Source organism: Pempheris klunzingeri, chromosome 19 (genome assembly GCF_042242105.1).
Source record: "Pempheris klunzingeri isolate RE-2024b chromosome 19, fPemKlu1.hap1, whole genome shotgun sequence".
Taxonomy (NCBI): Eukaryota; Metazoa; Chordata; class Actinopteri; order Acropomatiformes; family Pempheridae; genus Pempheris; species Pempheris klunzingeri.
The window spans coordinates 17510739-17799096 of record NC_092030.1 but is presented as its reverse complement, the minus strand read 5'-3'; the positions used below and the strand labels follow the sequence as shown (position 1 = coordinate 17799096).

The following is a 288358-nucleotide window of genomic DNA, read 5'->3' as shown; positions in this document are numbered from 1 at the left end:
ACTACACCAATCAGCTAATGTGCATGAAGTAGACTCTTCATTGTAAAGCACCAAATTAATGCCAGTTTTTAAAATCCTTTATTCATTTCTTGTCATCAGTGCTGTGAATGCACCACATTTGCATTTTGTCTCTGGTCAATGAAACACATTCTTTCAAACGTTATTTGCTTATCTTATCGGTATAATGTCATCAGCACTGTTGGCTTTTCTCTTGATAAAGGCACTAATGAGCAAACTGCAGACATTGCTGTCTGACTGCCAGATATGAGACTATTCAGAGGCTGAACTGAAGAGAGAGTAAACACTTCTGAAAGCAATGCATCAAATGGGGGGGTCTTTGAACCCACAGTTATATTCAGAAACTAAACACATTAAAGATATGTACATAAACAACAGAATACTATACTATAGGACCATAAATAAGATAGTTTTCTTAGTCAGTTTTGTCATCTGCTCTCATTTTCATCATTAACAGACAATGTGTGTGTGCGTGTACTTTCTGGAAACACACAGTGTGTATTCTCCTTCCTTCTGCCTTGCACAGTAGTGGGAACTTACACCAAGGCCAACTCTCACACTTGAAAAAGATGCAACTTCACTGGAAAAAATAAAACGGGATCTGACACCTCTACTGTTAGCTGTGACTGGTAGAGGTGTGTAAAATGTGAGTTTCACCCTGAGCTGTGAAAATATGTGTCTATAGATGGATGAGTCACTGCGAAGGAGACAGACGGAGAAGAAAAGAAAAAGAGCAAATAGAGGGTAAGAGATTTTGTGTGTTTGTCTTGAAGTGAGCCGGATTAACTGCTGAACCGACTCCACTGGGGCTTTGACTCTGCCATTTTTGTAATACATGGTACACACTCAGGTCGTGAAATGAGGATGTGATAACAACAAACGCTTTAAAAGGAGCCTCAGCCTCAAGTCGTCACTGAAGCTTTGTGATCATCTTTCATTCTTTACACAATCATTTTTGACTAGCTCTGCCATTTTGTTGGATGCCCTCCATAACCTCATTACCAGGGGTGTGTATCTCTTCATCTCGGATTATTCCAGATCCTTCTAGATACCAGGGATAGGTAGCGATGGGTTACAAGAGACTTACAGGAGTAAAAAAAAAAAAGTTTTTTTGAAATATATGAATACTTCTAATATTTCTTTTTCAAAACTGCACTTCCACTCTTTACTAGAATATTTTTGGGCCAGTAATCTACTTTATACTTCACTACATGCATTATTTATTCCTTCTTTACAACTAGTGTGCTTTAAAAGTGGGGAATCCATTCTGCTGCACCTCAATTCAGCTACAATTAGCCTTTGATATCTTTAAATAGTGTGACTGAAACAAATAATATTAAATTATTTCCACAATTTTTATTTCAAAAGACCAAAGAAGTACCCCAGAAAATTATGTCACACTAACCAGAGTAAACATGAGCAGTGATCCACTGGACCCAGTGGATTTAATTGGAGTAAGTCTGCTGTCAGGTAATGGTGTACATGGTGGTACTGGTAAGTTACTTTCAGTGTAAGAATGTTGTTGGTGGTTTGAAACCAGTATGTGATCAGGAAACGTGACATGCCATCAGGAGAAGGATAGTGAGAGAGTTATAGTTTTATCACTTTGGATTATTAGTATTAGTAGATGAGTGAAGACTGAGTTTAGTGGTTAGGGGTCCTGGTTTTCACCCAGGCAGCCTGGGCTTGACTCCCAGTGTGAGAACTACTGGTTTAGAGTGGCAGTAGCTCAGTCTGTGGGGACAGAATGTGGTCCAGTAGCCAAGGAGCCTATGAGCAAGGCACTGAACCCCTAGAGCTCAGGACACTCTGACCTCTCCCCTGAACTATTAATGCATGATTACAGATCCTGTGGGTTTGCAATTCATTTTAATATCCAGGTACTGTCTCAAGTTCTAAGTGCTGGTCACTTAAAGAACACTGTGCTCCAGGATTTAAATAATTAGGGTTATTTGTTCTCAGGGTGTCGGTAGATCCTATGTGTATATTTCATGTTTAATATTCTGGTGTTGTCTCATGTTCTTAGTGGTGGTCCATTAAACAACATAGTACCAGCACAATGAAACAATTAAGGTTATTTGCTCTCAAGGTTATGTATGTGTTGTGGAAGATGTCACCGCTGAGCTAATAATTTATGCCACTGAATAAAAACGGGGACTATAGGGAGCACAGGCGATTCATCTTGAATGGATGGAATTCTGCTCTTTATGACAGCAGGACCTGCAGAGTAATGTGAAAGCAATCCCACAACACAGAGCTTCATGTAATTGGAAATCACACCAGCAGTCCAGCATGCATCAATTCAAGTAACAGGGGAGAAGAAAGACAAATACCATCTATGTTTCAGCACCTTAGATGGCAAATATTTGTCTCTTTTGGTGCTTTTTGCCCCTACAAATTGAATGCTGTGATTGTGTCTGAGATTCTGTCTCTCTGTGGGTGGAAATCAATGACACATCTCAGTTGGCGAGAGGGAGAGAGCAGCAATTAGACATGTGTCTAAAATCTTAGCAAAATCTTTCAAGAAGCTGCAATAGGGAATTATTAAAATCAGATTTGTGTTGCAGGGCATGCATTCGCCCCTCTTTTCACATTTAATCACGCAACCTTTTACATAATTCATGTTTAATTTGTGATTGATTAAGTTCTGTCAAATCATCTGCTACTGTAATAAACATGTTACAGCAATTATAATGTTGATTTATGCACATAATAGAATGTGCTATGTAAACATGTTTATTTTTCTGTAATTAAATAGACTAATTAAAATATCTCTCATGGTGCACGGAGAATAACATTTCTCTTATTCTTATGGCCTACTGAACTTCCTGCTAAACAGCAAGGTTGTGGTTTTGAATTGCAACAGCTGGTCAAAATTATTTTAATCTTAAATCAACCATCTCCTGATAATTACATTTATGTACACAACAGTAACTAACAGCAAATACACATTAAAAGAAAAAGAAAAAATAATGCAACTTTAATTACATTTTCCATCTAAGCGATTACTGATGTATTTCATTTGTCTTCCCAACAACATTCAATCTTGCATTCCAATAACATTTTAATTATGTTTAGGCACTAGGTTAAAGTATAATCAATATTTTTATAATAAAAAATGTATTGAATGGCAATGGGAAAACAATGTAACAATCTGAAATATTTAGCTCTCTCACCTTTACAGCCAATTTTAACTCATTGTTTAGCCCAAACCTTATTGAGCTGGTTCACTCTCACGGCATTATGTTCGACTCAGCAGGCAAAGTTTTCAATGAAAAGGTTCTAAAAACCACCAAACAGCAGACAGATACAAGTAGCCGGTGAACACATCTGCTACTGTTTGCTTACATTTATTAGCTGAAGAGCCAGATATTCTCCACAAGAGTCAGTAGAGACCAAAACAGAGCTAAAAGAGAGTTAGCATTGGACTTCCATTCACCAGATGTTGGATGTGTAAATGAGCATCAACAAGTTCGCTATGTCAACTTGACACATGATGATATGTCAAGTGTTGTGTTCACAACCTGTTTCCACTGCCCCTACTTGGCCAGAAAAATCAGCTATTGGTGGTTTAAGGTTGGGGAAGATCATCATCTCAGTCAAATTAGTGAAGCTGCTGATGGAAGTTACCGTCCCACATCGCCCTACCCAATTCACATTGTTCAATCACAATGGACACAGTTGTCTCCATTTTGACAGATTTGTGTCGATATAATCAAATATTATTTTACTATCTATACCATCTATCCGTAACCCTTTATAGGGCACTCATTGAAATACTTAGAAATTCAAAATTTCAACTCTAGACCATTACTGGTGGTCATTACAAGACGTTTTTACTTTTGTGAGTTTTTCAAAATAAATTTTAATGTTATGGTGAAAATCAAGGTCAGTGAAGTTATCAAATATGGTTTCTTGCCGGTCTGTCATGTAGCCTGATTGTTGCTGATTGGCTTGGAGAAATCTCGTAGTTCTACTGCCTCATGGTGAGACAAGGGGCAGCATTTTGAACTCCCACTTAAGTTACCAAATATGGTCCCTTGCCCGATAAAGGGTTAAGGGTCCTGTGGCTATATGTCTTTGGACTCTGGGAGGAAGCTGGAAACCGGATTACCCAGACAGAACCCACACAAGTACGAGGGGAGCATACAAACTCCATATAAAATGGCTTCAAACTTCTTAAATATCAAACAAAAAGAAATTGAGAGACAATAAAACTCAATGAAGCAAAAACATGTAATCCCAAAAAGTAAAACTTTATCTTACAACCCTGTGATCTTATCAAAGAAGTAGTAAAAGACTAGTAGTTCACATGATTACACTAATTATTTGTTTGCAGGTTATACAGTATGTTATGACTTTTTATTTTGCCTCAGTGAGTGTCATTGTGTCTCTAATTCTTCTTATGAAGTTTTATTTTGTTCTCACTGACACATGCTAATATGGCCTGTTGTACCTTCTGTTCCTCACCTGTCCACCAGTCATCCTGTGTGTTCCCCTGGCCTGTACACCTGCTGCTCATCACCTCATCAGCCCCTCTGACCTGCCTGCTGCAACACCAGTTGTGCCTCATTATGTCATTATCAGCCAGTGCATTTAAACCATTTAAACTCTGCCCGCTCGCATTAGTGCTGCAGGATTGTTAGGCCGTGTGCTCTGCCTCTGAGCGGCATCTATTCTTCCTGCCAGCGTCCCTTGAGAAACTTGATGTTTTGTCACCTTTAGCTCAGTGTTGTTCAGGAAAGTTTGACACCTTGATCTTCTTTAGTCTGGTGTTTGTGTTTGGGTTCTGCCCTCACCCCCATCACTGATAGAACAGTTTCAAGCTACCTTCTTTGATTTTTATGTTTTTATTTCATTTTTTTGCTTCCATTCGATCCCTCACAGTTGTCATGGCAGAGCAGCCTGATGAGTCACTTGAGGGCAGAGCAACAAGAAAGAAGGACAAAACACACACACACATGCACAAACACACGCATATAAAAAGGTTCAGCTGATGTGTTCATCAGCTTTTTCCACAGCAGACTGCTTTTAAATGACGTAAAAAATGAACCACCCGTGTAATGGCTAACTTTATTCAATTCAGTGAATGTTTACAAGTTCCAGGATCCTGGTATTCTATCAGCTTTCTTCCTGGTATGGCTTTATTAAGACACTGCAGTGTGCCTTCCCTGCTATGGCCAATCATGTCTAGTGTGAGACAGCTCTGGTGTTTATCTATTATATTGCTTCAGTGTAAAAAATAAAGAGAAAATAAGACATTTTATTTAGCCTATAGACTGGCATTTTACAAGGAAGTGTATTACTATAAAGAAACCAGCGTAGTATTATTCCCCACACAAACCATATCTTTGAAATAGGGTTACAATGATGAATGCTTGATATGAATTCTGAATTTTATGACACTTTGACTCGTAACATTACCTATGAGGTCTGGAAGTGCCATGAGGACGTGACATTTGTGTCACTCTGATTAAAGGCCTCATGAAAATGAGAAAGCAAAAGGGATGCTGAATTTCACCACATAGTCTGGGATCAACCGCACGTCAACACCTGGGTTATAATGTGCGTGATTAAACCTAAAGGCTATAGACCTTATGGGTAAACACTTGAGATGAAGACAGCTGAGGTGTTTAAATATTTAATTCTCCAGTCCTTTTAATAGCTTTTTAGGTTTAAGTGTGTTAAATAAATAAATACTGGAGTTCCAAAATTGGAGTTGGAGCAGCCAAATGAGTAACTTGGGTTATAAGGCCATCAATATGATGGAGTGAGACAGCTCCCCTACGGATGAGCTTACGTGTGAGCAGTGACGAGATTTAATTATCAGCATCCAAACTTTCTTAACAGCCAGTAAACAAAGACTAAGCAAGCCAGGCTTCACAGCATTGACACATAGTCAAAAGGTTGCGACTTGACAATATTTTCCCCATCGGTCTGGGACTCAACCTCCTGACCTGACCATTAATATTCATCACCCTCTCTGCAGCTTAGCTACAAACACCAGCTCAGTCAAATAAACAAATCTACCCTGATAAGCCTTTTCGTACATCAAAGCCGGTGTTGCCTGAGCCATTTTAAGTTATCGTCCTGGCCTACAGTAAGAAGTGATTGGTACAGTTTTTATTTTCCAGTTATATATTTATTTACTCTATCTGTCGTGCTCTTTAGTCAGAACTTATGAAAAATTCATCCTGCGTGGCCGGCGCTGGAGGGAGGAATAAAGTAGTATAGTTGACGTCAGAAACATCATTTTTACTTGTGCTTGCGTGCAAGTTGTAGCCACAATCTTTCATATTTCATTACCCTTTGCAAAAGTTTTATTTAAGCAAAAAGAAAAAAAAGATTAAAATATACTCCTGTCTCATAACTTTTATCTACTGGTGCATCATTGCATTTTAAGCAGGATGTAAGTGAGTAATGTGTTACTTTCTTCATGTATATAACTTGTACATCATCTAGCAAATAATGAATTGTGTTTTAGTGGTTGTCATGATTTCCATAATAGCATTATACATTATATGACACCAACCCAATAATAACCTTCATTTCCTTGATGGAGACCTTATATTTTTTGTTCAATATTGTCATGTCAAAACATTTTTATATAACAAGACCATCCCAGCACCTTTCCCAGTGTCAACAATGACCCTTTAAAATCAAATGTTTTATTTCAGTCTATGCTACACTTTTTTTTGCCAAATTGTCCTGATGATCATCTTCTTAGGATAATTGTTTGCAATTTGTTTTACATAAAAACAGCTAAATGATTATTTTCACCCAAAACTGCAGAAGCCTTGTGGGACTTTTTTAGCCCTGACTAGTGAGTGCAGTCTTCCTCGCAAGCTTCATGCGCCCTCAACAGCCTCCACCAGGAAGTAGAGCAGCTTGAATGTTGCCTTTTTTAAAAGCAAAATTCAGCAGCAAGGGGAAAAAAATGCTAAAAAAATGCTAATCACTTGCTGCTATAAAACTTAAATGCTGTGAGCGCACGGTAATAACTGGGGGTGACTCAGATGAGCATTTTAACATTTTGATCAACTCAGAGTTTTCCTGTCTGGATTTTGGCGACTCAACAGTAAGAGGACGCTTTTTATTGGTCTTTTAGTGAATGAGTCAAACCGAGACTATAAATGGAAGGGGGGGGTGGAAATAAATGAATAAATCAGTCAAATATAGAGACAGAATACAAGAAATGGTTAAAACTCAACTCAATATGAGATGTTATTTCATCGCCAATCACCTGAGCCTTCTCAAAAGGAAGCAAGTTTGATCAAGAGCTCTTGTTAGCTACAGAAACAATAATGCTAAAACAGATGTTCTTGGTTCAAATCTTGTCCTCTTGCTTTTTACTTTTTTCTCCCCACTGCTCCAGTTCCTACATACTTCGCTGCTTTCCATGATATGCACAGCTATGACAGGTATCAAAGCAGAGTACCTTGTCTGAACATGACTATATATGAAATGTGTCTGATTCAAGTCAGTAAGTGGGTCTGGGATTCGCTGATGTGTCACTCTTCTGTGGATCCACAACATGTCTGCCTTTGTGTCTTCTCCTGCCACAGTGCGTCTGTAACTCACGAAAGGAAGTGACAGACACAAAATTTTTTTGCAAGACAAGAAGATAAAAGCCAGGCTAACATGCATCCAGCACAGTATGAATAAACAAAAGCACAGTACTTCAACTTTGAGGCCAAACAGAGGTCATAAGAATGGATACGCATTTTACAAGCACTGCATTCTGGTTAATTTGGGAGTTTGACATTTCTTTCTTACACCTACAATGATAGATTTCTTTTTTTCCTTTGGCAGTAGCAGCAGTAAATTGTGAAAACATGGATATATCATCACCTCTTTAAGTTGGTATGGTGAACTAGTAAGCAAATGGGAATGTGTTTCACTGTATTCTAGCCCTTTTTTTGGCCTCTACCAACTCCTAATAAGATTTGTCTCAGTCTCATTTTGTTTTGTTGTTTTTTTTGCTGAAAATAGTGGCCTGCTACATCATGAGCATAGTAAGAGTGAGGCAAAATGGTAAAACGGCAGGCCTTACCAGACTAACCAGACTCCATTGACAAAAATAGTAATTTTACGTGGGAGTTGCTAGTCTGCTGCTGTCTTGATCCATTTGCTCATTTGTTTTATTGTGTGGCATTGGTGTTTTAAAGGGTTAGTTTGGATCCAACACTATCTGTGTAACACACAATAAGATAAACAAATCGGGGCAGCCGTACACTAGCCACTCCTGTGCTCTTCAAGGTAAAATGTTTTTGTTGTTTTTGTTTTGATGTTTTTGTTGATGGAGTCTGGTGGGTTTGAATAGTGCAATGCAACAGGATCTTACAGGTCTATCTCTGTAGGGACACTACAACCCCACTAGCCAGGTATTCTCAGCTGCTGACTGAACTGATCTACTGGACCAGTTCCAAAAGTTTTAGTCATTTTGAACTTAAACATAAAAATAGGGCCCAGCTTTAAAAGTAAAAGTTCCGCACCACTCTTGTAGAACCGTGTCTGCTTTTCACCAGATGAAGAAGAGTTGCGTACCATTTTGTCACATCTGAGTGTCATATCTTTTTACTGTGTATATCTGACTTGCTTTAATGCACTTCACTGTAAAGATCTGAATGATGGATGTGCTGCAGAGATGGCTGTCTTTTTTTGCAGATTCCCCCACCTCTGCAGAGCAACTGCAACAGGGAGAATTTCTGTTTGACTAATAATTGGGTTTTTGAGTTCTCACTTCCCAGACTAAAGCCTTTCTTGTTGTGAATTTGGCCAGATGGCCGTCTGTGCTATGTGACAAGAAATATTACAGTATATCAAAATAATCTTGGAGTTCAGGAGAGACTTCTACAGGTGCATGCCTTTGGTTTTGGCCTCAAATTCAGTATGAGCAGTGGGAGCTATTATGATAGCTATGCACCTTTCTAAATGATGATGATTTAGTTTTGCTAGGCCCATCAAGGGATGATAAGCATTTTTAAGGTCATGGTACTATGCTGGAAAACAGAAGTGTACCTCCTCTGTGTTGACATCTTCCCATGTGCAGGAATTCAAGTATGGAGTAGCTTGTCCTGCAAGTCCAGAATGTACCAGAATTTCATTGTGAAAATAAAAAATTCTCTGTGCATTGATCTATGGGATGGCTCTAGGGAAACTACATGACATCCGTTTTCAAAAATGTTGCTCATATTTTCAAATACGCATTCAATAATCTTTGAAGTGTGTTCTGAATGACACCCCATGATATATGAGGGAGAGAGTGAGAGACAAAGCCGGTGTCTGAGTGTGGAGGGAAAGCCTCCAAGGCAGCACTGCTTGCCGTTTCTTGGACTTCAAACACTCCTGGTTTATCTTTGATGCCTGTTTTCAGGTCATTTCCGTGCAGGGAGAGGAATCCCTTTGTATAACGTTAAGGCACAAGGGCCGCTGTTGCTCAGCAGAGGACAGCAAACTTGTCTTTGCATGTCAGTTGTGTCACAAAACATTGTGACACAACAAGCACTATTAAGCTCCATAATCAAGTAGCATCACCATGCCAAACATCAGTTTAGCCTACAAAAAAACGTGTTGCTATTGCTATGTGGTTCTGGATTTTCTTTTCTGCAGAATGAGCTACAACCATCAAAGAGTGTGTTGTTGCACTCACCTATCCAAAAAGTATCCAGTTAGTCTTTTGCACCACAGAACCCTCCACAGTTTCCCCTAGATTCAACTTTTTGGTCTGCGTGTTCTGGTTGTATAAGAAGACTGCCAGTCCACTCAACCTCTCCGGTCCCACTGCTCTCCTCCTAGTCTGTTTCAATAATTTTGAGCTGAATGAGCGCTGCGCCGTAACAACTGTGACAGAGATTGTCAGAGAACACAGCAGAGAGGAAGTGCACGCCTCACTGAAGGCAGAAGCTCTTATGTGAACATAGAAGTCAGTGATGTACCTGTTGGGTGCACAACACTGTGTTTGATTTGGGTTACTTTGAATGCTTGCCACATACTGCATGCGGTTCATTAAATAAGATAGATACATCCTTTTTTACCTGACTGTGTTATAATAACGCTAACATTAACCATAATCCACGATGACGTCATACTTTGTTTTTGTTTTCAGCTCATTGTTACTATGTAAATAAGGGTTGCTTTTAGGTTTCAGCAGGGAAATTGTGTTAATCACCTAATTTTTGTGCCATTCAGTGCAGAAATGTCCATCCTCTCTTAATTGTGTTAAGTGACCAATGTAATGTGCTTTTCGTTTAGCTAGATGATATTTTGAATGCAGATGCTTCTCTGCTTCTCAGAGATATTAAACATATGTACGATTTCCCACTGCCAGCTGGGAAAGGCTCCACCTCACCATGACCCTGCAAAGGACAAGCAGATGCAGATAATGGATGGATAGTTGGGCGATAATATAGAGTTACCTCATATGCTGGATGCCTTCATGTTTCCTCGGTTTTGATGTCTCATGTCTCATGTCTCATGTTGTCTGCAAATGTGATTTTATGTGTGAACTAAAATCAGCTTTCACACCAATGTATTCAGTATCTTGTCCAATTAAATAAAAAATGCAGCCCATGAGGTCATGGTAAACACATAACCCACCCGCCATCCTTTCTTCACAAATGGAAGCCACTGCTGGTCTATTCCATGAGGAGTTCAGTCTGTAATCTACACAAGAAAGAGATGTGTGATCAAAGGGGAGGCAGAGAACAAATAACTCAAATAACCCTGGGTTTTCTCACTTGTTTTCTATCTGAAAAGGCACTACCAGGCAGTGAAAAGGTTGCTTTTTTTGGATGAGGTGGCATGTCTGAGGAGAGCATCACACCTTTAAGGTGAGCCTATCAGCTCCCTGGAACAGCCTCCCTAACAGACTGGCTCCCCTGGGGGCTCATGCTCCACAGTCTCAGGGTTGGGAGTGTGAGTCATACTCTTCCTGAGATATCACTAGTGCAGCACCCACAAGACTCCTGCTCTGTCAGAATGGGACCAGATACATATTTAGAAAAAGGAACAAAGCCAACTCAAACATAAATGGAAGAGGTGCCAGAAAGAGGAAATTTAAAATGGGGTCTTGACTGAACAGATATAGAATTGTGGCAGCAGAGATGAATAACAGGCACTTTTTCCACTGATGTTACAGTTGTATGAGGATTTGCAGGTTAACCAATGATATTATGTGTGTCACAACAACTAATACCATTTTTCACTCTTCTGGACAACATCTGGACTGAGTTTTTATAGATAAAAGTACTACAATAAGTGTATAGTTATGTATCTACAGCACTGTATGCAGGTCTGGGTGATGATCTTGAGGATATGGATAAGGACATCCATTGCTCCGTCGTTCTCAACCCTAATCCCTTTCTGTCCTACATTGCACTGTAATTTCAAGGAAAAGTTAACAAAACAGGAGAAACCAGTGCATTTCAGAGACTATTTAAAGATATGGATTATTACATATTCGTTGCTGTAATATTCTATACCACTATACCATACTTTAATAATATTGTTTTGTAGTGATATAATCATATTATTGTACTAACATTAGCGACTGAAATAGTTTTTTTCTTTTCTGATCTATGTATCTGTCTTCCAAGAGAAAATTCCATATTTCCTGTTGGAACATCACCACTGTAGTGGAAATGGCTTAAAACTATACAGCTCTGGGGAGTTACTCCTCTGGGATGCTGTTCGTTGAAGTGTAGATAGTGTTCATGTTGGGTTACTACAGTTCATGTAAAATGCTGAGGCCTACTGCAGTGGGGCAGCGCTATGGTCCAATCGAGGAAAAGGCGATTCAACGAACAGCGCCTGGCACAAAGGCAGTGGGACAGATGGCCGTGAGGGTCCATATGGGGTGGAGAGTGTGTCCAAGCATTTTATTGGCAGTGTACCTACATGAACGCGTGTGTGTGTGTGTTGCCTGTGTGTGCATGTGTCAATCTATGTGATTTAGTGTGCCATATGTGCACCTATGGATTGTGTAATTGCGCAGTTGAACACAAGTGCATACAGATAAATCTGTCATTTTGTGTGTTCAAATGTGATGGGAATAAGCTACTTTTTGTATTCACTGGCCTTAACATTACCACCACCACGGGTCAAACTGACCCTCAGCATGAATGGCTCGTCTGCAGGAGAAGAGCCAAGAACAGAGCATTACTAACGTCAGTTGGTCGGCAGCAGTACGCCACCACACATGGCCCACCAACATGGCACAGCAGCATACACAATTGCATAAGCACGAATGCGAGCAGCAGATACAGCGTGACCCAGAAGGACCAGTGTAGGCTGCTGCTGAAGGGATAGTTGGGATTATTTGAAGCGGGGTTTGTTCATTACCTATTGTAGATTGTGGTCAGCATGCCCTCAGTTTGGAGGAACATGCAGGGGCCCCAGCACAGCCGCTGAGCAATGTACTGCTGTTGATGGGGTCAGAAGAAAAATGCAGCCTATTTTAGCCGTCTGGGGAAAAAAATGACGGAATCAATATCAGATTAAGTAAGAACTATATTTAGAATATTTTCATCACTTTACGTTGCTGTCAGACAACCCTTTTGATGGAATTGAGGCCACCAGACTCCATCGATAAAAACAGTAGTTTTATCTTGCAGAAAACACGAGTTGCTTGTGTTATTCTATGATTTTGGTGTTTTTAAATGGTTAGCTCAGAATGAAACTAATGTGTTAGTTCATTGATTGAGGCAGCAGTAGCACAACAAACTCCCAGGTGCTGGGAGTATACTGAACTAAACTGATTTCATTATTATTATTTTATGTCTATATACGTAGGTGGACTATTTTTAGGGGGCTGAAATACAGTTTTCTTCTCCCCCTGTACTTCATACACCGCAATTCAAAAAATCCAAACTATCCCCTTAAAATCAATATGTAAACGGAACTAAGGACCAAAAGCAAAACAATACTGGATTTTCAGTGATAGCTCTACCTAACAGGCTGCCATAGAGAAATGACAAGACAAATACAAGTACAGGACAGAGTATCTGACAAATATATGAAACAATTTCACCTTGATGCTTTTAAAAAAACATGAAAACTGTCTATTTCAGGTATGGGCATCAATTTGACAAGCACTCACCATAATATAATTTATGTCAGCATGTCTTTGGTGTGTGCTTCTACATATTTTCTCTGTCTACTTGCTGTATCTAATCCGAGGATCAGCACCGGGTTGCGGTTTCAGAGAGAGGAATGTGGACTTGATGGGAATTAGGTCTGGTACATGACAAACGAGCATGGACAGTCGGGGCTCCCAGACGCTCATGATCATGTCTGATGCAGTCATTTAGGATAAACAGAAGCTCAGGGACAAATGAGCTTAGTCCCTTTCCTGAAAGGAGCTTTGAAATGAGTGCATAATGAAATGTATAATTTATTTATTCCGAGATGCTGGAGGGCCCTATGAAATAAACATGAGAGAGAGAGAGAGAGAGAGAAAGTGAGAGACAGAACGAGAGTGAGACAGATAGCGATGGAGAGAGAAGGGAGGGGAATGTGCGATATTGTAGGAGAGAAAGTGTAAGCAAATGAAAAAGGAAAAGAACAAAAGAGAGAACAGAAAATACTCCCTCAGTGTATGCCAACAAACACATGTAGGATGTAATGTGATTTGTGCTTCAGTATTGTCAAAATGATTTGTGTGCAAATGCTTGTGTATGTGACCCTTGTGTGCACAGTTGGGTATACTAAGCAATGATTGAGGGATAATTTGAGGTACAGGAATTATATGACAATCGGCTTGCAAAATTCAAAAGGAAACCCCCAGTGTATCCATAAACCATGTTTGAATTTTAATCTCCATTCTTGTTATATTGATATTGAAAAAAAGAGTGTGTGACCCATATTTATCAATAAAGCATGGTTCTTCCAACATGCATATGTTTATCCAAGTCGCTTCGTTTTGCCAGATTGACAGTGTCCATTTTTCAGTGCAGAGGCAGATGTGCACCACAGTAGCATGCTTTTAATAGTCAGCAGAGGCTCCTGGCCACAGCTCCTGCTATCACCTGGAGCTCCTGATTTATCTGTACTGACTGGCACACACACTATACTTTCCCGTTGTGTCCTGTGAGGTTGTTCTGCACTGCACAACATGTCACTCACGGTATCGCACATCAGATTTGGGATGACTGCAAGCAGCCCACTTATTCTCTCAGCGCCAGCCATGCAGTTGGACGAGTGCTGGTCAACTTTTTGACAGTAGATCTCTGACACGTATGGGTGATATAGCAGGCTAAACCACTGTATTTGAAAGGAACCGAGTTCTGCTTAAAAACTGTGATTCAACTTTTTAGATGTACTGTATATGATGTCAGTATGCGGCAAGAAATACAGACACTGTGCAGACATTCAAAAACTAATCTACCTGTTTGCCACAGTAAACAGATTAAGAATTGATTTAATTATTTAACACACACACACACAAACATATGATATTGTTTGTCGAGGCAGGCATCGGTTGCCTTGAGGTGAGAGTATGTAGGATGGGGAAAACACATATCTGTAACATAACAATGAGATACAAACAGGAAGAGCAAAACAAAGAAAAGGAAAAGCCACTTTGTTAGTAGCAGTGCATTCCAATTAATATTTAATGACTGATAATAATAATGATAACTCGTGAATAGCCAGGATAACAAACTGACAAAATAAACCCATGCTTGGTGATTGCTTGTCTTATCTATAGGTAGCAGATACACCACACACACTAACTAGAGTTGCTTCGATCGGGAAACCATGGAATCCCTTTTTGTATGTTCTGAGCACCTAAATACATGTTGTCATGTATGACACACGTATTTTGAACCCTCTAAAAGTTTGCAGGAAAAGTTTGCTGTAACGAGGGGTAAAAGGTTTTAAGTGAAGGTAGTACAGCTGCAACAGCTGTTACGGCTGTGTGCCTTCATTAAATACAGGAACACGTAACTCATGTGGCCAATGCGAAGGTGAGTGGGTTCAGCTGTTTTTCAGCAGTCTTATGTGTGAATATTATTTCTTCCACAGCTGCTGTGCTTAGCTTTGAACATAAGGTGTACATACTGCAGCTGCTATGGTCTGGCATTAATGCAAATCAGTGGTGCTTTTTCGAATTTTGATTTTGCTAAGATAATGGCAGATACTATGTGTACGGATCAGGGGATTTATTGATAACATGAAGAACCCAAGTGTTATTATCTTGATTCCACTGGCATAAGTTTAAAAAAAATGACTGAATCATATGTAGATACACAGTCCACGACCCAACGTGATAATCTGCAATTCAAAGCCAGTTCAATTTAGATTTTTTTTTTTTTTTTTTTTTTTTTTTTTACAGTAAAGCTGTGACTAAAATACATCAGTTATCATTTTTATCTATGAAATTCTGAATCAGAAGTGGGAAAAAAAGCAAAAAAGATTTTAGGTAGTGATGCATTGGATGACTTTTTGGCAGGGCTTTAGGGAGAACAGACTTTTGACTAACTGCTGGCTGCGTATTGTTTACCTCAGTTCCTGGTTGAGTATCATCCTTCTGAATTTGGTATTTTCAGTGACGCTGTGCGGGCGAATGTCCTTGATAACAAAACTGCACAAGGCTTCAGTAATCAGGAGGAGTTTGGAGCCAGCTGGGAGATCTCAGGCAGTGTTGTAGACATTTCTTTCAGTGTGGAAATGTAGCAGGTACTGTATGTGATTGGAGGACGTGGCAAGTTAGCAGAGGAGCCACAGGAGTACAGAGGGAGAGTTGGAAGGATGCTTTTTTTGACAGCCACATCAATTTTAGGTACAATGGTTGTATAATGTAGCCGAATCTCTGACTCTTGCATTGGTTTACAGATGCACTTTACACCCCTTACACTCCTATCTGAGCTACTGCTAGTCAGGGATTTTGGTTTACATGGAAACCATGGTTATCTGTAAGCCGTGCACAGTCACAGTAACTCAACTGCCAGTATGGTCTCCTAGCCTGTCCTCCTTGTTACCCACAGCTTGGGTGGACACCCTCCTTGCCTACGGTCCAGCCCCCTCACTCAAAGGTCCTTATGATCAGGTGACACCGTCGTCTTTGCTCATGGTGTGAACCGCCTGTGGCCTTCTCTCCGGGCTACATGTTCGCACACTAGTTCTCTGCCGACTCTGCTTCAAGATCAGCACTCATTAACAAAAATGCAAGAGGAAAAGCAAACATGGTGTTTAAAGTAAGTGAGAATTAAGCTGATAGCTGCGCACGTTTACAAAATGTATGATTTCAACCTCAAACTTTTCCACCCTGACTAAAATTGCATCTTCTCAGCTTATTATTCAGTGTGCTGTCTACATAGCTTATGTGCAATGGGGTAAACAAATATTACAACCATTTCTTCAATAGAAGGAGGAGAGAAGGAAAATCTCCGCTTACATCACTACTGTTTCAGCCATCTCTCTCTCTCCTTTTTCTGCTCAGAGTAGATTATTTTTGTGTCCTGCTTTTTTTCCCAGGCCATCATAGTCAATAGGAATGTATTTTCCGAAGGTTTGTGTTGTTGATAGAACAACACGATGGGGGTATAGAGTGGTTCTGTGCCAGCTGAACACAACACCCCACATAGCAGTGCCTTAAGGTAATGCATTTCCTATGTTCCTTTGCAATGCAGAATTCTGGGAGGTGGTATTTTCAGATCTGCTCTGAATTGCCCTAAGAGATGTTCTCAGCTCTCAAAATATTCTCTTAGTGGGGCCGCTTTAAAATCACTGCACTGCATCTCTTTATAGCCATATGATTTATGACTGAACCTCAGAGAAAACAAAGCTGCGGGTAAATACATCACACCAAACACAAATTTCATAGTTGTATCCGCTTTGCTAGTTAAAGGAATGTTGTCTATGTTTTTACGTTTGGCTCATTGCCACTATCAGCTTTTCCCAGCATCAAACGCACAAACTCTCCAAAAGAATATAAAAGCCATACATTACTTTACAGTTCTGCTTTAGTGCCAGCACACAGCTGCTCAGGGCAGTGAATTCTCAATGCGAGGACAAAAGTGGTTCAAGCATAAAAATGAGAGCAATTTGAGATTTTCTTTATGGAACTTTTGTATGAAAGGTTTATAAAAACACTTGTTGCAATAGAAGCAATTTAATTCATGCACATTGGCACCTGTGTTTTGAACAATAAGCACGTAGCTACAGTTAAGCCTAAATTATGCATGGGATCCCTTTGGTCTGGTAGGTCAGTTATGAAGTGCATGTCTTTATGAAAGATGCAGGATTCATTTCTGTTACAGCTCATCTTAACTAAATATTGCTCAATTTGAAGTTAGCTAGGATCAAAGGAATGGGGATTTGTAAAAACCCTTTCATTTTATTTTCCACTGACTGATGTGGCTGCTGCACATAAATCTGATGTGTGCTCACACTGGCTCCTGTGATAGTGCCTGAGTATGTAAAGTCATAAAAATGGAAGCTGCTTGGCGTTGTGTGAGCAAAAGAATAGAGCAGGCGAAACGATTGAGGGAGGGAGACAGCGAGAGGAGAGATCACACAACCCTTTTTCCAAAAATGGCACCAGAGTGCATTGCCAGTTTTGCTCTTCTGAAAGCATTTATAAAAAATACTGAGAGCTTGCTTCCAGCCCTCTGAAAGAACCCTCCTCTCTCTCCATGCTCTTTCTCATTTACCCCAGAAGCATAAAGTGGCTTCCAACCTTGGAGTGTTAAGGATTCTCAAGGGATCAGGAGGTCTTCTGTATTTAAGGAATAAGTGAATCTGCGCAATTTTAATATTAGTATTTCATCAATTTCTGTTTGCAAGCTCTAAAATTTGGAATGATACTCTGAATAGTAATTTGCTATATTCTACTCTTAAGGCATAGGTGGAGCTAGGGTGGGGCTAGACTAGATCCCACCAGGATTGAAAATAACCCCATCGTAGCCCAAACAAGAAACCACTTATTTGACACATAAACTCCTGTGTGATCTTTATTATTTAGCTGATGTTTCTCCCATTCTGTGGTTAATGCTGTTCAATATCACACATCACACGAGATGTGTTTTCTTAAGTTTACTTGACCAAACAACCTCGTTACCAAGGAACTAGTGAAAATGAGAACATGGAGACAGGTTTCAAAGGAGAGTGGGAAGAGGGACATCCCACACTTGGTGCTCCTCACCCTTAGCGGTGTTGTTAGCTGGTCAGCTGTAGGAAGAATGCTCCAGCAAAACATCCACAACCAGCAAAGGGGGTTCACTGGGAGCAGTATAAGCAGGACTCCTGGCTGGAATATTCCCTGTCAAAGTGTAACTTCCTGCAGGCATTTTCTAATGGTGCATGGCTGTGTTGGCTCTTGTTCAAACAGTTTTCTGTTCTCCAAAGCTGCCTGGACTGTCCAGGTCCCATACCACTCCTATCAGAATGCCGAATATGATCATATTTCAGATTTAAACTGTGGTTGTTATTGTTAATGTGTTGTGCTGCTTTATAGCAGGAATATGATACGTGAAATTAACTTTTAAATGCCACACATCAACATCTAGCCACATTAACTTCAAATTTTATAGCCCCACCAATAAATAATTAAGCCCCCACCTACGCTGTGCAAGTAGAATTATGTGGAGCTGGTGATGTCTCAAGAATAAGAAGCCAAAAACACTGTAATGTAAAACGTCAGGGCAAATAGGCATGTGCCAAAAACAGACTGAACATTTACAAGGACAGTTTTGTAGAGTTTGGCCTCAGGTCATGTCAATACATAATTTTAGGTGAAAAATTTGGAAAAACTCAGATTACTAAAGGCACAGAGATGGTGGATGAACCCGGGGAATGGTTCTTCAGGAAAAAAAAAAGACAGTACAAGATTATAGTCCTGTGATGGACGTGACCAAAAACGGGCATCTGCTGTAACACCATCAAGACAAACTGATCAAACCTGCTTTCATCAAAAAGACAGAAATGGTGTGGACCACAGGTGGCTGGCAGATTGAAAACTAATCATCAACATAATGAAGGCAAAGCCAACAAATGACGGGGAATGTTTACAATACTTTTTCTATTCAGTTGGATGAAACCACTGCTGCTGCAGAGGAGACTGGAAAGTCATTGTATATATCCAGCAAGCTGAGGAAACCAATTTGAAAGAAGCCATTATTATGCAAATCTGCAAACCTCATACAGCCACACCAAGATATGTTCTGTACAGCTGGTACATACTCACAAGCACAACCTCCCCTATGATAAGTTAGTTGCATTCTACAGTAGTTGATGAAAGGAGAAGGCTCCCCCTTCCTGGTGTTCCACTGCATGGTTTGTAGATAACTCCTGGTGAGCAAACACTTCTCCGAGTAGCTGAATGACAAATCAAAATCAGACAGTCGTTTCTGATCAGAAACTGTTGGAAGGAAAGACAGATGAGTGTCTAATTTAGACATCCATCATACCTGCCAGATATTCAGCCTGCACGGCACAAGGAGATCACATATGCCTGTGTCAGTAGATGTAGGTGTACTATACCTAAAAGTTAGTGCCAAAAAAAAATGAAGCAGAACTATACTATTTTCTTTTACAAATAAAAGTATAGGATGAAGAGGAAATCATAGTTTTCAGATGTTCCTAAATGTGTCATGAATGAGACATGGGTGAGGGAACATTTTTGTCACAAAAGTTGAAGATGGTTACAAAAGGTTTTGGCTAATACAAGATCCAGGCCTAATTCACACAATAACCGTATTTATCTTGTTGTTGGCCACATTATACCTGCCAGAGATTGCTTTCAGCACTGTGGTCACTAAGAAAACAAAAGGCCATCACTGGCACAAGAAATACAAGCCCAAAACTCCCATTACACATGCTGCTAGTTTTAAATCATGAGGTACTGAGTCATTCAATACGGGCGTCAAACCAAAGGATACTGGGCTGGAAAATACATAGAAAATTATGAGACTAATTCCTCTCTGGTGCATTGCAATATTTACAGAAAATCATCAGTGTGTGGAGCTTTGTATAAACATTTTGCAAGCGAGCAGACACATTCATTAAAAAACTCTTCTCGCTGTGTTGATTAACAAAAGCTTAATTGAAGGTGGAACACATGCTTGCTGTTGCAAATTAGTAGTATATGAATGTAATTTTGATCTCATTTTGATCCAACCTGACCATCTCCCTGTGGCTTGTTTGCAGTGTAAGGATGGCACATTTCCTGGGTAAAAACATTGCCAGTAAACGTAATCAGGCGGCAATTAAAGTTCCTCTAAAGTGAATTTGCCAAGCAAATTGGCAAAGCAAATCAGTGGTATATGAACACGTTTTGCAGGAGACATGGCTGAGACAACATATTTTTGTTAATAGGGCTTACACTCCCAATATATCTGTTCATTCTGCTGTATTTTTCTGTTACACAAAATGCCATATTGAGAGTAAAAAGTAAAATACCAATACAGAAGAGTTTTATTTTTCCCTCACTGTGTGTGAGTTGTAAAATAAGGCCCCTCTTTGCTTCCATGTCTTTCCCCCAGTGTCCCATCTCTACCTGTCATTAACCACCATTCCTCCTGCCTCCCTTCATCCTGCCATCCTCCTGTCCCCTACAAATATACTAATTAGGAATATACCTTAAGCATTAACAAATGTCACTCCAGATCACTGACACGCCTACCTTCTCTCCCTCTCTAATTACCTCTGTAAATTCCTCCATCTTTACGTCTCTTTCTCACTTCCGACTGCCATTTGCTTTTATCTGCTGATGGAGAGTGAAGTGCTATCTCCTGCAGAGAGCTGCAGCTCTTTTGAGAGAACAATGGGAATTGGAATCATTTCAGCAGTGTATAATATATCATTCCCTGGCTCATTCTCTTTTAAGATACCACCCTTCTGGTTTTTCTGCTTCAGTGTTTAATTTCAAAGCATCTTTCCTCTTTGTCTCCGCATATATTTGTATGTTTTCGCAGTCGTGTGTGCATTTTATTGATGCCCTTGCAGATAAGTGAATGGAAAAATCCACTCAGTAACGTATGAAACAGTCCTAAGCAAACACACTCGTTCTTTATGTGTTTTGTGTTGTGCATCTGTTCTGTGTGGCTCTTATGTCGGCGCGTGAAGAGAGACGAAGGGTAGAGACCGAGAAGGCAAACTGGAGACGGCGTGTGTAGTGAGGAGATGTGAGAAATGTTGCAGGAATCCATTCTTAGAGTCTCCTGCATTAAATATTCCATCAGAAGCTGCTCTAGTTGCCATACTGCTGGGAACAGCCAGACTAACACTTCATCTGTAACACAGTGTAAGGTTTACAGCCCCACTGTGGACAGCTCCGAGGAGATACAAAGAGCCATATGTTGAACTAAGATTATAATCATGACGCATTATCAAGGTGTATGTTGCTTTGCTTGGTAGAAGAAATAGCTTGTGGTATTGACAAAAAATGGAGGTGCGCTGTATGTGGCATTCTGTTTGTTTTTCTGTTTTTTTTAATGCTTTTTCTCTCTCGTCTTTTCTCATCCCAAACATATCTGATGTTTCTTTTGCTCTTTCTCTGTATTTTTTTTCCTTTGGTGGTAAAAAGCTGTTGAAGAAGGGCAGTTACAACTGCTCTAACTTTCTTTCCTCTTTTTTTTTTTTTTCGCAGTGCTACTAAAGTGACTTGGGATTTAGCTGCTTGAGGATGACAGCAGGATGTTTTGTAAGAACATCTTGGTGCGTGAGATAAGTGGCATCTCAACAACTTCCTTCTCCACTTCAGCTATCCCTGCTCCACACTAAGTTTATCTCTCCTCAGCAACCCAGCCGGCCTTCTTAATTTATCCCAGCCCTTCGTTGTTGCATCAACCATATCTGTGTCTTCTTCTCTGGACCGAAACCAACACTCAACACTGCCCTCCTCCCTGTTATCGTCATTACTGTTTCTCTGCTTGCTGAGCTTAATCCTCACCACTTCCAGGGAAAACAATATTAATCTAATCCAGTTTGCAGTGATGCCACTTTCTTAAACGGCTTATGTAACTGTGATGCTTTTGTTCAAGCTGAGAAAATGTGTGAGAAGATAGATGTCGGTGCATATTTAAGAAGGAGAAATGTTTTGTATACCCAGCGCACCTGCAGCTCCAAATGTGAGCCTTGTCTTTAAACAATGTGTAACTGAATCTGGGTCAGGATTGGCCTCTGTGGTGCTATGCCTTTCCAGGAGAAATTTCACAAACCTCTTCTCTGCTGCTGGAGGAATGAAAATGGGGACAACTCCGAGGAGATAATGAGCGTCACTGTGTGTTTGTGTGTGTGTGTGTGTGTGTGTGCATCACTGGCATTTTTTGTGAAAATAAGCTGTACTTCTAATGACCCAACACTGAAGACAGAAATTCATCATGAACTTATTTCACTGATTCATTATTCAAAGCAGGGCTACAAGACACATGCACTGTTCATTCAAATTCAAACATCACTGTCGAAATTAATGCAACAACAGTTGCTGTTGCAACAGAAATGACATTCATTAAAAATGTCATAGCTATCAGCCATATCATCATCTTTGTAACTTATTTGTACCAGTTCCAGCCTTGGATGGTGTGTGCTCCCTGAGTGCAGAAAATCAAGTTAGCATTTGGGAGCATGTGCCCCTCTCATTTGGATTCTGTCAGACTATTACCGAGCTATATGGAGAGGCTCTGTTCCATTAGAGCTACACAGCCAAGAGCTGGTGACTATAATTACACTCTAATTTAGCCTCCCATCCAGAATGGAGAAAGCAGAGGGATGAGCGAAGTGAAACAAAGAGAGAATAAGGGGATTATAAAGAGTCATGGACAAGGGAGAAGGAACACAGGGAGATTTTTGGTAAACAATGAGAGGAAGAGGATGAGAGGTGACGAATTAGAGCCCCCAACATCAGAGAAAGAGATTTACAGAAAGCTCATTAAAGGAATTGTTTGACACTTTGAGATTTATGCATGTCCCCTCCTTGCTTGAATGTCTGAGGAGAAAATTGATACCACTCTTGTCGTGCACCTTTATCGCTGTTGGACAGAGCCAGACGAGTATTTATGCTAAGCTACGCTGATTAACTGTTGTCTGAGGCTTCATACTCACCATGCAGACATGAGTGGTGCTGATTTTTTTTTTTATCTAACTCTCAAGTTCTAATTCTTAATATTTTCATGATATCAAACCGCAATAATCAATGTATTTACATTTATTTCTCTATGTAACAGTTCTTAATGTTAGTGGCGGAGTCCGCCATTCCCGTGATGGATGTGCAATAGTACTTGGTATTCACAGGAAAACAGTGCATGTAAATAATCCATCACCGCTAGATCAAATTGATAACATCCTTACCATTTACTGGTCACACTCTTCACACTGCATTAGAACTGTATTAAGTTAGAGTTAATGTAGAGAACGTCTCACTGCCACTGCTTGCAAAACACAGGAAATGCAATGTGTTTCTCAGCACGGTTAGGGCTAAGAGCGAACAATTATCGGAAAAGTGTGAGCAAAAAAAGAAAAATGTTTTGTCAGCAAATCAGTTTTAATCTTTGCAGGATGTAATGGAAGAGAAAGGAGCAGCCACAGAGAGCTGTTGGAGGAAGAATTATTGGCTGCACGCCTCCAACTCCTCAGCAAAGTAACCAACTTTACTGCATCCTGCTGCTTTTGTGGAAATTTACTGAAATCAGTTTGCAGTTGCAATTGTTTTCAACTTCTCTATAAAACAATGTGAGTTTGTTTGGTGAAATTATAGATGGACACGCTAGTCATTGTCCTGTTGTATTTCTGACAAAGTAGCTGCTCAAAGAGTGTTTGCTGTATTAATAAGACACAAATATCTCATAATTAACCATGACTCAAAACTTTAGTATTAGATTTTACGTTTTCTCCTATTATGAGGTCCGTAGACATGTACAGAAAACTGTGTTGTAAACATTTGAAAGACAGAAAATTACATCACATAATTATTCATTTGACGCAACCTTCAGTCTTGGTTTCATCTAATGATATTTTCACAGTCAAAGTGACAGCTGAGCTTTGAGGTATCCAATATCTTGGCACTATCACAGAAGCTTAATAGAGATGAGACCTTCAGGTTTTATCCATGCGTGGAGGTTCTCATGAAAAATGGATGTATGATTAGGCAATGAGACAGGCTGGGACTCGTGGGCAAAGTCGTCTCCCATGAGTCAAAAAGTTATGTATGGAAAGGCTGATCAGCGAGCAGTAAGGGCCCTTCACAGCTGGGGGGTCAGACAGCCAGGAGGTGTCAGGGCGATACTCTGTACAGCAGCAGCACCGTGGCTATCTTGACCAAAGTGGCCTCTCTGACAGGAGGTCTCTGTTAAGGTTAACTAGATTCAGATCTGCCTGCTTCAGGCCCCGTCACTGCTCGATACACTCAACCTGAGACAGTTAGGAGGGAACTTGAAACATTTTCTTCTGTCTGCTCCATTCTCTATTCCCGACATGCTGCACTGGTGTTTTCGTCATTCCATTGTTGCAAAACCCATCAACATTTTCTCTCTCTGTCTCTCTCTCTCTCTCTGTGTTTATCAAAACTGCGGTCCCCCTCTAAATTTAGGTTTTTGTTCAAAGTAGTCGTGCTTCAGGGGAGCGTGTTCTTTTAGTTGTGTACACAGCCTTTCATTCCTCGCTGCATCTCTGCACTGAATGAAATTTCTACACTCTCTTCCATTTCTGTCTTTCTCTGTAGCTCAGGCAGTGGATGGACTCTTTGGACACTGCTGTTTATTATTTTCAGGCTCCAAATGGCCCACCGTGGATTGGAAAGTGCTTATTAAAAACTAATTGGCTTCTGTGATATCCAGAGGCATTATTGCATGAGGTCTGAGGAGAGCAATGTGCACATAAAGTAATGCTAAGCCATGTCATCTGTTTTATTGTTCTTTTTTTTTTTTTTTTTTAATACTGTAATTTGTCTGCTTAAAGTATAATAGTTGTTATTTTTGAGTCAAAGTCTATTTTACTATTAGTTCAGGGCATCTCCATGTAGCATGTAGGTGGTGTCATGACACAGAGCTGGACTTCAACTCTGAATGATTTGTGTATGAAAAGCCCTGCGGTCACTTCAAGTAAATTACCACCTTTTCTCTGTAGCACCTCCCACACGTTCACTGAGACTTTTTTATGTAGTTACTAAATGTTCTTTAACTGTGAGCAAGTCTCATAACCAAACTGGGAATGCTACTCTCCAACAGGTTATTGGTCTGATGGTATACTGCCAGATATTATTCTTCTACATGCAGCTTACTGATGATATTCACATTCTGTAAGACGTGCATGGTATGCTGATTTTAAGCTATGCTACCAGTATAGCCCCAGGGACGGCACGGTTAGTCGATCTACAGCTTTAATCCAGGCTGGAATATCTAAAAAGCTACTGGATGCATTGCAATGACATTTCGTACAGACAGTCATTGTTCCCAGTGGATGAATCCTAAAGACTTTGGTCATCCTCTGATTTTTCATTTACCACCACCAGCAGGTCAAGGTATTCATTTATCCTGTGAAATATCTCAACATGGATTGGCACAGAATATAGTACAGATATTCATGTTTCCCAGAGGATAAATTCTAATGACTTTTATGGTATTCAAGACAGCTCATATAGATGTCTCACACCATCCAAGGCTAGGGATGTATCATGTCCCCCTCGAGATAAAATGCAATGGAGCTTAGCGTACATTTAACCAGGACGTCTGTGTGGTCGTATCAGTCATGTTCACTCTCTTCTTGCTTCTACTCGCCAGCTGTCGTGTTTTCTCTCTTTAACTTAACCAATCAAATGCTCGCTCTCACCCTCATGAGCTAGTCACTTCGTAGCTGTCAGCTGTTATTTCAGGCGAATCAATGTGACCATTGATTGTCAACCCCATGCACCTACTGTTACCTCCACATCTTACAATCAACTCCTCATTCAGCGGCCACACTTCCACCCTTTTTCATCCATCCATCCATCACAGGATTAATCATTTCAGTCATCTTTACCCTATCCATCCATTATTTGTCTATACCACTTATCCTTAAGGAACCAATCCCAGCTGACACTGGGTGAGAGGCGGGGTACACCCTGGACTGGTTGGCTGTCAATCACAGGGCCAACACATAGTGAGTGCAGCCAGCAGATTTGAACCTGGAGCCTTCTTGCTGTGAAACAGTGCTAACCACCGCACCACCATGTTGCCCATCTTTACTCCATATATTTATGTTTTTACATATGTATTGTAATGGATCTTTTATGTATCTGTCATTGTCATGGGGTCTAATCACCAAAGACTATGTATCCTTCTTGCATTGTTAATAAATCTTCTTGATCACTCTTCAGCCTCAAGTGAAATAAGTCTCTCCCGGTCTAAATAGTTTTGTTAATTCCCTGATTTTCCATCTTAATTTTTTTGGTTTATAACCAATTACCTGCAAAACTTTGTCATTTCCTCAGATGAAATAGCTGTAGCTGTAGAGCAATGGGTGGAACCAAACTGACATACCATCCTTTTAGCTAGCACTTTTTCCATCTGGAACTCAGAGATCTGCCATTACTAATTCATGGCATCCAAGAGAAGCATTCCTAAACTGGAAGGACAAAGTGTGAGTGGAAATAGCCACGCGTTGCCTTGAAAAGGGATAAAAGGAGACAATCATCAATACCCAGACCCATGTTGTGAGGCATCTACCCACAGTAATACACCTTCAACATTCAACACACTTGTAGTCAAATTGTTTGCTTTAAAGTCATCATATTAAGAAAATGTGTGCTTAGTCAAGATATGATACATGAGAAGTCACAATTGTTGTGCTCATCACATTAAAAATGTAGGAACTATGTGCCTCCCTTCCATTTGTGCATCACTGCCATGAAACTGATGCAGGATTTAGAGCCAAAATAACATCCAAAGAAAGTAGATGGACTCATAACCAACCCTAGATGTTCCATGCATTGCATATATTTTACTGCTAAATTATCTAAGGAACTTGAAAGAAAGGGGTGAAATCCTTACTTAGACTTCACAGCGGGGTGTGTGTGTGTGTGTATGTGTGTGTGTGTGTGTGTATATGGTTGCAAATCACTGCCATAATAATTGAAAATATATCTGTACCTGAATACCCAATTTTGATATTTAATCACTACTTGATACTCGTTGAAATTCAAATACCCCAGAATTTATTGACCTGAATCTTATCAGTCCACTTTCTGTCTGCCCCTTTAGCCTCTGTTGTCTCTTTTTACCGGGGGGGATGTGCACACACATATATGCACACATTACCACCTCTTGTTGGTTTTGTGTTATACCTCTACGCTTAGTAGCATGCTGCCTCCACCAGACCATAAATAAAATCTAAGTATCTGCATAGAAATGCAGAATCTGTAACAGTTTGAAAGGACTTTGGTATTGGAAGCTCTCTGGTTTCTAGTTTGTAATCCAAGTTGTATTGACCAATCACATTTGAGAAACATTCCAGCTGGAGAGCAAAAGAGGCGGAACCCATCGGCCAAAATGCAATCACAGAACCCATCAGCTATTCTCTGACAACCATTTAGCTTTTTATTAGCCTTTTCCAAATGTTTCTGCATTTATTTGCAGATATCTGTTTCAAGAGATCAGCCGAAATGTCATCCGGTCATTTAGCCCGGATATCCATTATTCGGATATTCACTGGCAAGACAAAAGCCAATGGGTTCTGATGCTGATATAAACACAGAGAAGTACGAGTTTTAACTTGTATCTATTGATGACATTTTTTGGGGGCATCAAATTTCCCTCCTTTATACATTGAAGGGACTTGTCCCCCAGTCCCCAGTGGCATGCTTGAGACCATGTGCAATCTTACCAAGACATTCTGTGAATTTGTATTAGTCCACAAACACGGGCTGCAGGAAACGCATCAAAAAACATGAAGTATTGTTTTCATTTCTCCTGCCGACAGCCTTATAAATCAACTGGCTTGTATGGTTATAACATAAGCCACCCTGGTGACAGCTTCAAATGTTTTCCTCTATTTTCCTCTCTCAAGTAGTATATGCATGTAGAAAAAGGTCAAACTCCTTAAAATTGAGGGGGACAGCCATGGTGTAGTGTGTTGTCTGTGTTTGCTGACACTCTGCTCTCCTCCTGACCTACATAGAGAACACATCCTCTTCTGCATGGATATTCAGCAGCTCACTCAGCACCATGAGCATGATTGCTATGTTCACCTTCATGTTAAACACATAATCTTTTAAATATCTCATTCTTGTTTAGTTTTCATTACTTGTTTTGATAACACCGCTTTTCTCACGATAATGACAGCCTTGTTGCATAAAGAATGCCTGCTAAAATAGCTTTCATTGACATTGGAATGAGGCAGCTAATACAGATGCAGAGTAGATGCAAGATAAATGCAGTATTGGACCACCAGGTTACCGACGTATTCGGGGTTTCATACAATGGCAGCATCAGTTTTGCTAAAAAAAAGCCAATCTTATTACACTTTTTATAATAGTTTGGACAGGAAAATCCAATTCATGAGATCAATATTCCACAACTTCACACACTGTGCCAAGACAATCATAGCCAGGAGTTTTAATAACACAGCCTGACAGTATATTTTGTATTCTTTTAGCTTCAATGCTTTTATATTGTCCAGAACAATTCAGTCCAAATTTGCAATTATCTTTTGGGCAGCAGATGTGGCTTATTAGAGGTGTTTAGTGCAGATTACACATCTGTCTCCAGTTATCTATCTAATTCCCCAACTCCACAGCAATTCTTTATTTATTTCCTAATTCAATCATATATCAGAGCAGTCTGTTTTCTTATTGCAGTGCTATCAGAAATGTTAAGTCACTTATGTCATATCAAATTAGATTTCCTCCGCATCTCTCTGCGGTTGTGTCACCTTGCCAAAAATCAGGATCACCTGTCCCATTCAATCATTATCTCAGTTTCTTTTCCTTACCACCTAACTTGTGCTTGATGGGCAATAGCCGAGGCCATTAAACATGCCTTTTACTGTTGACTTTCACAAATTACTTGATGCATTTTTGCAGTGTATTTTCCAAGCAGTGTATGTATTATTCATATTCTGTTTTCTGGACTAGAAGACTCAACACCAACAGACAAAAAAACATTCCTACAAGAACATGAAACATTAGACGTGTCATTTACCTCCCATTCCTCCAGGGGCAACATCACCAGTTTAAACAGGTTTCCTCTTGTAGAAATAAACAGTTAAGATAAGATTATAAAGCAATTGTGGGTGTTTTTGTGTGGGGAAGTACATTTCAAAAAGTGTTTTTACTGCTCTCTTTAGTCATTACCCCGATTACAAGAGAAGCATTACCATCGAACACCACGCAAGTCCATTACAGCTTATTGGGTCACTTTAAAATCCCTTCCAGTGAATGAGAAATGGATTAGATAGGCCCATTGGATTGTTACTGTTGTTATTGTTACAAAAAAAAACTCAAAATGGTAGTCATTAGCCACTCAGCGCCATTCAGATTCAGATTTGTTAAAGGGGAAATCCACCTATTTTACATACAAGAGTCTGTTTATTAGTCATGGTGAGCACTACTCAGGCCTCCTGTCGCTCTGCGGGAGTTTGGTTAAGCCTGAGAAAATCTCAAATGAACCCAGATAATGTCATCAGAGGTATTTCCACTTGCTTCTATAGACTACTAATTTTCCTGATAAAGCCTGTGTTACCAACTGAGTTTAAAAGACATGGTGTTTAAAATAGTTTTCAAAAAAAGGTACCTCTGGTTGCAAGAGAGATCTTCAATGTTGTCCTTACAATATCTTCCCCCGAATCAGAAACTTGTAGGAGATATATAGAGAATTATAAATTCAGATTTAATCAACAGAATGGACATTTCGCCAGCTCAAAATACCGGATCATTTTCATATTGTTCAGATATTTGTGGAATACTGCATGTGATGGCCCAGACTGGCCTGACTCAGCTGGGAGGCGAGGGACTGATGGTGACTTATGTTTGGTAGGCAAGTGCAAACGCTCTTCAAAATCAGTTCAACATCAGGGCAACAATCAGCCTTTGCATTGTGCAGCGTGTTTCCAGCGTCAGTAGCAAATGCCTCACTTACGAGTATTTGTGTGTAGAGAGGAATACACAGGATATGAACCATGGTTTAGATAAAGGATCGGGGTTGGCTGGAGGTCACGAGGCAAGGGGGAGCTAAGAAGGAGGATTACAGGCTTCATCAGAAACAAGAGAGAAAATGGAGAGCTTGAACTAAAAGGGGATCATTCCACTGGTTTACAGAGGCTAAAAGAGTTTGGGACTGTTCCAGATCAATCAATATAGTACTGAAATCAGATGAGCGGAGTTTAAGAGATTTGTATGTGATGCACGACTGAAAGTAAAACTTCCACCCCACGGTTTTATGTCTACACCAACCAGTGAAGTGGCAGTTCACATTCATGTCTGTCCAGACCCCAGATTAGTGTCATCAATTCAGAATCCATCCAAATGTGAAACATGGTCACTATCTCCCCTTCTGTCCCTGAGTTATGGCATTGAATAACATGAATGCAGAACATTAAGATGTCACTGTGAGGTTGACCTTTGACCTTAAGAATATAAAAAGTCTTCATGTCGTTATTTTATCTTATTAGACATTGTGTGAAATGTTGTTACAATCCGCAAATTAATTCTTGAGTAATGGCCAAAAACATGTTTTGTGAGGCTACAGTGACCTTTGACCACAGAAATCTAATCAGGTCTTCCTTCAGGGCGAAAATACATTTCTGATCTGCAGCTTTGCTATGAACCATCCATCTCTCAGATCTCTTAGATCATCTGGGACATATCCGCTCTCTGTCCCCAGTCAAAACTAAACATGCAGAGGCAGCGTTCACTTTTTATGCGCTAAATATCTGGAACAAACTCCCAGAAAACTGCAGGTCGCCTGCAAATCAAAGCTGTTTTACATCAAGGCTGTTGCCTTTCATTAAATCAAATACTTAATCCATCTTTTGCACTGCACTGTAACTTTTATTCTTGTAATTTTATACCTGTCTTATTCTATTTTAGCTTATTTTTTATTGTGTCTGCTATTTCATTGTATTCAAATGTCCTCTTATGATGTACTTCTTCTGCACTTTATCACAACCCTTTTAATGTTTTATGTAAAGCCCTTTGATTTGCCTTGCTCTTGAAATGTGTTATGCAAATATACTTGCGTTTCCTTGAGTCCAAGGGTCAGGTGTAATGAAAGTCCCTTCAGGCGTTCCTGAGATATTGCTTTCACAAGAAAATAGGGCAGATGTGAGGTCAGTGACCTTTGACCACCAAGACCTAACTGTTCATCCTTGAGTCCAAGTGGAGGTTTGTGCCACATTGGGAAGAAAAAAAAAAACCTTCACATGTTCCTGAGATATTTTGTGTTCATGAGAATGGGACGAATGGAACAGACATAAAATGTCATCACTTCATCATTTTGTCCAATTACAAATTTGTGTGAGATTTTTTTTTCATAATAAGTATATGGATTCTTGAGCCAGAAATGTGGTTTGTGAGGCCACAGTGACCTTGACCTTTGGCCACCGTCATCTAATCAGTTCATGAATGAGTCCAAGTGGACGTTTATACCAAGTTTAAAGAAAATTCTTCAAGCCGTTCCTGAGAATGGGGTGTACATATGGACATTCAGACATATGGACGTACCGACGTGTGAATGTATGGAAAGACTCACAGACAGACAGGCAAACGGATTGACAACCCTATAACATAACGCCTACGGCCATAGCTGTAGTCAGCACACAGGCATATAAAAGACTGACCACCATGGTATGGTACAGGATACAGTAAACAATCTATGTGCATAAAATGTGCAGCATGTTTGTCCTGTTTGCATCTTGACATCAACATCCTTCATTCTTCTCCTGAGTGTCATGGAAGTAATTCTCTCTGTCACTCTCCTCACGTGTTGTTTACAATGTTTCCTGCAGAAATGTGGCCTGACAGCTGTAATGATCCACCTGAAGGAGCAGGAGCGTCCTTGGATTACGCCAGCGGGGAATTCTAATAAGCTGAAAAATGCCAAAAGTGCAAGGACTTTCAGACAGGCTGCAAGGGAAACATGCAAAAATAAAAAGCCAACAATTTACCCACAGCATAAATTACCAGATATTGTAAGTATGAGCTGTCTTTGTGTACACAGAGAGGGCTGCATACAGGGGACAGAATAGATCATTCTTTTCCTTATTACAACCTTTATTCTTAATCTATTTGTGAACTAATGTTTTGACCACTTTTCCAAAAAGCTTTTCCCCAATTCTGCTAAAATATGTATTTGCCATCAATGAAAAACAGAGGTGTTTTGTAGTGAAGATGTAATTATCTGTGTGAATGAACAGGCCAAAGTCCTCAATAGTATCCGAGACAAGATGCCTGTGGCGAGATGAAAGCAGTAAATAGACCCAGACAATGAACATCTCTAACACAGTGACCTACTGATACTCTAGCACACATCCTGGGTCTCACACTTGTGCGTGCACACAGCCATGCAACAGCGGTCACCCCCAGATAAATGGGCAGAGAGATGTGGTGTGACAGGCCATTGAGCCCTCCACAGCTTTAATGAGGCCTGCAGCCAGTGGGGACTGACTGCAGTAGCTACACCAGTGTGTTCCCATTACTACTGTACAACAGCCGAAGCTGGGTGTACTATAGAAATGACAGGACACATGTGGGCCAATCTGAACCCACAAGAGAGGAAACACTTAGCCCTGGGGTTTTGAAACCATACAAAGCTGCGGAGATGAGATGTTGTTATCAGCTTCCTTCTTCTAGATTCCAGCAATCAGGGAAAAGACACATAATACTTCTCAAGAAAACAAAATGAGAAGCTGCATTAGAACTACATTTAACTGGTAAAAGTCATTCTATTCTCCCAGAGGTGAAGAGAAAGGAATGTGAGAAGATTTTGAAATTTGCAATGCTGATTATTTTTTTAATGCTCTGTAATCTCTCTACAATGTGTCACACTGTGCCGGTTTGCAGCCTAGCAATGGCAATGTTATGCAGGTAGATTTACTTGCAAGCTCCTAAAGTTGCAGCAACTGCTTTCACATTCGAGATTCCAAACGATGTTAATCGATGACGCGGAAATAAAGCATTACTCTATCTAAGAGAAAAACATGTATTTTGAGGAAAACACCACATTTTTGCTGTGTTTAACCTCGAGTGGCACATGCAGAACAAATGTCTATTAAGTCATGTTTTATTCTCAAAAGTCATGTTTTATTCTTTGTCTTTATCATCATTATTATTACTATTATTTAGTTCCTTTTTGATTCATTTTGTTAACTTATTATCTCAAGTATTCTCTATGTGAATTTTTTAAATAAATGAATGCATCAGTATTAAACTGTAGACAAAGACAGCAATACAAAGGCTTACCTGAGATCTTTGTGCTGGGGTTATTTGTGTAACCACCACCACTAACAACAACAACCACATCGTCCATAGCGACAACCACGATAATGACAATGACAACCGCGACCACAACCATAACAACAGGGAAAGCACAATGACACGTTCGACATATTTTATGCGTGGGGATGAAAATGTGACTGGACTCCGTGTTTTGGTTTGAATAATTATGAATTTTCATTATCAACATCATAATTGAACCTGAGCATTCATTGTATTCAACGCACGTCCAGTCCAATCTGTTCTCTCACACTGCTCTGTGCACAAATGAACTGACTGTGGGTTAGAACTGTAAAAATCCACTCAGGCAGTTTCCACTCCATTCCCACCCTCCACTACAGATTTGGACATCACAATCAGGCCGCGGGGCATAACCCGTCCAGTGTCATAATTATTTTAACCCCCAGAAGACGGAACCCTCTTTTTTCTTTTTCCAGGCCTGAGCTGAGTCGATCTGCAGAACCCAAGGGCCTCCAGAACGGAGGAACCCAAGGGAAAGATATGAGCAGAACAAAAAAAGAAGAGAAATGACAGAACAAAACAGAGGGATGGATAGGGAGCGCAGCAGAACATGTGGGTGGACTGACACCAGATGTGAGGTGGATTTGAATGGTTGAGATAGACTGTGAAAATTAGGGGTGGCACAATTGGTGGAAAATGATTAGAGCCAGGCCCCAATCTTAGCTTTGGCACCACTGTTGATGATAATTACTTTGCTGAACAATGAGCAAAGAAACTGCAAATATTTCAGAATCTGACAGTGAAATAATTTATAGTGTTGTTAAATACTAGGGAATACAGGATAATCCCATACACGTGCTTCAGTCAGATCTTCAATCTTGTGTATCAATCTGTGTATTATTTGTATGTTGGAGTGCTGTCACAACTTGTGCTATTCTTAGCTCGCGCTGTTTGTCTCATTCTATATCGTATTCACAGTTGCTGCAATGACCCAGTTTCCATACAGAGATCATTAAAGTTTCATATGAATTCAGTGTACCGGGAATAAAAACATAAGATTTAAGATTTTAACAGCGCATCAGTGGAACCAGAATAAAACATCACAAGATGAATTTTATACAACAAAGAGAATAAACAGAAAAAAAACCCAAGTGAATCACAGAGGCTAGCATTTGTATTAGCTTGTCTGTGTTGTTTATGTGGTGTACGTGCAAATATAGTAAGTATGAAACTTGGATGAAAGTGGTTATAATGTAAGACAAAATGCTTAAAGGCAGGCAGTATTCTATATTTTCGCTATCGTCGACAAATTCAGTGAAAAGACAAATTCAACAGTGTGTTAGTCTGTCTGTAAATACTTTCCGGTCTAACCCTCTCTAATCTGTCTTGGGCTCTCAGCCCATATTGAAGATATACATCTTTAAAAACCGCTCGCAAATGTGTAGTTAAATCATTTCCTTAAACAACTGGGCACTGTAGTTTTTAGCAAATGTTACTTCCACAGCAGTGAATCAGGTATTTGCGAGTGACTATTTTCAGATGCGGATCAATACACACTTGGTGCTCTATAGTGTGTTTACAGCAGCAGGGCGGAGTACGTGTGGTTGACTCAAAATAAACTGCAGTGCACTTGTCCATGGTTATAAAGGAACATGTCACCCAGTGCAACAGCATGAGTGACTGATCTATTTTTAATACTTTTTGGACAATGAAGGATCTCTGTGCCACAGTGGAATAAGCTACGTCGGGCTCCGGCCACACAGACAACATGCTACTTCTTAGTAGGAACAATTCATAGCTGGTTGTGGTCTGTTCATCAAATTTGTGTTCACTACGAGAAATATAGAGTAACACCAGACTCAACCTTTAAGTCGATGTTTTCATTTGCAGTGTGTGTAAACTCCAGCTATCTCAGTTTTAATGTTGTTTGTTGTTTAATGATGTTATTAATCTACATCATTACCGTAGTTTGGCATTGTATTTATTCCAGCTGGTGAAATACAAATACAAATCCTCAAGACAATTTAGAGTCATCTCCATTGCTTACTAGTTCAGGGTTCTGGGTTCACTTGGCTAATGTCTAGTTTCAGTAGTCTTTCATTTATTGTTCTCCCTTTCAGCTCAGTGGCTGCTGGTGATATTGGTGACTAAAGTGTTGTGCTTTAACAAGTGGTAATGTTCAATTTGGCTATCAGAAATAATTAATAATTATCAAAGATAATTAATAATTATTAAAATAAATGAACTTTGATTAAAGTCCACCTCGATTGGGGCACCACCTCGAAAAACGAGGAAAAGACAGCCGTTTTAATTGATTTAGTCTCATAAAAATACTAAACTATCAATTTGGAATTATGTTTTATAATTAATTTAATAATTACTACCAAAATTACCACATTGATAGCTAGCTGAAGGATTTTGGAGTTCTTGACAGTGTAGAGGTTGGCAGTGTCCACAATTGTACAACATTAACGGAGACAGCAAGTATTAAAACATTTATTAAAACAGAGCAAAATTCAGGGACATCATTTGTTATGCATTAAGGACTTGTACTTCGGTTGTAAGTACGGCTGAAGCAGAGTAGGTGTTAAAGACATCTGCTGTTGCAGAAACAAAATCAATCAAACAATCTAACTAAATCTCTATGACTAAACTAAAATAATATGAGTGTAAGAGTGTGTGTGTGTGTGTGTGTGTGTGTGTGTGATAAGGCTGAGGAATGTGAGATGGGTCCCACAAAGGTGGGGGAGAGAGACCAAATGGTGATGGCCAGACCCCCTGGGGTGTGGGTCAGAGGCAGACAAAGGAAAGCTAAGTGCTGTTAGCTTAGCTTTGTCCCTCAGTGGCCTGTTGCCAGACTGTGTGTGTGAGAGAGATGAAGGTGCAGGTTAAGACAGGATGGTTAGTTTGTAGGCTAACATCAACTAAACTTAATGGATGCACAGTAATCTGCAACACATCACAATAATCAAACTCAATGAACATTAAAGCAAGTCAATACATTAACAAGGGTAAACCATGTATGCAGTAATGCTATGCTAATTATGCCCAGTTAGAGTTTGTTACCAGTCCTTAAAGGGAGAAGAAGTGTCCTTGAGGGTGCTGCTTTCTCAGCTTGTTGCTGGAGGAAAGGTGTGGTTCGTGTCCGTGCTGTGTGGTTGCAGGCTGGAGGAATCCGGTCGCTCCTTTGTTCCTGTTAGTTAGCAGCTCTGTGCTAACTTGCTGGTGTGCTCCTGTTGTCGGTTATCAGCTGGCAGACTCTGGGTCGTGCCTGCTGGCGCTGATCTGCTTACTTCAGGCAGGACCTTGTGTCGCTACCATGAAGGAGGTGGCTGCTCTGGACAGGCCACACTGAGGCAGAGCTTAGCTGAGTTGAGCTGGTCTCTCCTCTGCCGGAGGAGAGGGAGCAGGAAAGACCTGGTCTCTCCACTTCAGGAGAGACGATGAGAAAGAGCTGGTCTCTCCACTTCAGGAGAGACGATGAGAAAGAGAGAGTTCAGTGGGGGTGAACTGGTTTTGTGGGCCTGCGGTCGTAAAATCATGTGTCCCCTCCGGCCAATGGTGACAGTGGAGCTGGGCGCGGGGGTGATTTCACACCTATCTGTGAAACTGGGGGGCATTGGGGAAAGGAGCCCAATAGTTTTACAGACAAAGAAACATGCGGTTTCACTATGTGTCATTCACTGTATAGTGAAGCCCAACATCCCCCCTGCCATCAGGATGTCACCTGATGTGGGATGCTGATGGGATAATTGTGCATGTTTCGGCCATTGTTCATTTTTGTCAGTCCAGGTGAAACAAGTTGGTAACTACTGGGCAGTTTGTTATCCAACTGGGCATATGCTGAATCTATCTTGGCTAAGCTAGAACAGACATACATCACAAAACAGTTCTTCATACACAACAATGACATACTGCATCCTAATAACCTGTGTTTCTCAGTTGTTAGTGAGGGTTAGTGGGAACAGGAAATGTCAGTGTGTTATGTAGCAGAGATAGAGGCACCTAAAATGACAAAGTCATAACAGTGTGTCCTACGTGTGTTTTGTATGATTTTACTGACAAAATATGAAGTTGGTCCAAGTGTACTTGGAAGTTGAGCAGTGGTGTTGAATCCAATCAGAATTTAGGCTTTCAGTAATGTTTGTTTATTACGGAGTGCTCAAATGAGTTTGTTGCTGTTGCTAACAAATTCAAATTTGCCTAAATAACTGTAGTGAAGGTGGGGTAGATTGGGTGTCTGTCATCTGGTCAGTGCTGCCATGACCAAAAAGAGTGCGCTCTAGAGCTCTTATTCTTTCTTGGCCCAGGGCTGTAACGCTCCTGGTAGCCAGAGGGAGAGAGACATTCAGAGTCACTGTCAGTGTCTGGAAGATTATTACCATGTTCTGAGCTGCAGTCAGAGATGCTGTAGTCATCATCTGACCCGTACGCTACCTGGTCACTGTTCCTTGCCTGGATTTCTGCGTATGGCAGTCTCCTGCTCCTATGCTGGGAGTGTCTATCCCTGGGCAGTGGATGGACCTGGCGGTTACGCTCAGTGTCCCTATGTGGTCTTTTGTCACCCCCCTTTCGTCTGTTGTGAGGGTGAACTTTTGGGGCAGCTGACCTGTGTGACACCTTGGTGTGTGAGCTGGGTGGCTCACTTGTCCCCCCCCTTGCTTTGGAAGAGACAATAGTTTCCCAGACTACCTGTGTCATCTTCCGTATCTCCTGCAATGAGGGGTCACCTTCCTGTGTCCTGAGTACAACGTGAGTACGCACACATGGGTGGAGGTTCCTCAAGAATAAGGCCTTGAAGGTGGAGCTTTCCTCTAAGCCTGGTGCATTCTTTCCCTGGAAATATGCGTGTCTCAAACGTTGGTAGTACTCTTTCGGATGCTCACGACGGGCATGCTTAATTTGTAGGGCTGCAACTATTGCTGTGGTGTCGTCAGTGGCACAGGAAAATTCTTCTGTCAGTGCTTGACGTAGCAATTTATACTCATTTCTGACACTGGGAGGTCGTGACTGTATAAACTTGTGGACCGCTTTAGAGCTGGTTTTCCACACAAGTCTAACTTTCTCCCTTTCAGTTGCATGGGGTAAGTCAATTAAGTTGTAGTCTAGCTCCCTGAAATAGTCCTCAACTTGGTGATCACAGTTGTCTGGATCAAACCTGTCAATGCTTCTAGCTAGAAGCTCAAGCTCTTCAAGGCGGGGACTCTGTGAAGGCGAGACTAAGCTAGTGTCATTGATATGTAAATCATGCCCTACACTTCTCTGTGGTGGAAGAACAGGGGCTGAACAGCGGCCACTCTGACGGTGATGCAGAGAGGAGGCTGAGCAGTCCTGGACTGTTCTAGTCCCATCTTTGGAGGGACAAGCATGGAGAAATGTGTCGTGCAATGATGTGAATGAGGGACTTGGGACGGAATATCTTCTAGAAGATATGCTAGACAACTCCTCTATGTCTGTTTCAGAGGAATGGGAAGTCAGGTGGCTTTGAGCTCGGTCTCTCAGCGGAGGCTGAGGAGCTGACTTCATTCCCAAGAACTTGTGTTCAGGTGGGAATAGCTCATGTCCTCTGTTTGGGGAAAAACTGAACCTGTCACTGGTAGAAGAGTGTGAATCGGAGTAACCGGAATCACACTGGCTGATCGACTCTGGTCGGGCCAAATGTTCTGACTTAAGTCTATACATTTCTTCTTTCTGTGAACAGAGATCTAACTCTGCTGTGTGCAGGTCTTCTAAGTAGCGCAGGGCTTTCTTATTAGCCGTCTGAACCTCATGGAAGAGGCTAGCATTTTGCGCTCTCAGGATTTCTACCTCCTTCTCTACGGCTGCTCTGCTCTGAAGGGCGAGGCTGGTTTGCCTGTGAAAAGTCAAAAGCAAGCATTTTAACAAGGAGCCCTTGGACGCAGTCTGTGCATCACACCTGTCGTTGAGTAGGGAGTCTATCTCTTCTGTACACTCACTGAAATTCAATTTGTTGATGAATTCGGGGTAGCCAGGCTTTAGGCTCTGTGCTAAGGAAGAAATAAACTGCTCTACACAGGGGTTCTCCATTGTTGCCTAAAAAGGGGTGAGGTAAAACAAGTTAAAATGCGATGAAGCAAAGTGGTTGGCTGTGGTGTTGCGGTGGCAGACACCTTGAAGTGTAGCTTGGGGAATACTACTAGCCTAACACTGTGGTGGCCTACACTAGAAGGTAGCTATACACTATCTAGTGGAACTGGTGGGAATAGCAAACTACGGCCAATTAAGGTAAATGTAGATTTACACAAAAAAAGTTTACTCACCAAAATTTTGACTCTCTAGCTGAAATGCACGGCAGTAACAGTCAGGAATGTCTCTTTAAGTTACTCAAGCTGGAACACGTGGCAGTTGCAGCTAGGTATTAACTTCACAGGGCTGATAGCACACTGTGGCTCTCTCTCAGGCTCTATTTCTTATTCAGGCTGAAATGCACGGCAGTAACAGCCAGGTTCAAGCTCTAAGTTCACAGGGCCGGTGGCACGCTGTGTCTTAACAAACAGGAAGCACTTTAGTTAACAGCGAATGGACAGATTGCATTGAATGTGTGACATTCAAATGCCGAACCAAATTCTTCCTACAGGGTAGGTTTACCTGAAAGGTTAGCAGCAGTAGCAAGCTCTAAATGTAACACTATGGGGCTTTCAATGTTTGCTTTCAAACATAGGCACCAGTATTAGCATTAGCTTTAGCCTTAATTCACAGTACACTACACTAACTCTTCAAATTGCTTTTAGCTTAATTTAGTTAGATTGATTTTCACCACAATGCACTTGAAAGTACAGCTGGAAGTACTTCTGTGACTGACTAGTGGTTAAAAATGATAATTTTGCTCGTTTTAAAGTTCTTTCAAAAATTTTGGTTTTGACCAAAATTCTGCTGAAAATTAATATTGTACAAATATGAACAATTGCCAACAGTACTCTGCCTCACACGGGGCACCATTTGTTGTGCTTTAACAAGTGGTAATGTTCAATTTGGCTATCAGAAATAATTAATAATTATCAAAGATAATTAATAATTATTAAAATAAATGAACTTTGATTAAAGTCCACCTCGATTGGGGCACCACCTCGAAAAACGAGGAAAAGACAGCCGTTTTAATTGATTTAGTCTCATAAAAATACTAAACTATCAATTTGGAATTATGTTTTATAATTAATTTAATAATTACTACCAAAATTACCACATTGATAGCTAGCTGAAGGATTTTGGAGTTCTTGACAGTGTAGAGGTTGGCAGTGTCCACAATTGTACAACATTAACGGAGACAGCAAGTATTAAAACATTTATTAAAACAGAGCAAAATTCAGGGACATCATTTGTTATGCATTAAGGACTTGTACTTCGGTTGTAAGTACGGCTGAAGCAGAGTAGGTGTTAAAGACATCTGCTGTTGCAGAAACAAAATCAATCAAACAATCTAACTAAATCTCTATGACTAAACTAAAATAATATGAGTGTAAGAGTGTGTGTGTGTGTGTGTGTGTGTGTGTGTGATAAGGCTGAGGAATGTGAGATGGGTCCCACAAAGGTGGGGGAGAGAGACCAAATGGTGATGGCCAGACCCCCTGGGGTGTGGGTCAGAGGCAGACAAAGGAAAGCTAAGTGCTGTTAGCTTAGCTTTGTCCCTCAGTGGCCTGTTGCCAGACTGTGTGTGTGAGAGAGATGAAGGTGCAGGTTAAGACAGGATGGTTAGTTTGTAGGCTAACATCAACTAAACTTAATGGATGCACAGTAATCTGCAACACATCACAATAATCAAACTCAATGAACATTAAAGCAAGTCAATACATTAACAAGGGTAAACCATGTATGCAGTAATGCTATGCTAATTATGCCCAGTTAGAGTTTGTTACCAGTCCTTAAAGGGAGAAGAAGTGTCCTTGAGGGTGCTGCTTTCTCAGCTTGTTGCTGGAGGAAAGGTGTGGTTCGTGTCCGTGCTGTGTGGTTGCAGGCTGGAGGAATCCGGTCGCTCCTTTGTTCCTGTTAGTTAGCAGCTCTGTGCTAACTTGCTGGTGTGCTCCTGTTGTCGGTTATCAGCTGGCAGACTCTGGGTCGTGCCTGCTGGCGCTGATCTGCTTACTTCAGGCAGGACCTTGTGTCGCTACCATGAAGGAGGTGGCTGCTCTGGACAGGCCACACTGAGGCAGAGCTTAGCTGAGTTGAGCTGGTCTCTCCTCTGCCGGAGGAGAGGGAGCAGGAAAGACCTGGTCTCTCCACTTCAGGAGAGACGATGAGAAAGAGCTGGTCTCTCCACTTCAGGAGAGACGATGAGAAAGAGAGAGTTCAGTGGGGGTGAACTGGTTTTGTGGGCCTGCGGTCGTAAAATCATGTGTCCCCTCCGGCCAATGGTGACAGTGGAGCTGGGCGCGGGGGTGATTTCACACCTATCTGTGAAACTGGGGGGCATTGGGGAAAGGAGCCCAATAGTTTTACAGACAAAGAAACATGCGGTTTCACTATGTGTCATTCACTGTATAGTGAAGCCCAACAAAAGTTATAATAAAAGCTCAGAGCTGTAGTCTTTGGACCTCAATATCTTTGTCAAAATGCAGAGTGACATTCCAGTTGAACATCCTCTGAGTGGTGTATAAGCAGCAGGGCATTGTGCTGTAAAATGGTTTCTCACCCTTATTTTCCACTCGCCTGCTGTGCATTGAGTGGTCTGACACAACCATGACAGATGCAGCCTGGGAAAGTGTTTCCGTGTTTGACAGCATGGCCTCCCCCTGACCACGTTCATTAGAAAACCAGCATCAGACTGCGCAGACACCGTATCCCCAGTACACCCAGCTGCAAGAGTGGCAACATACAGTGATTACATACGCACGAGGTCAAGCAATTCATTAACTACAAGGACTAGCTATGAAGCGTGTGTGTTAAATACATCAGAAGTGACATACATATGATATGATCACAGCAAGGCGTGCAGTATATCTAAGCTTACAAATGTACATTAATAATTCAGCTGCAGTTTTGTTCAGTTGTGCGCTGCACAGTGCAACTGCCTGCTGCCAACGGACTGATGTCTCGTCTTCTACCCACAACCGTCTACTGAAAAATTTATCTTCAATGAAAGACCTAACCCATAAGGATCTTTGTCACTTAAACGGTTACATCAGAAAAATGCAGCAGGAAATCACCCCTAATGGTCGACGCACAGTTGTATTTCACCTTTTTATGTTCCTTAGATAAATGAATAATGTATACAAAATGTTGTTCAGTTCTTAATTATAGACAATCCCATGTACACAAAATTCTTCCTGATACCATTTTAAACACCTGAGGTTATTCTGCAGGTGCAATAAATACTTTTTCAGTAGCTGTCATTTGTCTGTAAAAACTCAACAATTGTAACTAAATTAATTGGCAGAACCTAAATGAAAGAAGACCAATGTAACAGTGTAAGCAGCTTGTGACACATGCTGTTCTCAGATTCCATCCAAATGTAGCACAAACCAATCAGCAAAAGAATCTGAGAAGCTGAATTTACAGGTGTGTCCTTACACTTCTGTTTTGTGAGCATTAGTAGTTGATCGTATTGACATAAACACTAGTTCGGGTGCCATCAAACCATTGCAGAAGAAGAGGACAAAACAGGATGAGGCAATTAGAGCGCCAGTCAAACAGCTATGTGGAATTTAGTACTTATGTTTGTTTCATGCATCAGAGGAATGTTACAGTCTTGTCATCACTCCACCATTTTACATTCGTCAGCAGACCACACGTTTGAGTGGCGAATGTGACACAGTGACACATGCTTCATATAGGTCATGACTTATTCGCTGTTTAATTTGTATCGATAAACCAGCTTGTTCAGATCAGCCAGGCATTAAAACCTTTTGTGTAACTTTTTTTTAATCTGGTATTTTTAGAAAACAATTATTCAGTTTGTGCAATGATTTTTTTTTGCAAAAACTTAAAAAACACTTTCTCTCCTGCAGGTCATTTATGACAGATAAAACTACCATTTCTCTGCTGATATAAACATGCTTATCACAAAAACACATGAAAACTATGATCTGTGATACTTGAAATGCACAGAATGATGCTGTCTTGATTCTATCTGACTGATAAATTTTCAATTATGCCGCTTGAATTGGCAAAAATCTTTTGGGAGAGATTTCTTATTAAAAATCCTGATACCTGTCGCCTGTTGCAGTTTACCTGCGCTCCTTTTTATTCAGAATGCACACTTCCATTACACTTTTTTTCAACTGCTGAGTTTCCCCCCGGAGAGTCAGACCACTGCTAAACAAATTGCTCTTCTTCAACAAATAAGTTTTCGGCCCACCGAGGATTAAGCTATGGTTCCTGGAAGTGTGGCTGCAGACGACCACACAAAACCTCAGCATATGGCGACAGTCCAGAGTCACTAGCATGCTGTCAACAAAAATGAATGGGCCATTAGCTCAGTGCAACTTCTTCACCTCCCATACGCTGCCACTACAGCAAAGTCTCTTGCAACAAATCCCAAATCACCTCAGGTACATGGGCCTCCAGGCATGCCAAGAAACTCTAAGCCTTTTTCAACTGAAGGTAGTGCTCTGCTTCTAGTCCCCAAAGATGAAGATCACATCAGAGGGAGCACAGTGGGTTGCACAACTGAGAGAAAAAATACCCTGCACTCCCAGATAATACAGAAGAAATACTAATAAGAAAGATTTTTTCGTATTCTTCTCCATTTATCGACCATTACATCACAAATTGGGTGAAATCGACCTGTCAGTTATTCTTTCCAAAATCCATTCCACTAAGTCTCATTTCATTTTAATCAGATTACAGTTCCAGTTCAAATATTGGGAGATATAAACAATGAATAATGCTTCAAAAAATATGATGTCATTAGCAGTCTACTCCTTTCCCCACTAATAACACATTCAAGACAGACACTAAACCTTGGAATAAAAAAGGATACACAAATAACTCAAATCCTAACAGACAGGGCTATCATTTTGAACCATGCAAATCTGTTGGTTTATGGGTATGTTTGATGTATTTGTCTTGTATTGAAATTAGTTTTGTTTAAGGTGGAGGCAGCACTGGCTGTGGTGTTGTGTGGAACTGAGCTTGTATAGCAACTTCTCTTTTTGCATATCTATCAGTGTTCTATTTCAGACTGCCTTGATATCACCTCCCAAAAGTTACTCACACATTCAATTGGGTGTCCAATTGATTGTGTGTGTGAGTGTAAGTGTAGGTATTTCTACCTTCTGTCAGACACAAGGTCAATATCTGCTCACTTCATAGTTTTGGTTTGGTCCACCACCTCCTGAGAAAAAAAACACAAGAGGTTTGCTGGCTTGGTAGATGTTCAGCTGTCTTCACCAACCACTTGTTTACTTGAGTTTTCCATCATTTCACACTGGGCAGGTAGTGTACAGTCCAATTGTGTGCGCTTTTAAGCTGGAGGTGGCTGCATGGTTGTAAAAAGGACAGGGGTGGGAGGTCTGTGAAAAAAAAAATTGTAAGACTTCAAACAACAATCCAAAACAATGAGCTGAAAGTGGCCCAAGGCTGCAGTAGGTGTTGATTCTCAGTAGGATCGGCATTATAAACAAACCTCACTGTTGAGGGAGGTGTTGATGTAATGATATGGCCTGCTTGGTCACCATGATCCAGATCAGAGCATATCTTGACAGCATAAATCTGGCAAAGATCCTTTCCCATACTTATGTAAAAACCAAAGGAATATATTTATACTTGTCCTTAAAAATGCTCCCCTGATATCTATTCCTTAAAGCTGCCTATTGGAACTTATTGTATGTTTAAGTGCAACAATGACTGACAGCTTTGCAAACAACTTGATATGTATCTGTTATGTTTGAGTCATGTTTTGACTGTTGCCCTCTGTGCCGTCCTCATTGTTTATTGACTCAGTTGCAGTACCTACTGAATGCAATGCTGCTCACTGAGTAAAACATGTAAATGTATGCCATTGTGCTAGTATGCTACGCAAGAGTTCACATACAGTCAGACCGCTGTGATCAATCAGTGTGTATCCTGAGGTCACTTCCAGTTCACCTGAGGACACAAATATTCTAGTTCACTTGAAGACACAGAGAATTCCTGGAAGGTTACCTAAGGACATCCACAGTCTTTTTGCCATATTATTGTATTGTATGAGGAATGATAGGATGATCGTACATTTTCCTACTATAAATTCTCTATATATGAAATATATATAATATATCCTGCCAACAGTGGAAGGGGTTGTGAACCAAATAAGAAAAATTACAAATAACTTGGCTGGACATTGTTTTTTCCGTTTTATTTGAAATGTCCAGGAAATGACCAATATAATTTTTAGAACAATTCTAATGGTAAAAATAGTTAAAAATCAGGCCTCGTACATGTTTCATCTAGAGACAGCCCAGGCAGAAGACATAATCCAAAGAAGATACTAATGAGTATACAACTACTTTATGCAATTTGCAATAAAAATAACTCAAACCAACTAAATGAAAGAAAGCAAACCAACTTCACTAAACGTGCAGGCAGTGATGGAAGACTCCCTTCCCCAGTAGCAGTCACCAGGTTGTGCAGTGTTGGGCTGTGGCTGTCCCAGATATTTCCTAAGCGCATCTAAAATATTATGTAATAGATGGAAGTTTGCCAAAATATGCATAAATGCATGCATTTATTCTAGACTTACATAAAAACCCAATCTGCATTTAATTCAATCACTGGCCTGAGTCAATTGCACAAACACTCTTGTCCCTCAGTTCCAAATAGACACTCCAGCACCTCGCTAGGCACCAGAGCAAAACACATTTATATATCTTATCATATATAAAAATCTAAAACTGTAACCCTGCTTTATACTAGTCAGGCAATTATTCTATGTTTATTGCCATTTGGAATTTATCAAGTCAGAGAGAGAGAAACAGACAACATGCTAGCTTATGGATTAACCCCTTCACAGCCAGGCCACTGTATAAAGTTAGGTTCAGAGGCAGTGGGCAAACAAGGTCACTGCCAACCGCAACAGCAAATGGTGTGGAGGATAAATACGACGGAATAAAGTGATCCGACCGGCATAAAAACAAATATAAGTGCATAAAAATACAACTCACCATTACGCTGAAATAGTGGGAGCCCTGAGCTTGTTTCCCCGCAACGAACCGGTCCCACCTGGGGGTGATGGGAGACAGTGACACCCGAAGTGCTCCTTATGTCGTCATGTCCAGTCTGTTCCGGAACTTTGTTCTGGTCGCCGTCACTGCAGAAAAGCCCGCTTCACAGAGACAGGATGTTGGAAAGGGACGCAGGGTTTTCAGTGCTTTTGTGATGATCTCAGGATATTCTGCCTTCATTCTGATTTCTGATCTTGATTTTTAGCGGGAGAATCACCTGTGGCGATAAATCCGTATTTTAAGTGGGCCTCCTGATATTGTCTTTTAAATCAGCTTTCTTCTTCTTCTTCTTCTTCTTCTTCTGTCTCCTCATTGGGCCTTTTGAGGGCTTGAGGGCTTACCTGGGGTAACATATCACGTGACCGAGAAGAGCGTCTTGACCTGTCTTCACCTGTGTCAAGAGGCACAGACGCACAGACGGATGTAATTGGGAGAGCATCCGGTCATTTTTCAAAATAAAGCATCTTTCAGACTCTAATCATCAATAAAATTTTTATTTTTATTTTTATTTTCATGTGTGGCCCAGTAGTAGAATTGTTCTAAAAATTATATAGGTCATTTCCTGGACATTTCAAATAAAACGAAAAAAACTACGTCCAGCCAAGTTATTTGTAATTTTTCTTATTTGGTTCAGAAACTGACACCCCTTCCACTGTTGGCAGGATATCAGGATATATATATTTCATATATAGAGAATTTATAGTAGAGAAATGTACGATCATCCTATCATTCCTCATACAATACAATAATATGGTAAAAAGACTGTGGATGTCCTTAGGTAACCTTTCAGGAATTCTCTGTGTCTTCAAGTGAACTAGAATATTTGTGTCCTCAGGTGAACTGGAAGTGACCTCAGGATACGGAAGCTAAGCTAGCTGCTACAGGCTGACTAAACAATGTCATTTTAATCCATTACAATGTCACAGATCGGTAAACAAAAGCAATCAACACAAGTTCAAAACATTAAAATAAGCATTCTTGGTATTACTAAGACAGAGGTTATGAGTATAAATAACCGAACAATGATTTTCTGTCTTCTGCCTGACAAGTTGAGCTCAACAGCAAGCAAAAGTTTTTGATTTGTATGAATACATTTTTAATCACAAATTTGTTATACTTGCAAAAACAAAAAAAAACATTTTTGATTGCGGGGTCGATAGATTTGTTCTTTAAGCTGTTTTTCAACTGTAGTGTGAAAAGTTGCACTCTCAAACCTTTTCAGTTTAATTGCATATTAAAGTAACTCAATAGTGTTTGAGAAAGTTATTTTTCAGACAAAATGACAGCCGGCAGCCAAACTAAAGAACAGATCCCAAAAAGGTTTTCCAAGCTTTTCTCATTCTGAGGTCATCACACCCTCAGCGTCTGTGATACAGGCTCACGAGTCGCCCCTCTGCAGCAATATTAGACGCTCAGAGCAACTGCTCTGTCCATCCATCACTCCAAACAGTGCTCATTCCCACGTCATCAAACACTGACCCCTGACCCTGCCATAGATGTACTGGACTTGTTGTCCTGGTAAAAATAATAAACACATGCTCAACGTTCTGGAACTGCTGCCATTTCATTAGATTTACACATCAAAGCTACAAGTTTACGTTTAGGCACAAAAACTACTATGTTAGGTTTAGGGGAAAAAATATGGTTTGGGTTAAAATAAGTACATTGGTTATGTAAGTTGAGTTTGACTTTTGGTTTCACACAGGACCTGAACCAGTGTCCTCTGGGTGAAAGTCTTGTGTCTGACCCATCCAACACCTCCACACTATTCTGACTTTGCTGTGTTTGTTGGTATCAAATGCCAAAGGGGATGACAAAGCGCTCTGGGAATGAGAACAGTTTGTATGAGAACATTTTTAGAGGTGAATGGCAGTATGGCGTTTTTTTTTTCCTCTTATGGGGACGCCAGTTCTCAGAGTGACACTATAAAAAATGAACCAGCCAGGATAAATTCAACCTATAGTGCCACTTAGGAGTGCTGACGTCTGATGGATGCAAACATAAGGGATCAATCGGGGGTGCTGAACTTAAACGATGATGGATGTCTTAAAGGACAAGGCTGGGCACGGTTTGGCATAAGCCTGATGTAGCTAATACCTCTAGACCTCCATGTAGTCCAAAAAGTAATGGGACCCTTTTTATAACCAAAGATACAGCTTGATAACTGTGTCTCCTACCTTTACTATGTGAATATAGCCCATGGTAACCAGTTCTGACCCTGCGCTGTGCTTAGTGTGAGTACACTGTGTTCCTCTCTGTCCAGTTTATCAGAGAGTCTCAGAGGCTGACATGAGACCATAATGCCGGCTCACTCTGTGTCCTCCTTCCAGGCAGTTTACAGAGTTTGTCATTTTACAGAGCCGATATTAAATTGTATTTGTGGTGGCTCACACTGCACTTTTCTTCCAGGCATCTTTTAGTTTCCAAGGCTGGATAACCACAGGAAAGAAGATACAATGGGCAACAACAGCATGGCAATGCTTGTGATTTATGTGTTGTGGGGGAAAAATACATATAAATAATGTTTTCTCAAGGTACATTAAACGAGTCTCTTTACAGTGCAGCCATGATTGCTGGCAATAACGACTCTGAAGTCTAAGGATGTTTAATAGCAGTAGCTTCATGTTTCATATAAACCTCAGAGCAGCATTATCAGAGACTGAGCGTTATTTCAATCATTTAGACAGAAGCTGCAGTCTGCAATCTCAGTTCAAGTCAATTTCATTCCAATTAAATACTCTCATTTACAAATGATGGGGTAGAACCCAATAACAGAAAAAGAAAAAATCATTGTGTGGATAGCTTACAAGTGAGATCTATGGATCAGATCAAAGACTTTATCTCTCCAATACAAAATCAAGAGAATCTCCTGTTTCTGTCCCTCATTTTTCAAGAAATCATAACCAAAGGACATGTTCTCATGAATCACATCACGGTTTTGCGCACTGTTTTGCAATGTAAAAAAGAAAATGTTGGTGGTGGATGAACAATCTTAATATTTCAGAGTTCTTTGAACCAACAGCAGCCTATATTTTGCGCATATTATTTTTGGTGGAGTGGGGATTTCATCAGCACAAAAAAAAAGGCCTCTTGGGAAATTTCCCTTTCGTCCAAATTGGTGTTTGGAATGGGTCTTTTCCAATAGGCTGCCTGGTGTGCTTCCACTCTCCTGTTGTGGGAATGTAGTTTGAGTGGATAGACAGAAAACTGAAACATAATGAGGAGCAAAGGCAAGAGGAAGAAGAACAATGAAGTTGCCAATGAATGAGCGTCAATGTGATATAGACCTTTACTGCCCCCAACTGGTGGAGACATACAAGTTATTTACAATCAAACACTGACAGAAAGAGAAGATAAACTTGCAGGCCTTTTTAATCCCTGGATATGATGAAGCAGTTTAAGTAATCATGTCATCCTCTAGTGTAATTTGTAATCTATGGCTCCTTCATATCACAGAAAGTTGCTGTTCCTGTAACTCATCACTCCTTTAGTTGAACAACATCTTTGCCACATGCTTCAGTAACCTGCGATGATCATTTTCTTATATTGGCATATTGGCCTTTGACTAACGCATCAAAATTTCCCCCCCGCCTTTGCGCACATGCTTCTCACACTTTAGCTGAAAAAGTAGGGCTGTGGAACATTACACTATCTCTGAAAACCTTTAGGCACTACAGTGTTGTCTCCTAGCAACCGACAAAAAGGGCTGGCAGTGCAGCGAGAGGTGACATTATCCCAAACCATCATCCAGTGATTCCATCTGTATAGCGGAGGACTTGCATGTCCATGTTTTATTGAAAGGAATATGTGGCTGAGGGCAGCAGGGGAGCCGTTTTTCTGTTTTTGGTCTGCTTAGATTGGCGTTAACTGCCACAGCATCAGCTCTGTAACACAAAGGAAATGGTTCAATAATGGAACATCTTACCAAGCTGCTGCTGGGCTTTTAAAAGAATGATAAATAACTAGATCAAATGTTGATTTCACCTGAACCCAACCGTGCATTACAGCTCATGTAATGAGCTGTTGTCCCCACGAAGATAACGATTATAAATGGATTGTCTCCTTTCAGTGTTGTTGTTGTTCCTCTTTGAGTACACAGAATCCACAAAAGTAGATAAACTCGTGAAAGCTTTTACCCCGGGGCCTCACCAGATATATACGTGGCCTGGATTAAATGCAGGTTGAAACACTCAGAGCAAATATTTTACCAGCTACAGCAGCTAAATGTATATTTCATACCAGATGCACTTCTGTAGAACTACAGGGAATCTTTTCAGTGGAGATTTTGTATCTTCACTGGACTGGCAAGAATTGTACAGTGCCCTTACATTTCCTTTTCTTCCTTGGGTTGAGTTGGCTTGATGCTGTTATGCAGTAGGATAAATGTGGAAACAATGATGAGTGGTGTAACCCAGTTGAAGACTACGTCCACCAGGTGCCTCTCATCCTGGAACTCCAGTAAAGGAGAGTCCGGCCTTATCTGAGAGTTTGCTTCCAGTGCACAAGAGTTTGCTTCCAATCACTCAGCATCCCGCTGTAACTCTGAGAGGATAATATATGTCCCATCAGTCTGTTTTAATCCTGGGATCAATCCGCCAAGTCCTGCACCTTCTTCTTCTTCTCCAGCACACTGGACTACCTCCTGAGGATCTGGAGCTCAGGTGGAAGAAGCCCCATGTTGTTTTAATGTGCTGAGCCTGATGTGTTCACCTACATACAGACTGTAGGTGTGTAGATGCCAAGGGCACCCTCATCCCTGACCAGTTCACCTTCAGACACCCTTCCACAAGCTGTTGCCCTTGACAACACCAGCTTTTCACAGGGGCAAGCAGAGCCCTTGATTATATTATAGCGATTAACAAAAGTGTGATGCTCATTATCTGCCAATATCAAAATGCAACAGCAAAGTCCGTATGACATTAAAGCTGGATTTCATTTAAAATTTGATTGATAAAATGACCAGAAAGCCGGTAGTCACCAATGCATGTTCACTCTTGCTTCTCTCCAAAACCTTATTTTGCAGCCATAGGAAGCAGCTAGTTTCAGCAAAAATGCTCTGATAAACCCATTGTACACTACCTGTTGCCAACAATCAATCAATCAATCAATCAATCATAAGGGTGGAAATTACATAAATAATTGTATGTTCCCCTCATATAAACTGGAACAGCTTGTTCCACTGCCCCCATGTGGCCAAAAAATCTGCTAAAACTACTTTAAATATCAACACAAATTCATAATCACAATTCAAGAATATAATAGAAAGTCATATCATTTAAAAGCAAAATGGAGGAACTAGGACCTAATTCTCAATAATGTCTGCCCGCCTCTGTCTTCTTTATAAATTATGACAGAGGTGTGTCCTTGAGGATTGAGAAGAATATTCACCGTGAAATGGATTTCACATTTCTATTCTAATATTGGCAGAGAATGTGTTTTTGAACATGGAGGTGCAAGGTGGACTGCTACGTCATATTTTTTGTGCACAATATGCTATTGTGGATTTGCATTTTCATTTGAGTTATGGTTGTATTATAATTCCACACAGTCAGAGCATAAATCTACTAGCAGAATGTAAATGTACTTTAAACTACACCTCCACACCTTTCCGGGCTCCCAGTCCCTCAGCATCCCACCCATCACACAGACACGCACAAGTTTAAAAAAACACACACACACTCACACTTACTCCACCACTAGCCCCTAGTGTGACATGCATATTTTATAGACAACCTTTCACTCCAATCCCAGACCTGAACCCGAGGGGGCATTCTGGTTAAAAGTCACATCGACTCAACAAACATTTTCTTCACGGCTGCCAAGAACTCCACTTCCATCCATGTTGATCTCGCTGTTTTATTCAATCATACAGGATCTCTGGAAGTGTTTTATGCAGTATAACTAAAGACAGTATTGATATTTTTCATATTAGATATCTAATTTTGACAATCAAAAAATAGTGGCCACTGATTTAGATTAGAATCTGCTGAGTTATTTGTTTGACTGTGTATTTAGTGATATTTGATGGACTTCCACAAATTCTTTCATTTATTTCATTTGGTGATATGACAGCTCAACTTTCCTTGCCCGCTCTGTTTTACACAATGAATTCTTTCCATGAAAGCAGATGTGCACACATGTACAAATGTGTATAGGTCGGCCCATAGGACCAACTCTCCTGTGTTTATCAGTGATCTTAGCAACGCAGTGCCACAGCGGGCCATCAGGGGGAAAAAGGACTGCACATGATGTCATCTTCACTTATAATGAGGTTGGATGTGGCTGTAAAGGTCCCAGAGGAGGGGTTACTGCGGAAAAATAGAGGACGCATGGGGACGACATCCCCTTAGGACACATATGGTTATACTTTGAAATTCGCAAACACTCCCAAAGGCACTAGGTGTCAACTGCTGAAAGCTCAGAAAATGTAAAACACAATTTTCACTTCAGGAACAAAAAGGCAGTTAATGTTTTCTCCTGCCTTGTATTAAAAGAGGGGGTAACGCCTGCACACTTGTTCCATGACACAAAAGTTTATTATTGACAACATTTCGATCCCACTTGGATCATCTGCCTCCTCTAACACAGTTACATGATGCAAAATTAATGCCCCTTGCTGCTGGAACAAAAACAAGCCCATAAGTCCTCATAATGCGCAACTTGGAAGACATTTGTTGCAAACTAGACAAATTCCACACTTTGGCAGAGGTGTTGGATCCCAGAATGGTTTGCACAGAAAGGCATCTTTTTTAATCTATAAAATTAAAGTAGATCACTGATTTGGCATTACACCTCTATAACAATGTCAGATGCACAATGCTTGATAACAGTTTTAAAAGAGTAGAAAAAAAGATTTTTATACCACGCATTCTCCTTCCTGTGAAAACCTGGTGCCTGCATTACCCACAATGACACTTGGCTATCAACAGTAGTATCAAAGGACATTAGATAATAGATAAGTTTGCAAAGATGGCACAAAATATTCAAACTAATCTGAAGAGATTATGATGAAGTAGAAATAATAACATCAAGACTGGATTTGATCACACCAGACTAAACAGGACACTATTCAAACTGAGTAAACAGAAAAAAGGCAGATGTGACAGCTTTGGGAAGAAGAAACAATAGATTATGTTATGCTTCGATGACAGAAAGAAGGCATCTGATTTAAGCCTAAGAAAGATATGAATATACTTTGATCTAATCAGTTAGCTCTGTAAGAAGGTGATGTCACCACAGTGTTGGAACGTTTATTTTCTCCAGTCCTCTACTTTAGTACAATTTTTAGCCACTATACCCATTTATAGTTACTCGCTGATGTTCCAGATTTTACATAAAAATGTAAAAGCATATGATAAACTCATACATTAAAATCCACTGTAAAAGATTAAACTGGTGGCTCCCAACCTATTTGGCTTAACTTAAGATTTCAAAGATATTACTCTGTCTAAGAGAGAAAAGAGGAGAGGAATATCACAATTGTTTGTACGTGTCCCTAAAGCCAAGTTTTGTTGAGCTTTTGAAATAATTTCCATTGTGCAGAGGAGAAAACACTTCTCTGTGATGGGCAGCAATGCAGATGATCTACTATAATCATATTCAAATGGCAGCATGAATGAGCGGTGGAAAAACTCCCTAGTGCATTAGTGCCATGTGACTTTTATGACAGGAACTCATCAAATCAGCGTTCCCCATGGAGTGGAGGTGTTGAAGGCACACATCTATTCACTCTCTCTCTCTCTTTCTTCCTCTCTCTCTCTCTCTCTGGAATTTTCCATTAAGCGGAGAAAAAGGGGGTCTGAAGGACAGCTGGGCACGGCCAACATGCTGAGAGAGAAATTAAATGTACTTTCTTTACCAATCAATACCCCACTGTGCGGAGATGAGAGGGTTGTTGGGGTTAGAAATAGAGTGTTTATCTGACATGACATTGTCCTGAGAGCTCTGAGGGTCAGCACACTCCACAGAATCTCTCTCAAGAATGAGACCCCGTGTCTCAGTGAGATTGCCTGTCTGAATAAAGGTCAAATAAGCATAAGAATAAAATCTGCAAACTGCGGCTAAAAGCATATCTGCCTGCTAAATAGGACTGAATGGATGGAATTAATTTCAATATTGAAATGATAATGAAAGAAAAGTTGCTCAGATACATCCTTTGCTGTCCTCCCCCGTCATTTCTCTCTTCATGCTACTCTTTTTCATCCGTATGTATTTGAAATGTCAGGTTATTCTGGATCACTTATTTGCCTCCACAATGGAAATACTATGGTAAACAGAAACAGCAGTCATCTCCTCCCACACATATCCAACCATGGTACATCTGACCATCGCATTCCCACACTTCACATGCTATCAGGTGATTATACTGTAGGCAGCCTCAAATACACAAAACTGATCCAAAACCAGACGATGTAAAAATGTACATCTATGCTTGGTGAAAGTGACAAAAGATCTACAATAAATGTATAAAATAAAAAAACTCAACACTTTTGTGATATAAAGGTTGTGTCTGAGGTCGAGAAACATAGTTATGCAACATGGCCTCTGTGTGACACTGCAGAGCATCACAATGCCTCCACTGTAAAAGGAAAAAAAGCAAGGACATAAACTTGTAATAACAAATAAGCATACAATAAAAGCCTGGTAACACTGCAATAGAGAGAGAGCCAAATGCAATAGGACAACTGCTCATGCTCACTTGTTGGTCAATAGCAAACATGCTGACAAACACTGCTTCCCCCGAGTGGGACACAAGAACAAATTAAACATGGCACAAACTTAAAGCTGAATTAAGCAGATTTCTCTGCCTGATTATGTTGGAGTTTTGACAAATGCCTTTGCAGCTGCTGTGGAGATGTCCCCGAAATCCTGACTGTAAATGGAAAAGAGCGTTTAATTTCACGAGGTGACAGTTTGCCTTTTCATCCCAAAGATGACGCCACGGTTCTGCCATCACGCTTTTCTCATGCTGTGCATGTTTGGAAGCGTTCACACAAAAATAACGTCAGAGATCGGTGAATACATGTCATGGCAAATGCATTGTTTTCTTTCTGAGAGGCTGATATTTGCTCTGAGAAACTCTGGGTAAACTCAGGTGAAAATAAGCAGCTAGGATGTGAATCAATCAAAAAGCTCCTGCATAAACTCTATATTCTGTTATATTCTGATATTTTGTATGGTGGCTAATTTTGGACTTAATGCAAAATTGTTCTTCTCTTTGATTTTGAGTTTGATGTTTCTGCCGTTTATACACTGTCAACATACTGTGGGAATTATTACTGAGATATCTGGTTGGATATGCTTCTATGTCTTTTAACACAAATCAGCACTGGCCCGCTGTGTTTGTGTGTGGGCGGACCTGCATATGTGCATACATGTGTGCTGAGTGGGAGCAGGGGCACAGCTGGGGTCTTGGCTTTCTCTCTGAACACCATCCTCAAGCCTTTTTTACATCAAATTGTGAAACCTCCGCTCTACAGTATCTCTGTGTCTGGCTCAAGCAAACCTACTCCTCAGCGATCAGTTCCTCTTACTATTGCTTACTGTATGCTGTTCACCTCATATGTACTGTATCTCTCTCTATGATTATTGCCTGTGCTATTGGCTCATGTGAACCCCAGAAAGGACACAGGAGAAACTGACAGGGCTATTAACAAGTACTAGCGGACCCCCGCAACCTCATTTGTGCAGTTAACCTGGACTAAAAAAAGAGCTTGTCTGCCTGCATTTCAATTTGTAGCATCTTCCTTGCCCACCGGCTCTGAACGCATACACATGCCAGCAAGACGTGTGCACTTTTGGTATTTGACAAGCGCATTAAGAAAAATAATAGCCCTGCCAGTTGGCATTTCGAGCTCTGGATCATTTTAATTTTGGTTAATAAATATCAGCCATCATATCAGCTTGTCAGGGTCCTCTAAGGAGATGATGCAGAATAAGAATAGACAAATTAAGACTGAACTTTGTGTTGTAATTAAGGCTGTTATCACACTACCTTTCTTTCATTTCACTACTAGAAATACCGCAAAGGAAAAAAAAAAGGAGCTCCACAGTGGGTCTCTGCTGCCCCCTGTAGCTGCAACGCTACATGAATTATGACTGCTGTAATACTAAATGTCTCCTTTGAGGAATATAACTTCATATTGGAGGTTTTACAACAAAAAAATCTAAACTGAATATGTAAATATTAAAAGTTATTAATGACTGCAGATAGTTGATGCAGGAGGAGGAGGATAGGCCTACTGTTTTTTTTAGAATGCAGTTCAGGGCACCATGTGTTTTTATGCTCTTGGATCTCACATACTGTGTACAACATATTCTGTTATAGATATTAGATAATAGAAAAGAGTCAGTCTTTTGTGGCTCAACCCAGAGTGTTCTGGTTGGCTTATGCCTGGTTGAAAATGAAACAAGCAAAATCCTTCTACTGAATGACAAATGTTTTATCCCTGTTCATTTTCATCAACTTCAATGTATCCATCCTCAACTAAAACTGTGTTTATCTTCTATGGCTGTTAGTAGAAACAAATATTAAGATAAATAGAGGAAGTGCCTGTTTTTACACAGGTCTACACTGTCATCTAGTGGTACATTGCATAAAAACCTACTGAAGTTGCATTAGGTATGGATGGACATGAACTTGAATTGCTTTCATTGTGTGAAATATTGTAATTGGCAGCCTTTCTGAATTTGAAAATGACATTAAGTGTCATTAATAATTTTGATTTACCCCAATACTGCTACATTGTTCACATGCCTCAGGTAAAGGCATGTGATTCTGTTGGCTCTCATTGGGCAGGCTCAAATTTAACAGGGCCACAGGTCATAGGTTAAGCTGCATGTAAACCACTCTTCAACTCTTGCTCAAACTGTATTTTAACTATTGCTTTTCGACTGGCACTAATGTTATTAACCAGCTGGTTTTTACTCCTCCAGTTCCACCACATTATGGACTTCATGTGATCCACTCCAGCTGTTATGGCTCGCTCATAATTGAGCACACAGGGAGGTGGTAGAAATGTAACTTTTGCAGACTCTCACTTACGAACTACCTCATCCTGATACAATGTCAGACAGCCGCTTAATTAACTCTAACAGTGGTATTAATTAAAAGCCTGTCCAGGAAACTGGTTCTAGATTTTTTTTTTTTTTTAAGCTCAAGGAACCATCACAGCTTGCCTCCTTGACATCAAATAGCGTTAACACAGACAGATAATGCAGTTAAAAGATTGTCAGCACTTCAGTGGATGACTTGCTGTTCTTTTATAGGACACATCCAGAATCAGTTAAGGCAGTAGCAGCCTTTAGGTACAGAAATTTTGCATGCCTGCTCAGTCTGTTCATCTGTTGTGGCTCATCCTTTGTTCTCTGACAAAAAAGCATCTCTCTGCATTGAAAAAGCCTAAATATCAAGATCCAGATGTAGAAATCCACGTCAGCACACACTGTCAGTGAGTGCAACTTCTGGAAAAAAACATTTTTTGATCACCTTCCTCCAACACCTGCCTTTCAAATACCTTGATAATCTAGCCTCATTTATGTACTAGTGTCTATGTTTTGCTGATTGCCAAAACCGGCGCCACAGTGCCTGTATAGCTTGTAGAGCAAAATAGGGAAACATTAAAAGTATCCTGTGGAACTTTTCACTGCTGGTGGTGCTTAAGAGCAGGGATGCACATGCACATCATGGGAGGCAAAGTGGAATGATGCACATTTTTATCCAATATGATCTCTAATGCTCTGCAGTTCATTGATAAAGGGGGAGAGCAGGCTGCGTGCCACTGTAAGGGAAATAAGTAAGGCTTTACAAAAGTTTAATGAGGCACAGAAGATGTATTCAACATGCTTGTGCATTGGAAGTAAAAGTTGAATGTAACTACTTGTGTTATCTTGAACACTCCCTTTCTCTTCCCCTCTGAGGCTGGAGCGAGCATGGTTGCTGTCCATGGTGCTGAACCTCCTTTTCCCACTTTGGTAACTTTTCTGCCTGCGTCGCTGAACTTCCGGTGCAAACAGCAGTTTTCGGGAACAGGAGGGACACAGAGGGAATGTGACAGAGAAAGACAAAGAGACTGCTTTGTATTTCCATCGTGCCTTTTGTTTTATCATCAAATGAACGATGCAGGTCTGAACTTGTCCCATAGTCCTCTGGCGTCTATTATCGGAGCGTTGTCAGACTCACTTATTAACAAGTAACGAGAACCACTCCTTCATTTGCATGCAAATGAAAACACCAAATGAACAAAGTGCATTTCAATGTCAGGAATGTTCTAGTATGTCGTTGTGTGGCTCTTGCCAGCCTTTGTGCCTTTATGAAACAGAGCCAATTGACTCAGTCACCTAAACGTTGGTGTGACACAAATCACTTCATTTTATGCAGTGAATATCGGTGCAAAAACAACTGCATCTCTGATGTGGACAGGAGGATTCCATTTTTTTCCTCTCAGAATAGATTCCAAACAGTATCTATTCAGAATAGTGTAGTTGCAGTATATGGTATCAGTGTGCTCTAATACTTTCTCATGGTTCCACAAAAGTATCTGAGGAGACAGACTTTGCCTGTCTATTCAAAACACAGAATCTAGCAGAATATTAACAATATTGCTTTCAGCGTACTTTTTATGGACTACAGGGAAGTTAATTCAGATTACGTTGCTTATTGAAACCTGACTAAATTAATCAAATGCATCCATTCATATGAGAAATTGCTAAAATGCAAGACAAGGACCATAAACCCCCAATTTCACCTTTCATGGGCCTTTACTGTCATTCGTGCTTCATCAGGCTGATTGTGAGGGAAGTTAAAAATTTGGCCTGTCAAAAACTAAAAACAAAAATAAACCCCAACTGTTACCTACTTCCATGTCTTGCCTATATGTCTGTAGTCTACAGACATATCTACCGTGTCTACAGTTTTGGGAATGTTATCTGAAATTCAGTAGTCCTTTGAGTGACTTTATATGTCTGAGTAGTACCGTAAGTTGAGTATCATTACTCGGTTATCAGCCAGGACTCCATCCATCATTTCCACTCAGTGCAAATACAAAGCTGCTTGACTCAATACCAGAACTAAGCGACACGAACGCATCACCTCTGTGCCCTTGCTTCAAAATATTTGTGTGAGCTACACAGCAGATATGTGCCCTCTAGTTCACTGAGATCAGCAGATGAAGCCCTGCTAGTTATTGCAAGGTCACATCTGGTGACAAAGGGGATCAGGCTTTTGCTATTGGAGCACCCAAACTTTTAAATCTTACCTTAAAAAGTTCAGTAACCTCTGCTGTGTGTCATTTATACTGTTCCTACTTATTTTACTTTTATTGTTTTTACTTCCTATGTGTTAATGTCCTATTATTCTCACTTGAACCATCTTCTGTGGTTTTATTTTGGTGTTAAGAAAAGTGCTATATACATAAAGTTTATTATTATTATATAAAGTCTATATAAAGTGTGATCAAAATGAACGTAAAAAAATGAACATAGCATAGCCCACATCTGTTTAGCCCCTATGGAAATCATAAGGACTGTTTATACAGGCAATGCAATGTGACACGTTTACAAAACTATGACATTTCTGTGCTCACTGCAACACAGTATAAGACAGCTAACTTGTAAATTAGTTGTCTTACAATCATAACATACACATATCTGCCTAATCACATGTATTTAATTATTGACCTACCAGTGTTTTTATTGTTTATGTTGATTAATACATGTGCATTTATGCCAACTTCAAATGTAACCAAGACTATCTCATGTTGAACAACCTATCTTTCAATGATCTATGTATTTGCTAAAGACATACTGTATATTGCATTATTGCAAGAGTGAGTGACAGAGAAAAAAAAAAAAGTATAGCGAAGTCTCAGAGGCAAGAGTCTGCTTTCTCATTGTGTGGATCATTGCACAGCCTGACAGTGTGAGTGAGTCACTCTGTTATTTTACTAGCTTCCTTTTACTAGCTTACTCACGCTGACCCAATCTACTGTTTCTCTAACAAGCACACTCCTCAGCAGTACATTAACCACAGACTTCAAAAGGTAATTGTGGGACCTTGCAGCCTTACAAAAGGTCCATCTGCAATTACTGGTGTTTACCAAAGATGTGATAAAATTGTATGAAATGTACGGTAACAGTGCTAGATAAAATATTTTATCACAAGATGTAGTGAGCCACCAATGATTGCATGAACTGAGCTGCATGAGCGAGCCATCAGCTGCCAGCACTGCACCATATATTAGATACAGGGGAGGCAAAGCTGACAAGAGATTAAAAATGATTTTTACATTGTTGTTAAATTAAAAAAATGTACACGTTTGCTCGGCAAGTACATCAAGTAAAGATTTACTCAGGATATAAAGAGGCCGCGACTTGTAATGTTTCATAAAGACAGATGAAAGAAACCCCTTAGAGCTGAATAGTTGATTCATCTTTAGCTGTTTCAGTCATCAGTGAGTAATTTCAGTCATTTTTCAAGCAAAAAAAATAAAAAATTGCCAAACCTTCTCTAGTTGCAGCCTCTCAAATGAGAGGTTTTGCTGCATTTCACTGACATAATTCACCGTAATTTAGATTATGGCCTTTTGTTTTGACACAATAGGACATTTGAAGGTGTCACCTTGTGCTCAGGGAAGTTGTGAGGCAATTTTCTTTTACAACTTTTCATAGACCATACAATTATTCAGAGAAATTGTTCACAAATTATTTGATGATGAAAATAATTATTAGGTGCAGCCCTAAAATGCTCAATACAAAATAACAAGTAGTCATAAATACACAAGTAATAAGGGAAACACTAGTATAAACTGGTGCCCTAATTGAAAATGTTTAAAATATTAACTCCACTCCACTAACTAACCCCCAGCAAACTGGAGGTCAAACAGAAGACGATGCTTACTTACAGAAGGCAAACAGCCACACACTCTGATGGATTAGCTGCCTCCTGAGAAGCAGTGTTGCTTTTGGGGATCAGAAGAGCAACTCTGGCATTTCCTGTAAGGCATTTCCTGTATGCACTGTGAACTTTGTGGGCTCATTCCACAATCTGTCCAAACAGGTATGGCGCCGGTAATAGTGCAACACTGTGACAGCAATGGTGGGTCACAAATACATCTTAATAGTATAAAGTGAAGTACATCAGAGCTGTACTGGTAAATCCATTTTCTTTGGATCTGCTGTTATTTTTGTGTTGAAGCCGGCAGGGTCTCCAATACATCACCATTTAGTATTTTTACCCCCTGTGTTGATAATTCTAACAGTGCACAATCTACCAAATGCACCTCTAAAGTGCCTAACACCCATAGTCTTATGTAGATGATGAGTTGTACTGTATGTAAATCCCTTCATGTGACCCTCGTGCATCCTTATCATAGACCTCTCTTGAACATTAATATCTTATTAAGTCAAAGTTATGAATCTCCTGACCAGTAGACAACAAATACAGTATGTGTCTTCAATATTCTCCAAGTTGACACCCACATTAAATCTGCTTTTGTATACCCTGAGTAACAAGTTCCATTTAGATATTTGTTAAGTTAAGTTACTGAGGGTGAACTAACTGAAAATATGGACTATATGAAAATATAATATATTTTCCTTGAGCCTGAAAGGTGTCTTAATGTCTGCATTGCTGGAATTAGATTAAAAACACACTAGAAAACTAAAAACTCTCTATAAAGGTGATAATCAGTTGTTAGGCAGAAGCCCACTGGCACATCTGACATGTTATAGAAGTCTAGTGCTGATGTTACAGAAAAAGTCCAAATTCAAAGCAGATATGGGATATAACCTTGGTTAAATACTATCACTAATAATTGTATGGTAACACAATAATGTGTAGGATATTTTTCCACTGTTGACATCAGTGTAAGCATACTTAATAAAACTACTCTTCCATGTGGGAGATAAAACTTTGTAATAAGAAGGCTTTCATACACTGTCGCTAAGACCTCTGGGATATTATAAAAAATACGTATTTGTTTCCGGAAAAGCTGTTTTTTCATGTATAAATGCAGCACGAACTCATCTAAATTAGACATAACAATGTGTTTCGGAATGCAATAGTGTGAAATACAGTCATTTAAGATGTAAGCAGACTTGTTTTCCGGGAAAAATGCCGATGCCATATATGAAAGGGTCCATGCTTGGCTGGACTCGGGGTTTAAGGAAGCTTGTCCGCCCGGCAGTCGGAGCGGAGGGGGACTCGACGGCGAGAGCTTCAGGCTGTGAGCGAGCTGCTGACGGACACGCAAAATATCTCCACGACGGCTCTTCTTGTATCTAAATTCAACGCAGCAATGAGCACACTCTTGCTGTAGCGGTCTTTCTGTGTCATGTCCAGGTGAGTTAAACTTGCGCGGTGTGTCTTGTGGCGGTAGCTGTGTGAAAATAGCCGAGGCTAGGAGTGAACGCTGTGGCTCAATACAAAGGCTTTCTTTGCCGGAGAAAATGCCGGGGCTGCAGCAGCCGGGAGGCCCGCCTGTGTCTTTTAAGTCGCCGACCAGCTTCGGTTATCCCTCCAATGTTTTACACCATTCCAGCCAAAAAAAACCACCATACTGTTTTATATAGACGCGTAAACGGACATTACTTACGTTTCTCGGTGCTAACGACCGAATAGCGTGGGTTTTGACAACCGTGGCCGGTACCAAGAAACATGGTTGCTCTGCGGAGTCTCCTAACGCTGCACGCCGGGCATCAGCACAGTCCGTGCCGCTAGAGGGTTACGGGGACAGCCGGGGTTGCTCTGTTGCGACCAGGAAAGCGTCCGGGTGGGAAAATACGCGCTAAAACATGTTTGGTTATGTAACACAGAAAATACAATCCATTAATGTTGGCACGTCTGGCGAAACTTTCTTTGTACACATCATATGTCAAACAAAGTTGGCACACGACTACGTTGTGCTTCGTTTTTAGCTCGGATTGTGAGCTTCTCTGCGTTTTTCAGCGAGGCGTCTGTGGTGACCCACCCTGGCTTCCTGTAGTTTATTCGCACTTTTCTATCGCGTTCAGCAGGTTTTAGTCATGGAGGAGGCTGATCAAGAGTTGTGCATATTGCCTCTTGGTGTCAGGCTGTAGTCGGGTAGCCCATTCCCCCTGCAGGCTGCAGCTGAAAGGGTGAATTTACATTTGAGGTGGGGAGGCTAGCAGAGGCTCCTGCACAGCGACTCCTCAGCTGGGTTCATCTCAGGAAGCATGACTGTTCGTGGACACGCAATCATGGCTGTTGCAGGGTTCAGCTCTGAGCATTAGGCTGCTCACAGGACAGTCTCACAGAGTACAGGATTCAGGTGCCACATTGCCGTCCAATGCATGGAGCCTGGCAGGTACCAGGAGTAGCATTTTAGATGTGTGTGTGTGTGTGTGTGTGTGTGTGATATCCTCGTGTTTGCAACATGTAACAGAACACAAGCCTTGTAACATTATGTTTAACTGATATGAAAACCAGCACAACTTTGTGTTTAACATATGTGGACTCCTCAGTCTGCAAGCAGGAGGTGAAATGTAACAAATTGCACTTAGTCAAGTATCATAGAGTACAGTCTCCTTGCAGTTATGTGCACTGTTAATATTTTTATAACTTTATATAACTACAGATTCAGCAAATTAACATCTAAAAGGCCAGGATCGTATCAAATATGGTGCATTGTTTATAGCTCTACCCTCACCAGCTAGAACATGATAATTTGGTTTACACATTGAGGCATCAGAAATAATTATCCAGTAATATTCTATATAATGATGTGACAGACAGTTGCCATTCTCCCTCCATAAGAAGTACCTTGACTACTGATCATTTAAGTACATTTTACTGATAATTATGTAATTTTCTAAAGGCAACCAAATTTTGTCTTTGCCACTGTACTTGTATAAAAGTTCTGAATACCCGTGACTGAACTCCAGCAGTCCACTCTGCTCATGTCTTGAGTAGCACAATAGTAAGTATTTATTCTGTGTTGCATTACACAGTTGGATGTGTGCACCATCGAAGGTGTCCATCAAGGACAGCTTAAACACCACCCAGTGTAGTATTAAAAAGGAACAAGCGAGACAGTGTTGAGGGGACAAGGACCAATTGAAAAAACATGATATCTTAACAACATTAATTCGAGGTAATTGATGCAGTAATTAGAGGGTACATTCGTGTGAAAGCACAACTGACAGCCTGTCCCTGACACCCCCTTAATAGATAGATGAACCAGCCACAACAACCTGCAGCTTCAGATCCCACTCCTAACAGTAATAATTTGGAGGACTAAATTACTCAATTGTGCACGTCCGTTATCCATAATGCTTCCCTTGATGCCTGCCTACTTTTGATTTGAAGGCTTTACCTTTGAAGACGCTGCAGGCATCTGGCATGTTGTCCAGGCAGTCACCTCAAGTCTCCCAGAAATTCCTCAAACAGCCCACAAATAAACACCAACTCCTGCACCCCCGGCATGCAAAGGAAATCACCTAGAATCATTTAGGACCATTTAATTTTACATGACAACATACAGCCTGCACTGAATACTACAGAGTGGTCAAATTCCTCCACAGGATGGTAGCAGAGCACTGACAATGCATATTGTGCTGCATAATCAGGATGTGCAGCTGTTGACAGGGATATATATTCTGACTAGGAGGCTCTATCAGAGTTGACCATTGTTTTTTACTGAAAGAAATAACAAATGAAGACTAGTTCTAATCGGAGATAATAGTAATGTATTGCAACATCAGAATAATTTGACAGATGAGTCGTGGTCTGATTTGACATCAAAGTTTCTGTGTCTGTTTTCTTCTCAGATCGAACAATGTGATTGTGATCGGAGGCAGCTGCACTCCAATGGTCGAGGACCACACCTCACTTCACTAGAATGTACTTGATGAATGTACCTCCTGTTGCAGCGAGGCAAACGGAATGGAGAACATGTGGCCCACCTGGAGGCTATAGCCTTCCAGTCTGCTTCAATGACTCTGACACTGAGTTGTCCACCAGAGGCACACCTATCTCAGATAAGGTCCAGATGATCATAGAGAGTCTTAGGAGCACCCAGTCCTCACTCGAGATGGGCGACGAGATCGAGGGAAATGTGCTATCAGGACAGGAAGGTCATCCCCAAGTCTGCAAGGTTGCAGTTGGTTCTTATGTGGGAGCCAAGTCCAAAACTAAAAGATCCACTGAAAGCCAACAGGCAGATGTTTCCTCCCCAGTCAACAATGAGAGCAGCGACTCTGACAGCGATGATTCTGTGGACAGGGGAATTGAGGAGGCAATACTGGAATACCTAAAGGAGAAGGATGATCACAAACGCAAGGCGGAACCATGCTTCACCTTTCTCCAATCATCCAAAATTCCCAAGAAAACCCCACCTAGTCCTGAAGTTTCCAAACAGAACTCTGACAGCAATACATGTTTGACTGCCAGCAATCAGTGTCCAAAAAGTGTCAAAGCTGAGACTCCCACAGCACCAGCTGTCACACCTATAAAAAAGTATATCAAAAACAAGACCTCCCCAAATGACAATGCAGTTAAGAAATTTGACTCAAGTACAACAATCAAAACTTTAGTCTCGCCCAAAGAGCAGACAAAGAGCCCCTCTAAAACAATCGGCCTCCTCGACAAAGTAAAGCGCCCAGACACAGTAAAATTGGAGGAAGACTCCAATGATTCCAGTAGTGATGACGGCATCGAGGAGGCTATTCAGAGATACCAGTTAGAGAAAAAGGAGCAGCAGAACAAAAGGGAAGCTTTCAATCCGCTTGCATTCAAAGAGGAGTCTGACTCTACCAGTGATGATGGGATTGAAGAAGCTATTCGCTGCTACCAGCAAGAGCAACTCAAAGAGAAGAGTATCCTGAAACCATTGTTGCACAAGGAAAAACCCTTTATTAATCCATTAATGCACACTGCTGAAGGTACAAGCACAGATAACATGAAGAAACACAAGCTAAAAAAGAAAAAGACCCGAACAGAGAAATCTGTTCAACCTCCTCCTTCATCTGGTTTTGAACCCACCTCGAAAGGGAAAGGAAATGGATTGCTTCTGTTTAAAGTAGAGGGTTTCAAAGAGCAACCTTCCCCTGCCCCCTCCCCTCCAAAAGTTAATACAACTGCAGAGCTCATGTGTGCTGAGGCAATACTGGACTTTTCCAAAACTGTCATGCCTGGGGCCTTCCATCATAGCGTCGGTCTGAGCGGTTGTACCCCCACCGATTCTTCCTTGCAATCTTCACCTCCTGAGAACTGCCCGGCCGAAGAAAGTGATGGTTCCGTTGATAGTGAAGATGGGATAGAGCAAGAAATAAGGAAATTTCTTGAACAGAAGGCCCAAATGCACAAACACACGCCCAGCTCAGCTGTGACTCCAGAGCCTCATAGCATAGACGAACCAGAGAGGGTGAAGGAAAAACAGGTTGCAACCCAAAAGAAACCTCCAAGATTGTCATTGACACAGAGAAGAAAACACCGAGAGGAAAACTGTAGCATTTCCAACATCCCAAGGATAGATAACAGCAGTGGTAAAGAAACAGCCTCTAAACCTGTACCTGAGCATAGAAAAGAATCAAGCCCACTGTCACTTTCCCAGAGAAGTCTAACACACCCAACTGCCGGATCACACAAGACAGAGCAAAGTGGAGACAAAAGCAGCTCGCTTGACAGTGATGAGGATCTAGACACCGCTATAAAAGACCTGCTCAAGACAAAGAAGAAGTCCAAGAAAAAAACGAGGGACTTAAAGCGGAAATCAAGGAAGTGCCTCAAGGATGAAGCACCTAAGACCAAAAAGTTAAAACCTGATTCTATTTCCAAGCGCTGTGTGTTGAAAAAAGTGCAAAAGAATAAGGAAGAAATGAAAGACAAGTCTGGATTGTGTAAGACAAGCATTTCACAACATAAACAAAGTGATGATGGCAAAGAGCATGATTTGGATGAGGATGGAAACGGGAAATTGAAAGCAACGGAGGGTCAAGACACGCCGTCGCTTCACAATACTCAGGCTGCTCATCAGTTAAAGGAAGACAGCAGCTCAGTAGACAGCGACGATAGCATCGAGCAAGAGATCAGAAAGTTTCTGGCTGAAAAGGCCAAAATTTCCACCATAGAGAAAAGTAAAGATGAAGATGTATCAAGGAACGGCACTGCCACAGTTTGCGCTCTGCCTCAAGATGAAGATATTAAACAGGAAAATCAGCTGGCTGAAATTCCAAGAAAAAGCATCAGGCCTCCCTCTGGACATTCTCCTCCGAGCAGTCAGCCTCTTCCAACGCCGGAGAGTTTGCCGAAGGACATCTCTGCTGTAGGTGCACAGTCGCGCCTGTCCTCAGTCCAGTCCTGCAGCCACAGTCTCTTGGAGCCAGCAGACGGGGCGGGGGCTGCTAGAACTGAGCAAAAGAGGCCTGGCCTCGGGAGAGGTGGTGCCCAGGACGTCACCCCACAAGTGCAGAGAGTTCGGCCAGTTGTGAGTACTAACACTGCTCATTCCCGCTCTGAGTCAATCAAGTGGCGCCAGAGCCTCGGACTCCCCACCACTGACACGAGGACTTTCAGTCGAACTCCATTCCACATCACTTCTTCTAAAATTAGTGAGACTGCATCAGTGACTCTGCCCTATCAAAGCGGGAGCATTAACCCCAAATCACAGACTCCAGTCTCTGTTTGGTCCTCTGCAAGAGCCAGCAGAGCTGCTTTCCCCCTCTCTACAGAGACAACTGTGAATACCACGTTCAGATCCCCTGTTTTAAACCTTTTGTCCACTGCCAGGCAACATCCAAGGATGCCCTTTACACAGAGCCTCACGCTTGGCCACAGGTCACAGTGCCCTATAGAAGGGGAGACGGAGAGTATGGTGCACATGCCGAAGGACAAGAGTGTGTTTGTCGAACTGGAATCTAATAGGACCAACCATGTCCAGGTTCGAAGCAGGGAAAGGAGTGAGGGAAAGGAGCGAGTGGACTTGCTATGTGAGAAAAAAAGAGAAGGCGAGGGCATGAAGACAGGTGATAAAGAAGTGCATCTAGAAAGAGCAGAGGAAGAATTTATAGATGAGGCAGATTGTGAGTCAGACAACAGGAGAAATCCAGAGAAGAAGCAGGGCTTTTCCACGTTGTAAGTATTTTCTTTGGTCACTTTGTCCCATAGCATCATAATCCAATTTTATATATTTCTTGATTGTGCCCTGCTAACAAATATAATCTAGGTTATGATCAAACTCCTTCATTTATAGGTTCTAAGGGAATGTTTGTTAATACAATAAAACAAAACAGGCATTTTTAAAAAAAGAAAATGTGTTTGTACATTTATACAGCCGTGTAACACAATGGCACCATGATGAAAACTTGTTTTTGTGCTCTTAGGTTAAAGCATATCATCAAACCCTTTGAAAAGCAATACAGTGACATATTGGTACAAGAGGCAGACTGCATGACTTAAACCACGATCGAAAGGCAGAGTAGTTCAAGAAAATGGCATCGTTCTAAAAAGCTTTCACAGTTTATGTAAATGTGACCAAGAATAATTACCGATCACTCTGACAAAATAAAGATTTATGGTTAAGTTCAGGTGCTTAGAATTTGGGGACAACACAAATGAACAATTTTAATCAGAAAAATACATGATCTCAAATAATCATTCAGAATTCACCTGTGACACTGAACTAGAAATGGTTTACTTCAAGAAGAACTCCAAGACCTTTTATGTGCAAATGTTAAAGAGTTACTTTTGTTGACGTTCTTGTAACATGTCTCCATCACTGCCTTTCATCAGGGATCTCTCAATAAAAATCCGAAGACAAAACATATAAGATTACTGTAGATCCATTCACATTCTGGTGAACAGTAAGTCAAATTTTACACAGCTTGGTACCATTACTGGAGAGGTCGGGAGGGAAACAGAAAAGAGACTTGTGCATACAAAACAGCAACTGTGAGGATTTATTTTTCCTTTTCTTTTATAATGGTGAATCTCTTTGGGTTTTGTACTGTTGGTCCAACAAAACAAGACATCTGAGGACGTCCCTGTGGTATCTGAGAAGTTCTGATGGGCATTTTCGACTCTGTATTACTTCTCACTGACTAAAAGACAAGTTAGTTTATCAATGAAATTGCCTAATGGGTCCAGTGTGAACATGAGCGTTGGTAGCAGCCCTATATGCTATTTTTGGGGAAATGTCATGCTCAGCAAGGCGCTATGGCTAAAATATTGTATCAGAATTTTCTATAACATGCGATTAGCTTACTTTATTAAAATCTCTGCTTATTCTGCAAAGTGCTTATTTTCTAGACAGTCAGATGCAAGGTTATAAAAACTTAAATTAGTACTGTGAATCCAAAGAATATAAAAACAATTTTATAGAGAAACACAAAGTCTTATATTGCCCACCACTAATAACCCATGGATATTTTAGAATTTGAAGTCTTCCACTGATTACTGAAACACTGTCAGGGTTCCTGAAGTACTCTTTGACCCCAACAACTAATCTAGTGTTATACAGTTGACCATGACCTCACCTGGCTGGATTCTACCACTTTTTTGTTTTCATTATTTCGCTGTGGCTGCTTCGGTCGACACACCACTCTCGACTCTCCTGCCCGTGCACTACCTTATCATTCGAGTCCAGCGCTTACCTCACGCTCTTGTAGATCTGTGATTATGATTCCATAAAATTGCCTTTTCACCTCACCCACAGACTGAGCACAGCCTTTCTAACCTTTGCACATGAAGAGAAAAGGCTAGGGTACTCACTCAAAACATATTATATCCTTGACCCATCTTTGAAAAGCAATTTTAGGATACCAGTGGGCACTGGAACAGTCTTATATCCTTTCTTGGTGACCATGGAGATATTCTACTAGCCAACAACATTTGTTTTTCAGTGCCATTATTTCATTATATGGTTTTAAAAAACTTAGATGGGAATTTAAAGCTCAGTTGTTGAGCCACTACAACAGTCTTGGACTTATTACCTCTATGACTCCAGTGTTGTTCTAGATTCCACAGAAGCCACATAGTTACTCCTCTGTCTCCCTAAACTTGATATCTATTGTGTTCATTACCTTATCATGTTAAAGTTTTCTTGAATTTAATATGTGATGAAAAAAAAGGCTATTTATTTTTGTTTATCAAAAAAAAGTTACTGAACATGCTGTGCATTGACAGGTTTTTGTAAATATTTTGTAAGAATTGTTTCATTTTTCTTTTACTCTTTCAGACAAAAAAAACTTTTTGCTGTGTCTTTTAAGTGCATCTGTGTAATAAAGAGTGGAATCAGAGAAACAACGGGTCTTCCTCATTAGTAATGTATAATAATTTGCACCGTGGTTGATGGAACACCCATCATCTTAATTTACAGCCTATGTTCACGGGCTTGAAGATGGATTTGGATGAACCATTAGAGCATTGATTACTAAGAATTGGTCTGATGTGTGTCCTGCTCTGCCTTGTCCCAGGTCTTTGTCCAGTGCCATTGACCCTGGCATCACCTTCATACCTTGTATAGCTCTTACCACAGAGGAGAGAAGCAGCATGTTCAACAGGAGGTACCTGGCTAAAAAATGCAACAAGGTACAATTATGTAGGAACATGGCAGTTATAAGTGCAGTTACTCATGCTTAAGTATTTCCCTTTTCAATGAAACCAGGTATTCAGTAACATAATAAGCTACATTCACTTCACTACATTCACTACATTCAATGGCAAGGAAAACAGGATTTTCTTTTTTTTACTGTGGTTGTTTGTGAAAAGTTGTTCAGGTCCAGAGAGTGTGAAATATTTTCTGTATATACGATACTTGCAGGGGGGACCTTCTCTCAGTGGTGTTCCTGTGCAGAACAAGACTTTGCAGCGTGTCAAAAGAAAGCTCCAGTTCATTCCAGTCAGCAGGTATGTGATTGGACCCAAATGGTTTTGTCTCCGTGAGTGATGGCAATCCAATAAAAACTGTCGGTGAGCCATTGTTCTTAGGCGATTTTCATCTTTTTCAGGAGAAATGAAGTGCCCAGCCACCACAGCATAGCAGAGTAAAACATCACCGTGCATTTGAAACATGCACGTAGATGGTGTTTGATGTCAGTATTGGTTGTTAAATGATTATTTTGCACTTTATCAAGTGTTTATCTAAGGTTTGGTTTTGATATTGGAGGCCAGTGGCAATTTTTTTTTTTATGTTGGCCCTCTTTTTTAGATTTGGAGTTGGATTTACATAAAATGCCCTTTTTTGCAATGTGGTACGTTATATACTAAGTAGACTCTCCAAAATATATAACAGTAGGCCTACGTGAAATAAAGTTCACTTGTTTATGTATCCAGTTAGGGCTTCTTCTTTTTTTTTTTTTTTTTTTTTTTTTTACAGTCTTGGACTAAAAAGAGATTTTTCATGTTGTTACAGAATAATTAATTTTTTACTGATGTCAGGTTTTAAGTTACTTGATATTCTTTAATGCTCATATCTGGTCGCCTTGGACCTGATACCTGGCATGAATTTATCATTAAAGTTGATGTTTTTGTAAGAATTTCAGTTTTAGGAAGAAAAAAAACTGATCCAACATTTGCAATATATTAGGAGTTGTTTGTTATCAATAGCGTTGGTTTATGTTCTTTTATGCCGTATGTAATAGCTAAAGAAGGAGGGCAGACATTTTTGTTTGTTTGTCAATAAAGTTGTGATGTTTAAAAAGAATTGCATCATGGGTGTTTAGTCTTTAAAACGAAGCGAGTCACGACAGAACTTTACGGCAGTCCTGAACTACAAGCACGCAGCCGCAGTAGGCTGACCTTCCGTAGCACTGAAGCAAGCATGGCAGCCCGGGCACTGACAAAAGGTACCAGTACACAAGTCTTTGTTATTCTCCAGTTGAGACAACGACTTTTCAGATCACTTCTTGCATTCTTCAATGTTATGTTTGTGGTTCTAAACGACAAATTAGCGACCTAGCTTACAGCTAACGTCTGTAGCTAGCTAGCTAGCTGGGTAGCTAGCAGAACTCGCTTGTTACGACTAAATGTCCGACGTTTTCACCGACAGTTGTATCTTTTATTTAGGCATCTGTGGGCTACGACAGTCACGGGCTGTTAGTATGGGATACTTCTGTGGTGGATTTCACTACGGCACTGCAGCGTCCATCAAATCACCTCAACCACAAGCTGACGATTCGGGTGAGCTAAGCTTTCGAGTGTGTGTGAGACAACCTTAGTCGCTGCTGTTGTTTCTGACTTAAAGTAATTTCACTTCTTCTACGCACAGAAAAGATATTAAACCAGCCACTGGAGAAGCCGGACTTTTTCCGACTGTCAGAGCTCTTCTCGGTGAAAGACCTGTTCAACGCCAGAGTGCATCTTGGCCACAAAAAAGGATGCAGACACAGGTTAGTAGGAGTTCCCACAGCTGATCTGTTGTTGGTGTTACAACAGACTGTAGGAGACTAAAACAGTTGGACTGCCAAACATAAACTTGGAGTTATCATGTTCAGTTTTTGATTGCTGTGCATAATTGTTTGAAATCTTAACTGTTTTTACTAAGTTTGTCTGCTTTATTCGCTCTTTGAATTTTGAAATGTGTAACGTCACCTGTGCCTTAATAAATGGCCACCACTCCTTTACATGAAGGCACATGCAGGAAATGTTGATGATGTCAGTACTAGCTTTTTGCATTCACACTATCCACAGCACAGAAAATGCTATGAGCTGCTGTTTGAGTAATGGTGAGTGCTGATGAATGAACAAGACAATATTATCCACATGGGATTGCTGTAGCCCTGAAAGTTGAAGCACAGCAGGTTGCTGTGAGTGATTATACTGAGAATAATAGAAACATCTCATTCATGACTGTGTACTTCGTGGTTAAAGGCATCAATGTCCTGTTTTAATGTGATTTTTTTGAAATCTCTAATTCTTTTGTTCTTAGGCAAATGGAGCCTTACCTCTACGGCTGCCGTTTGGACCAAGATATAATTGATCTCGACCAGACTGTGGAGCTCCTTCAGCAAGCCCTCAACTTCACCGCCCATGTAGCATATCGCGGTGGCATCATACTGTTTGTCAGCCGCCGGCGTCAGTTTGGCCACCTGGTGGAGACCACCGCCAAGGATTGTGGGGAGTACGCCCATACACGGTACTGGCAGGGCGGCCTCCTCACCAACGCCCCGGTCCAGTACGGTCCAGGAGTCCGCTTGCCGGACCTCATCATCTTCCTGTCCACTCTCAACAACGTGTTTCAGCAGCACGTGGGAATTAGAGACGCAGCAAAGATGAACATCCCCACCGTGGGCGTGGTGGACTCAAACTGCAACCCCAGCCTGGTGGTGTACCCTGTGCCTGGGAACGATGACACTCCAGTTGCCATGGAGCTGTACTGTCGCTTATTCAAGATGACCATCAACCGTGCCAAAGAGAAAAGGAGACAGATGGAGCTACTGCAGGGCATGTTTCCAGTCTCCACAGAGAACTCGTGACATAATGTATTCTTAAATTAAAGACATTTGAAAGATTAACTTTAAAAAGCCAAGACCATCTGCTGCACTCCTCCATCATGCATCTGCATTTAGACCAGATCTGATGCTAGCGATGAGATGAATGTGTTGAGCCTAAAGTTGTTTGTGTATATTCCTCATTACTGACTCTTGTTTCTGTGACACATGGTCCTCTTATTCAAATGTTCATGTTTCTTACAGTAGATGCGCAAACATTTATCATTTTGCATTTGGACAAACTCAGTCTGCAACAGTGACTTGCGTTTACATGTACTGTCGTGATCTTAACTGCTAACATTCTGAATCAGACAGCACTCTGTTATTGTTACGTTCACAGGTCGAAGAAACGTATTCTGAATAATAACCAACACTCTTCAAGTCACACCAGTGTCGGAGTTTCCTTCTAATCCAGACCCAACTTTTCTGTTGTGCTGCCACTATCGTGCACCCTTGTACAAATTTTGCAACAATGCAACTTAAACTCCGTTAACTGACAGCAGTACATGTGAGTACATTCAAATGGTCATTTTTAAGCAGCCTGATTACATGATTGCGTCATTCTTTCCAGTGATGTGACAAAATAATCAAGAAAGGACAGCAGGATCATCATGTTGGAGAGGATGGAACCAGAGAATTTTAAGCTTTTTTGCTTGAAAAATGATCGAAACAATGTTTGTTTTTTTTTGAGGTCATAACAGTCACTGAATTACAAAAGCAAGCACACTGGTAGTAAACTCGCTAGAAAAAGCTCATTGCTCCTCTATGGGCTCAGTGTATCAGGTTTGGCCCCGCCGAGTTTCCGTAGATGTACAGCATATTTTTCCTGTACTGACCAGCAGGGAACCCGCTGCGAGGACAAAATGGTGAGTGGGAATAAAGCCTATAGACGATATATGAGTTCAAAACCCTTATATTTTGCTATTAAATGACACATTTTACCGACAAAACACCAGTTTCAAAATATAAAGGTTAACTTATGAAGTCTCAATTTTCCGCCTATCTCTGTAAATGTCACGTTAATGTCAACAATATTTCAGCTATGTTTACCAGAGTCGTGGTTTAATCTCAGATTAATAATTCTAGTTTTGTTTTTCGTGTTTGCTAAATAATTTCCTGCGTCAGGGCAACGTGCCTCCTACGCAGTAAGCAACAGGCTATTTCAGGGTGTAAGCTAATGCCACCCCATGTTCAAGCTGGCATTACAGAAAGTCACTGTTTCTCCGTGTCCTTCTCAGGTCCTCTTACAGCTGACTCCCACACAAACCGGCCCGTTTTAGCAGACGGAGGCTCGGCGAGCATGTGAACGCCTGACAGTCCAGCCCAAACTGTAAAATGGATTAATGTGAGTGTAAATGTTTGTGAACAAGCGCCACTCTTTTTTTTTTTCTCTCCCAGTGGCAGTAACAGTGAGGAAGTAGCTTTAATACGTCCGCAGGTATAGTACACATTCCTGAAACCAACTTTAGCTGCAGGAGAATCTTTCCAGAAATGTTAAAATCATAGGAAAATAAAAAACTGAGCTTCGTGCTGGCGCCCCCTGGTGACAGACGCCAGTAACGGTCATTTGCATTGAAGGGACTGTTAACCTAAATGAGAAATGGGCTACAGTTAATGATTGTGCACATCTAGTGATGATTTTCTTCACTAGAAAAATAATTATTGGTCTATTCATGCCCATCATAAGTTCCCAGTGGCCATCGTGATGAACGTTTCTCCCACCAGCAGAAAATATTCATATTGGTAAATGGTCTGTATTTTGTAATGCACCTTTCTAGTTATTTCAGCTACTCAAAGCGCTTTACATGACATCCTCATTCACCCATCAGTCATATAGGAGGGATCTAATTTTCATACTCATTCACACACTGAAGCCATGGACACTTTGACATGTTGACCCATAGGAGCTGGGGATCGAACCCCCGACCTTCTGATTGAGGGACGACCCACTCTACCACTGAGTCACAGCCGCCCGCTTTTTTAGTATTAACTACTAATCTTTCATTTCATATCATCACTAACTAAAACTAACTGAATGATTATCAGAATCAATGTGGATTATTTTCTGTCAATGACAAACTGTTGTAAGTCGCTATAAAATGTTGCAGAGCTGTGCTCGTGCTCTACATGCTTCCATGCTGCCCTCAATTTAACATGTAAAACCATGAGTGATCAATGAAATAATTGATAGAGAGTTGATGTGGTGGTCACCTTCATCGCCACAGTGTCGCATTAAGTTATTAATTACTATTATTGTTTTTATTATTTCACAGTTGTTAGACGTTGGTGTCGTATTTTACTTCAGCACTGGGCCGATCAGATTGCATCTCTCGGACAGCCAGATGTGACAGCGATGCTCCGTGCTAGGCTCCTGCTTTAGAATGACATGGCTAAAATGATTTCTCCTTTCTAGATGTGGCCTTCAGCTCCGCCTCAGGAATACCAAATGTTAATGAACCAATGGACAGGGATCCTCGGTATGTGTTAAAAAGGAGTACAACAGTCTCCTCTGTCCTCTGGTGCGTTGCTCGTGTTCATGCAGGTTTGTGCACAGCAAGAACACTTTACCTCACACTGCAGATTTGCACATGCACAGATATCTGAGCTAACTTCAGTTGCTTGTTCCTATTATGTTAATAGACGTGTACTTTTTATTTTATTTTATACTGCTCTTTTTCTGTCAGTACTTCTATTTAATATAGTACCTCTATTTTTTATATTTTATTCTATATATTTATCGTGGCTTAAACCGGGACCTGAGAGCATAACTCCGTACCACCCCATGTGTAAATGTGTGTTGGTATGACAAATAAAGTTCCTTGAATCCTTGAAGCGACAGCGTGGCTTTGCCCTCGTGCTGATCTGGGATACTGAGATGACTGCATGTCAGAGCACGGTAACTGTTCTAGTTCAACATAAACTCTGTAACTGGACACATCAGGGTTAATTTTGCCCCTTGAGATGCAACTCTGGCTGCCGTGTCTCTGTTGTGCACTAAGTGGGCAAACAGCAAGTGAGTGGCTCACGATAGCTCAATTTCCACTGTGTAGTGGGCTTTGAGTATGGAACCGGGCCAGATACTTAGATTACCTCCAGGTCGATGTATTTCTATGAACTGTCATATGAATGTCAGTCAGTAATTCATATTGTTAATTTGTAGCACAAACATCAAATCCTTTTAGTGGCAGAAGAACGTGAAGCCTTGATTCCTGCCTACTGTTGAAGATCTTCGTCGCAGAGGCCCAGGGTTAATCCCCGATGGACCTGATAAACCTGTGAAGCAGCGACAAAGTTGTCAGAGAAGGTGAGAATTCATTCTGCTCGTGCATCTCCTTTGTTCTCATCCAGGGTGTAAAAGGCCTGCGTTTTATCATCTCCATCCAAAACCTGCAGCAGTGGGGATCAGGAGCGATGTAGTTTGCCAACAGATCGCTTTATTGAAAGCTGGTGAAAGATTAAATGATTGTTGAGTTGTTTTTTTTTTTTTATTCCAAATGTCTAATTCTGACTTGTCTTCACAGTGAAGTACCCCGCTGTCAGAGCAAGACATTCGAGGCCAGCTGCAGATGTGGTTGAAGACATGGCTGAAAGTGAGCAGGCCGCAGAAACCTTTGTGATATTTTGTCGACCAAAGTATCCAATAAAAGATCAAATGTAATTGAGTGTATTTTATTTAACTACATGAATTATTAGTAATCAGCTGTATTGATCTGACCGGGGTCTTTGCTTGTATTCCCAAGGCTGCTCATTTTAATCGTTATAAGATAAATGAAACACTGTTACATGCTCCTTTCCTTCCCTTAGTTTTCCTGTTCAATTATTTGGCCGCTTAACTGGCCGCAAAGACACACTTCATACATTTTGACACATTCAGAGCAATTTCTTGTGTTTGAGACGTTCCACTGCTCTCCTGTCCACCTTATTCCATTAGTTTTCAGCCCCGCTCGCCACCAGATCCAATGGCCAATGGTTACTCCCCAGTACATCTAGCTGACTGCTCGTTCTCTGGGTTCGCTTTCCATCTGGAGACCAGCAAACACGCAACATCATTTTTGATTTAAAATTGGATTCAGCAGCAACAGATATATCTTAGCTGTGAAGCCTTCTACTGTTTTTAGAAAATAGAAATAAAGCAGTGATTTAACCCAAACCACAGATGGTCATGGTTATTATTATTATTATAAATAAAATGAATAGATCTATTACCCAAGGCTTGGCTTACATCTATTTTAATATGGGTGTCAGGGTGCCCCATGTTTCACCCCCCACCCCACCCCAACAGGAAGGGGACAGGAAGCACAGAGACATTTATGTCGGCGGTGCAAAACCAGCTCACAGCTGAGCTCCTTCCCTTTAAAGATGAGTCTGTGGGAAGCAGAGGCTGTGCGCTCATCGGGAGATCTGCTGCCTGTTTCTGTGCCACATCTTTTTTTGTCTGGTTTCGTGTTGATGATGAGATGAGGAAGATGCTCCCTTTCTATTGATCGCATTTGCTGGGGATGGAGGTTTTTAATTTCGGGGGCTGTAGCTGAGATTTTTTTTTTTTTTGGCCCGTATGGAGCTGAAATCTGAAATCGCTCAATTTCAAGGACGCGCTCTTGATCATCTTGTCTAAGGCGAATGATTTGTGTTGGACCATTGGATTACGAGAGACCTGGTGTTGTGTCGGTCCCCGTTTGCTGCGAAAGACGCTGGAGGAAAAAAATCATGGCATATTCTTGCGCGTAATCGCCAGACGCGGGTGTCGGTTATTCGCGGCGCGTGGCGTAGCTTCGCTGTGAGAATGTGATCGCGCAGGAATCCCTGGTTTTCTCGCTCCGCTGCCGCCAAACAGAGTCGCTCATGATGCCCAGGGCTTTGCGGAGACTTGTGCATCTGGTGCTGTTCTGCCCTCTGTCCAAAGGGCTGCAGGTGTGTACGCACGGCAAGGCACGGCACGGCTTGGCTTCTGTCCTCACAGCAGCGTCCACAGATGCGACCTGCTTGCACGTCAAACCATCAGATCAAACCATCTGATCAGTATCTGCGTGCAGGTCATCCGAGTCCAGTCCACATGCATCACAAAATGTCTAGTTAGACCAACATGTCAGCTGCTGTGGTTTTATGTTGAGGCCAAGTACCAGCTGATCACTCCCTCACTGTTGTGCAGGCCTCAGTGGTGGAAAGGCTCTCAGTAGAGCAACCCAGGTACTCTGCTGAAGTACAATTCTCAGGTAGTTTATTTGAGAATTTTCATTTTCCCATCACATTTCTTCCTCATATTCAAGCTCCACTAACTTCTCATTGGAGTCTGATTGTATAAAAATCAGTTAAATGATAGCTACAGTATGATCCTGCATACAGTGATGCATCAGTGTGAACAGTCTGATAATGATAGAGATAACCATGTGTCATATATATGGGGGCATTTTTTATGCTTTTAAATGCATTTGCTGGCAATACTTGTGCACTTAAAGGCTTTGGATGTGAATACTTTCACCACCTCATATCAGCTGTGACCAGCTGTCAATCATCCTGGGTTGGGTCTATTTTTATGATCAGTTTTCATATCTTCTTAGCTCACTGTGTGTTTTTTTTTTTTAATGATTCCCCCTCTGCCTCTGATCCACCCCCCCTCCTCTCCCACCCTGCCAAAGAGTCGTCTCCCAGCCATTAAGGTGAAGTACCTCCTCCTGGCATGGCTGGGCATCCTCATCGCCAGCTGGGTCATCTACATGCAGTATGCCTCGTACTCTGAGCTCTGCCGCGGGCATGTCTGCCATATGGTCATCGTAAGTATAGTCTCTTATTAATATGGCAGCTAGTTTTGTAACTCCATCAGTTTGATGGTGATGAGGAAAGTTGTGGCCAGTGGTCACACTTCCTCATTGATTCAATATTATGTTGCTGAGTTAAATGGTTCATTTGTGGTTATTATGGCCATATTTCTGCTTAAGTGGGACCTCTAACTCTGGTGTGATCAAATACGAGACCCATATAACAAGTGCTTTCCATGCCAGTATAGGCACAGGTTGCTTTTGCAACATGAGTTGAGGGACGAGGAGCTTTAAGAGTTCACATGCAAATCAATGCATAATGGATTTGTTTGGAACCAAGACAGAGAAGATGCAGTGCTTTTCTGTTTCACTGGACGTAAAATAAACTGTCGCCATTGTAGAATGTTTTTGACTATGTTTGCCGGCTTGTTCCTGTGACTCTAGCCGTCCTACAGAGCTGCAGGCAGAAACAGAAGACGCTGGGCACAAATACAGCCCATAGCTCAACCTCTCTCCTGCTGTGCCCAGCTGTTTCCAGAGCTTTCAGCTGTCAGGAACAGAGCAGGCACCGACATTTACTGTAATAAGACACTGAGGAATACGATGGCTATTAAGGGGACAACCACTCAGAGTAATTCATGCAAAATGAAAGATCGATGATGTAAACTCATTATCAGAAATAATCAGATCCACACAGCGGGGTGTGCCTGTATACACACTGATGTACAGTTTGGGAAGTGTTTTAAACAACGTAATAAACAAAAGCCTTATGATTACGGAGGAAATGTTTCATGCTACTAGAATTAGTGCTGATGAGATGGCTGCATTAAAAGGTTTATGGTGTGCCTGTTGCAGCTTGTTTTTTAGTGATTTGTCAGGAAGATGGTCCTGAACTGGGAGGACAGGCAGGGCCTGTGTGTGTGTGTCTGTGTGTGTGTGTGTGTGTGTCAAGTGCTGTTTTGTGGTGACGCATTATTAGAATCTGTGCCTGCTTGGAGGCAAACAGTGTGCAGAACAAGACAGTCACGTTTTGTGCTGTTTGTCTGATTTAATTTGGCAAAGAGGCCCTCACATTGGATATCAGTCAGAATGGCTACTCCCATACTGTTTCAAGGTTTATTTGGTGCAGACCACAATAAATGATCTACATTAGTGAGATCAGCGGTGTCGTGGGAATGCTCTGAAGTTGCTCACACACCCATAAAAGATCGGAAAGGAATAGTTAGACATTTTTGGAGACATTTTCATTGCCCTCTTGCTGGGGCTTAAATGAGGAGGTCATTACCACTCTGAGGCCTGTATGATGAATATGAAGCCGCTGCCAGCAGCACGTTAGCATAGATTAGCTGCGATTCTGGAGTCTCCTGGCAATCCCACAGTGGTGACAAGACTCCCAGGAGGGCCCTGCACCCAGCAGAGAAACTGTCCCGAAACCAATGATTGTTTTTACATTGTTTATTTGGATCCCCATTAGTTGTTATCAATGCTACAGCAGCTGCTCCTCCTGGAGTCCATATTTAGAACATAAGTGTATGCACATGGACACAGAAGCAAAGTTACACCGGTAACGCATTGGGCAATTTTGAAAAATAAATGTTGCCGAGAATTCATAATACTCTCACATGTCTCTGTTTAAAGACATCAAGGGACAGGACAGGCCACTCCTCTGAAAACCATGAGATCATACCGTCACCGTCCAAAAAGTCTCAAAAAACACATCAGGTGTATCCTAATAAACTGCACTGAGAATAAAAGGAGTTCCAGCAGTTCACACAGCAGTCAAGCTGTAGATGGACCAATTTAGAATTTATGTTGTGACTAAGGAAAGAGTTCGTGTGCCTACATTTGTGCTTTTGAATGGGTCTTTTTATTTTGCACAAAATGTGATAGCAGCATCTAGTGGACACACCTGGAATGAGAAATCAGAAATGCAGAAGGGTGGAGAGGATGTTTATGGGCGTTGGAGGGAACAAACAAAAATATATTGATGTTGAAATAATGAATTCAGCTTTGCAAGTGGACACTTGGAGGATCATCTGAACTGTTTCCTGCGGTTGATGCGACGCATTTCCTGTCTCCTTTTTCAGTGCGATCACTACAGAAGGGGCATAATATCAGGCTCGTCCTGCAAAGCACTGTGCGATCAGAGAACTTTGGTCCTTCAGCGCTGCATGTCCACCTCCTCCACTCATCAGGTGAAATAAACACACACACACACACACACACACACACAAACCTTTGGCCGATGACAACACTTCCAAACCAGCCACAAGCAAGGCCTTTGAGTATTGAATGGGGCGTCGTCTCCACTGATACAAGCTTCTCATTAAATCGACGTGTTTTTACACAAACAACCCAACCCCTAGCCTTCATTCTATCACACACACACACGAGAGCACAGGCATTTCACTCATCTCTTGATTTCCCCACATTTGTACACTTGCAGGTGTACACTGGACTGTGGAAGGAGAGGCCTGTTGTGATCAAGTGTGGTATTGAGGATCCAGTGAAGACCGATGGGGCTCCAGACTCTGTACTGCGACAGGAAATGAGCCTTTTTGACAAACCCACCCGTGGGACCTCTATGGATGAGTTCAAAGAGATGTTGCTCAGTTTTCTCAAGGTACTTTTTCTTAGAAATGACTCCGTTTAAGATATATAGAGCAACTGCCCTATTGCCTTTCATGACAGGCATACAGACAAGATTTTTATGATATATCACTGTTATTTTATTTTATGTCACATTTACCACATAACAACCAAAGTGTGTTGACCTCCTTCTTGTAGGCAAATCTTGGTGAGCAGCCATCTTTGACCACCTTGGTGGACAGGGTCATCGCCCTGGCTGATGTCAACCAGGACGGCAAAGTGTCTCTGGCAGAGGCCAAGTCCATCTGGGCTCTTCTCCAGATCAATGAGTTCCTCCTGATGGTGGCGCTGCAGGAGAAGGAGCACACCCCCAAGCTGCTAGGCTTCTGTGGGGACTTATATGTGACAGAACGTGTGGGCCACAGCTCCCTCTACAGGCTAGAGGTTCCTCATTACCTGCAGGCTCTGGTCCCAGAGGCCCTGAGCTCCAGCCTCAACCACTGGCTCGCACCAGCCTGGCCCCGCAGGGCTCGCATCACCATCGGCCTGCTGGAATTTGTGGAGGAGGTCTTCCACGGGTCCTATGGGAGTTTCCTAATATGTGATGCCAGCCCTCGCCATGTGGGCTACAATGCAAAGTATGACTGCAAGATGGCCAACCTGCGCAGTGTGGCATCTGAGGCAGTTGTGCGGGGATTTTTGAGGGGTCGGCGATGTGAGACTAACGCAGACTGTACGTACGGCCGCGATTGCACGGCCACCTGTGATCGACTAGTGAAGCAGTGTAATACTGAGGTTGTACAGCCCAATCTTGCAAAGGTGTGTGTGCTGTTGCAGGATTACTTGCTTTTTGGGGCACCTTCAGACCTCCGCGGGGATCTGGAAAAGCAGCTTCGCACCTGTGTGACACTCAGTGGTCTGGCAAGCCAGATGGAGGTGCATCACTCACTAGTCCTTAACAACCTGAAGACATTACTGTGGAAGAAAATTTCAAACACTCAGTACTCCTGAAAACAGGCTGAGGTTATCCAGCCTGTACCTCTACATGATGAGTGAATTATCACATAAACGCAAATAGTTTTTGCCTATGAAGCCTTACCACTTGCTTTAGAGGGTGATGGTTATTCATATAGTTTCACTCTGCTATGAGTAACTGGAAACTGTGAAATAATGACTATATAACATGAAACTGCAGATGAGTCTTTTAAAACAAACCCCATCATGCTTTTGTTTTCCAGTGCATTCTTTTGAGAAGCTCATTTACCTGCTTAGACATAATATTCTCAGGGCACTGCCTTTGACTTTATTTTGCAAATAGTCTGTGTGTAAATAGTTTTTAAAGTAGTTTCGTAGAATACTTTTTTGTCTTTCCCTAGTAGAGACAAAATCTAATTGTGAAAGGGTGTGAGTTTTTGTATAACTGTAAATATTAGTGGGGTATTGTTGTTTTCTGTGTATGAATAAGTCTATCTGAAGCAGAGATAAGGTACAAATAATGGATGGAATAATATACACAGTAGCACTGAAATGTACTTCCTGGTATTGATCTGATGTTGATGATGTATTCGAACGGACATGAACAGACTGGAGTTGTAAAGGACAATCGGACATGATTAAACTTGAATGAGCATCCATGATCTACAATGGGTAGCTGGTGTCACGGCAAAGGAAGTCAAAAGTCAAACAGGATTATACTGTGTATAACTGTGTATGTGACAAATAAAGGTCTGATCAGTTTTGCTGAACAACAAAGTATTTTATGACAGAATGTGAAAACTGCTGTACCTGTCAGTCTACACTTCTGTCAGTACTTCTCCACCGACCAGTACAGGAAAACTACACCAAGGAGTTCACCAAACCCAAAGTATTTAAGGTATTTAAGGTACTTTTTAAGGTAATTTTAGTACAGTAACACTCCCCATGGATAGACAAAGGAAATGGAGGATGTCACAGATCAGTCGACTGACTGAAAAATAAAAAAAACAACATTCTCTTTATTGTCAATTTTACTAGGATTTAATACTGTTGTACGCTGTTCGGGACGCCTGATTGGTGAGTGACGTTTTACTTTTTGCCTGCTTCAGCAAACTTTATGCTATGTTTATTATTTAGCATTAAAATAAGATCCATCACAGTCCTAGATGTTTTATTTCAACTCTAAGGGTGTTTATTCCATTTATTTTGGATGTAAAAGTGGGGAAAAACTTAAATCTGAGGTGACTGCAGTGTAAAAAGGAAGGAAACACTGCCTCCTTAAAATCACTTCCACTTGACAGTTCTACAAAATGTTGTAAACATTTTATAATGACAGTGTTTTTTCTAAAACAAAGAATATTTAAGTGGTAATAATTGGCTGGAATAAACACATTTAAAAGTACAACAATTTATTAGAGAGCAAAGTGTAACCCACTGTCACCTATTTAATACATCTGTGGTTTAATTGAGTAAAATCACACTTTTGCATAGCCATTCTGTGTGAAGGCAACAAGAAATATCCCCTCAGAAGTGCAACTGTTGAAAGTATTCATCAATCTATGTGACAAATGAATAAATATAGTCTTGTAATTGCTGGTATGATTAAAAGAAAACACGACTGTTGACGCTCAAGTATGTTTTATAATAATGTTGGAGCGAATCTGCAGGAAGAATGAAATCTAACAACTGTATCATTCACGTGAAGTGTTTTATTAATGTAAAATGCCAGTCGATTTAATATAGGGAAGTCACGTCAGTGAGGTTGAAGTTTACTGCACTGTACGTGCATACGCCTGTATCGAACAACATGGACAGAATGTGCTACACAAGGACAAGTGCGTGGAAAGGACTCAAGAGACACTTGTGACAGATCCGTGCTGTTTGTGGTCTCTGACACAGCGCAGGCGATGCCACACCTGCCGTAGAGCAAGGTGCCTTCTACAACGGCTGTCTTGTTTGTCGCGGGGCCTGCCCTGGTTCTCCTTGGCACTAGTTCTGGATCTACAATAGGTCCTCCCTTTGGTCTGTATGGAACCTGTATCTCAAAAGTTCCAGGGCTCGCCAGTGGCTTTTGTCTCCCTGGATGACTTCTTACTGTGGGCCCTGCACTGGCTCTGGCTGGCCCCGACTCCCTACCAAGTGCAGACCTTTCTTCGCGCTTGCTATGATAAGGGCAATCAATCAGACGGCAGGTATATACACCACTGACATGCCCCTTGGTTGATTTTTTTCCCTGCACCTGTTTAGCACCTTTCTGTGGAATAGGTGGAAGTAGTGGCCATGAGGATGGTAGAGATGGTTTGGTTTCATTTCGACAGGGAATAATGAGTGATGGAATCCGACGTGCCTTAGCTCTCTTCCCATGTGGTGATGGTGGTACTGATCTTGGTTTACTAGAGGGAGATATCTCTTTAGCAGCTTGACCCACTCTCTCCTGTCGACTAGGAATCTTGTTCGAAGACACTGTCCGTGTCCCGTGTCTCACCTCATGGGGAGGTGATGCCCTGAAGGACAAAGAGGGCGAACTGGAGACGCTGCATGCCGGTGAAGGAGATTTCTCTTGGGCTGTTTTGAGGGCCTCTTTCTTTTTGCTCTGCTTTTGCAAGACATCATTCTCTGTGGAAGTCAACAAAGATCAACTCAAAGCATTAAAAAAAAAACTGCGGATATAAATTCAACACATTATTATCCCATCACGACACCTCTCTGCCAAGACAACCTCAAAGATAAACACGTTCATTCACGATCATATCGGATGATAAATAACTTGAGACTGCTTAACGCTACTTCTTTTAAATAAAGGAGATAAAAAGAATAAGAAATGAATCAGGCTTCATATGTTCATATAGATCGACTAGCTTCAAATAGAACTATGACTGTCTGACCACTTTAGTATAGGTGGAGGTCTGTGATGTAGAAGGCACTCTGATGGTGAATATTAAAGATCCTTCATTATTTCATGGATTCATTATTTCAAGGAATCAAGATATATAGTATCAGGATATACCCTCTTCTTTGACCAGTGTTCTAGTCTTGGACTTCCACCTATACCAAGCTGGACAGTCGTGACTTTTTGCCAGTGCAGCACTCCTACTTTAAGCAACACGATTCAATCATCAGAATTGGTATTTAGAGTACAGTACAAACACAACACTGTGCGAAGGCAGTTGACTTCCAGTCATGTAGACATCCCAGTCTTGATAAACACACACACCAGTACCTCCTCATGCTTGTTGTGTTGACAAATTTGACCAAGTTGATTAAAAAGATGAAGACTAAAACTAAAGACGTTTCCTGTACATTTTTACTTTAGTTTGTTCACAAAATCGTTTTGGTTTGTTTTAGTTTCTTTCCCACTTTTTATTTTTATTTGAATTTTTAAAAATGTTTTTCACACCTTGTTTTTATTTGATTATAAGCTATAATGACCTGCTGTGGACACACGTTTAAAACTTTTACATATTAATGAAAAATACCACTCTGTCTTACCCCACTGCTCTTGATACTGAAAGACGACTTCCTTGATATCCCCTGATTCTTCTTCTCTGAAGTGTGTCATTTGGTCCACATGTGTGGACAGAAACTCTGGGATGTCATCTGGCTGTGCTAGGAGTGTTGCTCTGGACAAACACTCCAGCAAGCTTTTCACTCCATATGGTATGGAGTTACCGGCACTCATCTTTGATAATAGTAACCATTCTTTCCTGAAGACACCTGATGGAAATGTGACCAGGAAGTGTGTGCAGAATGTGCAGGAGCACAGTTCCTCTCCGGTGTCATATGGAGAAGATTCTGTTCTGTTCAGTTGATCCAACAATCCACTCTTACCTCTTACCCTAATTTAAACCACAACAAAATGCCTTAATGCATAATAATGGCAGCATACACCATTAATCTGCAACATGGTGGCAAGAATTGCACTAAACCTGCATAATTATGTGAAATCACCTTATTATTGTCCTCAGCAGCATAGATGAAGGTGTTCAATTTTCACAATTTAGGTCTCCATAAAAATGTTAGTCATGAGTTACCTCTTGGGAGAGGCTGATCTGGATTATGTGAATGCAATTCCTGACCTGCCTTTATATCTGGCCTAGAATAATACTTGCCCCTTTAAAAAAAAAAAAGCACTTGTTTCTAGCTGTTCTGCAGGCACATGAATTTTTGTTGAACATTTACGGGAATTGAATTATAATTCAGAAAGACATTAAGCATTGGCTACTATAAATGACTTTTTTCACCACTAAAAGCAGGTCCTAATAAGGAATATAATGACATTTAGTGGAATCCTTCTTTGCTGCAGGTATACAGGGGGACACAGCCTCTAAAACATGGCATCCCCTTATTGCCTTCAAGTGCTGTCGGAAATAAACAGCGACTCTAAACACACCAATTGAAAAGGTAAATTGTAGGAGTCCACAACATTTCGGCACTAAGAAACCACATCAGAATGATTAGATAAACACTTACACATTACTGGAGTTACCTTTTTCGTGGTATTGGTGCGCTTATTTCATATTGTGACGTGCGTGCTGTGGTTTTTGTTTTGTGCATTGAAAGAAAGCACACTGGAGTGCGAAAACCACACACTGATTTACATTTACATCCGATAACAACCAGCGTAGCCCCGTTTTTAATCACAGTTGGTGGGTGATAAGTCATAGAGCCATTATGTCTTTGGGGAAGTCGGAGGTTACGAGGAGCTCAGAAGGCAGCATCAGCTGGATTCAAACCAGATGGAGGCTGGGCAACGGGCGGCACTGCCTTCTGCTGCTGAGCTACAGCTGCTCAACAACACAGAGACGATAACGGGGAGAGAGGGAGGGTGGCTAGAGGACAGTGGACACCGCCACTACGCTGCCCACTGTTACAAAAGCACATAAGAGTGCCCGGAAGGTAAAGTCTGTCATGAGTTCAACGGTAGTTTCGCCGTATGTTAGCTAAATGAAGTTTGACAGGCGGGCTAACGTCAGGTTTAGCTATCCTCAAGTGGCTAGCTCCAGTGTTGGCTACAAGTGCTGCCACTAGCAGCTAGGTTAAGTCAGAGCCGCTAGCCTCTTGAAGTTGCTCGTTGAATTACTCTGGGCAGCTGGTAAACGACGTTAGCTAGCGGTACTTCTTTAGCCTGAGCTGTCAACCGGTGCTTAACGCTAGCTAGATAGCGTTAGATAGGCTGTGAGCATGTCTCCACGATCACTCACTCTGTTAGAAGAAATAACCGGACACAAGCAAATGGCTTTTACTGTTTAATTAGCCATTTGAGCTAGCAATGCGTACTATATTATCTCACAGTTACGTTAGCGTCGGATTATTGCACTCTGTGGTACAACTGTGCCCTGCCCAGCAGCGCCACTCATAGCAGTCCGCATAATGAGTGATCATTATGTAAAAGTCAAGGTTCAACTCGAGCAAATGAAATCATGCAACGAGGATGCAGAGAAGAAGGCTGTGGACACAAAGGAGCAGCTTCCAGTGCCTTCTCCTCTTGCCTCTGTCTCACCAGACCCTTCCAGTATCACCACAACTGGCAGAGATGCATCCAACACCTCCATCACCTGTAAACATAGGGGTAAAAGTCGTAGTAAGCTGGGAAAAGACGATAAGAACTCCTGTGGCAAACACATCTCAGACCTGCCATCACATGGGTCTGTAGTTTCTGCTCATGCTGGGAGAAACTTGAATAGGCTAGAGCACGAGGGGACACTTCGCGTCAAAGGAACTGGGAAGATCCTGCAGGGCAAGTCGGAGACTAATGGGAACTACGTGAGCATCCATCCATCCAAAAACATCCAAGAAGCACGTCGTGAGGATGGAATGAAACTTACAAGAAAGAGAAGACCGGTGACAGTGGATACAGCGAAAGCCAAAACCTCGTTGGAGGCACTGAAGTTAAGCATCAAGCAGCTGAAGTGGAAAGAGGTGCGCTACATAAGAATTTGTTTGTTGTGTTTATCCTGTAGAAATGTTCTTCACCCACATGCTGTGTAGGTTTTGTTCCTATGGAACACTGGAGTGCTGGTTTAATAAAGCAGTGGTGCAAAGCTTGATCCAGAGAGCATCCCTGACATCAGCTGCTCAGTGTTTCATTCGGATGACAACCAGCTTAGGTGTCTGTAACGTATGTGCATGGATGAAAACCTCTGCGTTATTGTTCTCCAGCTTTGTGCCACCAAGAATCATGTTTTTGCAGTTTTTCTTTGAGCTAAACAAACAGTCAGCCCCCTCAGGGATGTGGTTTGTGCTCTTTGGTTTAAGGTGTTTTTAAGTGGTGCGTTCAGTCATTGAGGTTTCAAATTAAAATGAAAACCTGCATATACATGGCTCTCAGTGGCACAATCTTCTGTTTTAGTGCCTGCTGAGACGGAGAGGTGTCTAACAATTATAATAAATCGTCACACGTGACATGACCATAAGCTACTCATATGTAAGCAGTAGGCCTCTGTAGATTGCTTAAACTCAAGGCGATTATTGCCCTTCAGGTGTTGTTTTTTATGGCTTTCTCTTAACATATATCTTCTTGATGTTGAGAGTGAAGTGTGACAGATTTAGGTTGATGAGGTCACACACAAGTAAAGGCTGCATGGAGCGTCTCTGTGCTTAGACTGGAAGAAAATGCCAACAAGGTTTTCAAGTATATCAATCTGCACAGCACCACTATAACTGGAGATAACTCTCACAGTCAGTAAAAGACAATGCAATCTTAACTGCTGCATCCCGTCAACATTACTGTAATGGACAATTAAAACAGGGTTCAAATCAATCTAGTAATAATCACATTAGCCAGCCTCCCCCTGGAAAACCTGTTCTATCTGAATGGTTTGTTTGTAGCTTTGTATCTCTGTGTGTTTGTTCATAATCCAGAACCTGCAGGAGTTAGACCTGAAAATTCAGTCTGTGTATGAGTGTTATGTGGTTTGACGAAGATTTTACACATAATTTCTGCACAATTTGCAAAGTTGAAGACATTGCATGTAATGTTTTAATTCATCTAATTTCTGGAAAGAAGTTGGCCTATAAATAAAACAAAAGGCTTTTATATTTAAAGCTGCGGCACCTCGTGCACAGCTCTCCAGCAAATTCCTTTTAACTTTGGCAGTCTTGTCAGGTCCGCCTGTTTCTATCTGAGTATTACTTTCTAATTTCTGTGAGGGCCCTGGGACAAGGGAAGTTTGTTTTTGGCCTATCCTTTGTCAAGCTAAAAGTCAAACTAATCACAAGCTCACTGAGGCTTCAACTCTTCATGTTAATATAGACATAATGTGCATAATATGTGCAAAGCATGCAAACATTTGTATTACTTTTTAAGAATTTATAGAATTATATAACAAGTTGCATGGAGTCAGTAAATCTTCCCACCACAAATATTGCCTTTAATGTTTTCCATGCCTACATTTTCACAGTAGATCTGCAGTGACTAGTTAATCGATCACTGGAGATATAATTAATTGGCAACTATTTTGATAATTTCTTGATCGTCAGTCATTTTGATTTGAACATTTGATGGTTCCAGCTTCTCATAGAGGAGAATTGGCTGCTATTCCTGGGTCTGCATTATAAAATGATGAAATATTTTGGGGATTTGAACTGTTGCTAGGACAAAACCAAACAAACAACTTGAGCTCTAGAAAGATCCCTGCTATTATTCATAGTCTTCAAATGTTTTCAAATGACTAATTGATTAATTGAGAAAATAATCTGGAATCATTGAAAATGATCTCCTGTCTGATTATTTCAGTGTTCTTATTAAAGTTCATTGAAAACTTGGCACATTATTAATTAGATGACAAGAGAACCTTAAACCCAGCCACAAGCTGACGGTGTCCTCAAATGTATAAAATTACAGAGGATGGATGTTGATGAAAGTTGTTCTAAATGAAAAGTAACCGCTATTAAAACATTTACGAGAGGGCTAATTGATCCAGTTCTTCTTACTCCGAGCTACAAACACCATCTGGTCAGTTTAAATTCGATGCAATTAATACCTGCGATCAGCCATCATTAGCATAGTCTTCATAATGCATGAGCAGTAAAGAAGGGCATTTAAAGACTCTGCTCTGCTATCAGCAGAGACCACGCAGTGACACTCATACCCTTCCAGGTCTGGTATTGGAAATGGTAGACATGAGGCCTATACATTACCACCTTTGTCTTCATGGCCCACCCCCAACAAAGTCAAGGGCCCTATAGATAGAGTGCCATTTTGAAAGAACCTGTCAACATCTTTGAAGGGGTTGAAACTCCAGTAGCCTTTGCTGTGTCGATTAGAGCTGATAGGTGAAAATCCCTTTATCTAGTTGTGACACACGTAGTGGATAAGTAGGTTCACAACACAGGATACTGGGTACAATTTTGGAAAGTTTGAGGACTTGGTAGTGACTGATGTGTTGATTTACATCCAAATTACTGTGTCTCTACATCTGCAGTATTTTCTGGTGTGAGAGGCAGCTGCCAACTGATTTTCAGCATATGGCATTCTCTTAAACAGTGGGAAATGATTAGCCTTAAGCTCCCCTAATCCAATAGACTTTTAGTCCTCTTTGAGGCACATAGAGAATGGCAGGCCTGAAGGACTGAGTGACAACCTCAAAAAATTAGACTAATAAGCATGCATTTAATCATGAGCTTGGTATTTTGATGAGGATCCTACAGACTAAGCTGACACTTTGAATTAAAGCGCTTTAATTTTAAAAAGCCTGCCACCTACAGGCAAACCCGTAGCATGGTTAGAAAATCATAACGTGTGTAACTGAAATTATAAATACTGTTTAATGGAGGCAAATATTCTGTATGAAATATCCTACATAACAGCTAAAATAGAATACATTGTCCTTTAGCTGGGTCCAAGTGACTTGGAAAACAAGCTTGGCCCACACAACTATCTACATAAATATCTGTATCTACATAAATAAGTATGGTGGCTCTCCTTAATCCCTAGAAACTATAGAGATTATTTGCCGTCCTTAACTCCCAATGCGATTAGACAATTATACGCCAACATGCCTGTAGCAGTATTTATAGCAGGTCTTTGCTGTCGAGCACAGTTTTCCTGTTTCACACGCTTGCATGCTAATGAGGTGCCATGTCAGAGCTCTATCCAGTAGTTGGGCGGTGTCGTATGAGAGTAGGATTTAGGAGTGGTGACGATATGTTGCTGACCTCTCAAAACAGCTTGATATGGAGTCCTGATGTAACAAAGTTAAAGATGGACCCCATGACAAAGTTCCTCCCAGCTCAATGTTAATGTTTTGAAACGCATGTGAGTTGTATGAAGTTGTAATATATTTACCATATTATAACAAGGTGGAAATCAGGGAGTGCAGCTTTAAAATGAATTATTCAGATCTGTTTCAGAAGGTTATTAGGATGAAAAGTGCCCCCTCAGACTATAAAAAAACAATACGGGAAGATGGTAAAAAGCAACTATTGAGTAGTAAGTTGTTATCCTATGTTACTGTCCTGTTTGGAAATCTGCTCTTTTACAGCTTACAGAGCAGAGAGTCTGTCTGCTTTGATGTGAGATAGAAAAGTCAGCTGATTTTGCACTTAGGCCTAATCCTTTCACGGTGTCTGGAGATCACACTATGATTGTAATATAGTTGATTGTAATGGTACATGTGGTACATAATAACATTTGGTTCGGAGTGTGTGAGTGTGGGCAGGAGTAGAGGTGTAGAAAACAAAAGCTGCGCCTTGTGCCAGGAGGATTTCCTCGCTCTCTAAATCCTTTTATAGTATCACTTCCTCTCCTGTTTTCCAGCTCATCACAACAGAACGCCCACTACCTACCATCTTTAGGCAAGATTATCCATGCACTCTGGGATCACCAGAAGGACATACACGTTACCCTGAGTCATACAAACAGATTAAGCCCTCTTTCCCATTTACAGATGCTATAAAACTATGCTTTGTTTTTTATTAATAATTAGAGTTCTTTGTGTTCTCTTTGTTCCCACATTCACTGTTCCCTTCCTTTCTTCAGTTCCCCCTGGGAAGACGAGCAGCCTGTGATATCTACTGGCATGGCGTTTCCTTCCATGACAATGAAAACATCGTCTCAGGGCAGGTGAACAAGTTCCCAGGTATTTCACCTCTTCTGCCTCCCTCCTCTCCTATGACGCTCTGTTAATGTAAAGCACGCTACACTAATGCTCTAAGTGGAGAGATGGCTTTATGTCAGCTTGCTATACTTCATGTGTACTTAGTATTCTGTAATCACAACAGGAGGGATTTAGTTAAAGCCTTACTGATCCTCACTGGTCCATTGCTAACCTTTTCATGCCATGACGATAATCATTACTTTAAAGACTCTACAGATTATTATATTAGTATCATACTGACTTATATCTCCTTACAGAGTCATGCGTTTGCCTTTTTAACATGTAAAGCCATTTTTGATGACTGGGAAGTCCCTCTGTAGATTGTATTTGTTTTCTCAGAGCAATATAATTTCCATTTTTTAAAAAAATTGATTTTTATTGCATGGCAGTGTCTTGCATTTTCTGTCCGAGTCTGAAACGCTGCTGTGTGCATTGCAGGAATGATTGAAATGCTGAGGAAGATCAACCTGAGTCGGGCAATGCGGACTATGCAGGAGTTGTTCCCAGAAGAGTACGACTTCTATCCCCGTTCCTGGATCCTACCTGAGGAGTACCAGCAGTTTGCCACACAGGTACAGTTGCATAAATATGTAACAAAAGCGTTATTATACTAGGCGTGATGCGTTGAGATTTTCTTTACATTAACTGAAATAAACCGTACTCCTGTATCTCTGCACAGCGAGCACAGATAGATATTAAATTCCTTGATTTGAATGGACATTTTTCACAGCGGTGCAGCAGCATAAGCACAGATGTTGCTAATAACATTAACGATGGCTCCATCCCATATTAGTTCCCCAGTAGGCCATGCCAGCAAGTCAACATGCATAACATGTTAACACCACCTGAGTGGAATGCATCAGTTGTTAATGAGATTATTTACACCTGTGCTTTCTCAGCTATCATAAAAACGGGTCTTTTTCCTTTTGCAGACCATTTGTAAGGCCTTCTTTCCCACCCCTCCTTTCATTTTTTGGAACAGACAGCAGATTAAGTCTTGTGAATGAGATCATGATTGCAAGATGAATTCCCAGAATGGCTTTATAAAAAAACATTTACCAGTGACTCTTTCAGTTTATGGACAGAGATGGCCAGACAGCGCTGGAAAGTACGGTTTCTTTTTCTTTCATATTTTAGCAGTAACAACATTAAAAAACTAGTATGTGAAGTCTAACTTGACACTACTAGTGCTCTTTTCTCACTGCCCACTGTTATAATTGCTCACCATAATACATTGCAACAGTAGTGTTAATGATATGACCTGTTTTAATTCTTTTGTGATGCACTCACGTCATGAAAGCATTTAACTCGATTGTTACATTCATCCGTTTAGTTAGAAAGTTGATGAGACAAGAAAAGAACTGTTTGAAATGATGTGTTTTGTTGTTGCACATTTCTTTCCTACATGCTATTTTGGCAGATACATAGACTTGTCAGTGGTATTCATTCATGTACTTACTTGCAACATTCAGATTTGTAATCATGTATAATTACAGGAATTCAGTGAGCTTTAATTTAGAAAAATGCGACAATACGATTTTCCCCACTACAGCGAACAGTTTAACTGATTTCAGGAAGTGCCAGTTTAATTTCAGTTTGTGTTATCGGAGCTAATATCAGTGATGGGGTTTTCACTTTTATCTTAATTGGTGATATGATGGAATGAGTGAATGGTCAATAGTACTGATTTAAGGAAATCATGAATAGCAGTATAATTAATATCCAGCAGGGGGCACCAGAGTATCACTATTTTTTCCAATTTAGTTTACAACGGACAAAACCTCCCACTAGAAAGAGTTTTAAAGAAATCCAAAGGTTTTATTCAAAATGTTCTGAATGTCAAAGAGTCAGTGAAGCAGCATTAGATAATACAGGCATAGCTTTGACTTGGTATGTATGATATGATGTTGGTTTGTTCATTGGAAGCCACAATTTCTTCGGTTAATTATGGGTTCAGAACGTTGTGTCATGTTTGTTCTTTTCTCCCACCAATCTGTGTCTACTCTAAACTATTACAAAAAGAGAGCAACTCTACAAAAAAACAACATAATGATTATAAATCTATCCAAAATGAAATAGACCTTGCGCATCATCTCAGTTAGGACAATTGGAGTTCAATTGTAGCTGTGCAGCTAGCTTTATTAACTGTTTAATTTGCAAGTTCAGAAGAGTAATAATGACTCTATTTGAATGGTTTGAAAGTTTGCCAGTCTATGAAACCTGTATGACTCATAACGATCTTTGACCTGTACTGTAGATTCGCATGGTGAAGGAGAACGATGCCACAGTGAATCCCACCTTCATTGTCAAGCCAGATGGGGGCTCTCAGGGGGACGGCATCTACCTCATCCGTGACCCCAGTGACCTAAAGCTCATGGTGGGTTCACAGGCCAAACAGGCTGTAGTCCAGGAGTACATCCACAAGCCGTTACTCATTGACAAGCTCAAGTTTGATATCCGCCTGTATGTGCTGATAAAGTCTATGGAGCCATTGGAGATCTACATTGCCAAGGAAGGCCTGACACGATTTTGCACCGAGCCCTACCAGGTAGCCATGACGGTGGTGATGATGCCGGCACGTTTGCTTTGAAGCTTTTATTAGCATACATGCAATTGACGTCACTTTTGTCCTGATTGTGTAGGAACCAAGCCAGAAGAATCTGAGCCATGTCTTCATGCACCTGACAAACTACTCCCTCAATGTCCACAGTGGCAACTTTGTCCACTCAGACAGCCAGAGCACAGGCAGCAAGCGCACTCTGTCCAGCGTGCTGTACAGGCTGGCAGCTAAAGGCGTAGACATCAAGAAGGTGTGGTCGGACATCATCGCTCTTGTCATCAAGACTGTCATCGCCGTGGTGCCTGAACTTAAAGTCTACTATCAGGCGGATATACCGCCTGGCAAACCGGGACCCACGTGCTTCCAGGTGGGTAGTGAGTAACAATTGGTGCCTTCAAATGTTGTATTTACAGTATTCCCGCTTGTGGGATTCACAACATAACCACTTGAACACGACTTTTCATGTGGTAACCACAAGCTTTCAAGTTCAATTTGAAGGCAACAATAATGAATAAGAATGCATTATTTGGATATGCATGATTAATACTCTCTGAAGAGATACCAGTAATATTCGTCCTCTCACTCCCTCCCTTTCCCCTTCACCTGTCACCTGGCTGACACGAAAACATCACTCCACTTCTTCCCAGAATCATACATCAGTTAAATCTAAGTGCATAGATCTCATACTGCTACAACAACTTTATTTTTATTTGGACTTTCTCACATTATAGACACAACCTTCACTTTTCAAAGAAAGTAATAAGGGCAATAGGAACGTGTAATAGGGCTGAGTGCATCTCTGACTTGTATTTTCCACTAACTTCTTGTTCTATTTTCACTATAGATTTCCACCTTGATCCTTAACAGTAACAGTTTCTAACAACTTCTGGTGTGAGCCATGACCATTTCCGGTATAAATCCCATACAAATACAGATACTAATGCATAATTATTTGAGGGATACATGTAGTAGCTTTTTGTTACACCCCTAGTATGCATCCATTATTCCTACCACTTATACTTAGAGGGTCGCGGGGGGGCTGGAGCCAATCCCAGCTAACACTGGGCAAGGGGCAGAGAACCTAGAACACTGTATTTATATTTTAGAATAAATTAAACTAAGTATGTAATTAAGGCTGTGTTTGTGTCTCAGATATTAGGTTTTGACATCCTGCTGATGAAGAACCTGAAGCCTGTTTTACTAGAGGTCAACTCCAACCCCAGTATGAGAATAGAGCATGAACAGGAGGTCAGAGTGAATGTCAGCATCAGTATTATCATAGTATTATTATCATTATTATTGACATGGCTGTAAGGAATCTTTGTTTCCTTCAGGTGGCACCAGGTGTTTTTGAATATGTCCCTAGTCCAGTTGATGAACAGGTCAAAGTGGGTGTGATCAGGGACACTCTGCGCCTTATGGACCCTGGCCACAAGAAACCTTCAATGTAAGTACACACACTTGCGCACACAAACACACAATTTGAGGGAGGAGTTGTTACATCTTTCTTTGTCTGCTGGCCTTAAAACGTGGCTTTTAAGGACATGATATCTTACTCTCCCCATCCCTCCTTAGAGCCTGACTCTGCACCACTCAGCAGCTCTCCATAAGCCTGTTAAATGGAAAAATTAAATTCAGCTGAGCTGTGGTGGAAATTCACACATTACAGTACAAGTCTGACGGCTCAGTCTCTCTGTCTAACTGGCCCTGTGTGGTGCCTGGCAGTAAATCTCCTCTACTATTAGGGTTGGTGTTTTTTTTTCCTCCCATTTTGTTTTTCTTCTATGACAAGAAGATTTAGTGTTACTATTCTACCACCATCTTCATTTCTATTGCACCATCTCCATTGCCTCTCCCTTAGTCCTCTTTCCCTCACTTCTTTCTTGCCAAGATTATCTTCTGTATTAGATGTGTGATCTGCTTCTGCAAGTGAGAGGGATATCTTCTTGATAATACCCACTTAACTATTATATTCATGACCAGTAATGTATTGACATAAAGCACCTATAATATATTTAATCCTCGTTCCTCCTGCATTGCAACATTTTCATCCAGCTGGAATTAGCAGAACCAAATCTTGTACTTGTCAGTGGATGAATTGCGCTACAATATAATGTTGTATACACATTTACAATTCTGTTCCTTTTATTTAATGCCTATCTACATACTTTAAGAGACCTCTAATCCTTTAATCGAATGTCCGTGATACTTCTTATCTTGAGTTATCTCTATCTTTACATTACCCAGTTTTTGAGCTTTAACCTTGACACTGAGCTGCAACTATTTTTGTTTATAATCAGTTAACCATTTAAGTAATTTTCTATGCATAAATGTTGATGTTCCCCAATGAGAATTTGCTGTTCTTCCGCTGTCATGACACATTCATTATCTTATCCTAGATAAAATAAGCAACTTTCAAGATGTCACCCTGTACTTTTGGATTTTTGTGATGTACTTTTTTCACGATTTTCTGTCATTTAATATTTAACAGACAAAACAGTTGATTAATCAAGAAAATAATGGGCAGATAATGAAAAGTTGGCTGCAGATACAGTATCAATGTATGTTGATAGTAAGTAACAAAAAAATACAATTTTCCTCAATAGAAACATAAATGATGCGTAAGTGAATGAAGGTAAGAATTGAAGGTAAGAATTGGCCACAAAAGTTGGCCACAAATCAGTTGAGCTACGATGAAAACTACTGTTAGCTGCAGCTCGACACAGTTCACATTTTTTACGAATGACCCTTTTCATGTGATTCTTGAGCAGTATACTGATTTTAAGGAAGTAATATTTGTTGTGTTGTCAAAATGTAACTTTAAGTTAGATTTCACATACAACAATCGTTACTATGATTTACAACATGACAACTGATTGTGTTCCAAGTCATCTTGCTCCATTTATTTCACTGTTCTATAGACACGCAGAGACACGTGATCTCCACAGTTTAAGTCTCCTAAAGCCAATTAAGAAGGGGATCTTTATAAGATATCTCGGTGTGAGAGAGTATTTACAGTCTGCATTCATCTGGTGAAAAGAGGCTTAAGTCCAGATTGGAACAAGGCGCATAATGATTGAAACAAGTTAAGCGATCTTGAATATGATTGGTTAATGTGTCTATGAAAGTGTAGCACTGCTTATAGTATGCTGTGGATGAAACAGTGACAACAACAGGGACGGGGCTTATTGCAGTAATGGTATACATGCACATCTTGCAGGAATATACCATGATAATAAACGGGGTGGACATGTTTGGAAATAAGTTCTTTATGGACAGGGAAAAAATGTAAATGTCCATAGCAGATATATTTTTAGAGAGCAGCAATAACAACAAGTACTTCTACATGACAATGATGACATAAAATAGCAAGTAACAGTAGTCTATCAGGTAATTGGGTGCAGGTGTTTGGGGCATGTGATTAGAGAGCTGGGATGCTGATGATTACACAGTAACTACTCAGCTATTAAGTAATATAATTCATTGATTAGCAGTAACAAGAAAGTTAGTGCCAGAAATTGGACCAGAATAAGGGTGAAACTTAATCAGAGGCTGTCAGATGAACCTCCTAGAGCACATATATTATTACAAATTAGGTATTAGTATTGAAAGACATCTCTATACATAATCTGTATACATGATAAAATGAAGCTGCAGTACTGATTTTGCTGTGGTTTAGCACAGTGTGGAAATGTGACACAAAGATTTAGTATTCATGTCAGCTTGTGATCACAAGGAAGTGTGCTGTCAGCTTTGCAGATAGTGACTGAGTTTTGTGGTTTAGGGGAAAGATATGCTAATTACGCCCCAACTAGCAAGTGCTAATATTTATTAAATTAGCCATTAGATTGGATATGCTCCGAAAATGTAATCATCACCGCAGCCAACAACGCGGATGCGAAATAGGAACTCATTAATCATTCAATTCCACAGTGTGTTGTTGGTGTGTTTACATGGGCACAGACAGATGCATCATACATAGAACACATCACACATTTTTGCCATATTTATTGCTACTTTGAATTTTAAATCAAATCATATGTGTGTAAAGATGTGGCACAAGCCAGCAAATGAAGAAGTGCTCATTTAGTAGAAAATTGATCTGATTTATTCTTATCTATGACATTATTAGATTGTTAATAATAATGCATCAGCATGAAGGAAGTATTCCTGGAACTAGTTTGAGCTATCCGAATAATGTAGTTAGATATATAAATGCATATATAAAATAATTTTGGTAGTTTAGTCCAGTGGTTCAAAATGTAGGGGTCAAGAGTCACAAAATGAATCTGAAGGGGCATGAGATGATTAATTAGGTAGGAAAGAAATTTTGTGAAATACATTTTTAGAAGTGATAAAATCTGAGAAGCCATCTGAGAGGTTTAGAGGGGAAATTTGTATTTGCTTTGAACTGATAAAAAAAATCATATAAATCTGAGATGTGACAAAAGCCCCAACAATTGATGGACAACAAATCAAAAAGATTGGAACCACTGGTTTAATCTTTAACAATCACATTGCACTTCATAAGCTTATCATATGGGTGTGATCCTCAGTTGTATTTTGTAGTTGCATTAACAAGCAGTCTTTTGCAGTACAAACAAAATATCCCCAAAATCGTACAGGAGGTTAAGTTATTTGTTTACTGCGCAGATGGTCCAGCAGCAAGTAAATATACTTGTGTTGTGGTTACTGGCTGCTCAACAGTGGGATGTAAAGTATTCAGACATTCAAAGTGTGGAATTAAGACTGAAATCCCCCAAGATGAAGTGAAAGAGAGGGGAGGACCGACCAGGAGTGCAATACAAAGGTACAGCTGGGTAAAAAAAAATTGAGTTCCTTTTGAAAGGAGACAGATTGAGAGCTTATATAAGAGAGATAAGTAAATACACAATGGCATACAAAAAGGGGAGGGAAGAGGTAAAGGGGGAATTATGAGAAGGAGGGTGTGATCGTATCGGTGACTATCAGACATGTACTTCACGCGCCCAGCTCATTAATTCATAGTATAATGTCTCTGAGGTTGAGTTATGAGCCTTTGGTGAAGGTGTGTGGGTGATAACAAAAAGCTAAAAGTACAAGTTCAGACCTTTACTCGTTGTGTTATCGAGCATAAAATAAAATGCTTATAACGCCTATTTTAAACCAAATTTTTTTTTTTTTGCCTACTTGGGCAGCAAGTTGAAATAGTCCTAAACACCTATCAAACAGTTACTTTTATTATTTTTTCTTTACATTTAGCAGTCATGAAGCGACGCCCTAATTCCTTTTTAGGTTGCGTTTCTGGCCACCTGATGAATAAACACTTCTCTTTTGGTTGTGTGGATAGAAACAAGTAAGAAAAGGGGGGTTTAAAATCATTTACTCAGACAAAAGGTGTATTGTTAGCTGTGAGACTATTTGTTCTCTGTGTGATTTGGTATGACTCAGACTCTGAGAAAAGCTCAGGCAATAAATTCAGATTTCTGAAATGGAGGTAGGTGTGTGGACACTTTCGATTTCTCTTCACTGACACATTTGGCATCTTGAAGACTTTTCACACTGACCAACAGCTTTGAAGATTTATTCACCAGGAGGCCAGAAATGGCATTTATGCCAGGTAATGACAGCTGAATTAGGCCTAGTCCTCCTCACGTACTCTCTACTAACATTTGGCACCTGGCCTCTGTATGTCTTTTTAATAACCTGCCATTCTTCACCTTTTGCCCTCTAACGTCGCCTTCTTCATTTTTTTCCCCTCCATCTGCTGGGAACATTTGGAAACATCCCCTCCACTGTCCGTCTGGCTGTCAGCTTCTGTTGAAGATGTGTCCGTTTTTAGCCGAGCCTGTCCTGCCTAAATAGATGTGGGTGGTGTCCCTCTGGCGGCTGAGGGATGATTGATTCTATTAAACATTCAGCAGTGCTCTCGTCAGTGCCATTCACACTGCTTACTAATTCATGGAGAAAGAAACTGCCTCATAAAAGTCAGCAGTACTGTATCCCCTTGACATGAAAGTACCTTGGTATGTTTCCCTTTGTTTCCTGCATGAGCAGTTGTGTTGACTGTAAGAGCTGTCCTGAAAGGCCAAGCACACCCACACAGGTGTTTTCAATTATTGTGGTTGATGAGCCCTGTGCTCAGGTTGCTATGATGGGAAATGTTTGAGGTCACTGCACACCATGAGCTAATAAGAATGATAAAGGTGTGATTGGCTCTGCCGTACAGTAACAGGTGCAGCATAGCTAATAGGAGAGGAAGGTAGAATCAATCAATACAGTATTCACACGTCCACAAATTCATAAAGGTAAAACGTACATTGGCTTAATTTTCTATGACAAGTGGCATATCCATATGGAGAAGCACAATGGAATACGTGACAGCAAGAGACTGGCAGGTAGTAAACTGCATTTGGATTGACCATTAGATTCTTTGGATTTTCCTCTTTCAAACTTACTAAAGGTTGACAACCCCTTTGCATTAGTTTCAGCTTTCTCACCAAAAATCACTTTGTGTAGCCTACCAAGCATGTTGAACGCATTTCCTCAATCTCAAAACATTTGCACAGATTTTCTCTTTATATTTTACTTTATTGTACTTCCTTATTTGCATAGAACTCAATCTCTTTGTACCATGTGAGGGTAATAGGATGAATCTATGGTCAATGGGCCTCTGTTGGCCAGTAAATGACCAACAGTAAGTGCTTTTGTTTGTCTGCCTCATCAGCATTCAGAGCATCAAATGTACCATTGATAATTGACCTCTTAAAGTCCACCATCAGTTGTTGCATTTGACTTGGCAATGTGGCACTTTGTACAAGTCCAGGATTTCACTGAATGTCCAACACAGAATACAACAACTGCAGGGATCCAGGTTTTCAAGACGCACCACCTGGGTTTATGGTATTTTACGAGTCACATTGCTGCTCCCATCAAACCCGCCTTTGTTACTGTACTTTGTTTTACTTAATTAAGTATCCAAACTTGGTGAGTGGTATGAACTTTCTCTAAGTAGGAATTCATAATTGATGTCCTAAGTCCTAATGTAAAAGCTTCTGCATTTAGATGGGTCATGCTGCTTATGCAGTTCACTGTTGTTGATGTAAGCACAAACTGTAAAAAGGCTGTACAGAAGCTTTGAGTTAAGTCATTTATCCTTGATAAAACATTACTGTTCCTGTTTCCCCTGCCAAGCCAGACTGTAAGTGCAAACTCAAGTGAAAAGCTTGGTGCGTTTATCTACCTCAGGTGACTGGCTATCTGTAACTCAGCTCTCTGGGTTGGCCTTATGGCCCTGTGCTTCAGTTATGCAGCGCTTGATGTCCATTACTTAGCTGCTCGACAGCACAAAAAACAGTATGTTATTGTGGTCTTTAAATCTTCAAAGTTGCTGGTTAAATGCTCAGTCAACTTTCTAATAGACTTTTTTTAAAAGCCTATTATTTATATAAAATGTGGTAGCTATAAAATGTGAGATAATGTGTTTTTTCTTTCTGTCCTATCATTTCATAGCCAAAGTTCTCAGCAGAGGGCTGGTGGATTTGAACACGGGGAGGAAATTCCCATGGAGGCAGAGACACAAGAGAGGACCGCAGATGAAGGAGCTCTGCCCTCGCTGTGTCTGAAACAGGTCTACCCCAAATACACCAAACAATTCAACTACCTGCGCCTGGTGGAGCGAATCGCTGCTCTCTTCATACGCTTTCTTGGTGTCAAGGGCAACATGCGTCTGGGACCCACTGCCTTCCGAACCTTCATCAGGTACAACTTTTATCGTATGGGATCCCCACTAGCTTCTGCCATAGCAGTTGCTAATCTTCCTGGGGTCTGCATGTCAAAATGTCCAAATAAAACATACTGTGAAAGCAAGGTCTAAAAGAAATAAAAGATAAAAACGGATGAATTAAAGCAGCTGATCTCAACACAACACAAACAAATCAATAACATCACAAAACAATCATCTCAAACAATCAGATGCCAATAAATTGTTCATAATTCCACACATGAAATAAACAAAATAAAGGCACAGACTGTACTGCATGCACACACAAATGACAGCTAATAAGTACAACAATACATCTACATTTAAGCTCACAACTAGTCAAAATGAACAAAAATTTGAAATTTGTAGATTCAGTACATCTGCATTTTCTTCTTAACATTTTAAGTACTTTGTTTAGATGCTGATGTGGGTCTTACTCTTAAATACCACTAACAGCATGCTGTTTGCCCGTGACATTTAGGCTACAGCGCAAGTTTATTTAGGTTGTCTAACGTTTTCCTGCCGGGACTCTCAAACACCAACGCACTACTGAGACGAAAAGAAGCTTTTCTGATATTTCCCTAAAGAGCTTTTCCTTCCTTTTGAGTAACACAAAACAATTAACAATACACGTAAAAACCCACTGACTTAAATATTTGATTTTTGATTTTGATTTCCTCATTGTTTTCAGGACCTGCAAACTGAGCAACAGTAATTTCACCATGGCTTCAGTGGACATCCTCTACATAGACATCACACGTCGTTGGTCAGGAGTGATGCATGATTCTAAAGAAGCAGGTAACACACACAAGTGAACACAGCATGTGAAAAACAAAACCCCAACGAGGAAACAACATGTAGAGGACAGAGAGCCGGGTGTCCATGAGACTCGAAGCAAATGGTGTGCTTGGAGATAATTGCATGTCATTCTTTGTCAGATTCCCTCTGACACTTTGCTGCCGTAATTGAAATGAGCTGAGATCACAATGTGACAGAGGAGAGACTATCTGATATGAATTATTCAGACTTTGCACCTTGCAAGGCATGTTTGCGAGGCGAAGCTGATGGATGGAGATCACATGGACCAGGATAGAAGGGCCTGTACAGAGGAGATTGTGTGCTGAATTTAGAATGAGCTCAAATGTATTCAGGGAGACTGAAGTCATAGTCTGTTATTTCTGTGTGTGTCCATTGGAGGATTTGTGGGGAACCAAGAGGCACACAACTTGTATTTACAAATTATGACACTTTTTTTTTTGTTTTGTTTGGGAATTGCGGCAAGGGAGATATTTCTGTGAAGTGCTGTCTTGCAGCAGAGGCTTCTTGTCATCTGTAACAGTTTTAATAATTCCATAGCAAATGGCTTTCACTATGTAAGTCTGGTGTGAATTGGCATCTCACACATTTTTTTTCACACCACGGATTCCTTAGGTGTTCTGCGCATTCGTCTTCCTCTTCGAGGTCGAGAATAACAGGCCGCAAAAGGAAATATTAGGGAGGCCATTGGGTCTAAATTAAGCTCAGGCTTGTGTTTTCTGAACAGGTTTTTTTTTTCTTATTTATTTATTCTTTGATCTTCAGTTGTTCTGACTTTAAAGATTTTAAATCTGCTAAAAGTCAGCTGTTCATATAGATCATTCACTGTAGTATAAGATCCCTGTGCCTCTAAATATTTATGTATGTAATTAAAGTAGTGATGTATGTAAAATTACCCCCTTTTTACCTTTAGTTGTGCTGGTAGGTGGGTTTTGTAACCGCTGGACAAAACCAGACAAAGGCTAGTTGTTTTCCCATTTCTTCATGCTAAGCTAAGCTAGGGGATTCAGGAAGCGAGTAGTGGTGTCACTGACTGTAATACACGTTTCGGAGAGATCACACATTGTTTTATCCCTATTTTTATCAAGCATAATCTCTTCATTTGAAATAGCATTTTATTTTTATTTTCACATTCCCTCCTGTGTTTTTCTTGGACCTCACCTCAATCACACTTTCTGTTTTTCAGGTATGGGACTACAAGCATTTGTGGAAGCCTTTTTCTACCTGGCAGGTCGCAGGTTCAAATCCCTGGCGCTGAAGGAGCAGGTAGTTTCACTGCTGGAGCTGTGTGAGGTTCAGCTCGAGTCCCAGTCGGGCGTCGAAGACAGGCGCTCTGTCAGCTGCAGCAGGGCCCACCCACGGGCCATCAAGACTCAGACGCTGGGCCTTTCCAACCCTCAGCTCACCTCTCCGGCTCCCCTGCGAAGGGCGGCCAGCCAGGACTACAGGCTGCATCAAAGACTCAAGCCTCGCGCACTCAGGGCCAACGTGGAGAACTGACGAGAGAGGGCTTCAGCTAGTCATCAGCGCCCAAACACTGCCTTTAGCCCTCACCGCGGGAGCAGGGAAATAAGGTATCCATCTCTCCTGCAGCTTCCTCAAGGGGGGTGTTGGGAGCTGAGAGAAGGACCAGCTTGACCCCTGCTGGCTGACTGGCAGGAGGACTGTTCTCAGGCTGATTGCTTTTTTTTTTTTTTTTCCAGAGGAGGAAGATGTACGCAGGGGGGGTTGGAGTTTAAATGAATGAAGGATGTAAGGAGTTTGGTACATTTCTTCCCTCTCCTCCTGGTGTGATCATATATGAACAGTGTGGTCCAATCAGGAGGAGGATAAGGCTGCTTTTATTATACTTACTGATTCTACAGGGCAGCTATTGGCTTCCCTTCAACTGTGTGTGGCTTTGTGCACACCGAAACAAACGCTCTTTTCAGGGATAACATTAGATGCTCCAGCTTCACATTCAATGCATTCACGCACATCACACATACATTAATGTGTGTATGCGAGTGTCCTTAGTATGTGTATTCTTGAATTTGCACAGCAATTCTTTGAACTATTACATTTGCACAGAATGTGAGGGTGACTGAGCATTTGTGTGGGCATGTTGTGAATGTGTGAGTGTGCGCGTATGTACTGTACCGTATTTATTTGTGTTTAGCTGAATGGTGAAAACCTATTTACAGCCAGTGGCTCAGCTGTGCGTCCCAGCTCCGTGAGCCCATTAGTGATGAGTTAAGTGAATAAGTATTCAAAGGGAAAAAGGCCACGCCGCCACTTATCCTCTCTCAGTTCAGCAGCTATTCTAGTCAGGCAGCCTCAGACCTCCAGCACACATGTTTTTAGGATGATTACTTTGTGGCCACAGAACTGCCATTGGGAATTAATTATTTCAGAGGCAATTGCATGGCACAAAATTCTCCAATTTAGAATGTGATTGAGATGGCTTTTGTAACAAAGCCTTATACTGTGTGTGTGTGATGTGGCTGTCAGTTACACGCAAAATGACACCGGTGGATGCCAGCCAGAGAGGTCATAGATGGTTGCTGTCAGTGGTTGCTTCAAATTATTTACACTACACTTACTGAACGTTAATGTTTGAATTGTATGGTTTTTTCCTTTTACACTGAGATTATTAAATTAAGAGTTAAGTGTGATGTGTTATACAAAAAGACACTCAAACTTAAACACCTGCAATGTGGGCAGCTGTTTAACTCAATACAGGAGGACTAATGTGTTTACTGAAGTATGTATCTGATAACATTGAGTAGACATTTGAGATTATCATCAGTGATGGATCATATGAGCGAAATAAATGGCGAGCACTGCAAGAAATAAGTCATTTTGCTCTTTGAACTGAATGTGTATGTGTTGATGTGGCCGCTCATGCTGTGATGTTAAGTGGATATGCTTAAAAAAAACCCTAAAACTGTATTTCACTCTTTTTTTTCATTCGTATTCACCAAAATATAAAAATAGACGTGCAAATCATGCAAAGGCTGGATGCATGTTACTGTACACTATTATTGTCCTACCTCGGAGTGATTTCCCGTATGGGCTCATTAAAGGCCACCATTTGTCACATCATTAGGGGATGTTGTGTCATATAATGGCAGCACTGTTGGCAGTTTGTGCTATTTACATCTCTGTCTTGAACAAGGCTGATGGATGAGCCTGAAATATATTTTTTTACATGTTTTAAGACCTTAGATATGTTTCACAGCCCAACCATCTGCCAGTGTTTCTCAACCTTCTGTTGCAGAAGGGTTGGCAGTGTCATGTGAATGCTGTGGCTCTAGTGTCCTTCGTCTTCATGGTTTTGTGTGTATTGCTGCCCAGTGGTTCAACAGCAAGAAAGACATATTTTACCTTTTGGCTTCTATTGAAAATTTGTGCTCTCATTTGTGCTATCATTTATTCATCAAAGATTGACTCATATCCTGTAAGAGTAGCCCTACGATATGAAAAATATACTTCATTGGGAATATGAACCATATTCGCATTCCAGCGTAATATTACTGATTGGTTCTGGTCTCGGCACATAATGAAGGAGTGGGGGGGTTCCAACAAGAAAGCTTTGCCCCATACTGTTATTGTTAATGTATTCTAAATTTAACTACATGCTACGTTTTATGAGATGATCACATGCTTTGTCTGTAAATCTAAATCTGCAAAGTAACTTGTACGTTTCTATACTGTAAGATAAATGTAGCGGAGCAAGAAGTAATAATAATAATAATAGCCTGGATTTATATAGCGCCTTTCAAGAGACCTAAGGGTGCTTTACAGCGTTGAATGCATGCTAGATAAACAAGCAGTCAAAATGTAGCAGATGTGTCAGCCGAGGGATCGGAGTCAATAGAGGTTGTAGGCTGTGGTGAACAGGTGATGTTTGAGGAGTCTTTTAAACATGTCCACATATGAGGCTTTGCAGATGTCAGCAGGGAGAGCCTTCCAGAGGGTCGGGGCTGCGACACCGAAAGCTCTGTCCCTGAAGGCACGCAGACGGGTGTGAGGAATGGAGAGCAGGCCTTTGTCTGAGGACCGGAGGTTCCGGGACCTGCTGTGTGACTAAAGGAGGTCGGAAAGGCACTGAGGAGCATGGAGGCGTTCGTAGGTGAGTAGAAAGATTTTGTAATTGTAAGTATAATCTTTGCCATAAAGGGGCATCAAATACCAGTAATGTAATCCTTAGTAATGTACCACAAAATTGTTCTTAAGTACAGTACTTCAGTTTTTAGTCTCTATTTTAGAACGTAGTTACAGTCCAACACTGTTACATTAAACGTAATGAGTTTAGCTTGTGCTTACCAGTTGTCCTCGAACATGAATGCATCTCACTTTTTCATCTTTTACACAATTCCCTTCCATTTATTTTCACCTCATAGACTCACAGACTGTATAAAATAGATATCCAAAGCACACACCGTGTATCTTCTTGGCAGGACATCTCGCCATCAACAAGTGGCTTAATATGTGGCTATATTTTCTACTCTTTGATGCTTTTGAGTCATGGATGGGAGCGTTGCAGAGTGGTAAGACTTGTAGCTTGTTTGATTAGTCTGATGGCCTAAATGCGGTGCCTTTTGCCTTAGGGAGCCTGTTCTACTTGGCCAAAGGAATAAGTGTGCCTCACAGGGAGCAATTAACAACACAAGAGCTTTCCTTTAAAATGCATAATGAGGATTGGCTTTTAATGAGGTCCACTCTCCCCATTCGATCACACGCTTGGCAGTAATAATAATAATAATAATGTTTAAGACTTTCACACTGCATTTCTCCTGCTTTCCAGCTATACTTGTAAACAAATTGAGGCATTATATATATATATATATATATATATATATAATCTGCTCATTTTACAGCTACTGCTTTTTGAGAGGAATATTTTGCTGCAAAATCCCCTCCATTTCTGTTGTTAAGGCCATTTCAGGCTTTCTCCTACCCACTGTGGGGAATAACAATCAGGCAGTATGTAGGTCAGGCTTGTTGAGGAGTAGGCAGTGCTCAAACCAGTCTGTCACATCCCTCCATCATACCCTCCGCTCTGCCTTTGGACCTCGAGTCTGAGCATATGTTCTCTCTAGCTGCTTGTCATCTATCTAGGCCTGCTTGAGTATTTAATGAACATGTGATTCATCTCGCATGCACTCCAAATTAAGCTTCATTTACATTTCATAATAACAAAGCGCCACAGAGAACAACGCATGCAAGGCTATGAGAGACAGACACAAGAGGATGAGATTTTAAAATAGCTAAATAAAACTTTAATAGGTCTAGTTGCAAATGTACATAAATTGCACAGCCACATTTTGTCAACACAAATTCCTCTGTACATTATTGTTTTATCACTGTCGTCAAAGGAAGCAGAATCCAGCAAATACTTTATACTTTCAACATACTTACAAAAGTATTTTCTACAAGATAATAGAAAACATACACCATCTTTTACTTTATTTATAGTTTTATATGTTTGATCTTTTGTCCGACCGTCTGAGCTGTTTGAAGAGTAAAATTAGAACTGAGGTGGGAACATGGATGGGAGAAATGAAATGATAGCTGAGAAGTCAAATTAGAAACCAAACATTAGTGTGTCGTCTCCTTTACTTTGTTTTAGATGTACTTGCATGGCAGCTTTATACCAGATAACTTATTATTGTACACTACAGTTTAAAGTGAGACTATGTAACTTCTGATGCCACTCCTACTAAATGTTAAGCTACTCATTTACCGAATTACAGCAAAATGCTAAACCATAGCTCACAATTTAGGAAGTCATAAAGTCGGTGAACTGAAACAACAAGCCTTACAGCAAAATGTATCTAAAGTTGCTAGCATTAGCCACCACAAGCAACTCGTTATAACAGACCTTAGTGTCTTAGTTTCCAACTTTTCAGCCAGTGTAAATGTTAAACAGTAGTTTACCATTTAGCGAAACAGTGATTACATTTAGCTAAAATGATAAGCTATTGCAACAATGGCACAAGTGGAGAAGAGTCATAGAATCAGCAAACTGTGTGCCTTTTCACACACATTAGCCACCCCAATCTATTTGTTACAACAGACCAAGTATGGCTGTAATGTTAGCATCAAATTTACAACCTCTTAGCCAGTGTAAATGCTAAGATATTGTAACAATAGGATAGGTAAAGAAGAGTTAAAGTTTGCTTAAAACTTGCTAACTTTATATACCAAAAGCTAATTGAGCAATAGGGAGTTTCATTGCTTATGAATTTAACTATTCAATCAGTAAGAAGATGGATTATTTTTTTCTGGTAAAAGTGACGTAGTCTCGTTTTAATCTCTGTAGTTGTACAACATTGTTTAAGGACTGAATGCCTGATAAGATATGATGAGGAGGAGAGTCCTGTGTCTCAGAGGTTTCTTCAGTCTTAGGCTATTGCTTTCTACTCAAATGGGGAGTAAAAACCAAATAGCTGTTTAGCTGACCTTATGTTTTGTGGGTTTGTGAATTAGCTATACCAAAAATCCCTTTCTCCAGTATTGAACTTTGCCACATTTTTAAACACCTGAAACAGGCGCTGTGCTTAAAAAAAGAAAAAGAAATAAAGAAAAAAAGCTAATTATACACACCAACCACTGAACGCAAAAGTGCATAGAGCTAGACTGATGAGAAATACAGGATTGTGCTTGTGAATCTCATCGAGACTGGACTCGAAACCAACGCGGCATCCTCCACGACTTCCCAAGAGTCGAACTCCTACTTAAAGTTTTTTGGTGAGTGACATTACACTCAAAACAAAAAACAACAAAAACAATAGCTTTAACAGGGAGAACACTGACAGGTTAATTTAATTGTATAGTTCTACCCGATGAGGACAGATGACTGACTGAGCTAGTTTGTATTTACAATATCCATAATGATACAGCAGAGTTTGAGCACGAGATACATTTACAAAAAGCTCTGTTAACATTAGGTAAAAATAGTGTGAGCATTTTATTTACACTTTCCCAGGCTGTCCAGCCTCCTGATACACTCACTTATGTCTGCAGCAAGCCATTCATCGTCATCGTCATCACCTTCCAACTGGCAACAGAAGAAAACAAAATGGTGGTACTGGTGCTACCATTGGCTCTAGAGCAAGGATGAAGCATGCAGAGCCTCATACTTGATGTATACAGTCTGTTACAGGTAAGAAAAAAATGAATACAAAAATATACAAAATACAGATGCCATGGATGGTATGAAGCCATGAGAGCAATGCCAGGAGAGATTAGAAGGACCAAACCCCATGTTAAGACCAACTGTGAATTACCATCTTCACATTCAGAAGAACAAGGGATGAAGGAGGGTGGAGGGGAGTAAGAAAAATAGACAAAGAGAAGGAAACAGGACAGACATGATGCCACTAGGATTAATAGTCACAGTTTGGATGCAGCATACTTCATTACCACTGACAAACAAAGCAGTTAGAGAGAAAATGTTGTTACTAAGGAGGCCATTATTACAATGGCTCACAGTCCAGTGTATAGTATGAGTGAGTGTGTCTAAACACGTCTCTCAATAGCTCTTGCGCTACTAGAGTGAGAAGACCACACGTGCGACGAGATCGAACCAAAATTGAAACTTGGGTTTAGCAGATCTGCGTCTGTAAGAGCAATGATAAGCACCGCAAGAGGAACCGGTCACTTAACTTGCGCAAGTTGTGCAAACTACCATAAGCTGAACTACTGTCAGAACTAATGTACAGACATGTCTCCCATATGCGGTGCATACTGTATGTAAAGGGTTAAGCGTCGTGGAGATTTGAGGGATGATTGAGGCGACAGTGCTGATCACTGCTCAGTTGTGGTCTCCTTCTCCAGGGCTCTAAAGCAAGCTACACACTACAGTCTTTCATCGTAAGAGAAGAAAAATAAAACTAGATCTCACTCCTAAATAAAGGGCTGCTTTTATATTTGAGATTATCAAATATAGATATAGATATGTGTGTATACTCTATATAAGAAAGAAAATGCATACATCTATATTAAATTTCATTAATATAGTATCACATAGAATTTATTTACTTTAGTGTTCATAATACATTTAAGTGTGTAGAATTTATTTTTGTATCCTTTACAAATCCACAGTATAAGTTGTGCCTTTTTTTTTTTTGCAGAAATAGGGGAGCTGTGGGAAGTCGAGGTGTGTTCCTTACTTAAGGCGTTTCATGTACCAATAGCTTTTCACAAAGTGCACTACATAAGGATGGAGGGGGGGGAGGCGGGGTCCGCGGGACGCTCAGGAACACACCCAGGGAGTGAAAAGGGACATAAAGAAGATTGTTTTAGACTAAAAATATCATTTCTTTTTAGCTCCTATTTGGTTCTTCAGAAACAATGACTTTAAAATAAAGCACTAGAAAGTAATCCTCTCAAGACAACTAAAGTGATAATCCTCAATGCATGTTATTGTTTTTAAGTGGGACCACTCGGTCGTCAAGAGGGAGAAGGATAAAAGAGAGAGAGGAGGAGAGGAGGGTTGCTAGGGGTGACCGTGTCTGGTGGCAGTCACTGTGTGTGGTTATATAGTGGTTCGTCCCAGGCTTAGGCAGGGTGTTGAGTTGTCCCAGCGACCGCATGACTCCACTGGCAAAGTGTTTGACTGACGGACAGTTTCATATGTACAAGCTCTGCCCCGCCTCCTCTGGCCGTCACCCTCGCAATGAAGGCCGTCTGGTGATCTTGTTCTCTTGGTGATTCGTCCGTCATGTTGAAGTCCCGCCTCTTCTGGCTGGCGCTCCAGAGTGACGTTCTCACTCCTACACTGGTGTCCAAATGTGGAGATGTCTTCCAAAAGTACTGTGTCTGCTTTTAAAAAAACACACACACACACACACCTTTGCAGTCTTTCAAACAGGCATGCATCCATGCATGCACGTAAACGTCCTCTCATTGAATAACTGTACACACACACATACACACAGGCACTCAATGCTCACTCTGTGCAGATGCCAGTCTGTCTAGCAATTGCTGCTGTTCCTGAACTCTCCGTTTTCAGTGATCTGCAGTTTGGTGGGGTTGGTGGGGGAGATGCCGTTGCGGGTCTGCATGCTGTAGCGCTCCTTCAGCTGGGTCAGAGCGCTCATCAGACGGGCGTTGGCTGCATCCAGCGATGCTATGCGCTTCTCCTGTACACACACATGCATACAGTTAGATACATCTACTGTAGGTCTATATTTACAGACAAGCTCCTCAATTGGGGGTCGTCTGACAGCCTCATGCAAGAATATTTTCATATTCTTACCCTAAACCTTTTTACTAAGAGGCTTGCTTGTAATAAACCCCCTAAACTGCACAAAGATCTTTTAAATTGCTTATTTCAATCTGAACTCATCTGTTCGTGAGGAGGTGTGCACATGTCAAACATAAAAATTAGCATTCGCAATGTGCCCGGACTGCCATATAAGGCTGCCTGTTCTGCTCCATTGGTGGGCAAGTTTCATTCACAAAAATGTTAGTAAAAAGAACTTCACACCACTGAGCTTCAAATCCTGCTGTCAGAAATCAGCAGACCGAAACAAAACAAATTTAGCAGTGTTGGTTTCTAATTAGGGGACCCTAATTATGAGAAAATATTGCGGAGCAAAGTGTCATACCAGTGCCAGGACAGAAATAAAGAGAGGATGATTTGATGTGGAGTTAGATGCCAAAAAACACCCTGCAAGAGCGAAACCGCCTGTGACTTCGATGGGAGGTGGTCAAAGGGACGTAACAGTCACAGACATGGATGAGAGGATATTAACAGTAGGTGATGTTACAGACTCGGGTCTGTAACATCACCAAATATTGACAACAAAAGAGTCTCTCAGTAAACCTGCAAGCCACGACACATTATAATTCAAGGGGTATAATTAAAAACAGGTGTTTTACAGGACTTATTGACAGGTCTTGGCTACTGACACATTTTTGTTTGTAACCAAGAAAATTCTGAAAATTGGTGAATGCGACAAATTATGTGCTGCCTCCAAATCTCTTTGTACGAATGCTTCTTGTACGAGGCTCGCTGTGCTAATTGTGTAATGTGGGCTGAGCCACAGAAACAAGCTTCCCTCCCTGTCTTTATAATGAGCTTTTTATTTTCATTCTCTCTGCCTGTTTACTGAGGGAGACAACTTATTGCCTTACTTTGGTGTGTCTGTTTGCAGATGCAAAGTCTCATTACTTTAGGCGTGAAGGAGATTAATCACTTATGCATGCATGTATGTGTTTGTCTAAATGTCACGTTGCAGCATAGTTGTTTTTACCCTCATTGTGTTGTAAAGGCAGTTTGCCATGCAAGGATAACGGCTGTTTTTTGAAACCTGGGCCCTACTTTTTTTTTTTGTAACAGATTTTGAGTTTGAAATGACTGGTAGGTTCAACAAGTTTTGGAATTGGTCTAGCAGACTGCTGCAATTTAATACTTTGGGGCAATCTTGCCTGTCAAAGTATGTCCACTAAAAGAGCTTGTTTTTGCCTCTGACAGGCTCAGATTGTTATTCTAAGTGTCAGACAACATTACAGAAAAAATTCCTACAAAGGTAGAACTGGAAGATCCTGTTCGTTGAACGGCTGTAACAGCCACCAGACTCCACTGACAAAAACAGTAATTTATTTAGCTAGTTAAACTCCTGTGACTTTGGTGTTTTAACTCCTTAGTTCAGTTCAGCAAATCCAAAACTTTATGTACCTACCAGTCATTTCGAACCCACAATATGTAAATATAAGACTCTAGGTTTAAAATGATTGGAACAATCCTTTAATCTTTATCGCATTTTGGTGCTTATTTGTACGTGTCTGTGTGTCATATATATAATGAATTCTACCAAGTCTATACACAGATGATTGTAAGAAACACTCCAGCAGCGGTTAATCCGAAATAAACGACAGTTATGCCCACACAATCATTCTCCGCTTAATTTACAATTAGATCACAGTAATCAACATTCTTTGCAGCCGAGCGCTGTAAAGAAACGCTTTTTTGTTTTCCAAGAAGGATTTTAAACACAGTTTTATATGAATAAGACCCACATGGATTACAGAAGAGCTACATGTTGACAGAAAACGACATAAGACATTTGTAAATTTATGTTTTATAAGAGAGAGTGGGAGGGAGCTGAGAAATTCTGCTCAGCCATTCAAGCTTGTCAATGCCAGAGCTGAGACAGCTATGAATTAAACATCTCTTTGTATTTCAGTGACCCTTTGTTTCTTCAAGCAGAGGACAAGAGTGGCAGCACATACAAATTTGAAACGCACAGAAAGAAATTATCTACAAACCCATAAGCAACATAGACACTGGGTGCTGTAGGTCGATGTGTTGTAAAAGAGCAAACTGACCTGTGCATCTATGATCTTCTGTTTAGAGTCTACCACCGCCTGCATGTCTGAGTGATCCTTCTTTAGCTCTTCCTCCACAGACATTAACCTGGAAAAGGACAAATTTGAACACAAGCTTAAGAGGAGAGCAGATGCAAAAAGCTTCATTCCAGCTCAAAAGCTTCTTCTCCTTCCCACCTGCTGATGATGCCCTTCATCTGGAGGTCCTTGTCGTCCTGCTGCCTGCGCAGCCGCTCCTCCGACTCCTCCAGCCTGGCCTGGTACTCCATCAGCACCTTCTGGGCTTGTTCGTCCTGACCCTTCAGACGGGCCTCGTACTCCTCCAGCTTCTGCACCGACGCCCTCAGCTTCTCCTGCAGCACCGCGATCTCCTGCTGGTACTGAACAAAGGCGCACAGAGGTGAGGAGATTCTCATCATCGCGGTTGTCATTATCATCATCGGCCCTATCAGCAGGGTCCCCTTCTTCATTACCATAGCTGACAAGAACAAAGACGAAATCTCTCAATCAGGCCTGCGATTATGTCCCATTGTTCCTGAGACTGAGTATAATTTCTGATAAGGGAGTCGTCCTCTCCCTCTCTGGGAATACACAGATAATTTACGAGCCATTTTCATTATTGCACTTTCATATTAGAGCTGTACAGCTGCCCTCCAAAACTTTCCTCAAAAATCTTTTTGCTTTTTAATCAAATTACCAGTTTTCTTTCCAATCAAACACTCCTGCAAACACGGAGAGGCTTTCATCAATACTAGCAGAGCTTTCAGTGCAACACAAAAAGAGTGTCAAATTCATCTGCAGTCAGACTTCTGGTTTGGCTCTGAGACCAATGACCTGCTGAGAGGTTATACTGGCAGAAAACAGAGGGAAAAGAAAAAGAAAAGGAAAGGACCTTTAGGATGAATAAAGAGAGAGATGGTGAAAAGGGAAGGATGCAACCAGTGAAGTAGGAGTCAAGTCTGTGAAATAAGCCTTGAAAATCTCTCCCTGACTTCTCGCTGGACCCCTTAGAGAGGCTTTTGAAAGAGTTTTCTCCAGGCGAGGGGGAGGAATCAAATCTCTTCTGGATTTAAAAAAAAGCCATATTTTTTATAACAGTGAGGGATAGTGTGGTCAGTCAGCGTGTCACCGAAAGACCAGAGAGAGAGAAACTATGGACTTGGAAACAAGACTAAGAGTCTGCAGCCATGCTAGCAGCGTTGTGTGGCTGTACTTGTACCTGTGTAGCGGTGCTAGGAGTGAAATTCTAACATGAGCATACAAACGATATTAATTTAACTAATTTGTAGCAGGTAGGATGTCGACCATATTCGCTGTTTAGTTAGGAGTGTTAACATTAGCTACTTAGCACATAATACTAAGTGCAGCTGAGGCTGATGGGTATGTCGTCAGTTTTGCGTATGTTTGGTCATATATTGGACAGACTGAATTTTCTGACCTGATGATGGGATTGGACGAAAAGTTTAAAGATTACCATTCATTCTCATGACGTTCATCATCATCATCATCATACTTTGGTGTAATCACTTTGCTTTACTTGTTTAAATCCATGTCTTTTTAGTTCGCCTTGTAACGCTTCATCCTGGCTGATGCATCCTGGTCTTTCTGGCAGACTGTATCAATCAAACCCTGTCAAAAGTCTCCTATGTTATAGCCAACAGAAAAACACTCCCTAAGAGACATCAAAGTATCAATCTTTCAATAGTATTCATATAACAGTTACACTAAAACTAAACAATATGAGCAGTTTATCTGTAAATTATATCTGAACATGATCTGGCTCATTATTCAGCAATAACTACTGGAGAACAGCTGAAAGACAGACAAACTATCAGAGCACCTGAATGATCAGATTCACTATCACACAGTGAGAATGCTGCAGGGATCATTTATCTTTCCTTGTCACCTTCTACTTATTTTTTCATGTCACTCTCCTGGCCACCTCTGGGACATTTTTTCCCATCACCACCCTCTTCCCAAGAGGAACAGTGACCTCCAATAGATTTATCTATCAGCTCCTCTACCCTTTTTCCACTCCTCTCTGTCTTTAATACCCACCTGCTCCTGTCACCACATCCCCTTGAGAGAGTGTATCTTTAACTGCCTTTGTCCTGCCCCTCAGTCGCAAAGTACATCTACTCTGTACTCCCCATGTTTTCCACCACACCAGCAGGAGGCAAATAGCGGCCTGTGGGCTGAATCTGGCCGTCCAACAGAGATATTTGGCCTCTTGACAAAGGTTTTCTCTTTTATAGCTTACATTAAAACTTTTACACAATTTTTAAATAGAATGTCAGTACAAAGCTAATTTAAAACCACATTGAATATGGCCTCATAAGATGTATAGAATGTATTTAAGAAAAGCTCCCCGAAGGTGAAGCCAAAACATCTGGATCGCCCTCTAGTGGCTGGCTGCAGTATAGGTCATAAAGCCAGCCCCCTCCATGTTAGCGGATGGGACAAGTGAGGAAGTGGAGATGTGTTGACAGTCTTTATATACAGTCTGTGATAAATAAACTCCAATACTGCGCCAGTGCAAGCTGCTGAAATGAAAAATACAGACCTGTAAAAAACACCTAACAGGTTTAACCTAACTGCTGACCCCTGCCGTACGATGTCTTCTCTCACCTGCATCCTGTCTCATCACTGTAAATCATAGGATGTCACCTTAAAGCAAATCAAACTACCATAGAAGCTATCAAACCTTTTATCTTCTCCCTCTTCATTTAACTGCAGCATTGAAACCTGAGAACAATCTAAGCCTAACATTATTTAGTGTAATGCAAGCTTTGCTGAAATAGAATCCTGTGCCTTTGCATCATTGGCCTTTGACAAATAACTGTCTGTAACAACTGTCCTATTGACTGTATACATAGGATACAGTGTAGCACCTCTGTGTTTGATGTGTGCATTTGAAATTCAGGTAATTTAACACATCTGAATATTAATATAACACAGAACAGGACAAAGGAGGGTTTGAACAGATGCATCTGCTCTGCACCTGCTACCTCTGATCATGTTCAAGGTAAACTAATTTCACAACCAACATGGAACTTGGTTCTGTCACAGGACACAATTAAGTCAAAATTAAACTCCTTTTGAAATTTGAAAACTCATCTGTAAAACAACGCCAAATACTGGAGTGAAATTCCATGGTTATTATATACAACATTGTTTATCATCACAAATATAATAAGTTCTTTGTCTGCGTAATAATAAAAGCAGAACGGAATTGCATAGTTAGTAATATAATCTTAAAAATACTTCCATAAAACAAGCAGTTCAACTAAAATTTATTACTTTTGGCAGTAAAGTTATGAGCTGAAGAATGAAAAATCAAGAATATTAGAGATGGTGGAGTAAATAGTTTGAAGGTCCACACTTAAATATTAAAGAGGGGCATGTGTTTTTCAACTTGGGTATGACATAATATGATGATTGCATGGATATGACATCTATATATATATATATGTATATATATATATATATATATGACAGCTTTCTGTATGGTTGTATTTATTTTATATTTAGTTATTCTTTATGCATTATCTTGCAATAAAGTATGAAAACAAAACTTGTATCTTTCCTAATAACAGTAACATTCTTCCTCTACTTCATGCAAAATTACACGTCAAGATGGAAAATACATGGCACAACTTTCCTGTATCACATATTCTGTGTAATCAAAAACACTTGCTTTTTATTTTTTTTATTTTCAGTGGACTTTGACTGGAAAATTAAATCTTCTTTTAAAGAATTAAAAAAAGGCTCGCACTGTTATTATTGCATTATTTCATCTAAATCAGCAGAGGATACGATTTATTCGAATTTCTATTTTAAGTCCCGATGTCTACTCCTAACGAGACAAACGCGCGCCCTAATTTGTTACAGATCACTGAATATATACAGTGTATGTAAATGGAGGTGGAAGCTTAAAGTAGGGCCTGCATTGTTAAGACTGTACGGCCCATTAGCTGCAGCCTGTGTCTAAGCTGCTGTGGAAGATGCACTGTTTCCCAATTCTCCTCTTGTTGCTGCTCTGCTATTTTAAGGTGGCTGCTGCCTCTTTGTTAAGACTGAAGTTATTGCCTTCTTTGGTTGCTCTCCTTGACTGCTGGCTTCCATAAAGTGTGAGCTATGTTAGGATGACAGGTTTGTATTCATTATGGATGGGGAAAAAAAAAAGAGGGGGGAAAAAAGTGGCAGCCAATCAAAGCATAGAAGCGAAACTGAGGGTGAATGGTTGTAAAGGTTGTTGAGAAGAGAAGCAGCAACGTAGGCAGAGGAAGCAGCAAAAAAAAAAAAAAAAACTCTCTCTGTTTGTATGTCTCACATAGATGCAAGCGCACACAAGCTCCATCCACATCCACACGTCGGCTTTGGGGTATTAGGTTCATTCCAAAGATGGTAAGACAGAGCAGGGAAAGTTGTGGAGTTTTTCGAGGTCATTTTTTAAATGAAGAAACTTAAAATAGAGTAAGAAAAACTTAAACTTAACTACATCAAGATTACAATATCAAACATGGCTAAAGTCCAAGTCTCCCCGCACAGTAACTTTCTAGAGGTTATTCTTCATTTCTATGCAGCGCTTTTTGACTTGTTTTACATCAGCTTCTGAAGCTTCACTCATCGTGCAATGAAGAAAGTGTGTCTTGAGGCAGGAAGCGGATTGTTAGCCAAGTCATCCAAATATAAAAAGTATTTTAGTTTTAGTCATTTTTCAGGACAGAGCGGCAAACAGTTTGATGCTTTTCATAACATATAGGACACTAAACTGAATCTCTTTGGTGTTTGGGCCGTTGATGGAGTAAAGTAAGACATCTGAATACAGGTTTGGCTGTAGGGAAGTATTTTTCACTATTTTCTGCAGATTAATTGAAAACACAAAAAAAATCCATGTCCTGATATTCACATACTGGCACGTGCTGATATTCTAGCCTGCTATATTTAGCAACACGATTATTTTGACTGTAATGACTACTTTCTGTTTGTATTGCTGTTGCTATGCCTTTCCTGCAGTTGCAAGCCACAACCGAGCTCACTGCTGGCTGTGAAAATGGCAAAATCCCAAAAATACAGCCTGAACATCGCTGAAAAGCCAATTTTGGAAAAATGGGAGATTGAAATATTGTGCGGTCACATGCACAGCCAGAATGACGCACGATATACCCTATTTACCTCAAAATTATGTTAGCAATGTGCATATTATGACTTTTAAGTGGTAATTTGGGTATGTCGAAGGGACCTCAAGCTTAAAAGGAAAGTTTAGGGCAAAATGCAGCTGATAATTAAGTGTAGAAGGGGGTGTTTTAAGGAGGGAGGTGAATGTGGGAACTAATGAGAGGTAGAGAAAGGAAGGACAGTTAAGTGGGAGTATCAGGGCTGAAGGTTGAGGTGGTTTGGGAAAGGGGGGGGTTGGTAAAGATCAGAGGTTTGATGAGGAGGCAGGTTACCTTCTCCACCTGAGTCAGATCCTCTCTGTTTCTCAGTGACTCGGGCTCCATCCCCTCATGGTCTAAATACTGCACATTCATATTCAATAGCCAGGCTGCTGTGCGGTCCAGCGCACTGGGGTTCACTGGGGAGGGGGCCTAGTGAAACCAACACAACACACACACACACACACACACACATATACATACACACATGAGCTGAGTGCAAGTGACAGGGAGGGGAAGGGGGGTCAGGTTGCAATAACTGCACAGAAACAACAGAAATAAGCTTGAAATGCACCAACTCATCTGGATTGAAAGCAGCAGGTGGAATGGAAACACTCCAGTCTTCAAGCTCACGCATACGCAGGAGCACACGCTTCAAAGCCCCGATTTAAGTGTGTAAACCTACCGTGTCACATTAGCAGCAATGCAGGTAAATGTTCTAAGATTAAATGACTGAAACAGAAATCAGCCTGGAGGATACTAGCAGTTAGTGTGTGTGTGTGTGTGTGTGTGTGTGTGTGTGTGTGTGTGTGTGTGTGTGTGTGTGTTTCTATCTGCCAGTTTTTGGACGGACAGATGAGAGGGCGGCTGTGGGCTGTTAAGGTACATGAGAGGAAATGTAGGATTTTAAAGACTTTGGAAAAGGCTGAATTCGAATAAAACGACAAGAACTAAAATGCTCACTTGTTGACCCACATGTAAAAACTTATTATAACTTTACTCTTGTTGGCTCGAGGCCCCTCATTAATGACTGACGTGAATTAATTGACAACCTGATTTTAATCCAGACAGGCTGAATTAAGACATAAACCTACATTCATTCAGTCATTAGTTTTGCAGGTATTTGGCCATGGACCAAAGTGCTGGTCAAATGATGGCAACGGGATCGCCAGGGTTCATCTTGAGTGGGAAAACAAATTCAGTTTGGACCAATTTGTGGAGTGACCAACCGACATTAGCGTCCCTAGAGCCGAGCCTCTAGCATCATTTAAAAGACACTGTAATTACATTAAAAAATTACACATATTGGCTCTAAGGTCCTGGACTTAATGAAAATAAATGAGTGTGCTTAGTTCCCCTGACATATACATTTAACTAGGCTTTGGTGCCATCAGTAGGCCAATCATTCTAAAGGCAGCCATATAGATTACACCATATAGAGGAGAGCAATGCATTATGGAAAATATGCAGATGCCCCCCCCCCCCCCTTCAGCCAGTCCCCAAGGGGAAACAACTAGCTAGTATTTATATAATGCAGAAACCTCCTACTGTGACCTTGTGTTACTTGACTACAGTAAACAGTGACCTCACGTGACCACACACACACAATACATTGTTTGTGTTTGCATCCATGAGGTCTATTTTCTGTCATTCTGTGTGCACTCGTCAGCGTTTATATATCGCTGGTTAATAAGATGCTAATCGTGTCTCCACCACCCTCATTCTCAGCCCATTAAACTTGACCAGTAAAACAGTGGTGAAGTGATGAGCAGCCTGTATGCAAATGACTGTTATTACTCGCACAATGACTGTAGTTCATTAGGGCACAATGTGCAGAGTGTCTGTGTGCAGTTCACCCCCACAGCCTTCTTCAACGTAATATGAGACAAACGGGCGTTATGTAATAGGAACCTTTTCTTTGAGTGTAATTTCAGGTGTTTTAAATAATGCTCTAATGAATATCATCCTCAATTACTGTCAATTAAAGATGTGTGTGTTGCAGCCAAGGCTCCGTGCAAGTTCCGTACCTGTTTGTGCTGAGCCCTTTGCTTGGTCTCAGGGCTGTCGCCCTTGGAGGAAGAAGACTGCTGTCGCAACCGAGCGCCACTGCCGGGCCAGTCGGGTGATGATGTCATCATGTTGCCAGAGGAGGGCCGGGGGTAGGGTCCGCTGTTGAGCAGATTCGGCGGTGTGCGGCCGCGAGTAATGCTCTGGGGCGGAGGCTGGTCTATTCTGCGCTGTGGGCCGGCACTGTTCTGTCTGGGGACGGTGGGCTGGTGCTGCGTTTCTGTGAGGGACAGCTGTCGGCGGTTGAACTCCCCTGACCGCCTGGTGTACTCGTCCCCGCTGCTACCCCCTCCTCCGCCGTGGTTCAAGAAGGCGTGCTTCCCTCCTGCTGGCCCATCCTCGTTGTTGCTATGGGAACTGACAGAACTGTGGCACTCTGAGCCCGAGTCAGTCATTCCGCGAGGGGACACGGGCAGGCAGGCTGCCATCTGGTAGACTGGGTTTTGGAAGGACAGGGGGGCTAGTAGCTGGGCGGGCCGCCCTGGGGTGCTTTCTGTGCCCATGGTGGTGGGGGTCTGGCCTGGCCTCCTCAGGGTGGGACCTCCAGGGATGTTGCCCTGTGGAACTCTGGCTGACCAGCCTCCCCCAGAGGCTGGGCCTTCACCCAGGACGTCTGAGGAGCCGGGACCTGGGCCACCTTCCAGACTGCGGGGGTCCTGGAGGTCCACCATGGACAGACTCTTGCTGCCATTGGACATGCCCAGGTCAGGTTCATTGGTCTCAGAGTAGCTTGAACTGCGTGCTGGGGAGGGCTGGATCCCTGAGCTCCTTGTCACAAAGAATAGGTCCTTATTTTCTGGGGTAGGGGAGGGTAACCTGGTGAAGTCAACTAATCTGAAAGAGATAAACCAAAAACATAAAATAAATCTGGTGTGCATTTGAAAACCTCATTGAAACAAAAAATCTTTTTGAAGGATGTTCTTGCCAAAATAGGTGGCAGTAACAGTGTCACGGAATCAGAACTGAACAAAGAAATCAAATGAATAAAACAATCGAAAAGTGGAATTTCAGAGCCACTTAAAGTAAGACTGTGCCAAGTTTGATTAACAACAGGCACTGCTAATTACTAAACTACTGTTGTGCTAAACCAGCTGAAATGTTTTCGTAACAGTAACAGCCGAATCAGGCTGTAGCTGCAAAACCTCTATGTCTTATTACTTTTTCTTCAGTCAAAAGATACCTTGTCACAAAACCATGTTTACATTTGGTAATCTAAACCTGCCAAACACTGTGACACTGTAGTAAATGACTCTGATTTGGGAACGCGTGGCCTCTGCTCTCATTTGCTCTGTCCCTCGTCCCCTCACCTTCCCTTTCTTCTTTCCCTTCAGCCGGCAGATGGAGGCTTTATTGCCAGAAGACGATTACCTTGACAGACGTGATTTATCTTCCAATAATCTCTATCATTCACATCACGCTCATCTCCTCCCTCTTTCTGTGTCCTTCTCCCTCTGTTCCATTACCCTTCCCTCCTAACTCCTTTCTCCTCTTCATTCTGCTCAATTTCTTCCCTTCCTCCATCTTGGCATTGTCTCCCTTTCTTTCTCCTACTTTTCTTGTCACTTGTTGTGGGAAGAGAAGCAATTAGGTGAGAAGTGTGAGCTCATTTAAATGCTGTTTCAGGCTCGCAGCTTGCTGATGAGGATACACCACACACACATACACATGCACATCAATATATGAGCAAACAGTTATTGTGATAAATTGAAGAGGGAAGGATCTGATACCAGATCATATAGGAACTTCACTTAATTAGTTCTATTGATCCTGGGCCCTTGATTCGCATAATGATACAAGCTTGTCTGACTCTCTTCCTGTTTCTTCCTGGTCTCTCATCTTCTTCTTGTGTACCCTATGATCTCATCTGCCTGCCTGTGTTCTGGTGTTGTGTTTACTATTGTTTATGAGGCACAGTTTGTTTCACTATTAATCATGTATCTTCCCTCTCGTCAGCCCCCGTGCCTTCATGTTAATCTTTCTAAGTGCTATCCGAGTGTGCATTCAGCCACAGGCGAGTGAACAAGGCTTCATCTGGCTGATGCAAACGAGCTGGAATGAAAATCTGACTGCGTCATGTTAACAAACACCAACTTGGATGAACAACAGGTGTATCGTATCAGTGTTGGCTTTACAATTAGGTCCTGTGCCACTAAAAATGTTGAAAACTGTTTCTCACAAACCGATCTGCTCTGTAGTTACTCTCTCCTCATTCATTTCCAGACCTGTGATCAAATATGACAAGAACTGGCTGCTGGTATTGGTGGTAAAGGCAAAGGCAGGGTGCAAGAAGGCATAAGTATTAGGGCAGCAACTAACGATTGTTTTCATTATCTAGTAATATGTTGATTATTTTCTTGATGAATGGATTATTTGTTTGGTCTATAAAATGTCTTTCTTAGTTTTCCAGAGCTCAAGGTGGCTTCTCTAAATGTCTTGTTATATTCGTTGAGCGATTATCCATCAAGATATTGATTTACAATGATTAAAGACAGAGTAACAGTGGAAGATCCTCATATTGAAGTGGCTGGAACCAGAAAGTTTTTGTCATGAATTTTTCTGCTTGAAAACGATCGATTTTCAAAATAGTCGCCATTTAATTTTCTGTTAAATGACTAACTGATTAATCGCAGAATTGACAGATATGTGCAGATTGTGGAGGCCAAAGTGTCCTCTCTGTTTTCAAGAGAAACTGGGATTCAACGGCAACCTTCTACAAACTGGTGAGCTGTTATAGGTTCCAAGTTTATATGATTTGGAGAATTGCCACTGATTTTTGTGTTTGTTTGGGGTTTAAGGACTGTTTAAGGACTCATACTTTGGACACAGAGTCATAAATATTCATTATACTTCAAAGACGTAAATGAGGCCTCTTAAAAATGCAGAAGAGGAGGAGAACTACTACAGTTTAAATATATTAATAATCTTATATTTATGGTTTGTGCAACTATAACCACAAAGGCTGATATCCATGCCAGCAGCTGCAGCACCAAAATACATTAGTTCCACAAAAAAATAAACTTAAATTGATGATACACACAAATAAACTACATATTAACTAAGAGTTCTGACCCCCTCCATTTCTCACACTGCATCTTTTATTATTATTATTATTTTCTGAGTCTACATTCATGATTCAACATACAAAACAGTGTCATCTGCATAAATGAATAATCTTGGTATGTGTGTACTAGATGAGATCTTAAATATGTCTTACCCTGAAAGGTCATTGTCTATGACCATCTTTTGCAGGCCAGTGGAGATGCTGCAGCTTGCCTCAGCGGGAGGTGAGCCCATTTGCTCTGAGGACTGTCCAGGTGTCATCTGGATGCTGGACGGGTTAGACAAAGCTGTGTTTACCTCCCGCAGGATCCTGGGAAGAGGACCCAGCTTGGAAGCTGCACTCTGTGAGGAAAAAGACACAATTAAGTTTTAATCCAAATTAAATATTATTCTGGACCACTTCAGGGCATTAATTAGATTTAAGTTACGTGCTGTTTTGTTATTTGCATATTTTTGTAGACCAAGTTATTTTCCCTATGCCATGCAATCAACTCTCTTATTCAGAAAACATACTAAATAATGAAATAGGCTGGCCAGTCTGATGGACTGGAGTATGAGCCAGGCTCACTGTGATTTCTAAATTATTGAAAGACAAGGTTTCAGAGAGCTGGATGTAAGGTGGAAAAAAACATGAATCTGCCCTTTATCTAATTATTACCAGCTTCCCATCTGCTGCCAGAGCTAATGTAAATGCCCTTGTAAATCCATTAATATGCCTCACCCAGCCTCTGAGGCTTCACAGTGTTCTCTCCTTGTGCGCCGTTTATGTAATGCAATAATAAATTATTGATTGATGTACGATAAACATCCTAATGTAGGTTAAGCGTGACTCATCCTGAAGCTTGTGATAATGCATTGAAGGCCTTTGGCCCCCCGGTAACCAGTTGCACGCTATCCTTTATGAATCTATAGAATATCTATAGAATTTTGATAGAAACTGAAGAAAAGAATTTTTCAGTATAACAAGAAAAAATATGCAATATCTGACTTTGAATTGTTTTCTACACAGTGTGGAACACTGTCCTGCAAGGCAAGGAGGTGGCCTTGCTGTGCAATGACATTTTAGTTTACCATCAGTTACCACCATTCTTCTGCAAGTCTCAGAATAATGTCAGAATCCTCATAAAACACTAAATGCGCTTTAAATTCTAGTAAGATTTTATTGCATATTGTTGCCTGCAGGATGTTTTCTGTGTAAAAGCTTGTAGAGAGACAGAAAAATGGATCTGAGAGAGTAAAGTAGGGTGACATTTACATGCATTTGCTTGGCAGACACTTTTGGCCAAATAATAGCTAATTCAGTACGACATCTGTAGTACCTGGTCCATCTGGGACACCACCTCAGAGAGGAGGGAGTGAAGGGTGGAGAGTTCCCTGCCGAGGTCGATGTACCCCTCAAAGCCTGCCGTGTTGGAGATTGTCTCTGGGTTTGAGATTTCTAGCAGGAAGCGCTGCATATTGGTCCACTCATGCTCCAGGAACTGGTTCATGAAGGACATGTACTCTTCCTTGTTACCAAATCTGATGACAAACAGGGAGAGGTAAGGAAATTAGGATCAAAGTCAAAAGCTGGGTAAGTGAAAGTGGGCTCTCGATCAAAACAAACAACTGAAAAAAAAAAAAAAAAAACACACTCACTTGGTGAAATTTGCCAGGTTTTGGGTGACTTTAGCGATGAGTGTGAGTGTACGTGCTGTGCGGTCATCTGGATACTCCTGCATCAGATTGAAAAGTGAGGGGGACATGATGGCTGGACAGAGAAACCGCAGGAACAAGGACGCGCTGATCAAACGCTCACTGATGTCAGGTCGACCCCGGTTGCTGCACTCCTGTCGCCATGACGCAAACACCTCTTTCAGTTCTCGCGGAAAGACACTGTTGAGAGTACGAGACAAGTTGTTTTTTAAGAGAGGACCATGAGTGATCTTGAATGGAACTGATCGTGTGTGAAACAGAGGGAAAAGACATAAAAATGTGTCTTTAGTTGTAAATTTCAACTTGTGTCCTCTGTTCCTTTCTGTCAGTTCAGTCTTTGTCATGTTTCTACTTTTCCTTCATATATATTCAGAAACCATAATTTGGGGTCAGATGATTTGGTCACTCTGGAGCTCTGGGCTTGACTGAAAGATTACCAACTTTTCCTCCTACTTCTAAACTTGAGAATAAAAGTTACAGTAAAAAACTTGCCATGATGAATAATAACACGTTAGCTGAAGCGATTTGTATAATTCAGAGCAGGGCAGCTTTAGCATATTATTTGCATTTGATTTTTCCTTTCACGCATTTATCAGGGGGTGCAAACAACACAAATAAATCTGGTCCTGATTTGATTGCAATCACTTTCCATACGTCTTTGTTGACTGCTCTGGCCAATGTGATGCTGAATCCTCATTATTCAGATTTGCGTTGCAACTCCAGTTTCCTCGTCTCCATTTCAGCGCAACTCTATCCCTGTAGATCTCCATTAATGCATATTCAAATATTACAAATATATTAGATTATTGCTCATTTTATTTCACATGTTAATTATTACTGGAGATATTCACACAAATAAAAGGAACCTTTTGAAAGTCCTAGTCTCTGAACGGCCATTCCTGGTGAGTGGACATGTGGTTGACCATGGGATCCCTTGGTCACATGTTCTTAAAGGTTCCTCCTACACTTCAGAGTAAATTGCTTGATAAATGTGTCTCATTCTTGACTTGAAGTTTTACTCCTTGGTTGGCTCTTTAGAACGTTCTTAGTTTCTACAGTTGCTTTAAAAACTCACTTATCCAAGTTCTGAACAAACGACGTCTTTCATAACTGACAATTGCTGCTAACTGTTATGGAACCTAGTTAAAAGCCCCTTCATTCACACTGTGATTAAGTTCTTTGGAATGGAAGTCTGTTTCCAGGAGACAGTGCATGAAATAAGAGGTTTTGGGGCTGTTCTTCATTCTTGTTTGTATTGTACCACATGTAATGAAGCAGAATGAACATTAATTATGGTGAATTCTGGATACTGTCAAAAGGTACACTTTGTGCCTTAAGACACTCCTGGCCTTGAAGAGTACAGTACGTGTTATGAACTCATACTTGTGTGTGCAGCTATATGCGGAAAATAATAATAAAAGAAAGAATCTCAAAGCTGCTCTACCACTCACCAGTATGAGTTGATGATTTTGCAGAAGGCCAACTCGCAGCACATCTTCAGGTTACTCTGGTGCTCTGGCAGGTCACCTGACGAGCACTTGGACGGATCCACCTCACAGTTCTCATCTGACTCGTACAGAGCCTTGATGAACTCACCTGCAAAAACACAAACAGAGAGAAAAAGGAAAGAAATGAAGGAACACATGGGGTTTTTGTAGATGTGTTTCCTTGTGTAACTGTGACACAAACAAATCAGGGATGACAGAACTATTCACTGCTGAGCTGAGCTAGGACGGGGGAAGAACATGATGCCAAAGCGTCTGAGAACAGTTTTATATTGTCCTTGTAACCTGAATCATGAACTAAAAATAAAAGAAAAAAAGAAAGAAAGAGATCACTTTTCAAGACAGATCATTTTCTAGTTTGACCTGTGACAGCAAACACACAGACTGACAGACCTACAAGACTCCTTTAAGCCAAGCAAGGACACACTCACAAAAATAACACTGTCCTTTTTGTTACCTCCATTTGTGTAAAAGACATGCCATTACTGCTACAATCTCAATGAGTCAACAGCCCGTAAAGGGAGCCTGTGAATGCCCTTGTGTTGCCCCAGTCGCAGTTTCAGTGATTTCAACAGTTTAGCCAGACGTCAAAAAAACACTCTACCAAAAACATCACAAGTGATGCATAATTTACAAGCCCTCAACATTTCTCTGCATCAACCCCGAGAGAGACATGCAAGGAAACAGGCAGCATCTGTAGTAGCAAAGAGAGCCAAAAAAAAAAAACACTGATGCAAAGAACGACATAAACGCACACGTCGAGCATTAACATAGGTGGCACACAGAGAAAGGTGTGATGAGTGCCAGGAAGGATGTGTGCCGTTTGCAGATTAAGCTCCCACTGTGTGCATTCCTGAATTGGGGAGGGAGAAAAGTACACGGTGCATACAGAGTGCTTATTGTCAGGACTGCAGACGGACAAACACACTTGATCTGACCTTGGACTAACACTGTGGAAGTGGGAGTAGAGGGTCAAACAATAACCTCATAATAATCTTCTACAAGGCTGATCCTGCGAGTGGTTTAGAATTCCAACAACGCCTGTCAAAGCCAGACGAAAACATATTTTCTTTCACAGTGTGAATTGTGTTGCCCATGGTAAGCCTCCAAAACAACAGCAGAGTTCCCTTAGTTGTCTCGCCGTCAAAATGTTTTTCGGGATGACAGGACTGCTGAATTTCATCTCTCATGCCACTGGTGTTTGCTCAACTGCACTTTAGCCACTGCATTTAATTTACTGACGCTGCAGTTAACTAAACATTTTCCACAGGCAAGTTGATCAATATGTTTGGAAAGTGAAGGTGAGGACAAGAAAGGTGATTAGAAAGATTATAAAGCGAAACAAGAAGGAAGCTCCACATGCAGCAGAAGAAATGGACAAACAGAAATGTGTGAAAAAGCAGCAGCAGATTCCAAACTCTGCCTTCACTTCCTATCACATCACTGCTCCGCTCACCCAGGGCGTCCTGCAGGTACTTCTGTCCCACCAGTTTGAGGTATTCCTCTATGGCCTTTGTTGCTAGTGTGTTCTCTCTGAAGATAAGGTGCTCGTTCTCTCCGCAGCGATCCACCTCTGACATCATCAAGTCTGTGAGGAAGTCCTACAGGACAAAACAGAAAGACACAAGCAAGGCAAGCACAGGGTAAATAACTGCAAGTCCTGCAATCATACGTGTTTATTCACACTTCAGTTGGCATTTGAAGTGAGAGTTTAGTCATTTGAAAATAAACCACATGAAAAGATGTAGAATAGGAATTCATTTTAATGACGATGGAAGATACAGATGTAAAAAATAAATGCGTTATAATGAAAAAGAAGATTGGGTTTCATCAAAGTCTCATCTGACTCATCCCCATGTCCTCATTATTGTAGTGTTCACCTGTCCACCAGTGGCCCTCAGTCGTCTCCTGCTGGCACACCTGCTCCCCATCTCTAATCTACCACAGTACCACTATTCACCTGTTCACCAAATCGCCTGGAGTTGCCATAACATCTGCAAGTCTTTCTTCTGTCTTGCCTGCCTGCTTTAGTTGTGATGAGCTCTTTAGTTTGGTGGTTTCGGGTAACTATTAGCCTGTTTATTCAACAGCAACAGCAACATAAAAGACATAATCTCTCTTTTCTTTCCACATCTTACAACAATTTCAATAACTAAACCATTGTCTTTGTTAAGTTAAAATGATACATGGAATAAAATGATCCCACAATCCATTGCGCTGTCACAGTGCGACAGGTGTTCCTATTTTTATGACCAGTGAACGCGAACAAAGCTCACTTCTGTCATTACCGTAAACGGAGAGAAACACATTGCTCTATCTATATCATCATTTGAATGTGACATATCCCAGAGCTGAAACTCACTATGCGGAGAGAAACAACATGTTTACTACTGAAGAGACAAAAAATAATGACAGGACTCATATTTCCACGTAATAGCGACAAACACTTTCTTCACTTTCATTCAAATGCTCAAAGAGTGATGTTGACACCTATTCTGCTATGCAGTGAGTGAATAAAGAAAGAAAAATGCTAGTCTCCGTTTCCCACTCCCCCACAAAAACAAAGGCGGCTGACAAAAAGTGGATGTACATTAGCTAGCAAAGTTTCTACCACAGTTATGTTGACTTTAAAACATCACAAGTCAAATTTAAAATGTGTTTTATCTTTCTTTTTAATTGGCAATGTGGATTATTCAGACCAAATACTCTTTTTTTATTTGTCTTAGTGTTGTTTCTCCATAAGGACTATGTAGTATTCATCAGGTGAGGAAAAATACCAGGAGGAGACAGGCATTAAAGCTCCCAAAATTCAAAGTCAGTAATGTAGAGATGGAAATGGAGCCATCTGGGGATGAATCGTCCCTTGTTTAGATCCCTTCAACAAATTTCTGGGTGTACTCTCGTGTAACTCCCCTGGCAGCTTGTTAAACTAGGGGAACCAGCGTAGCAGCGAGGGAGAAGAGAAGCAAGTGACAGATGCACAGAGAGAAATAGAGGAGAGGAAGAAGAGATAGAGTGGTGGTCTTTAAAGAACAGAGGAGGAGGTGGAAAGAAAGCAACAGAGTCTCTCAGATGGGTTCTATAGCTGCTGCAGAAGCCTGTTATCCGGCTAATCAAAGATGCACCACAGGGAGCCAATCACCCACTGATGTGCAGCGAAAAAGGAGCCTTTTTGCACGCATTTGCACTTTCCACACATGCACCAGCCCCACACACACACACACACACAGAAACCTAAGGAGAAGAAAAATGTAAGTTTCAGAAATGTGCCAGTCACAGCGCTATGGGGCAAGTGGCAAAGAGACAACCTCACTAGAAATTTTGCCTACAGTTTGCCAGAAGCCAAAATTGAGCTTTTTGACCATCTGAATAAAATGTCATGTCACACTGCACATCGTCATAATCATAGCACCCCCACCGTGAAGCATACTGTGGGGATGCTTCTCTGCAGCGGGGCCCTGATGACTTTGGAAGGGTAGAGGGTGAAATGAATGCAGAAATATATGGAGAAATAAACGAAAAAAAAAAAAGTCATGTAGTCTGCAAGAAACCTGCGACTTCGATGAGAAGATTCGAGGAAGGCAATGACCCAAGCATAAAGCCAGAGCTACGCTGGCTTAATAACAAGGTTTGTCCTGGAGTGGCTCCACCACACCACATTAACAGTAAAGGAATATTCCTAACAATGCATTTGTCATCTCCAAGTCATACTTCATCAAGAGCTCACTGGACAGTGAGAAGTTCATGGTTATTATAAATAAGGCATGCAGCAGAGAACAGCACACACGCCACATAGAAATCTGACCTTTTGTGGAGTATGGACATCCATCCATTAGACCAGGGGTCGTGTTTTTTTATTTATTTTTTACTGGAAGAAAATGTCATCCCAATTATGATCTTTCCTCTAGCCTCTACCCCTCTGTAGCTCCCGCCCTCCCTCCACTCCTCTGTCCTCTCTGCTCTGCAATCCTTATGTGGCTGCTGAGGCGAAGCAAATCCAGGCCTGATTAGAGAGGACGGTCGGATGAAATGGAGGAGGAGAAACGCAGAATGGGAGAAGGAAACTGAGACAGAGACATCAAAAGAGACAGAATAATAACAGAATAGTTTCTGCTGGTAGCCTAAAAAAATAGATCCAACCACCTCTGACAATGTCCTCCAGTGACATGCTACACTTGAGTAGCCAATTGTTGAGCCAACTTATATACAGTCCATGTGTGTGAAGAGGTGCATTTATGCAAGTCCAAGCCTGGAACTTAATTATAGCACATGGATTTAAGGAAGTTGGACTGAACATAACAACGGATTTGCACACTGTGTTTCATTTCTTCCTCTCAGTACAAATTGCATAGACTGGGTCCAACATATTTCAGTACTTTGCAATTTTTTACTTTCCAGGTGGCATCTGGTTCCCTGGTTATGTCGTTACAGGTAATGCAGTTGCAAGAATTTTGACAACTTTTGCATTTGCACAGACACATCAACATCCTTCATCTGTGAGTTGGCTGCAATGTAAAAGCTTTGATGCAGAAAATCCAAACTAAGAAGATGAGAATTTGTTTATCCTCTAAACAAGACTTCAGCCACACGTGTGGCTCTGAGAGGCTGTATATAGCAATAGCATTTTTTTTTAATACCTGTTTTACACCTGTTTTATCAATTATATTGTATGTTTTATGTGTATTCTGTACGGCGACCTTGTGAGCTTTGAAAGGCGCCCTAAAAATAAAATGTATTATCATTATTATTATTATTATTATTATTATTATTATAGTAAAGCAATGGTATTATAGAAATAAATTATATTATATAAATTAGTTTGTTGCCAATAAACCAAATCAAATAGACTAAACTGAACCAGTTAACACAAAACAAAGTACAGCTGAGGTATGGAGCGAAGTATGGAGCGAACTAAAATTGTGTGGGGTAGAGGAAAAACTGGGACGATTACCAAAGTCATTAGGATTTCTCCTAATGAATGTCTGGGCAAAATTTTCTGTCTAGACCAAAGTGGTCTTTCAAGTCTGCTCAAGTGGTATTTATACCATAGTAGAATCTATGAAAACCACTGTCTGCCTGGAAGGTACGAAATCAATTTAAAAATCATTCGAATATGCTTTGGAAAAGGGTCAGCAGAAATGCTAAGTATATATGTGATTTGTTGTTCTAGGTGAAACCAGCAATATTAAAAAAGTCTGAGCAATCATGTCCTAAAAAGATGCCGGAGCTCCTTCTTTTCCTTCCCGTCATCCCTCAGCTTTTTCTCTGACGCCCTCAATCCTGCAGCCCCCCCCCCCTCCGTCCCTTCCCTCTGCTTCAGTGCTAATAAGGAGAAGTAGAACGCTCTCTGTATCGCTGCCACATCTCATCAGCCGAACCATGCCTCAAAAAAACCCAACACTCCCAACGCACAGTGCACAGAGAAAGGAGGATGATGTGAAGACAGAGCCGGAGCGGAGGGTAGACGGTGCAGCCCGCCTGATCAGATCTAATAAATAGCAGGGAACAGAGTCCTGTTGAAAAAGATGAGAAGCTCCCTATAGATGGGGTTACTTGCCAGTAAAAACTCATAAAGTCTTGTTCACTGCACTGCTATACACACAACAGTCCAATCACCACTAGGCACAGCTGTGTGTGTGTGCGCAGTGCTTACATCTCCATTCAACAATATTCCGCTGCACAGTGTGCGCCCACAGGTTTGAAGTTGATATATAAATACGCGGGCCCATACAGAAGTGTGAAGAGACGGCATAATCTGCAAGATCATGATCAGGACTCTCTCAAACCTGAACCCAGAACTGGAGAGGGATGTTTTGAATGACTTCCTTTCTAATTGCTGTGCCTTGCAAAGCTAGGACATTGAGTCTGGGAAAGAAAACGGAAAAAAAGGAGATGAAAAAAGGTCATGTTTATGCTTAGTACCTGTTTTTTTGTGTGTGTGTGTTTCTATGGTAATATAAAGGAGGGAAATAGAACCGTGAGCGCAATAAAATGTCTAAAAGGGACACTGCTGGAGCAGGAAAAAGCAAGTGAAGGACATAAAAACGGAACATTTTCTTCTACATTCAGCCACTTTAAAACTGTCTGTACCTAGAAAGTATATGAATGTGGGTTCAAATATCACTGGTAGATCACTTTACCCAGCTGTGTCCTGGGGTTCAGAGTGTACATGGGAATCAATACACTGTTATATTGAATGAAAAAAAATGCTGAAGCTGATATAAGGGCTGAATTATGACAATCTTGTGTGATGTAAAACCAAATTTTGAAAATATTCATCCCAGCACTTACTTTTGTTTCAGGGTGTCCTGCAGTTGAACTAGTATTTTCATGCAAGAAAATGCTTTTTGTTTATGTGTGTGTGTGTATTATATTCCAATGATGTCCAACAGAGCATGAATAACGATTTTCATTTTGGTGAATGCTTCTACTTTGTTCTTAGATTGTTTTTATCTTCTGAATGCCTGAAAACACCATTATTGGAGACGTCATGGACTGTGGAACAAATGGGAAAGCAAATAAAATGGAAATTACTTGCGTTGATATGCAAGTAAATGTGTGTGTATACGACAAAGCAACAAATACACATTACACAAATACACAGCAAAGTTTGGACTAAATAATTGGAGTATTGTAACAGGTTGGAAAAAGAATTGAACGTGAGGGGGAAATAGAAACCCTATCACATTAACAATTTGACTGATCGATGAGCCTGGTTTTCCAGCCTGGAGGAAGGGCTGAGGAAAGACCCAGGGGGCAAAAACAGGAACCACTCCAGCCACTCCATCCTTCGCTCTCCTCGTCTTTCCATCTCTCTCTGCCTCCCCATGTCCCCCTCCCTGGAGACCGGTGGCTAGTATTACAGCACTACGGCCTGCAGCTCTTCCTGTGAGGGTCACATTGGGTTGACAAAGAGCACTGGAGGCCGAATGGAAATGGGAGCGGCTCCTCCCGTAGGCACGGAGGCTTATCGTTCAACACAAAAAACAGGAAAGGCTGCAGCTCCGCTGATTTAGCTGCTAGCGCACATGATCATAATGAAGATAGGTTTGACTGGAGGGGGTCTTGCAGCAAGTGTCATCATCATTCAAACATCATGTCTGCTGATTTGGCTGTGCATGTGTGTCCGTCTTGTATTTTTATTAATTGTCAAATTAAGGGCAGTGCAGCGAGCCCTGTAATGCATATTTGATAATTAATTAATTAATTAAATAGATGAATTAACCAAATAGGAAACTTTGCCCATTTTAATATAAAATTGAGTCTTAAAATCTTTGGTAAAAAAAACCCTGCTTGTTGATTAAGATGAATCCACTTGTTCTATCCCTATTTCATTGTTTCCAAGCCTCCCTAGACAAGTGTGAACACTGTGAAAGAAGGCAGAATACAGTAAAATAAAAGTGAAATTATCTCACCTAAACTGATAATTAGTGCAAAATATAAAGTGCAGCTGAAGCTGATATGAATGTCATTAGTTTTGGTTAGAAAATTAAGCATTAGGCACATTTACATTTTGACCTCATGATGGCGCTAGATGTGACATTATGGCATCATCACAGTGAGTACAGCTCATTCTAATCGGGTACATGACTAACTGTATCGAATTACATGGCAAATTAATTCGAGAGTTGTTGAGACATTTTACTGAAAAACAAAAATGTTAACCTCACGGTGGCACTAGAGGGAAAGTCTGCGGATCACCAAAGTCAGCACAATCCATCCTCTGGGGGGCATGAAAGCTGGACATGGCGCATGTCATAGATAGAGGTGGATCGCATCCCGAAGGTTTTCAGAGGTGATCACCACCAGGCAACAAGAAACTCGAACAATCCCACTAACCCGTTACAAAGCTGTGATAGAAAAGCTCGCCAAGGTGAACTGTATTTGTATGCCTCGCTGCGCACATATATGTTTTGAAACTAAGTGCAAACTAAATTCATGAAAATGAAGTGATGAAAAGGGACTGATAGTGAGAGGAGAGGCAGGAGAGTCTATGCAATCTAGTTCCAACAGAGATGTCAAGAGGGTTCTAGATCGATGTGTTGAGCATCATTGTGGAGCTGAATGCTACTCTTTGCAGACCGCTGCTGTTTGGCTCCAGAGCCAGAAACTGTGCTGCTGCAAGCTGAAACTAGATTTCTCTAAATGCACGTTCTGCCTTCTCCCCTTATTTTCTCTCCTCTCCTCTCCTCTTTGTTGGTGCCTTAACCTTTGTCTTCACCTCTCTCTGTTTGGATGTTTTCACCTCCTCTCCATCACTCTGCTTTGTCAGGGGATAAAAAAAACAAGCTGGAATTATTAAACAGTCTCAGGATATGATGCACGGTCTATGAAGTGCAAATTCTAAGGGAGAGACTATGAGGAGAGCGGGTGTATTGATGTGCTTGGCATTCATTTCCTGTTGTTATTAGAGTCTATACAGTAGATCTAAAACCTCATGACGATCTACTGTTCTCAATGTTCGGTCCATCTCTCACTCTAACACACTTCACACACCACACGCACACACACACACACACACACACTGGTTGTCTCATCCAAAATTCATCTTGGCTCATCATAAAAGAGCCAAAGCTACGTAGTAAAATCATAAAGATAACAGCTACTAGACATAGCGGTGCCATTAATGGAAGAAAAAAAGAGAAATGGCAGAATATATTGGAGAATCAACTACCTAAAGACATTTACAGGTTACTGCTAATCACCAATAATACTAATAATACAACTCCCTTGTTAATGGGGAGAGGGTATTAACAAGCAGCTAGCATGTTATGACCACTCACTCAAAAGAGGAATACAGAACTACAGAAGCCCTTCATGTGATGTTAGTAAATCACTTATCATGCACATATACGACAAACTGTGCCTGTGTGCCACAGCTGTGGTGATCAGCATCACTGCCCACTGATGACAGCGCTGAATGCATTAATAAGATGCTTGTGCTTAATGTAACTGGAGCTGTGCTGCGGGCCGACAACGATTTACCACAGAGAATGTCGAGAGGAGAGACTCACATATTTCGCCCTCTTAAGCAGGGCTGTTAGTTTACCTTGAGGAGCAGTAACATAAAAACGCAGTGGCATAATAACCAGAACACCACCCTCCTCTGGCCAGTTATCATGAGGATAAATCCTACTTATTGTCACTTCCAACAGTCAGTGAGGCTGAGAGGAGCAGCAGCAAAATTAGAACATAATCTTCCAGAGGGCCGGGGCGTCAAGAAGACTGGATCAATAACGCAGAGGATTCATGCCAGGAGTGGATGTTTTCAAATGAAACAAAGGTGAACTTCTCCAGGCAATTCCAACACAGCAGAGGGCTTGTTATTTCTACTGTGGAGTGTCTGGTAGTGCTGTTTGGGTGTATGAACAAAACAAAATGTCCCACGGGGAAGGAGACGGACTGGTGTCGTGACCTTGCAGCACAGGAAATCAGCAGAAATGTTTTGACTGGGATTCTCATTTTGATTTCCGCTGGATTTATGGCTTCAAAATCAAATAAAACCGGGTGATATGTTGTTAAAAGCAGAAGTAATGTGTTTACCTAATGTGTACCTCTCTGACCAAGCATTCTGCAACTTGAAGCCACATATATCTCAATACAACTGCAGGACTACTTGCTCATGCATAAAATTGAATAAATTACATGCAAACACCTGCTAATGTCTTATAATTATACGCTGCTGTGTGTGTGTGTGTGTTAAGTTAAGAATCTGTGCAGCGCGGCAGGGCGTGGCCATTGTGCTCACCAATGCGTCCAAACATCAATACAGCATCAGTAGTGACATCTCTCCAGAGAGCTTTGGCCTCGAGATGCAATGAAGCATGAAAGGAAGATGAAGGAAGACAAAGACGGAAAGTAGGGGGAGAACGAGAGAGAAGGGGCGAGTGTGCAGCAGAGCACGATATTTGGGGTGTAATTATTCGGTGGTGGGTGATAAAACGACACAGGAAGAAACACAAGTCTAGCAGTGTTGCATAGTAATAGCTGTTACAACCTGCGCTATGCATCTCTTAATAGCCAGGTACAATTAGAAGCTGCCCACCTGTGCACAGCTCATAAAACACAACTCAAATCAGCAGAACTTTTTAAGTTATCGCTGCATCTCCCAAAAGAAACGTTCACCTCCCATTCACCTCTGCTGGATGTAAGAGAGGGTGCCGCATGCTTCTCTGTCTTCTGTCTCATAATAGAAAGATATCCACTGTGGTGCAGACAGAATTAGACACCGAGTCATGGATTTTGACTAAATAGTTGGAAGACTACACAACAACACTAAGGAGGGTGGTAAATAACCAAAGGCTCTACTAAACATGTGCAGGAAAACAATAAAAACCAAGCTTACAAGATTTTCTCTAGGGTTTATCTCTGCTCAAGTAAAGTGCTTGATTCCTAAATATACCTCACCAATGCTAGCAGCGACCGTGCCCAAGTTGGCAGTACATGAAAAACTTCATTATTGGATTGTAAATGAACAAGCCATGCAACATTGGCCAACACTTGTGTGCATATAAAGCGTCAATGCGGCATCAGAAGATATCGCAATTAGGCCCCAGGAATATTTTAGTGTTTTGTTGGTGTTGCCGTGTGCTGTTTACGGCTCGACTGCTCTAGAGGCTGAAGGAAAAACACGTAAGTGTGTATTGCCTACATATGTCAGGCCACATCACAATGTCTAGAATGATGAAAGTCCTCTCAGAAAGGCAGCTGCAGTAGCTAACAGCAGCGACACTCGACATTTCGACAGCAGCTTTCATTAATTCTTCCTGTTTACGTCAGTCTAAGAGCTTCAGTTTGCCTGGTCTTCTAAAGGCAACAGCAGCTTTTCTCTGTATTTACAGCCCCACAAAGAGAAAATAAAAAAAGATATTTTTTGGGTTTTATTTTTTTTAAGTGGGTGACATTATTTGAAGGTCTCTCATGATGAGCAACCTTGAAAATACCATCCCTGGTGCTGTTTTACAAGCAGCACATCCACAGCTAGCAGTAGAAACACCCGGAGGTGATGAAGAAGTAAAAGTTTTAGTGCTTTGCTTGGAAGGTGGGGATTAACTGAATGTAATTAAGGATGTGGCTGTCTCTCCAGGGACCAGTGGACACCTTCTCCCCCATCAATCAGGGGCTATCATTCCCAAGCCCAAACCGGCAGACTGGCGGTACAGTGCGGATAGACATCACTTCTTAAGCACTGATCGTTAATCATTCCGCTGAGCTGTGATAAAGTCAAAGAAAGTTTCAAAGCTTTGCTGATGAGATACCGTCAAGAAATCTAAATAGAGGCAAGAGTTGTCGCTGGCAACTGACGAGGCAGAGAAGTGAAGGAAGTTGACGCAGCAGTGAAGAAAGCGGCCTGGAGCAACATTCAAGCAAAAGTAGACACTTATTTCAGACATTACAAGCACAACAAGATGCTTATTTCCTCACAGAAAGAAAGTTTGCTCATCAAAATACTTTACAACTGAGTTAAATCCATCAGTGATATTAAACTTCTTTAGATAGTGATTATCTTCATTATCAATTCATCTGCCAATAATTTTCTCAGTTAATCATTTAGTCTGTAAAATTACAGAAAAAAAAAAGAAAAAAGTGCTCAGTATATCTTAAAAGAACACAATCTGAAGTCTTTAAACGTCTTGTATTATCTGACCAAAATGACCAAAATCCAAAGATATTCAATTTACAATTTATAAAACAGAGAAAAGCAGCAAACTGTGCTGTCAAAGTAAAGTAAAATACAGTTCTTTTGGAGGGATGAGAGAAGAGATTATCTGAGTCCAGCAGTCTGCTGTCATGGGAGACTTAGCTCCCACTGTGGTAGACTAATCTCCCCATGCTTGCACTGCTGCAGACAGCGGTGGATATATTGTGCTTCTGTCCTGCATCGGTATGCTGTGAAGCACTGTAGGGGATACATGTAAGGGATTAGCTTGAGTTAAAAATGTAATACAGGCTGGTGCAGTGAGAGGAAATCACCTGTCTGTCTGGTCTTTGTCTGCTCTGTAGTACAGCTGCGAGGGTCAACAGTTCACGGGATGAGCAGACAGCGGAGGAATAGTTAACCTTTGTGCGCTTCATAATGTCTTGTCAGTACCTCATGGCAAAATAACTGTCTGATACTCTGGTTACTCTTCATGGAGAGCACAAGTGTGATAAAAATGATAATAAATCACATTACTGGTACTAACCTTGGCCTTGCCAGTGCTCTGTAGAATGTGGACCAACGCACACGCCATCTCCTCCTTGTTCTTGACGCTAATCCCGGGCTCAAGCACTGAGCATAGCAGCATGTAGTTATTGGTTGTGTACTCTGCAAACTCCTTGTACATCTCCATGGGAAGGATGTTCATACTCTGATAGCGTGCCTTGATCCGAATCATAGGCCCAGATGTCTTGCCCTTAGGGGGGTTGGGCGTGCTGACTGGATACCACTTCTCCACAAACTGTCGTCCGGTAACAGCTGCGACTGGGATATTGACGAGTCCAATGTAATTATTTTTATCTTTCTTTTTCTTCTTGTCTGTGTCTTTGTAGAGGTGGGCTGTGATGCTCTTGACAGCAGGCAGGTTATTGAACTCAAAGTGCTCTCCCCAAAAGACATTGTCAGTTTTGAGTTTACAGGTGGTGCGAGCATAGAGTGAGTCATCCAGGCAAAGCTCGCAGAAGTATTTCTTTTTGGCTGGCAGATCCTTGGCCTCGATGATCCACAACCTCAGCAGGTTCTCCACTCGACGACTGTTGTCCTGGAGACAGGGAAGATGATAGGGAAAAAGGTCTTTCAGGAAAAAAAAAAGAGTTTTTTGCCAAAACAACACCACTGTAAACTTCAAGAAAAACATTACTGCTCAAAATGATTGCCTCAGTTAGAGGACGTATTGAATGAGAGTCACCAACCCAACTTATCTAGTAAACCAATAAACTGAATAAAAGACTGCAGAAATAAACTGATAAGATTTGAACGAGAATCTGCCTCAAACCAATCTAAAATGACAAAAACACTTTAGACAGTACTTTAATCATTTCACGGTGGCAATTTAAGATCCTTTCTCTCACGCATTTGCGGTCTTTAAAAAGCGAAGATCTCACGCCTACATTATTTCACAGAGTGCTAACTCATTCTTATGTCATCAATTGATTTTGCCAAGAGCGGGCATATTTTTGGCCCATTATTCAGATTTCCTTGAAAACTACCTCTGAAGATGAAGAGAGGAAAAGAGGAGCTAATAATTACATCATTAGAAGAAATACTAGAGCCTCTCACAAGGACGTCTGAAACAGTGGTAGCTTGGCTTAACAAAGCCTCGACGTTATCTGGATGCTTTTCGTACGTTAAACAAAAGCACTCTTTAATATGTTATGTTAATATGTTGTATGTATGTCATTCCTGTCATTAAATTCATCTCAGTATCAATAGTAATGTGTCTGTGATTCAGGCGTCGCTGCATTAAGTGGAAGCTAAAATAAACGATAGAGGCTAATCTTTGCTCACTTGTGTGAAGTCAATTAGGAAATAAACTTTGTTAATGGGATTTTTTCAGTCACACAGAACGTATTTGCTATCAAACATCAGCACACAAAGATGATTTCTGTAAACTGCCTATTATCACATTTATCCATGATAATCCTCTGACACAGGAGCTGAATTGTGCAGGTTTAGGAACAGAAAAGAGACTTAAGGGTGAGGTCATGGCAACAAACACCGAACTGTAAACCACAAAGTCAATCAGGTTGAGTCATGTGTGTGTCCAGCCAGAGTTGTTCCACTGTTGACCAACACGTGTTCTGTCACTGTGTCACTCTGTAAATAAAATGGCTAACTTGTAAGATTTTTTTATTTACTTAAATGTAGCCTTAACTTGCCCTCTATATACCAGTGAATGGCCTTAGTATAAACAAGTGTTAGTACATTTAGTTCACATTCATGTGTTACCTTAATCATGGATCTATTCTGTTCTAGTCTGTAATTAGTTAAGTTATTTAATTAAGTACTAGTTATATTTCAATAGTACAGGTAATGTACTAGCAGCTAAAATAGCAAAATCTTTTTAATGTATTTCATGCAACTCCACAGACTTCCTTATGTAATTCTAAAAGAATTTCAGTATCAGTTTCCAGATTCGATGTTTGCCAAAAAACAATGCTCTGCATCTAATTTCTCAAAATCACATAATTAAAAACATTCTTGGTAAAAGAGCAGAGGAGAAGGAGGACTCTCTCTCTCTTCTTTTTTTTTTAAGTGCTAATTAGTGAGTAATTTACTAAATAATGACAGATGAAGGAGCAAAGATGCTGCGAGATTAAGACCATTTTCTTGGCTTGATGTGTTTGACTCTCTCCTTCTGCCGCAGCTGTGTTTGTCAAGATTACAGATGGTATCAATGCTCCAGAGAAACACACTTTGGGAGTCTTAGTGTTCCTCCCTGCAACCTTTGTGTCCTTCGTTCTCGAGGTGTACAGTGCAGGAAGAGCACAGCTGGATGCAAATGAATCAGACTGCATCGTTGCAACAGTAACACCATGTCGACACAACATAGCTCACTGTCTTTACACTAATCGGTTTGCAAAGTGTGGTTTGGAATTGGGACACTTGTACATTAACTTATCACTGTTGAGTTACTGCAGCCAGTCTCACCCCACCTACTGCATATTTACATACTTACCTTGTTGGGTTGTACTGCTCTCCTCAGATTCTCCATCCATTTGTCTCTCTCTGCTGATGAACGGCAGGAAAAACATTTGCTTCCAGTGGAGGTGGTGACCTACCGCCACCGCGCAGGGAGAGAGGGGAAATGAATGCTTTGATGAACAAACCTTGTGCATAACAATGGCAGAGAATAAGTGGAACAGATTTTATTTTATTTTTTTACTAAACTTAGATCACAAATACCACTTTGTTTGTGACAGCAAAGAAGCTTATCGACTACACACACACGCACACAATAGTGGATATGAGGAGACTGAAGATGTCTTTGGCTGTGTTGAAGAATGACTGAATGGTGTGAATGAACAGAGGAGAGATATGACTGCTTGGCAGGCTCGGTGGCAACTGGATGATTTTAAAAAATGCACAGTGGGGACGGAGACAGAACAGAGAGAACAGGAAAGTGAAAAAGAAACAGAATGATGTAATGAGCTGGATGATAAGGATAAGTGGAGATTTCTGGTCCCTACAGCAGACACTGTAGGATAGAAAGTATTCATCAATTTCTCTCACCCTGAGGCTACCAAAGGCTCCCTGGCTGACACCACAGCTGAAAACGTGTTTGTGCACACAGATCATGCACACGTCAGTCTTACAATAATTAGAGATCTTTCATAATCTGTTGGATTGATCATGAGGATGTATCATTTCTGAGTTTTTTTCAATACAGAAAAGCCGTCTGTGTGTGAGCCTTTTGCTATAATTGGCTATCAGCATCAAAAACTGGAGTTGCAATAGAGAGGTGAAGTGACAGGAGCAACTAATTCCAAAAGTGTTCTTCCCATCTGTTGATTCACATTCTGTATTTCTTCACTTCACTATTTTCTGGCATTATTTTTAGACGAAACCTTTAGCTAAGAAATTAATAAGCAGAGGATAATGAAAATACTGTTGGTTGCAGCACTTGCTGGAGAAAAATCAGGTGTGAGGCTCTAATCTGTGTTGTAGCAAACTCAAAATGGTTTGTTGTTGCTATTGGGAGCGAAAAACAGCGCCAACGAAAACAGCCGCCTGCTGCAGCTGGAAACCAGGTTGATGAGAGCAGGGAGAGCGAACCAAAACATTCAAATTGTGAAAAACAATTTTTGCATTTTTAGCACTAGTAAAATAATACTTTTACTAAAATGCCTTAAAGACCATTGGGAACTCCAGAGTTTGATGAGAATTCTCTGTGGGTTCATTGCTAGGAGCGACCCCTTACACATAATATTAGCCTCACTGTAGAAGATAGTCGCTCTAAGCAAGGTGATTGGATGTTCCTCACCAAAATGCACCTTGGGTGCAACTTGACAATTTTGATTTCTTATGCAATTGCTTATTTTTTGTACTAATGATTTGGAAGTGTTCCAAATGCCTTGCAACAAACATTATTTGTGCAGAAAATGAACAAGACTTTAACTTACGGAGCCTTGGATGCCTGAAATAACTCATGACTTGCAACTCTATAGCAACAGCAGAAGTATGGCTGTGCTTGGATGCCTTAATGAAGCGGGGCCCATAAAGAGGATGTTTTGTGGGATTGTGGCGACACAGCATGCACATTTGTAAATTCATGTACTATATGAATGTGTGCGCCCCCTCACCTCAAAGCAGTAATCCTGCCCGAGGATGCTGCTGTGAACAGGCTTGATGATAACCTCGTCCTCCATACTTAGGTCCAGGGCTTCCACAGCGCTACTGGGGCTGAGCAATGACTCATGGGAGCGAGACTCCTTCAGCCTTGGCATCAGATGAGATCTAAGAGTGGAAAAAAGGGAGAGAACTGAGTCACCCTGCAGAGTCTGAGGAGAGGAAGTGAGAGAGAGGGAGCATATGTACTGCGTGTATTAGCGAGCAGTCGTGGTGAGTGTGAAGGAAGAGAGTGTGAGGATGACGAAGAGAGGATGCTCCACTTGCCTCAAAGTCAGCGAGTCCTCAGCATGACAAGCTTGCACACCACATCAACACATGTTCACGCACCCACTTCTAAGATCACTTGCTAATGGATGCTTTGTGACCCCTCATTCACAACTTGAAACATCAATGACTGAATGAAAAAGCATGAAAGACTTGAGTCAAGCCGCGCAGCAAACAGACGCAGAGGAACCGCTAGAAATAGGAAGCAATTCATATCATTGATCATCATTAATAATTAGGCTTAGGTCATTTCCATGATGTGATAATGCTTCACAGTGATAAACCACTTACGATCTGTTTTGTGAAGCTTAATTTAACAAACACGCAACACACAAACTCCTGATCCTGTCAACTCCTCTCCGTTGCACTATGACAGGCGCCCAGAGGGCACTTTAGAAAGTTCAATAATCTGACAAAAGCTACATCCATGGCCCATTTTTAGCCAGAGACAATAAGAAGATAAAGTAAAGAGCATTCTGCGGTTTTTTACTGTCACCAGGAAAGGTCAATGTGTCTCCATACCACACATATATATATATATATATACACATATACACATATACACACATACATACATGCATATTATTCATACACACACTCATATTTATTATATTTTTGAACTTGATATTTAGCCCAACATTTTGCGTCTCCAATATCATAACATGCCATGAAGTGAAGTAAAACTGATTGTTGTCTTTAATCAAGTATACGGAGTCAAACGTCATTATTGGTGCACTAGTGTTTCTATCAACTATCAGCCTTACCCATGTTCCAGCCAGCTGCACAGTGATAAGAGGATGAAAAGCTAAATACGCTCGTGAGGGATGTAAGTAGCGACAGGCGAGCTGCACAAACATTAGCCTCTGACTCTCAGACACTGGCAGGACGAGGACAACAGAGGGTCAATTGCTAGTGTAATGAGTGACAACATTCTGTTAGTGGTGCCCTCTATGGACGGCTTACACACTAATCCCATGTATGCGAGTACGCCTGCATGTTTGCGCGCGTGTGTGTGTGTTCTGCACATCTCTTCTGTGGACTAAAAGAAGAGCATTCCAGGAATAATGCAGCAGCCGTAATGACAGATTAGCGACCGCATCCAGCCCTTTGAACAGTCAGCCAGCTTTGTTGTCAACCCCACTGTCCAATATGAAGTGGATAATGATCTGGGCGCTCTCTCCTTTTTATTTCGTACCCACACACAAAGAGGCAAATTTCATCCTCTGCACATGCACTTTTTTTTCTCCTTTTATTTCAAACACCTCAATGATTGCTTTGCATTTGAGAATCCCGCTTTAGGAGCTCCTCGCTTTCTCCAAAGCACAGCTGCAGAGGAAGTGTGTTTGCACCTAGCTCTGCTTTGTGATTGGCTGTCTGGGTACTGGGCAGAACAGAGAGCGAGTCAAGTAAGCGGAGAGAAACAGGGCTTCTTTAGCGGGATGTGCTGTTAGAGATGGGAAGGGATGGGAATCTGAACCATAGTCCACAACCCCAAAACCGGCATGTTGATGTTTCTCTGCCTCAGAAACAGAATGAGTAGATAAAGTAAATAAACCTGGCAATGCTAAAAGCACACATACATTTAACAAACTGGCAGTTTACACATTTGTCATATTTAGTAACAATTAGTTGGTAGTATACAATTTCTCTCTGTGTAAGAATGGACTGGAACATACAGTGAGTGCAGAATGCCAAAAGCATGAGTAATATTCTTCATCTTCAGAAATAAATACATTCTATTCTTTTTTCTTTTGCTCTCAGCATATCATATTAGAACATTAGTGTCAGTGGAAATAGTGGGAGACTGCGCGTGAATTGATGAATAATAATGCTGCCTGTCATCTGGATGGCACTGTATTAAATTGTACTGTAACGTGTAATTTACAGCCTATTGTGGGACACTTTATAATAATGACAATGAACACTGTCTGGTGTGTGAAATCTGCTCATAACTTCTTCAGCACCCAGTTTGACATACTGTTCACGTCAGCCTCTGCAAATAACAACTGGTATTAAAAGCAGGGCCTGCTGTCCTCATCTCCTCATTTCTCTGCTCTTTGGTTCCCTCCCCCCCCACCACCAACATCATCTATTTTCAGCAAATGTCCTTCTTTGCCCTTGACAATCCTCCGTTACTCGTCCTCCATTTCTCTCTCATCCCGTCTTTCTCTCATTCAGTGTTTACCTGTGGTGGCAGGGAATAGTTTATGTTGGGAGGATTCTTTCAGACTCTCTGGAACGCATCTTTCCGTCCCACTCTTTCTTTCACTGTTCTGTTTATCTCTCTCACTGCGTTCGCCTCCCTTCTCCTCTCTTGGTCACCGATCCATCTAGCCCTGTTCGTCATCTGGGCTTCATTTTGGGCCACCTAAATATTTCAGATAATACGCAGGAGATGCACAGGCCTGATAGTTGAGAAGCTTCCAGTGGTTTCTACACACAGACAGATATATACATATAAAACCCTGTAGCAAAATACATAATTGAAAAGGTCAAGCCATAAAGAACAGCCTTTGTAAAGACTTTGCCAGATGTTGCAAAGAGCACTGAATCTGTAATATCTAACTGGGGGAAATGCTTGTATGAGAGCATGTACACCTTAGAAGATAAACAGATATGTAGTTCTATGTGTAAATAATATTGGTGCATATATTTGAGGAGAATTTCTGAATTTTTGGTAAAATAAATTAGGATCAGAGTATGTGACAGGAGAGGATTACATAATAATGAGCTCCAGTGGCTCTGTACAATATGACAGGCGTGTGTCCTGTTGCGTCTTTATCGGGTGCTACCATGTGGTGATAAAAGGTCGCCCGTCTAAGTCTCCTATCTAGACTCAAAAAGTGGATGTTGTCGTTATTTATATTATTCTTTACGGTTTGGCCTTCTATTTGATTAGACACATGAAACAGCAGATGGCAGCATGGCGTAAATGCTTCCTCTAGAGTAGAGGAGGCAGACACAGGTACCACAACATCAAGGTGTATTCAAAACATCTGTTTCTGTCTGCCTTTCCTGTGTCCTTTTCTCTGTCAATACGCCCACTTTCCACCTCAGCCAAGTGTAGAAACCTTTTTGCAATATTTCCAAAAATTTCACATTTTTTTAGGGCACTCAGGTGTGTTGAAAACACAACAGTAACTGGAGGGCTCACCACTGAACTCTGTGTCCTGCACGATGAAAGTGCAATTTTTTCTAGTGCATCAGTTAAATATTACATTTAGATTTTTAGCATTTGAACACCTAGTTGTCTGGCGACATAGATGCACATTGACTATTAAGGAAGTTATACCACTGCATCAGGCTAAATCCTATTGGCACAGTCTGATATCTAGACTGAGCCCTGCTAAAGTTCAATACAAACTCAGTTAGGAGTAAGTACCGGCTTGAGCAGAGCAGAGTAATGGATTCTGAGTGTGTCTGAGCTGCACCCAGTGCGCTTTGTCTCTGCATCCTGTAAAAAGAGTTCATCTGATAGCCTGTCTGGGATCTGATATAGTCTGAAACCTTGGGCCCATATAGGCGTCAGAGCACTTAGACTTCTAACACACTGACTTGCTGGCTAGCTGGCTGTACCACAAGGGACTGTGTTTGTACTGATAGCTCAAGATAGGCTGAATTCATGTACTGCAACTCCAAATAGCAACTCTTTGAAAGTCTACATCCCATTGGGTTCCCACATGAGTGTGCATTGTTTCACTACAATCACATGTGCTATAATAACAGCACGTTATAGCACATGTGATGTGGTGCTAATCTGCACTTCAGAAATAATACCCTCCGTGTTGTGCTTTCACTCACGTTACTGTAATAACCAACATGCAAAATACCCCTAATGACCAAAGCTCAAGCTTCTGACAACCTAAAACAACAAATTCTTCTCACAAGAGAGTTAATGCTAGTGCTAAGCGGCCTGATGTTAAGTCTTCTTGCTACCAGTGTTTACTGTGGTTACCACCCTGCAGAGCATTTACGCAGCATTTTGCTTTGCTGTTAGACCAGCATTTACAACAATCAATACTCTTTTCACTTGCAGACTGGCACAACAATTACTTACTTACAATGTTCTCTACAAAATCAAGCACATGAGGCCTGTATGCCAGTGGGCACGTCTATCGACAAGCGAAGCCAGGCAAAGACGTAGCTTGCAGGATGACAAATTCTAGCACTTACACTTTTTTGATGACACCCAGCTGGTCTTTAGATTAAACTGTCAGCTAAATAAATGTTATGTAATGTAGTGAAACAAGTAATGGAATAACCTGACTAAATGAGTAGACAAACATGACAAATGCAGATACTTCCATACAGGGCATGGGAGCTCCCTGAATGGTTTGAGTATGAAAATGATGTGAATCATTAACCCCTCGTGTATTACAACTGCATCCTTGTCACAGAGCTCAGAAATTAGTTTGTATTGCGACCTCACCGTACCCACACTATTACAGAGTTTTCATCATATTCATGTGCCTGTAGAGTCTGAAAACACATTAAGAGCTTGTAGATGAGGCTCAGCCCACAAAGCTCTAGCCAGCCAGTGACACCAACCGCACTGCAAGCACCTGAGCCCCAACTGAAACGTCAAAGCTGAAAACATCCCAGTCAAAAACCGAAATCACACAGCAATTGTTCAAGCTTGATTATGAAACACATGCGCTGGAGGGACAGACGAGCAAATAAGCCATTATTCCTGCATCAAGCCTCACACAAGTAAGTGTCCATTATTCCCACTGCTTTGGCGCTGATTCTGTGCAAAGGACCACAGGCTGTGATGAAACAATTGTCTGTCACATTGCTGAGCAGTCTGTCATGGGCCTGATCGCTTATTTAATCTAAGCAGATGTGGTTAGTTCTCTCTCAGTGCTTGTCAGGTTGGACTAATGAGGCACCATCAGCCCAAAGAGGAAGTTAACCTCTTACCACAGTCTGCATCATTTTTTGCTGATTCACTTCTCTGTTTTTCACATGTTATTCAGCTATACAATGGCATTTGTGCTTTGGGTAAACCAGCAAATACTTTTATCCATCTATCGACTGTCATCTGCACTGGAGTGAACAGTTGGGTGATGGGTAACAGGAAAATATAGGCAACAATACAAACGTCTAACCCACAGCGAGAGACAGAAAGAAGAGTAGTGAAGAGGAGGCAAGGGAAAGACACAAGGGGGGGTCCTGTCAGATGCTGCTGGTGCAGAACGGTGGATGTTTGAGCTGAACCACTGACATGTGGCCTTGGAGCCCAAACACCAATCAGAGCGGCTAGAAGATCCAGTCAACAGAACAGCGGAGCAAACCGCCCTCACTGTTGAAGTCGGACACACTGCGGAGAAAGAGTGTTCCCTTGAGACGAAGACGAAGAGGAGGTCGAGGTTGTGAGCGAGTGAAGAGAGCTGGAGATACACCAGCTAATGTGACAGGCGCACTATAATTCCTCGTGCCAATAACCCTTACAGAAAAATTTCCACACATCCCATTTAGACTGACACTTTCAATCAAAAACGCGCTTTCTGCTCATCCATCCGTGACCTCTTTGAATCCTGATTGGCTGTGCTGAGCGGCTACAATGACAGCTAAGAAGGGAAAACACGAACAAGTACATTTAAAACAGATGGGCAACATAGATGAGTGGGCACAGTCGAGTCGGTGTTGGTCTATATCCAGTGCATTAGTGCTTTGCAGCACCTGTGCTGGTTGACGGCGTCGGCTCTTTAGGCTCTAACATTGCCAGCGGTCTAATGCTCGCAAGACAAAAGAGAGATTATGTTGGGAAGATGGAAGACAGAGACACTGCCCCAGGCATGATAGAATAAAAACTGAAGCTATGGTGTGACCACTAATGTGAAGAAAAATAAGAACCAGTTGGAGCCATAGATGGGAGCGCACATTATCTAAGAGTATAGAAGGCCGAACAAAGACTGCCTTTCATTTACAGGGAGGAAGGAAGCTTTTAAAGGCAAGAATGAGACACATGCAAACACACGCACACCACTTCCCAATAAACAGACACATATATACACACACACACACACACACACACACAGGAAAGGAGGGAGTTAGCGTTAGCATTAAGTATCTTCTCAATGATCAGCTCAGCTAGGCCCCTTTTTTAGGAGTCTGCAGGGATGCCTGACTCAGAGCACTGGCAGACACACTTCATTGTAGGAAAGGCTGGCTGGTAACAACTGTTGGGAGAGCTAACCCAGCCACTGAGCCAGGCCGTCTGGTTACACACACACACACACACACACACACACACACACACACACACAAACGAACGCGCAGCTTGATTACAGTGAGAGCACAGCCTCCCTGCTAGGCTGGGAGGTAATTCAGTGCAACATCTGCTAGGACACTCACTGCTGGAGACCAATACAGAGCGCTCAAGAGCAGCTCTGGAGCTGGCCTGGCTGGGGTTTGCCTCTGAGGTCATGTGCTGAGTGAAAGAGAACAGAACAGCTGGCTGCGAACACAACCACTGGACACAGTAGATCACAGTAGCAGCTGCAAAACACAGCATGCTAATTACCTGTGATGATCTGCGAGGATTGGTTAGTTTTTTTTTTGTGGTGATTTCATGAGAGTATTAAATTCTGCCATGCTCTGCAGGATGTGACACATGTGGTACATTTTTCTCACTCATCTTATTTCTCTTCCCCGTATTGTATAGCTTCTACGGTGTGGACGGAGAGGAATGTCTATGTGTCGGTGCCTGTTCATCTATTCACAGTAATTACATCGGGGCGTGAGGCAAAAATAGGACAGCCAAAACATTGCAAGGACAGAAAATTTATAATGAGGTCAAAGGTTGCACTAATGAGTGACTCCTTAAGTAGCAGCTATGGTCAGAGGCCAAAGGACAAATGTCATAGTAATGACTAATGGCCTTTTGGGAACTCAACAATCCAGTATTATTGGTATATTGATTTACATAATGCACTTTACGGGACGTTTAGGGGACAAAAAAAACACTGTGATTGAATATGACTTTACTAGAATGAACGGATTTGTTTTTGTCATACAACCTAGTGGAATACTGTCTCATGACTTCATGTCCCTGGCCCAGTGTGACTACTCCCCCACACACATGTGCTATCCCCCAAGCAATAACACCACTCACATAAAGGCGCTGCCAGAAAAGGGAGGTAGGGAGTAGACATGATTGTGACTGATTAAAACAGTCAGTCATCAGTGGCTTCTTTAAAATGTACAATAATACCTCAAATCTAATTGCACTGAAATGTCGTGTATTTACTAAGCAAGCAAATTTAGAAGTTCTAGTGCCATGACTAATAGTTTCTAATAGTCCATTCATCTATCTGATCCAACTTTTCTTGATCAACTAAGCAAGAGCAAGGACATGAAGTCAGTTCAATCTGTCTCACATAAATTCATAACTAGAATTTACTGTTCAGGCTTTTCTCAGTTGGACCAGTAAGTCAGTGACCAGTACATTTACGGCATATTTTCACCATAAGGACAATGGACAGACTGTGCCATTGTTTGCACAAAAAACATCATTATAAACGATTTTGTTTAGCAAACATTATTAAGAATAATTTGAGCAGGGGGACTGATGAAGTCATGGGCAAGGAATTGAATATTTCATAAGCAGGCGGGATGAAATGAACCAAAATCAATACAATGTATTACTTTATTGATTTAAGCTTATTATTATATATACTATGCGTCATTTATTATTAAAATGTAAAATGCCATTTGACAATACACAGGAGCAACTGACTAACATGTTTAAAATAAGCTGCTATACTCACATCTCACTATTAGGACCATGATGTTTAGCCAAACTGTGAGATATCTGATTTGTCAGATGATGGCTGGAGCCTGTTGAGTGTTTGTGATATCTATATGTGACTTTAAAAACCAGCCAACCCAGTCAGCTTTTAAACTGCTGACAGATAACCTTAACAGGCAACCGATTCATTATTTTAAACCTGAGAAAACAGTCTTCACAACAAAACAATCCTTTTTTTACTTTTCGATTTGTAATTCAAAGCACCTGTGACCACCACATCCGCTCAACGCACTCATTAATTCTGCACTAAAATACCACAGTGGGAAAGAGAGCGGGGCAGTGGTAGAAGACGGAGGCAAATATAATATAGTTATCACCACAGTGAGACAGGGGATAGTGGAAACGCTGGCCTAATTGGGCAAATGTCTGTCCAATTAACTGACTTATCATCTGGCTTCGGGCCATCTGTCAAACCCTGAAGGGCAGCGAGGTGTCAGAGTGGTTTAAGACACTGTCTTTTAACATGAGAACCTGACTTTACTGGAAAACGGGAAGCAAAAACGATAATCTCCTCGCAGGAATCAGTGAAGTACAATATTCATTGCTATTATTGATTAGACTGTAGATGCCACATTGTAAAACTCCCTCCCATAGTATACACACAAACAGGGAAAAACAGAAAGTTTTGCACTCTGAACTTAACGTTTCTTATTTGCTATTCATCATTACTGAATTGTGGAAACATAAGTGTGATTTAACCACAAAGCTACACAAAGACAATAATAGACTATTAGGGGCAAGACAGTCACATATCAGTGGGTATGACTCAGCCTTGACCATGAGGCTGAGAATACTTAAGGCACGCCAAGGTCATGAAAACAGTGTGTGCATCTGTGCTCATGTGTTAAAGCCTGTGTGTAGGCTTACTGCTGTATTCATGTATGTTTCTAAGGCAAACAGGCCAAACAGTACACAAAAAATGCACAACTATCATTTCAGCTTTTAGGGCGAATTGAGGAAATTCTACATTAGGTATAGGAAAGCCCGCATTTTCTCTTGAACTCTTGCATAACTGCTCAGTGCTTGGGGAACTGATAACAACATGTGCAAAGGAGCAGAGGAGATGAGGAAGTATGTTTTTCAATTCTTGACCTGAATATTCAAACACCCCTGTGGCATTGGACAAAGAAGCAGGCAAACACTCAAGTTCACAAGGAGAAAAAGAGGACAGAGACTTTCTACCCACGCAGCATGGCAAAACTCAGATGGCAAAAACAGTATCTAGCCTAATCTCAAAAACAACTCTTTTTCCATTTTGTTCCTGTTTTCATAGTTTCATAGTCATCATAGATTTAGACAGGTAATGTAACTTAAGCACATAATTGGCTCTAAATTGTGCTGTCAATACCAAGATTTTATTTGCGCTCCTAAAGCCAAGATTTGCCTCTGGCACTGAATAGTTTTCATGTTCAAGTCTAAACGTGTTCTCGTTTTTCCCTCAGCACCTTCCTGTCCAACTATTCAGAAGTGCGACGCTTTCCCTCTTTTTCAGTCCACCATCCCGACCTTTCTTTGCGTTCATAATTCAAACAGAAAGTGGTTGAAAATAGCCACAATGTGCAGTCCTGAGTGAACTGTGGGTGCATGCAGAGACAAAGTTTTCCAAAAACCACAACATGCAGCTATGCTGTAACCATGCACAGCACCAAGAACACCCAAGAACAAAGTATCAAAACAAAATGACACTTACGATCTACTGAATATGTGAAACATTGTCCGGCAGAACCTCTCCGGGCTGGGTCCGCAAAACGCAGAGCTTCAGCTTTGGTCGCATTCCTCACTAGTGGCTGGTCTCAGTGTTTTCCCGACTATTTTTGAGTCTCTGGGAACGTGGCTGGAGGCTCTGCCCTCTGAGTTACACCACACCGCTCCCAAAGGATGTCTGTTGCTACTAACACACCCCTCTCCACATCCCATTTAAAAAGACAGCGCTGTTATTTAGGAGAAGCCTGCCCATAGCCCGGTGTAACATTATATTGTGATGAAGTAATGCATGGACACTATGCTCGTGGCATGGACCTTTGATGGTAGGTAGTCAGGGGTTGGATATGGTGTTTCAAAATGAAATACAGCTATGATTAATCTATGCTATTTATCAATTGCAGAGGATACTATGATGTAAAGCTGACCAGTTATCCTATATAATACATCCTATAGCAAATGAGTGCATTTATAGCATTTTTGTACTTTTTGGTAGGATTTCATTTGAAATCAATCTACTTTTTCTTCATTATTTTATGTCTAGCTTACGTGTTTACTCTGATATTTGCATAATAATAATCTAAAATTAGTTTTCAGATGAAAACATTGACAAAATAAACGTGTACTATGCATCTAATGTACTGTACAGGGCAGTGCTGATGTTAATAGAGGAAAAACAACTAATTAAACCAAAAAAGGGGTGAAAGAGGGGAAGAGCTGAGAGCATGTTATGAAGATATTAAGGTGCTACTGTCTGAGAAATATAGCAAAATCTATATTTTTATAGCTGAAGTCAGTCCCTAGGATACAGAGTTCCTCTGTCATCATCAGATCTGTCTCCCCTGGTTTTTCTCACACTGACACAGACCCAGAGTTGGCAGCCAGGATGTCAGCCTGCCCCCTCCTCCCTCTCCATTTCCCTGTAGCAGGAAACAATGGCTCAGCCTTCTGCACCACACTCTGTGGGAAAATGCTGGGTCCTTGGCCGGAGAGAGGGACTCCAGGAAAAGGGAGAAAAAAGAAAAAAAGAGGAGAGGAACGCACAAAAAAGGAAAAAAGGGAGCAAGAGAGAACGAGAAAATGAGGCCAGCCAGGTTTAGGGAGGAGACGCACTGCCAGATGTATTGTATGCTTGTATGAAGGGAAGACTGATGTCACAGCTAAGACATGCTGTCAAGAGAGTCTTCGGTTAGAACTGATGTTTGAGCACCAAAAAAAAAAAAAAACAGAAATGCCAGTCATCTCCTGTGAAATAATTACAAGGAAGCAGGTCCAGTTTGGCATGGACTTTTTTCAGTATTTCTTAAAGTGCTTTCTGAATGGCAGGAGAATATTTCAGCTCAATCATTCAACAGTCTGCAGAAAGTACATAGGCATCATTATGTAAAAAGACTTAAGTGAAACTCTACAAGAGCCAGTAGCAGCTGTCTACCTCAACAATGGAATTCATTGTGAACTATACCGCAGAGAGGTCTTTGCACCCCATTATAGGTGGACCGGTTCTCCAGCTCCAAAACAATTTAAGTATCATTTGGGAGGTGAAACTGGAGGAGGTTTAATGTATTTGTTCCTCCTGATGCAATGGATTAGAATTGCTTGCTCTTATCACAAGTAAACAGCCCTGCATGCCTTGCTGTTTTGGAGAATGGCTGGGTAAAGGTTAACTACAAAGCCAAGGCAAAGCCTGGAGACTAAACACTCAGGGGGATTTCCTCATTCCTCTGGTCTGGGTCATGATAATATCATACCTCATAGGGTTGTTTGGAGTGGGACCGCCTCCAAGTATAATGCTGGACAGGGCAAGGCCATTCTATCTATGGGAGCTTGTTTGTAATCACTGTTGTGGGATAGGAATGCATAAATAAGTATCTCAAAATCTTCATTTTCATAGGAAAAACATTTTGAACAATAGCCTTATGTACTCTGTGAGTCATGTGGGCTGCACAACTTTTATATTTTACATGTGTGTATGTGCATTAGTCTGTGTAGACAAGTTTTCTGTGCATGCACAAACAACTACACAGAAAATGTATTTATATTCCATATGATTTTGTGAGAAAAATCCATGTCAAATTGTGCCAAGGCGTGTGTGGGCGGGTGTGTGCGAGGTCATGTGCCAAGAGTACAACAGTAGACAGTAACAGCACGGGGTCATGAGAGAGGGTGGGAGAGACAGGGCTCTCTCGGTTAACTGTTTGTCTGTAGGCAGTGCCTGAGAGGCCTCGCCTCTGAGAAGTTATCCCCTTGCTAACCGCTAACCTGTTTAGCGGAGCACCACCTGTCTGCACTGAGGTAAAGAGGGAGGGAAGCAGAGGGAGGGAAGCAGAGGAGAATAATCGGTACGTTCCAGGCAAGCTTCCACAAGTCTGAATCGCGGAGAGGTGGGTGGAGGATGGAGAGAGGGTGAGACATGGTGGACAAGTATGTGATGATAGAGGGCATGAAAGAGGAAGGTAGAGGGAAATAAGAAAAAGATGAAGAGACTGACAAGACAGAGAGACTGAACTCACATCAGCATTCCAGTGACTCAAGTATGAAAATTACTGCAATGACCAAGAATAATAACTGCTAATGCTACTGCACTGAAACTAGGCTGCAAGTGTTTTAATCAGACACTTTTACACCTGAAAGGTCATGTCTTCCATGTAGAAATCGGACAATATGATGATACATACAATATATAGGCAACACATATGAGATGCTAAAAGTCTGTCCTGTCTGTGCTTTACCATTTACACCGAGGTAACTGTCCCTTTAATATGACTGGTTGCATTGCTCCATTGTTGGCAGTGTTGTTAAAAGATCAACCTAATCCAAAGACAGTGTCTCTCTGTCCTCTCCCTCAGAGGTGGGTACAGGAAGAGAAGTGCAAGAAAATGCTAGGCAATAGCGGCATTAGAGATCCCTCCTTCCATCCCTTTATTCATCTCTCTATAGCCTACTACCACCAACCATTTCGTTTTTGTAAAGCAGCTTACTGTAGAGAGACGGGCACACAGATGAGACAGAGACGAGGCTGTGACATCAGCTCTCTTGTGTATTTGTGTAAAAGAAGGATGTAAAGACGGAGATAAAGAGTGCATGAGTGGAAGGACAGAAAGAGACCTCTACTGTAGGACTGATGCTTGAGAGCTCTCCTCCGACGTTGCTCCTATTGACTCTGCACTACGGCTCCAGGGCAGGAGAGAGCGAATGAATGATTCAATTATTGACAACGCACAACGCTGCCCCATCATGAGCATATGCTTCTCTTTCATGCTCTCCCAGGCAGGGTTGAGGGGATCCAGAACAGTGTTGCTGAATGTCTACATCAGCCGTCTTTCATTCACAGTGGCAATCTAGACTGAAGTTGATATCCTAATCTCCACTTTGCTGACGTGTATCGCAAATATCAAAGCATTAAACTCACGGAATACAAGCCCGTGGAAATTAAGACATCCCTGTCCATTCTCCTTCCTTTATTCTCTAAATCCTTTTCAGATTGATCATTTTGACTGAAACTAGCCTCAGTGCTATCTGTGTGTTTGCGGGTGGCGATTGTCTATAATCTCCTGTAAATGTTTAAATCCTGCATACTTGAACGTCATTGGTCGACTCAAGTAGAGCATTTAAAATGTGTTACACAATCTTGATGCAAGTTCCAATCTCCTTCAAAATAAAAATAAAAAACAGGAAGTAGGAGCACTTCTAACTATCACTGATGCAGATATGGAAGTTTGGCAAGATAGAAAAATAGCAATATGAATATTTCAAATTTATCAAATTTTCTGAGCAATTTCAAATTACCAAATTTGGAGAGGCATGGTTTTCTGGACTGTGGAAAATTGCTTGAATTAAACTATTTATATTTATATAATATACAAGCAACAGTCCAAAGCAATTACCTATGCCTGCTTGGATGTTCATGCTTGTGTGGCCATGATTAAGCGTTGTTGATTAAGTGTTAAACTGTGGCAGTTTCTCCCTCCCCCTCTCTAAACCGCAAGTGGTTCAGACCTTTTGACCCCCAGTCGAGTGGCCCCTGGGTGCAGCACTGACCCATTCCTCCCTCCCTGTACATGTGTCTGATCAAATGCTGTGCTCCACTTCATTGGCTCTCAGTAAATCAATGGGCATCGCAGAGACAATCTATGACAGAGTAATTACACACAGACAGAACACTCAGAGAATAATGGGAAGAGATGGGAAGGAGGAACGGAAAGATACTGTACAAAGCCACACTTTCTCCTGCGCCACAGATATATCAGGACATATCATAATACATCAGTGTCGAATTTCATGATATGAATACATTACATTACATAAGTTCAGTCCGAGAGCAGGAATTGAGAGCAACATTCTGGAAGGGGAATGAACATCACATAAGCAGTTATGGAATAAACTAGTACACAAAATATTGGAACATAAATAATAGCAGACTGTCAAGCTTCTTATGCTTTGCCTTTACTTCAGTCATCTTAGTTGCTTCCCCTTTCTCACACCGTTTGTCTTATCTAAATCTCACATTTGCTCTAGCCATCTCTTCCTCTCCCTCCTCGGCTGTGAAAATGACTAACAGCTATATTTCTTGCTCTTCCATCTCTTGTCTAGGTAACTGTTAGCCAGCTCTGACCTAAAATAGGATTGTTAGAACAAACTAAAACACACGCTCAAAACATATGCACATCTGCATACAGTATGCGCACATGTATTAATGTGTGCAGAGACATTTGCTCATGCATGCGAGCAGATATCCTACCCCCGGCTGGGGGAGAGAAGGGGAGTCACACTGTTACTGCATACAAACACAGGCTGACACAAATGCTTTTAGCATAATATGCAGGAGTCAAGCTTGGTTTTTTTCTGGAGGGCTCAACAGCAGGCTACAATCAGGAGGACCACCAGCTGAGCTCTCACACTGAAACATATCTGCATATTGCAGTAAACAAGTGGCGAGACCATCAAACTATCATTTATGTGTTTACTTAACCATAGATGGCTTTGTCTTGTGCTACCTCTGAGGAAAATAAATGTTTGGTTGATAAACTAAACTCTTCCTCCATAATGTGGCAGGGAAGTTTGGGGGTGTTGAACAGCTACCGACAGCCTCACCGTTTTATCCGCCTTCTTAATGGAAGAAATTAAAATGCAATAACTCAGCTAACTGGAATAACTGTAGCTGATTATACTTGATGTGTGGCTGCTGACTAAGTCCATGCATGTAAGTAGCATGTACAGTATGTTTTACGCCCACGTGATTTGTGTTGCAACTGTGAGACTGTGTATGGCATGTTAACCTGATTATGGATGCTTGTGAGGAAATCTAATTATCATCAAGAAATACATTTAAATAATCCATCTGTAAAGTGTAAATCAATCTGGGATAGCTGACATGATAATTTGTACTGATTGACTTACTACCACCATATAGGATTACTCTGACTCTAATATAAGAATATACAAGTACAGATTACAAATTAATACCCCCGAGGCCTGGACGAAATCACAATTAATCACCAAGATTCGCTTTTAAGATCGTCCCCCCCCTCTCTTGTGAAGACATAACTATATTTCTAAATGAAATGAGCTGTTGCTCTCTGAGACTCCTGAACTCCCTTACCTTGGGACACAACTCTCTCTAAACTGCTAATTTCCTCCAACATGCGACTTGGGCTGAGAATGCCAGCCAAAATCAGTGGCTGACCTCGCAGCATGGCCCAGTCATCTGATTTGTGTTAGCTGGCTGCCCTCCGTCACACAGGCCAGCTTTGTGTGATGTTGCTACATTTAGGATACGGTCACCACTCACAAGCGAAACTCTGCATTATCATCTCAGGTGTTATATTATACATGATACTGCACGTTAATGCACTGCTCTGGATGAAATCCCTTTGGGAGTTGAAAGAAATTACATAATTATGACAGAGTATCCTGAATGTACGCAGGATGTAGTAGAGTATGTGAGTGTGTGTGTGTGTGTGTGTGTGTGTGTGTGTGTGCGCGCTCAGGAGAGCAGCCTCCCGTGCATTGTCACTGATAGAGAGAAGCAAAAAAAAGAAGAAGACAGCACAGCTGGAGTATAAACAGCGCATGGAGGCAGAGGAGTGTAAACAGTCTCAATGAAGCATTCTCTACAGGCAAAGTCCACATTTCTATTTGTGGCCACGCATTCATAGAAAAATAATCTCCTACTGCATGAACCTAAGCAAACCAACACACAAAGGACAGCGAGTGACAAGTGAAAAGCAGGATAACACTCACCAGGCATTGTCAAAATTCCACTGAACAATCAAAGGCAGGCGGAGAGAGAGAGAAACCGAGGCTGAGCCGGAGCAAGAGGGGAGGAAAAAAAAAGGCAGGGATGGACGAGGGCAGAGGCGATCTCAGAGCTCCATTTTTTTACCCTTGCTGCCGATGCAGATTGCAGCTCGCCTCTTCGCTTCCTTACTTGTGCTTCTCTTCCTCCTTCTCTCCCTGACTCCTTCTCTCTTTCCTCCTGCTGCTGCTTTAAGACAAGGGGTGGAGAAAAAGCGCTACAATGCTCTCCCTCTCTTGCTGCTCCCTCTCCTCCTCGCTTTCTCCCACCCTCTCTTGCTCACCCTGTACAGAGCATGCCCTATTTCCTGTGTTGTCTCTGAAATGGGACACACTCTCTTCTCTCTCCTGTTTGTTTTCTTTCACTCTGCATGAATGAATTTAAGGGTGCCCCGACCCTTGAGTCAGATTTGGGAATGATGAAGATCTGTCCCCTTTTCTCCTCTGCTGTCTCTCCCCCTCTTTCTAACTCCAGATAGACCCTCTCCCTTTCACTGTCAGTGATTGACTGCACCTCCCATTTCTGCCTCCTTGTTCAGGGAGGAGCCTGCATAGGGAGGGTGGCTGGGGGGAGGGTGGGGGGGTCACATGTATGTGTGTGTGGTGCAGCCTAGCTTGGCCCTGCCCCCCTTGCGTGGCTCCAGTGGGAGTGTGTGTGTGTGTGTGTATGTGTGTGCTCTTTGTCCTGTCAACTCTGGTGCGAGGTGCGCCGCTTTCCCTGTCAGCCACTACTGCTGCTGTTGCCACCGCTGTCGCTGGGACTGGGAAGGGTGGTTTGGGGGGGGTGCTTGTGCCGGCAACCTGCCCCGAGAACGGACTCGGTTCAGCTCAGAGACCAGGACTCATGCTGGGGCTCAGACAGAAAAAACACTGTACACATGAGGCTGGAGCTCAGCTTTGGCAAAGTGACTTGGCTGATGGGGCCAGCCAAAGTGTTGGTAATAGTGAAACTGGAATGTGGGTGGGAGGGTTTTACCACGCTCAATTTGAGCCAGGATTGGTAGACTGGCAGAGGAGATAAGGGTGAGTCTGAGGCTATTTCTAGAGCTTGAACACTGTCAGAGCTGGCACAAGGGGATAAAGGGCCGGGGCGGGACACACCGATACGGCAGGGCAGCTGTGGAGAGCTGGTTCAGAAGAGCCACGGCCACTAATCTGCACTCCCTGCACGTCTGCAGTGATGTCATCAAACATGACATCACCCTTACCCCTTATTCTCCCGGACACAAACACACAGACACAAACCGAATGACCAGGCAATAGGGTGTGGAGGAGGGTAGGAATACTGAGCTCTGAGTTCACACCCTTTCTAAACAAAGGCACTGGTCTCAGGCACATTGTTCGGTTTAAACTGACCGAATCATGAAAAGTATCTCAAGTAGCCTGCTGCTGGCCACCTGTTTCCTTCTGAAGCTGATAAATGGAGCTGCCTTAAACATTTCGAGTGACAACTGCTTTTAATTTGAGTCTATTTCAGTCGATCTGGGATTTATAAGGTTTACATTCCCATTTCAATCATTGAGGTCATCTAAAACACTGAACAGATGTATACAGTGTGCATTTGATTTACAGTAAGTACAGATTATAGATTATAGGATCATTAAAGCAGCATTTCACTGACCAAAAAGCTGATTTTAATGTAATCTCAGCATGGCCTGGTGTGGATTATAGATACATTATTTATTCTTAACATGAGAGCAATGTTAGGTGCAATCCAGTGCAATTCATCGGTGATGACAGGAAGGTGATTTAACTCTGTGGGAACTGTTGAGGCCATAGTTTGCAGTGTTTATGATTTGCATTGCATTATGTTGAAAGCTTGATAACTCCAGAAATAAACACAAATTTAAAATTAGTTTATTGTTAAATACATAATTTCAAATTTTCAAATCTGTCGTGCAAAATGCAGATGTGCTAGCTCAGACTAGCTGTAGCTAAAGCTGTGTTGGCATAGACTGCAGCAAAAAACAACAACAAAATAAAAACTATATAATATGTCACATTTGCAGTGCATTCTCTTGTCTAGACATTTCTTATCTAAGTGCTTTATATCCAAGCTGCTGTCCTCAAATCAGACATGAACACTGAAGCCTCATTATGAAAATTCTTGCTACTGAAAATCTCTAATTTTGAACACCTTTGAAGGTCACATTTTTAAAAAATAATAATCTAACATCACACTTAAAACATAAACACTTTTAAAAGTTTAGATATTTCATTTGGAGCACTGTAAAGTGCAACAAATTTGTGAGCATCAACATGCTCGAAACTCTATGAACGTGTCATTGGAAATATATGCCATGTTTCTGATAGAAAGAGTGAGAGTGCAGTCTGAGTGCAGGGAGCTATTTGAGAGGGTTTGTAAATGCACAATGAAAAGCTGAAAGTCTGACCCAGACATAATCCAGCCAACAATGACAGCACTCATACTCTAGCCTTTTCTTAAACGGATACTGAGATCTGTCTGGCACCATCTCATTTCTCCCTTCACCTCAGTGTTTGTCCCCATGTTTACAGTTGTCCATGTGATGAGCATCCAATGCAGTGCAATGACAGCCATCAGTAAAGAATGCAACACATTCCATGAGTCAGTCAGTCAGAATAGATTGTGAATGAATGTAGTCGGTGGCAAAAAAATGCTATTTCACACGTGTTATCTTGTTAATTAAAGTCGGGGACGCCAGGGGACCATACTGTGAAATGTCATGTGCCTTTGACTTTAGTGGTTGCCCATCCTTGTGCTCAAAGGAGGAGCTACGAGCAGGCAGAGAGGTGAACAGGCAGCTTGGCACCTTGGTACTTACATGTTTGTTTCTAACTAGGTCAGACTGCACCAGCGGAGCTGTGCTGCTGTTACACCACATATGCCTGTCTCTCCCTCTTCTCTATTTCACTTAATTTGATTCAGTCTGAGCTATATCAGATAAATATTACAGCAATAGTATTTTATTAACGGAGCATAAAAGTGGGTATTTATCAAAAAGAATGATACATAACAAAAAACATTCCCATATTATTAAATGTTAGTTGAATGTGAATAGATCTACAACATAGACTTGAGATAAAACAATAAAACAAGGCTAAAAGATGCAGATGATAAAGAATATAAAATTGCGATATGGAATAGATACTGAATATGGAGTCTAACTGAGTTTTAGCAGAGGTTCTCCCTGCCTGTGCTGCTTCCTTCCTATCAATGCATTTATTTAACAAAGACATGGGACAGACACCCCCGTACACCACAACAGCCTGACTCTAACGAGGCATTGTCTTGGATGCACAATGAGTGGTGGACAGTGAAGGACACCAGGAACCGGCTTCATTGCCGCCGGTGCTCTGTCTGAACACACTTTATAATATCATGCTTCGTATAGACTAAAGTGTTGATGCGGTCAAAGAGGTTGATGTAAGACAGCAGGTCATAAGACAGTGAGGAGACATGGATTTTACGCCTTGAAGATTTCCATTGATGCATCGCTGCCTACACACAAGAAAGGCACTCCAAGAGAATGAAAGATTTTTTTGTGAAGTTTGGAGTTGAATAAGTAACTGGAGTCTTGTGAACACTGGCTTGTGCGAGGTAATTTAGCCTGACAGGTAGTCTGGCGATTCCTTTATCTTTGCAAGCCAGTTTGCACACACATTCGACTACTCTTCACATTCAGAGCATTTATGAAAGGCCTGTCTATATGAAGACAGAGAAATTCCCACAATGGAACAACAAATGTAGCGTCTGCAGCATGCGCACGGCTTTCTGTTAACAATCCTGCAATGCAATGCACCAGTTTATAGATAACAAAAATGAACAGTAGAGCAACAATGATAATACAAAATAGTGATTTATTAGTGCCACTCACTGAAGAGTAAACCACTGACTGTGCAGTGAATGAGTGAATGAGGGAGTCATTCTGGGCACAGCCTGAGTTTAGTTGCTGGTGATGTGAGCCATCTGTGATCAGAAGTCAGAGAGACCAGTCAAAATTTGGATGGGAAGCCAGCTTGTCAAATCACTGCTGGCTTACATCAAACACAGAAACCGAAGTGAGAACGATGCCGATTAGTCTGCTGGAACTTGCAAAGACATTGCTTTTCGCAAATCATCTAAAGATACGGGATGATGGCAACTAGAAATGTAAAAATATTCCCTCCTCCAAGTGCTGGAACTTCTGTAAGTTATGATGCAGTGCACATTTCGCCTTGCTCTTGCTTCTCATATCACTTGTTAACATATACTTGCTCAGCAGCGTACAAGAGAAACTATGTATATCCTATAGGACGAAATATTTTTAACAAGTGCCTGACATCTTTGCACTGATTGACACACTTTTGATCATAAAAAAACCCTTGCAACAGATGTGCTTTTCTTAGTCCATGTCAGAGTAAAAACCCTGTCACACACACCTCACACACAAGCACAAACACACAAACACACAAACACACACAAACACACACACACACACACACACACAGAGTAAGACTACAAAAATGACTAAGAGGATGAGCAGTAAGCAGCAGAGAGACCTGTTAGTGACGTGAAAGTGACAAATCATCTAGAGCTACCGTTCACGAACTATGGTACCTGTGCCACCTTTGGTATGAAAGCTCCCTCCGGTGGTATGCGGAGTAATATCTGAAATAGCTATTAAAATTGAAAAATTGATATAAAAACATACTATCAAAATACTACACAATTTTGATAAATAAAATACTTCAATTCAACTCTAATTCAAAATACGTTTAGTCTTCCCTGTAATATTTTTGTATAAACATTAGGCAGTCACATGTTCATGAAAGTAGCACGCACATACAGTACGTATACACAGTACATGATCACTGGCTGTTAGAGACAGAGAGTAAGCAATTATACATTTTTTACAGTAGTAACGCATACTGGCATTATTACCATACTGATCTATTAAAACTTAACCCAACTTGCTTAGCATTGCCATTAAAGTAAGAAATCTTTTTATGTTATGGTGATATAATAACTATTAGTGTACAAAAACGGGAAAAAAGAGGCTAGCTAGCCCACTAATAATCGCTTTCATTCTTTTATTTTTGGATTTAACTAGAAGCTGTAATGTCCAAAAAATAAAAATTATTTTCCTCATAGTGTGGACACAGCATACTGATCTTTTCACCCCCTTTCCTAATACTCCATTCTAGCTACTGTCTCTTTAAAGCCCCCCTCCGAAAAGCCTGGTCTGCTCTGATTGGTTAGTTCCCACAAGTAGGCTCCACCCACTGTGTTTCCACATCGGCTTTGCTGGTGCACATGAGAGAAGTTTGTCTTCAGGGCTTCTTGCCAGAAATCCTTTAGGTGACTCTAACCCCTGACCCTGACCAGAAACCTAAGTGTGGATTCCTGTCAGAAAGGCTTTCTGGCGGAAAGCCTTGAAGGCAAGCTTCTCCCATATGGAGGGAAAACCATATTAGCTGTGTAACATTCCAACACCAAGTTCAATAGACAAGCCTGCCAAATAAACAACAAGGCAACATAAAACACAACAGTTTCCAAGTTTGAGGTTGGGTCATCATTAGGCCCCTGTTAAGAACGCAGTCCCTTGTAAAATAACATTACACACACACTTTCCCATTTTGGACTCGTTGTGGCATATCACATTTTGGTCACAAATCCATTCAAAATAAAGTAAATCTACTGGATCTTAACTTCCTCAGATGGTGGGAGGACATGAAGACTGTTGCGTTGGTTTTGGCAGACAACAGCAGAACAATCTGTGTGCTTTGCTCGAACCTTTGACATCTTAGTTTTACTGGAACCAGCATCAATAAGATAATGGCAGACAGCGAGGTAGATTCACATTTTGTGTGCGGACCTGTCAGCCTATAAAAGGGCTAGAGAGGTCACATGTTCAACACACTTTGCTTGTGATGTCACAAGAAGGGACAAATCTAAACTGTTTTTTCACACACATCTACTGAAAGATGGAGCAGGGGAAAAGAGAGGGTTTGTCATAGTTTGTGTGTCTCTGGACACACCGGGTAGAATATAAAAGTATATTTTGCATAATATCGCCTCTTAAATTACTTTCAACAGATGCACTTCAGCCCCAATAAAGAACTTTATCAGCTTCTTGAAATGATGTGGGTGTGTTACAACTTTAGGGAACATGACTCTTTTGGAAAGAGTTGTTGATGAAATGGTTATTTGTTTAGAAATAAAAATCTAACACTTTTATTTGCATTCAGTTTCATCCAACAGTTTGTAAAAGAGGTATCGTTCCAAAACCCATTTGTGAAGGCCTAAAATACAAATGGTAGTTCTGCAACAAAGTGGGCAAATAAACAGACTCCTGAGAAGTAAGCTGTTAAACATGGAGGTATTTGTCAGTTAAAATAAATGTTGCAGATCTTGTAAAATTGTCCACTAGCAATGTTAAGCATTTTATTCCAATGCTAATTTGTAGAGTTAAATTTTGAGCATTGCCTGAAGAATTAAGTATGCAGGGTATAAAATATACTGATGCCATGGTGGATGTGTCAAAAACCGCCATTGTTACTGCTACTTCTGTGCAAGGATTATAACCTGGCCAAATCTATTTTTGAGCCATGTACAGATATGTGGATTAGCTGACCCGTCAACAGGTTCCTCCACCACCTCAGCAGCCTCCACTGTCTCTACAGACTTTTACGTTCTCTGCAGCCTCCAGCAACTCTGCACCCTCTATTGTCTCTGCACGTCTTATGCTTGACAGCCCACAGGACAACAAGTTCCTACCCAAGTCATTACGCTGTCTAACAGTGATGACACACCTGCCTCATCAAATCCGCTCCAAACAACCTATGTGAGTAACCCAAAAATACTCAAGTCAATACCCAAAAGAACTACATGCACATTCTGTAATTTCACATCATTAACATCCACTCCTTTGCATAAACCCAAATTAGGGCATTTTTCCCCGTTGGACAAATAACTTGTCAAAAAGAAGAAAACAACAACTTAGGGAAACAACCATCGAGTTGACTGTGAGCTAGAACAATATAAAATGGCTTCAGAACTCGCCAGAATATGTGGCTTCGTGGGGTTCCAGTGCATCCATGTGAAGTTGCAATCAAACTGTCTTATTTCATCCGAACCACACTCCACACTTAAGAAAGTCAGATATGGTGAAAAGAAAGTGGACTTCTGACAACACAAACAAATGTGTCTCAATAGAAAGCAAAAACCAGAGTCTAAGAGGTGCCCACTGAGTAAAGAGGTCATATTTGGCAATGGTACATTGAAAATGTGTCAGTACTGAAAAGATGCACCTCATATTATTCTCCATTAGGGAGAATAACTGTGTGTTTTGATAAAAGAAAATAAATATTTGGCCTGGAGCACTGCACGTACAGTAAGCCAAATAATTCCTGTTCTCAGAAGTCCTTTGCAAAATGACACTTGAACCAGACCCTACCTGGATATTAAAAGTCAGAGGTACAGACAGTGGTGTGTTTGATGCCATTGCGGAATCTGGTTCTCAAGCTGTGCGCAGTAGTGAGGAAATTCTTCTATATCCACCTCACAGGTGGACAACTAGATTGAACAACAACAATTGTTGAACAACAAGAAATTACCACCTGTTCTGCCAAACGATGTTTGTTCACCACAGTGCATGGAGATACTGCCCAAACATCTCATTCACTGGAGACCATTTGCACTGTATGCCTGCAAAAGATCCCTCTTTTGGAGCCAATTTTAATTACACTGAAAGCAAAGACTGTCATGTTTACTGGCATACTGCAAAATTACTGTGTCTGAATATTTACATGGACTGGTCCAATTAAAGTTTTACATTTTAAGATATCGACTTTGTTACACAACGATCTAGATAAACTGTAAAATAGAAATGTAAAACTCCAACCTACACTGATCCCCTAATTCAGCATGATCTATGTTTCCATGTGAAGGAGTGGACTGCATCATTTCGATGACCACACAGTGCAAACAGTCTGTAGAGATTATGCAAGATTAATGCAATTCAAGTGCTCCCATCCTGTTTTGATAAGCACAAGTATGTTTTATCATGTACAAATTTAATCTGAGAATTCAAAGAGTCGATGATGATGCAGGAACATTGATAGTTGTGAAGTCTTCACAAGTAAGCATACTGGATGTTTGTCCATCAGTGAATCATAGCAAATATGAAACTATTTTCATACTTTCTTGTCCTAAAAGTGTCTCCTCGAAGATCTTGTTTGGTAAATAGTCCAATATGTCAACAGAAAAGCAAACACGACTTATAATCTGTCGTGGTCGACTTTCAAATGCTATTACAGAATCACACTGCAGTTGGCAGGGCCTTGGACATCTTGGAACAGACAAACTAAAATAAGTATGCGAACCATGACTCACTTCTTCATGGTTATCTTAACTTTGAGGCACTGACAGCTCATGATTACAATTTTTCATGTGTGCGCTGTGGGGTCTATCCACCTGTCGCTATAATGTACCTGACCTGTACAAGAAGTGAGTTCTCAGTGTGTCAGGTAAGTAGTGATCTGTTCTCTTTTAACATGACTAATACCTCCAAATAACACTGATTTTGAGCAAAATGAGCAAAAGATACCGGGGATGCCCAGCCAGTGTTTGAAGGTCATGTCGATATTGAAGACATCTGTTGATTTGGCTTATGTCATGAAGTGCATTGTTGTGTTGCTCTGCTGGATGTTTTTATATTATATTATAACAGCTTCCAGATTTGGCTATTAACTAAATGTCAAAAAGTAAAAAAAAAAAAAAAAATTATTGTAACATGTCCTTCTTTTTCAAGAATTAATGGATGTTGATGCATCTGTGTTTAAATAGGTTGAAGCTTTGAGGAAACTTGTAAAAGAATGCGGTTTCTACCCTAAAGGCTCCAATATGGATCTTCTCCTGTGTTTTGAGGAGGGAGATAAGAACAAGGAGCACATATGACAAAGTGTTTCAAAAAGTCTGGTGAGCATGGTGAAATCTGGTAAGTGTCCGACTTATATTTAGTTCCACCATTGATGTAATGATATTAGAAAACACGCTATAAACCTGTCACGATGAGTCTACATGTGTGCCTGAACAAAGCTGGGTTCATGGCCATGCTTATCATGTGCATTTCTATTTCAAGGTTTCCGGGCAGTGATCATGTGTTCTTGTGGCATCATGAACTCCTTTCAGACGGGGTTTCGCACCTTTCCCCTTCCTTTTTGCGACCACACATCTGTGTGAGACAAGCTTCTCTTCGCTAGCTGTCGTCAAGACGAAATGCAGACACAGGATGGATGCTGAGCCAGAACTGAGACTGAAACTAACCCCAATTGACCCAGAGATCACAGGACTGTGTTCGCAGAGCCAGACGCACCTCCCTCATTCGGCTTATGCAAGTACTCAGCAACTTTTAACAAGATTTGTATTCAGCCTAAAATGTTCAACAGAGTGTGAGTGAGTGAGTGAGTGAGTGAGTGTCTCTTGCATTGTATGAGAGTTGTGTGGAACAGTTTTAGTGCCAGTCCTAGTGCTATCCTTTAGGCTGTGGCTGACAACAGTCAACAATAAATAATCTTCTTATTAGGAATAAACCTGCCTCCTTTGTGAACTATCCATTGACAAACAGGGCGGCCTATGATACTGTATTTAATGCTGGTAATAATAATAATGGAGTTACTTGGAGAGCCTATAATTTCCAATGCAGCACGCCGTGTACAAAGTTTGAGAACCACTGAGTCATCACCATGGTAATTTAGTGGTTCTGTCAGAGTCACCGAGTACCATCTGGACTGTCAGTGACACCGAACTGTTTTACGTGTGTATGAAGTCCATATATAGAATATATTTGGACATCCTCCCCAAACAGATTTTTCTCTAATCAAAATGTTTTACATTTCTATTTTTCAACTGGTGCTTGGATCATCATCAAATGAAAAATAAAGAGTAGAAAAATGACTGCAGTAATCGGGTGTTAGTTGTAGCTGTTGTATTCAATACTGTTCTAGTGCCAACTCTCAAGTGCTTAATATGTCAGAGTGTCCCATCAGCATATAACACCCTTTATGGATCAACCACACAAACAAATCAATCAAAAATAAGCACCACCAAAACAATGGTGTGACTTTAAACACTTTTACTTTACCTCTATGCCTTTTGTTTTCCTTAAATTCAGACAAAGGTAATGGTGCTTCAAGAAGGCAACAAAGTTATCTATAATATATACATATATATATATATATATATATATATAGAGAGAGAGAGAGAGAGAGAGTGTATGGTAAATAAATGGAAACCCTGTGAATGCTGGGGCTTAATGAGAGGAATGAATGAGTAAAGGAGTGTTTGCATGTGCACTGAGCAGCCCTTTAAAGGGATGCGCAGGGCGCAGCTTTGATGGGGTCCTCGGTATTCCTGTCACGCCCCAGGCCCTATCCATTACAGCTCATTACCCCGGGAAAGAATGAAAGAGAGGAGACCCTTGGCCATGCTCGCCCGGGCTCACAGAGGGTCCAGCAGGGTTAAACATCAACCGAGCCACCAAAACCTACCAGCTGGGCAGGTGTCAACACCAATGGGATTGCTACCGGGGATGATTCTGCAACAAATTATGCAGATAGTAAAGTGATCACAGAGGCAATATACGGCACAGCTCCCTAGAATACATGGTGCAACGTTCATATTCGGTCCCTTAACTATAGGGATGAGAGATGCATACTTCCCTTAAAGGAAGTACATAACAAGCAAAAGGTTTCCGAAGAGGGCTGAGATGAGGAGTGAAAAACCAAGGACATCTAATTGCACATTAGCATACTGTGATGGAACCTTCAATTGCGAAGCTTTCTGGAGTCTTGTTTGAGGGACTGAGCTTACAGCGGTTAGCTGAATCTGAAAAGATGCGTGGATATTTTTGGTTCTGTAGGTGTCCACCTTTAAGACACTGAATTAAATCTACACCCTGTTCATTTCTTGGAATTTGAATTTAAAAAGTGTTCAGATGCTTACAAATACGTTTTCATCTGAATATTTTAAATAACAGAACAGATTTTTTCCCCCTGTTCTGACACTCAAACACCCACAGATGTCTGCTGTCTGAATCTTTGACAGGACCATTTCCAGTAAGCTGGTTCTGATGTTCTGTGTCTGTGACAGTGTTTGAGCTTCTAACGAAAGCAATAACTGAAATCAGTCTCATTCAGAAGTCTGAGTATATTTTAGTTAATATAATTAAGATACCTTGTGGACTCTGTGTACCAGAATGTCTAACCTTGGACATCAATTTACAAAACGTGTTCTGTTCCACTCTTTCAAATATGAACACACACACACACACACACACACAATTAGGCTGGGTGCTAGACCTTCAAAACTTAATAGCCATCAATGTCCTTGAAGCAAATGAAGAGCACTCTGTTTATGAAAGCAGGACAAATCAACCTTTTCAGCACACCCACCTAAACAACACTGCATTACTCTTGGATTAATAAAATCCTCATTAAAATCTCAAATAGAAAGAGATAATACACCATGAGGCCTTATAATCATCACCAAATTAGAGGCATTACATTTTGAGATACTATTGATGGATTCATTGAATCCCTCCTAGTCTATGTGGGATTGAGCTTACTAATGCACAGTGGTAGGTGAAACCTGCTCTGTACACCGCATTATTACCCTGAAAGCTCTGTTTCATCTACACCAAATCATGCTGATGCATTGCAAATGAGATGGCGAGAGGGGAAGGATGCCAACGAGAAAAGGAAAGAGAGAAAGATGCACTCTTCCTCTGCCTAATTATACTGCTGCAATGAATATAACGAAAGCACTGCTGTTGTTTTTCTTCATATTGGCAAAAAATCTTAAACTGGGCATTTTTTTTGTTGTCACTACTAAGTGCATTACTTTTCTGGATAGTGTCCAGGCCCACATATGTACTGTGTGTGTGTGTGTGTGTGCCAGTAATCATCACCAATACACACTGAATCAACATTTGAGAAGATCACAAAATGAGGAGACATGACAGGGTTGGGAGTAAGCAAATTATGACAAATATTCAGTGGAGAGGCAAGGAGGAGAATGCTGGTGCAGTGGCTTGAAATAAATAAGAGAGGGCAGAGAGAGTAGAAAAGAGGATCTCGGGACAAGGAAATGTAAGAGCTGGATTGGGTTTAATGTAGCAGAAATCCACCAGGGAACTGCAGATCCAAACAACACCTCCAAACATAACTATTAACATGAGTGGAGCAAATAAGAGGGGACCAAAGTGACAAATAATGGTGATGATGCAGGGGCTTATCATATAAAGGGTTAATAGACGTTTGGGTGCGAGTGAGTTGTGGAGGGAGGTGGGAGAAGAAGAAGGGGGCGGGGGGGTGTTGATGGAAAAGGTTGGATATTAGAGTCAAAACACCTGGGGAATGTTTACAGAATTCAATAACTCTAAATGGCATCACTTTATTGGATTTATGGATGGACGTCTCTCGCTCCCTCACTATGTTGCACACGCACACACACACACACACACACACACACCCCTACACCCCCACCTGCAACAATTACCACGGTACCCTTTGGTGCAGCTTTATGGAAAATGACAGGGGGTTTGTATCAAGGGCTCTTGAATGCTGTTACAGGCAGTCATTCAAACTTACAGGCTAAAGCCTCTTACAACACACATCCTGATACCACTGTTTCACTACCTTATATGGTCAATTAAACTCTAACATTGTGCCTGTCAATCCAAAGCAAGATAAACTGAGATAGAAACAGACATACAACCGTTAAATGAGTACTAACTCAACTATTTTTAATAGTTTTCTAAAGAATCTCTCCAGAAAATTATATTCCTTGCATCATATAGAGAGATAAATAAAATGTGAAAAGGGTAATCGGAGATCGCAGATCATTTTGTGATCTGTGCATTTTATTGTGTCCACTTTCCGTACCTCATTATATGCTGAACTGCTAATCATACAGTATGGTATCCTATGCAATCGAACATAACTAAACCATATGCTCAGCAGCTTGTCTCAGACAAGTGAGATGGGAAAGAAACAGGAAAAGAAATATGAGCGTAAAAAAATAGCTCCACCATTTTATCCATCTGCTAATATTCAGAGCTCAAGCCTGTGAGTGATGGCAAGAAAACCTTTCCTGCTGCGTTACAGAAGCAGTCTTTACATAAAAACGCATGAGTCACTGGTGCCCACAGTGCTGAGGACTGCAGTTACCCAAACACACAGAGAAATGCATACGATTACAGACACAGAATCACAAGCACAATCAGTTCATTCCATCCAGCCACTACTGTGGCCACGAAATCCACACAAACAAGCATTTCCACAACAGAGCGAAGGGCTGGTTAGACAGGAAGACGGGGGTGTTGGCACTCAGGGAGGCTGTAGAGAGATACTACAGTATGTAGAATGTGTGTGTGCATGCATGTATGCAAGCATGCATTTATATCAAAGAGGGAGAGATTCTCTAAGTGTGGCGTAATGTGATGAGCCTGGTAGGAGCACACCAACGTCGGATCAAACACACGGACACAGAAGCACTGAAGTGTGCTTAATCAATCAAACAGTACATAAATGACCTTGAATTACAAAGGCTGGTGACATCTGGAAAGGTCCAAAAAGGTGTAAAGCAGCAGCAGCAGCAGAAAGTAGGACCAGATGATAGTTAAAGGTGCAGATTAGCTTGACTGTGCATTTCGTCTCCAAGGTTCTTGTTTATGATTTAGGCAAAATATGGACCAACTGTTGCTATGGATGCAGTTCTGATAGCAGAAAATCAAAAACAACATTTTTAAATCATGTACTTGATTTCTTTATTACAAAGCCGTGTAGTAAGCGGGATAATGCACATTGCACTGTACCTGTACATATCCCTTATGCACGACCTAACTACATAAGACTATGTCCTCTATACATATCTGTATTGTAATATACAGTATGTAGACAGGCAAAGACGGTTACTGCCTTGTTTTGCTTGATGAATTAATTTCTATTTCTTAAATAAAATTAATTGTAAAACAAAACCTCCCATGTACAACATGATAAAATCGATAAAATCGACCCCACCGTGTGCTCCATTGTCCAGCCAGGGCACTCTGCTGTTGCTGAAGAATCTAAAAGCTGGCATGCTGCAACCACTATGGTATTCACCATTCAGTGTGTCTACAGGGTCCTGGTAAGGTCAGCGTAGATCAAATGCAGAAGCTAGTGAGGGTCAGATAATCTCTCCGATACATGTAACACGTGTAGAGCAGATCGGAGCAGCAGACGGCCACAAGATGATACACACAGGGGTATCCTCAAAGCAAGTGGAGTCCTTTAAAGACCAGTAACTGCACAATGTGGAGTATATGAGACCAAACTTTTCTGTGTTAAAACATATTCAATCAATGTGTTGTCATACCAGTTGTTGCTGTATGGGCATGCATACAAAAAATTATTGATGATTTATTGTGATCTGCATCTGTAATGTTAAGGTTTGTAGACATAAACAAATACTTAACATCTTCCTAAAAGTTTGAATTGCTTCCTCATTTCTGTAGCGCTTCTGTTCTGTCAGTAGCTCCTGAACAGTGATGCCTCGACAATTATTTTAGATACTGCAACTTTCATTGTGGTCTACATTTCCCATTCTGTTGCTCCAATAATTACCTCGACTGCCACAGTGAGAGCAAGAGTGGAAATTATGTGCCCTGTCACTATCTCTAGATAATACAGTAATCTGACGAACTGAAGAGCCTGAAAAAAATAGCCTGACTATATTCCAAATTCAGGTTAAGTATAATAAAGTGCAAATAGATGTATTTACTTTAGACAAAGCAGTGCAGTAATTTGTTTGTGTGTGCACGGTGTCAGTGTGTGCACCCACGCATTGCTGTTTTTCTGCCTCACTGAAGATAGGAGTGTTCAGTGAGTGTCCGGCCTCTGATTAACATAGATAAATATTTCATTTTAGAGGTCCAGCTGCTCCTCATCTGCAGGTCGCTCTCCTGAGACCGCCTCGGGCTGCAAGGCCTAACAATGTCATCACAGCTAAGGCACACACTGGAAATGCGTTGGTGTGTGTCCTTAAGATGCAGCGTGTTTGTGCTCTCACAAAATGATTATAGTAAAAATACATGCAAATATATGGCTGTGAAATGTAATAGGAGAATAAATTATGGTTAGTGTGACTGAAATAACTGAAAAATAGTGCATTGAGTCCATATAATGTACAACGTTATATGGTAAATAAGTTACATGGCAACCACAATGTGATGAACAATATTTGAGATGCAGAGTGAATACTAAATGATCCCTGCATGCACTGCATCTCTCACATTCATGCCTGCACATCTGCACACCAGGGTATAGGATTCCCTCCCTCCTCCCTCCATCTCTCCTTCATCTCATCATCCCTCTTCTGCCAGTTCCCAAGCCTGTCTTCTTCTGCAGTGTTTTCTGCCCTGTGGGGAGGCTGCTCCCGGGCTGACAGGGAGCGTCACTGACTCCTCTCACAGCACATTATGCTCTTGTTCTGCAACTTTTTCATGCCCCCCACCCCTTTTTTTCGAACAAACGAATCAAAAACACACACACACACACACACACAAACACACACGTGCTACTAGATCCATCCCTTGCTCATATAACATCCTAGATGAGTGAAAGCACCAAAGTGGCATTTCTCTCTTCCTCAACTACATGAGGATACAATGTGTGCATTTGTCAGTGAAGTGTATGTAGTGTGTGCGTTTCTGGGTGAGATAAGAAACCTCCTGGACATTCCAATTTCCTGTCCAATATTTGCCTTCTTTGCTGAGCGCTTTATCATAGGGAAACACATAAATGCTGATAGGTTAGGAAACCTTACTACTGTTTGAAAAATAGAGAAAAGGAAGGGGGGGGGGGGGCGATGAGGATGAAATTGGAGAGTGATGAGTTTGAAATGGATAGAAAGGAGCAAGGTTAGAAAGATAGATGCTATAAAAATGGGTGGAAGTGGGAGAGCGGATGAGGAAAGACAGCAGGACAAAGAAGAGGAGGAATGAGCTCATTTTGTCCGACTGCACCAGAGGAACGGTTCACCATGTTCCACACTGAACAATTGGTAGTGTTCCCTTGTGATAGTTTGACAGTGATGTTAATGCCTCATTAAAAGTATGAAGAGTGGCAGCGACTCGGCTCCAAGTTTTGAAACCGAGAGCCGTAGAGTATCTCTTCAAAAGCAGCACCCCCATTAATTAAACTCCACAGATGGACACCTTGGCTTTTTTCCTGGCACAGCAGAGATAGGTGCTGGGAATTATAACTGTTAGTCATATACGCGTCGAAAGGCGGTCAGAAATCCAGAGTGAGCCGGCAGCGCAGTTGCAGGTCAACATGGCCTAGTCTGGAATCCTAATTGACATCATTAGGAGAGGGCTAATGTTTGCCAAGTGGATGAGCGCCTGAGGAAATTAGGATAAGTTATCAGAAACTGGCACTTATCTCAGCATGAAGCTAAACACTATCACATGGGCAGCTCTGAGGACGCAAAATAGAGCTGTGTGGTCGCTATTCACTTCAAAGATTTTCTAAAGCTTGAAATACCCTTGCAGTAGATTCAGAACCTGAAAAATGACCAATTGTTGTATAAGATGCAAACAAAAAAATAATTGAAATAAATAAATTATACAAACAAATCAATCTTGTATAAATCCAAAGATATGAAAGGTAGGCTTATATAAGTTTATATCTTGGGTCAGTTGCATTCATCAGTGGTACCTATTTGCACCAAGTCCTTTGCTATTAAAAATCAGCAGCATGTGTCTATTAACAGGGGAAAAGCACACAGTTGTTGCTGTATTGCTGTTGAGTTGTTGACTTGTGCCTGACAATAGTGTTTTGTGTGCCTTGCTAACTTAATCAACCCTGTTTCTTACAGACTGGCTAGAAATAGCATTGCTCCTGTGGTATGATAGGTTGTTAGGACACTGTCAGGCACATAACCTATTAAAAAGTATGTTGGAGTTTTAAATTTCAAGAAAGTTAACATTCATATGGTTTCTTTTGCTCGGCTCTAATGGCGAGACAAAGCAAAATTAATCGTGTTACAGCACAAGAGCAACCTTTTTACAGGAGTTAAGAGCCACAACTCTACCAACGTGACACAACAGAGGACAGGAGATTCATCCTGTATCACAGTAAGAAAAAGCGAGGCATATTAGAAGTGACAGATTGGAGACTCTGGATTCACTGGTTTTCGCTATACAGTGACAACACAACTCAAAAATGTCAGCAGTGACCTGAATAACCAGCCATCAGGCAGAGAGAGGAACCGGGATAGAGCAGACATTCAGTATGGACAAATCCAGCATACACAAACTCACACCGGCACCGGCACACTGAACAAACACCTACCTGTCATTGTCGACGCTCCTGAAGCCGGGGAGGATGTGTCTGAAGCTGGAGTTGCGGTCAAGTTTGGGTTGACTCTTGGTGCGTTTTATCGAGCCCTTCAGCCGTCGACTGAGAAAGCCCTGACGAAGGGAGACAAAGAGTCAATGAAACAGACTCGCCGCTACTTTTCGAGGTAAGTCTACGAGATGTCGATCATTGCGCTCAATTCGGTGGCGGAACAGAACATATCAATACCGGCGTTTAAGCCCCACATCCTAAATTCTGTGATGCAGAATGTCATGAATACTTAAAGGGAAATGAATTATTTTAGATCTTCACATCAGAGTGAGAGTGATGTTCACGGTCAAAAGAGTGAGGACAAAGTCAAACACAATATTTCGTGAATACAAAGAGGCATAAAACTACATTCACAGACAGGACCTTGAAAAAAGAAAATAATCAGCTGGAGGGTAATATCTGCAAACATTACACACCGTTTCCAGTAGCAACAATTATGTCGGTGTCTGCAAATTGTCCGACGTACAATCATTCTGTGTTTTATAATCATTTCCTTACACTAATTCGACGGATACAGCCCTTTATTAGTTTTCTCATTCTTCTCTTTGTCTGAGTCTGTGTGTTTACTTCTTCTAACATCTGCAATCACACTCCCCCAAGCACCTCGCCGTCTCCATGGCAACTGTTGGCTGGCATTAAGAGCGAGAGAATATGAACAAATGAGATGTGGTGCAGAAATGGCAGGCTGTTGTACGTTTTATGAGGGGGGAAAAAATGCATCTCTTTCTGCCATTTTTCTTTCCTTTTCTTTTTTCAGATTTCACTGCAGGGAAGATCAAGACCAAGCTGAAAAAGAAGGACTTTGAATAAAGAGGAGAGCTGATAGAGCAACTTAGGAGGGTTGTGGGAATAAGGTGGAACTTAACAAGGAGGCCAGTACGTAGGAGAAAGCAATAATGCTCATGCTCAGGCGTAGCTTTTTATCAAAGAGCACAGTGGCTGATTCACAGGTGGAATAATAAACTGAACACTAAACTGAAAAAACTCATATAACCTCAGAGACATACCCACAGTGCTTTGACCTCACGTCATTCTCACGTGTGCACACATTTCACAAGACGGTGACAGGCGACACACAACGAAAGCACCGCCCTCCGTCCCAGTCAGGCCATCAACACACCTGTATAATTACCACCTACCATGTGAACAGGTCGCCCCGGGCAACAATGGAATATGGATAATTACAGAGCGACTTCCAGACAGCCTGCCAGCTGATCACAGAGGAGCCACAGCATCCTGATGAATAACACCTGTCATCAGTAAAACACTCTGGGCCAGGAACCAAGACTCGCTAATGTATATTCAAGCTCATGCCAATCATGGGAGTGTCTATGTTTCATTAGCATGTGTGAACGTGACCAAAAACAGTCGCTATGTGTCGCTAATGTACGTTGAAGTCCCACAATGCAAGGCAAAAACAATCGAAACAAATTGGGGAAGGTGGTAAGACAGCTTGAGGAAGATCTTGGACAAGACAAAAAAAAGAAAAAGGTCTTACAGGAAATGAAGTTTGAAGTGTATTAAGCAGGGGACGTCAAAGTAAAAGTGCTTGTTCTTAATGTGTCTCTCACTAGTCCCACATTAAATTTCTGGAGTTTTGCAAACACATTTGGCTTTCTTTTGATCATATTAAACTGGCATAGTTTCCTGTTGATTCCAGCAGGTTAAGTGAGCTGAATTATTGTTACTACCTGTGGCATGAAACTGAGTTGGCATTGTACTAATGTGCCACAGCTAATGTTGATGTAAGTGCTGCTAGTGCAGATTTTTCATAGCTGTGGGAGAATCTTCTGTATTTCTATTGTCACATGAAACAAAACAAAACATACCAAATGTTTATCATTTATCATTCTCAGCAATGCCTACTCATTGGCTGGCTCATACTCAATAATGGTCAGACTTTGTGAGGGGCTATTTGCTGCTAATTTAAAGGAGACATGCTCATTTTCAGTTTCATTCTTGTATTTGGTAGGCCTACTAGAATATATATTTACATGTTGTAATGTTCACATGTGCGGCCGAATCTGAAACGAGAGGGTTTTTTACACAGATTTGCCAAAAGATGGAACAGGAGAAAAGGAAAGAGGATGGTCCTTTCTCATAGTCCGAGGCTCTCTAGAGACACCAGGGACATATGTTTATGTTGAGACAACATTAAAAAGTACCTTTTGCATAATACGTCCCCTTTAACACAGCTAAGTCAACGCTATTGGTATGAGCGCAGCACCTGTTCTTACTTTGTGAATCAAACTCTTACTCTCTCTCTCTAAAGTATTAGACATATAAATACATCATTCATTCCATGTGTCACTGAGTGTGTGGGCATGCGGTTACATTACCATAGGGACTGCTGCAAACAACGACAAATATGAGTCAGACTGTGTAGCAGAGATATTGTTTTCCATGACTGTATTTAGCATCACACTCAGATCAGCTCCTTCAACAACATGCCAAGGCAGAGGTGGCAGTGTATTCGAAAAATCAATGGCACCCACACGTATGTGCAAACACTGACAGACAAACACCTTTTGTTATTTCTGGATATCATTCACAATCACCTCAAAATTCACTGTAATTGCAGGCTTCTTCCATATAGCCCCTAGAGAGTGCATGGGCCTGCTGCTGTTGGCATATTCACAGCTAACAAATTAAAATGATTCTGTTTTTTTTCACATCCGCAGAAATAATTCAGTGAATAGAAACCTGTCCCTGCAGGCGAGGTGGATTGATTAGTGGCTGCTTGTTCTGTTTTTACTTTTCTCCATGCCCTGATGGATAGACTCTGAAGAACAGAAGGGAGAAATAGAAACAGAATCAAGAAGAAAAGAGAGCCGAGGCAGGCAGAGACACAAACGTATAATTTCTCTGATTATTTTGTATTCCTTGTTCCTTCTCTGGAGTGGGGCTCCAGTGCACATGCACAGCAATGTGACATTACAAAACACTGCTGTCTAATTCGGGCAGTCTGTCAAGGCTCTTGCAGATATATCGTCAGGGTTAAAGGTCAGCAGATATGAACGTCCTATTTTCCCCACTTACAATCAGTCAGTGATTCAGGCAGGATGACTGATGCCTATATTAACACCAGATTAAACCCCACAGGAGGCAAGACACACCGAGAGCCCTGCAAAAATGTTAGCATTTAATCTGTTTTCAGCAGCAGCTCATATGAGATGACTGAGAGAGCGAGAAGGGGAAAAAAAAAAAAATCTGCAAGAGAAATAGAGACAGAGACATATGGTTAAAAAGAGAGAGGACAGAAATAGAGGAGAGATTGGTCAAAAAATTGATCAAATGACAGTGAGTGCCTGCCAGAGAGGCATGAGCTATAGAGGCAGGATAAATGAAAAAAGTGGATCACAATGTAGAGGTGCCAGAGCGTGAGTTGATAGAAAAAGCAATAAAATGAAACTAAATGAGGGGGAAAGTGAGGAGTAAAGCACGGCAAATGAGTGACAAGGTTGCTGGCGGATCAGGGCTCAACAGAGCAGAGCACTAGCTGCAGAGAGAAGAAGTTTGTTCCTCCCTGTGGTTTAGACTCTGATGGGTCCTCGTTTCTGCTTATCGTTCCACATTACACTAATCATTGAATATCAAGGAAGTGATGGCTGGCATAATCTGACGCCTAAAAAACACAATGTGAAAAGCCGCCTAATGCGATGCCATACATTAACAAAGTGACCTTGGTTGAATAATACCTATAAATATCAATGCATGAATGGAAAAGAATGATGGGATACATGACATTAATAGAGTGGAGATCCCACCATTAATTAGTCTCGCGTGAATATTATTGGTCTTGCTGTAATGTCTGGCCCTCAATGTGTCATTTTGCTACAACTACTTGTAAGGAAAAAATACATGATAGGGCTATTACAGCCAGCGCAACCTGACAGGGGTCATTACAACGTCACGTGATAGCGTGAATTTCAATGAGCTCTTTAATTATTCCACATTTCTATGGTTGACAGCTAATTAGTGGAAAGAGGGGATGGAAAAATCTGATTCAACATGCATCATCGAAGGGGAGCAGAGGCTGGTTTTCAGAGGCCCTTCAGTTTGGGCTTATTGTGCTAGCTCCAAAGGGAATGTGCTGTTTGTGGAGAGAACATGTTTGTCCATGCTTACTATGTTACCTTGTTTACAGTGCAAGCTAATGTGTGTTAGCTTACCTCTGCGCATGCCCATGTGTATGTGTGTGTGTGTGTGTGTGCATGACAGGCTTGCATACTTGATTGTAATCTCGGCCTGTCCAAGCCCATTAAATCAGCACTAAGAGGACAGCTCAATTTTATCGCTGTGCTTTTTTTTTTAGTTTAGTTTTTTTTTTCATGAAATTAAAGCAAATGCTTGCAACAAGTTAATTCTATTCCCCTGGCTTGGCAATTCCAGGCTTCCCTAATGGGGTCTGATAGAATCAGTGCCTGGACAATCAGCAGGGTGTTCCCTGCTTCCACATCAACCACTCTTGTCCTCCTCTAGCACAGGCTGATGAAAACAAGAGGCATACCTGTCCAATTAGACCCCCTGCTATTATCTGAGAGGAGACGGGAGGTAGGGAGAATGGAGTCTGGGAGAGATTGGATAAGGAGCTAAGTCACAATTGAGAATCAATCCAGCCAGCTAGTGCAATCAGCGGGACGTGGACGTGACGGCCTTAGATAAGGTTTGTTTGTCTGCTCTTTAAACAAGCACTGAATAAGAGAAACTACCAAATTGTGACTTTTATATTTAAGGTATACATTCCTCTAGTATATCTGAATTGGCTGTGGAAGATTAGGCTTTGGAGAGATTTTAGTTTTCTCCCATGCCTACTGGTGAGAAATTGTTGTTGAGAAGCACTGGAGGATGTACTTATGTGTGTGTGTGTGTGTGTGTGTGTGTGTCATCCATTTGTGTGTGCAGACTGAACTCAGTCTCTGCAAAGAACATGAGAGAAAAACATTTTGACAGATTTAGCTCAAGGCCTAGGAGGGGTACTTTAGATGTCACCACAACTCTTTTCACTGGAGGGAGAAAAGTGAGGGGTGGTTTGTCATCGCTAAAAGTGGGAGATGAAGGAGAGAAGGAGGAGAATATGACCGCCTGCATGTCTTCCTGTTTGCATTCCTACGTTTGTGTGCCACCATGGCTACGTCCAATCCATCTATCCAACCTTCTACACACTGTATAAACTGCGTCATTCTCATAATTGAGAATGTCTCGTCATTTGATCAACAAAATCAAAAGTTGATGAAAAAGCTGGCAGTGGGGAACTTAGTGTGCTGTGCTACCATCAGGTGCCAGAAGGGGGCAGTGTGAGGAAAAGTACAGAGAGGGTCAAACATTGACTGGGGAAGCTCTCTTTGTGCAAGGAGTCACTGCTGCTTAGCAATAGGCCCACAGAAGTAAGTTAAGTGATCATGTGATTGAAACAGCAGGATGACTTTGCTGCAGTGCTCCTCTTCTCCTCGCTTTTCCCCAGAGGGAACAAGGAGTTGCTTAACAGACACTTAATCAATATTTAGCCCCTCTATCTGACCCTTTCTGTCTCCTACAAGCTTTTTATTCTTCTCTTAATTTGTTTTTTTTTTTTCTGTCACGCTATATCCACTCATGGATTCCATTTCCAGTGACATTCATTCACATTCTTTCTAAAGAATAGGAAGAATCGGTCAAGAGGACAGAAAGAGTGTGTGCGCACACACTCTCTCTTACACAGCAATACATAATCTCTGAAAAAAAACACTCTTTTTTTTTTTTTAATGAGCACATGCGACTTTGGCAACCTCTGGCTCATCAAGCTGTGGCAATTTTTATATGTGCAACTCCTGAAATTAAGCTTAAACTGTTTCAATTCATGAAACACTTTATTCTCACTCCGCAGGTGGTCCAACACCAGTGGGTCTAGCCTATTTGTTGAATTATTAACTGTGAGCCCTAGAGGCATCCCAGTTTGGTTTCTGCAGCAACTGAGAGAGAGCTGAAGATGGCTGATGATATGATAATAGGAAATCAAAAAGGAAAAAAAAAAAAGAAATCTCTTCTGTTTTAATAACGTCTTTGAGGCCTTAACTTGACCCGTTAGCAGGCTTGCTATGCCTCTACGGAGGCAGAGAGTTGGAGGATTGTTTATGAGAGACTGAGTGCTTGTGGCCCTTCTGTCCTAACATCCACTGTTTACAGTTCACCTCCAGGTCGTCATCTCCCCACTCGTTATTTATTAATGGAAATATGCACTGCTAATTGCTAATTAGCTTTAAATTGATGACTCATAGCGGAATTTTTTGCTTCATTAACTGGCTGTTTATCTATTGAATTAAACATGGCAGAAAGCATACCGGATTTGAATTAGAGCAAGATGACAGACAAAGGGCTGCTCTGTGTGTGTGTGTGTGTGTGTGTGTGTTTGACGGAGAGGAGGAGAGACAGTTTGCTTACAAGTGAGTGAGTGTGTGTGTTGTGCTGTGCACAGGTGTGGAAGTGTGCGTGTGGGCTTACATGAAGCATTTTTAAAATGATTCAGTGAAATGCAATGAAAAATCACGCCGGGTGTGAAAAAAGGCACTGGAGGATGGTGTGCTGAACATCAACCCAAGATGTGCACATGTGCGATGTGTAGACAGCGAACATCAAAAGGCCCCGGTCCAACATTTGATGTAAATGAGTTTCAGATTGGCATGGGTCCATCTGGACGCCAGACCAGCCTTCTGTAGACGCTGATCTACGACTAGGAGCCTCCTAAGGCAAACTAAGGTGGAGACAGAGACAAAAGCCAGAGAGGAAAAAACGAACGGGGAGGACAGAGATGATGCATAAAAACAAACTCACAGTACTCACGGTGACTCTGAAAGGTGTGGCAGCAGTGGCTGTAGCCTCCATGGTGGGTGGTGTGGTCTTGTCCGAGGAGCTGCCTGGCATGCTGCGTCGGCGTCCTGTCCTCTCTGGAGGAGACTCTGTAAATAGAGAGGGATCTTTAAAATGTGATTATGGTCTTTCTCTCTTTACGGTCTTGTGAAACATACAGTAATTTGCTCTCGGCAACAACAATTCAGCAAAATTTCTCTAGATTTCAAACTGCTCCTTCGACTATTCTAAAGGTTGTGCATTGTGCCAGAGTGGTACACCTTTTGCATTTTCAATCTCCCAAAGCACATCATGTGTGATTGGCTGTCAGTGTGTTATTACTCTCAAAAATCTGTCTGACAAATCAAGAGCACAAAAGGATATTTGCACAAATGCAGGAAAGAACATGCAAACTCAAAACAGAGACAACCCACACACGAGACGAACCAAAGGCAGAGCCACTGACAGTATGTGGTGTGGGTGTGGAGTTAAGGGTGCCAAATAGGTTTGGACTGGGGTGACCTGGGTTTAATTCCAAACTCAATATGTGTTCTGCTGCGAGGGAAACTTTTCACATGAGTGAAACACATTTAACCATGACGAATCCAAACCTTAGCCTTGGGTGTTTAAAGCATTCAACATGCGTTTGTGCACTACAGATCAAAGGAAAATATATGAGAACAGGCAAAAATAAGTGTTTGTGGGTGGATGGTGTTAACACTGGGCCGTATTATATCCTGGATAAATGTATCAATGAGTCCATTAAGGGAGTCGGGGGCTGTTACTGTCCATTCCTGATTTTCCCATCCTTTCCCTGTTGACAGAGCTGATCTGGTTTCTCTTTTTATATTGTGTGTGTCTAATTCTTTCTTTTAATCTAGACACAGTACAGCAGAGTATCAGATCAGTGTGAAAGAGCTGTGAAAGAGTTCTGGAGCCAAAGACAAATCTGGACATGTGAGAGGAATGCGAGTGATGCTGAACATGCATGTCTCTGCAGATTTCAGATCGCCATTGCCGCTTACTGTTCGCTCATACATGCAGAGCGAACTATTAACACGTGAGCCAGTTGGCAAACTTATATAACCTCAAATGGTCAAAAAAGAGGTAGTTCTGCACATACGGTGCAAAATGAAGTGCAAGACATTCTAACATAAAACAGAGAATGTGTTTAACTATTTCAGATAATATTAAACTGATAATATTTTGAAACACATCATTGAGGCCATGTTAGATTATTCAAATGAGATCCATGACTGTCTCCAACATTAGAAGCTAATGAAATTAGTTTTACGAGTGTGAGTGTGTGACTCTAATAAGGATGAAACTGCATTAAGAAGCAACCCCCCCCCTCACACACTATACTGTAGTATAATCAGTATAAAGAGTGCTCACCATTTTGTTGGGGACTCCCCACTGACTGCTGATATAACTATCTCCAGATCTGGTATGCAAATCTCTAGACTCTAAATACTTAATGCCATCAAACCTTGTGGGTAACCTTTATTGATTAACACAGACAAAAAATAATCATGTGTAACAAGCAAACACTTGGTAAAGGAATCACGAAGCTGGACGTAAATGCTTAATACTAATACTTAATAGAACTTATCATATCCAATTTCTGGATATTTGGGGATATTATGGTTAATTATATCTGTTTTCTTAATAAAAAATCAAAATGAGATAACATTTAGGCCCAAATATGACTTTACAGCACTGAACTTGGACACCAGCAACTGCTGATTTTTCAATTTTTTACTCAAAACTTAAAAATATGCAACTAACCATGGTAACCAAAAAGACATTGATGGACCAAATTTTGTGCCTAATATGATATTTGCATATAGAGCTTCTCTAATAAGCCAAACACACAAGAGCACATACTTGAGAGTATATCAGCGATATTCTTTGTATTAGCTTGTCGAGCCGGGCTGTGCTAAATTAGCAGTCTGCTACTTAACAGGCTGGTTGACTGAATTAGCGCGCGGTGTAATTGAAGAACGAATGGAGGAAAAGCACTTCCCGCTGTGCAGAACACTGGCTTGCATCCCAGCCCACATAATTCTCAGCCTAACATTAACATAAACACCCTCTGCAACAACAAGCAGCAGACAAACACAACATGCTCTGACACAGAGCAGACGTCCTCTGTTGCAAAATCAAATCTCTATAATTAAAAACCGGAACCATCTGGATCCTCTGAGCAAGTGGTCCGTTGCTTTGTGGAGGTCAGGAGGATCTGATTTTACATTTTGTGTTGCAGATACTAAGCTAGCTAGACTAAGCTTATAGGTTTTTCTATCCTAGAGGTGAGAAATTGGTCGCAACAGATTGAACACCTGTGGGATAATCAGGCTAATCTAAGGGCACTACATCAGCACACAGGAGGACACAAGACTCAGGGGGCGTCCAAGTCAAGTAAGTGTCTGTCAGAGCAGGTGCATGAAGACTTCATAAGCAAATTAAAAGTCAAGTCAAAATGCATGAATCTCAGGTCTCTTAATGCGGTTGAAGGCATTTCATTGCAACTTCTACAAGTTTACCGCTCAACACATGAGGCACTAATTATTTTATTTTCAAATCTCAAGTTTTTTGGGTGTCATGCTTCAGATGTGGATTTTCTCGCAGCAATAAAATTCAAGTCAAGAGTCAAATCTTCATTTTTGAGACTTTAGACTTAAGTCCGAGGGCTGAGTCTACAGCGGTGGCTGCTCCGAACCCATCCCGGCAGCTGTTTGATGCATAAAAATGAATGGGATCATCAGTGTCTCCCAATTTAATTATTGATGTTTGTCTGGACTTGGCAAAACTCTAAAACTGTCTAGTGGACTTTTTCTAACATCTGACACTTCATCTGTGTAAGCTGATGCTGTCTCACTGAGTGGCAGCTCTGGATAAAATGTTAGCAGGGCCGTCTAGGAATACTAAAAACGTAATATGGCTCTAAATGATGTCAGGAAATGAATGTGTGGGGAAGTGGGCTCATAAAAATCTGCTCCATCTATTTTCTATAAAAACTGGCATACTAATAGAAATTACTTTCTGTTTCACTTAGTCATTGTAACAAACACATATGGTGGCTTTGAAATATCCGTTGCCATGATAACAAGCATATTTAATCCTTTAAATTTGAAAATCATTCATGAGCAAATGGGGCTGATGAGGTAATCATGAACATTGACTGAACTAACTCAGCAGTGTGAATTTCTGTTTCTCGTGTCACAAATTACTCCTGTGCTCGACTTCGCTGGATTTACCCCTCCAGTCTTCTTAATTTCTTAACGGAAGTCTCCCCACTTGTACACAGCTGGCTGCTGCGAGCGCTCGGAGGAGAGCTCACACGCACAAGCACACATCATTTGGCTGTGAACTAATTGCTGTGTGAAATTGCCGTGCGCACTTCCACATGCTTTCCCCATTTGCGTGTAATGCATCTCTACGAATGCATGGAAAGTTTCCCTCGCTTTCCCTGCGTCCGACTCTAACCCACTAACCGGTAGCAAATGGTGAACACACACTCATGTTCAATAAAACTTCAGATAAAACACAAATTCCACATTGTTGTAAATCATCAAAGGTCTGTTTTATACAGGATGTGGTGGCTGGTTTCAGATTATCAACACTTCTAATTTAGAAGGGGTCTGTTTAAGGTTAGTTTTTTTTTTTAATCAAGTTGTTTGGTATCTGAAGGTGTGTGTTTGTGTGTGTTTGGGAGCATCTAGCATGCAAAGTTCTGTTTGTAAGGTCAATTAAAGCAGCTTTTGTGGCAAAAGGTGAGGTATATTTAAATTAACAAGTCTGGGGGCCTTTAGGCTGACTATTATATTCTATAGACCTCCTTTTCAGTCTATTTCCTCTATATCATTTTCTTCTTTTCCTTGTCCTCCACCTTCTTTTCCTTACTATCGTTTGCCTTCACCAAACCGCTTTCTTCCCTCTATGTGCTCTTACATTAAAGTTCTCTTTAAACTTTGATCTACTAACTTTCTTTACCATCACATCTTAATTTTTTATGTCAAATCAAAATGTCACCTCCCTTTTTTTTTTTTTTTTATCCTCATACCACCCACCTCAACTCATAAATGGCACCACCTCTATGCCTTGATTCCACCCACCTCCAGGCCTCCCCACAGTTGGTTAATGGGAGAGAGATGTGTCTGCACAGGAGTGCACTGTATGTGTGTCCTGGTCTGGCCAGCAGAGATAGAGGCAGTGCAGCTCGGTACTCAGTGTATCTCTTTGTGAACATCAAACAAAACTTTTAACAAAATCAAGGACTGACACTAGAGGGAAAAGTTCAAGTTTTTGGCAAAATATTCACCTTCTTAGGATTACATGAGAAGACTGATGGTTGCATATGTGACCATTTTGTGTGTGCGCAAGTTAAAATCTCACGTGTTCCAAACATGAAGTGGTCTATGGCTGATTATTTTAAAAAGCAAAGAAAGATGAGGAGGCTGGTGGGGAGGGAGAGACGGGGAGAGGTTTTCGACTCAGAGGCCACTGATGATGAAAGTGCAGGCAGAGAGAGACTGACTGAGCCAGTGAAGGACAGAAGATAAGCCATTATGTCAGCCACTGCTCATGGCAGAGGAACTTAATATTCAGAATATGATATTTTTCAAATATCATATCTTGAGTTACTGTCAATCTTTACATAAATGCAAAACTTAAGTATGCAAACGAAGACAACTATTAATCAGCATGTAAGATCATTGATTAACACCACGTGGAACTAAAAGGGTGCAACCAAATCGCATAGTGGAGAGGCCACATCTTGTGATTTTATTGGGACGGTCTTAAGGGGGTCAAATTGTCATTTTTACAAAAGATTTTTCCACTGCTTCAACAAACAAGATATAATATGTTAATTATCTTAATCTTTATGCTATCCTCCTACTCTCTGACATTCTATCCCTCTATCATACTAAAACCTATCCTCCTACCTTACTTACTTATTTCCTTCCTTCCGTTAACATTCAGTTATACAGGTCAAACTGCATATTTCCTTAGTGTTTCCCAGTCAGGCGTGCTCCATCCAGTGACCAGTGCCAGCTAACCTTCCCTTCCTCTCAGACTTCGCCAGCACAGGATATTACAGCTTACAAAATGACTGTACGACTGTAGACGAAGGTGGGGGAGGAAAGGTTCAAAGCCTTTTCTACTTCTGAAAACCAAGTGTGATGTTCAGTTCTCTTAAAATGCTATGTTTGCTGCTATTAAGGTGAAACAAACAGGATGAATATAGTATGATGGATAGTTCATGTGCGAGGTGTGCAGAGAAACAGCACGCTGGGCAGGCAGGTGGTAATGTGACACAAAAACTGTTAGAAGACAGCAGGGCAACTGACATTATCTATTTAATCATCTGAGGGGAAAAACTGGAATGGTGATGAACATTTTGCATAACAGCTTATTTTTGGCGTGGCCGTGCCAAAGTGCTGTGCTGATATAATAATAACGGTTGACTATCTAAACACACATTGTTCTTTTGCCTGGAGTGATGTGCTTTATGATCTTTTATCGCCCGAGGAGCTGGCTGTGCTAAGAGGCTCAGTGATGAAAGAGGAGACTCAAAAAGGTTGTTGTAAGTAAGTTGTTGTCGCACGGGGTGTATAATCTGCCGACAAATGATGATAACTTCAAACGAACATTCAGTATCTACACTCCGTAGTGCCGGTGTTACACTAGCAATCACTCTGCTGACTTGAATGTCTTTTTTCTTTTTTTTGTTTTGTTTTGGTTATGCAATTACATGTGCATTGTTGCTGCTGTTTCTGTGAACATACACATAGTCAACAGGCACACAACAGGCTATGAACTGAGATAGGCACAAACAACACTTTTCTGTGATGACTGGTTCGGCCTATTGTCCTACATCCATTATAAATAAGTCATAATAGACAAAAATGCCACCTTATCTGCTAGTTGACAGTAATGAAGTCTATACTGTGGCAATTCAGATAGTCGCAAATGCTGAAGGTCTCTATTAAAAAATATTATGTTTATATGATATAAATGAAAGATTAATTGGGAGAACAAGACTCGTGACATTGATGTGACCCAACCTGCCAGAGAGAAGACATATCACTCTGCTGGATTTGTTTGAACACAGACACAATGTCCTCTCTATGGTCTTACAGGAAGGAGGTTCTTCACTCACAAATGATCTCTGGCTAAATAAAGAAAGCAACCTTTACCCCAATCCATCACCAGCATCATTAATGCTAATTAGCGACAGCTGAAGCTACCTTGCTAAAGCGACCGTCGGTGCCAGCTAAAACAAGACACTGCTAGCTGAATGTTTTGTACACTGCTCTTTGCCAGTGGTGATTAGCGATGCAGCTACTGTAGAGGCTGGCTGATGGTAAAGGAGAGCTGTGCTGCAGCTCTGGCAGGCTGAGGTAAACACAGCAGAGTACAGTACAGAGGTAAAGGTCAGATTTTAAAATGAAGCCAAAACCGATCCATCCAAGGTTCGGTCCCAACACTTGACATTTAGGGGGTTCATCACCACGACGCTCAACGATTTTCACACGCACATAGTCATTTGATCCACTTATAATATCCAGATATTCATTATAGCTGCTTTAAAGTGTGTATTTGAACAAGGCAGAAAAATAATCCAGCCTGTGCTCACCAAGCTGATGAACGGAGTTTGAGCACAGGATCCTGTTATCGATAGCAGCACGTGTCTGCATTTCAAGAAGTCTACACCCTCAGGGCTGAAATACAGCCTCCAAAGAGAAAGCAGAGTTCTTGTGTTATGACAGGAGGGAAAAGCAGAAGAGAATTCAAACATACACAAACACACACACACGGTGAAATGTGCAGCGAAAATCACAGGCTGTCAAGCTGTGTTTACTGTGTTCTGTCTACCTGGAGGACTATCTTCTCTCGGTCCACCCCACCTTTCATCGTCCCTCCTTCACAAATACATCTCTTTTCTGTTTTTCCCCTCAAGTACAAGACAGCTAAAACTTGTCTGGACTGGCTGATGGCACGGCAAAAAGCTCTGCCCGTCTCTGGAATATAGACTGTGAATTAATCAAAGATCTGCAATCCAGAGTAGTCTGTTTTTTTTTTCTTTTACTTATTGTGTCAGAAGGCACAGTCTCATTAGTTGGTGTATCTGAGTCCCAGCTGGACAGTGAGCCATGTAATGGAGGTCACAATGGAGGCCCACCCCGGCACGTACTGTATTACAGCCACAGCTTTGAATTGCTGTGCTTTATTTAAAGTTGGTGTGTGAGGGACAGACAGGGAATAAGGGGGAGGGGAGAGAGAGGGTACACAGAGACCATAATGTGTTAACACTGAACTGTGAGGACAACGCTGGACTTTTGACCTCTAAGATGAGGTATTTACTCAGCGCAGAGATGATGGAGTGATAAAGAGGTGCTGCTCTGTCTGCTTGCAGCGACTCTGTGGAAACGAGGGACTAAAAGGGAATCAGTTCAACCCGCATCAACCACTCGTGCAAATAGTCAACAGTCACTTAACTGGCTTGTAACACTCAGCCCCTACTTAAAGTCCACTGCGACCTGATACTACGAAGATCATAGAGGCCTGAATGTATACCAGAATTTACAACCCAAAATGGAATATGGAGCCAATCTCTTGAATTTGTCACCCTATAAACAGTATAGTACAGATATCAAGCAGCACTGAGCTCCACAGTTTCTCCCACAAACACAAGAATTCTATCATCGACCAGTTTCAGGCGATATCCAGAGAGGGGGGCTCTGCTTCATGTTTAGCTTGGCACATGCATGCCTTTGTCTGCAGTGTGTTATGGGAAGACGGAGGAGTTCGGGAGAGGGGGGAGAAGAGAGGGGTGCACAGGGAGGAAGTTTGTGTTTGTGCAGTGGGCGACACAGCAGCAACATTCCTCCGACTGCCGACTGAGATCCCACTAACTTCAATAACATCAGCGACCAGACACACAGATACGAAGCAAACAGCCTGTTCAGCCTCGGTGTCAGTTGCTAAATGACACATGACAGTACTTTAAAATATTTTAACCCAAAAATACAGATGGCAGGCTCTTTTCAAGGTGAGCAATGGCAATGATCTCCTACAGTTCTACAGCTATTTCTCCAAAACTGTTCCCTCGCTCAGGCTTGTAATCTGAGTTGATATCTATGGATTAGGGGGGGGATTAGCCTGCACCTGTCTCCCTGTTATTGGACTCTTTTGGGTGCTCAGTAGCACCACGTCATCTGGCCCGTTTCCATGATTCACCGGGATGAGGGAAAAGAGGGTAGACAAGGACACAGACTCCAGAGATGAAACTAAGATCAGAAAGTAATCCTGGGTTAAACATTGAGATGATGTGGACAGTTCTGGCAGTTTCACTTCACTGCTTCATTACTATATTAAAAGTCCCTGCCCTCTGTCTCATGCCTCTGCTTCCCATCATATGATCTCAGAAACAAATTAATTGCATTTTCAATACAGAACTGACAAAGTAGTAGTAGGAAATACTTTTACTTTGTGTTGTCTTTATTAAGTTCTGCACTTTTATCTCAAATTATCCTGCCCCTCGGCCTGATTTTGAAATTAAGGCAAAATGTTCAAAGAATGAGGTTGCCAAGGTTGATTAATGAAGCCTTTGTTTTACTAAAACATGACCTTAATCTCAGCGAGGATGCTCAGGCGCAAACTGCAAAAACAGATCAAAGGCCTAATCTGTTTGAGAGAAAACAGGGAAAGTGATTCCATTGGGCATAAAGTCAACGTCTGAACTTGGCACTACTTAGCCCTAAATCTCTCTTTTTAACTCCACCATGTTAATATTTAAAGCAGATTAACACTCTGAGACGCACATGAATACAGACACTGGCTCCAGCCTCCTTGTGTTTATATGAAAATGTGACTTAGGCATCGGAAACTGAGTCATAATGATCGTCTGTGTTGTTCTGGTCATGTTTCCCATCTATCAGCACTCTTTCTGTCCTCACTTCCCATCAACAGGCGCACACACACTAAGACAAAAATCGGGCTACGCGTGATGCAGCAGAACAGATCAAGAGTGTTTCTTGCAAGGACCCATCGAGAATATGATTACGAGCAATAACTGTCATCGGTAATGCATTATTGAGTTGTTATTGAGTAGTTCAAACACGTTCTTGCAAGCTGCTGGCAGTAACTCTGTCTTTACTGTTGGGATATTTCATGGTTTCACGCTGTTGCTAATTTGCTGCTGTTACTGTGTGCTGTGCTGTGCTGTGCTGTGCTGTGCTGTGCTGTGCTGTGCTGTGCTGTGCTGTGCTGTGCTGGGCTGGGCTGTGCTGTGCTGTGCTGTGCTGTGCTGTGTGCGGTTGGTGCTCTCACTTGAACAGTCGAGGATCAGAAAATTAGGAAAACCATTTTCATGCACTTACCTTTTGGACATATTGTGCTGGACTGTGTTCATGTTATTGTTGGAAATACTTGTTTCTTTCTTTCTTTGTTTCTAAAAGCTTCTTGCAGTTTTTTTTTCTCCCTTTTCCTGTCATTTTTCATTTTGTTTTGTTCAGTTCTTCCTTGTTTTTAAGAGACTGCAACTATTGTTGATGTGGACCTGTAAAGCCCACTGGGAGATTGCATGTGATATCGAGCTACACAAGACTTAGGCTTGACCTGACTTGTCTTCCCCACTGCAGCTGCTAGCCTCAGCCTCCCAACATTTCATTTTGATGTTTTATTCATGTATGAAATGTCTGTTGAGAAAGTATTTTAAGGGAATAGTTAGACAGTTTGGGAAGTATATTTAATCAATTTCTCAAAAGTTAAATGAGGGGAAACAGTTAGCATAAAATCTGACAAATAAAATCTACCTACCAGCTCTGCAGAAGATTAATAACACACTAATTTGATCCTAGCCAGGCTGGTTGTTTCTCCCTGTCTCAAGTCTCAATTCAGCCAAGTAAGCAATCAGCCCAACAAGTGGTGAGAAATAAGACACAGAAACTTAACTTTGTTAAAACCATCCCCATTGTCTCTCTCTGAGGAAATATAACATTTTAGTAGAACTAGCATAACTTTACAAAATAGAATTTTAAGTGGTTATGTGTCATACAAAGGCTCTGCAAAGGTAGCTATAAAAAGAGGCAGATGATGAATTTAGTTAAAAAGAAGTGACACAAGTCCATTCATGGGATCATTCAGAACAAAGGGTTTGATTGTATAAAGAGTTTCGAAACACATCATATCTCATCATGTCTCTCTGCCGCTCTCTCTTTGACATAAGCAGTAATTTTGTATGTAAATGTCACCAACCCCCGACGAAGGAAGGGGAAACAGATCAGAATGGTGTGACTGTGAACTGATATAAGATTTTCCATTCACAGATAAGGACGCACTGACATGCAGAGAAAACAATAACACATGAGCTCACGCAACTGCCACCTGATCTGTCCCAGTCGCGGCGCATACATCAAGAGGGGCTGCAGTAACTTCCTCAAGATAAACTCGCATAGCTGCCCGTGGTTGTGGTGTGAACAAAAATACCATTTTATGCTGTGATGCCGGGCTTCTCGAATGAGACACATTTCAGCATTATCACATCATCTCGCTCCAGGCACATAGATCTGTTTACTGAGAAAAGTTTATTTTTCTCCTCGCAAAGCTCATTTCAATGAATTAAAGAAAACATGCGCACACATCAAGGGATGGACGATATGGATAAAATCTTAAATCACTGTTTATGTATCCCAATATTAATGTATCGAGCTATGTAGAGGGATAATCCCATAAATTAAATACCTGACAAATCAAAGTACTTGTTCTGTACTTCATCAAAGTACTTCTGTTATATCTATAGCCTTAAATTATTTCTTAATGCTTTTAATTTGGTTTCTAATTGGATTTTATATTATTGCATTTCCCCGACAAGGAACAGTATACTACCATATCATCACCTTATGAAGTCGACAAATGTGTTTGCAAACATGTTGCCTATTCATACATTCAGATGACCCAGAGCAACATTAGCATTTCATTGCTTGTGGCTACCTGACAGATCACCACTCAAGAAACACATCTGTCTCTTTACTTCCTAAAACACACAAAAAGATGAGAAATACAACTTTGAAATATCAGTCACTTATTGCATAAAGTATTACTTTTTATATTATATATTTGCATACAATAATAACACTGTACATCATGTGAATGTAAAAACAGCTTTTATGCAGCTTGCTGCTTGTTGATTCAATTGCAACAACTCTTGCAACAACAATTTTGCCAATGAAGCCACATTAAAGTCTCTAGATTGCACTGATCCTGTCCATATTGACATACAGTTGCCAGTTTAGGGTCATACAAAGCACAACCACAATGTCTTTTAACTATTTCATGGCGACTACAAATATCAAAGTGTGTGTTGGTCACAAGAGCTGCTAGTGGTCCCTCTCTTATCTGGATCAACTTCTCCCAACCAAGTCTGTGCGTCACTGCATTAAAAACTTTTACACACCATACAGTGTGTAAAAGGTTTTTGTGAGGATAGCTCGCACTTATCCAAAAAGATCAAGGCAGAGTGTGTTTGCATGTGTGTCTTTGTACATAAGCTCGAATGCATGTGTGTGTGTGTGTGTGTGTGTGTGTGTGTGTGTGTGTGTGTGTGTGTGTTCTTATGAGAACTGAATGACACAGAGGGGAGACTTCAAAGCACCTCTTTCATCAGCCGGAGAAGCAAAGTGAAGACATGCAAACCAGGCACCTTCTCCCCCTCTCTCTCTCTCTCTCTCTGTCTCTCTCTCTCTCTGTCTCTCTCTCTCTCTCTCTCTCTGTCTCTCTCTCTGTCTCTCTCTGTGTCTCTCTCATGACTGTCTGGCTTCTGTCTCTTACTATAGAAAACTAAGTGCACTTACTCATAATGCAACTTATTTTGAAAAGAATACAAATAAGCTTTATTTTCAGTGAAACAGAGAAATTGATGTGTTTTTCCCAGCCGGAGACATTTGTCAAGTTTGCATCATATCCAGAGCAACTGAGCAACAGATATGCACCACTCTTCTGCATAATATCTTGGCTGGCACAATACGGCAGTTCATTTGGAATAAAATCAATGGGCTGAAGATTTCAGAGATATTTCTTTTCTCTCAATTCAAGTAACTTGAGCTAAGCCTTGGGGGTAGACTTATCACTATAACCTTGCAGTTCAAACAGTGCCTCCAGCAGAAAGTAAGAGAGCACTGAAAGGAAGAAAAGTAGCAAAGTGAAGAAACAGAGTGCTCGGGGACATGGACTAACAGAAAAAGAAGTAGTTATGCAGTGCAGAAAACTAACTAACTGGCTTAAAGCCCTTCTTGGGTTGCTAAGAACAAAGATATTTGCAGGCAAAGTGCAGGAACGGATGGAACTCCACGAGTTGACACAGAGCTGTGAGCTGTCAAGTGTTGGTGGTGCAATTTGAGGGTAGCATCACCTTGTGAATAGTGATGGCAAACTGTCATCTCACTCTGTTTCTCATGAACACACACACACACACACACTAGCAAAAACACACACAGCACTGCAGACTGATGCCATGGGCTCTATAAATAATGTGACTATAAACGTAGTTCTCATATGAACAAAGAAACCATCGTACATTTTGTGATCCTTACCCTTAACCTGTTTATGTGTTTTGGATTTGCACCTAACTGTTATTTCATATTTGCACTCTAGATATATTTACATGGTTTCCTACTTTGTATGCAACTGCTACACAACACGTTTCCTCTGGATAACTGCAGTTCTATCTCACCTTGTCCTAAAACAGAAAACCGTTTGAAAAGGGACACTTCTTGTGTTGCTTTCACGGAATGTGCAAAGAGTAATATTTTCTTTAAAACCCAATCACCAACAGACATACACGCTTGCTAATGAGAATCAGACACACTGACACTACTGGCCTGTTTATTAGCGTCTCTTCTGAGTTTTACCAGCTACAGCTACAGTGTGTTGTACAGACAAAGTTACGACACTGAAGTCATGTGGTGTATACGAGGCAGAAACTGCTGCATGGTGAACTTTTTTTTGCAGTAGTAGTAGTGTGTATTACCCCTGCTGGTGGACGGCCTGGTGCGGCTGCGGGACCGGCTTCGTTGACGTTGCAGTCGAGACTTGCCCAGGAATCTGTAGTAGTATGACGGTCTCCCAGATCCTTTCCTAGTGACCCCAGCCATGGTGCTAGTTCCTGCTCTGGACCCCGCCAACCAACCACACGATATATCTGAGCAGCACTGAGAACAAGTCCTCTTTAATCTGGTATCAGTGCAGATAAAGTCCCAGCAAAGTTCTCATGGAGTGCAACTCTGTTTATCGCAAACCTCACTTAAGTCCTCTTGCAGACACTCACATCTACTTTAGTTAAAGTAAAGTCCTCACAGATTGCGTCGTGATCAAATCCACTCCATTGTGAAACCATTTCCCATTGGAGAAGCAGAAGATTAGGCCATCAAACATCCACTTATGTTCACTACTTGTGTCCTGTCCCACAAACTCAGACTTCTGCTCCACCTCTGAACACTCCCCCTCAAAGTTTCCCACAGCGAGATCCCAGAGGCATGATGTCCGGAATACTGCGTGAGCGTGTATCCTGAATGACAGGAAAGCCGTTCCTGCTCCCAGTGCCAGAGTGCACTGAAGGAATTTTACAGACATTCAGAAAGCCAGTGCTTCTGTTTCATAAAGCACTAAAGGAGTCTCTCATAAGACAGTTATATACATCCAAAGCCACTATCTTCAACTCTGGGACTCTGTGTGACTGTGTGTAACAGAGAGAGAGGGATAGAGATATATATAGAGAGAGAGAGAGAGAGAGAGAGAGTGTGTGTGTGCTTTGTGGTTGGGAACAACAGGAGAAAAGTTTGGGCTGCATCGAAAACATGCGTAGATAAGAGCTTCAGTGGAATGGAGTTAACAAGGCAGCTATCACACTACACAATGTTTTACTTCCCCCCATCAACCAAAGTAATCTGTTACAGACCCAGAGACAAGACAGCGTCTGGTGTAGTAAACAAGTATGAGTGATAAAAAATGTCATCACCCCCCTCCGGTAGTGGCTCCTGATCCAGCCACCGTCTTGGCTGTGTTCCTGGTTTTATAGTGTAACCACTTTAATTTGCCTCCTTAGGCAAGGAAGGCATGGCAGGGAGTGACAGCCTATCAGAAGCAGATGTAAATAGGCTGTTAAGACTGTCAAACCACCAATCAGAGTGGACTCTGAAGGAGAGGGTCAGGCAGATGGACCATAGTCCACAAGGAGACATAATGACACTCGAGCATGTATGTGTGCGTACTGTGGATGAGTGATGTCAGCATTTTACATTCTGACCTCACCAAAGACCATTATGCAGGACTGTCCTCAGATACTCTATCAATGGGTTAATAAAAAGTCATCCGATAAAACCCAGACATTGTTGAGGATTACTTTAATCTTTAAACTGCATAAATCATGAGAACACCATTGTTGTCTTATAACGTGTCAGAAATCCACTCTAACTGACTTTGTGTCAATTTGTTGTCCCGTTTATGAAAACGTCCAATGAGATGAGCTTCCAATCCATGTCTCAAGTCTTGCATCAGGACTGGTATCAGACAGAAAATCCTAGCCATACCATGGACCCATCAGAACCAGAACCTCATTAGCCAAGTGACCAAGAACTGGGACAGTGTTTAATGATAGCTTACACTTCAAAACCACAACTATATTAAAACTAATGAGGAGAGGAAAATTACTAAATCATAACTCCATCTAATGTTGATCTGAAGCTGAAAGCTCTGTAAAAAAAAAAACTTCCAGTAAGTGGAAATGGTATATTTTTTAAAAATATATGAATGACCAACGTAGCGAATAAATTTCCATTAATAGGTTGTATTTAAGAAACACAGAAGAAATGGGAAGTTAGCATCTGATAGCTAGAATGGTTGTATGCGGATATAAAAGAGTAGTACAGAAGGCAACTCAAGATGTATCAACAGAGGAGAAGATTTGGTGCAAAAGTCACAGGATTGACTGCAGTATGACTGACAAGGGACTTCTGGGAAGCACACAGGATGAAAAAATGATGACCACAAAAACGTTGCCAAATAAAAATGCTGATACACGAGCCGAACATACAAAACAGTCACCAACATGCACAGTCACAAACACCAGCCTGTTCAACCGCTGTCTCCCACAGTCCAAGTTAATTTATCTTTCTCTCCTGCTCTCTCTTTCCCTCTGCATTACCTTTCCCTCCGTCTATGGCAGCTGAATTGTTCACTGTGATGGCGCTTGTTGTTAGTGAGAGCCTTGGGGACCATAACGCTACACACTGTGTGGAGTTTTTGTCACTACCTCAGCCCATAAACTCACAACTACAGAATGCTGCAGTGTGTTTATGTGTCTGTATGTCTTGAGCGCAGGCTTGACTGCTCCCCCGGTCCCACAGAGAGTATTTAGTAGGACCATTAGTAGGTATACATCACTCCAGAGCAAGCCAGAACCTCGTGCCAGGTAGCAGAGGGAATGTAAAGGCCTCCGGGCTTCACACTGCTGCTGCAGGGCTCATGAAACACCCTGAAGACAGTGTGAACATGTTCTCTACCGCTTATGGAGACAACCTTGATATACACCCAGTGTGTGTAGGTTGTAAGATCTAGCCTGTAATGTCACCTAAATACTCTCAAATTAGGGTTACAGCTGAACTCATCTGGCTAATGAGACACAAATGAGACATGTGTGAGGCCAGACTTTTTTTTTTTTTTTAATAACAAAGCATACCAATTTGTCATGCCGGCATAATGACCACTGTGGGAATAGGTACCTACAATGAGTTCTTGTTAGACAAACCAGGAGCCTACAGACAGGCAGACCAGAGAATCAGGGTCATGCAGAGTTCGTGTGCTTGCCTCCTCTGGCCTGACGACAAAGACACCAGTGAGCAGTGGAAGGGCCAATAAAAGGTCAAGAAAAAGAGGTAAGTAAACCCCAGGCTTTTGTTTTTATGTGAATGCCAGTTGTGAACTCTTGCAGTGTGGGGTAGGACCTAAACATGCACGATCAATCATTACCCAAATTTGTCTGTAATGCTGAATATTGGCTACATTAGAGGAAGCCAATAAAGCTGCAGATAAAAATAGGACAAACAAGAACAAATTGTTCTCATATGTCCTATTTTAATGTACAAATCTTGTTCTTTCCACAAATATTTAAAATCCCTCATCAGCGAGGCAAACCTTGGGCTACTCAGTGACTCTAAATGGTTCCAACTGAGCAAATTATCATTTAATATCTACATTTCTAATGCCATTATACTTTCAGGGAGAACAAAGTACAATAAAGAAGAAGAAGAAGCTCTTCACTGAGGGCAAAGAAATAGATGGGGCATCATCTGCTTGATTTTTGGGGGTAATAATAGATGAAAGATGTTAGAAAAGAACAAATTGAATGTGTGTAAAAAAAAAAAAAGTAATGAAATCTGTAGAAAGTATTAAGAAAATCTGTCAACTTGTTTATTAATCACACCTTCCTTCCCTACAGTTCTCCAGTGTTAAATGGGCCAGTACTCATGCCACATACATCCATACACTTCATGTAATTCAAAAAAAAGATTTGTTAGACTATTTCAGGACAACACAGTGTTTCCAATGACACAATCAAACCACCTACATCCTGTTTATCATATCCACAAGGGGCACAACTATGGAACACCAGCTTACACCTGGTAGACACCTCCAAATTAAGCATCCAATGAGCACCCAGATGGGGAACAACAATAGAGCATAAAATAATCAAAGTTCAGGGTACCCACAAAGCTCCAAATCAGATTTGTTTCTAAAATATAGTTTCATACAGAGAAGTACAAAGAGATAATGGTAGTCGAACATTCAATTGCAAAAGCCTCTAAGGCTTTTGGCTGTTACTAATGTCTGACTGTTGTTAGCAGATGCAACTGGGTTAAGTCTTGTGATATTCCACATTTGTCTTGTAGTCAACAGTTTCTAGGCTTTTAAAGCCACCACTGGAGGCTGGAACGCCCCTCAGAGAGACCTGTCCTTCCTCAAACTGTATGTAAAAGCCACCTCCGACTCTGGGTGTGATAATGGATGGTGATTTTTAAAATGGACAAACAAACGCAGTAATCAAATGTAAATTTTTTTTTTTTTGTTATCATGTAGTGAGTCTGAAAGGGTCATAAATGCTTTTACCTGGACCTGTCTTGACTACCATAATGCCCTAAATGTTGGTGTTAGCGAGGCCTCCCGGTAACACTTGCAGTTGGTCCAGAATGCTGCAGCTCATCTTTTAACAGGTAAACTCACTTGTTTCTAAATCCTTAAAAACACATTTTTATTCCTTTTGGATTGAGACATACGAGAGCTGCCTTTCTTCCTCCTTCCATCCTTTTGTCCCATCCTCTGGCCTTTGCCACTATTTTGTTTTATAGAAAATGTGCATGTTGAGATATATACAGTATTTCACGGCAGAGCCGGAAAATATCAATATATTATTTCAAACTCATCAGCCAGCTCTAGTAGAAACCAACAAGCTGTGTGGCACACTCAGTATGGAGATGAACTAACACCTTCTGTTTGAATTTGATAAAAATGTTGAATATTGGCAGTTCATATTTAACACAGTGTATTTTTTTTTTTTTTTTACTTGAATGCACCTTCTACTTAAATCCTTGAGTAGGATGAAATAAAGACGATACTGATTTGCAAGTTTCTTTACACATTTTGATGGCATTACCCTAAAAGCAGGCATTTCCACAGGGTGCTGATCAACGTTTGCAGTCAGTCAGCAGAGGAAAATGTTTGGAAACAACAAAGTCTTTCAGGCGGAAACAGACACACTAATGACTTGAATATAAATATATTACTTGAATATGCATTTAGTTTGCTGTTGAGATCAGCAGAAGCCATTAAGTGCTAAGTACAGAATCATAAAGCAGGAGCCAAACATTGAGCGTGGTGCAAAGTGAACATATTTACAGCCTAAAGGATGAAATTACTTCCTGTTCCTAGGTATGACCAAACTCCTAGGACTCCACAACCCAGGCCTGAAATCCTTTGGAAACCGTAGGAAATAGTTTGGCCTTTTGAGACCAGAAAGAAAGTGAATAGAGCTACACTTTACATCAGGAAACATGTCTTACCTGTCGAAGAGGCCAATGGAGGGGAGAGTCGAATACACATGGCAGCAAACAAGAAGAAAAAAAACAAAAGTGGAAGTTAGACCAGCCAGAGCTGAAATACAAAAACACTCATTGTGTTGCTTTAAAGATGTATTTTCTCACTAACATGCATCCAGGGCTGACTTGAAAGAGCGAAATAGTTCATAGTGCACAGATAAAAATAATATGTAGTTTAATAATTGCTGCTTTCATTGATGAAGTTTTGAGGATTATAGTGCAAGAGCATGACAGAATCCCCTATACAGTATTAATCTATTTCTAACACATGTTCAGTGTTGCTAGCAGAGCAAAAATCCCCCTCAGATGTTAACATATATTGCTGTGAATGAAAATGTCCCAAAACTAAGAAGATCTAAAACACTGCTTGGAATCCAGGGGAGAGGAAAATGGAACTAATTCCACTCTCTGAGCAAACAAAGAGACAAAGAGAGATGCATTGATTCTTAGCACCGCTCACTCTATTGTCTCCTCGTGAATAGCGGGTCTCACACAGAAAGTGTCTATTACACCTGAAATATAGCCAGCCATTAGAGCAAAACACCTCGGAGGGAGTCACGGGGATTAGACTGCTCTGAAATAACAGACCGGACCAGCGTGTGATAAGAAACCGTGAAGATTCAAGGATTGAGAGCTCGGGCAAAATTTGTTAGCCTGGAAATGACAAAACATATTAGTATGGATTACGAGCCGTGGATAGGCCAAAATTGATAGCTGCTGCTGCTTGAATCTCCTTGGGCAGATAATAGTTTACCCTCTAAAAGACAACTTGACTATATATAATAAAGTCACCACTGTGTTGGTGTAAAGCGCAGCAATCTCTTAAAGATGGCAGACGGGGATGGATGGAGCAATCATCTTCTTCGCTCTGTCTGTACCGAGTTATCCAGAGAAGTGTTTCTCTCATTTAACCTGCCCTCATTGGCATAAATGGGGTGGACAGAATAACAGAAACACAGTCAATATTTTACCCTTTGTGAGGGTAGGATCAGACTGCATTACTTTCAGCTAGATGTGCTACTATGTGTACATGGTGCAACTGGCAATTACTTTCATTAATGATTAATCTGCAGTTGTTTTATTGATTAATCTTTAAGTGTGTGTATGCATGTGTGTGACCATTAGAACATCCTGAAGCCCGGGGTGAGCTCATAAAATTGCTTGTTTTGTGTGATAAACAGTCCAAAATCCATAAAAAGATATTCACTTTACCATTAAGTAAGACATAGACGATCATTTCTGCAAGATTTGAAAAGAATTGTTGTTGAACTAATCAATTAATCAACTGTTTCGGCTCTTGATGTAACAGCTTTTGATTTACCAGTACAAACAATTCATCTCATGCTTGAGTCATTATCTTACAACAAAAGAGCAGCCTTGAGTATGTGGAACACTCATCCACATTTACATGCAATGGATCCTGTGGGCTCAAGTGGCAGATCAAAGCTGCATCAATACTGACCTCTTGTGGAGAAAACATTCATGTACAACTGACACTTCAACATGCCTGAGTTGCTAGATGGCTTTTACAGATGTGGGCGCATAGAATGTACACTCTTATGAGTAAATCAAAATGACTACAGCTGCACTGCACTAGCATATTTACCCCTATCTGAAAGGTAATAACGTGGTTTTATAACAGATGTATTATTGTGATCCACTCTGATATAGTGTGCTGGCTACTCTGGCATTTTCACATCTTAATACTGCTGTACAATCAGATCCTACTCTCAATGAATCCCTCAAATAATTGGCGCAGAAAGGACAAGCAGATGGACGGTGGACAGAGAAATCAACGAGCCCTCTCTAATAACAGATAAAAGAAGAGCGCGTCTGTTTTCATCACAAAGAAGCTGGAGTATTTGAGCGGACTAAAGGGATGCCCACAGGAAGATCAAAGCCCGTCTAAGATCTCCGGCTAGCTGAGGTGACATTTACCAAATACACAGACACTCAGAAATGCACTTAATTCACTTCAAGTATTTTTTTGAAGAATACTTGTCTGACTTTTAGACGAAATACTGCAGTAAGACTGAACCTTTAAACCAATGTTGGTATGATAGTGTGCATTTTCCCAAATAACACTGCATCAAATATCTTTAAAAGAAGAAAAAAAATCCTCTCTTCATAGTGTCTGACTTAAAAAGAGGAACATACTGTAATTCAATCAATTGTGACACTATGACACACTTCTTTTAATACTGTGAAAATGTGTACAGTCCACAGGCAGGTCGAGTTGTGGCTCAGGTCGAACAATCCTCTAAGTCTGCCCACTTCTCTTGAAGTTTAACCATACTATCTAATCCTCCCGCTGCTATAGTTACAGACTGGTGCCATATACCCATGCTGTCTTTTCTTCCACCACTTATTCATGCTTCCCACTCCCTCTTGGCCCCAGAGTAAAGGCCAAATTGCAGAATGTCCCGTCCCGAGCAGAACTCATTACACAAGACTAGAGACGGGCTGAGAACAGAGGAGTCTGTGTGACACTGTTGGGCCAGAGACAAACAGATATGCGAGATGGAGGAGGAGGAGGAGGAGGAGGACGGGTGGGTGAACCCTTTTTCACAATGATTAAAGCAATAAAGAGTGCAAACGAGGAGTGAGAGAGGGAGGAAGAGATGAGAGAGGGTCTTGCTAATGAAGCGACCGCTAGAGTTGGGCAGAAAAAGACCTCATGGCAATCTTGTTTTCAAATTTAAAATCAAATGTGACACACAATGATGCACACACACACACACAAACACACACACACACACACACACAAGCACCCACTCCATGGTGTGTCAACAGCTGAGTGTGTATTCCTTTATATCATGTCAATCACCATGACATCTATCTGCCTCCCTACTCTGCATGAAGCTGTCAGCTGATGTTGTACATGATTCAAGCTTATCTATCAATAGTGATCTGTCACTCCCTTTCTCTCTCTCTATAAACAAGGCTCATTAATATCATTTGTAATCAGAGTTTTACATGTAAAGTAGTGCAACGCCTCGAAGCTGAGTAGCTTTTGTTACCTCGTGGTTGCAGTAGTGGTATTTTTGTACAGTGCTTATTGGCAGTGTGGCTGTGTGGATTTAAGCTCGGTCAGTGGTCTCTCCTGTGACTCTGTGCCTCGTGCCTTATCTCCCTCCTCCACTGGTGGGCTCCACCAGATCTTAGAGACCCCCCCAAAGCACAATAGTAAAGCTCACACCGGAGAGAGGATCCTGGGCTCACCATATTACATAGCACTCAACAATACAAACAACACCTGGCCTCACACCGTTGTTAAATGCAACATATGGCTTCTGCATATCTCAAAGTCTCACCTTTCAATTAAATTTCTATTTACTTATACTTTATTTATACATTTGCTAAATTAATTGATGAACTTATTGATTTGAGTGATCATTTTTACTGTCTGTCTCACACTGATGCACACGCTGAGTGACAAAGTACACACACGCAGTGAGGCCATGTGCGACGCTCATCGAACAATGTCAGGATTACAGTGTGAATAGCCCCCATTCTGTTGTTGACATTTAAACGAATGCTTACAGAGGCAAATCTGTTCCAATCAATCCTGTGTAGATCAAACGACTGAGCATCCGGCTCGCAAACACACCGGGACCAGCAAAGCACACAGGAGAAAGGAGAGAGGATCACACACTGAGTGGCTAGACACACTCAGCAGCGGCCGCACACATCAGCGTACTTGCCTCAACCGAACACCGATAGATTGAGACTTGTTTGATCCCACTGGGGGGGGGCAGGAGTCTAGGTTCATACGAAAGCTCTCCAACTGGTTTTCACTGTCCATCTCCTTTTAGTAATCCTGCTCTTACTTAATCTACATGGCGACTCCCCTTTAAATCTCAGGTCATCAACATGCTTTGGGAGAGGGATGGAAGAATAACAGCAGGAAAGAGTTGTTCTGTAAAAGGAGGCATTTCAGAAACTTTCTATTATGCAAAAACAAAACAAAGCTCACATCTGTTATCTTGAACAGCGCCACAATTTGATTTGTCTGTTGAACACGATGTACTGAAAATTTGGTGCAACTGTGAGCTTGGGATTTCTTACTGTCCCAGTTTTTTCAATTGTCTTTTTTTTTTTTTTTACTTTTTACTTGTTTTTTGACAGCCAATCCTGCTTAATGGCAGTTGACTGCAAGCAAATTATTATATTATTTTATACAAGGTGCCGCATTATTACTCCCATTATTAGTCCATTTTTTTCTTGTAAGGCATACGGCAGTCTTTGCACCGACAGGACAAGCTGTAAAGATGCAGCGAAAAAAAAATTAGAGGACAGCGAGGGCCAGCAAGCCCGTTTTATAGGTAACAAAACATGTCATTACAGAAGTGGGACTGTAGTGCTTCAATTATCCTCCTCTTTCATTCCTTAGCTTTTTTATTGCTGCTCTTTATAACATCCCCCTCTCTTTGAATACTTTGGGGAGAATCACCATTTCTTAGCGTTGCTTCTTTACTCAATTTCCTTTTTTTCCTCACTCAGGTTCCTATTCACACACCAAACTGTACCAAAACAAAGCCAAACTGAGACAAAACAAATCAGATCTGTGCTGGTATGTTGATGTGGCATTCACTGAAGTGCTCACTTAAATACCTACGGATCTCATGTCTCATAATATCCTGTAATATTTAGAAATACTTCATGTTCTTAATGTTGGAATTTGTGGAATTCAGTCACAGCCCATGTAAGGGTCTCCACTTCCCATTCAGCCACAGAGACTCCATTGTCATATGAACAATAGGCATAATTTGTTAAATGGCCATGTGAAATTTAAGTGGTCCACAGAGTGAGGACAAGGAGGGGCGACTATGGATTTGGCAGTGATACAGGCAATACCGAGGCTGGCAATTAATGCTGCTCTATAACTTCTCTATCCATCAACCACTGACCTTTGATATTTGAAAATGTGCTGACTGTTAATTGAGCTCTCATCTGCATGTACACGGTCTGGCATACAGGGAACCGCTTCCATCTCTCTAACTGTAGTGGCTAAAGTGAGTCGATGTGCTGCAAAGATTATTACGCATGAACGCGCAAACACACACACACACACACACACACACACACACACACAAGGACTGGATTTTATAGAGGCTGTCCCCTCCAAACAAAGGCGAACATGCACTTACGCTGCATACCATACAATGAAGATGACCCGACCCATTAAACTGGGATTGGTGGGGGGGGCAGCCCTTGTCTAATGAAGGTTGGTGTGGTGTGGGTTGGGGGTCTCCACAGACTACACACAAAAAGAAAAGTATTGTGATTCTCCAGTGTAAATGCCATTTGGACTTTTGCTGAAAATAAAAATGTACCAACAGTTCTAATGGCGCTGAATACAGAGCCGCTTTGTTCCCAGTGATTTTACTGTATGAATCTGTGTGCAGCTGCTTACATGTTTGCGGTGCAGAGAACCCTTTAGGTTAATATGACAGCTGTAAGGTCACAATGCCACATCAGAAGACAAATGACTAATAAAGTTATCTCTGGTGTGCAACTGTGGAACCCATATATTTTCTACCACTATGTGATGGCCACAGCGATTTAATAAAGCTAAATGTTAACATATATATCCCAGATCTGCAAAGTAGGATTTACTGTAGAGCATCACTCTTGGCTACCACGGCTTAATTAATTCCTTGTACCATAAAAGTTGGTCTCATTCTATTTTGAGGTGCTTGTTTTGTATCAGTCTGAAAGACCAGTTCAGAAAACAGCATGGCTCCCTTAGATTTATATTACACCCTCTATCAGATTAAGTAGCAACAATAGAAAGACTCAAACAGGGATAAGTCAACTCAAAAGACAAAGATTGGTTTATTTCATTTTGGTTATGCCTGTAACAGCTGATCGGGATGAGCTACACCTTTTCAATTCCTGTTAAGTGTTAAGAGCTGGCAACAAGCCCGACTTTCAGTATGGCACATCATAGACACACACAGGCGTCGGGACAAAGGCACACACAGGCAAACTCAAACATGAAGACGGTATAAACATCAAAACAGGCACTTAAAGTGAATTCAGTCTGCTACTGAGCCGCGGCCTGTCAGTGCAGTCATTCCTCTGATCAGTAACACTTTATCTAGCATGGGAATCCACATCTGAGCTATAAACAGCAATCTCAGAGTCTCTCTGTCTCTCTAACGCACATGCACAGACACATTGTGGGTGTGTTTGTGTGCATGTCGGTGTCCTTCCGCGGATAAAAATGGTAGTTGTAAGTGAGGCCAGAGGGCGGAAACGGGCTGATTTCTGTATTGATGGAGTTGTGTATTTTCGCTTCATACACTCAAGGAGTGTACCTTTTCACCTCAAAGTGTTATAGCCCCAATGACAAAAGGTATGTCTATATGTGTGTGTGTGTGTGTGTGTGTGTGTGTTTAAGTGCATATATGCGGTGCTATTGTGTGTCTGTGTGTGTGTGTGTGTGTGTGTAAGTATTCGGTAAGATCGAGGGCAGGACACAGGAGGAGTACTATCTGGGACAGTGCAGTCTCCACCAGTTGGCTCTACAAAGACACTGACAAGCAACTCAACTGTAGCTCAGTGTTGTGTGTAAAACCAGGTTACTTCAGCTAATCTCATTTTAAACTATATTTTAAAATCTGCATACTTGGCGACAAACAAACCCAAAATGCTGTGTGTATGATCAGTGATTTGTCATAGAATTAATCATTTAATCATTTAATTAATAAGAATTTGTCATAAAATAGCTGTGTGCAGTATTGCTGAGTGTGTGTGTGTGTGTGTAAAGGGTCGAAGTGAGTGGGAGGTAGGGAGTTATGTGACAGGAAGTGAGGTACGTTGGGAGGGAAGGGGGAATCTTTGGGAGTGGAGTTCATTTTCCCCTCTTTCCTGTTTTCTGTTTTGTCTCAGCACGTCGGGCCACCTACTTACATCATCAACATGATTTCTCTCACTCCCATAGTGTGTGTGCACGCGTGTGTGTGTGTGTGTGTGTGTGTGTGTGTGTGTGTTTATGTTTGAGATAAACTGAGAGAACACTGTAAGATAAGCTGAGTACAATAATCCATCATGAAAGGTGTGTTCAAAAAGTGTCATGAATGCATCTTAAAATATACTACTGCTATCAGGACACCCTCTCTCATGTGTCAATGTAAGAAATCCGTCCTTGTTGTCATTGACAACGTGAGAAATAAATCAATACACCACAATAACCAGGAAATAAACTGATGGAAATGAAAGCATCCATTATGTGTTCAGTCCACATCAAATCTGTGTCTCTCAGAAGGCAGTGTCTTTTTGTTGATTTGAATAACGGCTCTGCAGAACATGTACTGATCCTCTTGCTGGTTACCATAGAAACAATGGCAGCCTTGTGATGTGCTGTCTAAGAGAAAAGGATTAAATGGAGGTAAAAGAATGACAAAACCAAACTTGAGTGTCATTGTACAGGCGGCTGTCGTGCACGATATGTGTGCATGAGAGTGAGGAGCCGCTGTATCCCAAACTTTCTCTCAAGTCTGTTTGTAAAATATACATTAGAGTGCAACACGTCTTTGTTTTCTTTAATAATTTATCGCTTCAGTGCTCTGTGAAAACGCTGCCATCCTCAGATCCTTTCAGTCGTACGCCCACTGCCCCATCAGCCTTGGACGGATATTCATTCAAGTTTGATGGTTGTTTGGTGGTGTCTCTGAAAGCTCAGTGACATGAGACAAGTCAGCGAGACTTTAATCTCAAGTTCAAGGAGCTTTTCATCCATGATGCCTCGTAAATTAGAAAAGCGTCAAAGGTGCACTTGGGCAGCAATAGAGCTACAGCACCCTAGCTGAACTTTGTCATGCCATTTTTTTGTTTTTTAGAGGACTGCGTAAGTGGTCCGCACTGGGTTTATCAGGTGCTGACGCCTGTTTTTCGCTTTATGATCCGGCGTATTGTCTCTTTCCTGTGCTCTGGTTGCATTTGGTTTTGACAGCCATGGCCCTAGTGCGGTGATGGGCATTTGTCTCCACAGATTTTATTGGTTACCAGTCTGACTGGAAGTCTGTGATGAAAGACTGTTTATCTGTACATCAATGTCAAGGCAGATTTGAAAAGAGGGAGGAGGAAGATATAAAAAGAGCAAGCAAACCCAACAGCACAGATTCCTCATTTGCATCGCTGCAGGACATTTTCTCACAGAATATTGCGAGTTTATCACTGCAGACTAACTAGGGTTTATTACAACTTGGGCCTTTTTTTGGTGTTTTGCCCATCATGTCTTTCTGTAATAATAACACTGAAGTCTTCAGATGAACTACTTGCAACTTTTGAACTTGCACCAAGTTCCCAGGTCTCAGCAAAGTAACATGGTGATTACAAAGGTTTCATAACTAAGTAGAGAAATAAAATCCAAGTTCTAATAAACTACAATTACCCTTTAAATGGTCGTAGCGTTTAGAAACCTGTCAGATTAATATCATGTACAGTATAGATAGGTGCACTCCGAGTGCTTTACTGTATGTCTGCTTGATTTTATGAGTGTGTAGATGTGTAAACACTACAGTGTTGTGAGTGATGTCATTAAGAAACCAGTCATACCGACGCAAACACTTGCTCCTGTGCCACTCTGTATTACCTTGAGATGAAAACAGGGATAGGTGTGAGGGCAAAGACACACACACACACACACATCCAAACACTTGAAGTAAATCTTACCCTAAAACCTAAAAGAGCGACGTGCAGTATAATCGCCATAAGTCACGTACACAAAGTGTGTGCTACTTCTTAATTTGACACTGAATCACTGCTGGAGACCCACAGGCAAGAGATCTGAAATATTTGCTCTGTTATCTCCTGGCTCATTGAAACTCAGTGGGTGGTCCAGCTCCTTGTGAATTAACACAACAAGGCCTTGTCAGACGAGGCGGAACACACACACATGAAATGGCCCACCTTTACATACACACAACACAAATAAACACTACCATCACATGTGCAAATAAATGCGCACAATCTCACGAAAACATCATTTGCATCCCAGATTTGTCTTTTCTGTAATACCGGTGCAGCAATGGGCGCTGATACGAGTCAAACAACACATCATGTGAAAGCTGATACGATTCATTTTATTTAGTACCATACTATCATTACTTTTGTGACAACATTTAAAAGAGAGACAGACAGAGGTGATGATGTCATCCGGAGAAATGCTGAACAGACGGTGAATAATGGAACAAGTGGTGGGACATTAATGAAAGCTGCCGTGCTAATTCTACTGGGACATGAGAGCGTTTTCTCACTCACAGCTTCGAGTTTTACATTCACATAAAACTAATTTGGATGAAGTAGGTCAAGGAAAGGTTGTTTTGATGCGCAACCGTATCATTAAACATCAACAAAAAAAAACTGTCGCAGTTACAGACGGGGAGCAGACATGTCCCTCTGTTTGCCGCCATCATAAATCTATTGAGCACATAGAAGCACCTACTGTAACTACATGTGCACGCAGCATGGTGCCATACAGCATACGTGCTGACACTGCAATGTGCCTAGTCAAATTCTAAGCCTACATGAATACAAGCAGACACGCAGTGAGCCCATACATCCGTTTATCTGGCAGCTTCAGTGGAGGGGTGTGCACGCGTCAAAAAGCTCAGTCAGGGTTAAAGCCGTTAGCGAGGACCACGTCTGCTGACAGGGGTCACAGAATGCAATTTTTAACAATGAAATACTGTATGAGCTCCAGCAGGATTAATGAGAGTCAACATATCAACATGTTATTATGTCATCATCTTCTTATGAGAATTGCGCAACAGCCTGCACCTTGAAGCCCTCTTCCTCCACTCATGTACACACCTGCATATGAATACACACACACACACAGTGCACAGAGCTAGTATGTGCTAATATGTGTATTTAGGTCAAGAGATACACTTGTGAAAGCTGAAAGTTTCCAGCGGTGATGGCATTACAGCCACGATCGAAAATGAATAGGTATCTTCCTCTTGGGGACGCAAATGTGCACAGCAGATTTCACTCTAAATCGAGGTATTTTAAGATATTTTCATCACAGACAAACAAATGGATGGAGCGACAGATGAAGATGATCTCGGCCTTCATTTGTTTGAAGAAAAAAAAAAACGTATCTATTCATACGCGCCTTTAAACGCAATAAAGAATTTACATATTGCATAATATAATTCCATTTTAAGTATCATCTCGATAATTGATTGGTTAAGGAGTGTTTGAGGGAAGCAAAACAAAGAACTCAGATTCACAAAAATCCTAGGTTTTTGTGGTCCTTAATTCAGACATTACAGACTTTGTTGCTGAAACAAAGACACAATGGATCATTTTCATTTCATTTCATCATCCGTGGTCCACAGAAAAGAAAACAATGACATGGCAAATTGATTTCTATCTTAATGAGCAACAAGTGCCAGTGAAGACACAAAGGCTACAGCTGCGGCAGCGTGCCCACACATGCAGTCTACGCTGAATTGAGACACACACACACAAAGCAGACCATTTATCGAACACGTGATCACACAGAGAGCGTGTCGGCCTATCGATGCACAGAATGTACCCTGCAAAACACATGTATGTAATTGTCCAGAGCGCCAACAAACACTTTCTACCCACTTCAACTCCCCAAACCCAAAATCCACATACAAAGTGAAACCACCCCCGTATATTGCTGTCAAACAGATATCAAAATCCACTCTGTTTTGGATGATTTATGGCTCTAACTAATTACATAGCTGTTCTTCAGAGAGCTGGGGGTGGGAAGGGGGGGAAGGGGGGGGGCAAAGCTGGAGAGGGAGTGGGGGAAATGAGGGCAGGTCCTGTGCTACTAAAACTTTGTAAGCCACAGTAAGGTGTAAGTGAGGAGGACAGAATAACTAAAAGACTTTGATATTAAAATACACAGAACTACTGTCATTCCCCACACATACATACACCAGCAGTGTGTTGTAGAGTTAAATATCACTACAAGCCCCTTTTTATTGTGGTGTAAAACCTTTGCTACAGATTCTACAGAGCAACAGTGTTAAATCTCGTATTTGGGCCACTGTATATCTAGAATCACTAGAGTATCACAAGTGTTAACTTTTAGCGAAGTATCACACCATCATTGGAGAAAATGCATTTTGAGAGTGATCCTTGATTTCGCAATCATTAAAAAAAATATCTAAACAAGTACGTTCAAGACAAAAGACTTCCGTCTTGAATCTTTTCTCAATTGTGCTGATGTGTGTGTGTGTGTGTGTGTTTTTTGGTTAGATGAGAATGTTTCACAATAGAGCTGTTGATTCTTTTTCGCCAAACAGGTCACTCTTCATTAAACACATCCCAACCTGCACTAACAGCTGCACAGACAGCTTGAACACAGAGAAAACTCTGCAGTGGTTGTACATGAAATGCAAAAATCTCCACACAGTTGCTGTATTCATCTAATAGCACTGAGCAGGCGCATCCCACTAGAATACACACCAAGGATTTACAGGGGGGAGAGGGGCAGAGATTGCGGAGATACGCGGGTAATACTGGGATGCTATTATCTCTTTAGCCAGTGTGGCAGCAGTTTATCACAGCAGTCAATCACCAAGTAATCACTATCTGTAAAGAACTCCTTCCACTTTCACTGCCTGAGAACATTTGCGCAGCTTCCACTGCCTGGACTGTCAGAGATAAAGATGTTAAAAGAGTGACACACTCAATGACGGATTATGTTAGGTTGCATTTTACTTAGCACCCTTTCTTCAAACTAAAACTGCTCTTCATTGCACTCATACTCTAGTCTGTCATTCAGTATAGAAAATTGTGTCTTTTTTCTTTTAATTTTGTACCAAAACAATTAGCAGAGCAACAGAAAATGAATCAACTAAATTTATTTCTAAATCAGCAAACTGCATAACATTCACTGGTCTCGGTGGAGATTTGTCGCTTTTCTTTATTTCAAATTGCTGTAAGGTGAACATCTTTGAGTTCATTAAACAACGTCACATTAGGTTCTGATCAACAAGACATCTTATAGACCAAAAGATTCATAGAATACTGAAAAAAAAAGATTCATTTCATGAAAAAATATACTACTTGCAGCCCTTAACAAATCCTTGCCAATAAATCAACAACCCAGTTATCCAGCTGTGCAACCGCTGTAATCTGCAATTACAGCAGAGTTTGTCAGTCCAGATCGCTCATGACCTCCAACCTCAGTGTCTTTCCTTATGATCCACACTGATCCCTGTCTGTGGCTCTGGCTAACTCATCTTCCCCTCCACTGACTCTGCCACCTTAGGAATGCCATTCCAGTCCGTCCATAATTCCCGCTCAGTGTTCCCAGTAATCCCTCTTCTCCGGCTGAGCCTACTTCCTTCCCCACAGCTGCTGGCCGGCCCAGCTTGCTCTAATAATAGGACAACAATGCCCGCCCCACACCCGGAGACACTGCAATACTACTGGAAAAAAAAAGAAAACCCCTCAACATCTAAAAACTCCTTGCATTGAATGTTAAACACTTGAAAAAGTTAATTGGAACAGACTGAATACTTTATGTAAAAAGCTCATAAAATGTTTAATTAACATAAACATTTAATGTCAATACAATTATTGACGTCCAACTCAGAGAAAGCAACTTTCTACGTTGTTGACGTTAAGTTTCTTCTGTGTGTGGGTAATAGACTGCAACATGTAAACACATGTTGGTGGAGGAATGATGATGAGGCACCTCACTCAACTGAGCTACTATCTGTGGTGGTGCAGTCTGAGAAGACACTGTAATCACACAGGAGCTGATAAATGAAGGCTACACACTCTTAAAGTAGTTAAACACTACCTTGTGCCTTTGCCGTATGTTGTGTGTTGGAATGGGACGACTCCTTCAGCGCCCACACACACACACACACACACACACACACACCAAAGATGTTATGAATAAATGTCATATTTATGCTGCATGGTCCTGTCAGCAAAGCAACCGAGGGAAAACACCAAAGTTTTCTCATCTTCTGCTGTCCCACTTGCAGAGGCAGAGCTCTGGATCCCACATTGCAGCTCTTTGTGTCTTTGAGCCTGACATTTCTGCAACAACCTATTTTTTTTCCCCCCCTCATGCGCTTCTTCTATAAGAGATACTTTGCTTATTTCCACCCCTACTTTGCTTCTTTCTCTGACAGATCAGCGTGATAATGTTGCTTCCCTGGCACGTGAAAAGCTTCCCTCCCCACCTCCTCCTCCTCTCTTTCGACCCCCCTCCGCCATTCCACCAAGGGAGCAATCCCACAGAAAAGCCCCCAAAATTTGCAACTCAGACCCCTTTTTTCTCTCACAGAGTTACTGGTCAGCGAGAACAGAAAAAAAGCAGTGGAATGCTAGTGCTCACCTCAGACAAGGTCCCACTGCCGCGGGGAAAGCAGAAGGAATATCATCCTCAGTCCGCACAGAAACCCAAGAGCAACAAGTAGTAACTCCAAAGATCTCTCCTCCCCTCTCTCGCACTCCTGCTTCCTTGCTCTCCTTCTGCTTTGCACTCATTCAGGCTGCAGTAGCTGCAGTGGGCTGAGCAAGTATGCGTGTGGTGTGTGAGGGTGTGAGTATGTGTGTGTGTGTGTGTGTATGGTCCTGTGGACTCCTGCAGGGGTATTGACTCTTCGCAGGGTTCAGGTCCTCCCCCTTCTCAGGCTCAAATACTTAAAGAGAGAGAAAAAAAGCTCACCCACACACACAAACAGAGGGCAGGAGAGTGCTCTCTTTGTCTTTTGTTGCTTTCTCTTCACTTCCTTGCCCTGTGTCTTCAAATGTCTGGAACTCCCTGCTCTACAGCTCGCTCCATATGAGAAAGCGAATGAGAGAGAGAGAGAGAGACTGTATATGCGTGAGTATGTGTTTGTGCGCGCACGCTCGTGCACGGGGACAGCCGTCATGCTTCAGCGCCCGGGGCCGGGAGGAGGAGAAGAAGGAGGAGTTCAGACCTCAGAGATCTGAATTCCTGCCTCACATACAACCAATCAGAGGCCTTGTTGCGGTTGACCAAAACCGCGGGGCCAGGCCGGGCCTCACTACCACACTCCAGCTTTAAAGCATTAGCTCAAGTCTCCAGTGCACTTTGGCTACATTCTGCAGCAGTGCTTTGGATGATCAAACGCTGTTGCTTGCTTACAAAAAGAATCACTTGTCTTTGTATACACTGCTATTTTGCTCCATCTTAGTAATATTTCAATACTAAATCAATAAAAGATATCAAGAATGCTCATTCTATGTTTATTAAAATGGAAAGCCAAGGACATTTTACCTATATGGCCTATTTCAGACCCAAAGGTACAAGTTCATGACATATTCAAAAACACTGAAAACACAAATTAGTCTGTATGGCTGCAAAGAAAGTAGCTTATGGATGTCTATAAATATTAAGTATTGCAACTAACAAATAAGTCTCACTTCCTTTCTCTATGAGATTATCTAGTTAATTTGCTAAATTAATGCAGGCAAGTTTCCAAACTTTAAGTGAAAGACTTGAGTCACCACACAAAACTATGACGAAACTACAAAGGTAGTGTGATGTTTCCTTGCCTCTTCCCACGCCCCCCCACCCCCCAGCCATCCTGCCAAAGAACAGTACTCATGTTTCGGCTGCTGTCCCCGGCCAGACATTTGTCAAGCAGGGCATTTGTCAGCAGAAGTGACAGCAGGTCTCCCCCACCTCCTGCTATTCACACCAGTTCTTACTTCTGGCTACTTCGGCTTTGACTTCTCCACTTCCTTCTCTGGTCTTCTCACCATATCCAGTCACACGAAGCCGCCTTAGGGCTGTGCGATGAGAAAAATATCATATGACGATCTGTCCGTACATTTCTATGTTACCTTTCATTCAAATACAGTTATTCATCACCACAATCTAGTTATTATTGTTCTAGCGTGTATTTCATATTGTGTTCAAAAAGTGTAGTTAAAGATGTTATTTTATCAAGACTGATTCCACAGTCACACTCTCTAAATCTGTACTTAGCCACAGCAATGCTTCACACACAATGCTAATGTCAGAGGGCTGACATGCTCACAGTGGCAATGCTAACATGCTGTGTCGAACAGGTATAATGTTGTTTAGCAAATTAGCACTAAAGACTACACCTGCAAAACAAACAGTTATTTTCATTATTGATGAATCTGTTGGTCATTTTCTCGATTTATCATTTAGTTGTTTGGTCCATGAAATGTTAGAACATGTGGAACTGTTGCTCCTACAGTATTTATTTAGCCTTTAATAGACCATTTAGCTCTTTAATGAGCAAATTTGTGTTTGACGTAAACAGACTTCCAGTGACTGATCTGACATACGCTACTGTGACAAGATGTTTCCTCTACTTAACTTCCTTCCTCTATACTTAAGATAATTATAATTATAGCAACAGTGTATTAAGAAAGCCAACAAGTTAAGAATTAAGTCATGACAAACAGCTCCATGTTTCCTCCACTCCACATTAAATGGGAAGCAGGGCCGTTTCCATACATGTCCAATAAATGCAAAATGATGTAAATTGCTCTGATGCAGAAGCGGTCGGTGACATTGTTTAGGATGGGATAAACATGTTGATCTATTACTTTCATATGCTTCTTGTCTCTGAGGCATCCAGCACAGCTATAAAACTCTGCAATTAAACATCATGTTGTGAGTTGGTCTTTGCTGTGCACGATGTTGTGATGATGGGAGTTATTTGACACATTTTGGCACGTGATTACTACTTTTCAAGACTGGCTCAATCAATTCAAAATTTCCAAAACAGTTTATGACAATTGGTGAGGCTTTTCCCAGTGTTTTTTTTTTTTTTTTCTGAAAAGCACACTGCACTACCACTTTACATGCCAGTTAAAAGTACAGAAATATGTACGAGAAATGTCCCTGGGCATTGCTATGAAGCTCAGAAGCAGGGGCATGCTGTGCTTTGAGCACAATATAACCAAGTTGCATGACCCTCTTGATTCTCATCCAAACTATTGTTAGCAAGAAACTTCACCTTACGCTGCCTGTTTGAGCACTGTGGCACAGAAGTGATAGTGGGGTAAACTTAAAAGGAGTTTAACACATTTTTATGTGTCTTATTTTGCATAATAGCTATAATTGAGTTCTCTGAAATTGTTTTGGCTTCATGAATATTATTCTTACAGGTTATTACAGGTGGTGGGGGTAGAGGTGATATCATCTGATCATCTGCTATTGGCTTTTTCCTCCCTTGAGTTTAGTTTATTATTTTCTTCTTGAAGCTGCGGTTGCATTTATATTACAACTTCTGATCTATCCTTACAGTAACGTATTACTCATTACTCACAGTGTAAATAGTAGTACCACACGCTGTTTACATTAGCATGAGGTGGTTTCAGAGCAGGCTGAGGTTAAACCAGTAACACTAAAAGGCTTATTTTAAGCCAAATTCCACATTCAACAAACAATTACCAGGAAAAACATTGTAAAAGAGGGAGTGGGAGTAAAAATGGGGGAGACAGAAACCCAAAGGCTGAGGTGACATGAGTGAGTACGTTGGTATGTAGGCTATAGAGTTACTCAGGGACAAAAAGTGAAGTGGTGAAGCCCCCTCCTGTAGACACTGACACGCCTCTCCTTTTATCTACCTCTGTGTTTGTCCCCCTTTCTGTCTCACTAATCTCTCACCCCCTGTCACTCTGTTTACTTCCCCGAGTCGCTTTGTGTGTGTTTATGTCCAACAATGTGTGAAAAATTAACAACATGTAGAATGAGGACTATGTTTAACCTTGTGTTTGTTTAGTCTGGGCATAGATTTTTGTGTACAAGCACGCTCGTGCTCTTGGGAGTGAAATCCACAATGAGAATTGGGTTTTTCAAATGGATTTCCCTTGAGAGGCAACAGCCTGCTGGAACAGAGGTATGCGTGTGACAGCAAAAATTGAGAAAAAGACAAGATATAGCCCACAGGAGAGATGATGAAAATACAGAGCAGCACACCAGCGGCGAGCAGAGAGCAAATAATGGAAAGTGCCAATGTGCCAAAAGAGCCATCATTGACAAACACAGTAACCGAACAGTCGGCCTAATGTGTGTCTACAGTATCCTAATGATCTGCCTCTAGAAGCGATCCTGTCATTCCACACGCTGTTGAGTGCTTGGGTGCTAAAAAAAACAATCCCAAATGTTTGTGCCGAGGAACTTAATGCACAACAAACTGACGCCGCATCCTCAAAAAGCTGAGTCGAGGAAAAATCACTACATAAAACAGTCAAATTGCATCGAATCAATTCAGTATCTCTCTTGTTCCCCAGTAAAAGCAGAGAAATAAAGGAATGTGTAATTCAGCTGTAGGAAGAGTTGGACATGGGACAGTCAGGAATGCCAACAACTGCCATTTCGGAGACAAAGGCACTTGTGTGCGGCACGTGGGGTCAGGCTGCTACCATGCCAGCAAGCGCTTTTTGTGGAAGGATTCCAAAGGGAATTCAACTTATAAAAGGCTAGAACGGGGGCGTACTGGGGCCCAGCAGTCTAACATGGATACCATGTAATTGCCCAGGCCCTCGTTTCACTATGACCTTTATCACATATCATTTACGTCTCTAACTTTCTATTAAAAGCAAAATTCAAAATCACCAAAACCTGCTCTTGCACAGTACCATACTGAACTCTGAGTGCCTGGACATAAATGGAGCATTACGCTAGTTTGGATAGAGCAGCTATCATTTAAACGATTCTATCATGGAAATGTTGTTTGCTGCTGCACTGTAACTCACTCCACCACCCAAACGTCCTCAATATAAGCTATATTAGTTATTGTTAACTTTAACTGATCACTGTTATATTAGGAGGATTAGTTTTAGCAGAAGCTTAAGAGCTGAGCTTATAATAATAAAAAAAATTGGACAGTTAACCTCAATTATTTTCATGGATGGAACTAAATGGCTGGGAAACAAAAAACTTTAAATCAAAGTTCTAGAAGTATTATGTTGCTGCTTCTCCAAAGCTCTCATTTCAAGCTCAAATTACTGCATTTTCCCACCTGCACCAGTAGTGAAATAAATACTTTGGTGGATGATCACAGATCTGTAACTGGGTGAACCACATTTACAATGAGGAAGGGTAAACAGAACGCTGATTAGGATCAGTTTATCTTGCCACTGTAGGATCCTACTTTGATTAGAATCTCCAAGGAAGAGGCTTAATGTCCATGCTCTTTCTGACTTAACCAGTTTCCTTTCACACAGTCAGTGTTTTCCAACCGTCTTTCCTCGGCTCATTCCCTCACCACTCTCAGCCTCTCTGGCAGTCTTTGCTCAGTGTGGGACCAGCACATTTACATAAGATTTACAGAGACATGAAAAAGCACATTCCCATCATAAATTTGTTGTGAGCGTGTAACAAGCTCATGGCTGTGTTTGGCTCAGTTTCTGCCCCTTGCAGTCATTTCGACTTAGACACACATCACACACTTGGACGGCAAAAACATACCACGGACACACGCTAGCACACCACACGCACGAACCATACTAACACACTTCCACATCAAATACAGGTGTGCACACGTTCTAATTTTCCTTAACTATTCATTTTCTCACACACTCTGAACTGCTTTTCTCTGTTTCTTGTCCCTCCTCCCCTCACTACCCCCCCCCCCCCCCTCAGCAGTGCTCCGATGACTGACAGTCTCCCATCAGGGAGGCTTTCTGACAAATGGGGCCAAATGGAGTCGTGCCACTGTTGCTGCTGGCCGCAAGTCAGCTCTCTGAGGTTATTGCTTAGCTCTGCTCTAACAGCGTTATTTATATCCACCATCACCAGACTAGTTTTAAGTGTTTGATGAACTTTTCATGTGCCATCTCCTGTGTGGACCTCACAGCTGTGGATCTTTTGGTGAGAAATCTGCAGTGTTTTGCTACACCTGGGTGTAGTGGGATGCAGAAATACAATAAAAGAAATTGCTGAATTTCTTAGATTTCTGAATTTTCACAATAAAACTGCCAAGTGGATCAGATTGAGGACAAGTTTGCACTTTTACGATTGATCACAGTTACAAACTTTTTACTACTGTGTAAATCCAAAATAGAGTTGGTCAGGAACTATGTGGAGTCAGTAATTGCCTTTTTTGACCGCAGGAATGTTTTTAAGGATTTCAAGACCTTTACTTCGATTTACATCAGTGGAAGCTTGTTCAGGTTTTAGTGTCTGCCTCCAAAGCATGTAGTGCCTCGTCAGTGGGCCGCTAACTATTACGATAGAGTATCTGCCGCAAATGTACGTCAGTGATTGGTCAAATACAAGAACTGGTTTTTTTTGGGCGGCAGGGAGAGAAACTTTGATGTTACTGACATTTAAATGACAGCTATAAAACTAAAAACTTGACTGTCTAACAAAAAGAAAAGCAGGGTAAAGAGAGATGTGGCAAACTAATTTTAATTTATATGGCAATTGCTTTAGTGCGGTTACATACCACAGGCAGTCGAAGTACGTACTACAACAAAAGAAACAGAACATCCCACTCAGCAGATTGCTACTCAGCTCGTGTGTGTCGTCCTCTGAATGTCTCCTTCGCAACATTCATCACACAGTCGTAAATTACAAAGAAAGACATGATGACTTCAAACTCATCCATGCTTACTTTGGTTTTTCTCCACACGCAAGATTATGTCTCAAACCAAGCAGTCATTACAATGAGACGGTTTGCTTAGAAAAGGCAAACACAATTGCGCCAAAGACAATTTTTGTTCCTGAGCTTAGTTCTTGAGGCTCCTGGGGTACATTTGGCCAGAAGGCAAGCTGTATGAGAGGCACAAATGCTTCCTGAATGGCTCCATCATGCTAATACTTAGACACAATTATTAGTTGCAATCTTTTCAAAGTTGCAGGACAAATATGCTGATCACAGCAGACAGCTCTAAATACAGAGTGAGAGCAGCCTGAAGTGCACTGAGGCTGCACCAGGACCTGAATTTTCCAGTCACATTTGGACATGGTCAGGTCAGGGATGCATTTATCCAAATATGTAGTGTAGTGTCAACACAAATGCATCCTTGACCCCCTTGAAGGACCATCTATTCAAGGTTGAAATAAATATATATAGCTCAACAGAGCTACCTAACTTAGACCACTGAGGTCCTCTGTCTCTCTGTCCTTCTGTGTTTTCACGGCTCTTTTGTTGTTGAGTTCTTTGGTGTAGTACTACCCAATGCCCTTGTGTGGCTGCATGGCTAACTTCAAATGAGTGTGATCTGTGTTTTCTTTCCCCCATCAAAGATAAAGTCAAATATAAGCATGGAGGCAAAATCTCATCACAAACAGGGACATCACTGGGGAGAAGTTTTTAAATGCAATCTGTCTCAACTGGATGTAAGCACAATTTAAATGCTTTCACGCAGGGCACCAGGTCTTCAAACTGACAAAGTATTCTCTAATATGCTTGTGATTCAGTACTAATGAGGGGTGGAAAACCCATTTATTTAAGTAATAAGTAATGTTTGGCTTTCATTTTAAACCAACACCTAACCCACAAATCAGAATAGGCAATTTGGTTGAGAAAAGCCTGCACCACAACACGCAGTCTGTCATTTAAAACTACTCCTGACATTCTTTTCCAGCCAAATTAATCCAGTGCCATTTGTCTTGCCCTCTGGAGGAGCAGGACAAGCAGCAAGGCTTTTTATTTTCACTTGTTCGTATATATTTACTCTAAATGCTTCTGATAATGACAGAGCAGTAAGCTCAGTAGCCTTTAAGAAAACAGTGAGGATGTGGAGCATTGGCATAAAGCTGCCCTACAGAGCATCACATGGTCTACTTGAATTCTGGATGCATCAATATCCAGATATCATAACTGACATTTGAAGACAATCAATAAGTGTTGAAAAGAATTAGCTAATTACAACAGAACACTAATAATTAATACAAATTCAATAGTCAGAAAGTCAGTTATTGCAAATTGCAAATGTTTTCTCCATTGTAAGCCCTCTGTGTGAAAGTGAACATAAAATAAGCATACATGTGTAAACCATTTGTCATGTTACCTGCAAACAGCAGCATTTAAATGTAGTTTCAAAGGTTCCAAACTTTGGTGGCGTGCTATTTCTTTTAAGCGGCTAGAATGAATACTTTTATGATAACAATGTGAAAATGTGACATTGTGAAAGTGGTCGCTGGTCACGATGAGCCTTCAGAGAATTATCCTCTCTGCAGTTCCTTCTGGCTTTACAGAGTTTTATAGCATTTTTTTTTTTGGCTCTGTGGGCCACAAACATCCTGTTTTGGTTCACTAGCTGCTGGATGAGTAAGTTAGCAACTGTTTTGACATATAAACTAAAAAAGGTGGTAACAATATCAGTGTAGTGATTAGAATTTGTGGCCAAAATATATCAGGTACCACAGGCTTTAGGCTGCGTTAATCAATATTTGAAAAGTGTCAGTCACATAGACTTTATATAAAGATGGATGTCACGGCAGCTCCCCAAAAGTGAAGCCAAAACATCACAATTGCCCCCTGATGGCTGGTGGCAGAATAGGTCATTAAACCTGCCCTCTCCATGTTAACAGATGGAACACAAGATAGTTTCTGTCATTAAACGTAGTTCTTATCACACTAATGTATACTGAAGTGTGCAGTTTTCTTATAAGTTTGGTTTTAATTAGTTATTTGATGCTATAAAACATTTTAGTGCAGGGAAAGGAAGTGTACACCTGTTGTCCATCTTTACATTATCTTTTTAGCCTTTTTTAGTACAATATTGTGGTTACACAGCTAACACACAGCCTCAATGACCTACACTACCTGCCCAGCAGCAAACAGCAGACAGACAGAATGAGTTTGGGACTAGCTGACTAAGTTACGTTTAAAATCCAGATATATTTCTGAGGAGTTTGTGGCCACTCTAACCCCTAACCTCAAACCCAAGTCTCTGAAACCCCGAAATAACCCTTTAAAGAAGTGGGAGGAGCCAGAATGACTTAACTTTGCCAAAATGTCTTTCAAAGGTCGGTTTAAAATCTGGATTTGTTCCCCAAAATATCCAAGCACAAAAACACTCACATGCCTCGACACAAAAACATGTTTACAGCTGGAAACTGAATAGACTAAACATCATGTTTTTTATCAGTCTCTCTACAGCGTTTAGACCAACACTCATCTGGTGTGGCTGCAACCTCATAGAGAGACGAAGTTCTCTTGTTCACCAGAATGAACTTGTCTTAACCATAAGGCCTGGCACAAGACAGTGTTTCCTCTCTTAAAACTAGATTAAAACTTTTAAGCCGACAGCCCAGTTCCTAAATTTACACGCTCCATTGTCCCACCCAGCTCCAAAGGCTGTCTAGACTTTAGCACATGACAACACCAGCTAGAATAAATCTTTTATTAAAAGCTGAACATTCTTCAAGACAGAGACCTGCAGGGCTTTCACCCACAAGACCGCACTTTCATCTGGCCAAAATCCGGGAATTTTAGAAGTGTACTCAGAAACCCCAGTTCGCCTCAAAATGGAAAATAAGGGAAAAGCCCCTTGTTTTTCACAAAAATGCAGCAAAAGAGAAGAAATCTCAATTGGTTCAATCCCCCTGTCTAATGAAAGTTCTGTACAAAACGCACATACTCACACACAAACAAAAAATGTCCCTGTGTTTTCTCCTCCAGTACATGAGCAGGCATTCAACCTTTCGCAACTAGGACAAAAACATGCAGACCTATTTACATGTCAATGAAGGCCATGGATAAGGACCTCTCTTTGCTTCTCGCTTTTTACTTTCCTCCCTCAAATGTCCTCTCATCTCTGTGTGTTCCTATAATAAGGAGTGCTCATTTTGATGCCTAATAACAGCATGGCAGCCTGTAAAGAGAAATGCAGTTTATTCCTGACAAACTGTTGGTGCACTGATGTACTACAACTTAACACTTGTGTGGTAAAACTAAAAGATGAGATGATTCACATATCTGTTTATTGTTTGAGTTATCACTCATCGTCAAAGTGACCGCTTTTATATTAGCTTGTCTGGTAGCAATATGACACAGAACATTATCTACAGTGCTGTACACTCGGAGAGAGACAGACACATCCGGCGTTGGCAATCATTTGCTTTCTGTAGGCGGAAACAGGAAAAAGGTAGATGCAGTTACAGTGCCTGTGCTATAATAGTAAGCTAGATGACAGCAGATGGACAACTACTTTATATGTAAAATAAACAAAGCAATATAAAAACACAGGAAAGCAGCTAACAGCACAGCCAGGAATTAATCATAGATTTGATACAAAAATTGCCAGCAGTGATGTCTGTGTGCATGCATGTGTTTGTGTGTGTGTTTAAGAGAGCGAGAGTGAAAATTGATGCCTAAGAGGCTTAGGAAGCGTGAACTCCTCCTAGGGTTTGCAGGCCTCAGGAAGAATGTAACTGGATGATATCAGATTATTGCCCTTTCTACTCTCACTTTTCTATTTATACTGCACCTTTAGTGGGAACCTTCTGAGGCTGTGTGCATTGAGAGAGGCTGGTTGTGTGGAGACCGCAGTTAATCACTGTATGAAGTTGATATTTCATGTTGGGAGACCTTGTCCTTAAGGTGAGAAAAAGCCCCATGTTCTCGCCTATTTGGGTTAGATTGGCAACTGAAGTTTCAAGTTTCAGGAGATGGATAAAAACGGTGAAGGTTCGTCTTTAGCAGTTTTCTTCTCCTTTACTTTGTCCCTCCTTCTCCATCATGGCAGACAGCCCAGGGCATAAAGCATTGTGGCTTAGATGCTGGCGAAGAGAAACTATGGTCTCTTGGAAATATGCTCTCTGTTGACTCATTCTGTTAACCACATTCTTCATCAGCAGCAAAGCAGAGTCTTTCCCATCGGCCATGAAGACAAAACACCGTCTCTTCTCGCCCAGTTAATAATACACTGTTTTTTCTGCCTTTTAACTATCTAGTTTAGGCTCTAACATTTGGAGCAGTGGAGGAAAAAAAAAAAAGAGGCAGCGGAAAATGAGGGGGAAGAGAAAGAGTGAGCACTCTCACTGGCCTACAGTGCAGTCTAGATCCCCCTGGATTTATTTGTGTACACAACCCTTTCCCTCTCCCACTTTCATTCCTCCGTGCCGCTCCGTGTCTCTAACACAAACACCCACATGCTGCAACCACTACACGGGATGCAAATATCCAGATTCACATAACCATCAAATTATCTTGCTGCTTTTGAATAGAAGTGGTACACCCATGGTCCTCCCGTGTGCCACAGTTAAATATTCCATCCAGAACAAGAGGAGAGCTTCCTGCTCCACAAAGCCAGACAGAGGGCGGACAGAAGACGAGGCAAATTCCAGAGAGACATCATTCAACAAACAGCTTTGAACTTTCTTAACTACAGCAAATCTGAAAACTTTACAACTCTGTTAAAGTAATGACAAAAAGGCCATTGGGGCAAAATGTCGTTAGCAGGCTGTTGATTTCATCACATTGCCATGTAACACCTCTCCACCCTTTGACCCCCTATCCAACAGAACAGACTTAAGTCCTATTCATCTGATCACAGAGGCCCTAGTCAACAGCTTAAGAGCCAAATGGAGGGCCTAGTCATAGACGCACGCTAACAGGAAACCCATGTGACTCGACTCCCTTGTTCACCAACATGTTCAACTTTTTCCATAGCATCAATCTCCTCGTTTCTCATCTTTTCCTCCAACCCCGGCGCTTCAAATCTCACTCACCATGCTGTGCCTCTGGATGAGTGCTGGTGTCAGGGTCCATGTTAAATTCACAGGGTGCTGAGCGCCCAGATCAACACACCCATGTCCTGAGGCAAAGTCGACTCTGTAACCAAACTGCAAATACTGAAACTATCGCTACAACTACTGCTGTATTCCTACTGCCGCCGCCACTGCCGTCCTCCTCACCGCTGTTCTCTCCAGTCAGAGCTGCTGGCTCTGGTCCGGCCCCTGCAGCCTGCCAGCTCAGCTCAGGCTTCTACCGCTGTGTTACATCTGTCTGACTGAGCCCCTCTCTGGAGAGTGGGAAGAGAGAGAGAGAGAGAGAGAGACACAGAGCGAGTATGAGAGAGAGAGAAAGAGGGAATAACGGAGAACGGAGTGGGAGGGAGGAGAGAGAGGGAGCAGTTTCCACATTGTGGTGGTGGAGAGAGAGAGAGAGAGAGAGAGAGAGAGAGAGAGAGATATGGGAGGAGAGGGTTGTGGCAGTGCTGAATTTTTCCACTTTGATCAATTTTACACTCTCAGCATATTTTTTCTCATCATAGAGACAACTTAGTAACATCAGTACGGAAAACATTGACATGCCAGAACAACTTAAGAACTTATAGAGCACTGCAGCCTGGGTCTTCACAATGGGTGGACTCCAAATGTGATCAGGTTGTGCTGGCTGGGCATGCCTTCTACTCTCATATCAATTTGGCACACACACAACAACACATGCTGCTGAAGCTGACCTGAATTGACAGCTTGTGAGGCAACTTAAGTGCTGCAGCTAATGATTACTGTCATTACAAAGTTACATTTAAGATGCTGGAACCAGAACATTTTTCTTAAGAATGGCTGAAATGATTCATCAGTTGTCAAATTAGTTACCAGACTTTTGCTGATTGTCTAATTGATTAATGTACTAATCATGCAGCTCTGGTTAACATAGCAAGGCCAACGACTAGTAAACACATGTATTAGTTATTGATTGGCATGGCTAAACTAAACGTACAAAGTATTCTACTATTAACACTTATAGAATGGCTGTAATGATACTTGGACAGTGATTTAACTTTTCTTATATTTCCCTTTTTTTTGTTCAATAACTGCACAACTCATCCTCAGAAAGGAGTGCTACCACAGCATCGACACTGCTACTGCTCGATTATCACGGCCAAATGGAGCCTTGCCAAACTTTACCTTAAAAACATTTTAATCTCAATTATCCCAAGCTCTTGATAAATTACAGCGCCACATATCTGAGATGTTTCGAGTTATTAAAAGTGTAAGACAAGACAATGACAAGGCAAACCAATCTATTATTTAGTAGAAAGCTGGCAGGACACACTGGAGCGACTGGCACAAAGTCAATACCGTTCTGACTAATGATGGCTAATAGTCATCTCTGAGGAGAGAAGTGGTGACAAGCAGGACTTTGTCAAATTAAGCATCACAAGGAATGTTAAGATCCTTAAAATCTATGTGAGGCGGTATTTGGGCTACAAGGCATATAAAAATCATTCAACAGCCTTTGGTCAGTTATTCAGTTCTATTTAATCCTATCTAAGGGGTTTTTGGGGAAATATTTATGGAAAGAGGAAAACATGGGAAATGGGACATTATATGCCCCAACATATTTTAAGAATCAAGAGCTGAGAACTTCTCTCAAGCAGTATCCAGAAAAAAACATTCACCTCGGTAAAATAAAGCTTAGTTGCTCTGGTGGGAGCGTAGCAGCGCTCTCTCCATCTCTGACATATTTGTGCCAAAACCTCGACGAGCTCAAAAGAACAGAGGAGGCAGCCGCTCACTATTCAGTCGGAGGATGAGACGAGATGAGAGCGCTCTCTGATTTGCTGAGGATTCCTATTCATTTGAGAGTCGTTTTTATTCATCACGCTGCTGATTTAGAGCTTGTGTCACACAAGGACAAGAGCAGGTGGGGCCTACGCCAATGAATAATTTAGTAAAACATCGACAGCGTGAGTGTTTGTAGTGTTGTCATGTGGAACATGATTTGAAAACCATACAGGTGCTCATGCACACACACAAATGCAACTTTAAAGGTTAGACATTGAGGAGGCGGCTTGAACATGTAACACTCTCTGGTTTTCAGGGGTAAATTTAACAGCAACCCTTCTGTCAATATGGTATTCAAAGAGGGAAAAGTTTGTTGTTGCTCAAGTGAAATATTATTTTACACCTGTTAGGTGTGTTTTCATGAAACTCTAAAAGCTCTAGTAGTATCTCACCCCAGCACTTATATTTCTTTGCAATGTGATCAGTTCATCAGTCAAATGGTGCAAAACAGGTCCGGGTTGATTGACGGGCCGTGCACAATTTGGTGCAGAGGCTGGCCGCAAGGAGACAGCTGTTGCATCCTGGTGGAGAGGTGAGCAAAGGAATGGTGAGCCGACGTTTGTTATTAGCCTATTAGGCTAACGCAACAGGACTAGCATCTGTCATGTGATCACAGCATTTAAAGCCCAGTCTGGTAAAAATGGAGGGTTTTATAGGATAAAACTTGAAAACCAATCAATAAGCAGACAAACCAGAAAGGTTTTATGTTGCAGTTTTTTTATGTTCTCTAAAGTTACTGTTCTACTGGGCTTACTTCACTCTGTGTCTTGTGCACAATTAGCTTTTATTCTAATTTTTGTTTTATAACATTTGCTTTGTTTTATTCAACAGGGAGGAAAAAGCAGTTGCCAGTAACCAAGCATAGGCTGCTATGGTTTAAGTTGTGTGTTTGAGAAAAATGTTGCATTTTCATCTCTTACTTTTAATACTTAATAAGCAATGCTGTTAATAATAATAAATAAATAAATAAATAATGCTATACAATAAATATAAGGTTTCAAACAGACCCCTTGATCGGTGATCGGTACTGGTCGATACTGCTTACAGCGATCGTAAGTTATCTTTCATTGCAGGTGACAACTGAATCCAAGTCCAACAGCAACTGAGGTCAAGTGACAATAAAGTTTCATTCTTCACGAACATCCATTTGTGAAATATGAATCTGGATAAATATCTCAAAGGCTGACAGAACAGCACCAACAACTGTGTTTAAATGGCTGCCATGATAGCCACTGCAGTAATACATTCATGTATTGTAATGTATTCTAGCCAACATGCAGAAAAGTGTAGCTTGACTATGGAAATATGAATCAGCAATTCAGAAATTATCTTGCATCATCATCATGGAAAAGTTTCAGAATGTCATTGGCAGAGTTGCAGAGGTTCCCTGTAATTAGTGAACTAGCTGGCAGACTGTGTTTATTCTTTTAGCCTCTCTTCTCAGATAAATAAAACCAACCTAATCATAGATGCAGGATAATGATACACTCTTCTCTCATCATCATGTCATCACTTGCATCAGTAAACATAGATTGAAAAATGGGATGCACATATTTCAAAACTTTCATTTGCCTTGCGATGGCGTGTGCGTGATGTAGCGCGCAACAAAATGAGGAAAAAGGTTGTCCTCGTATTTTCAGGCCAAATATGTGCTATGCAGGGAATGCTGGTTAACAGCCATAACTTTGGGGAGACAGAAGGACATCTCTGCTCATCTCATCATCTAGCCCTTTTCATGCTTGCAACAAGAATGTGACCTTACTTTGGAGGTATGGGGTTCTGATAGAAAGAGAGGAGTGTCCAAAACAGAGCGCAAGAAAGAAGAAAACTGGACGCATTTCAAGTATTTGAGCTGCACACGCAGTGGAGCACACACAATATTAGAAATTGCTTCAAATAACTGAATGAACTTATTATTTGAGGTATGAATATAATATAATCTTCGAAATGCATTTTGTCATGTCAACTAAAGAACTGAGAAATACATTTGTAAAGGTAAAATGTGCCCCACAGTTATATTTTCATTCTTAACACTAAACTAAATGGCTCCCTCTGATGGTAAAAGATGGGTCACTGTTAAAACAAAACTTTGGGCAAAGAGTGTCTGCAGAAAGCCTGATTCTGACCCCAGCACAAAGCATTGCTTAAATCACTGCGGTCACAAAGACCCACGCAAGAATGTTGGTTAAAAAATGCTCGCATAGCTATATAGTCTTTGCACTGTCCACATAGTCCGAGTGATACACATCAGGAACATTACTAAACCTAATAAAACCTAAACTTAATGTTCTGTACTGTTCTGTAAGATTATGTAATGACTGCATGAAAAAGCACTTACACTAAACAGCCATTGCACACACTGATTTAAAGGTGGCTTATATTAGGTTGCATGCCAGCTAACAACCCAGCAACAGTAACTGAGGGATACAAACGTTTGAATGTCAAACCTCAGTGCCACCTAGCGTCTCATTTTGACTCACTCTGTGCTTTCATCCCTGCAGAGAGCACCTGGAGCTGCTCCATCTAGTCTGCAGACACAAGTGCCGGCACATCCAGAAAATAATGCTTCAAAATTACAAGCATTACACTGTCAGAAAAGAAAAGGGGAAAGTGCAACACGACTCTGAAAGACTTGTACATGCAGTGAAGTGCTATGAAGCAGCAAGGTCTCCATCTAGTGGATATGAGGAAGAAAAGAGTATCAGCGATTTTAAAATGCTCACCCAGGCATGTGAGCAATCCAAGGCCCACTTACATGTATTAGACTGGTTATGTCATTGAGGAGCCCATTTGACCTTTGCACAGAGCAAGGATTTCTATTTTACTTTAAACTGATGGTTAGCAGCCTTGGACAGAGAAGGTTGTAGAAAAAAAAAAAAGCCAAAACCATAAAAAAAGAACCAACCTATGCTCAATCTCCAGATTTTATTTTTATATGTCAATAACCATTTGATTTGCAGGTTATTAATCATTGTAAAGTAATTATAAGCAGTTAAAGTATTCTAAGTGCCTGTGTGTGTGTGTGTGTGTGTGTGTGTGTATCCTAATCACTGCAGAGGTATGTCCTCAGGCTACTCACCGCTCTCAGTGGACAGCTGGCTGTGGAATTCTGGAAACTGCGTTTCCACTGGAACGCTGATGGTGCGCCGCAGAAGATGGACCTTGCATGACGCAGGGCGCCTCTCCTGCAAAAAGAAGGGATGGATCTGCTGAGAAAAAAGAGATAAAGAAGAAGACAGAGACAGAGCAAGACCATTCAAGACATAAAAGGTTGAATGAATTCAGCAAAAGGCACAGATACAAAGTAGGCACACAGAGTAGATAGCGTACAGAAGAAGAGCGAAAGCTAACAAGAAGAAAAATGGGGGCTGCTACAATTGTAAGAAGTGCACATAGTCACAGAGGCTGCTTATCTATGTTGTTGTGGTTATTCTGGTCACCATGTTTAATGCTGTGTTGGGCCTGTAGTGCACAATAACTGTAGAGCTTCTGATAAATGAGGAGTCATTGAATAAAACAGAACAGGCATTAGCTGTGCATCAGTCTGTGTCAGCCCATATCTGCTTATGGCTTGCATACCAAATGTTTGGCTCCAAAAGATTAAACAGACAAAGGAAGAAGGATGGCGGTGGTGAGAGAGAGCGGTGACTGAAAGAAAAAGGGAAAGGGCCTGATGTCCTCCAAGAGGAGTGATAATGGCTTATCGAACATCCTCACACCTCTCAACTCAATGCGGCACCCTGTCTGTCGTGTTTTCTCTATCCCCGCTTCCACGTCCGTCTGCTTATCTCTCAAATCGTCTCAGAGACGTCACCCCTTTACTTGCCTCATGGGGCTTGGGCTTAAGGACAGCTCTCACCGTCTCTGGCTTAAAACAACGTCTGGTGGTGTGAACCATAATGACTAAGCAATATGGGCGGCAATTTGACTCCCACTACCCACAATTCTGTCTGGAATATACAGAGTATAGTAGTGCAGGGGCCAGGGTATCAGGCTGCCAGGAACACTGGTTTTGACCAAGGATTGGGGTACTATCTCTGGCTTTATTATAATAATTAATGATTTAATAATCCATCCATTCACCCATGCAGTCTCTGAGTGATTATTTAATTGACGAGTGCGCATTGCCTGCATGAGATGCCTATAATATTTATGGAAGAGGAAAGACATGAAGAAAAAAAAAATCACATAGTTATAAACTAAAAGTTTAATAATGAACTACAATGGGATAAGAAACTCATTTAATTAATTTTCTGTGAAAACTAATGTTTCTTTTCACTGTCTGCTGATTCAATTTAGATAATTGCTGCTGCCATGGACGTGAAGCACTGATGTGATTACTGTAAAAGAAGAGTCCAAGAGTTCAAGAGTCCTTAATTCAGCAGGAATTGTTGACTGTTGACACATCGCAGAAAACCTCTTTGTCTTTAATCATGATCCCCCTCTACTGGTCGTCCTCTGGAGTTTAAGAAATGTAGATGAGAATAATGAGCTGAGCTTAATCCCTGAGTTTACACACAGCGTGCTTCATGAGCATGTGGAACAACTGAAGGCTTCGCAACAGGCTGGAGGTCAAAATGAGAAAAGTCCACACTCCAGAAACCCCTCAGGAAGCACATTTTCGTTCCATTTTATTACCTTCATATTGCAGTGCTCCAGTAGTACAGGATTGTGATCCCGTCTTGCATAGTTCACACGCTGAATTCCCCCTTTTTGGCTCTCTTTGTGTAATGGGAGGCGTCATTTATCTTACGATTAGCGAAATGTCACATCGGCGATACAAATGACAAAGGGCCTAATTACCTTTGGCAAAAAAAGGCCACAATCATCTATTAAGCAAACATACAAAAGACAAATCAGCTGTTCACAACAATAATGCACTTTGATCCTATTTTTTTCCATAATGTCTTAGAGTAGAAGACAAAAGAGACACAGAAAAAGAATCCAACAAAAGTAAAGACAGAAAAATGCAACAAGACAAAAAGGAATGAAACAAAAAGGCAAAAACCAAAGGAGAGAAAAACAAAGAACGGCTGTTGACTAAAAGCCCTGCAGCAAAAACACTTTCACAGCCAACAATCAAAACTTTTGTGCAGAGACTTTTAAAGTCTGACTTTTCTTTCCTATCACTTTTGAACCCTATATTGTGTTTGCTCACAGTGGTACAGAATGGACGAATATTGAGGCTGAATTTAAGCAACCAAAGGGTGAAGAAAGACAAGCATATTATTTCTTAATATCATTACTATTAAATAATGAATCTATGAAAATTTAAGTATGTAGCGTTTTCCTACACATCTTTCTGTCTGTTAATGAGTGTCAGCTTCACACATCAAGGCAGATGGGCAAACTCAAACTGTTCTCATTTTTAATTTGGCTAAATTTAATTATTTAAGGGTATTTCTTAAAGGCACAACTGTTTTCTTGGACATGTTATCTGTTGTATGTTTGGAGAGACATTGCATCACATGTACAACAATAACAAATAGGAATTCTTCATCTCTGAATATTTTTCTCTGACTTGTGATTAATGGTGATGCCCCACAATTACAAACCTGGAGGAACATCTAGTATGAGGAGCTTTAACTACGCTGTTTTTGTTACATCTGCATGAAATCAAATCGCAGTGCATGTAAATGTTCAGAGCAGCTGATGCTTTGACCCACTCTGCTGAAAATTATTTCTGTCCAAACACCTTCACTCCTTCGTGTGGAGCAAGCCATTATAAGACTGTATCATCGTTTTGACCTGTTTGCTGATATTGCAGAAATCCAGCAGTGTTACAGATGACCTTTCAGAGTCTCGGCCTCTAGATGGATGCTTTTAAAAGCTGATGTTCTTTGCTGCTGTGAAACAAAAAGCACTGTAGTGGAATGGCTGCCAATGGGTCGATTCAAATAATTCGTCGCTGCAATTACCTCTCTCTTCCAACATTGCATACCTCAGTAGTTGCAGACCATGGGCGTATAAAGAGAACTGGTGGAAGCGGGGGCCTTATTCATTTCTATGAAAGTTGCTCAGAGGAGTAAAAACCCTAAAAAGTTCGACTTCCCAGTACAGAATTACCAGGATGTTCTGCTTATGTTGGTCCTATAGAGCAAGTGCACTAGCGGCTCGTTCTCGTCAGGTTTGGCCCTCCACTAACTTGAATGTTGGTAAAAAATAATTAATTTGTGCGCCTAAGATCGGTCATTTCGCCAGCGCTGTGACGCCCAAAGAATTTACCCACTGTTTTCACAGCTGCTACTTTTGTGATGATTGTGAAAAAAATACCTTCTACTCTAATACTTTTCTCCCCAGCAGTCACGTTGATATGTAAAGAGCTGTGGCAAGTCCAATAACTGTGCTCTGTCTGGGTGCGTTTGTGACTGTCCCAGTTGCTGTTCTGACACCTTAAGAATTATAGAAAAGGGCTTCAGACATTTCCCAGGGCAGCTATAATTAAATTTGTTGCTGATCGTTCTCAGATATAGGGGCATTAGTTGAAACTGCAAATCATGTGATGCCCTGGGACTTTTTCAGAAAATTAATATTATTTTCATGCCATTCATGTGCGCATGCAGTCGGCCAGTCTCAGCCATAGACACTAATGTGCTTGAGTCATTGGCACCCATGGCAGGAGGCGCATGCAGAAATGGGAAAACCTTTGAGTAAAAAAACTCTCACTGAATTGAATAGGCTCAGGTTAAAGTATGCAAGGAAATAGTTGTGGTGACAAAGCTATGGTAGGTATAAGTTATCACCCTGAAATAACAGGACAGTACAATCTGTATGGGGGTAGTTTTTCAGCAATGATCAATCACTAGCCACATTGATCAGTAACTGATAAATTGAAAATTCATAAATGCTGCACAGCTGACATGCAATACTGTTTGCCACAGTGTTTTATTACCGCTTCAATGAAAATTAGCAAGGGTGGGCAATAATTCAACATCACTGTTAGCTGTTAAACAAGGACAGGATATTGCAGACCGAACAATGTCATTTAGATTACCCCGCTGACTCCTGATTTGTTCCTTACAACAGGACCTCTAATCTCACAGACACTTGCATGATCCAGTGTGACACTGATCAAAACAACAGAAGCAAAGAGACACACTCAGCTTGCTCTGCAGAACGGGGCTACATGGTGGCCTCCTCTCCGCTGTGGGATGAATTTAAATCTAGAAAGAATTCTCACTCAACACAGGATTCACTGAAGAGCAAGTGTTTCTCCATTGGTAGTTATTACTATAGCCCCACCAATTCTGTGCTTTTATGGCATTTACTGATGTCAGTATTTGTAAATTAAAAATATCTGACAATGATAATGGGCTATAGGATTTTTTTTAAACAAAGTATCTTCATACAGATCCTTTAGATATGTTTTTGTAGGAATAGGGGCCGAGGCCCTGTTCAGATCTGGCATTAGAATGTGTATTGTGTACTCTGCTCACAAGCTCTAAGAATAGGTGTGAATGCACCCAAGACAAAATGAGGATACTCTGAGATCCGACTGCACAGACTAAATTCTTAGGTGGTTTGAGCATATGACCTCATTCTTTTAGCAGTGTGTGTCCATGTGTCCGTGTGTCCATGTGTCCAGGGCCACACGGAGGACTGCCTACTCAAAGGACCTCCTCTGCTTTAGTGGAAGGTACGCCGATATTATGACAATTTTAACTAACTTACTAGCAGAACTAAACCGTTACAAAAATTAATCTCTAGAATATGCCTCCGAGCAGCATGTCTGCCTGTTGAGCTCTGTTGATTGTGATATCAAAGATTATGATGTTAAAAAGAAGCCATTGTTTAGAGTAGACAGTGCTATTAAATAGATCCCCTTAATGTTTAAACATTACATTAAAATGCTTATACTCTTTGATAAATGTTTGTACAAATGATGCATGTGTTTTCTTGCATACAGAACAGGGAGTGTGTAAAAACCTGCACAAACACAATAATTCGCCACGATGTAAAATGGTTGACTACAATATAAATCGACCAAGAAAAGACTGACACTAAACAACAGCCACCAAGACTCACTATCATCTACCACCGCACACTGATCTGAGGCAGAGCCAGCAACCCACTTTCCTCTGAATTTGTGCCCTTATATCTTGCTAAACATATAAAATCTTGCAAAGTGTTTTCAATGGCCAGACAAGTATAAATCTAAAAAACAAATTGCTCTTTAAACTGATACTTTGCAGTCAGTAGCAGTGGACTATCCAAATAAAATGTGACAGGAATAATTTATAATTTACATGAACTGAAAAAAAATCTGTGTGGAGAAATGGGTGGATGGGAAAGGGCTTAAAAGCGGAAGCAAATAAAATGTAATCGTCAAGGACAAGAAAAATTAGGAAGAGCACGAACAGACGAGGAAGACAACGGCGACACAGAAGGACAAGCCAGACAAGACTGTACTGAGACGGTCTGCTCTCACCACCTCCTCCTCATTCAGAAGCAGCATCTGACAGTCAGCAACCACACAGTACTTTGGGTTCCACACAGTTCGCTCTTCATAGGAGTGACCACGTGACATCCAGTGCCTGGATGGACACCGCACATCTACAGAGGAGAGAAAGAAGATTCACACAAAGAAAGAGATCAGTTGTGAATGTAGGGAGAAAACAGAAAGATTTGTTTGTTCACTTGATTAAAAGAGTGGGATGAAGAGAAAGGCTTTCAATGGTAATATCCTAAAAAGCCCCTAGAACGAGGGATGACGTAGGCAGAAAAGAGTGGACAGTGAGGATTTTTGTTTAACAGGCCCTTCATCTCTGTGAAGAGAATTGCTTTTCAACGCGTGCAAATAACTGTTTTGCTCAGCGAACGCAAAAACTCTTTTCTTAATTGGAAATGCCACTGGAGAGGTGATGACTACCGCATGCTCTCCGCTTTTTCTCACTTCAATCACTCTGTGGATGTCAGGTGCAGAAAGGATAAATATAAAAACAACCGAGACCTAAATTGGATTCACCTGCATCTGCAATGATGAGGTGACATAAATCTCAGAAAAGCAATACATATGCTTTTTCACACGGGAAATGCAATCTATCAATTCTCACGCACTGGTTTCTGTCGTGGAGACACGGCGACTGATCAATCAACGCACAACATAATCCAAAACTTTCATTACAGATCTGTTTTGTGAAACACAATGTTATGAGCAGGTAGTCTCTCTTCACGGTGAGTGACGGCTACACGTAAATATCCACTACAGCATGTCTGTGAAGATCAAGCACGTGTGCAGTTCGGCTAGAAGCTAATGATGGGCACATTACACTGACATACACGAAGCATCCCTGCATGAGGCTTCAATATATTTCACCATATTTCAACATGCCATGTGTAATATAGCTATATTTGATTTAAAAAAGGCAACTAAGAAAGATATGACATACTTGAAAAGGACTCACAGCGTCAAACTCTTATTATTTAGACACTACGCTTATTATTTATTTCATGCAGTTCATTCAAAAGTGTTTGCGTAGCAACTTTGAAACTGGTGGTTTTTATCTCTGTTCTTGGGAATGTAAAACTGGGAAAGAGAATATAAAACATCACTGTGCTTTCAGAGGCTCTGCAGTCATGCAGAGTTTCATAGCGAATATTCATGTAATGAGATGTATAGTATATTATTCATAGATTGCACTGAGAATTGCATCTTCTAATGATGATATTGTGGAATTACAGCTCCTGTATGCTGGACATGAGTGTGCACGTCAAGTTTAGGGTTGTCACAACCCCGTCAGACGTGCCTCTTTGATCATTTTGTCTTAGTGACTGCTTCACATCACAGGTAGCCTCATCACCACCCCATTAGACTAAGTCACAAGTGAACAGGCACATTAATTCTCAAACACACTCTCACACACACAGTTCCAGCCACTGCATACGGCATCTGTCTGACCGGCTTACAGTCACGTTGTGGACAGGAGCAGGTCAAGCACACAGTTTTCCATTTAGCAGGACGTATTTAGAGGCAGGTTTTCCATCCTCGTGTTGATTAAATTATGCAACTCAGAATCAGTTCCACAAGCTTTAGAATTATGAGAGGGAGATAAACAAGAGAGACAAGGGAAAGGAAGTCTAAAAAGAAGAAAATGAAGGAAGTCTTTGAACTGACTGAGCTTTCCTTGGTATGTCTGGCTTCATTTCCTTTCAATAAAGCAACGAGTGAGATTCATGTGGGTATTTTATTCTCGTGGTGTAAATCTCTAAACCAACATAGCTGTTCAGCATCTACCACAAAAGCATGTGAGAGGGAAAAAAAAAAAAAAAAGACACACAAATCACTGGCAAGACCAATGCCATAAAGAACAATTCAAGTTTAGCCGAGCACCATATTTCTCAAACAGGTCTGAACCCATCGACTCCGGCTGACAGACAGACTCAAGGGCAACTCGCTGATGTGATATAAATATTATAGATTTCTTTCATGGCCTTGCTGATTTATCGATCATGCTTGTGTCAGGTACATATTCTGCTGTCAATCGATATTTTGCAGGCACCGCTATCTGAGGTTTCAGACTAGGCGAATATATACACAGACTGCATTCTCCCCCTACACCAGGCGTTTTCCTAGCTGTGAGTCAAGACAACTGTGTGATCAGAATTAAATGCAATCAGAAATAAACAATTATAAGTTCAACCAACTACTTGGCTACATAATATTTAATAGCTTTCATAACACAATGTTTGTTAGCCTTATGTAATCCTGTAAAGCATAAATTGTGTTTAGAATATCATTTCTCTGCACAACCCACAGCACTGAGTGGTCCTTTTACTTTTGCCCTCTCACAAATGTAATCTAATTAACAACATGTTTTGGCAATAGTTGTTTAAAAAACAGAGCATCCTCCATAGCAAAGTTTAGCATGTCATGTGCCATGTTTTTACCTTCTCTTGGAACAACACCTGAAGACATCTATAGATGAGGATTAACCCGCTGCAGCCTCCTCATTAGGCTGTTTTTAATGCGCAGTCTGAGTCACGTGAACAGCCGCAGTTAGTGATCCTCATGTTATCAGAGTACATTCAGAGGATAATTAACTAGGGCGTTCAAGAAAAAACACTCACCGCAAATCTGACGGTATTTCCAGGATCCCCAAAGACTCTTGTAGCCATCTGGATAAAAATATTCAGTCAGGCTCACGGTTTAAAGAGACTTTTAACCCGTTTCCCCTGTGGCTCCTCCACAGGTAACAGCGGGCGGCCATGTTTGTTTTGGCTCGGAAACAGAGAGGCACTTTGGGAAACGGAATTATATGGAATCATTCAGATGATCATTCAGATATCCAGATAGATAGAAAGTGTATTTAAACATTCATACTGAACCACAGTAGTTGTTTTAAAGAGACCTTAAGGTTTTGTAAAAAAAAAAAAAAAAAAAAAAAAAAAAAAAAAAAACTGATAGTAAACTTGACCTCTGAGTCAGAAAGACATTATATTCAAAGCATGTGTCACTATTAACACCATTAATACTAACTTGCGTTAAGAAATCACACATAACTAAAAATAATTGTCTGTCAGCACGCACAAGAAAAGTTAAGTTAAAGTTTACTTAGCTAGTTTCCTTGTTTTCCAAATATCCTGTTGAGTTAAAGGATGGGAACTTAAACTAAACATGTGTATGAGAGTTTGTGCACATGTTCAGAGTCAAAGGAAAGATGGATGTTAGCAATGCTCTCCATTCCCGTGACAGTTCAATGTTAGGATATGTTTTACTGGGTCCTACACAGAAAGTCCACTTACACATTTTCCAGTAGCTTTTACCATCTACTGGCGATTAATGAGATAAATGAGAGCAGCTTAAAATGTGAGCAGATGAAATTGCCTGTTAAACAGCACTGCACTTAAAATAATAACCAGATTAGCACATAATAGCCAAAAAATTAAAAATGATTACATTATTTTTTTCGCAGACGCATACAGTACAATATCAGGCTACTATTACAAATGCTATTAAAGCCCTTAAACCTCCATGGTCCACCCACACAGCTGTTTTCTCTTAATATGCTTGATTGGACCTCTTCTATTTGGTACATGCTCTGATCTCTAACAGGCTTCGCTGCTCCGAGACAGATCTTTGCACTCACGGCCCAATCATGATGTAGCAGCCTCTTTCCAAAGGATTTTCAAAAATAGAAGACCGTCTTAGAGTGTCAAGGCCATTCTGATGTCTCTACCACTCAGCGCAGTGTGCCCCAACGAGTCATGGAACTTGAGCTAAACTGGGCAATAATTCAAAACTGGAGGTTAGCCTGTCCTGTCTGCTGGACACTGGGCATTGGACAGACTTACAATGGGGGTATGCAACAGCAGGAATGGCCCTGTGAGACAGCCACAGGACATGGAATATATGATTTACATTTAGCATATGTAAAAGACAAGTGATTTAATTAAATGACAGTCTTCCATATCGGATGAATAATCTCTCCAAGCATAAAAACACACACACCTGGGAAGGTCAGAGAACTAACTGGATTACTGCATCACCTACAAGGCAATCTACTCGCAGCTGTTATGAGTTGCTGCTCAGTCCTTCTGTACACCAGCATCTTCAGTATTGTGTGAGAGGATTTTTTTTTTCCCCCAGCAGCTGATGGAATTGTTTGGCAGGGGAAAAACAGTCTGAAATCCAATGCAGTTGAGCAAATGTTGTTTTTGAAATTAAAACGTAAAAAAAAAAAGAAAGAGCCCAAATACAACGTTGCACGTCCTTTAAATCCACTTTCTGCAGGACACACTGTCGCTTTCACTTGACACTCCACTTACATTAGTAAGAAATGGTTGGTTTTAGGAGGTGTTTCTATCTACAAGATCCTTTAACAAGAGGGCATAATTAGGTTACTCATTAGTCTTCTTCCTTTGTATTGTTACCTTCGTTTGTAGGACAGTTATGTAATCAAGCACATTTCAGTGAAGCTCAAATGAATAGCGGGGGAAAAGATAGACAGTAGATCATGTATTCTTTGGGCTTGTGTGTGCCTGCACTGATGTTTGCGTCCATGAAAGCACAGTGCCGTGAATAGGTGTTTCACCCTGTGTAAAAGATAAGGAGTGTTCCGATCAGATAGCAGCTAGATGCTCTAATCCAACTCATGACAAGCATGGCCACATTGTATCTGCATTATCCTTATGGCCATGCTATGCTCCATCCGTGTCTTACATATTAGTGGCTGACTGAGATCAATAGCTGCACAATATTAGCATTCTATTCACCCTGCTGTGCTCACCAGACCTCACCTTTCACCGGCTGCTACAGTCTTTCTGTCATGTATCGACAGAGCGAACATAAAAAGGCTATAATGGTGCCAGAGCAATATTCTGAGTTTCGAGGACATGCCCATCACGAACATTTTGTTTGAAATTGCTATTTTTCTGTCCCAGCAACAGAAGACAATGTAGTGAGTGGGTGACAGAAGGAAATGTGAGGGTGGATGTGTTCCAACATAAGTTTTAGGGTGAAGCACAAACACAGGAGATGTGGGGATTATGTAGGCTGCTCTCTTGATCGACTGCGGTTGGAGCCTAATCTAAGGAGTGAAGTTACAAATTTAACTATGTTTTTCAGTATATTTTAGGTTTTGTTCAGAGCTATCACCCAAGTGCTATGAAAATCTATAGGTTAATATTGACTTGCCGGTGCATAACGGTCTCTGCACCTACGACTCCCACGTAATATGGATTCCAGCCTCACAGCTCACCTGAATCAGACTTTTGCAGGAGTCTAATTTTTTCATAGTAACCAGCAGGGTCTCTGCAATGTAAGATTTCTATCTTTCTTGTGTTGCTGTAACCGCATTTTATTTACTTCCACCATGCACAAGCTTCGTTTTTGAAAAGACCTTTCTTTGGCTGCGTTACATTTAGGTGTGTGGCGACCTTGCTGCCATGCTGATTGATTGGAATAGCTTCTGACACCATAAATGGGAGTGCAGCCATTTTTTTTACTAGTTATAACTTTGCTTTTTTACTACACTCAAAACGTGTAATACAGTAGCTTGGGTGGTCTTGTGTGAGCCCAGGGTAATATGACGTTATAGTTCATTTGATCTTCTATCTTCTGCATATTACTCACTGCTGTATTCAGCCTGTTTGTCAGAAATCTAAATCTCAAAGCATCATTCTCACTTGCTCTTGATCCAATCAAAGAAATTTTTTTTACAAGTGGTATACCAATTGAATTTGAATATAGTGAACAATGGTCATTTTTTGGTATAAAGCATCAGTTACGTACTCACTTATAGTTATTTTTATAAAAAAACCTACAATTTCATCATGTTGCTGAAACTTATATCCATGAAACATCATGATCGCTCAAAGCAGCAGGTTCCCCCCTCTCACAATGGTATCCTCAACGGTAGGCTACACACTGGTAACATTGCAGTATCATGGAGCTCTGGGTAGTTCAGCAGAGAGAGAGAGAGAGAGCCAACCTGCTGCAGAAGCCCTGAGCAGTGTGCTGGACCTCTGGGCTGCTAGCTTATGATCTCCCTGGAGCCTCAAGGGTCCTGCCCACAACTGAATTGCATCAAATCAAACTGGAGCTTCGATGCCCCGATTTTTCCCCCCCACTTAATAAAATATCACAGCCCATCTAAGAAGAATCGACATAACATAACGCTTCACGGTGCTTCCTTCTCTCGTGTCTCTCCGGGGTAAAATCGAAACACGAACTACACTCCACATGGCTGAACTTACATGTTTTTTCATTTCTGGTGGATGTTTCTCTGCCACAGCCACTGAGGGTATTGAGCTTGACTGAGTAAGAGCATGTAGCATGGGAGGTCGTGTGCACAAACAGTGATTGACACTGCTCCTGCTCTGATTGGTTGTTTTCATTCAGGTGCAGTGGATTCCTGCAAATGACATTAGCACTAGGAGAGGATATAGATTGCCTGTCTCATGTTCTTTGGTCAGGACATAGTGACAGTTTCAGCAAATATGGAAAAAAGTTAACTGCTGCTTTAATTGTTTGCCTGTGCCTGTCAAAAAAAGGGAAAGCTTGAGTGATAGAGACTGAGTTGGGAATGGGGACAGAACAAGGTGGTATATACTCATCATATCCCACTAAAGAAGCACTTGGGAAGACATGCATTCATTTAAATAGTAAGTTGTAAATCCTGCCTGTCCACATGCCACTGGCTACGCCAGCATGCTCTGATGCAGCTCTGAGAGATTTACAGTAGAGCCCCCTGATTCGCTGCGCTGCTGATGGGAAGCTTCATCTTGTTTTCTGCTCACACAAAGCAGCGCTGCAAAGGCCACAGCCCACATGCAGAGTCGGTGATTGAACTTCCTCTCAGTGCTTTCCGGAAATGCCATGCAAGCATATAAATGCCACAAGCTTGCCTGGCACCGTTTTAGTTGTCCACTGCCACCAATCAAAACATGGGGTGCAGGTAACTAAGAGACGGAGAGGATGCAAATGTACAAATAAACAAGAGTTTGGTCATTTTATCTTAATGAGATGAGATACCATAAGAAACATTTCTAGCTGTGGAGGATATCACACTACCACAAGCACTAATTTACTCTCACATAGACTCACAGACCTCACTGAACCATGGCTGTCAAGTAACTTATTTAAACAGCAGTATCAAATGCGCTCCAGGAGTGCTGTGTCAACCAGTCAAGCCAGCACAATGGAACAAGCTGGAAAATGAAGAGTCTCTGTTGTTCTTGCTGATTTTGACACCCTCCGCATTAATATGAAGCATATGTTTTACAGCTTCTGGTCATCAACTGAAATTTAATCTAGAGTTGCAGCCTCCACTCGGGTGAGGAAATGAGAGAAGATCAATGTTCTACATAAGAATGTGTTCGAGCTCTTATGAGTCACTGTCACTATACTTGCCAAGCAAACACACACAGTATGACACTGCTGCAGTGGGTTTCATAGTAAACATGATACAATAACAGAATGACATGTACCAACCTTCATCTGCCTCCAAGACACGTTGTAGAAGGAAATGCTTTGACTTTTCATGAGAGCAACTTAACTCATGGTCTCACAGTCTCTCTCTCTCTCTCTTTACTCTGGATACCAACATGAAGGGGTTGGAGTAGGATGCGTGGACAAATGCTTGGAGAAAAGCCCAGGGTTGTAGCATTGTCAGTGACTTCAACTGCCATCTACAACCTTGATTTCAGGTTATTGTCACAAATGTCTCAACCAGACTATAAATGAAAATCACACATGCTGTGTGAGACAGATGAGATCACATTTAGAGGTTAGATTTCAACAAGAAATCTAACCTGCAAGAAATAACAGAATTAAAAGGTTAGAAAAATCTTTATAAAATGCCACCAAATCTCACGTCTGAAATTACAACCTTGAAGACCAATATGCTAAAAAGCTGCTACTGTCAGTGTCTAGACGCTATCAAGGTTAACTATTTAGATAGAGCTAGATAGTGAGTGGATAGCATAACATTAATGCAGGAATGTGAGGCCACTGAGAATATTAACATTTTTGTCAGACATGAATACCAAAAAAACACTATATGGCTAAAATTACTATAAAACCATCCACCAAATAATTAACTTCCAGGGCCTCTGCCATTTGTGAAAACATCATCAGCACATCAAAACTCGTGAACTTGGACCTTTCAAAGACATTTTCACTCCAAGTCATGAATAAGTCAGAAGTGTTCATATGGACTCTTATCGTGAACACAGCAAACACGAACCCGTCGGAAGGCACCGTGTGTTCTGTTTGGAGGGCTGAGTCGGGGCCCTGGGACACCTGTTTGCAGTCAGGTTGGCTCATTAGCAGACCAGCTCATTGTCTCTCTCTCTCTCTCACACACACACACACACACACACACACACACACACACACACACACACACACACACACACACACACACACACACACACACACAGCAGATTGTGCCTTGGGACAAACCAGCTGCCATTCTTTCCATTTTCCAAATTTCTTTTAGTTTCCATTGGCTGTTACTGAGAATATTTGAAAGAACGGTGTGGGCCAACATATCAAGACTTAGTTTGTTAAGTTCTCTGACTAACAGCTGGACTGTGAAAACTAAATGTGAAAGAAGACTCTTAGCAAGTCACATTGTGTCCCTGTGTTTCTGTGAGGACAAAAAAAATGAAACAGTCTATAAGCCAAGAGCAAAATAAAAGGATGGTACCAGAACACCACTACAAAGCAATGGTTTCAAGCCGCTAAGAGTCACTAAAAGAAGGTTTTAATTTCTGTTTCGTAGCCTTTTGGCTGTGAACTCCAACTTGATAGTAGATTTGGAGTTGTGTCTCTCAGCTGGTGAGTGGGAGTTGTATAGTCAGTGCTACGCTCCAATGCAATGGAGGATGATTTTGTTACAAACTGACCCAGACTTTGAACTCTCCCAGTAGCTGCTGGTTGAAATCATAATGTCTGGCCCTTCGTCAGCGAGGAGATGTTGTCATTCCAAATCACAGGGCACTGAGATTTATGACCCAGCCGCTATACTCCAGGAATAAATGATCAGGAAGGATTAAGTGAAAGCCATTCAACATCTCCGAGAGGTAGCTGAGTAATGACGGTGATGTTGCCGTTATGTTAGTGCTGTCCGAATGAGCAACAACTGTCCATCAAGGTGTCACACTAGTTGAGGAACTATAAGTATATTTGGCTCTGATTACAGATTTATGCAAACTTTGACCATCTACTGGAATGAAGCATGAGCAGATGATCTTAAACACAACTTTTTTTTGTCATCTTAATAATGGAGTTGTCCTCAGTAATAGCAGTATCAACAATATCATGTAATCAGAAATGATTAACCGAAATGAACAAATCTAAATCCATCAGATTTCAAAAAGAAAAAAATGCTTTTAAATATGCAATTATGTTCCACTGTGTTTATACTTACATTCTATTCTGTCATTTCAGCAGCCGTTTAGAGTGGAGTGTGGGTTACAGGTTTTGGTTGGAAGAAACTCAAGTTGTGTTCATGGGTCCTAGTTTGCTGAGTTTTTATTTCTAGTCTGTCATCCCAGGATACCTGCTGCGGTTTTGCCCTCCCACCATTTCTGTTTTTATTCAGCCCTTTGTGATTCACCTAGTTCCTTTGCTGCTTCTACCTGGAAGCTCCAGTTATTTTAAATGACAATGTTGCACCCTTTTAGGCAACCCAAATGTTCATATGTATGTGTTTGTTCCTAAAGCACAGCCATTTCTGATGTAATATGTGCCAAATCAAAGCACTCATTACCTTTAGTCTTCATTGCTCACTCTGTTGGTGCAATGGTTTTAAACGTCATTTTTCAGGTGACTTAGTGTCATTTAGATTAAACTTGCATATGTGGATTGGAGTAAACACATCTCCTCTGAACACCACATGCTTTAGATGATGACGGCCCCCATGAAATGGGGTACAAAAGATTTTGCAAGGGGTGGCTTTTTTGATTCATTATTACAGAGCACAGGGAATGATTAGATGATGTTCCTTTTATAATCCAGAGCACATTGAGTCCATAGCTGCACAGTTTTGTAAATAAGTCAGTGTGGAGTTTATCATAATGGTGCCCTGGCATGCACAAGGAGAGCTGAGGATAACTCTTCATCTGAACCACAACACGTTCCTGATTACAAATTTCATAGTTTTTTTTTAATTTTATTATTACTATTACTTTTACATTTAGTTCAATTCATTTCAGTTTATGTATTTAATGGTTGTATTGGTGTCTGATTGAATGGGCATCACAAAGAAGTAGAAACCTTCCCCACACCAGTGGTTAAACACAATAAAACAGATGTGTGTGTGTTTTGCTGCTCATACTTTCAGGAATATTCAACATATACCAATTCTTCTCAGTGCAGTTTGGCTCTTTGATTAAGACTTTTGCACATTCAAACCGCTGTAGAAACTGTGCCAAGGCAATCAGAAAAATGTATGGTCATCAGAAAGGAAACCAGGGTAGCATGCAGCAGAGATGCATAACTAAAAGAGGCTGCGATAGCATGTTGTTTACTTCTCTGTTTCATCTTTTAAACAAGTCGTTTTATTGGTGGTGTACACTTTCCTCTGTGAACCTTCACATTTCTCTCTCGCACATCACACATTATGTAATCCTGCCTGCCACCTGCTATTATCACTCCTGTGGGCCAATACAACTCACTTAAGGGTAAACGATGCCTTTCTTTTTCGTGCAGAGATTTCACAACTAATAACGCCCATCTGTCTAAGGAGCCCATGAAGCGAACAGTCACAACCGCCTTAGAGCTGTGCTGCTGTGTAGTTGGATTGTTCACAGATTAGGTGCAGCAGAAGTGACGTGAATCAGCCTGAACTGGAGAACATACTGATAATGATTTCACCTCGGAGCTCGGTTGAAACCGGTGATGGGTGACAGGCGAGGTTTCAGAACAGGATTGATGTTTGAAGTGTCAGTAAATCATGAACAACACCGTGGCAGCCACAACAACATTACGTTTTAACTTCCTCCATACACCACCGTGCAACTTGGAGTCACAATTTAAAAGTATTTTTTGTCATTTGTCACTGAGGTCTCTCTGTTTGGGAGACAGTGACTAACTGATATTTCAGTGTTAAATGCATCTTACCGGAGGCGAACATGTGACATGGTAAGAGAGAGAGAGAGAGAGAGAGGTCTTTGTATAAAAGCTAATGCTTGTTTGTTTGTCCATCAGTACATTTTTATGTATTCTTTGACTCACAACAGTAAAAGTTGCTTTGTGCAACTTGCATCCCAGTTTGGGTCACTTGTCACTGTGAAAAAGTACAACACATTTTGGTGTAGCGTAGGCAGTAGGCGTAACATTGAAGATCCAACTTCATTTGGTAAATTACACTATGTTGCACCTACCATCTTCTTCTCTTGGTCCTCAAAATGGTCTCACATCAAATATTTTGTACTGTGGTCAGCTTGGAGGCCCAAATTAATCAAAATAAAGGGGTGAATGCTCTCACGTTCAGAAAAAGTAATCAAGCAAACTAGATCTAAAGAGACATCTGCTTTGGAAGACATGATCGACTTGATCATTTCAAGTTGTACTCGCAAAAAAACAAAAACAAATCACCATTTCATCTGTATTACTGTGGCTTTTGCATATATGGTGTTTGTGTGGCTTTTCATGAGTTTCCTCTCTACGTCCAAAGCCAAAGCAAGTCTGAATACTGTGCATCTTTCTATTCATGCAGGGATATGATTGCCCTGACACTCCCCAAAAACACCCATCATAAATACACGATTGAATACATGGCCACTTCAGCAGGTAGTTATTTATGTTTTAAATAATGTGGCTGATAAAACGAGTGTCTGAATGAGAAGCCTAAAACATCACTTTAGCTGTTAATCCTCAGTCGAAATTGAACCCCAATTAATTTTCCCCTCCACCATACAAAGTCTCATTATTTCCTGCCCTCATGTTTTCGCAGTTCTCAGGCTCACTCTGAGTAGCCTTAATGAATTTGATGCTGTGCAACAAGGGGAAAAAAACAAGTTCTTATTATAATTCTCCTGATTGTAAATGCCAGTATTCTCACCAGCCAACATTCAGTTGGTGTAAATCAAAACAAACCTGACCAACAGTTCGTTTTTTACCTGCAGGTGTAATGTTTTGCTGCCTCCAATCAAATGAATTACATAACTAATAAAAGATGTGTGCACAGTCTAGTTCCCAGCTCAGTACCCAGCAGGATCGTCATCATCATCATCACCAAGGACAACTATCAACCTCCACGGGACAAATATAGCACATATACACAGAATCCTCAGCTGTTTAACAAACCAAGCCACTTGCTTGGATCTCTCACTTTCTAAATATCAAATATGAACTAAATTTTCGTCGCAGTCGGCATGCAAATTGTGCTATTTCTCCACTCAAAACAACTGTAAAATACTACACTTGGTATAAGCTGATAGAAAACAAGGAGATCCCAGCTAAAGTAGCACAAGGTTTGTCAATGTATCTAGGTCAGAAGAATGCAATATCCTCTAGTCCATATGTACTTTCACAGCTGTGCTTTGGATGAGAGGCAGTTGTTGTAGCAGGAGCTACTCCACCTTAATGCACTCCTCCAAGCACTACCATATGGGAAAATGGTACACCGAATGTTTTTCTCCAATAACAATCATTAAGAAACACAAAAAGCACAATGGACAGATGGATACAGAGAGAGAGAATGAGAGAGAAGCCAGGGAAACAAGAGAGGGATAATAAGAATGTGTCATTTAACAGTGAAAGGAGGGAAACAAGATGGATAATGATGCAGGGAAAGAGAGTGATGATAAAGATACACGTGTAATTTGCATTTACCTGCCAGGGCATCAGGAGACAGGCTCTCTTGCTGCTGCATCTTGAATGCTGGCTCCACTGTGAGGCTGTGTGTATGTGTGAGTCCACAAGCTAGAGAGAGTGAGCGAGCCAGCACGCCTCACTGTGTGTTTTGATGACGGAGTCCACGTAGCAGCTCAGGGAGTAGTGAACGAGCGAGCAACAGAGCCAGGAGAAAGGTATGGGAGAAGGAATGGGATTCTTTATTACCTCGCCAAGTGTCTCCAGTCTCATTCTCCATTTCTCTCGCTCTTCTTCTTATTTTCTGTGAGTGTGGATGTGTGCGTCTTACACAAAACCACATGTACTGCAGATGGAGATTTATGAGGCACACAGAGGCAGGGAGATGGGAGGAGCATGAGGAGGGAGGGATCCCTGAGAGGGTGAAGAAGAGGAGGTGCAGAAGAGAGGAAGAAAGCAATCACCTTTAGTGTAGGCTTCCTCACAAAGGCACTGAGCCATCACTCTTCCCTCCCCTCCATGTAACCTTGCAACTCAGAACGCTAAGCCAATTCAGAGCTTACAGGTACCACAACATTTGTTTGGCTGTGTGTCAAAGATCTTATCTTTAGTGAATTTGCAGCCAGTGAATGTCTTAAATGGCAAACTTTCATCATGTCTACATGAGAACAGACGTAAAAAAGCCACGCACTCTGTATTAAAACTTATAAGGCTTGCTAGTGCAACCAGTACAAAACATTCTCCTCGTCTTTAGTGTGTGTGTGTGTGTGTGTGTGTGTGTGTGTGTGTGTGTGTGTGTGTGTTTGTGTCTGTGCATGCATGCAAATCTATCCAAATCAAACTGAAGATATTCCTTGTTTCACTCTGTGCTCATTCACCTCCACGCTGATGGTGGTTGTTCTACTTTACCAAAGTCCTAAACCACATCAGTCCAACATACAGTAATTTAAAGAGCAATGCAAGAGTGGACTTTATTCATTTGTGTTGGTGTCACTGAAGTTGTATTAATTTATATTGTTTTATTTACAGACTTCTGCAGTAACTTTTTTCTAAATTTTAATAGAACATTATTACTCTTCAAACAACAAATAACATGATTCTTCTTAGACTCCATGGTTAATGATGCAAATTCACGGAGTGAGTATTTTGGTCAGCTAGCTGTTCCACTTTGCATCACCTCAATGTCCTCTGTCCATTTCAGAGCTGCCCACTGTGAAACACCAATGTCCCTCCTTTTACTCTGTTGCCTGCACTCACCGCTCTCAGTTTTTCACATGCCACTCTTACTCATAGTCGTGTTTTCTCCGTTCATTAAGCATAACTTTAATCTTTTGTTTAGGCTGGTATTTATCAGCTGTCTACCATGTAGCGTGGAGCAACGACGGCAATGAGCACAAAGCTCCTCTTGAATGTCTAAAAATGGTGGAAAACATAAATCCTTAGTTGAATGTTAAAGCTCAACCTCAACCTATTTAAAATTCCATCTTGGTCTACTGTGTCAGGCATATTATTATATTTTTCGTAAAGCAAAACTTTTATCAAAGCAGCGAAGACATAATTTTATTCTAAAATATGCATTACGATTAAAAAAGTAGATCATCTGCCCTTGGAATCAAATCTGTGATGCTGTATAATCATGTTGCACCTCCCCAGGAAATAGCAGTTTTTTGCCTGGAATAGCTGGTCAGGACTCTCCTCCCAGCCCATTAGTAAACTCTCTGCCACTAAATTATTCCTCCCTCCTGCAGTGTGCTCACCCTGCTCCAGCCACTTCCTCAGATTGTGCCGCTCTGCACTGGGGTTGCATTTGTACCTCTGGTCACCAAAACTGCAAAAACTATGTTTTTTTTGTAACTCACCACTATAGACAATATTCAGTGAGCCACAAACTTATCTTAATAATGGTATCCTGACCATTATTAACCAGATCAGGTGATTGCAGGTACAGCAATTTACTTTACACTGCCACCTAAGACCTCTGCAAGACCTCTGCAGTAAAATTAAGACACAAAATACATGAATCACAGACACACACTATAACTGTTGCAACAGATTCACATGCATCAATCAACAATCTGGCTCTAATGGATTTTTCAAGGAAGTAAAATCTTCCAACTCTCATGCTATCAATTTGCAAATGTTGGTCATCTTTTAAGAGTACTCTTAATGGCCAAACAGTGTACGTCAGGATCCAGGCATCTGTAGTACAAGTAGAGCAGAATGTACTGTATATGAAGTAATATGTAAATGCTGTGTAAGCCATTACACACAAGTTCAATGAAAAATCTGAATTTGCTCACCATCCCTGCTTTGCTAAATCAGATAGCTGTGTATGTGTGTGTGTGTGTGTGTGTGTGTGTGTGTTATTATCCTCTGTTTATTGAATTGCTCAGTGGGAGCATGTTATCAGCGTCTGTTTCTTGCAGCTTATTCTTAATTATCCTGTTCCTAACTCTGAATCCCATGGAGAATTTAATGACACACAGGAAGAAAAAGAGCCTGCCATATGTCTCTGTGTTTACACAACTTGCACAATATTCACGTAGTAATATATGGTATTTTCTTTGGTTGTAACCAATTAGACTTTGACTGAATGAACTGGAGAGAAGGTCTTTACAGAAGTACAGAGATTCAGTCAAGAATAATTAATAGTGAACAAGAGAGAGTCGGATTATTTAGAGAGTGAAAACTAATTATGAACCTGATGCAACCAGTGCTTATTATGGATGGTGGTATTTAGACTTAATAATGATACCAATATATGGGAATGTCATATTACACATTCTTTGGAATCTATTTTAAGTTTGCATAAGGTTGAATGTAATTTAATTTCATGCATTATTGCACAGCTGTCTTTTCACTCTCTCTGTCATATATATATTCACATATTTACATTGTGCATTGTTTTTTTTGCCTAAGTTAAATGTTTGTTTACTTTATTCAGCTTTGTTGCTCTTGTCTCCCTTTTGTCTGATTATGTGTAAGTTCACAAGAGCAGTGGAAAAACTGGCATCAAATTCCTTGAATGTGTTCACATACTTGGCCAGTAACTCTCTTCACATTGCTCCTTAGTAGGAGCGAGTGGCAGTGAGTAGTAGTGGTATCATACAAAAGTTATATTGGGTGGGGAAATGAGCAGATTGTGTCTTTGCTATAGTACAAAAACAACACGATTCACATGTGACTGTCTGGTAACACTGGCGTGTGTTTTTATTTGTATTGAAACAACACCATCTAGTGAACATTTAGTCAAACTGCAGGATGCTTCATCATTTTTTGCAAAGATGAATTGCAATATTTATTTCAGTCATAACTGCTCACAAAGGCACAAAAATACCTGCGCGCATTTATGGCATATTCAAACATGGCTTGTGCACACACAGTGATGTGAAAACACATGTATGCATTGAAGTAAAAGACACACACACACACACACACACACACACACACACACACACACACACGCATGCACATGCACAAACACAGATACAAATGCACACACACACAAACTGCCACCAAATGGTCTGATCTCTGGACCTGATGGGGAGGATTATTTTGGCTCCACAGGCACAACACCCAACTAAACCATGTCTGCAGTTCCTTTGTTGGGGCCTCATGCCGGAAACGCATTCTGCACACCGAGGATTAGTGTGTATTTTTGTTTAATGAGGTAAGCATGCATGGCTGACCTGTATAACCGTAATTATGGCATGGTATAACTAACAGATTTGCTGTATTTCAGAATATTAAGGTTATTTTTTTAAATGAACATAAAGTGTACAGGCACATAATAAAATAACAAAAGATTAAGTGCCACCTCTATGGTCATGTATACATGTGAAAGCCAGAATACAGATACCACTCTAACCTGTGCTGCTCTCATGTGTAGACAGGAGCTAATCAACAAATTAGTTTGTTTTTGTTTTTCAATTAAAGTTTTATCTGGCTAGACTTCTCCTGTGGAGATCAAGGATGAGTTATCCAACGGAGACCTGCTCAGATCAGAATCAGGTCTTCGAGATACAAACAAAACAGTTTCAAATTAGTCATTAGAAATACAAGTGAGAGGCAGGGTCAAGATGTACAATACAGCCAAGTGCTGTCTGTTTGTTGATTCATCCTCTATGCAGCTTTACTTGAGGTCATACAGGATGGTAGTAAATGTTTTAATAGAACAAGCTGAGCTAACCAGGAGCAGAGCAATACTGAAATTCAGCAGTATTGCTCCTTTACTTGTACATACAACACACAGGGCAAACAGACGCATGTCACTTACAGCATCTGCTGCACCAATAGAGGAAACAGCCTGACAGATCAATAATCCATTCAACTGTAGAGTGATCAGACGTCCTGTCCTTCTGAGTGTAGCTGATCACGTTTCTCTTTGTGGAAGACCTTTGCATTTTTTCAAAACAGCTTACCATCATATGCCAGTATATCCTGTTACTATGGTTACCAGTATGGTATAGTTATACCATTAATATGTTCCAGCACTACTACTATGTTAAACCTGCATTTAAGCCAACCTTGAAGACTGCCTATAAGAGTAACGTAATCTTTAATGAATATATAAATATAAAGCAGAGCATGTTTCATCGAATGCAAATAGTCTGAAATTACAGCTAACAGAGGATAGTGTTATCTGTGTAAGAGGTGCAACAATGTATCAGAAATAATACATGATGAGGTGTAGGCAAACACATTATTTTGAAAATGTGGACACCTTATTCATACCATCGTAACTGTCCAGAGGTTGTTCAAATAGTCCGACATTTTTAAAAATGTGTTTGTGGTCCGTTTATGCCATGATAAGTCAGTGAGATTTAACCGATCATAGCACAGAGTGAATAGAACTATGGTTACTGACAGCTTAATATCCTTTGTGCATTGACTTAAAACTGGGCTGTCTGCTGGGACTGTTTGTTCGAAGTGTTCTGTTATGCAATGTTAAATGACACCTGTCTTTTCAATGGCTGTGGTACAGAGCTCTTTAAAAGACTGAAAATAAATCTCCACAGTTCATCATGGAATTTTCAGCGAAAAGGTCAGAGCAGCAAAATAGTCAAAATGCAATGCATCACACTTTTGTTCAGTGTGCTTTCTGAACCTTTTGATCTGAAGCCTTCAAACAACAGCCTGCACACATGGCTCAGCTTCCTTGTTCAGCAGTCCACGCGGAGATTGGCTTTGATTTTAATGATGTATCAGTCGTCTGGAATGGCTTCATCCATCCACTTCACGTAAGCCAGACTGCCGTCCTCCACCAGGAAGCTGAGGACTTCTGGGTTTGCATAGGGGTGGACAGACCTTGAAGGGCCCCAAGTAAAGAGGATAAAAATAAAGCGAAGAATAAAATAAGATAAAATCAAACAAGACAGATTAAGAAGCAGTCAGAAAGTACAGTGCAAGATATGAATAAACAGTCCCAAATTCAACCTGCAGTAGCAAACAGAAAAGTATTAAGACTTATTTCTATAGGAGTTTCTTCCTGATATGTGATGCATGACAAAGAGCATTGCAGTAGTCGAGCCTACTGAAGATGGTGTTGACGAAATGCTGAGTGGAAAACATCAAAACAATAGCCATTGAAAAATGGCTATTTCAGTAATTTTACTTCAATTAAAATGCCTGATTCGGGCCTATAATTGTTCATTGGTGAGTTGATTGTTTGCTTTTAAAAGTGGCTTAACAGCGGCTGATTTTAGGTCCTGTGGGAAACAGCCTGAGAAAACAATGCATTAAAAACATTTCTGAAAAAGCCTGCAGGGAGAGAATACCAATACAGCAAGAGGAAGATTTCAAATATTGTACAATTTCCTCCGTGGTTATATGGTTGATAGGATCAAATTCTACCATGCTAATGAAATTTGTTAGGGTTTGTGGAAGCAAAGGACAATACATACCCCAAACCTGATATGGAGGAACTGACAGCTTGTCAACTGACGGCTGATTAATTTCATGATATAGTGAATAAACGTTCAGGGGGCTACTGACACAGGGGGGGGGGGTTGTCAGCCAATCAACAGCAGAAAAAAAGGCACAAGCATTAGTATTCATTTTGGCAAAGGCATCACAGAAGAGTTAACTGTAGTGCTCAGTGCTTTTTCGCCACCTGCATTCAGCTTCTTCATATTCTTTTTTTTTTTTTTTAAATTCGAAGGAGCTGTTGCTTTCATGTCACCTCTGTTATTGGCAAGGTTGGTGTTACAGAATGTTCTCAGTAGGAGTGGAGGCAGCACCTTTTGTTTTATCAGAGGATCTCAAAAGGGTTGAGGCAGGGGAGAGTGAAAGGAGGAGGAAACAGGAGACCGATCCATTAGCTAGTCATCAAAACGCTGACATTGACGCCGTGCTGACTTCATGGTGCTGAGGCGGCTGTGCGTAAAGGGTGCATCATATTATGCATGGGTGTCGCAGGATGAACCAAAAATGGTCGGTACTTTTATCTCCAGATCTGCTTGGGTGGAGGTTACCTGTCCAGAGTCCCGAGAACAAATTGAGGCTATTACTATAGTTGATCCCTTTCAGAAAGCAGGCTTTGCTGAGCCATGCGTTCACTGATAACAGTCTGCTGAACCTGTTGATCGCTCTGCTGGCCTCTGGCAGTGGTCCACTAATAAAACTGGGCTTCCAGTTTGTCCACACAGACAGTTTAGGTTCATTGAAATCCTGCTTTAACACATCTGATTTATCTCTGCATATATCAGTGCCCCCCACATGGAGAATGATGTAATTATTTTTTGGGTTCTTTATTGGTTGAGGTGTTATCTCTTAAATTGCCGACCGAATTCAGTATGCTTCAATTGTCTTACTGCATCTCCCTCAACTAGAGTTCCAGGTTCAATGATCTCTTTCCCTTTCCTCAACATGAGACTTTTTCATCTCCACTATACTATAAATTTTGCTCTCTGTAGGATCACAGTGTTGTGCTTATCTTCTGATTTTGCAACCAATTGATCGCAGCAGGTGGAAATACCAATTATAGCACATGAGCTCGCTGGTTTCGTTTCAGGCAGTCTTGGGAAAGTTACATGCCATTTAGAGAGAGCTGTCCTTTTAAATCTTTTCAAGTCGAGTCCTGATGAGCTAACTTATCGACTGAAGACACTGGCAGAGGCTTGTGGAGTTCAGTCAATCTTCTGCTATGATTTATGACTGTCTGTGTACTTTATCGATTCTGATGAGCAGAGAGGTATAATCCATTCCGGACACAATTCTGTCAGTAGTCCACTTAGTTACTGTTGGGTTGCATTAATGTTGTGGGTAGCAGAGTTGTCATGAATGGTCCTCCCAATGATTTAGTTGTTATAGGAAGCTTTTACAGGTTACATAGTTTGTAATTAGGTTGGGAAAAGTAGGAAAAAGGAGCAGAGACAACAGCTTCGCAGAGAGCAAGAAACAGGAGTGTTTGCCCCGTAGCAAAGCAGGAAGCCGCAACCATTAGAAGTTGCTACAAATTTTCAACCTCCGTGCCGTGCATTGTAAGAAATGCAATTTCAACGACTTGGCACATCCACAAGTCGAATAGCCTGATGCTGCAATCACAAATGGCCGAATGGAAAGAAATATAGATGATCAATCTTATTGGTTATTCGCTGGTGTTGTAACGGGCTATTTATTTCAAGTAGTACATATGTGGCATCCCAATTATTAATGTGTTAGCACAGACAGTACATCTACCACCTTCTACAGTTCCATAACAAAAACAATCTGTTATTCATGAACACTTTAGACACCTAGTTCTGCATGTGGATGTTTTATTAAGTCAAACTATTATCCAAATATAATCTTCAAGCTGAAGTGACTAAATCCTGTTCTGTTTCTCCAAATAACTCTTACTCACAGCCATTGTGAATTAGGAAGTATGTAAGCGACGATATATTCTCAAGTATGCTTTTTATGACTTCAGTTTTGTAAGTGTTAGATCACAGTGATTGCTTTCGTTGAACAGTGCTGTGACACACCCATTTGCTCTGCAGTGAAGTAATAGCACACAGTACAAAATAAAGCCCAAGTTGTTAGAAGTTAGAGCATGCCCACAGTAGCATGCAAAGCTTAAGCATCGCGTCATTTGATGTACAGTTTTCATGAATTTGAAATATCATGAATATTACATAAAGCAGCTTCTCACCTCACATAATCTATGACTTGCTGGATCCTGGAGGTCTTTGTTTTCACCAGCTGCAACAACAGTGACATCTCATCTTACACTTCCGCTCTCTATTTCAACACGCCTGTTGAGTGCATGTTGATCACAATAGGACTTTCTTGGTCAGCTTACCATCAGGGTTTCAGATGCGTCCTGAATTTCACCTTTCCAGTAATACCTAAGGAACGAGAAAACATAAGATATTTGAGCTGCACTAACTGAACTGTGCTACAAACAGGGTCTGTAAATTAGTAGGGACTGAAAAGTACTAGTACTTGATGCTGGAAAGCTTTTTTTTGAAAGAACACACCAATCAAAACTTGCCCAACCATGTACTCTGGCCACAGTGATTTTGAGTGACACTGTCACACTGTTCCCAACAGGCTTTTATGGTGTCAAGTGCAAAACTGCCTCTTTGCTTTAAACATTGCACTTTTTTGAGATATTGTGAAAGACAGAAAAATCCAAACTAAGAGCCGGAAGGTAAACGTGTGCGATGTGAAACGTCAAAATAAATGTTGAAGACTAAAAGAGCCCAGATATAACGGCAACGCATTCATTACACACCTGCGCTCACACACACACACACAAAACCCCGCACCACCTCTATCACCGCCCTCACCCCTGAACTAATCCAACCACATCCTCTATTTTTAGGCTAAACCTTTGTTTTCCAAACAGGTTTAAATGCTGCTTTCTCTATTCAGTTATCCTCCTATTCTCTATGGAGTCCCTGAGGTCTTTTTTCCCCTTGTTTTTTCTTTTGTGGTTATGCATTAACAGGAAAACTAATCCGTGCTTATAATCATATGACCACTAACTGCCACTCAGGCTCTAGTGATGGGAAAACTGATAAAAGCATTCAGATGCAGTCCATTCAACTTGTTGTTTCCTAGGCAACCTATGTAGTAGAGAGAGAAAAAAAAAGGAACGTATGTGTTTATGTACTGACGTATGTAAGCGTCTGCACATGTGAGAGACATCATAACTAAGCCGGCCTTTGGGCTTGTGCGTCGGCTAGTTGTGTCAAAGTGGGGGTCAAATTTGATTTACATTGTTGAGGTCCTTGAGAGAATGTTAATGCTGGCTGCCAGGCGCCTCTCCATGATTGCCCTGGAAAAGAAATACAGAATAGCAGGGAGTGTGGGTGAAAACAGAAGGAGCAGACATGAAAAGAGAGGAAAGAGAAATTAATCGCTCATGAAACAAAAAGCTGTTTGTCAATTACACCATGAAACTGAGCCGTTCACTGAGGTGCTCTTCAAGCAGGCCACAGGAGAGCATTTTTATGATCTACATTCAAAAAAAGATGGTGCTTTCTGCTGCTCAGCTGATACTGTAGTTTTATCATCAGCTCGGCCATGCCCCCCCCCTCCTCTAACCAGTGTCTCTGAAGGAAGTGATTTACATGTCTGGCACCCGTCTTGACACGTGGTAAATAGAGCTCATTAGCATGCAGCTGAAACACAAACACTGCGCTCCACCAGTTGTGGCTTTGACAAAATTCCATCTCTCCTCCACACAGAGAAGTCAAACTTACTGTATGTCGGGCTGATTGACTTTGACTTTCACCGATTTCCAAATCCAGACCAAAGGAGAAGAATTTAATTAGCAGCCAGATTTTTCGTATTTTGGGAACTTATTCGCTTTCTTAGCCAGAGTTAGATGATCATCTCCAAGAGCGGTAAAACAATACTTACTTGATCTCCAAGAGGGAAGATTTGCGTATATCCCAATGAGTGGAACTATTCCTTTGACATATTTGGATCATTTCACATTACAAATGACACCACATGTTTCCAAATTTTGCTTATACCCCATTATTTCTGTAAGCTATGATTCACTAGTGTACCTGCCAATGTCCTTGGCTGCCTGTTCGTTGGGGCTGTTGACCAGAAGGACAGAGTGGTGGCCTGGCATATAGCTCCCTGTGAAGGCTGAATGAAGCTGGACTCCGATGGACCACAGCCCAGGATACATGGACACGGACAGCACCAAAAGCTGGAGAGGGTTGGGTCCGGCGTGGGTGCAATAAAGGACAAAAAAGAACATCTCAAAGTGTTGACATGTCAGCGTTACCTCGCACACTTTAAGAGCACGTTTGCGGCGTCCCTTGGCGATGTTTGTGCATGTCATAAATTATTTGGGCATTTGGCTATTTCATTTTTTATTTATGTGTGGATGATTCAAAGCTATGACTCAATTTAATTATCTGCTGCCCCCTGAAAAGATTGCCATGTTTGGATTGGATTGGATTGAGTATTTATCCTCTTATTATTTGGAGCTGTCTGTCACAGATAAATGAGTGTGGGCCTTGGCTAGGACGCAGTGACCAATTTATAATCTGTCCTACTTCTCTGCACAGCACAGCATTTCAGCCAGGCATGGGTGCATGTAAATCCACACACAAAAATGTTAGAAAAAGTACAATTAATAACCATCTAGCATTTCCGACATCAGATCCCTGCTGTTAGGGACTTTTTCAAAGTTTTCAAATGGAGAACTGATAAAAAAACAACGTGTATGAAATAATCACAGCTTACCACACATGACATGAGCAGCACCGGCCGTAAGACTGAATGGAAAACAGCCTCTTTGTGGCATCGCTGGAACAGACACTCCATCCTGTTAGTGGCCGCCAGTGTCATTCCCAGAGTCCGGCTGGTGCAGATAATAAGAGGGACAAACTGTGCACAACTTCGTTCATAAAAGCGCTGAGAATTTCCCCTGAGATAATTATTGCTCCTTCATTTTTTATTTTTTTTTAGAACAATTTGGCACAACTGCTTTGTGAGAGCGAAAATCAATCTGAAAACTCATTACCTCCATAGGAGAAGTGCCTTGTGTTGACAGGTACTGGAGGTCGGACGGTCAAAGGCAGGGATAAATCTCCGCGCCGTTCGATTGGTCGCTTAACATTTCCTGACACGCCGGCGACCAATAAAATCGCGGGTTCACCTCAGCTGTCCCGCCTCCGGGCCTCGGTCATAATCGGCTTTGGCGTCTTTACCGTATAAACACAAGTTCACTCAGCCTCACATGGTGCGTCTGTGATGGCGGTGGGAAGCAGTGAACCCACCAAACCACAGGACAGTAAAGTTCTTTGAACAATAAATATGTTTTATCTAGTTCATTTCTAGCCTTTCCACCTTTATTAACATCATTTTCCCTTTTATTCAACCTCTTATATTATCCTGAATCTGTGTGACTGTTATCAATGGTGCCCAAGCACATTTACTCCATAACTGTACTTTAAAAAACTGCTTTACTTCAGTGTCCCTTTCATGCTACTTTACATATTTCAGAGGAAAATGTTGTACTTTGCAGTTTTTACCATATGCATTGCAGATTAGGATGTAACATGCAAAACATATGATCAGTTTATAAGATAACAGTAGGCTGTAAAATAAAAAAAAAAAGTAGCTCCACCTCAACCTGCAGCAACATCAAAATCCTTTGCAAATGCATACATTAATGCTATTGTCATACTCACCATATGGTATTAGGCTATACAACGCTCCCAGGTGTGCCATTCTACTGCATGTCACTTTAAAAACATGATTGACAATGCTTTTGTACAGTATTTTTACATCGAGGTAGGATATTGTTACTTTGACTTCACCTTTAATGTGCTGTTGGGGGTCCTGGGCAGCTGCTCCCTCTTTAAAACTCATAAAATGCAACTTAACATTATTTTATTGCCTTGATACTTCATGACTTCTCCTAACTTTAGGAAAATTGCTTGTTAACATAATTATGAACTAATTATATGTGTCAAAGCCTTTAATGCAAAAAAAATAGCTCATTGCTTTAGTTTGGGGTCTCAGATTCAAACTGTAAAACATAGTGAGTAGACTTTTAGATGCTCTATATCACTGACTGGTGGTAGCACCACACCATAACCTAACAGGGATTTAGACCTCTCTAGGGTCTGATTGACCCCAAACATACAGTAGGTAATGTCACTGTATGGGATATATACTGACAAGACTTCTTTGTCTGTGAATAAATGTTTGGTACGTGTCAGTGCATATAATAACAATGGTTTATGGTAAATTCTGTATTTTGCCACTTTCCAAAAATGTGCAATCTCCATGCATGGCAATGGGAACGGTTATCACTTTAATACATATTGAATTTTAACGGGACCAGAGGCAAAGGAAGTTTGACTTTCCAATCAGTATTTTTACACAAACAGCAGGGGTCTGCGAGACCCCGACCAATGAGAGAGTAAAGTTAGTGTTACATTGTGCTGACATGTTCTGTAAGATTAACAATAGGCTTCTGTTTTGGAACAGATTGAATCATTATGATAACACAATGCACAGGGTCCACACAGCGGTACACTTCATCATTCATCATGTGGAAAAACCAACATTACACAGTCAACAGTCCTCACAAAGCCTCAACGCAGCGACTAAACTACCTTTAGAGCTTTAGTCATTGCACTGAGTTGTAAACTTTAAAGATTTAAAGCCAATGCCCACATTTAGATACCATTTATTTATGTTAATGTTTAAGTTTAGGGGACACTTGTTGCTCAGTAATATAACAAGCCTGATTAGAGAGAGGAAGAGGAAGTATTAGCTTTCACTGATATGTAATGATTAACACATCAGCGCCTGGACAAGGTGTGTTTATTTTCACACTGACAAAACAAACTATTCTGTAACACAATGAAAACGTGTGCAGATAAACAGCACAGAAACACATGCAAAGATACAAAAACAAAGAAAACTGCTCTGTATTCTCCTGTTTCAGTGTCTTAGACCAGCTTTTCTTTGCCAAACACATTCTAACACACACATCTATATGTGTGGGTCACACGACACACACATCACTGCCACACACTGACTAAAGCAACTCGTCCTTTCAGATAAGCTGAACAGAAAAGCCAAGGACCCTGCAAGGCTGCATATGAATGAAGATGATAGAGACAAACAGGAATCTTAAAGAAATATGAATAATTCATCTGGGTGGATTGTTGAAGCAAGAACAAACCAAACTGATACATTCTGCTTGGCATGCCATTGGCATACATGAAATAGAGGCGTGGTGGGAAAGTAGAAACTGGGAAACAGGTTAGTGAGGAAAAGTGATGTCAGTATTGTAGCTGTAACTGTTGGTCGTGCGGTCATGAGGTGGAATATTAGGGCTTAGATGGGGGTGTTTGGACTACTGTCAGAGGCCTTTACTCTTGTCAGAAAAGTCAGTGCAATGAAGCTTTGGATTTTTCAAAAAGTGGTTTTGTGTAGGATATCCACATGGGGGAGTTGTGGGTCCACACATGTTTCTCCTCACCTCCTCCTTCCACTGTGGATTTTAAATGCAGAATGTTCATTTAGCATGTATGAAACTCTCATCGGCTGAAATTAAATGTAAATGCTCTAACAAAGCAACTTGCATGACTCACCCCCCCCCCACCCCACCCTCTTTTTTTTCTTGACCTCTTCCCTGCCAGCCTTGTGTACTTTGTTTTGCCTGCCCCTCTCCCCACCCCTCCCCATCCTTTGTCCTGCGCAGCACAGATCAGACAGTGAACAGCAGGGGGCGCCACGAGCATCACAGCGTCAGAACAGACCAATTTATTTCCCAAGCTCACACAGGCTTCATTTGAGGGCCCATCAGAGAGCTCCAATAGAGCCACTTAAGCCACTGTTCCCCAACATGAAAGAAGGCAACCAAAATAGAGATAGGAAGAAAGGCGAGGAGCCGGAGGAGAGGCGTTTGATCTGCTTGTTCTGGGGCATCACTCTGAGGGGTTCGCTTCCCCTAAGGAGTACTGAGGCCTGTTTGTCCCTTAGAAGTCTAATGTGAAAAATAGGATAATTTTTATTTCTGTCTATGCTTCTTGACTGTTTATATATAATGAGGCCACAGGGTCTACAGTAAGTGCAGAGAGGCAAAAAGGAGAGATGAGAAGAAGAGCGGTACAAAGGCATCTGTCAAGAAGTGCCTTGCCTAATTCGCCATTAAACTGCGATTGTCTCTTGGAGGGATCAATGAAGTTGCCTCGCTGTGAAATAAAATGAATTCTAGCTGGGAGAATTAGAGAGATGACTAGAGACCAGAAAACAAAGAGTGAGGTGTGTGCACAGAGAGGTTATAGAGAATGGAAAGTCAGAAGGGCTGGGCACATTTCTACGCGTTGTGCAGCCTCTCATTGCTGTTGTCTCCCTTCCTGTGTGGCAGTGCCATTACTGCATTGAATGGGAGGTGGAGGATGTAGGGAAAGAAACTGCACAATGCTGGATACACAGAGGTCAGATAAGTCCTAATGAAGGGACTTTCCAGGCTGTGATTACCTCTAAAGGAAGAGACTGGTCCTCCCAAAGAGGTTAATTAAAAAAGTCATGAGGGCCGAGCAGGGAAGTGTCTCCATCACCGCTATGAACCCCGGTGACCCCTCCATCCTCTAAGACAGACAAAGCCATCCATCACAGCTGATTCCTGGGTCACTGAAATCCCCGAGTGACTAAAAACACAGAAGTGTACGCAGCAGTGCCACAAGTCTGACAAGCAGTGAGAGAAAATACATAGCTGCCGAGACATCCCCACTGAGGTCCCTGAGGTAATGAAACCACTCCCCTATCAAGGATCAGACAAACACCGTATCTTGTCATCTTCCATCCATTCTCGTCCTTGATCTTCTTCTTTCTTCCCTTTTTTCTGCCCTTCATGTCACAACTACTGGAGCACATAAGGCCATTTATCAGAAAACCGAACTGACTGTCATTGCTGTTTATTTCGTCTGTGCTCTTCAGAAAAAAAAAGAAAAAAAAAAGAGTATTTATGTTTGTTTAGCAACACAAACACACTGTTCATATCCAAAACCATGGGTAAGCATTTAAGCTCAATGCTTGCCGCGAGGAGAAAGCAGAGTAGAGAGTATATTACCTTCCCCGAACACAGCATGAAAGAATCAGCCATCATCAATGAAAAAAATCCCTCCAGCAAACCCTACTGAGAAGAAAGATTTGTCATACCTATTTACCTAGCTCTGGGAGGCGAGGACAGAGGTGTGATAGCGTGCAAAATGGAGAGACACAGTAAGGACGAGGTGACTGAGGGAGTGAGAAGGGAGGATAAGAGAAGAGACAAGAGAGAAAAACAGAGCGTTTTGGTTGATTGGGTTTGAGAGAGGACAAAAAGCCTGAGGCAATCTTACAGGAAAAAGTTAAACATTTTCATAAATCTGCTCTCATGGAGTTCACCTGCGGCGGCAGGTGGCTTAAATCACGTCATGCTTGATTGGTTGAGAGGGAGGATCCACCTCCACCTCAGAAAAACCTGCGCTTCCTCATTACACTCTCCTCACCGAGCCGTCTGCAGCATAACCGCACCTCGTGCTGACGCAGGTAGAATGAGCTCATTCCCTCTCCATTCACAAGCTGAGTGCACCACAATTCAGAGAAGGGAGAAGCATAATAAGTTCAGACTCTAAGTTAGAGTGCCTGAAGGCAATAAAGTGGAGGATGAACAGTGGAGACTTGATGGAAGGAGAGTGTGTGCGTGCATGTGTTGGAAAGGTGGTTACATCTGAAAAAAAAAAAAAAAAAGCCACTTCTGACGGCACGATTCCTTCACTTAAATTCCACGACTCCTGTCAAATGCATTTATTCTAAATATTTTCTTCAGGGAGGCCGCGTGACTCTAACATTTAAAATAATTAATCTAAACACACATGCACACATACATAATGTGGTGAGGACTACAAATGATGAGAACTGATCTATGAGGACGGGTTCATGGTTGGGGTAGCGCCATGCTCATACATTTTGGAGGCACAGAATGCACTCTCACAATGAATGCATAAAAATATATTACCTATACAAAGAGTTTTCAGATAATACTTATAATGGAGAGAAGCAAAACAAACTTCTTAAAGTTCAGTTTGCAGAAATTCCGTCTGCAAAGGCAAGGTCATATGGAAAAACATGGCCCTGGAAGAAATAAATACATTCACTGATGTGCTGCCCAATACAGACCAAACATTGAGCTGGGTGTGTAGAATGGGATTAAAAGCGTTTCATAGGAAAATCTGGATCTGTCCTCAAACTTACCACTCACATATCATCAAAGCCTGTACATCAACTACAGCAATTTTCAATGGAAATATATTAACCCTAACAACAAGAACAACACAATACCACCACCACCACCACTACTACTAATAATAATACTAATACTAATAATAAAATTTTATTTACATAGCACCTTTCCAAATCTTGGTTTATAAAGTCCTTTACAGGGTAAAAACAACAAGCAGGAATCATGAAAATGTTAATCATAACAACAAGAACAATAGCAGTGTCTATAAAACCAGACATAAAATAAGCGATAACACATAAAAACAATAATAAAACATAACAATACAATATAAAACCATGAAGCAAATGGTGTAGGAGGTAAGACTGAGCATCACTGAATCCTAGACCATAAAAGTGCATTCTAAGAAGAGACTTAAAAGAATAAATAGACTTAGCCAGTCTGATCTCCTCTGAAAGGTTGTTCCAAAGTCTCAGGGCCCTCATGGCAAAGATCTGGAGTTAGAGACCACCAGCAGAGCTACATTTGACAACCTCAGCCGTGAGAGTACACTGGGGGTCAAAAGGTCAGACACATAGGTTTGAGCCAAGTGGTTCGGGGCTTTATAGATGATAAGTACCATTTTAAAAGCACCTAACAGGCAGCCAGTGCAATGAAAAGGAATGGGTGTGCATGTTCTTCTTTTCTGGTACCTGTTAAAATCATCATCATCATTCTGGATTAGCCATTTGGAGAAGAGAGGGTTTTTTGCTGCTGACTGAGAAGGGGGAATTGTCATAATCTAGCTGCAATGAGATAAAAGCACGAGTAACTGTTTCAAGGTTTTTGGTAGACAGTAATGGCTTAATTTCTGACATTTTTCTAAATTGAAAAAAAAAAAATGACCGTGTGTGACAGTTTTGCCATGGTCACTGTCAAATAAAACACCAAGGTTTCCACAATGTGGTGTAATGGGTTGGAATGGAATGGACCCAGTACGTTTATAATTTGAGTGTTGTAGGAATTAGTGCCAATAAAGTACTGAGAGTTTAGCAGAAGGATATTTTGAGCCATCCATTTGTGATCGTCCTTGAGACAGTTTATAAGTAAAAAGACTTGAGGTTATTAGGGTCACAACAGACTAACATACACACCACCCTGCATGATTTGTGTATTTGTGCATTGTGTTGTGAGCTATGTAACCTGACATTTGTTTGTGAATACTTATGAGACTGTTTTAATCCAATAGTATATTTAGGATGTGTGTGTGTGTGTGTGTGTGTGTGTGTGTGTGTGTGTCTGTGTGTGTCTGTCAGCCTCAGACACCGTCAGATGGGGGTATTATGGAAATGCAGGAATCACCATGAAAAGGGCAGCCAGAGGCACACTCACGGCAGAATTTTATGTACAGCACTTAATCAGCCACCCTGCTACCTTTTGCTTCTATTTACCCTATTTGAGTCACCTGTAAATCTGCAACAACACCATCTAATCTGTTCTCTTCCCTCTTTCTCCCGCAGCCATGCAGACAATTCCTTATCTTACATATTCATTCCCTCCCTTTTTTCCTGCCGTGTACGAACCCACCCGTCGTTTCAGATCCTGCCACCCCCATGTGCCCTGCAGTAACCCTTATCATTAATAACCATTATTTACATAACTCCCAGTCCTACCACTCCCCAACACCTGATCTTCCCTACTCACCGGGCACATGCTCCGATACACCCCAGGTGGTGCTCAAGCACCTGCCCTTGTGGCCTCTGACTAGATAAGTGCCCTTTTTGCAAGACTCGCTGTGCTCTGCACACTGCAACGCTGCTGTTGAGGAGAGGGAGGGGCCTGCATACACACCTGTTCCCCCATTCCACCATCAGCCCCGTTACATACACACCGGCCCACTTCCATTCATTCCACACCAGTTGTGCTTCTGCCTCAGAGCGCCAACCATTCTCTCTGCATGCATTAGTTTTGCCTGCTATGACCCTTTGCCTGCCTTTTGGATACCTGCTTGCTAGCCTGATCCCCTTTTGGATAAGCTTTTTTTTTTGTTTTGCCTGTTGTTGACCTCAAGTGAACTTGAACTTTTTACTTTACAGGCCTGGTCTCAGTCCTGCTTTTGGGTTTAAATCTGTGTTTACTGAGCCCTTTACACTGCATCTTCTGTAAGAAAGCAACAGCTTTTTTCCTGTGTTAATTGTTTTCCACCTGGGCTGTGTTCAGCTCAGCTTATTATTCAGACCTTCACTGCCAGCCAGCTGATAACCTCCAACTGCACTGAGCAATTAACAAGAGTTCACCTACTGTAGCGTCCAGAAGGAGGGGTCCCTTTAGAGCCAGAGAACAGGGAAGGTTAGGACAGAACAAGGAGGAAAAGAGAATAAGAGATAGAGAGAAGGGATGGACAGAAGACCTTTTTTATGACCATTCAAAGGGAAATCAATGCTAATGAATGGGTTGGTTCATGCAATGCAGTGATAAGGAAATTTCCAGCTAAAGAGGATGCTGCATGTGCTTGCGTGTGTGTGCTTGACCAGAAACTGATAAGGATGTTTGGTATCAAGGATGAACAATCCAATCTGCAAGGCACAGCAAACACAGGTGTCCCAACCTATTAGGAAGTGGTCCAACCTAAAGACCTCGTCAATATCTTTGGTGTTGTATTGATTAAGTGGCTGTAACTGGTTGAGATGATGCACCCAATACAAATGAAGAGATAGACAGTCGCTTATCAAAACAGGCTTTGTCTAAATTATTTCCCTTTGATGATAAATATCCTGTAATGCGTCTTTGAAATGCCGGGGGGAATGTCCCTGCAGCAGGAAGTGTACTGTAACCTGGGAAGTGCTCAAATCAAACCAGCAAGACCAAGCATGCAGCCAAAACTGAGACAAGTAAGTAGATTTTTTAATTTCATAACACCATTCACGCTTCGGAGCCACTCTCAGCAAGATGCAGTCAGCATGGATTGATTAACGGTTAAAAAAGAAGACATTTTTTCAGTCTACTTCTACTTCTCAAAAACAGTTGATTATGTTTTGTCATGTGTAACAAAATGTGGATATCCCTCCAGCCGCAGCTCTCTTATAACCAGGATTCAATCTGCGCCACACACATCTCCAGTTGCCATTGGACCATAATGAAATCACAACATATTTATTTAACTAACGGAAGATTTGCTTGGCTAAGCAAGGCTCCAGTTGATAAGAATGAGTTGGCTTTGCTGGTAATTACAAGTGCTTTGAGAAGCCAGGCAAAATCAGGTGTGTGACTAGGTGGTGGTGGGAGGGGGAGGCTGTTGTGCAAAAGTGCTAATTAAAGTGGGAAGGTGTATAAAAATGCTACAAATTAGCAGTGCATCCCTGGTGGTATCAAGTATTTTGCAGGTTGCATGAGTAAACATATTTGCTCTGCCTATTTATCTGCGCATATTTGTTGGCCTCCACAGTTTCACAGTGATACAATAAGAATAGTTGGAGGGTGGAGGTTTACTGCTGATAACAATAGAAGCAGGAGCTGCAGAGATCAAACGATTTTATTTCTGCTGTAACTGGGAGAAGGGGGCTCCTTCGGTGTCTCTTCTGGGACTGCTGCTCCAGATTCTGATATCCATTTTCCCTTTGTTTTCTCTCTTGGCCCTTTGAAATATTTAGCGAGAATCCTTGACTAACACATACACACATTAAGTGTGTGTGCACATTTACAATCATTGTGCTCCCTCTAGGCATCAATCATCAGCTGTGCACAGCACATCTGGATGTGGACAGTCCCTCAGGGCAAGAACACTTCAGATCTCTCAATTTTAGCATAGAGCTCACCCTGAGGGATTGCTTCTCCCAGCCCAGGCCTGGCCCCGCATTTTATTTTACAACTGGAGGCTCCACCAAGGAATCCCCCTCAACAACTACCCTGCTCCATCTCTTTATTTCTCCATCTATCTCTCCATCTGTTGGACCAGCCCTAACACAGCCTCCTCCCATGGGTGGGACCTCTCCAGGAATTTGCTCTGTTGCATATTTTCACCTGCAGATGTTGACAGTAAGAAAAATACACAACCTTGCAATATACCTGTTTAAAAGGCTGATAGATTTACAGCTAGAAAAAAAAGGTCAAATGTGATCTATTTACAGGCGGGAAAAAAAAACACTTCTTCAGGCTACAGCATGTTATGTATGACCTCCCACTAGACTGTTTGATAAAGCGTTATTTCATGGCGCTAATGTAGTTCCACAGTCCCCAGCATGGCCTTACACCTCAGCAGAGCACAACCTCTAAGAATCTCCCCACAATCTGTACCACCTTGTTAGTGCACATACACCATATGAGGCCTGTTGTATTAGTTATTCTAATGCATGTCTTGTTATCCATATAGATGAGAGAGGGAATAGACCAACAGATGGCCTGGGAAAGAGGGAGTCACAAACACAAAATCATCCTCCAGGAATGAGAGGATCACATTCATAGCTTGAACACACCTAGAGACTCACAGACAACACTCTCTGCTGCCAAATATTGTCCAATTCTGCTCTATTCTCTGCGATGTCTTGGCAACGAGCCAGTCAGCCGATTGTGTGTGTAAAAGTTGCACAGGGATTGCCAGCGGAGATTTCATCTCTGCTCCCTTTCCTGGAGTTTCCTGCTGGATCTCTGTTATCTCCGGGTCTGAGAGGTATTAAAGAGTATCAATAATATGGTTATTTCGCTGATATGACTCAAAAACTATTTATTGCACAGGAGTATGCCCTGTTGGCTTTCAAACTACAGCACATTTCATTAACTATTTGCAAACACAGCTACCTCTTCCATCTCTTGAGGAATTCCACATCCAATTTCAGAGCATTTATCTTCTAATAGAAAGCATTTGCTAAGCTAATTGGTGATATATTTGGAAATGGTACACCACCTGGTGATTTGCTTCAGAGTAACAATGTATGTAGGCATACAAATGAGACTCTACTAAGACTCTAAAGCTGGAAAGGTGTTGTAAACATTAATAGGCATGTCTTGTTTTTTAAAATTGAGTCTCTTATATGCATTGATGGTCTTCCTTTACTTCATTTTGACATAAAAAAGGCATTTCAGCACTCACATACTGTACAAAAAAACCTGCCAGTCTTTTTGAAGACTGATAGTCATAAAATGTTTATTAATCCTGTATAGGACATTAGGTAAGATATGCACTTAGCTGGAAAATAGATCCATTAGTGTGTAACTGCATGGAGGCGGTGAGGGAAGTAACCCTTAAAAGGTTTTCCTATTGCATCAGTTAGCTTATATTTGTCAGAGCAGCTTCGCAAAAAAGAGACACGACAACAGCGGGACCAAACAAGACAGTGGTAAAATGTAGGTAAAATCCAGGCAAGGTAAGAAGTGTTCCTTAGATTTTTTTTACTGCGGTCCACATGACCCTGCTACATGTTTTTGCTGTGGCCTGCCTCTGCTGTGGTCATTCGATGCAATGGAGACAGATGAGCCGCTCTGAGAAACGCTTTCCATGCTCAGTTGTGTCTGAATTTTTTTCTCCACAGGTTTGTCCTAACTGTCACAGACCTGCATGGAATATATTTTCTCTACATCCCTGCACATCCATGAGTTACTGTGCACGTTGGGATATATATATATATAAGAAAAAATACATGTCTCCGTCAGCACAGTCAGAAATATACATGAACTGCTTAATTGACATCCATTATCAGCATATGTCCACCTTCACATAGCATCCATCTGCTTGTATGAGTCTAAAAAGCCCAATAATAAAGACATGTCATTCTAATATATGTATATGAGGACGAAAGTATGTAGTCAAGCCACTTTCTATTTGCTTGATCAATCATATTTAACTTAGATCAAGCTCCATGTGTTATTAATGCCTCAGATAATCAACCTGTAATGTAGGCTACATAATAAATGAATGTAAGTCATTGGCTTTGAGTAATGAAGTGAGGATGTACTTCACACTCCAAGGAAATAGCTGGGCACCAAGTATAGAATTTGATTCATGTGTTTGGCCTACTCCAAACCCATTGGGACTGACTTCAGAGGACCATTAGTTTTGTTGTCATTGCTAACTGAATCACACAAGAGACTTTGCTACATAGAGAGAATATTGCTTTCCCAATTTCACTCTCTTTTAGATATATGGACTCCTGATATACAATGAGCTCATTGATTTTCACTCAAATCTTAAAATAATCCAGAAAACCTTGCTAGTAAGGACAAATTGCCGACAGAATGTATCAACAGTGTTTCATTTTCCCCCTCAGCTCTTTCATGTCTATCCATCAGTGGCTCATTCCACCCACTCAATCTCATCACTTGTCAAAACATTTTGCTGACTGCAGAGGTCCAGGTAATAACCATTGTGGGGTGATGCAGTTAATAATATCAAGTGGACCTGAGAATTCCTGCCACCTTCTCCTCATCTGCACCGCACATATTGAAAATCGATGTCTATAATAATGAAAACCTATTGCTACTCCTGGTACATTCTGTATAGAGTAGAGCACTTCAACTGGCCGACTGTCAAACATATCAGTGTTTCTTTATGACACTTGAATGGATTTGACCACTCACTGCTGTTTACTGAAGCTCCGACTGAAAAATAAAAGCACCAAGACAAACTCTGCAAATCTTATAGCAGCCTCATTTAGGAGGATTTTATTTTGGTAAGAGAAAACTAAAAAAACAAAAATATACTGGACAAAAAAAAAACATGCAGCCTACACCCAAATATTCTTTATTTAACAAAGTGTTGGAGATTTCAACTTCCTTGTCATGTAAAACAGCAGGTTTCACAGGCTCTTGAACAGAAAAATCTTTGAAGCAAATATCATGACATAAAACTGGAAGAAAATCACTATCCAAGTGAAAATTAGAGATGGCAGTACTCCCTGACTGGCCTATAATAGGGTTTTTATGTGCAGCAGTATAAAAAGAAACGTAGTGATCTGTGAAAAAAGGGAAAAAGGGAAGAAAAATTACAAAGCGCCTCCAAGGGCCTGTCTCGTTATTATTAGTTTTAGATGAAAAACACAAACGCTACCCAAGAGGCAGCACCATGCGGCAGGGAGGCGTTGTGTGACATTTGAAGGGGTGGTGGATTGAGAGTTGGAGAGCTAGAAAAGTAGCAAAACTACTAAACTACTCTATGAATGAAAGAAGTTGGCAACTCAATGAGTCAATCAATCTTTATTTGTCCAACGTCAATTTATAACAAGTGTTATCTCAAGACGCTTTCCATAAAGAGCAAGTTAAACAGAGAGCAGAGAGAGCCAACGATTCAAGAATTCAAAATTAAGGATTCAAGAATCCCCACATGAGCGGCAGGAAAAACTCCCTTTTAACGGGAAGAAACCTCAAACAGAACAGAAGTGGGAAATCATGGTTGGGACAACATTTTCTTCAAACATCACTGAGTTTCACAAAAAAAATGTACCCAATGACTGCAATGGTTCCTGCAGTCAGTGCTTACACTTAATAAATCATAGTGTTTACTGGGTTATGGGCATCCATTCTATTTGGAGCATTACCTTTATGCCTGAGAAATGTTTTTACATGCTAAATAAATACAAACAAATCCCAGGTCTGACTCAGACATACATGCAAAAATCCTACGCACCCTATGTACATATATTATACATGGGATTTCTATGAGTTTCCAAAAGTTTACAGAAGTTTACCGTTGAAAAGTGTGCAGTCCTGAAAAATTGTATGATATAAAGAGATGATGGAGGCGTGTGATATCTTGCCTAGAGACATGCTTTGCCGAAGTCTGTGGAGAAAGCAGTTGCATCAGTCTCAGCTCAACCTTGAACGGTGAAGACAGGAGCACAGGTGAGCAAGAACAGCCAGCGGGGTAAAAGACCAGGAAAAAAAAATTGTCATGCTCAGTAGTCAACCCCTAGAGTTTCATAGAAAATCCTTAGATATTTCAAAGCAGAGAAAAACTCCTTAAGATCACTTAGTAATAAGCCTGATCAAGGGTTAAACTGAGATCTGTCATTAGGTGATTGGAAGAGCTTGTGTAGGTTTTTGCCATATGCTGTTTCTGTGACAAATGCAGCTTCCCAAAGCAAATAGCAATACACATTCTTTAGTATTCACAAACACAATTCAACTCATGTCCCTGATTAGTTAACAAATATCCATGGTGCATTTCAATAAAACGGCACACAGTACATCATATCTGTTACTCAGACCCCAGACAGGCTGTTATGCTGAGCTCTGTGCAGCAGGACCGCTTTGCCTTCATGCTAAGTGGTCAATAGACATTTTCTTAGCATGTCGTTCCACCAGAATATCAGATAAACATGAAAGGAGAAGGCATGCCAGTGCATTTCTAGTTTACTTCAACTCTGCATGACTGAGAACACTGTTCTCAGCAATCCCTGGCTCATCTACACATGTCAATCATGTCATTATGTGTTAAAACACAACAGAGTGGGTGGTGCTAAGTGTCAGCTGTCAGTCATTTTAACCAAGACCAAATAAAGCAAAGACAAGTAGATATTTCATTTAGAGACTGCCATATAAATAACCCTTTCATCCACAACAGAAAAAAAAATGTTTGAACAAGATTAATGTAGATGGTAAACTTAACACCTACCATTACCAAAATGGTAATGCAGAGGAAATGTACAATCCATATAAGAAACAATTTTAATGTTTAGAGTACAAAAAAAACAAGGACATATTTCATTGTAAAAGGGTTATTATTAAAAAGAGAAAAAAGAAAAAGAAATCAACCCATTAATAGAAGTCAAGGTGGCGACTTACTGAGGCGCTATAGGCAAAGCTTATGCATAGACTGAACATGTCGGCACCATCTTGACAGTTATAATGAGTCCCTGCATGAAGAGTAATTTTTTACTATATAGACAGGGTTCACCAGTAACAGGGTTCGTGGTTCAACATGTGACAGTTCCAATCTCAGTCACTGACGTATTCCGAGGCAATTAAAGCATCCTGGTTCAATTTAAGTCTTCAGTGTTAAGCTGAAAGGAATGCGCTACCGTATGTGTTACCCCCTTAAATTCAGAGAATTGAAGCTAACAGTTCTGTTAGCTGCCTGGATGAAAGTTCACTTTGACTTGTTTTGTTGTTCTGAAACACAAACAGTAGTCAGTAGTATTATCATTGTTCTCGGGGAGAAACCGTGTGGAGCGATGAGACGAGTTGTAGATGGATCAAGAGAGACAAGAGAGATACAGAAAGCAAATGTTGAAGAAACGGTTTCATGCAGGGTCCTGAGGGAATCTCCTTCCACAAGCTGGAAGTGTGCAGCATAGTCACATTGCACAAATATCATAGAAATTCTCAGCGAGTGAAAGATGGACAAAAACATGATGTAAGCCACACATGTCTGTTTCATAAAATGATATGCTGTTTTTAAATTTGTAGTCTAGATAAGAAATAAATCAGTGTTCTTATGAATGTCATACAGAGATATTTTACTGAAATGCAATATGTTATCATTCTCGGCTCATTGTTCGGGTCATATAGCAGGTAACTTTACTGTTTTGGCCTATACTCCTCATCAGTCTCAACAACTTTTATCCGGCTGCAGCAGGCAGCTCTCTCTGGGTGAGAAATCTCTCTTCACTGCCTGCCCAGCACCAAACTTTTAGAAAGACATACACGTGATTACACAGTGAACATATTGGAGCACCAAATATGTACTCATTTTGCTGTGTGTGTCACGTGTAAACAGACAACTGTTTGTTAACACATTTACTGTAAGGACTTAGGCCAGCTGCTAACATATTCACCCTAAGGACTTAATAAGGTGATAATATGCCAGTTGGATTTATAGCTTGTTCAACTGCCCCCAAACCATGAATGTAGGTTCATCAAAATCTTATGCTTCATATCCCTTTCTTCATGGAATCTTGATCCAGCTATTATAAATAGTTAACCCATACAAAACTCCCTAGCCACAGGCCCTTCTCTTTTACTTCAAACTGTTTCGGTCCACCTTCATTTAAAAAGACAGGTCGTGACTATAAAATTCAAAATAACTACTTGCCAATGCAATGTAAAGGCTTCACTTATAAATTCACCTTTGAGAAGGTGACTCCATGGTGACTGCTATTGTCAACATTACTAATGCCATAGCTTTAAAAAATGTGACCATGACTGTTCATTTCTTGCAGTTTAACATCACAGTGTTAAACACAGTGGACCTTACCATCTTGTTGCATGACGTGGAGAACGTCGGTAAGTAAGATTTACCTTTGAAACAGAACTCCATCTGTTGTTGTGGGAATACCTCCTTTCTACATGCTCATTGTGGGTGTAACAGCATACATGGCCCCTTGCCACAGTGTTGTCTTTGGTACTGCTAATAATGGAAGCCAAAGTCAGAAATTAAATCCTAAACATAGCAGCTTTAAAAATAATTCCAAGTCCTTTTCTGAGCTTTTGTTCACAAATGCTAGATAGGAACTAACCTGTGCTCTACCAAGAACATCACACTACTTCCTGCAGTGGCACTGACTGTTGTCGTTGGTCTAAACTCATGTAATTATGAATATTATTTCTAGGGAGGTCCAGGAGGTCCTTCTGTAGCTGTTGACTTACTCAGATCCAGTAGTCACTTTGTGTGTGTCTGATGAAGGAAGCAAAACACCGACTGCCAAAGTCCCATCTCTGTTGTGACGCTGTGGGGAGTTGAGATGTGCCAAAATGAGCTCTGCTAGAAATTAACACTGTTTCTCATATAATGGGCTGGTGTCATAAAAGACATGCAAAAAAGATTCTCATCTTTTTTTTTTTTGTGCCATGGCAGCTAGAGTGGCTGGAGCTCCCCAAAAGACTGGAAGAGGCGCATGAGGGGAGAGGAAGCTATACGAAGAGGAAAAGTAAGGAATCATGGGGGACTTCCAGGACTCATGTGACCACACGCATTGTGACTCTGTGGTGGTGTTAAATGCGCCACAGAGCATTCAATAGCCATACAAGGCACACCGGTCCGTAAGTGTAAAAAACAGTCAATGTAAAAGACTTCCATGCTTCTACAGTTCAATATCTAGAGCTGTATAAGTCTCCAAAAAGGGGCAGAAAGACAATACAACTGAATTTAATGTGATGGCATGCTGTATTGTTCTTATGTTCACTGTCTGTCCCTAAGATCCGCTGCTCTCACACTCAACAGCGTTTAAGTCTTGCCCATCCAGCCATGTATGGCGGAAACACTCAATGACTTTGATGGGATGACGTCTGTTCATGAGAATGAATCACCAGCATCAAACCATCATCCAAGGCTCATGCCTCTTCATTTACATGGCTGTCCACTATGAGCATAGCACACAGACACAGAGAAAGAGAGAGAGAGAGAGAGAGAGAGAGAAAGAGATAGAAAGAGGGAGAGAGACAAAAGCAGATGGAGAAAGAGAGCTCATAAAGCGTTAACCTTGAACATTTGCATCTTCAAAGAGAGCCAATGTGTAACGCTGCAAGAAAAGATAGATATATCTATCTTTTATCTGAGTGATATATCACACAGCAGTCAAAGTGACAGAAAATAGTGAAAGAAAAACTTGAAAGTATGAAACACATAGTAACACACGTAGAAGCACGAAGTGCACAATAACACACATTTCATTCATTCATGCTCACATTTCAAATATCTTCCAGGAACACACAAACATTGGCAGATGCAACTTTCGTTTGCAGTATGTGTGTACCATCATGAGATGAAAAGGTATACAAGGTCAAGTGCTGTTTGGATTATATTGTGTAGTTGCTGAGTAGAACCAAAAAGCACAAATACTCTGCACAAGCTCCTGACACTGATAAAAAATACACTTACAGAGTATTTATCATTCCTCTCTGCTCTCAACTGTAATATCCAATTATTGCTTTCTTTCATGAAGAAAAGATGGCGGAGATTAATTTTTTGAAAGAAATCCAAACTTTTAAACACTGTTTTCACCAATCCCTTGTTTCCTGTCTGCTACCAACCATGGTATTTGGATTAAAGAGTTGACCTCCACTAAAGTTGGGTTTGCGAGACACATACAACAAAAATAACAGCCAAAATCTGTACAAAAGAGACGTTGACATCCAGACAAACTAAAGTTTGTTTCGCTGTCTTGCCATCAACTTTACTTTTTTAGTTCACTCTCATCAATCTCATGAAATAACCCTGATGACACCACTATGGCATGATGACATATGACACCATGTGGGTTATTTTCTCCAATTTGATAAAGGTCTTCCAGAGCCACAGAAATTTTGTAATGGTTTTCCCTGGTTGAGTAGTACTCCTCATGACTAGTAAACTAAGCTTCGTGTGCGAACTTGGTGGGACTGCCCCTTTAAAGCCATCTGTTATATAAAGAAAATGAAAGCTGAAGAACTCTATATAATTACTTGAAGCAAATCGAAACTTTGCTGAGCTACACACTGTTGAGCCAAACCCATGGTTCTTGTCTGCCATCAGACCTGATATTTGGATTTATACCATGGAACAATTTAGATGTGTAAACTGGACAGATGAGACAGTGTTCACAATCTTTTTCGGCGTGGGTGAGCAAAACACTATTGATTTCTCCTCTGCAGGTGGATTAAGAAATGCGCTTGCCTTTCTCAAGAGAGCGGTCTTGGGATGACTTTAGTGTAAATATGAAATACTTGTGTGTGTGTGTGTGTGTGTGTGTGTTTGTGTATGTGAGAGAGAGAGAGAGAGGGAGACAAACAGACAGAGCGATAGATTGCTAGCTGGAAGTCTGTCAGTGACATTTGCCTGTTTTCTGTCTGACATTTCTGCAGTCAAACAAACAAGGTCCGACCCCTCCGAAGCAACAAAGCAGGACATAGAGAAACCTGACAAGATAAAACTAAGCAAAAAAGAAAAATCCTTTTTAATTTATCTATAGCTTGTTTACATTCAGAGAAGCTGACATTCTGTCAGTAGACATTTGATGGAATGTTCTACGCAAGAGCAGATCCAATATTCTTTCTTTTTTTTTCTCTTGATTTCTCTTCACCTTTTCATTTTCCATTATTTCTTCCCTTGCTGTCTTTTCATCAACTTATCGTGTATGTTTTTTACTTCACCGCATTCACTTTTCTATCCGTTCAAAGTCCCTGTACACTTGGTGTATTATGATGATATCCTCAGCTTATAAATACAATCCAAGGTCAGCACATTATGTAAGCCCACAGGGAACAGAATAGTTTGACAAAATCTAAGAACATTGTGTAATGGGTGCAAATGATGTCTAAAAACTGCTGCCAGATAGGAGGTTATAATCTATACAGGACAATGGTTCTGTGGATTTAGCAACAGAAAATGGGTCCTCTTACAAAAAATCTCTCTTTTCTTATATGTCATATACTCTACATTATGAGCTAGTGCCAGTGCTTTCTACCTGGGATCTCACAGCACTGTGATCTTGCAGCACTGACACTATCTGCTCAGTGTCTCTGCTGATGCCATGCAAAATGACAGCCCTAAGTTCTCTGTTCCACTGCCAGATAACAGTGCAGGTGGCTCATAAAGCAGAAAATACCAAATCACATTCTGCTAATACCCTTAGTGGTGACAGCCTCCATCGTAGTTCACTTGAAATCTGCTGCAGCAGAAATACCAAGGGTTGTCCTACTCTAGTGGTTCTACAAGTTTACTAGAAGAAACTCTTTTATTGAGTTTGCATTGCAGTGAGCAAAGGAAATGCCAAAGAAAGCATCAAAGCTGACACGGCGTGCAGGAGGGTTGCATAAGAGGTGACAGTCATATCCACGCAGTGGCTTTTGAATGATTTTTTTTTTTATTAACTGAAGCAATTTTGCTTTAAATCTGCATCTATGAATGAAAATTCAACACACAGCAGTGTGACTACCTCAGATACTCTGGAGGTGGTTCGGACATCGGATGAGGAATGTGTACCGAATGCCTCCCTGTGGAAGTATTCTGGTAACGTTCATCTTCTCCGTTGGAGACTCAGAACAGACTGGAGCGATTACAAATCCTCTCTGGCCTTGGATTGTCTTGGGATCTCCCAAGAAGGGTGGAGAATGTTGGTGGAGAGAAGGATGTTGGGAATCCATTGCCTCCATTGTGAGCCAGAAAGTCTAAGCAGTGGAAAATGGGTGGATGGGAGTGGGGGCTCTATAAGCCTAACAAATCTTTCTTGCATATCTGTGAGCTGATAACAATAATAATAAGAAACTTTATTTACAGAGTACTTTTCTTCACAATGTTGCAAAGTGCTTCAAGAAAAGATACAATACAGTAGAGCAATAATGAAAAACAAATAAATAAAATGAAATACAATAGAATTCCCACAGAGACAAAAGCTGATAACTTCCTATCTGCACACTGAGTGAATAAGAATAATCGTGTGCTCTTCCTGTCCTGGCTTGGTCCGCAAGGTTGACCTGCACTGGCAGTGTTTCATCTCGCTCATCAACAACAACACCAGCAATCTGGCAGTGGCAAGATGCCAGCAGCTGTGGGATGACTTCCAGTAATCTCATGTGGTGTGCTGTGCTGTGATGACAGTGATGCCATGTGGTGGGAGCTCCACCAAGCGCTGCCCCTCTGCCCTTGCAAAAGTCCCCCCAGTCCTGCTCCCCCGTTTGGAGGACAACAAAGATGCTGCTCGGTGGCCTGGTCTTTGTTTTCTAACAAGACAGCGCAGTGTTTCTCGGCTGACCTTAAATACTTTCACTCCCATGAAGCAGACTGTCTTAACTAGCGGATGGTTTTCAATACCACGTTCTTTTTGTACCTGTTGCTCTTTGGGATTTTCACTGTCAACCAGCTTGACCAATTTTCAAATAAACACCCCCAGCTCCGCCTTTCTCAGCATTAGGGTGAGACGACAGTGTGCGAACACATGCTAAGCCCTCAGTCTAAACATAGGCTTGCCCGCTGTCTTTGTGATGGCATACCAAGCTTACATTTTGGCAGGCAAGGGCCATCCCTGTTGGCATCAACAGGCTAGATCAGTGGAACGTAAGGAAGGCATATGTGCATCATTGACTAGACCAGCCTTTGTTGGCTCACTATCCGCCAACGTTCGGCTTTGCAGGAAGGATGGGCGGGGAATGGAAATGTATTCCTGTCTGGTGTTTTGCTCAGGTCTCTCTCCGGGTTCATGTTTAGAACTCAGAGGAGACCAGTGGGCGTGAGAGATTTATTGTGCAGGAGGTTTACAGAGCTGATGCTTTAGGATCTGCATGTGTTGGCTGTGCTGTCTCTCACCTTCTGTTTAGTAGGTGGATTGGTTGGATGTGCCAAACCTGTCCCAGGTGACCTGTTGTGTTGTGATGGCTACAGTCAGTGTAGCACTGCACCGGCTGCCCATACATTCAACTTAAACGGTTTGGTTGGTAGAGAATAGCAGCAGTGTGCTTTGAGTTATAAATCAGGACCGGTTCAAGTCTGTGTCAATACAGAATTTACACATCATATCTATTTGTTGAAAGGGTTAGTGTTTGCTATAGGCATTGTAATTGGGTACAGAAATCGCAATCAGCTTGACATTTTTACTTTTTAGTGAAATTTTATCAGTTGGGTGATCCCTTCAGTTTTCATTTAGTGTTCATATTATGGTCAAAATTCAAATTCAAGTTTAGTGCTAATTAGCAAATGTTGAAAATACTAAACATTTTACCTGCTAAGCATCAGCATGTAATCACTGTAATTGACAGCACCGCTGTGCCTAAGTACAGCCTCACGACGCCACCAGCATGGCTGCAGACTCTAAGTCTCGTTATCAAATTCCTATTTACCAATGAGCCAATGTTCAGCAAGTCTTTTCAAGAAAATTAAACAAATGTTTTCTATATAGATATAAAAAAGAGGAATTATTACATTCTACCATGACTGAATATTATCACTCCTACAGCAATTATCTAACTCTTTACTGTCGAGTTAACCCATGTGGTTCAGTCAGTCAACTGTGTCTTACAAAAATGGTTTCCAGATTTTTCTCGCTCGGTTTAGTAGAGGATATCGCATTCTGTGATATTACAACGCTTTTCATGGCATATGTATGAATAGCTGCACTGACAGGAATGACACACTTACAACAGAGTGTGTACAGTCAGTACCTCAACTGAGTGTGTGCAATATGGATGTCAAAACACACAGAGGGATTAAATAAAAACACATGGCAAAACCAAACACACAAACAAACAAACAAACAAAGGCACACAGACACAAACAACACTGCAAATGCTGTCGTCTTCATACAAAGACACATTCTGCAGGCTGTTTGGTATTTCTGGTGCAAACCTCTCAAGACATTAATGAGTAAAATGTTAGCTCATGTTGGGTGGATGGATTTTCACACTAGGCAAATTCTGCCAGAGAGGTTTCACACAGGGACATTGTTTTATGATTCACACATATCAAAGGAATGCATACACACACACGCACGCACACACACACACACACACACACACACACACACACACACACACACACACAGATTTAAGGAGCACTTCACATTGTTGGAAGCCGCATACTGCAGGCACTGGGCTCTGTGTGTCTTCTGTTCTGTATTCAGTGGCTTCCTATGGTTTGGATATAACTCATTTCTGAAAGCAAAAGCCTGACATCCCACTGTGTCTCTTATTGGCTTACTTTTGTTTTTGTTTTTCTGCTTCTCTAATATTGCTTTCCCTGGCTTGCTCACTTGAGAACAATCTGTCTGAATATACTGCGACTGTAATACCATTTTCCCCAGGAAAGGTGACCTCCACTCCAGGTGTGGTGAATCTGTCATAGCTTCTTTGCCACCTCCATTCCTGCTGCTAATGATAACAATACTTTTGCGTGTTTCTACCTGCTTGTTGATGGCTTTTTGCACCTAAAAGCATATTTAAAGTTATAGTGTATTAATGAGCGGTATAAATAGCTGGCTTTTCGCTGTGGGTTATTTGTGTGTGCAGATACTGTGGCACTTTACATAGCAAATACACACTAAACTTCCTTTGAGCCATTTAGCTTTTCAGGATGACAATGTGGTAAAAGAGGTGAAAAGCAATCTACATACAGAGAGTTCCTCTGATAAATGGGAAAATTGTAACTTCCCATGTAATCATACTACCAAAAAAGGGGCATGTGGACACTGCATGACCATCGCATTTCACAAGTGAAATTCATGTTTTTCAATATGAAGTGTAAAAGAAAATACATGTACACATATAGTATATAAGTTTTTATTACATAAGAAATGTCCTCAGGCCACATACACCTTTTGATGAATGCATCACATGTGAAATGCTGATTCACATTATTAAGCCATGTGTTCCTATATTCAAATTCATCAAATGTAAAATGCTGTGTCCCTGATTTCCCTCCAATAAGAATGCAGTACTTTTGGAGGTTACTGTTAATCAAAAGGAGACAAGATAAAAATTGTAACATTATATTTCATTATAGATCAAACAGTATGGAGTCATGACAAAGCTGGAAGATAAAGTGTGTCACAATTGGAAAATCAGTTTGACATTTTAACATCAGAAGATTAAAAGTATCTAAAAGTATACTTTTTGAATTTTTCTTCTAAAATAACACATTACGGCATTGTGATTGTATATTTCTAATGCCATTTTTAATGTATTCTCAGTTAAATGCAGGCCCACATATTCTGGCCATCAGGAGTGGCATCTTGATCTGTTCGTCGCTGAATTCAACAGAGAGAGATTTTGAATGTAAGCTTGAATAAGATGGAATGTGTTTCCCAGGATGTGTGACTTGACTAAACTAGTTTCCATATTGTAGAACTGGAGCGTTTATAGGATTTGAGTACATTGGGAGTTTAGTCCAGACCGGTTTGGGATTGACTTGTATTGAAAAACAAGCTCTTTTCTGTTACTTTATGAGTGCACTCTGGCCCCTATTCACATTGTGTGCCTCAAAAACGGTCGATACTTTACAGATTTATTATCAATTTTGATAAACCCAAAAAAACAGCTAAACAACAGCAGTTCGTCGTGCTGAACTTTGGGTGGTTAGCCAGAGCTGTTATAAAGAGCTAGCTAAAGCTGGCTTGCAGAGCTACTACTATGGAAAATGTGGAAATGATGTGATGTTATATGTACAATAAGTGCGTGCGATCTGCCATTTAAACTGAGAGATAGAGAGAAGGGGGGGGCTGTACCAATGCTATGACATAATCGCAGCCTTGGACCAGAGCGGCTGCAGATACTTTTAAAAAAGCTCTTTCAGGTAGGTGGTTGTCAAGGTGGTTGTCAGGGTAGCTGCAGCATGTCGGAGTGAAAAGACCTTTAGTTGTTTTTTTCCACCTCGATCTGTACAATCTGCCCTTCTACTCTCTTCTTTCTGTTGTAACTTGAGTCACTCAGCTCTGACCACACACACACACACACACACACAGTTAGATTAGAAACCTGCATTGACTTTGACAGGCTCTTATGTTACGATGACTGCCACAACAGCGCTATCTTAAACATAGACTTACATTTAAAATTACTTTTCGAAAATTATATTCGAGGCTACACTCAAAATATTCAGGGCTTAACAACCGACAAAAGGACAATGGAGGTGCGGATTCTGTAGAAATATAAAGTGTTTTCTACTGCGAGGTAGGCTTAAGATACTCTACATTTAGATTATGAAAAAGTCACGTATCAACTCTGCAAAACTGGGGGAAGAAAGATCTGTGGATGGAACTCCATCTGCGGTAAGATGACACCCTGGTTGACTGTATTTTGAGAAAACATTGGCTTTCTTTAGTGCTTTTTACCACGATCTGCAGTCTCTCAGCACTGGTGAACCATATTATCATTAGTGCCTTTCAGTGGGTGCACAAAACGTGACCTCCAAGAAACTTAGGCGAGCTCTTTCTTCTTTTTTCAAATTATAGGCACATATTCTTTATGCACACTACTACTATGTATCATTTACATCTTGAGGCACTAGGTCAGCATTAACATAGAGAATTCAGGATGAGAATACTAAATAGTAACTTCAACACCCTTTTGGCCAACCAGTAATGTGCTGACTAAGGTATAGAGCACCTATAGAAATACTCATAACTTGGAAACTAGAGATCTGTAATGACCCCTGGTTACCATACATCTAATGTGGAAAGAGCTGCAGGGCCATGCAATGTAAAACGGTCCACTCCATTAATATCACAGGAGCTGTAAAGCTGTCACTGCCACTCCATGCTCTTCCCACATAAAGCTGATTTGTGATAGCTCCAATCCGCCAGCCCTCAGTCTCTCTAATGATGGCGAGATCCATCACACTCATTTAATCAGAGCTGAAAGGAAAGCAAAGAAGATGGATGAGGCCATTGTGTGCCTCAATAGGTACTTTATAAAGTCACTCCCGCACCCCATCCCACACCGCCCAAAATCTAGATGATAATATATTCAGTAATTTAGTGCAGTTGAAGTTGTTTTTTCTCTCTTTTAATCACTCGCTTGAACCGTTGATGCTAATGAGAGTGTAGCACAAACAGCTTACACTCCTGAATTGATGGTTCCATTTGATGGAATGTCGATTCTTCCAAGAGCAGTTAAGGAATAGAAAATAGACAAAAACAGAGAGACAGAGGATGGGAAGTCTTCCAAACTGGCCAAAATAGTTTGTTTGTCACTGCCTTCCAAAATGTCCCACATGGTCATTTCAAGAATGATTCATGTGAGTATTTTTCTGACCTGGTGCCCCCTATCGGAGAGAAAACATTGTTTGTCAGTGCCCTCAAACACCCATACGAACCTATGATGGTGACAGAAATCATTCATGACCATTTCTTAATCTGCCACCAATACGATTTAGGGTTACTTAGATTCAAAACTTCTTGGTTACAGTTAGAGGAAGAATACGAACGTCATAGCCAGATGCTACATACCTACAGGACCCTCCCTACTTCTGTCTTTGTCTGCAAGAGGAGTGTCATTTTCACACGGCTACAAGTGGCTGCTTGCCAAGAAAGCTTTTTTGAACATAATATTAGAAGGGGATAGTTTTTATGGGCATGTACAGACAGAGAGGAGGAAGAAATCAAAAATCCATTACTGGCAGTTAATCTCTTGCTGATATATAATGCATGTGTTGTGGAAATTCTTTATGTGTGTACCAGGAAGGTCTCCACATCCACATCCCTGTTCTTTCGCCATATCAAGTATGATAGCAGTATAGTGTATGACAAGGGTGCTAGGTAACTGAGTGCCAAAGTGGGCAGGCTGAGGTGGTGGACTTGTGCCCCTGGAGGACCTGGGAGTTCACTGTGCAGTCAGCTGTGCAGGATGAGGAAGTTAGTGGAGAGTGTGGGAGTGATGTAGGAAAGTATGGAAATAAGCCTGTAATTCTCCAT

General features: G+C 41.2%; 6 protein-coding genes and 1 long non-coding RNA gene across 15 annotated transcripts; 5 read left to right on the top strand and 2 right to left on the bottom strand.

Annotated features, from left to right (window-relative positions):
• The first annotated feature begins 62730 nt into the window (after positions 1–62730).
• On the top strand, positions 62731–69110 carry ppp1r26 (protein phosphatase 1, regulatory subunit 26). Its single transcript, XM_070850387.1, has 2 exons — positions 62731–62872; positions 65320–69110. Exon 2 carries the CDS (start codon positions 65391–65393, stop codon positions 68625–68627), a length of 3237 nt encoding a protein of 1078 aa, XP_070706488.1. The 5' UTR covers positions 62731–62872; positions 65320–65390; the 3' UTR covers positions 68628–69110.
• Positions 69111–72273: 3163 nt separating this feature from the next.
• On the top strand, positions 72274–74356 carry mrps2 (mitochondrial ribosomal protein S2). Its single transcript, XM_070850760.1, has 4 exons — positions 72274–72333; positions 72554–72667; positions 72756–72876; positions 73416–74356. Exons 1-4 carry the CDS (start codon positions 72309–72311, stop codon positions 73960–73962), a joined length of 807 nt encoding a protein of 268 aa, XP_070706861.1. The 5' UTR covers positions 72274–72308; the 3' UTR covers positions 73963–74356.
• Positions 74357–74746: 390 nt separating this feature from the next.
• On the top strand, positions 74747–77635 carry LOC139219095 (uncharacterized). Of its 2 annotated transcripts, none has more exons than XR_011585695.1 (5): positions 74747–74843; positions 75216–75322; positions 76391–76519; positions 77160–77281; positions 77499–77635. It is a non-coding gene; the product is annotated as an uncharacterized lncRNA (long non-coding RNA). The 2 variants fall into 2 exon arrangements; XR_011585694.1 differs by having other exon boundaries at positions 77138–77281.
• A 1178-nt stretch (positions 77636–78813) lies between these two features.
• On the top strand, positions 78814–83333 carry dipk1b (divergent protein kinase domain 1B). Its single transcript, XM_070850919.1, has 5 exons — positions 78814–78888; positions 79614–79748; positions 81821–81928; positions 82180–82356; positions 82521–83333. Exons 1-5 carry the CDS (start codon positions 78820–78822, stop codon positions 83331–83333), a joined length of 1302 nt encoding a protein of 433 aa, XP_070707020.1. The 5' UTR covers positions 78814–78819.
• A 4800-nt stretch (positions 83334–88133) lies between these two features.
• ttll11 (tubulin tyrosine ligase-like family, member 11) lies at positions 88134–106189 on the top strand. Its single transcript, XM_070850718.1, has 10 exons — positions 88134–89216; positions 93277–93376; positions 93833–93966; positions 95652–95942; positions 96037–96321; positions 97107–97202; positions 97289–97401; positions 103446–103694; positions 104387–104493; positions 105698–106189. Exons 1-10 carry the CDS (start codon positions 88668–88670, stop codon positions 106009–106011), a joined length of 2238 nt encoding a protein of 745 aa, XP_070706819.1. The 5' UTR covers positions 88134–88667; the 3' UTR covers positions 106012–106189.
• Positions 106190–109752: 3563 nt separating this feature from the next.
• LOC139218538 (disabled homolog 2-interacting protein-like) lies at positions 109753–233760 on the bottom strand. 7 transcript variants are annotated; one of them, XM_070850139.1, is made up of 16 exons: positions 233696–233760; positions 185947–186071; positions 179080–179198; positions 145601–145754; positions 143977–144075; positions 141505–142059; positions 130776–130920; positions 129266–129410; positions 127758–127994; positions 127439–127640; positions 126274–126461; positions 123020–123893; positions 121287–121424; positions 116011–116213; positions 115834–115921; positions 109753–113642 (listed from the first exon to the last, which is right to left on the bottom strand). In XM_070850139.1, the coding sequence occupies exons 2-16, from the start codon at positions 186034–186036 to the stop codon at positions 113475–113477; spliced, it is 3405 nt and encodes a 1134-aa protein (XP_070706240.1). In that variant the 5' UTR covers positions 186037–186071; positions 233696–233760; the 3' UTR covers positions 109753–113474. The 7 variants fall into 7 exon arrangements, with proteins under 7 accessions (XP_070706240.1, XP_070706238.1, XP_070706236.1 ...); XM_070850137.1 differs by lacking the exon at positions 233696–233760 and adding an exon at positions 228772–229017; XM_070850135.1 differs by lacking the exon at positions 233696–233760 and adding an exon at positions 198998–199683.
• A 23322-nt stretch (positions 233761–257082) lies between these two features.
• LOC139219326 (protein CutA homolog) lies at positions 257083–262675 on the bottom strand. 2 transcript variants are annotated; one of them, XM_070851151.1, is made up of 6 exons: positions 262571–262675; positions 261880–262028; positions 261081–261140; positions 260160–260205; positions 260010–260059; positions 257083–257185 (listed from the first exon to the last, which is right to left on the bottom strand). In XM_070851151.1, the coding sequence occupies exons 1-6, from the start codon at positions 262673–262675 to the stop codon at positions 257083–257085; spliced, it is 513 nt and encodes a 170-aa protein (XP_070707252.1). The 2 variants fall into 2 exon arrangements, with proteins under 2 accessions (XP_070707252.1, XP_070707253.1); XM_070851152.1 differs by having other exon boundaries at positions 262574–262675.
• Positions 262676–288358: the final 25683 nt, after the last annotated feature.

Excerpts from the sequence above, each read along its gene's own strand:
- ppp1r26 (XM_070850387.1), top strand. The coding sequence starts at position 65,391 with ATGTACTTGATGAATGTACCTCCTGTTGCAGCGAGGCAAACGGAATGG.
- mrps2 (XM_070850760.1), top strand. The coding sequence starts at position 72,309 with ATGGCAGCCCGGGCACTGACAAAAG. Across the intron at positions 72,334-72,553 it reads AGCCCGGGCACTGACAAAAG|GCATCTGTGGGCTACGACAG; the intron begins GTACCAGTACAC and ends TCTTTTATTTAG. Across the intron at positions 72,877-73,415 it reads AAAAAAGGATGCAGACACAG|GCAAATGGAGCCTTACCTCT; the intron begins GTTAGTAGGAGT and ends TTTTGTTCTTAG.
- dipk1b (XM_070850919.1), top strand. The coding sequence starts at position 78,820 with ATGATGCCCAGGGCTTTGCGGAGACTTGTGCATCTGGTGCTGTTCTGC. Across the intron at positions 79,749-81,820 it reads ATGTCTGCCATATGGTCATC|TGCGATCACTACAGAAGGGG; the intron begins GTAAGTATAGTC and ends CTCCTTTTTCAG. Across the intron at positions 82,357-82,520 it reads TGTTGCTCAGTTTTCTCAAG|GCAAATCTTGGTGAGCAGCC; the intron begins GTACTTTTTCTT and ends TCCTTCTTGTAG.
- ttll11 (XM_070850718.1), top strand. The coding sequence starts at position 88,668 with ATGAGTGATCATTATGTAAAAGTCAAGGTTCAACTCGAGCAAATGAAA. Across the intron at positions 95,943-96,036 it reads TTTGCACCGAGCCCTACCAG|GAACCAAGCCAGAAGAATCT; the intron begins GTAGCCATGACG and ends CTGATTGTGTAG. Across the intron at positions 97,203-97,288 it reads GAATAGAGCATGAACAGGAG|GTGGCACCAGGTGTTTTTGA; the intron begins GTCAGAGTGAAT and ends TGTTTCCTTCAG.
- LOC139218538 (XM_070850135.1), bottom strand. The coding sequence starts at position 199,121 with ATGGCTGGGGTCACTAGGAAAGGATCTGGGAGACCGTCATACTACTAC. Across the intron at positions 129,411-130,775 it reads GTACCTGCAGGACGCCCTGG|GTGAGTTCATCAAGGCTCTG; the intron begins GTGAGCGGAGCA and ends GTGTTTTTGCAG. Across the intron at positions 127,995-129,265 it reads AAAATCATCAACTCATACTG|TGTCTTTCCGCGAGAACTGA; the intron begins GTGAGTGGTAGA and ends TACTCTCAACAG.
- LOC139219326 (XM_070851151.1), bottom strand. The coding sequence starts at position 262,675 with ATGACACTGGCGGCCACTAACAGGATGGAGTGTCTGTTCCAGCGATGC. Across the intron at positions 262,029-262,570 it reads TGCTGCTCATGTCATGTGTG|CTTTTGGTGCTGTCCGTGTC; the intron begins GTAAGCTGTGAT and ends AACCCTCTCCAG. Across the intron at positions 260,206-261,080 it reads CTCTCAAGGACCTCAACAAT|GTATTACTGGAAAGGTGAAA; the intron begins GTAAATCAAATT and ends CTCGTTCCTTAG.